We start from the raw sequence: 288,358 nt of genomic DNA on the forward strand, positions 1-288,358 counted from the left end.
GACAGCTTTGTTCCCAACAGATCCCCATGTTAGATGGACCCTCGTCCACTGTTCACACAGCACTGGAGTGCACTGCCTATTTTGCTTGGCTGAAGGTTCAGCTAAAATAAAGTTAGTGTTTGCTCTGTTTTGTCATATTGAAATATTCATGTCGCTTTGGCTATTTGGTTTTGGAGTGGCAGCATCTCCTTTCCTTGCAACAAGGCTGTTTTACATTTTGAGTACCTGGCTTCTGGGGCCAGATCCATTTCTCCCAATTAGAGGGAAAGCAAATTGCACACTAAAAGCTGTAACCCAGCCCAATTTGCATCTCATTACCCATAATACTGTCCATTATGAATTCACATTTAATTTTAGTACTCTTTTTTTTGGAGGCGACTCACAACCTAATTAAATCTTTCTTTTACTCCAGGAATATGTTGTTGTTGTTGCTGCTGCTGCTCTTTTCCTCATCCCAAATGTTCCCCCTCTCTCTTTCCCTTTCTCTGCCAACAACAACAGCTAAGACATGGCTGGAGAGAAAACACAACAATTGTGGGAACGATGGCTTTGGCTGATGTGTTCCGACACCATTTCATCATGCCTTTAAACAACATTCCTGCAATGTTCTGGTTTCCCAACCAAATCCAAATCCTGCTTTGGGAACTTAAGTGGCTTTTCTCATCTTCTGCAGGGAAGAGGCCCAGGTTCCCCTCTTACTCAGTGGTAGCTCAGGAGCAGAGCCACTGCTTTCCGTGTAAAAGGTCCCATGTTCTCATCTGAGACAGGGGCGTAGCCAGGATGAAAATCAGGGGGGGCAAGGGGCGGGGAGCAAGGGGCGGGGCCAAGGGGCGGGGGCGGGGCCACATCGGAGCAGCCCGAAATCGGGCTGCTCCGACTCCCTCCTCCCCCTCCGCGATAGGAAGGGACGAGGGGGAGCCAGGATCAGCCCGAAATCGGGCTGCTCCGACTCCCTCCTCCCCCTCCGCGATCGGAAGGGACGAGGGGGAGCCAGGATCAGCCCGAAATCGGGCTGCTCCGACTCCCTCCTCCCCCTCCACGATCGGAAGGGACGAGGGGGAGCCAGGATCAGCCCGAAATCGGGCTGCTCCGACTCCCTCCTCCCCCTCCGCGACAGGAAGGGACGAGGGGGAGCCAGGATCAGCCCGAAATCGGGCTGCTCCGACTCCCTCCTCCCCCTCCACGATCGGAAGGGACGAGGGGGAGCCAGGATCAGCCCGAAATCGGGCTGCTCCGACTCCCTCCTCCCCCTCCACGATCAGAAGGGACGAGGGGGAGCCAGGATCAGCCCGAAATCGGGCTGCTCCGATCCCCTCCTCCCCCTCTGCAATCGCTGGGGCAGGTGGAGGGAAAGCCCCAGAGCCGCGCAAAGCGGTTGCCTGGCTTTCCCTCCGCCCGCCCCACAGCCAGCCGGCTAGAAGGGACGTCTCCCTTCTCCCTTGCTGGCTGTGGGGCGGAGGGAGGGAAAGCCAGCCAAACGCTTTCCCGCCGCCCGCCCCACAGCCAGCCAGGGAGAAGGGAGACGGCACCGGGCGGGCAGTGGGGCAGGCTGGCCAGTGGCCCTGCTTCTAGGGGGGGGCAATTGCCCCCTCCTGCCCCCCCGCCTACGCCCATGATCTGAGACCCTGGAGAGTCAGCGCCAGTCAGTTTGGACAATACTGAGCTAGATGGACCCCAGTGACCTAAGTCAGGAAGCAGCTATGTGCCAGGTCACACAGCCATTGTGTTCAGGTGCAGGGCAAATTGAAGAGGTTTTCCTCAGACCTTTCTTAAAATGTTCAGCTGTTGTTCTCCTTTCAGGAGACTAGGCCAGGGATGGAGAACCTGCAGCCCTACAAATGTGCTTGGACTCCAACTGCCAGCAGCCCAAACCAGCATGGCCACCCATTGGCCAGGGTCAAGGAAGTTGGAGTCAAGTCACACATGAAGGGACACAAGTTAGCCAGCTCTGGATTTGGCAAAGAGGGTGAGTATCAAGAATTTCCATTTTGATTAGTAGTCTGGTTGGGCGTAACCTTCGGACAAAACTGAACATAATTGCACCCATGACAAGAAAGGAAGCTGCTTGGCTTCAGAAACATGGAGTGTTTTCACAATCTGCTCTGTTGTATCAGAGAATATGTGGTAAGAAAATGTCATTGTTGGTGGTGCAAATTTGCAACATTCTTTCTCTGTTGCACCATTCTCAAGGTTTGATATTTTGTCTCATTTGCTTCTGCAAGCCATGGGAGAAAGCCTGTGCTTGTGTTAACCTCGTTCCCAGCCTACAGAGCAACCTTTTCAGCAACTCTTCCCCCTGTCTTGGACACACTCGTGACTCGTCCACAAGCTTTCAAGCTTAAATCTGCAATTAAGGCACTTCCTGTGCTTTGTCTGTCCTCCTCTGTGCATGTGTGGAATTGGGGCATCGGCATAACACCAGCACTAATAAGACACTCACACATGCCAGTTTAGGAAAACCATTTGGAACCAGTTGGCAATGATAAACCATTGATTAACATGTAGAATCCCCCCCCCTCAATCCGATTGCAATAAATTCTAGTTTCACACTTCCATGAAGTGTTCTCCTTGCTCCCATGATATCCATTCTCTAGGATTCATAGACACCCGGAAGACATTGGTGGGCAGTCCTACCTTGGTGTGTGAAAACAATGGCCAGAGGAGGAGGATGAAAAGGGCAGAACTGTTCCTGCCGCAGGTGTTTGAAGCCATGAACACATAACATGAGCTAGCATTTCTATTGTTTACTTGATCTATGGGGAGCAGCTGCCCCCTGCCCCCCATTGGCTACACCTATCCATCCCGTAGTTTCTTGAAAAGTAGTCCTATTTGATGCCTTTCCCCTCAAACCAGCCTCAATACAATTTGAAAACGTGAGCCACATGCACTTTGCAGTGAAGCTGAGTTGTGTACATCTCAGATGACAATTTCATGAATTGACAGAGACTGAGAAACCAAGCAGGTAATGCTCATTGGGTGAGGACAACCCCACCCCGACTTTGGCATGTACAGCAATGCTACTTGAAATGTGGGGGACGGGGACAGATGCTGCATTTTCAGTTGCTAACGTGTACATAACCTGAGTTTTCCAGAGGAAGATCCTTGCTCTGCAAAACATGTTCTGCTCCAAGGCAAAGTTCACAAACCAAAACGCCTACTTCTGGGTTTGCAGCATTCTTAATCCAAGTTGTCCATAAACTAAGGTGTCCTTAAACCAAGGTACCACTGTAATCCTAATTCTATACTACTAAACCCTCAAATTAACACCCCTCCCTCAATTCATGGTTGTGAATGGATAACTAGGACAACACCAGGTGCCTTGTAATTTTCTCCTTTTGCTGCTGCTGTTGTTGAGGATGGCTTTTTCCTTACTCTCCTGCCGTTCTTCAAAACTTGTGTGATGGGGCTGGGTGCCTAACAGGCCTCTGGTAATGAGGATAAGAATCTCAGTCAACTTCTTCTTGAACCTGGAGCTGCGGATGCCTTTGAGAGAGCCTCGTTCTCCTTCAAGAAGTTGCTTTGTTTGAAATGGCTACAGAGATCTCTAGGCTGTTGCAAACACATTAATTCTCTCCTTAAAGTGTCTGACCTTAAAGGCCATCTTGCCTCTGGCTTGCAGTGCTGTGATCTTGCCTTTCCTCTGCAGCTGGCATCAGGTACTTAGCATTTCTTTCATATTATAAAGAACACCAAAGGTCGCTTCCATTTAAGATGGGGCACTAATCATCGCAAAGCATTGGTGCCTTGCTCCAAATGCAACTGGAAAGCATTCCCCCTGCCTTCTGGATAGGCCTTTTCTGAGGACAGTTTGACTAGATTTAACATTTGCCACACACACACACACACACACACACACACACACACAGACAGGATGACACGGCACCTTTGCTGTGACATTAAGGTCACTTTTGTGTGGCCGGCTGCTGACTGTCCCTTTCTGTGAGTTTGTGGGGAACGTATTTCCATATAAATGATGACAGTTTGCACCAGGAATAAGCTGGAATTGCATATTGTTGTGATGATTTGCATATTTGGAAGAAGATCTGGAGAAACCAAGGAGCTGGTGTGCGCGCAGGTGTGTGATCCTCAAAGGAAATGGACCTGCCTGTTTCGGAAAGAAAGACAAGTCTGTGGAAGGGATTATTGATGACCATTTCCCAACAAAAGTGCGTGTTTGCGTTTTTATTGAAAGAAAACTACTTGTAAACCACAGGGGAGCTAATGAAGTTTTTCTTTTAAAGCCATGTTGCATGTTTTATGGCTGTTATAAACCATCTGATTCAATTTATAATGGTGATAATTACTCTTGAAATCAGCCATTCTGGGTAATAATTGGCACATTCAAGAGGGAGCCACCTTGAGATGTCAGCTGACAGAATCTGGAAAGGAGAAAGCAGCTGAGCTGCTTTCAACCTCCAGGGTAGGGATGTAGTAGCCATACAGGTGTTTTGGGGCTCAAACTCCTATCAGGTTTTGCATCCATCTGATTTATGGTTGCCTATATTGTTGAGCTCTAGGAGCCTAAAGAAATTGGCTCAGAGAAGTCCCAAGTGCTGAGGAGGAGCTTGGATTGGCTGACACATGGCCCTTCCCTGCTGCAGTGTGGGGTTTTAGAGTAATAGAGTTGTAGAATTGGAAGGGAAACAAAGGGTCATCTAGTCCAACCCCCTGAAAGGCAGGAATCAAAACTCAAGCATCCCTGACAGATGGCCATCCAACTTCTGCTTAGACACCACCAATGAAGGAGAGTCCATCACATTATGTGGTAGTTTACTCCACTGTTGAACAGCTCTTACCATCAGGAAGTTTTCCCTAATGTTTAGCTGGAATCTTCATTGTTGTCATTTGAACCCATTGGTTCAGACCCAGCCCTCTGGAGCACCCGAAAACAAGCCTTCTCCATCTTCCATGTGACAGACTTTCAGATATTTGAAGATGGGCCATCTTCTGGATTTATGTATAAGCTAAACAAGCTATAGCTTAGGGCCCCACTCTCTTGGGGGACCCCCCAAAATTTAAAGAAAAAAAATCTGGATATCAAAATATAAGATAAAAAACAAATAAAATAAAACCTACATACAACAACAGTGTTTTGTGTTGTGTTGGCTCCTATTTGTTATGTGCAAATGACTTTAGATACCTATTAGGTCCATAAATTACTATATAGCATATATTCAACACAACAAACACTGACAATTTGTTGCTGGCAAAGGACAGCTGGACATATAAAGGGCCCCATTACCTTCAGTAGCTTAGGGCCTCATCAAACCTAAATCCAGACCTGAAGAGGGTTATCATATCAGTAGATGTCAAGGCAATAAGTAACTATTTTACTTTTAGAAGACAACTGAAGGCGGCCCTGTTTAGGGAAGTTTTTAATGTTTAATGCTGTACTGTTTTAATATTCGGTTGGAAGCCACCCAGAGTGGCTGGGGAAACCCAGCCAGATGGGTGGGGTATAAATTATTATTATTACCTCTCAGTCTAAACATACCCAACTCCCTCAACTGGTCCTCCTCAGCCTGGGTTTTTAGACCCTTGATCATCTTGGTCACCCTCCTCTTTATATGTTCCAGTTTGTCAATGTCCTTTTATATCTGTGGTGCCCAGTACTCCAAGTGGGGTCTGACCAAGGCAGAATAGAGAGGTACTATTACTTCGTTTGATCTGGACAATACACTTCTGTTGCTGCAACCTAGAATTGCATTAGTGTTTTTTTGCTGCTGCATCACACTGCTGACTCATGTTAAGTTTGTGGCTTACTAAGACCCATAGTACTGCTGTGAAGCCAGGTGTCCCCTATCCTATATCTGTGCATTTGGTTATTTTGAATGGGACTTTACTTTTAAGATGCCTCATCTGGTCATTGGGAGAAGTGCTTTGAGTTCTGACTGTGCAATTGCTCTCCTGCTGAAAATGCTACCTGAACCCGAGGCCATAAATCTGGACTTTGCTCTTCCTCGCTACTTCTGTGCTTTTCTTCTTGTTAAGTTGCTTCAAGTACCTTTGAATGTCAGAGAATGTGGCATATAAATATTTAAACAAACTTACCATCTTAGCTTAGAGGCAATGTGGAGTAAGTATCTGTCTCTCTCTTATTTCCGTTTGAAAGTGTTTGTGTAGTAACTGCATCTTAATAAAATAGCCTTTAGATACGATTCCTGGTTTGCCTGGAGAGACAGACAAGAATTCATTCTTGTTCTCCGACATCTTCCATTTACTGCTGGTTTTCCACAGAGCCATTCTAGACTGTCAGAGTGCAATTGTAAGCATTTTTTTTTTAAAAAAGTATATATTTACAACCCACCTTTCCTCCAAGGACCTCAGGGTGGCCTACAGACTTCACCCCCATTTTATCCTCACAACCCTGTGAGATAGGTTTGGCTGAGAGGCAGTGACTAGCCCAAGGTCACCCGGTGAGATGAGTGGGGATTTGAACCCTGGTCTCCCAGGTCCTATTAGAGCACTGTAACAACTATACCACCACCACCTCTCAGATGCAAAACACTCATTGTATTCAGGGGAGCCTACTCCTGCCTGAGGGACATGGGTGGCGCTATGGGTTAAACCACAGAACCTAGGGCTTGCCGATCAGAAGGTCGGTGGTTCAAATCCCCGCAATGGGGTGAGCTCCCATTGCTCGGTCTCTGTTCCTGCCAACCTAGCAGTTCGAAAGCAGGAAGTGCAAGTAGATAAATAGGTACCGCTCTGGCGGGAAGGTAAACGGCGTTTCTGGTTCACCAGAAGCAGCTTAGTCATGCTGGCCACATGACCCAGAAGCTGTATGCCGGCTCCCTCGGCCAGTAAAGCGAGATGAGCGCAACAACTCCAGAGTCGTCCGCGACTGGACCTAACGGTCAGGGGTCCCTTTACCTTTACTCCTGCCTGAGTAACCGTGACCAGGAAGACAGCCTGAAAGGAAGTGTCAGAAGCCTGCTCTAGCCCACACAAGAAGGAGGGTGCATAAGGTCACATTGGTTTGTCTCTTGCCTGTACCACCATGTCCCCTAAAATTGGCCAGCAAACCACCTGATATGCCACATTGCCATACATGGTGGTTCTAGAGGAGCACCACAGGCCAAGGAGTGCTCAGGAAACTTTTCTGCACATGTTCTAATACTAGAACCTGGGGGTGTTCAATGAAGCTGAATGTTGGAAGATTTAGGGCAGATAAAAGAAAGCCCTTCTTCCCGCAGGTGCACAGATAAACTATGGAACTCACTGCCACAGGAGGCAGGGATGGCCACCAACTTGAATGGCTTTAAATAAGATTGGACAAATTCATGGAGTAGAACAAGGCTATCAATGACTACTAGCCATTATGGCTATGATCTTCCACAGCTGGAGGCAGCAATGCTTCTGAATACCAGTTGCTGGAAACCACAGGAGGGGAGGCGGCTCTTGTGCTTGTGTCTTGCTTGCAAGCTTCGCACAGGCATCTAGTTGACCACTGTGAGAAGAGGATGCCGGACTAGATGGGCCACTGGCCTGATCCAGAAGGCTCTTCTTATGTTCTTATGTTTTGCCTCTTTCCATTTTTATTTTTTGCTTTGATTGGCAAGTGAGAGAACCGGAGGACAGCACCCCGGACCCCGCTGCATGTCACATTTCCCTCTTCTGCAAACTGAATTTTCTGTCAAATTGTTTGTTAGCATTACACTTCTGCAGCTGTTTCCCAGACACACCTGTGCATGTCACAAGCATACACATAGTGATAATAGAATGCCCTTTAAAAACTACCTGTAGAGGGAAAAGAGGGGGGGGAGAGCCTGTAAATTATGGGTAGAATCATTTGAGAAGGTGCTGCTGAGAGGTGAGCACTCAGATTTGAGAAGCTTTTAGTCTCCTGTCTGACCAATTTGCAGACTGTTTTGCATTTTTCTTCAATTACTTCAATTTATCAGAGTGGGCTCCGTGTTGCAGCATTTAACAGCCCATTGCTGGTGTCTGTTCGGCTTCTGGTGACAATGACTTTTGCAGGCATCTTTAAAACACACACACACACACCCGGTGTCATTGTGTGTGTCTGTGGTGGGGGACAGTTTTGAGACTTTGAGGGATCAGGATATGGGATCATGGGCGTAGCCAGGATTTAGGTTGCCGGGGGGGGGGGGGGAGAACCTCAGTTAGTGAAGTATTTTTATTGATTTGCAGTCATACCTCAGGATATGTCTGCTTCATGTTGGGTCTTTTCAGGTTATGGATGCGCTGAACCCGGAAGTCCCAGAACAGGTTACTTCCGGGTTTGGTCATCCATGACCTGCACGCATGCTCAAAAATGCTAAATTGCGCTTTGCGCAGAAGCGCACACGTGCGCAGATGCGGCACTTCATGTTGCAGCCCTTTCATGTTGCGAATGGGCCGCCGGAACGGATCCCGTTCGCAATATGAGGTACCAGTGTACTTGATTTGAGAGGGGGCAGCTGCCCCCCATGCCCCCCTGGCTATGCCCATGTGTGGGATGCCCTTTGCTTATGTTTAACCCTATTCTTGGGTGATGCTTAAGACTGAATTTGCACCTGCAGCCAGTGGTGGAGCTTCATGCTCCGGCACCGGGGTGTGTGTGGAGAGCAGGCGGGGGGGGGGCAACCGTGACGGCACCCCACTGGGAACACGCTGCCGGGGGCTGTGCGCTCCCCCCCACTCCTCTTCCTCCTCCAGTGCTTGCAGCTTCAGCTCTGGGATCTTTTCCTGTTTCAGTCACTGCACAAGTTAAATGCTTTTCCTTGTATAAATGTCAGCACACACCTTCAGTTAGTGTGGCAGAAGATTAGTCCCCACTTGCCTCTCTGGGTTTCTGGCCCAGTTTAAACAGGCTTTGGGCTGATTAACATCCTGTATCCTTTTAAATTTGTTTGTTGGGGGGGGGCTGTGAGGGGGGGAAAAGAGGGAGTATTGTTTTTGTTTTTATTTTGTGTTTTTTTTCTTGTATTTTTATGCTGTGAACTGCCCTGAAGATCTACAGATGAAGGGCAGCATAATAATTTAATCATCATCAACAACAATGACAACAGATCAAACCCTAGGTATGGTTTCAAGGTGCTAGTCCCTGCTGCTGAAATCACAGGCAGGCTGCTCTTCCCCCAGCCCTGCTGCTGCTTTGTTGTCAGCATGGTCTGCCTTAGCATCACACCTGAACCTAGGCCAGTGGTTTGTTTTTCTCCAAAGACAAGGATTCAAATCCCAACTGAGTCATGAAACTTTGTGTGTGATCTCTCAGCTTAACTTACCTCACAGGCAGTGGTGGAGCTTCATGCTCTGCCACTGGGGGCTGGGGTGGAGAGCTGGCAGGGGCGTGGCTGGCATGCATCCCAAGGGTTTGCCGCATGTCCCGGGGGCGTTGTGCGCCTCCTGCAGGGGTGTGGCGCCCAGCGCGGAGGGTGGCAGCAGCTGTGATGGCACCCCACTGGGATTGCGCTGCTGGGGGCGGGGCACTCCCCCCGCACCCCTCTTCCTCCGCCAGTGCCCACAGGGTTGTCATTGAGGATAGAAATGGGAAGGAGGGGGAAACCGAATATCCCACCTTGGATGAAAGGTGGGTTATGAAGGTGAGATCCAGTGTGGTGTGGCAGTTAGCATGTCGTACCAAGACCTGGGAGACCAGGGTTCAAATCCCTACTCAGCCATGAAGCTTACTAGGTGACCTTGGGCCAGTCATGGCCTCTTGGCCTAACCTACCTCACAGGGTTGTTGTGGGGATTAAATGAGGAGGCGGAGAATCATGTAAGCCACCTTGAGCTCCTTGGAGAAAAAGGTGGGATACAACTACAAAACATAAATAAAAAATAATTAAAAATGTAGTAATAAGTAATATAAAAGCAGCCTTGGATCTGAATCTCTGCTCATGGTTTGTTTCTCTTCAAGCAAACCATGGTTTATCTGGAGAGGAACAAAGCATGGGCTGTGGTTCTAAGCCAGAACATGGCTTAGCTATTGGGGAAAGAGCACAGGATCTACTATTTCAGCAACACACAGAAGCACCCTGCATGTTTGCCTTTAAACTGTGATTTCGTTTATCTATGATTTAAAGCGAGGTGTGAACCAGACCAGTATCACTAGGCACTACCATTCATCACCCAGTATCACCTTCCAAAAACATGCAGGAGCTGATTAAACAGGCAGGCAAATGAGGTGTTTGCAGTGAGTGTTAATTTCTGTGTGAGAAAGCGTGGATCCTGGAGACTAGAAAGGCAAAGTGTTTTGGTACTTGCTATAGTCCCTTTCTTAATTAAATGACTCAAATAAGAACTTAATTAGAATGTAATAGATTGTTATTGCACATTTAAAAAGCAGGGGATTATTAAGCACATATTTAAAATAAACCTTTTAGCGGCGTGCCTAGTATACAGAGCAATCACACAATCTTAATGAATATGGGTGCTAGCAGATGAGGGCTCAATATTGTTCAGATACTGCAAACAGGTGGTTGGCAACAGATTTTACAACAATGCAAAAACATAAATAAAAATAAAACTTTGTGGTACAATCAGATTGCAACCACACAAAACAAACTGAGTGAAAACAGTACAGTAGATACAAGCCCCAGCTGCAGTGCTAAGGCATCAGGGATCCAGAACATGGTCCCTTGGGCGCCCCAATAAAAGTGGGGGGACGGGTCCCCCAATATTTTCTGCCAGTCTCTACCTCCGTCTTTCCCTCCCTTGGGCAGCCACCTCCCACCCAAGCTGGGTGCAGCTCTCTTTTCACCGGCTTTTAGTACCATTTCTGTGTTTGAGCCAGGGCAGCTGGGGAGAGGCAGGTGGGCAGGCTGACCAATAGGAGAGGTGGGGCTGGGGGCTGGAGGCGGGTGGCAGGCAAGCAGGCAAATAGGCAGAAAGTTCTTGCATGTTGGTGGGGTGCGAGAGGTGAGTGAGCGGGGAGACCGGGGATTTCTGTGGCCAGTTACGCACGGCCAAGGAACATATGTTCCACAGAAGGTAGGGAGGGTGGAGAAGTATGTGCGGGGGGGGGCAGCCCTCCAATATTTTGTTCAAGTTGGTGCCTATGGTCCCACCCTAGGTAGGCCCAGTGATGGGAGTGGGGTGGGGGATCAGGGTGTCTGGTACTGTTACAGCTTCTATTTACAGGTAGGTAGCCGTGTTGGTCTGACATAGTCAAAACAAAATTTAAAAAAATCATTCCAGTAGCACCTTAGAGACCAACTAAGCTTGTCATTGGTATGAGCTTTCGTGTGAAGAAGTGTGCATGCACATGAAAGCTCATACCAATGACAAACTTAGTTGGTCTCTAAGGTGCTACTGGAAGGAATTTTTAAATTTTGTTTCAGCTTCTATTTACATAGTTAATAACAGGAAACCAAACCTTATTAAAATGGTTGTTGTTAGTCTGGCCTCTTACTGCTCTTTGGTGTTGTGTCAAATGTTCCCAATATAGAGCTTCACTCCCACCTTGATCCTGATGTAGATCCTTATTCGCCCCTTGTAACAGATGTTACATCCCTTATTCCTGGGCTAGGGGACACACCATTTTGTGGTTCTTCTCAGGCAGGGACAAAACTAGGCTTTATTTCACCTGGGTTAAAGACCCAGTTTGGCACCCCCCCACGCGCATTTGCATGCACAAACACACACACACACACACACACACACAGGCTGGGAGCCTCAATGGCACCCCTCTGGAGGCTTCACCCAGGGCAAAATACCTTGCTAGCCTCCCCACCCCCATAGCTATGGCTCTGGGCCATAGCTGCCAAATTTTCCCTTTTCTCGCGAGGAAGCCTATTCAGCATAAGGGAAAATCCCTTAAAATAAGGGATAACTTGGCAGCTATGCTCTGGGCCCAGGTGCCCAAATGTCTTAGGTCAGCCCTTTCCAAACTCACTTGGCTCTGTCTCTGTGGCTCATCAGCCACTACTAAAAAAAGGTAGCCAGGCCTGTAGTTCATAGGATCATGGAATCATAGAACTGTAGAGTTGGAAGGGACCCCAAGGGTCATCTGGTCCTGCAATGCAGGAATCACAGCTAAAGAATCCCTGACAGATGGCCATCCAACCTCTGTCGAAAAACCTCCAATGAAAGTGAATCCACCACATTCTGAGGGAGTCCATTCCACTGTCAAACAGCTCTCACTGTCATAATTCAGCTGCTGCATAATTATTCAAAACAGTAAATTTCAACATCTGAGCTTCACAGAGAACATGATTATGTATTCTGTGGCCCAGTTTGCTTTACTGCATCTCATTACTTGTTCAGAGTGAGACAAACCCCCCAGCTCAGGCTCAGATGTAACAGTAAGCCAAACCATGGTATAGGTCTGGGTAGTGTAGCCACAGGCAGAGGCAGAGCAAGCCAATCGGGTGCCTGGGGCGGCGCACGTGCCCTGTGCCTTGGGGGCGGGGCCAGCCACCTGGGCAGGGCAAGCCGGGGCAGGATGCTCCGTGGGGGCTCCAAGGAGTCCTGCTTCCTACCATTCAGCTGCCCTACAGCTGAGGGGGAGGCAGCGGGCAGACTGTTTGGGGAGAGACGTGTGGCTTGGGTGTGCTGCAGGCCCTGCGAGGAGTGCCGCCTGGCATTTTGTCGCCCCCCCCCCTCAGTGGTGACACCTGGGGCGGCCCGCCCCCACCGCCCCCTTCCTCCGCTCCTGGACACAGGACTAGGGAAGGAGCAAAACAACTATACCCACATGCTTGCTAGTTCATGCTAAGCCACAGTTTGGCCTAGCATTACATACAAACCAGACCTACACCTGAAATAATACATTTTAGAAAATATTGTTTTCATTTATTCCTTTATGGATTTCTATCTCACCTTTTTCTTCAAGGGACTAAAGGTGGTGTACACTGTTATTACCCTCCTTCACAACAACCCAGTGGGGTAGGTAAGGCTCAGAAGCAGTGACTCGCCCAAGGTTACCCAGTGAGCTTCATTTATGGCAGAGCAGGGATTTGAACCCTGGCCTCAGTCCCAGTCCAACACCAGTCTTAACTCCTGTGTCCTTGAACAAAATGAGACTCCTTAAAATAAATAGGTTGGAGGACTTTCACAATCCTGTTGGTCTTAGGCTATGAAGAAAACCAAGAGAATATTGGTCTGTGATAGGAGCAGCCCCCAATGGACTCTGCTTTAGCAGCTGCCTGCCAGGAAGAGTTCCGCATTAACCCTCTTGTAAGGAACTTCAGTTTCCCTTTCAAGAATGCAGATCTTTGGAGGATGCAAAAGGTGCAGATGTTTCCGACTAACTGTCAGCGAGAACAGGAGCAATTGCTAGATTGTTGTAGCTGCTCAGTATTCTATTAACATTGCCACGGGGCTGAATTTATTTTTGGTTTTGCCTTGGAAGCCAAGCGCGCGTCCTTCTGTCCAAGTTTCAGAAAGTGTCACAAGAAGTTGTGTCCCTCCCCACCTCGCTTTACATTTCAAATGCTTTATTGTCCAATGGGTGAAAATCATTTCTTCTCCAAATGTATGTACTCCTCTCCCCCTGTCTCTGCCCAAACCAAAGGAGGCGTTGGAATAAACTGCAGCTGTGTCAGGAGTAATTACAACCATGGAGCCTTGTCAAGGGCTCTCTTGTCTGGCTCCGCTGCCATCTGCGGCACGCTGAATGCAGAGATCGTCGGAGTCTCGGCTGCTCAATGCAGAGAATAATCCGGGAGCCTCAGATATTTATGGTAAATTATTTAACTTTATAGTTGAGTTTTATGGCTTCATCACTCCACATGTGGCAGCAGATCGTGTGTGCTAGCACTTTGGAGTTTCACTTTTCTAGCTGCAGCAGAAGTACCGTACATCACAGTGAAAAGAAACCCTTCAAAAGCCCTTGGGAGATCGATCAGCCCTGCCCTCTGCATCATCACCCAACTCCTTTCTCTGTCTGACTTTGCTCCCCTCCTCCCTCCCTTGAGACCCATTGAATGGCTTTATTGGTCTGTTTTGGGGAAAGGTTTCTTAATTGATTAAGGCTGGGTAGATTCTTGAGAGGCTGCTGTGCCCAAGAGGCAGGGACCACCCAGCATTGCGCCACAGAGATCTCCTCCTCCCTGTCGCTTCTCTGGAATGAGATGACTGTGGCTCTTCTGACATGCACAAGGCACCCATTGTTTCTTGGCAGCTTTGTGTAGCCGTTTGCAGAAGAGCTTGATAGATGACCTGCCTTGACTTGGTGCCTCACAAAGCCATTGAGAGTTGGGTCCCACCCTGCTTGGCTCGGTGAGCGCTGAAAGGAATGGTTTGAGATTATGGTAAATTAATGAATGTGTTCAAAAGTCATATGTTCCACTTCATTAGTTTGTCATTTTATTTGTATGCCGCTTTTACACACACACACACACACACACACACACACACACACACACACACTGCTCAAAGCGACTCATAACAAAGGAGACAGGAAGGCACTTCAAAATCAAACACTGCAAAACAGTTTGATAACACAGACGTCTCCCTACTTAGGCATGCTCAACTCATGTGCAACTGCGCATACACACGGCGCCAGGAAATAAATAAATTGATTTAAACTGCATAGAAGCACAAGAAGGGCAAAAATGGGAAACCTGCAAAAATGGTGCAAAAGAGTGGGGAAATGGCTAGCAATCCCAGGAGCCTTTGCACCAACCTCTGAGCCCTGTGGAGAGTTGGAGGTTGAGAAAGGAGGTTCGGAGGGCGCGATTGTGGTGGAGTTTGGTGGATTTTGGGAAGAGTTTGGCTTTTGAGATGGTGTTCCATACTATAATAAGATTTCACGTACTGTGTACAAGATGCCTGGAACATAATCAAACAACAGTACAATAGCAACTATAACAACATAGAAAACAAAATTTCAGTACTATAAATATAACGAGATTACAACACCCCAAAACAAAAATAAGATAGAAGCTTGACAGTTTCACCTTGGTCCTAGAAACACCTCTCGTGAGATGTTGCTCACAGTCCCTCTCCTGTAGCAGGTTCTTATAAGGCTTCCAAGGGCAGGGAGGGTGGTGGATCTTATGTCATCATGCAGAGCTCAAAGTACTTTCCCTGAAAGTATAACTTCAGTCTTCCTGATGTCTCCAGATGTGATGCTGTGCCTAGCATGAGGCTCATGCCGGGGACGTTCTTGCCATCAACATGCTCTTTAGCGTGTGCAGGTGTGGAATCCCAACCTTGGTCAGGGCTGTTGCCCTTAATTCCTCATCTAGCAAAATAGCTGGCATATTCCTTGACGGATAGCTGAAGGAACCCAAAGTCAACGCGTGTGCCTCTTGAACTCAAAACTGTCATTTCTGCCGCCTCATAAATTATAGGAATTAGTTGTAAAAAATGTTATGAAGTGTCTGGGTTTGACCCTGCGCAGGCAGGTGCTGGGTGCCTCCGAAGGATGATTAATGGAACAGTTAGAGTGCGGAACGATGTATTAAGGGAAGCCTCCCCCAGACTTTCTTCCCAGGGATAATGCTGATAACATGAATGTTCTCTTGACGCTGTCATGGAATTGTGTTTTATAGAGATCTGTTTACAACTGTTATCGGGGGCCTGTGAATGTTTGACACTTGCGTACATTAAATACCTTTTTATAAAGGCCTGTCTTGTTGGGGGCGGAGAGGAGAAATCCTTCTTTGTAGACAGACTACAATCAACTCTTTCATAGGGCTGTGTGGAAGGAATCATGCTCCATATTTATCCCCTCCTGGCAGCACTTATTATTCACAAACTGCATTTTTAACTGGAAGAGGGTTTTGCAGTCTCGATTGTCTTGACCTCAGGGATGGCCCAACCACTAGGCAGAGGGGGGCAGATGCCTCAGCTGGCAGATGCCGTCCTGGTAGTGATGGCAGGAGTTAATCTGCTGCCTCCAGATCTGGTAGAGGATGCTACCTCACTGCAGTGGGATTTCTAAGTGGACTGGGAGGGTGCCATCTTGTTTTCTGCCTCAGGCAACAAAATGTCTTGGGCCAGCACTTGTTGACCCCATGTAACTGTTGTGCATTTGTTTTATTTATTTAGAAAACTTGTACATTGCTCTTCCAGTGCATTTGCAGCACTCATGATGACTTGCTAGATAAAAGGAAACCAATCCTACAAAAGAAATAAATAGAAGCATAATAATGAAAACAGCCACAATCCTCAGCTGATAAAAACACTGTATAATTTGATTTTGTATTTGTAATCCACTTATCCAACAACAACGTTAGGCTCAAAGCAGCTCATAGTAATAATTGTACCATTCAAAATTAACAAACATTCCAATAACAGTCATATCAAAAGCGCAATGGTGAATAAATAAGACAAAACTGAGACAACTTCATCGCACAATAAATGCAATTCCATACAAATTGAATGGTCTCCACCAAGGAATTCAGAGCAGAAGTTCAACCTCTCCTCACCAGCTTTTGAGTCAAAATAACAACTGCAAAAATGATCCATTGCTACCATTTGTTGTACCCCCCCAAGTAGTGATATTTTCTTTTATCTAACAATTTTTATAATGGTTGAAATGGTTTATATTTATTGCTTATATTTTAGATTGTATTTTGGATTGTTTTATGTATATATGTGTATGCTGGTCAAGAACCGTAACAATAAACTAAACTAAAACTGTAATTCCATACAAATTGAATGGTCTCTACCAAGGAATTCAGAGCAGAAGTTCGACCTCTCCTCACCAGCTTTTGAGTCAAAATAACAACTGCAATGCAAGACAGACAGCTTGTTTCCAAAATGATAAAAGCAAAGCAAATGTCAGCAACGCTCTGTAAAGGAAACACCGGGGTGTGGAGCATGGGGAGAGGAGGGGAGCTGGAGTTTGCTCATTGACAGCTCCAGTTTGCAATCTTGGGCTAGAATCTCACCTAACCCTCTCCAATCACAGGGCTATGGGGCAGTGGAGGTGGGGGTGTCAAAGTTATAAACCATTCTCCAAGGATCTTCCCTGTCCTCACTCTTTGGCTAGTTCTCTAGTGGGGTGTGGTGTGATTCAGAGCAGTGCCCCCTCCCCGTGACAACTGTTGGGTAAAAGTAGATTTGTTCCCCCTGCCCTTGTTCTTGATGTCGGTCTTTATTCCCGGCGTAGATCTTCAGTCCCTGCTTGATCCCAGTGTAAGTCTTTATTCCTGTCTTGTTCCTGATGTAGATCTTCACTTACCCCTTCTTCCCTGGTGGAGAGGGGCACTATGATGATGGTGGTGGTGGTGGTGGTGGTGGTGGTGATGATGATGTATATAAAACCCTTCAACCAAGATCTCAGGGTGGTTCACAAGATTTTGTGGCTTGCCTCAGAATGTCATGGGCCAGCCCTGAGCAACATGAAACACTGAATTAGAAGCAGTGTGTGCTTGGGACTGGGGGAGGCCCTAGTATTTTTCCCTCCCAAAGTCTTTGCATCCCCACATGCTGAGATGAAAGGAGCAATGTGTCATAACTGTAAGGCTGGGAGGCTCATGCTGCAGTCAAGAGGCTGCTTCCCCTTCCCTGTGTCTGCCTATCTGGAAATGGGTGTGGAGTTGGAGGGCTGGGTGGGTGTTGTGCGTCGTTGGGTTCCAGTTTCTCTGGGCTATAAATAAAAGGGTGTTCTTATGTGTTTATGTTTTCTGCAGCCCTTTGGAACATACCTCTAAGCCTCAACCGTGGCCAGGATTAATCACGAGCTATAATTAGCGTTATTAAATGAAGTCATTATAACATTAGAAGTCTAATAAGTGAGTTCACGGACATTAACCTCAAAGCAATAGTAGTAAAAAATGGAATCCAAAAGAGACGCCTCTGGCACTTGTGTTCTTCTGGGGAAGAATTGAAAATAAAGTGTGTGTGTTTGTGTCTCTGTGTGTGTGTGTGCGTGTGTGCGTGTGAAATTATGCAAGGGAGCAGGAGCAAAGTGTATAGAAGGAAAAAATGTTGGACTTCAACACTGGCACTAGGACAGTGTCCTCCACCTGAGGGAAGCATGGAAGCTGAGGGGATGCAGAGCAGACCACATGGCACCCCAATACTTTGCCACCAGTCATCAACAGTGCCTGTGACTTGGGCAGGCTGCCAGTCTACTGGATTGGTCAGTCTAGGGCAGTGATGGCCAAACTTGGCCCTCCAGCTATTTTTGGACTACAACTCCCACCACCCCTAGCTAACAGGACCAGTGGTTAGGGATGATGGGAATTGTAGTCCCCAAACAGCTGGAGGACCAAATTTGGTGGATGATACCCAGCTCCAGAATGCGGCAGCTAGACTGGTGACTGGGAGCGGCTGCCGAGACCACATAACAACGGTCTTGAAAGATCTACATTGGCTCCCAGTACGTTTCTGAGCACAATTCAAAGTGTTGGTGCTGACCTTTAAAGCCCTAAATGGCCTCGATCCAGTATACCTGAAGGAGCGTCTCCACCTCCATCATTCTGCCCGGACACTGAGGTCCAGCACCGAGGGCCTTCTGGCGGTTCCCTCGTTGCGAGAAGCCAAATTGCAGGGAACTAGGCAGAGGGCCTTCGCCTACCCTGTGGAACGCCCTCCCAACAGATGTCAAAAAGGAAAACAACTACCAGACTTTTAGAAGACATCTGAAGGCAGCCCTGTTCAGGGAGGCTTTTAATGTTTAATAGATTATTGTGTTTTATTCTTCTATTGGAAGCCGCCCAGAGTGGCTGGGGAGACCTGGCCAGATGGGCGGGGTATAAATAATAAATTATTATTATTATTATTGGCCATCACTGGTCTAGGGCCTTTCCAAAGTCTATGATGCCTTGGGGGATTAAGTGCCAGCTTCCCCCACCCCAGCTCCCGAAGGAAGTGGAAGACGTGTTTCAGTTGCTGCAGCACCTGAGCAGCTGGCTTGCTCTTGACTTCCAAGTGAAAGAGGAAAGGTTGGTCAACTCCTCTCACATCCTGTTTGTCTACTACTACATACGGACATGTTTTGACCTATAAAGTCTTCAATGGCTCAGGACTCACCTCAAGGACCGCTTCTCTCCATGTGAACCTGCCCAGACCCTGCGATCATTAGGTGAGGACCTTCTTCATGTGCCTGACCCAGCAGTGGAAGTGCAGCCTGCTGGAACTGGGTCAGTGCCAAGGAAGTGGTATCTGCAGCTCCCTTGCATGCCAGAGGCCAGCAGAGGAGGAGAGGTGAGGTGTGGCACTACCACCGCCACTTCTCCTTTCTGCCACTTCCACCCCCTGGTCAGGCCTGACCTAGGAGTGGAGCTGCAGCCCGGAGGTGCTGGGCTGGCACTAAGGTAGGGCTGGATTTAGATGAAGAGAGCCCTAGGCTACTCCACTTGTGAGGCCCCTACCCATCCCCCCCTCACAACTAGAAGGAAATGGAAGAGTGTTATAGACCAAATTGAGTGAAGCCAAGGATGATGACGGGTATTTAAAATTCTGCAATCGAGAATTTCTCCTCTAAAGGACATAAGATATTATTGTTAAATACCACGGTGATCTTAAAAAATGCATAAGATTAACACTGAAAAACTTTTGCAATAACTGAACTTTGTAAACCTTTTGTGGCCTGGGCAGGCCTGGAACTAGTTCCCATGTCTTGTTCCTCTCTAAGGAATCAAGTTCAGCCTTCATGGCATTTAACCATGGCTCAGCATCCTCTGAGGTTAAACTTGCACCTCTTGGAAGCTTGAAGGTTCTCAATCCTTCTCTGAGTTACTAGCAACAGCTGTATCTGCTTTGTCTGTTTTAGCAAACTCTTCGGCATAACTTTTGGGTGGTTTACCCTTTGTGGCTCTTTCAGATCTGCGTACTATATGCAAGTCTTCCATGCTAGGCTTCTCCTCTTTAGGAGAATGGTGGGCAGGCTGCAGGCCACGTCTTCCTGTTATATACCTGCTGGGATTGAAAAGGCATCTGACCCTCACCTGAATCTCATAGCTCTCCTGACGTATGCTTTGGTTTGCCCACCAGATGCCAGGCAATCTACTATTCAAATTAGGCCACAGTGTTTTTGTTACAATCCCCTTCTCAATTAAGTAATCAATTTTAATCTATAATTTAAATTCTCAAAACTTTCTTATTTGTTAATTCGAGCAAGTAAACTACTGCTCTTACTTCATTACAAACAGTATTTCTACCTGCAGTACACTTGAGCAAACCTGCTCCTCTTCCTTTCACAGATATTTTGTTGCCATTTGCAACTGTAGCTGCCTCTGATTAGTTATCATTTAACCCTTGGGGAAAATAATTAGCATCACATGTCATGTGCATAAAAGTTGCCGAACCAATTAACCAACTAGAAGGATTACTGTTAATAGCACCAGTTTTCCTATAACTTGATATTGCTGGATAGTTTTGATGAACTGCAAAAGCATTTTTAGTTTGCTTTTTGTTGCCACCCTGGAACTTTTTTTTTAATTAGTGCCACTTTGTTTTGTACGATTCCTTGCAAATGAAGGAAAACAACTTTTCTGCTTGTATATGTTATAGGTGTCCTGACTGTGACAAAGGTGACCTGTGTGTTTGTTTGTTTGCTTGCTTGATTAACAGCTGTTGGGAACTTCAGGGTCCCTGCTCTCCCTTCTTATGATCTTTGTACTGGACCTGGAGACTCCAATAGAGAGCATTCCATGTCAAGAAGGAGGGCAAGTGGGCACCCTATCAAATGACAGGGCAGGAGCTACACAGAGCAGGGCCTTTTCACTGGTGGTGCCCATTGTATGCCTCACTCTTCCCAGACCTGCTCTCTTTTGGCCTGTATTTTGGAGCTTTATAATTTAGGAAGACTAACTGGTTGACAAGTCTTATCAGTTGCTGACATATTAGCGGATTTTATTTGCTGCTATTCTGGGCTTCTGGTGCAACAGGGTTTACACCAGCATAATAGAGTTGGCCAGGATGCCAGAAGGGGTACAATTTACGAGATTTCTCCATTATCTGCGCAGCAGGGGGTGTTCAGTCAACAGTGCAAAGGCTGAGCTGAAGCATTCCCTGCTGGTTACCTGCTTTCAGCAATAGGGGTTGCTGTTTGGTAGTACCCAATTGGTTAGCTGTCAGATTCTAGAGCTCCCTATTAGTGGTTCTTAGGTAATTCACATCATTACCAGTCAAGGTCAATTTAGAGAATGGCAAAAAAATAATCTCCATGTTTATATGGCAGAGGAAGAAGCCTAGAATAAAATTTAAGCTCCTGATGGATAAAAAGAAAAGGGGAGGCTTCTCATTGCTGGATCTTAAATTTTACTATGAAGCAGCATGTATAACATGGCTGAAAGAATGGTTCAAACTGGAAAATACAGATATATTAGATCTGGAGGGGTTCAGAAATAGATATGGGTGGCATGCATACCTTTGGTATGACAAGGTCAGAGTACATCGAGACTTTTTGAACCATACTATAAAGAGATCACTGTATGAAGTATGAACTAGATATAAAGATTGGTTTGAAAGGAAAACTCCATGGTGGCTGTCACCCCAGGAAGCCCACTCTGTGAAAAAAGTAAATATGAAGGGACAATGGTTAATGTATATAGATACATGCTGCGGGAAGAAGATAATAAAATTAAGATTAGAGACCGTATGAAGAATTAAAGGATAAACTATTGGGGTGGATGGAATGAACAATATTTTTTAAAAGATAAAAAAATAGGGGGATTCGAACATAAAACATCAATACTAGAAACTGCAGTAATACAGTGTGACACCAAAATATTGTCAAAATTTTACGATTTCTTGCTTGAATGGCATACAAAAGAGGCCCCCTAGATTTAGAGGCCGTAGGGTTCAGCCTACTTGGCCTATACATAAATCTGGCACTGCACTGAGGAAGCGGCCTCCACAGTTCCCTGGTGTTTCAGAGACCAGTGGAAGAACAGTGTGGTGCTGCCGCTGCTCCTTCCTGATGCTTCCGCCCCCGACATGATGTCCTGGATCCAGAGGTAAGAATTGGGAGGATATGACATTTAGTCAGAATCTCCTTTCTTGCGATTTGAATCCATTGGTCCGGGTCTTCCTCTCTGGAGCAGCATAAAAAAGCTTGCTTTGTCTTCCACTTGACAACCCTTCAGATATTTGAAGGTGGCTGTTATATCACCTCTCGGTCTTCTCTTCTCCAGGGTAAGCATCCCCAACTCCTTCAACCATTCATTGACAGGGGGAGAACCATGCATGCCACTTTAAGCTCCTTGGGAGGAAGAGTGGGATGTAAATGCAATATATAAATAGTGATAAATGGTGTCCTCCATTTAGCTGGGAGATCCCAAATGCTAATTTTTCAACAAATATGAAAAAATATTGAAGTAGATCCACACTTTTGTGCGTTCCATTTTTTGTGCCAAAATGTTCATGTTCAATGAAGAAGGACCTTTGTTGCAGCATGAAGTAAATTGTACAAGAATCGAGACTCTTTCTTTGCATTTTGTTTTTCCAAGTCTTGGACTCTCATCCCAGAGTAGGCAAAGCTATGGAAAAGCACACACACCACCCAGCTGGCCTTTAAGACCCCAGGAACTGTGTGCTCCCCATGGCAGCTCTACACACCTCAAGTCTGTTCTTGAGCTTTGGTTGTAAAAAGAAGCTGTCCAAGCTCAGCCACCTGATTTAAAGCTTCTGGAGAGGTCTTTCCCATATCCTCTAAGAATTCAGCTCAGCTGGGGATCATCCTCTATAAACCGAGGGATTCTTTGCTCCTTTGCTTCTGGGCTATGCTATGGGGGCTTCCCTGCGCTCTCCCTTCTGGGTGGCTTGGGGAGGCGGGCTTTGGCAACTAGTCTTGTGGGCTTCAGCAAGCTTCTATCACCAAGGACTTGGAAGAAAAAAACCCCCAGAGAATCCATCATCATAGGGTGGGGGAATCGAGTCATTTTCTAAAGTAACTAAAGCAAAACGAAACTAAGCAGATGGTTTCGGCTCGGGTCTGGAATTCATTTCTTTCTGTATAATTTTGCTTCTTCTTTTTCTTCTTCACCACATTAAATTGTAGTGCTAATAAGGAGGGGGGGGGGAGAGAATATACATTGTTCCGTTTCTGCAGCTGAAACTCCAGTTGCAAATATTGTTGTGTTGTTTATTGATAGGGCTATAATATGGGTGAGGTATTGCCAGACGGCGGCATTTCGTGGCGTTTAGAGAGAATCGGCAGTAACGTATTGTAAAGCATTAGCATAATAATTGGTAAGCATTCACAGATGAATAGTTTACTGACTGATAGATTTTGTACAGAAACTGTGAAGGTTACATGGAGGGTGAAAACATTTCGCTGTGTCAATGAACATACTTAATTTTTCTGGAAGTGCTATTTAAATTGTACGGCACTGTGGCATTTGCATAACAAAGACATAATGCTTTTGGTGGTGTGCTATAATAGGGAACACTGCCCCACAGTTGCTTAATCAGGTGACCCAGAAAGGATGATGGCCTCGGCGGTTGAAATATTGGGATATTAATCTCCAGCTGGCGTTCACCGGGAGCCGGCGGTCTCTCCTTGGCACCAAGTTCTCCAGAATTTAGGTTTTCTGTCTTGCCCGCAGTTGCCTATAGAGCTTATGTGGCCTTCTGCTTCAGAGAGAATAACTCTGGGCATAATTCTGCCATGTGCATCTGGTGGTGGGACAAGTTCTGTGCAATATGCAGCCCTAAAATGTCATTATTTTATTCTGGATACAGAGCAGTGGAAGGTACAGGATGCAATACTTGGCTACTATGAACTGATGGTTGGGGGGAGTGTTATGTATGGTACAGTCACATCTTACATGGGGATTTGGTTCCAAGACGTCCGTGTACAGTGGTGTAGCTAGGGTTGCCAGTGCCCAGGGCCACGCAAAGGGTGGTGGTGGGAGGGAAGGAAACAAATGGAGTATGCATGTACATTCAACTGCCTAACAACATCTGCATCACCCAGGAGATTGCACCTGCAGAGATAAGAAAACAAGAGACGTTCTGTTGTCTGGAGAGGTCACTTCCAGGTTCACATGGAGAAGCTCCTTTCTCAACAGAGCCCAGTGATGGAAGCGCACAGCTGTATTGAGGCAGCACTGGGTGTTGAAATTTTGTGCCTCCTAACAATTTTGTGTCTGGGGCAACCACCTCTGTGCCACCCCATGCTATACACAAAAATTGTGTATACTCAAACCCTTGAAGCTGCCCCATGGCTAGTGGGTGAGGAGGCGGAGATGGAGAGGGAGAAAATCCCCAGCAACCACAGAGTTCATGTGCCAAGCAGGCTTTGCCTAGCAAGCAAGGTGGAGAGCTTAAAAAGCTCTTCTTGTGTTGGGTAATGTAAGCAGACCTGGTGCAAAACTACCTTTTAAGCTCTCTGCCTTGCTTTGTGGACTAGGTGCACTCATTGCACCAGCTCTGGAAGGTTATGAATCTTCGTGCAAGCTCAGATTACCTTGCAAGATCTCAAGAGCCTCCCAGAACTGGTGTGCTTAGTAGGTCTTGCTCCTTTCCAAGCAAGGCAGAGAGCATAAAAGCTCTTTCTGTGCCAGGTAACCCAAAGTAGACTGGGTGCCAAAGGGGCTATTTAAGCTCTCTGCCTTGCTTGGATTTAACTTGCACAATTTCAACCAACCCACCTTCAACTGTGTATGGATGAAATATTGCAAGTTAAATGCATGCAAGATACAATTGTACTGTATTCACACTGGTAGTAGTGGAGGATGGGGTGGAAATGGTAAATGCTCTTGTACATCTGAATAGGAGTTTTCAGAGGTGTGAGCTGCAGGTTCCTTTTCAGGCAAATCTCAGTGGGCTAAGAGGATGAGAACAAAATGACTCTAAATCAAAGGTTTACTATTCAATGAGATGTTGCTGCTGTGGGATGGAGGAAGAAGGTAGACAAATTGCTCTTGTTGGCTAACTCAGGGTCCCTCTTGGAAAGGGTTTGAGGGTGTATATGCTTCTTCAGTCTCTCAAAAAATTTCCCCTAGCTACTGGAAAATTGCAATACCACACCTGTGCAGTTACAATTAATGCAGGCGTCTCTTTAATTATGTAATCATCATCATCATCCTCTTTTTTACCTGCTGGCTGCTGCCAGGAGAATCTTTGAAACACCCTGGAAGACCAACCCTCTCTAGACTTCAGAATGTGCAGTGGTTCCACAAAGCACAGATTTGCTAGTCATGCTGCAGGAAGCTGCCTTCTAATGAGTCAGAGAATTGGGCCACCTGTCTGGCAATGGCTCTTCAAGCACTACATGGTCTAATGGTGTCCAGTGCAGCCCATCCCCAAATCCACCATTGAGCCATACTGTTACTTGGACCACCCAAAATGTCACAGAATGGGGAGCAAGTTTCAGCGGGTTGGGCATTAAGCAAAAAGAGGAAGGAGACAGAGCTGGTTTGATGTTAATAGTAATCAACTCTGTAGTATGACTTTGATGGATTCGTCAGCAAGCTAGATCACTCACACTTTGCTTAACATTCAACCTGATGCTCTCAAAAGCTTGCCAGCTACTTTTTGCCAGTTGCCAGGAATCACAAGTAGGTAGTGGGCTTCCCACAGGGACCTAAGAATGGGGTGCCAGACTGGATGGGTTTGACTGGATCTAGTGGGCTCTTCTTACAGCATTTTGGTTGATCTTGGTCAAGGTAATGTCCAGACAGTTCTGGAGTTTGGATCTCCCTCTCCCTCTCCCTCTCTTTCTCTCCCTCTCTTTCTTTCTCTCACTCACTCACTCACTCACTCACTCACTCACTCACTCACTCACTCACTCACCAAAACAGCTTCCTTCTGCTTTCAGCATAGTCTGTGCTTATTTCAAATGGATATGACTTTGGGAATAATGAGATTTATTCTCACATGTGTGTGATGTATTTTATTCCAGACATGTTTTAAGAATAAAAATATGGGCACATTTATAGTACAGTGAATGGATTGTGTGGAGAGGCCCCTTGGCAATTTCTAGTTCTTTCCTGCTGTGTACTTTCACATTTATGAATCTGAAAACATCACACCATAAGCCACAGCAAATAACAGAGAAGCTCCCGGAAGGTTTTCCTCCTGCTGCTCTTCCTTGAGCAGGGGTCCCTGTGTCCTGGTTGGGGCTCAGAGAGCGTGGTGGGGGAAAAGGGAGGGAGGCAATGATCCTGCCTGCTCTCTGCATTAGAGACTTTACCAAGCATTTGTGTTAAGTGAAGTGTAAACTACCTCCATTCTTTCTGAAGTGGTTGACTTTTTCTCCTGCTCTTCATTTCTACTGGGAAAGTGTTTCCTTTGACAAATCCTTCACAGATTTGTAAACATCTTCAACTCCCTTTGCCTAAAAATCAAAAATGCAATTCATAGGGATGGATTTGTTTCTGTTTTTCTGAAGAAAAAAAGGAGAAGAAGGTGCCATGCATTAAGGTCAAGATGGTAGAACGGTGTCTGGTTCACTTTCTGGCCCGACCTTCTCCCCCTTCCTCCATGAGTGGAGAGAGTTGACCCCAGACATCTGCTTTGATTCCAGGAGAGCTTTTTTGCTGTTCAAAAGGGAGACCACAGGTTAGAGGGGATTAAAAAGAGATCGCTTCACCGTACCCCTTGCCGGGACTGCTGTGTAATGGACCGATCTTTCCAATGTGCCATTTCCCCACATGTGGGGAGATTGAGATACAGTATAGAGACATTATGAAATGAGTGATTCTCCACCCCATGGACTCTCTGATGGTTTTCCCTTGAGCATCAGTTTTATGATACACGGCTAAGTTCGGCTATACAGACCTGCAAAGATTGTGAATGATCCGGCTATTCTGAGCTGCTTCTGCTGCTACTAAATAATCCTCCCACATTTTGAATGTTTTTTAAAATTTTCGTTTTATGACTCTCTGCGGGACTCTAGACACTTCGCCCAAGACATAAGGCTTTCTTATGTTAGCTTCAAAGAACGCCTTTTGTGAAATGCGCTGTGTTTTCCCTGCACATGTGTGAAGTTATGTCTAAAAATGTCTGTGGCAATAGATTGCATTAGACCACAGATCTCTCTAGCACAATATTTTAAAGATGCGCTTCGGCTAGAGGGTGCAGGGGCATTTCAAACGGCTGCATACAAAACCCTCAAAGGACACCCCTTCCCCATACCAAATATTGAAAAAATAACCTCTTGAGCAGGGGTCTGCAAGCTTTACCTTGCCCGGGCTAGTTCACTCCAGCGGAGATCCCTCCGTGGGCCGGATTGTGTGTGCCCGCGATTTCCTGTGTCTGCGCAGCTGTGATTTCCAGCACTGCGGAAGCGAGTCCCCACGCTGCACTGTGCCAGTTTAGCACAGCACGTAGGGACTCTCCGAGCAGGCTGCTCGGTTCGGGGGCGGCTCGTGGGCCAGTTAAGCGACCCCCATGGGCCGCTTGTGGCCCATGGGCCTTAGGTTGCCTCCCCCTGCTCTTGAGGAACGGAAGGGGGAGGCAGATGTCAGAAGGGGGGCTGCATCTGCTTTGAGTGGGCTTCTTCCATTCCTTCTGGGGATCCTGGGACTTGCCCTGGGCCATTTCCTAATCAGGAGTACTTTTGCAATGAAGCCATCTCCACTGCTAGCCTCTACCTCCCTGGCAGGCAAGGAGTTGTGGGGCAGGAGAAAGGGGAGCTTTGGCAAAGGCAGTGTGGGGGGCTCAAGTAAAGCCTGTCACTCTTCACTCTGCTTGGAGCAAGCATACACCTAGGACTGTCTTCACTCTCGCAAGGTGACCAGGAGCAGGGGTTTCTAGCTACCCCACCCCACCTTCAGAAGCCTTATAAGAACCTGCAGCAGGAAAGGGTCAGTGAACACAACAGCCAACTCCTAGGGGCCAAGACCCCCCCCAATAAAATATTTGAGAGCTCCCTCCCCCAGTTGATGGGCATTGCCATTCAAATGGTGTGTGCGTGCCGTGTCTTTTGATTGATTATGCCCCTCCCATATTCAAGTTGGCACCCCTGACAGTGAGCAACATCACAGGAGAGGTGTTTTTAGGGCCAAGGTGAAACTCCCAGTTATTTTTGCTGTTGGACTTTGTTGATGTAATCTTATGTTATTTATAGTACTGAAACGATGGTTTCTTTGTTTATTGATATAAATGTTATTGTTCCAGTGGTGGCTGATTTTGAGATTTTTCTTGGTTGGAAACTGCTTTGAGCATGATTCTTTTTGTGGAAAGGCTGGATACAAATAAAATTATGAACATTGTCTTTCCGGTACATGCTGGACCAATGTGATATAGTAGTTTATGTGTCAGAAGATGAGGAGTGGTGAGGCCCAGTTTCAAACCCCACGCAGCCATGATGTCATGGTCCGGTCGGCGGGCGGTTGAAGCCCTGGCTGAGGACGTCAGGACCAGAGGCAAGATGGTGGTGTAGAAGCAGGAACAGGTGCAGGGCTGAGGGTCCAGCATCAGGCAGTCGCAGGGTCAAGGAGCAAGGCATCGGCAAGGCAAAGGTCCAAGGGTCGAGGATCAAGGCATCGGCAAGGCAAGGGTCCAAGGAGCAAGAGGCCAGAGACAACCAGGCAGGGATAGCGTTGCCGTGGCAAAGAGCTGAAGGGAAATGCTGAGCTTTTATCCCTCCCAGCTCCTGCCACCAGGTGCAGTGAGGTATCAAGTGGCCTCACCTGAGTGATCACTCCTTGCTTCTCCAGCACAAGCTGAGGCAGGCCCCAGTCCTGCAAAGCACTACAGGCCCCAGAGCCTGACTCCTGCCCATACTCCTGACACATGAAGCTTGGACACACACAGAGAGAGGCAGAAACAGAGTTGTGATCTTATCCCAAAGGTTGCTGTGAGGATAAAATGTGGGGTGGGGGTGGGGAGATGGAAAAATCTTGAGCTCCTTGGAGGGAAGGGCGAGATATCAATAAATAAATCATAAATCAGAGGCTATTAAGGAAAATCCTTTTGTCCATTGTCAACTGGCAGGATGTACCAGGCTTTCTGCTTCCTTGAATTGGAGTCTGGACCAGTGATGAGTTGCTAATAAGCTGGGTGAGGTCCAAAAGACTTCAGCTCAGTCCAGGGAGCCTGGGATTATTCATGGTGGCTGGGCCGCTTTATCCAAAGCTTGTACAGGATTGTGCCGCCCTCCCCTCCCCACTCCAGGACTGTGTCTGCAGATTGTGAGTTACCGCTGGGCCTGGCTCTGCATTGTGATGCTCAGGTGGCCTCTGTGGCCAGGGATGCCATTTTGCAATTTCATTTGGTATGGCAGCTGCTCTCTTTCCTGGGAAATAAGAATCCAGCTACCGTGATACCTGTCTCCTGTGGTCTCAAGATTAGACTGGTGCAATGTGCTTCATCTAGGGCTGGTCCTGCTGGATATTTGCCACATAGCACTTCACAGGACTTTGCTGATTGCCAGTTTTGAGTCCTTCTTTTCCGACATTTATATCCCACCTTTCTTCCATCAAGGAATGTACGGAGTGTGCATGTTGTTCCCAGGAGGTATCCCATACTGGGAATGACCTGACTTAAACCTGCTTAGTTTCAGCAAGTTACAAATATAAGAAGTGCCTGCTGGATCTAGTCCAGCATCCTGTTCTCACAGTGGCCAACCAAATGCTCCAATGGGAAGCCCTCAGGCAGGATTCGAGCACAAGAGCACTCTCTGCTGCTGGGCTTTCCAGCAACTGGTATTCAGGAGCAGTGGCATAGTGTGGGTTGCCAGCGCCCAGGGCAAGGCGGAGGGGGTGGGAGGGAGGGAAACAGATGGAGTACACATGCACATTCAACTGCTTTACGGAGTCTGAGTCACCCAGGAGATCGCAGCTGCAGAGATAAGAAAAGAAGAGTTGTTCCATTGACTGGAGAGGTTACTTTCTGGTCTGCATGGAGAAGCTGTTTTCAACAGAGCCCATTGACGGAAGCATGCAGCTGTGTTGGGTGTCGAAATTTAGTCCCCCTAAGAATTTTTTTACCAGGGCAACTGCCCCAGTGCTCCCCATGCTACGCCACTGTTAAGAAGCATTGCCTGCCTCAAACTGTGGAGTCAGAGCATAGCCATCATGGCTAATAGCCATCAATAGCCCACTCCTCCATGAATTAGTTGGCATCCTGATGTGCCTTTGGACCATCCCCTGGGACCCCAGTGAGATTCTAGACTCAGTTCTGAGCACTGGTTTTGCCATTGTCCTTTAAAGCTCTCAACAATTTGAAGGATCTGAAGGAGCATCATTGCTCGGATCTCCCCTGCCATGTCCAGGTTTCCATTAGTTTATCTTCACTGTTGTAAACACTAGAAAACACCCCTTTACAAAAATGAAAAGAAAGCCAAGGTTCTTCTGAAGAATGCGTCCCATTCCCTGCAAACCTCTGTGCTTATTTGATGCATGGGATACAAACTATCTTGGTCATTGCCTAGCAACCTAGATGCACTTCTTCCCCCTCTGCAAAATCACTAAGGGATGAAGCCACAGACGGAGGAGGAAGAGGAGAGAGAGGTGATGGGAGGGGCAAGTAAAAAGGTAAAGGGGCCCCTGACCATCAGGTCCAGTCGTGTCCGACTCATACCTACGACAAACTTAGTTGGTCTCTAAGGTGCTACTGGAAGAATCTTTTATTTTTATTTTGACTGCGTCAGACCAACATGGCTACCTACCTGTAACTGTTAGCAAGAAGGTGAGCTTTGATGATAGGGGCAGGTGGAGAGGTGGCAGGTGAGATTTAAGGCACAGCCTCAGTCAGCCATGAAAATCAATGGATGGCGTCGTCCTATGCAAAGTGCCCTACTGGCTGAAGATATCCATTGTCACTGGGCAACTGAGTCAGAATGCTTCTCTGTGTTGTTGTCCTCAAAACTGCTGGGCACCTCTTCTGTCTGCACTCAACCAAGCTCAGTCTGCATTCAGGGCCTGGAGTTACACTGTTCTGTGTATATTTATATTCACTCCATAAATAGCTCACCATCAGAATTCCGAACACATGGGGTTATCTGTGCCACAGAACAAGGAAGAAATAATCTGTTTAGCTCAGGTTATATTAGGTCCACTCTCTGTGCAAAACAAATCACCACTGATGCCTGAAATGCATCACCCCTTGTTATATTCCCTGTTAAATGCGGTGATTTATTCCCATTTCAAGAAATTTAGAAATTAGAACAATGAACGCAGCAGCAGGAAATGGGGCAGGGAAGAAGCATCAGACAGCAGCACTTGCATCTAGTAGGGGTTTTAGGGGGCCCAATCCACCAGTAAGATCTCTTGTATAAATGGAATCCAGCCAGTTGAATGAGAACTACACATGAAATGCTTTTCCTGGATGGATGAATCAATAACCATAGTAGATTCTGAAAACCAAATGAGAGGCCTCTTGAATAATAATAATAAAAATAAATAAAAGTATGAACAGTGTCAATGAAAGGGCAACGTGTGCTTCGTTTAAGCTATTTTTTAATCCTTGTTTGTAAGATGCCCTGAGAACCTTACTAAAGGGCAGGATGGTGTTAGCTAGCAAACATGTCTGTCACTATGGCAGCAGGTGGCATGGATGCTTTAGCTGAGATTCCTGCATTGCAGTGGTTGGACTAGATGCTTCCCATCCGATTCTATGATTCTACGACTGTATGCTTCCAGCCCACTTTTCCTGTTCTGCTCCATTTGGCTAACTGCAAACACTTGAAGGACCCAGTGCTCTTGTTGAAGATGGGCAGCTGGTACACTCCTTTGGGCTGGTGGGGTAGAGATGGAGGTGCTTGATTCCTTGGGCCTGGGGGAAAGGGCCTTTGAGGGCCCTAGCTCTTGCTCTACAGTCCCTGGTGCTGGGGGGGGGGTCTGGTTCAGTGACCCCTCCTGCCTGCAAGCCTCAGGGCCAGAAACCTGCTCCAGTTGTTTGGCTGCCAACAGCATCACCTCCACATCAGTGTGTTGGTCAATGCCAACCTCAAAGGTCAAGACAGTAAAACTCACTCTGCATGTGCTCTTGAAGCAGCTCTCTCTTCCTGCCGTTCATTCATTTCCCCATTCCCTGCTCCAGCTAAGCTGCACACACAAATGATTTGAGCATATCAGCTCCCTGCTTAGTTAGCGGAAAGCATAGTGGTGAAATTTTGAGCTCCTTTACCTGAAATTTGTTAAGATGCAGAGCGACACTCGCCTTTTTAACTTCAGTCAAACAGAGCCCCCAGCTCAGAAGTTGTAACAGACACTTGAATTAAAAGGATGTCAGTGCAATTGTGCATTTGCTCACATGATTAAACAAAAGGAGGAAATGCTCAAATGGTTTTGTGCAAATTCTCCCCCCCCGGGGAGGGCTATTTTTTTAAATGAGTATAGTTATGAAAATGACATGGAGTGGCTCTATGCCTTGCCGATTTTCTAGGCCACTCTTGGATGCATATTCTGTTCATCTTGCCTGGATCAAGGTGTATTATTATTATTATTATTATTAATAATAATAATACACCACCCATCTGGCTGGCTTACAGCGCTTATAAAATATTCTAAAACAGCATTAAAAAAATCTCTAAAGAGGGCTGCCTTCAGATGTCTTCTAAAAGTCAGGTAGTTGTTTTTTAATTTGACAGCAGATCGGAGGGCATTTCACAAGGTGGGCGCCACTACTGAGAAGGCCCTCTGCCTGGTTCCCTGTAACCTGGCTTCTCACAGTGAGGGAACCATCAGAAGGCCCTTGGAGCTGGACCTCAGTGTCCGGGCTGAACGATGGGGGTGGAGGCACTCCTTCAGATATACTGGGGTGAGGCCGTTTAGGGCAGGCATAGGCAAACTTGGCCCACCAGATGTTTTTGGCCTACAACTCCCATGATCCCTAGCTAGCAGGACCAGTGGTCAGGGATGATGGGAATTGTAGTCCCAAAACATCTGGAGGGCTGAGTTTGCATATGCCTGGTTTTGGGCTTTAAAGGTCATCACAAACACTTTGAATTGTGCTCGGAAATGTACTGGGAGCCAATGTAGTTCTTTCAGGACTGGTGTTATGTGGTCTCGGCAGCCACTCCCAGTCACCAGTCTAGCTGCCACATTCTGGATTAGTTGTAGTTTCCGAGTCACCTTCAAAGGTAGCCCCATGTAGAGCGCATTGCATCAACTAGGATACTGGTCTGGCCCTTTTTGATGCTAATTCTGCTGCTGTCTGGGAGATAGGTTTTCCCTGAATGCATTTCTGTCTACAAGGGGAGAAAAATATATGTGAATATAGGGAAGGAATTGTGCATGCATATACAATTTCTGATATTAATCATAAAAATTATCGTGGGGAAACTGGCAGCTTCATGAAGCAGATCATAGGGTTTTGTCAAACTTTAGGGTACTGGGAGACATGTCTGCACCTAAAGAGACAGCCTTTCTAGAAACATTTTGAGTGACTGACATGTGTCTTTGAAAAAGACCTTTAAAAATAGCTTCCATTAGGAGCTGAGCCCAGGATGGACCCCAGAGGAGGGTCTGTAGGAGGAGGCAAGTAATCAAGGAAGGATTGGGAGGTGCAGTTGAGGAAGGGGAGACAGGGATATTTTATTTATTTTGTAAAATTTATACACCTCTTGATTGTAAAGAAAACTTCAAAGTGGTTTATGGAGAAAAAAGAGCAAATTTATCAATAAGAAAAATCAACAACTCTAAGTTAAATAACTAAAAACAGATTAAAACTTGCACCAGCTTTCTAAAAGACTGCATAGGCTTGTCTAGACAAAATATGTTTGTTAGCAGGCACCCAAAAGAGTACAGTGAAGGTGCCTGCCTGATATCAATAGGCGGGGAGTTCCGAAGTGTAGATGCTGCTACACTAAAATATCATGTTCTTATGTGGCAGCTGTAATAGTGCCAGCCAGTTCTGCCAATCGAAGCAGTCTAGTGGGTGTCTATGGAGTAAGGCAATCTTGCAGGTAAACCAGTCCCAAGTTGTTAAGGGTGTTATATACTAATAGTAACACCTTGAAATTGTGTGTGTGTGTGAGAGAGAGATTTCAGCTCTAGCTGTTGCCTGTGAAACTGGAATCAAATGTTAATTGTTACTCTAGAGAGACCTCATTTGGATTTGGAAAGCTAAACTTTCCGCTCTTTTCGCAAACGAGCCTCTTTCCGAATGGACATGCCGTTGCGATTTTAGCATTCAGGCAAGGAAGTGGATGATATAAGGGCAAGGTAATGCAAAGCAAAAGTGGTTTTTGAAGACGTCTCCTCCTAATTCAGTAATTGCCAGTGTTTGCTGACACCACGGAGAAGCCGTCGGGGGAGAGGTGGGGAGGCGGTGAGTGAATTGCTAATAAGTTTGGGGTAGATGTCATTAACTCACAAACGTTTTTTAGCGCTTCCACGCTGATACTTCTGTCTGATTGTGGATGCTTTCATGTGAACACAAGGCTGGCTGAGGGAACACCAAACAGTCATACTGTTCAGAAAAGAATGATTAAATGTTAATGGAAAAAAGCGAGAGAGAGTCGAATTAGGCTGGGGTTACTTAGTTGAGGAATTTTAATGAGGCTCTGATTTCATTAAAGAAAAGTAAACAGGAAAGTGAACCTGCTGTCATAGGGCTCACCCACGGTTACCTCTTGCCCCTCGTTTCCTAGGCACAGTCCCATACTCTACCAGTTTGTTCCCAAGCCCTGCCCTGCTGCTTTCCTCAAGAACACCTGATCTTTGCTGCTGGATCAGAGCCAATGGCAGCTTGCTCCAATTCAGCAGTAAATAGCAGGTTTTTGTGGGGAAAGCACCACGGCAGAAAAAAAAGCTGTCGGACACTGACCTGAAAAGCTTGGACCTGTACCTAGAAATGCGGCGGTGAGAATGCTGCTAGCCCAAAAATGGAAAGAAGAAACATTGCCAACAAAGGAAGAATGGCAGACGAAATTGATTGACTATGCAGAAATCGTGAAACTGACGGAAAGATTAAAAAAACCAAGCATTGGTAGTGTTGTAATGACATTTGTAATGTTTGACTATGATAAATTAGGGATGCATAATGGTTGGAAAAAATATAATATGAAAAAAAAAATATTAATTTTAAATTCAAGAACCCATGGGAGGGAGGGGAGGAAGTAGGAAGGTTCAGGGAACCTTGGAATTGGAAATATGTGAAAGATAATATGTACAAAAATGTGGAAAACTAATAAAAATTATATATATATATATATATATATATATATATATATATATATATATATGAAATGCAGAGGAAAGGTAAGCGTGGATGAGCCCATAATTTCAAGACTTCAGAATCTGGTTTCAAAACTTACAAAGGGGAACAACTTTGTTCTGTTGCAAGTACACCTGAAGTTCGTTCAGATAAATGCTGCTTTGTGGGTGTCTTCTGCAACCTGTCATTGACACAATACTTTTACATTTATGTATGTGGTGTACATATTTCTTCCCCTCCTCATTTAATCCCCACAACAACCCTGTGAGGTAGGCTACACTGACAGGCAATGACTGGCCCAAGGTCACCCAGTGAGCTTCCTGTCTGAGGGGGGGGGGATTTGAAACGTGGGCTCCTAGATGCCATTCACTTGCAAACGTTTTAGTGCTTCCACATTTGATTCTTCTGTCTGATTGTGGATGCTTTCATGTGAACACAAGGCTGGCTGAGGGAACACCAAACAGTCACGTTTTTAAAGTCATCTGAGTCGGTGGCCATCACTGCCTCCTGTGGGAGAGAGTTCCGTAGTTTAATTATGCTCTGCGTGAAGTTCTTCCATTTATCAGTCCCGAATCTCCCTGTTGTGTAGTGGGTCTTCAGTGATTTCAGCTCAGTGCAAATAAGAAGCAGGAGGCAAGGATCTGGTACAACATCTCTTTACTTCAAAGAACAAGTAAGAGCCAGAACACAGGGAATGGGGAAAACTGGGACTTATATAGTAACAGAGAACTAGCAGGGAAAAGATACATTTTGGCGGGAACCAATGGCAAGGATTCCCTCCAGCGTAAACCAATCCAGCAGCGGATCCAAATCCTGCACTCTGAACCAGCAAATGATATACGTTCCCGCTGGAACTTATGCATTCAAATAAACTCTGCAATACAATACAATAAACTCTATGTTACAATACATACTTGGCAGTGCTATTACTTTAATACACAACACTCCCAATATCCAGCTTCATTGGATAGCCAGGAATTCTAGTGTCATGAGAGAGGGAGAAAAACTTTTCTCTACTTCCTCCATGGCATGCATAATCTTAGAAACTTCTAATGTCACCTCTCACCTTTTCTCTACATCACTAAGTCTCAAACACTGCAACTCTGGATCATTTTGGTTGCTCTCTTCTCCAAGGTCTGAGGACAGGAAAGGGCTCTCCCAGTTCTGCTCTCAACGGCATAGATGCACCTGCCCGACAAGCAAGTGTTCTGCCTCTGAGATGTGGCTCCCAGCAAGGCATCCATTCCATGCACTTGGACACACTTGTTTTCAGTTGCAGATTGACTCAGAAGTGCTTGGGATGCCCCTTGCTCTCTGGCATGGCGACGCACACTCAAAGCAAAGCAGAGAATGGGGCCTGCAGGGAGAAGAGGCAGCCAGCCTTTTTCCTTGCCCTGTTCTGTGTGAGACCCTGCAAGTATCAATCAGGCCAGGGGAGTTGATTATGTGTTTGGAAAAGCCTCCCACTTCCCGCCCTATTATTTCTCACCTTCTGCAAGAAAAGGAAACTGCCAGATGCTTGGGAACAAAGCTTGTGCCTCCTCCACGGTCTTTCCTTGATCTGTTCTCCAGCAGAGTAATTGGGATGATGAGAGGCTGCCCTGGCCCTCCTGGCTGAGCAAAGGCTGGCTGGAGGATTTGCTGTCCATTTCTAGGCCCTGCTGGGCTGCCTTTGCCCCGTGGTAGGGCTGGTGGGTATTTCTCTGGCTCCTAGTGCTAAATAACTCGCTAAATATTCCTCGATTGTTGGTTGTGGTGCTGGACTCTGTAGAAGGACACAGGACAAAAACGGTGAAGGGTCCCTGCCTGGAGGGGATTCCAGTCTACATATCAGAGACAAGCCTAGTATTGGGAAGGGCAGAATCATAGAATTGTAGAGTTGAAAGGAACCCAAAGGGTCATCTAGTCCCTGCAATGCAGGAATTCTGACGTAGGCATGTCTGGACTGTTGCTGATATTTTGGCTGCCCAGGAGACTTTGCCACAAAATCATCATTACCCTGCCTTTCCCCCAGACCAGGGCTCAAGGCAGCTTACACGAATTAAAACAAAACAGATAAAATACAAAATGTTAAAAACGTATAAAAGACAATGGTTGAAAGGAATGAACATCAAATCAAAACCAACTTTATTAATATACAGATAGTAAAAACAGCACAGTGCTATTATAGCCCTTTGTAGGCCTGTCGGAATAAAACAGTCTTCACCTGCTGGCAGAAGCGCAGCAACGAGGGAGCCAGTCTGGCTTCTCTAGGAAGGGAGTTACAAAGTCTAGGACAGGGGTAGGCAACCCAAGGCCCATGCGCCACAAGCAGCCCATGGGGGGTCGTTTAACCGGCCCCCAAACTGCCCCCGAACCGAGCCGCCTGCTTGGCAAGTCCTCGCGCGCTGCGCTAAATCAGCACAGCGTGGTGTGGGTACTTGCTTCTGCAGCACTGGAAATCGTGTCTGCACAGATGCAGATGCCAAAAATTGTGCCGGAAGTCATGTCTGCACAGACACAGACGCTGGAAATCATGTGTGCGCATGCTCATACGCACGCACAATCCAGCCCACAGAGGGATCTCTGCTGGAGAGAACCGGCCCAGGGGCGAGGTAAACCTTGCCAACCCTTGGTCTAGGAGAAGCCACCACCAAGAAGGCCCTCTCCCATGTCTCCACCAAGCATGGCTGTGAGAGTGGTGGGGCTTAGAGGAGGGTCTCCCCCAAAGTTCTCAGAGCTCAGGCAGGTTCGTATGGGAGAATATTGTCCTTCAAGTAGCCTAAACCTAAGCTGTAAATCTAGGTTGCTAGGAGGGAATGTGACCCTTGGGCTGGAAAAGCTCGCTCCCACCCCACCCCCACATCCTTGTGTTGGATTATCCCAAAGGTAATGCCTGCATGCTTAGTCCTGAAGCATGGTGGGGAGCAGGCAAGCAGCAGCCAAAAAAGAAAAAGAGAAGAAGAAAACATAATTGTACCTCCATGGTGATGCTAGAAGATGGGAGGTCACAGTAGCAAGGGGTGTATGTGTGTGTGTGATAATATCAGTGGGTTTTTCAGGTGCTTTTGGCTGGTCGACTGGTCAGTTCCTGTTGGAAGCTGAGTTCCACTGGGTTGCCCTCTGTATACCAGTCATTGCAGTTGCACTCTCGCTCCACCAGGGGCATCTAGCCCTTTTTGTGCACAAAGCATAATGCAGAGTTCCCCTGCCCTGCTCCACTCCAGCACTGGGGTGCTTGAAAATAGCCTAAAAGAGCAATTAGGCTTTGCCTCAGATTTTAGCATTGTGCTTAGTGCTAAGAATGCAGGTAAACCATCCCTCCTAACTGAGAAATGAAGTGGCTCTGTTTCCGGAGCCAATAGGGAGATGAAACCACAGGAGCTAGCAGGCTGCTTCTTGTAGCTTGGAGGTCTGGATGTGGCCCACAGGCCATGCACTGAATACCACTGATCCTCACAGTCTCTCCAGCAACACAACAACAGGGGTGTTGTGCATGAAGGTATTCCCCATGCTGCTATCTTGACAATTTGCCTCCGTCTTGGGTTTATGCAAACTTGATTAACCAACTAAGATAATGAGTGAACTGAGAATGATTTAATTGAGTGACAACTTTAAGAGAATTATGCTGTGTTCTATATTCTGTTCTTTGTGGGATAATTGGGAGAGCAGACCAAGGGAGGGGGGAGATGGAAGGACGTATTCTACAACCTACCCTTGCCTGCTCCTTATGGACTAGGGCAGGGAGATCTTTGCAGCAGCGCTGCTAGGGCTCAGCTACCTAGGTTAGGAGGCCCTCAGTTGATCCCAGAGAGGCAGTAGTGGTGACTCCAAGCTGCAGTGTGCCAATGGGAGCATCAGTAAGGACATAAGAACATGAGAAGAGTCTGCTGTTATTGACTATGAAAAGTAATAGTTAGGGCAATAAATGTAAGATTAAAAGAGGAGGTTTGAAAACCATTAGATGTGGTTGATGGAAGTCTTAGGCTAAAATAGCCAAATGATGTATAAGATGAGATGAGATGTTCTGTTTGGAAAATATATGCAAAAATCAATAAAAATGTATACATATTAAAAAAGAAGAGTCTGCTGGATCAGGCCAATAACCCATCTAGCCCAGGCATCCCCAAACTTCGGCCCTCCAGATGTTTTGGACTACAATTCCCATCATCCCTGACCACTGGTCCTGTTAGCTAGGGATCATGGGAGTTGTAGGCCAATACATCTGGAGGGCCGCAGTTTGGGGGTGCTTGATCTAGTCCAACATCCCATTGTCACAATAGCCAACCAGATCTCCCCTTCTGTGGTTTCCTGCATGGAAGCATTGCTGCCCCCTACTGTGGAGGCAGAGCGTAGCCATCATGGCTAATAGCTATCAAGAGCTCTATCTTCTATGAATTTGTCTAATTGTATTTTAAAGCCACTCAGGTTGGTTTCCCCTCTAAAAAATTATGAGAACTGTTGTTTGTTAAAGATGCTGGGAAATGTAGTTCTGTGAGGGGAAAACTATACTTCCTAGATTTTTTTTTTGTGGGGGGTGGGGGGGAAATCATGTGTCTTACATATAATGGATCTACCTTCAGAAAGATCTTCTGACCTCCTGTTGACTAGAAAACTGCTGGAGACTCTGAATTTCCATGCACTGAAATAGATAAGTAGCTTTATAATTGGGGGAAAGCACCCCACCTGCCACCCTCTGCCCCCTCCAATGCCTTTTGGAGGTTCCTGTTGAATAGTTCATAGCTGCAGCAAAATTTCTAAGGTTATCAAGATTCCCCATTGGCCGTGGCTGCTGAATAAACATAAGAGGCGGGCTCTTGGCTTTTTCCCAGTCACGCGAACGTATAAATATTTTGCCAGATCCATTTTTCTTCATGTCTGCGGGAAGACCACCCTAATACATCATGTAAATGGCAAAATGACATTGCACCTGCCAGAGCAATTGGCCTTTTGTATTAATGGGAGAGGTGGAGAGAGAGAGAGAGTCCCCAGAGAGCTAGGCAAGGAGCTAGATTGCAACCTGCTTTCCACCAGAAGGCTTCATCAGAGGAAGTGCTCAGTCCCACAAACTATTTGCAGCATTAAAGAAGAGCAGTGGCAGACCTTGGGGTCTTAAATTCCAGCAGCGCCCTGAGCGATGCCTAATTTTGATGCCCTTCTGCTCTGCCTCTCGCCTTCCATTCTACATCACAGTTGTGGCACCCCCAAGGCTCTTCACCCAGTGTGATGGAACTGGTTGTGCTCCCCTAAATCCGCCTCTGGTGGGGCACATGCAGTGCATGCAGAAGGTCCCAGGTTCAATCCCCAGCAGCTGCAGTTAAAATAAATATATTTTTCTTTAAAGGCTCTCAGGTCGCAGGATGTTGAGAAAGACCTTTTCCACCAGGCTTTTCAAAAGCAACCAAAGGAGACAGATGGATTAAGCGACGGAAGGAAAGGCAGGTTCATATGCTGCCCGGTGGCAGAGCTCAGTGCAACAAGCAGGCACCATTAACAATAATTTAACTTGCTGCAATGCAATCTATGTGGAGCTTCCGTTGTGCTTGGTCTGAAAGCTGCAATGAGTGCAGAATGCTGCAGCACAATTGCTGACAGGAGTGAGGCCTTGCCAGCATGTAACACCTGTGCTCAGAGATCTGTACTGATTGTTGATTTGCTACCAGACCTAGCTGAAGGTGTTGCTATTAGTAGAGAAAGCCCTTAACCATTTGGGACCAGTTTACCTGTGTGACTACCTTACTCCATGTATGTCCGCTCAGTGGCTTTGATCTGCGGAACTAGCTCTGCTACAGGTGCCACAATGTACCCCATTCTACATTTGTAAGAACTCAATCTTTTAGTGTGGCAACACCCACAGTTTGGAACTCCCTGCCTATTGACACCAGGTAGGCACATTTACTCTTCTCTTTTCAGTGCTGCTACACATATTTATGTTTAGAAAATCTGAGCCAGATGTTTAGAAAGTTGAACCCCACCCAGCAGTTTCGTGTAGATGTTAAATAGCATAGGGCAGTGGTTCCCAATTTTCTAACTACCACACTTTTCTGTGTATTAGACGAGGGTTTTTTTCTTCTTAGGAAATTAAGTTTAAAAATGTGTGTGCGGGGGGGGGGGGGGGTCCTTATACACAGTCAGTGCATATTGGTGACATGGGATTGTTTGCTTCCGCTAGCTGTGTGCCTGTTATTGGTGGGTGCAACAAGGGTTGGTGTTGATTTGCTGTCGCTGTGGCTAATGGGCGGGCGATTGGCGGCTTCTTCTGGTGAGGGAACAGCTTTTGTGGGATGTGGGTGCGGCAGCGCAGATCAGACGGGTGAGCGATTTACGGCAATCCCCCCTAAAAAAGCTCAACAACTCCCCTCTTTTCTGAAGCTGGAGGGGGTGCCTTATACAGGGGGTTGTTATACATGGAAAAGTATGGTACTTTGGACCCCTTTATTTTTTCAAAAGCCAAGCCATGGACCCCCTACTTTTGAAATTTCTGATATATCTTTGGTAGTTTTTGTTCTGTAAATGGTGCAATGGACACCCCCCCCCCCAAAAAAAACTTGGCGGGTTATGCAGACCCCCTGGGATAAAGTGAACCCCACAGGGGATAAATTGAACCCTGAGGAATACCACACTTGGTATTCCTCTCTTTCAAATCAGAACCAGTGAAGGCAGTGAAGGTCTTGTGTGAGTGCCTGGAGGCGGTTGGAGGATGGATGGCGGCTAACAGATTGAGGTTGAATCCTGACAAGACAGAAGTACTGTTTGTGGGGGACAGGAGGCGGGCAGGTGTGGAGGACTCCCTGGTCCTGAATGGGGTAACTGTGCCCCTGAAGGACCAGGTGTGCAGCCTGGGAGTCATTCTGGACTCACAGTTGTCCATGGAGGCACAGGTCAATTCTGTGTCCAGGGCAGCTGTCTATCAGCTCCATCTGGTACGCAGGCTGAGACCCTACCTGCCTGCGGATTGTCTCGCCAGAGTGGTGCATGCTCTGGTTATCTCCCGCTTGGACTACTGCAATGCGCTCTACGTGGGGCTACCTTTGAAGGTGACCCGGAGACTACAACTAATCCAGAATGCGGCAGCTAGACTGGTGACTGGGAGCGGCCGCCGAGACCACATAACACCGGTCTTGAAAGATCTACATTGGCTTCCAGTACGTTTCCGAGCACAGTTCAAAGTGTTGGTGCTGACCTTTAAAGCCCTAAACGGCCTTGGTCCCGTATACCTGAAGGAGCGTCTCCACCCCCATCGTTCTGCCCGGACACTGAGGTCCAGCTCTGAGGGCCTTCTGGCGGTTCCCTCATTGCGAGAAGCCAAGTTGCAGGGAACCAGGCAGAGGGCCTTTTCGGTGGTGGTGCCTGCCCTGTGGAACGCCTGCCCATCAGATGTCAAAAAGGAAAACAGCTACCAGATTTTTAGAAGACATCTGAAGGCAGCCCTGTTTAGGGAGGCTTTTAATGTTTAAGAAATTAGTGTATTTTAATGTTTCTGTTGGAAGCCGCCCAGAGTGGCTGGGGAAACCCAGCCAGATGGGCGGGGTATAAATAATAAATTATTATTATTATTATTATTATTATTATTATTATTATTATTATTATTAACGTATACTCTATAGCTTTCAATGGGGCTTAGTCAAGGCTAAATTTAGCTTATCGGAGCCAGACTATTGTTCTATGCAAATTTTAAAAGAGTTTAATCTGTTTTGAAATATTTTCTCTTTACCAGCCTACTGGACATACAAATATTTGGGGATTTCCTTTTTATCCCATGGAAATAAACTGCTTTGTCCAGTTACTGCTGACCTTTGTTCTAGACACTTTGGGGGCCTCTTAGTTGCCTCTAAACAGAAAGCAATTTAATAGGCTTGCTGTGTTGTGTGCCTTAATGACTGTCTGGAGCTGCATGGCACTGTTGTTAACTGGGCAGGATGAAGCTGTTTGTTGCGAGTTATTTCTGAAATGTGTTATGAGACCTGCTGCAGGGAGCCATCCGTACAGGCCTAGCTGAAGACACCCTGTACCTCTCCTTCTCTCTCTTTAGCACTCAGTCCTGGTGTGGTCCTCAGTCCTATCAACACTGCAGACAGTCAGGCCAATGACCAGTACAGTAGTTGCAATTAACAGACTCTTTCTCTTTCTCTTCCCCTGCCCAATCCCTTTGCTGTAAACACTCTTGAAAGGACTTTTAGTCTGATCTGTCAAGGCTGCATGTGTGTGTATACACAAAAGGCCCTTTGTGCCCACAAAGAAGCAGATTAGGGTTGTGTACCAGCAGACCCTCCAAGTGTCCCTATTTTCCAGGGACGTCCCTGATTTAGAGAAGCCGTCCTGGTTTCTGTTTTGATCCTGGAATGTCCCACGTTTCCTTAGGATGTCCCTATTTTCCTTGGAGGAATGTTGGAGAATATGGAGTTATCCGACCCCTGAGCCATTTGCAGGTAATCCTGCATAGGGAAGGGTTTAAAAAAAAAAAGTTTAATGTTTTACTATACTTTTATATATGTTAGGACTTCCCAGAGTGACTGGGGCAACCCAGTAAGATGTGTGGGGTATAAATAGTAAAATTATCATTATAGAATGGGACGTCCCTATTTTCATCAGAGAAATGTTGGAGGGTATGTACCAGGCCAGAGGAACCGAGGGTGAGCCATTGGGGGCTGTACTCCTACACAGCAAGGACAAATTGAACATGACTAAGTTAGATCCTTTTGTTTTGGTGGGAATACTCAGAATAAAATTTAGTAGGATACAATCCTATGGCATCCATGCATGCATGTGTCTGTTTTCATGTGTGTTTTAGTGCACCTTTGTCCACACGCAAGCTTTTTTAAGTTCATGCCTCTGAAATCTCCCTGTTTGCTGTCCACACTAATGGGCAATGCACTAATAATGTTTGTTGTTGTGCCCTCCTCTCAATTAGTAAAGGTAAAGGTAAAGGGACCCCTGACCATTAGGTCCAGTCGCAGACAACTCTGGCGTTGCGGCGCTCATCTCGCTTTACTGGCTGAGGTAGCTGGCGTACAACTTCCGGGTCCTGTGGCCAGCATGACTAAGCCAGTTCTTGCGAACCAGAGCAGCACACAGAAACACCGTTTACCTTCCTGCTGGAGCGGTGCCTATTTATCTACTTGCACTTTGACGTGCTTCCGAACTGCTAGGTTGGCAGGAGCAGGGACCAAGCAACAGGAGCTCAACCCGTCATGGGGATTCAAACCTCCAACCTTCTGATCGGCAAGCCCTAGGCTCTGTGGTTTAACCCACAGTGCCACCCGTGTCCCCCTCTCAATTAGTACTTCCCACCAAATGTTCTGAGCAGGCTTACAAGTATATGCCTATTTGTGCACAAGCACCTTTAAAAAGATATTTAATTTTCAACTGTCTGTGTCCTGTGTGTGCAGCCAGGAATGCACCTGAGAGAGAGTGGGGTGGTGATACCTGCTGTTATTATTTGTCTCTCAGAGAGTTGGGTAACAGTAGAAAAATGTTATCCAGCCCTACTCTAAAAGCAAACTTTTTCCTTATGGAAGAATTAGGAAGAATGTTTCTGACAGTAAGAGCAATTTGACAGTGAGATGGACTCCCTTGGAAGCAGGGGAATAGGAAGTCGGGGCAGTGGAGGTGGCCCACCCTGGGTGTCACCCGGTGTGTGTGTGATGAAAAGGCACACTGCGGGGGGTTCTCCCCACCACCTGATGCTGCAGTGTGTGGCGGATCTCCCCCCCCCGCACAGCTCCCCCCCCCGCTGCCGCTCCAGGCTCCCATGCAGCTAACTCCATCACTGCATACACAACATCTCCAGGTAGGTTATTAGTATTTTAAAAGGAAGTCACAGTTTCCTGATGGGCAAAGAGATCTTATAGCACATAGGGATTGGGGGTGGGGAGAGAGATTTAGAGTGGTGTTCAATTATGCTTTACCCAGAGTAGACCTCTTGAAATGAATGGACCCAACATAGTCATGTCCATTAATTTCAGTGAGTCCATTCTGAGTAACACTTAGCTGGATACCACCCTTAGTTCCCATTCTAATGTGAGGCTACTTTGCATTTCTTTAGAAAAAAATATTGAAAATTTTCAATGTAAAATACAGTAAGAATTAAACTAGTCTACAGAACAAGAATAATAAAAAAGCAAAAAATAAAAAAGCAAGAGATAAAAGAGAAGAGAGAAAGACAAAGAGAGAAAGAGAGAGAAAATAAAAGGAAGACCCTTTATCATATTTATATCATGTATGTTGCATTTACATGTGTCCTTCTGGGTGCCCTTTGTGCTTGGCAGGAACACCAGGGCGAATGCCAATCCAGCAGTACCCTGAGCTGTCGACCAGGGTGTGTGTGTGTGATGTTTGGAAGGTGGTGGACTCTGCTTGGTTGGGGGCTTTTAAGCAGAAGTTGGATGGCCATCTGCCAGGGATTCTTCAGCTGTTATTCCTGCATTGTGGGGAGTTTGAGTCCTTTCCAACTCTACAATTCTATGATTCTATGAGACATGCCTTTCATTTAAATAGAAATAGAAACCCACACAGAACAAGTATATTTTAAGAGGAACAGAGTCCCATGAGATGAAGTTCCTGCAAATAATGGACAGGCTCCTACTAGGCAAGAGTAGTTGAAATGCTTCTTCACACAGGAAATCTGTTTTCTGGTGACAAGGTTTGGTTGGGTGTGCAATGGCATGTTTCCCATTTCCCTTCATTCTGGGCCATGTTGTGCCTCTGCTCTCCAGATACATCTCAGCAGGACCTCGCTCTCTGCAGGGCTTTTGGACTCAGCCCTTCCAAGTGGCAGCATCCAGCAGGGAAATGGGGAAGAACTGGATGTTTATGCGAAGGCTGTGCTTCCCAGAATGGAAATTTGAGTAATGTAGGTTCTGCCAGTATGAAGCAGAAGGTGTTCCACAGTCTTCAAAGCGGGTGGGGAACCCCTTTCAGCCTAACAGCCACGTTACTCCATTAAAAAGCCATCAAAGGCTGTATTCACATAGTGGGTGAACTGGGATTAAAAATGGGGCAGAATCAGTTTCTTTCTTTTGATTGTGCAAAAGTGGGGGGGGGAGACTCTGCTAATCCCAGCAGAATAATGCAAACAATGGTAATGCACATCTGAACTCCAAACCCTGCCTTACAGCTTATTCAAACCCTGAATATTCAAAATGCAGTGGCTTCCCAAAAATTATATGCATGCAATTGCAACTGCATGGACAATTTTTGCATATTTCCAAGGAATCCAAATCTACTTCTCTTCTGGTACATTTCTCCTCCTCTTTGATCTTCTGTTAGCAGATCACTGTGGAGAGGGAGGATTTGCAATATAGAAGCCTTTCACCCTGAACAGCTAGTGATGGGCAGGAGGAGACCCTGAGAACTGAAAGAAATCCAGGTGCGGCCATGTCCAGTCCAGAGTAGATGATACTGAACTGGATGGGTTAGTAGCCTAAGGCAGCTTCTTATGTTCCTAATGCCATGTTTGGATTAGAAACCATATTTTGTATTGATCTTTGTAAGCCACTCCAGAAGGCTCTACAACTCCCTCTCTCATAACACTAGAATTTGTGAACATCCAATGAAGCTGAATGTTGGAAGATTCAGGGTAGATAAAGGAAATAATTCCTTCATGCAGCACATAGTTAAATTATGGAACTCCCTCCCACAGGAGGCAGTGATGGCCACTAATCTAGATGGTTTTCAAAAGAGGATTAGACAAATACATGGAGAAGAGGGCTATCAAGGGCTACTAGCCAGAATGACTAGTATGTTCTGCCTCCAAAACTGGAGGCAACAATGCTTCTGAATACCAGTTGCTAGAAGCTGCAGGAGGGGAGAGGGCTCTTGTGCTCGAATCCTGCTTCTGGTTTCGCACAGTTATCTCTTTTGCCACTGTGAGAACAGGGCGCTGGACTAGATGGGCCATTGGCCTGACCCAGCAAGCTCTTCTCATGTTCTTATGCCTCTTTAATGTCCAGGGAATTCCTGGTATTTTGAAACTGGGCTTTATTTGATCTCACTTGGGAGAACCACATGAGATTACTTCTGTATCTGTTTAAAAATGTATACCCTGCATTTAAACGCGCACACAAAGTAGTTCACATAATCAAAAATTAAAACAGCCAGACAAAGCATCCTTAGAACATCTATGCAGTTAAAAGGGGAAGGGGAATCTGGTGTGTGTGGTGTTTAAAAATACGAAATTCCTTGAAGTATAAAAGCAATCAACAGCTTGAGAAGCTGAACACCGATTAAAATAAAAGCATCCTGTTCATGCAATCATTCCATTGCATGCTGAATTCATTTGCTGCATTTATAAAAATGCATGTCTGGAGGGAGATGGTGTGGAGGAAGGGTGCCCCCCGAGAGGGACGAGAGGCACTAGGTGCTGTTGTTGGGGGGAAATGCTCAGAACTTAAGAGCCAATGCATTTGCATAGATGGGACAGCCAGCCAGATCATTGCCTGCTGCAGGTCTAGCATTGTGAATATTTCCTTTTCTGATACTGCTGAAGAGATAACTTTGCTTGGGTCAGTGGTCTGAAATAGCCTTCCCTTGCTGGGGAGAAATGACAGCCAATTTCTCTCCCCACTCCTTCCCAGGCCAGCTTCTCTGCAATGCCTCTTTGGGAATTATTCCATCCATTTTAAACTCTAGCCATTTCCGCAACCTGGAGGCATCAGAGTGATTTAAGGATCTGTGGCCAAGATGCTGCTTGTTGAGCACTTTAATCTCCCTAAGTACCTTTCCACCTCCGGAGCACCTGCTGGCTCAGCATTCAAGCTGTCTTTGGTGTCCAAGAGCGAAGCAGCCAGCCCACTTTGGTGCTGACTCTGGTACCTGGCTTGGGGTGCGCTTTGGTCTGGGATGTTTATTGGTCCCTTTGGGAAGAATGCAGATGAGGGCAACCCACCACTGAGGGCCTTTAGTGTCCCAGCTGTCTGCGGATGCCCAAGAAGGAGGAGTCATTCTGGGCTGATCTGGATTTCTAATGCACTGTGGTGGGTGTCAAAGCAGCTGCATTAATGAGGCTAGAAGGAGCCAGTGACTATAATGTGTTGATTTATTTATTATAGGCTTCTGCTCTCCCTTTTCGTTGCATCAGGAAGAGTCAAGGCAGCCCCAAACATTATTTCAGTAATACAAACTGCCTAAGCAAGGCAGTAAGAGTGGTTCAACAATGCAATGGGCTACCTTGGACAGTGCGGGACTATCCTTCATTGAAGGTTTTTAAATAGAAGATGGTGGCCCATCTGTCAGGGGTTCTTTAGCTGTGGTTCCTCCATTGCAGGGTCCTTGGGGTTTCTTCCACCTTCTATGATTTTATACATTAAACTGATGAGAGAGCAGTGGAGCAGAGGTACCCAAAAATGTAAGAGGGAGACATGGCCAAGCTAAAGTATTCACCTGTCGGGGAAGATTCTGTGTGGTGGGCCAGGGGGGTTCCACAAGGTGGATGCTGCCACACAGAAAGTCATCCCCTCCCTTGTTCCCACTGACCCCACTCCAGCCAGTGATGGAGACAGAGAAGGGCCTCTGTCCAGGGGAGTACAGATGATGCTGAACCTATTTAGGAATTTAAATTTGACAAACTTCAATTGCACCTGGAGACAAGGTGGCAAATAGTATAGATGATAACTGTGATCCAGAAAATCAGTTCTTAGGTTAATGCAGGACACCTGAGAGAGGGGGTGGGGAGGCTGTATCTACGCAAAGCAAAGCAAACCTATGCTAGTTACTTCTGTAGGGCAAGGGATCATTTAGGAGTCATTAACTTGCATCTCAGGGATGCGGGTGGCGCTGTGGGTTAAACCACAGAGCCTAGGGCTTGCCGATCAGAAGGTCGGTGGTTCGAATCCCCGCGACGGGGTGAGCTCCCGTTGCTCGGCCCCAGCTCCTGCCCACCTAGCAGTTCGAAAGCATGTCAAAGTGTAAGTCAATAAATAGCTACCGCTACAGCGGGAAGGGAAACAGCGTTTCTGTGTGCTGCTCTGGTTCGCCAGAAGCGGCTTTGTCATGCTGGCCACATGACCTGGAAGCTGTATGCCGGCTCCCTCGGCCAATAATGCGAGATGAGCACCGCAACCCCAGAGTCGGTCATGACTGGACCTAATGGTCAGGGGTCCCTTTACCTTTAATTTGTATCTCACATATTTTAGAACCACCATGAGTACAGGGCAGCCATGGAGGGCAACAGGAGTGATGACAATGGCTAGCCCACTTGTCTCTGTACAGGTGAACTTCTGGATACAGATCCATGAAGGGGATGGATGGATGCAAAGCCCTATGAGCCAACACTTCAGAAAATTACCCTAAACCAGGACCAGGCAAGCTGGTTTACTCCCCTGGTGTGACCACATGTCTTGTGTGATCTCTCCAGCTTTTGTGATTGTCTTGCAATCCATGCCTATGGCGAGTGTGCAGCCAGCAATCGGGAGCTTGCTGTGGCTGCAAATGGCTCTTGTTCTCTGCTTATAAGCTGTGGTTCAGATACAGTTTACAAGCTGCTCGAGATAACCGCTCTGCTGTTCCCCTTGTGTGGCCCCCTCCCTCGCAGATAAATTATTGGTGGCATCTTTATGTTTCAGTAAATCCTGGCTCCCTTGACTGTGTAATTGTCAAGTGCTAAATAATTTCATTTAGGGCAGATGAAGAAAGATGTGTACAGCTTCTGAAAGCATTTTTTCCCAATCCGTTCAGCGGGAAGAAGCCTGTCCTCGGAGGTGGCTTGTGCTGCAGGGACATTTAATAATGAGGGTTGCTTTCCTTGATGTGCTTTTCCACCATGTAAATCTAATATGTGACTCCCTGGACGTTCGGTTCAATCAGGTTTACATTGATGTGGACCTTGGGGCTAATTGCTAATTTATTACAGAGTGGAAAAGCCAGCCAACTCCTCTTTGGTACAGACTGTTGTTGACAAGAGTGTCACCTTCCCGGTGTGGAAACAGTTTATTTTTCTACTCTTGACCTCCATTACTGTCTCCTCCTCTTCTTCCACATCCATGTCCTGACCCAAGATGAATCAACCTGTGGTTGCAAAGCCTTGTAGCTCTTCTAGGCACCATGGGATGTTTCCCCTAGCCCTACCTCAGTCCCCAGTGTAAAAAACAGGCCAGGGACCGGCTATTGGGGGGGGGGGCTGCCTCTAACCACGTGAGCCTCCCTGGATCTTAAGACAGCCAACATTCACAAAATCCACCCCAACCTGGGAGACTTGCACTGTAGACTGGCATATAGATCTACCAAATAAATAGTTTGTTTAACTAGTTGGGACCTCGTTGTAGAGGGTAACCTCATTACCCAATGGACAACTAGCTGTTTTTCCTACGTATCTGCAGTTATCGTGTCCTTCAGCTGCTGTCTCACCACCATCTTTGTGACATGATAACTTCAGCAGAAATGTTGTAATCATTGACCAGGAGTCCAGACAATCTCAGACATCTGAATATTCTGGGAAATAATGAGTAACTCTTTGAACTCCTGTAGAATGGGGAGGGGAAATCTGTGGTCCTCCTGATGTTATCAGATTCCTTATCGGCCTTACTCAGCCTGGCCAGTGGTCAGGAATTATGGGAGCTGTGTTCTTCTAGATTAGTGGTTCCCAAATTTTGCGGATCACTGGCCCCTTGTTTCCATAAACTCATTCCCAGTGCCCCCTATCCTATAAAATGCATCGTTCAGAATAGCGGTGTGCACAACCCATTAAGGAATAACCATTAATTGTGCATTTATTCAAATTCCAATGAAAACTATTTAATTTAATTAATTCAACAAAATCAATGAACTTGATCCAGTGATACCAGCTTTTCAAAGTCTGATAGCCATTTATACCTCCAGTACCTCCCCTGCCGCCCACTTGCTTTTAACTTCCTCCTCCTGCTGCCCCTTAGAAGGTGGTACCACCCATTTTTGGAGCCACATCTGTAGATGCTGTTGGACTCTGGGTTCCCCATCCCATCTGTAGAGCAAACTCTGGTCTCTGTGGCTGCAGTTACTGCTAGCAAAGGCTTTCATCAACCTAGTTTGATTGTTATAGAGTATGACAAGGATCATTAGAGACAACTGTGTCAATGTTTGAAGTGGGGAAGAAGGCTGAGGACTTCAGGCTAATCCAGATCTGAGATACTCCCATTGGAAACATGAGCGGCCTCCTAATCATAGTCACGCAGACCTCTTTTCTGAGCTCACGCCTCTGTTGTCCCTGCTGCCTGCCTCCTCCCTTGAGGGATCTCATTCCAAATGTAGGCTGCCTTTCCTTCGAGCTCTATGAGTTGTCGGATCATTTGGCATCATCATGATTTGTGGGGCGGATGTCTTTATTTTTGCATTAGTGTTTAGAAAGGCAACTCTGTCTTGCAGTTGAGATGTAACCTTTTTTTTTCTTTACCAACCTAAGAAAAAAATGCAGTCAATAGCTCACACCTCCTAACATGTCCCAAGAAATGCCACTGAAGTCCCATAACACTTTATATGACAGCCTCTCTCATTTCTTACAGTGATGATGATGTTAAGTGTTAACCCAAGGAACTAGGAATGGCCATCTCTGTTCTGAAGCTTGTGGTTGAGTGGGTGATGGTGAATGAATTAAAGCTGATACCAAACAGTGTGAAAGTCTTACTGCTAGGGAATGTCCAGGTCCTGGTGTGGATTCAGGGAGTGATGGGAGATGGAATGGAGGAACTAGTCACAGTACAGCACTTGGAATGACCTACAAAAACCCATATCTAAATGACTGCAGATCAGAATCCTCTTTTTATGTACATGTTCTAAATACTTCTATCATGTCCTTTAAGTGTGATGTGCATATCAAAACAATTAAAAGAAAAAGAAACATCAAATGGAATAAATTTTATGTAAAGCCATATAATATCTCTGTGCCAGACCCAGGAAACACACTTTGCCCAGGACAGTTGCCTCAAAACGTAAACACAGGCAGTGACCTGGGATGGAAATAAAGAGCTTGCTTATTTATAACCAATAAAAAACTAGAAGAAAAAGTTATTCAGTGGAGTATTTTCTGTTTCATAAGTTCATTAGGAACAATGAGTGGATGCCAGTTTCAATTCCAATATTACACAGGCTTGTTCGTTTTCAGGCTTTTACCTTTGTTTACTAAATGCAAGTAAACTAAGGATGCCAAGTTAGATCTACGGGCAGCGGAAGATTTTCCTAAGCAAACAGATTTTCCCCCCAGTGCAAATTACCATAATTTGTTTGAGATCCCCCCCCCGCCCAATTCAAATAATTTCTTGAGAACCCACCTCACAGGCAACAAATTTCTACCACAGGATTGCTTGACCATAGCTGTCTGGGCACTGGGAAGCTCAAGATTGGATTACTGCAACACAGGGCTTGTCCACATTTCCACTTGCCTTGTGTCTAGAAAGCATGGGTCTGAGTGGTTTTCTGCTTGTCCCATGCTTTCTAGGGATAGATTCGAGCAGTTTTGCCTTTGTCTTGCCACTTTCCCCTGGAAAACCTGCTCTTTAGTGCTAAATCAGAGCAAACAACCATCTGGAGAAAACCCAGTTGACGTTTGCTCTGATTCAGCGGTAAACAGTGGGTTTTTGCAGGGGGAAGTGGTGGGGCAGGTGGAAGTGTGGATGAGCCCACATTCTCATGTGGGGCTTTCCTTGTGGCTGAACTGAAAACTGCAGTTAGTACAGAATGCTGCAGCATGGCTCCTGGGAGGAGTGAGACTCTGTCAGCATGTTTCACCTGTGCTCAAAGATCTGCAGTGGCTGCTAGTTTGTTACCAGGTCACAGTTGGCATATTAGCTGTTTCGGTTCAGTTTCCTTAATGGATCACCTTGTGCCTATTTGTCTGCTTTGATCTGTGGAACCTTCACTTTTACAAGTGCAAAATAATGTCCTGCTTTTGCAGAGTCCTACGCTTTGGGACTCCTTTCCTCCTCACTTTAGGCAGGCACCCTCACTACATCAGCTTTGGCTGATATGAAAGCTGCAGTCATCCCTGGACTAAATATGTATTGGCCACAATAGTCCAGCCATTGATAACTTCAATAATGGATTGCTGCAATGTAGGGCTTTCCTTGCCATTGATCCAGAAACTACAGTTATTGCAGAATGCTGCAGCATGATTGCTGGCACGTATCCTTCCTTTATTGTTTTAGATGCCTGCTGAAAACTTCAGCAAGCCTACCCAGACATATAACTTAGTGACTTACATCTGTTTTGTAAAATTCATTGATTTTACCTGTGTTTCATTGATAATTATTTTATGTAATGTGTAATGTATGCGTTAGTTTTGTGGATTTTAGCTGAGTTTTATCTACAGTTTTATTATGTATACCAAAAGAGAGCTTTGTGATCTATAGATAGATAGATAGACAGACAGACAGATAGCACCACTTCCATAGTAGTGGACCTGGAAAAAATGCAACTGGGGAAAAATGGAGGGACCCCCCATTTTTCCCACTACAACTCTCATCAACTGGAGAACACTGGGTGCCTCCCTCCATTCTTTTCCCATCTTTGAACTTCCAAGGGACACTTGGTCAGTAAGTGATGTTGCAAAGTACTGAGATAGGTCATCATTCTGATGTCTGGCCCAGCATGTATTGGATAATTGCCAAGGGAACAACTCAAATGTTTCTAATAGAATGTGTTGCCTGCAGAGAAGTGAACGAAGTAGCTCAATGCCACAGGAACTCATGCAACTGAAGAAATTTAGTAAGAAAATATAGCTGCCTCTAGGAAGCGTGCTCAGCACATTTTATTAAAAGTCTCATATTTGGCAGTGGTCCAGTATCTGCTGGGTACCACATCAGACTGAGGCCACTGTTTTTTAATCCGTAGGTGCTAAGGATCCCATCTAATCTCTGCTCACAACAGCTATGTAAAGATATGCTTTATTTAAGATTTTGAGTGGAGAGGGTGCCGATGAGCACAGAGCGGTAAATGATCCCAATGCAAATGACTAGGAAGCCATTTCTCTCCTGCTGCACTTTGCTTGTAAAGGACAAGAGATGTCGCCTGCAATTTGAAGAGTTCTGCTCTGCTTCCACTTGGGAGCTTCTGCTAGCTGATGGATGTTTGTCATCCGTGTGCAACAGCCTCGGGATCTCTACTGGAAGGAGGCACCCACAGATTTCAAGGACAGTCTTTTGTAAAGGCTCCATTCTACTTGTTAGGCGGCTTCCTCCTGGAAACCCCCACCCATGAATGATAAGAATTTAGGGTTTAAATACCCAAGGATGGGGTAGCAGGTGGCTCTAGTGATGATGACAGATCTGGTGGCACTTCTTCTTGGGTGGGAAAGGCCAGTGGCATCCCCACCTTGTGTCAATAATGAAAGTTCCAACACCATAGAGCCAATGGGGGGGGCAAAGATTCTGTCTGTTGCATTCATGCTAACTATGCAGAATTTTGTTTTGGAATACGTGCAGGAGAAGGATAGGAGACACTTCCTCCATTCAAGGGGCTGATGCCAGATTCACCAGCAATTGAGTTTTTTCATTCTTGGGCACCATGAGGATGGAATCTGATCCTCTTGCGAACACAGAATCATCCTTCAACGTTCCCCGAGGGGCAACAAACCTTGTTGGGTTGAGCAGACTCCTGCTTGCCCTCTGCCTAATTTTTAACTGTTGATTGTCTAAAAATATCTGCTCTATGTTTGTTAGGAGTATTGCCGATTGCCAGCTTCTCTCTGGCCTGCACTTGACCAGCGCATCTTATCTCTAACCTTTATATAGCTATATTGGCTTCTTAAAGGAGGCTTCTGGTTTTTATTCTCTTACAGATCTTGATGCACTGTGTTCAAGACTTGCCTTTTTCTTTAGGAACATACGGAGAGCCAGTTGCCCATCTAGTCCAGCATCATGTTCTCACAAGTGGCCAACCAGATGCCTCAACAGCAAGCCCACAAGCAGGGTTTGAGCTCAAGAACATGTTCCCTTTCTATAGTTTCCAGCAACTGGCCTTCAGAAGCATTACATCTACATCGAGCTGTGGAGGCAGAGAATAGGCATCATGGCAAGTAGCCTTTGACAGCCCTCTCCTCCATGAATCTGTCTAATCTTTTTTTTTTTTTTTTAAAAAAAGGCTTTAGGGGTTTATATTTCCCGCTTTTCATTTTATGTTCAGTTTGAGTGTTCATTTTATACTCTTCTACAACAAGCCAAGGGTGGCTCCCCCCCCCCGTTCTTGCCCCCCACCCACCCGCAACTAAGCTAATTCTTTCAGGTATCTCTGAAGCTCCCACACCTTTAGGCCACTCTTCTCAATGGTCACACTAGGGTTGTCCTGATGACACCTTGGTTAGAGAGCTGTGTGCACAACACCATTCACTTGCACCCAGACCGGAAGTCGCAAGTGAATGGGACTAGACAGGGGTGCCCACTCTCGCCTCTATTATTTATCATGTCAATAGAATGTTTAATTAAAGAAATTAAAGAGGAAGATGAGATTAAAGGAATCAGGATTAAAAAATATACTCATAAGATAAAGGCATTTGCGGATGACATCATAGTAATGCTAGAGGACCCAATTGATTCGATAAATAAAGTTAAACAAAAATTGAAAGAATATGGGGAAGTCTCAGGATTTAAGGTGAATGTTAATAAAACTAAATTAATGGTCAAAAATATAAGGAAGGAAGAGGCAGAGGAATTAGAAAAATTGGCAGGGTGGAGGATAACCAACAAAGTAAAATATTTAGGTATAAATGTAACTCCGAACAATATTAATTTATTTGATGATAATTATTCGAAATTATGGAAGGAGATAATTGAGGATTTAGAGAGATGGGGAAAGCTAAATTTATCTTTATCAGGGAGGATTGCGACAATAAAAATGGCAATCTTGCCGAGGGTTCTATTTCTGTTCCAAACGCTCCCAATAATAGGCAAGAAAAGTACCTTTGAGGATTGGAGGAGAATTATAAGTAGATTCGTTTGGGCGGGGGGGAAACCCAGGATACAATACAGACTGCTAACAGAAGCAAGAGAAAGAGGAGGATGGGGGGTTCCCGACTTAAGGTTATATTACGTGGCGGCCAGCTTCTGCTGGATAAAAGATTGGCTGATTTTAAAAGACCAAGAACTCCTTGAATTGGAGGGATTCAGAAATATTAAAGGGTGGCACGCCTATCTGTTGTTGGAGAAGAAAGGCAGCCAAAGAGAATTCTCAGATCACATATTTAAAAAATCATTATACCAAACATGGATGGAATTTAAAGATTGGGTGGAACCACAAAGTGCTTGGTGGGCATCCCCAGTGGAAATGATGGCTACAGGTATTTGTGGAGGAAGGGGGAGGTGGCCAACCTATCAAGAATTATTAATAAAAGAAAATGATCAATGGCATTTGAAAACATATGATAAGATCAAAGAGTATTGCCAAAGTTGGTTACACTATGGACAGGTTCAAAGCATTTTTAAACTACATAAGGAAAATGGTTTCCCGGAGAGAGAGTCCAAGCTCCAAGAATTAATAATCAAAGATGGGGAAAAACCATTGGGGAAGATGTATAAATTTCTATTAGAAGAGGAATTAAAAGATGAATTGACCAAGAGTGTCATGATAAAATGGGCCATTGATGTGGGGAAAACGATTTCGGTAAACCAATGGGAGAAACTCTGGAGCGTAGACTCTAAATTCACAGCATGTATGTCTATTAGGGAAAATATATTAAAAATGTTCCATAGGTGGTATGCCACACCGGAAAAAATTGCCAAATTTTATAAAGTAGGGGATGGCAAATGTTGGAAATGTAAAAAGAAAATCGGAACTTTTTACCACTGCTGGTGGACCTGCCCAGAGGTGGCTAACTATTGGAACAAAATTTATGAAAAGATTAAAAAAATGCTAAAATGTACTTTTGAAAAGACCCCGGAATTATTTTTGTTAAGTCTCATTCCCTCCACCATACCCAAAGATAGAGTGAACATTCTTTTATATGCATGTGCCGCAGCTAGGATTCAATTGGCAATGAAATGGAAAGGAGATGCAATACCTACAACTCAGGAATGGCAGGAAAAATTACTCGAATATTTGAAGATGGCTAAATTGACAGCTATAATTAGAGACGTACCTAGGCAGAGAATCATGAACGAATGGAGATATGTACAGGAGTATATGGAGAAAGAGAATTTAGAGTGTAATTTAATGATGTGCTTAGATTAAAGAAATCGCAAGAGGAGAATTCAGGTTTATATGAAATTATTAGTTATGAATTGTGTTTAGATGTAATTTAGAACTCAGCAAGGGATAAATGATATATCTAGAGACGCGTGTTATAAATAATAGGAAGCAATTTTTATTTATCTATTGTTTTTGTTTGCTTTCTTTTTTTTTTTTTTTTTTGTTCTTTCTTCTCTTCTCCTCCTTTCCGTGCTTCAGAGCCTAGGCATTTTTATGTTTAGGTTAGAAATATCATTTTTCTTTCTTTTCTTCTTTTCTTTTGAACTCTTAATGCATTTTGGTTTGTACTTGATTTACATATGTGTTTTGTATTTTGGAAATTTCTTGAATAAAGTTTTAAATTTAAAAAAAAAAAAAAAAAAAAACACCATTCACTTGCTTGCTTTTGTAACACGCCAAACCCGCACACGGTTAGGACTGAGGCATGTCGACCCATTTCTCCATCTCCTTGGATGGCTGGCTCGAGCATTTGCAGCTAATGGGAGCTGGCCAAATGATGCTCTCCTGAGCACCACAACAGGCTTCTAAGCTTGCCCGACTGGAGAAAGTGTGGAAATTGATTTCGTTTTGGACCAAACACCTCTTGTGACCTGGAAATTAACCAGACTCCCAAAGGCTGTGCCCTGGAATGCTTTCTCATTCATCTGTGAGAGGAGCCCATCTGTGTCCATGACAGAAGTAGGACAGGAATGGTGCTACATTTTTTTGGGGGGGGGAGGCATACACCGGTGGTGATGGTAGGCAGCTTGGGGGGGAGGGGGAAGATGAGGACTTCTTGTCTGTGTGCATCTTCTGTTTTCAGTAGGCGGATTCAGTAATGATGCGGTTCTCAACTTGCTCGCCTTAAGTTTTATTCTTGTTGCTGTTATTGATGCCACACCATCAATATGCAGTGTGTTTTACAGAGTACAAGAGGACGGTTCCCTGCCCCAAGGGGTTTACAATCTTAAACTGAACACAAGGGAGACAACTATAAGGGAATGGAGACTGGGGTAAGCAGTGGAAGTCTGTTACACAAGCTTAGGCCTAATTAGAGTGAGGCACACAGTAGACTGTTAAAAGAAAAAATACTTTAGGGATTAGAATATATCAGTTTGCATCCATGCACCATGTCAGTGGGGAAGATTTCGGTATCTGTGCATGTTCCACAAGTACACCAACCAACCACTTCATTATAATTACTGCTTTCTTTTATGTTTGCATGATAATGGGAGGAAGATTTGCAAGGGGGTTGCATAGAACAACAGGAAAGGGTGTTGTTGCTTTGTTTTTCTGAAGCAGAGCAAACCACAACACTTTGCTGGCAACATGATAAGCATGGGCGAATCTCTGGTCTGTGCCACCTTGATTTTTGGCTGCTTCCATACTAATTGTGAATTTTTAAATAAACCTTTTAAAATACATATTTTCTCTCCAAACTGTGAGATTTGACTTCCAGAGACTCATGGGAATCATGAGGGCCCATGTGGTGCAGGTGTTGGTGTGTTGGACTAGGCCTGGGGAAACCCATGCTCAAATTTCCACTCAGCCATGAAGCTGACTGGGTGACCAGGGGCCAGGCCCTGCCTGTCACCCTAGCCTACCTCACAGGGTTGTTGCAAGAATAAAATGGAATGCTCTTAAAAGCTTTTTGGGGGAAAGATGATAATGGTGATAATAAATAAGAATAATGAGAGGAGACTGGAATCTTTCTGCATGTGTGTACACAGTAATACAAATTTATAAAAGGCACACCAACATTTCCCCACAAGGCAAACTAGATACAGGTTTGTGTGTTTTGCTGGAGGCAGATTTCAGAACAGAAGACCCATAAAGTAGGGAGAGTTGGCCAATATGGTGCATTATTTTAAATAATAATAATAAATTTATTACCTGCCCCTCACCAGCAGGTACCAGAGTGGGTCTTATTTTGAAATATTTACAATAAAATTAAATATGTATTCTATCTGTATCAAATGTGCATTCTATACTTGACCTCCTTTACGTCTCATTTTGAAATTGTTAAGATAATATTTTAGTTTCCTGTTCATTACGTTGCTTTGAATATATAGTTTATATTTGATTTTCTTCTGTAATGTTTTATTTTGGATTGTTTTATTTGATGTTTTAATGTAGGTTGTCAACTACTTTGAAATTTTTAAATAAAAATTTAAAGCGATACAGAATGAAATGAAAACTAGTAAGAGCAACTCAGAATAGTAACAATTCAGAATTGAAAAGAGTTAAAACCTATTAGGCTACACGAACCGTTTCCATCCCAGCTGGATTTATTAAGAACGGTAACATTTTTTCCTTCTCCCTCTCTGTCCCTTTTTCCTTAAGTGTCATGACTTTTGAGGACTGGCTGAGCTGACTGCTGATCCCATAACTAATCCAAAGGGACGTGGTGTGTGTGTGTGTGTGTGAGAGAGAGAGAGAGAGAGAGAGAGAGAGAGAGAGAGAGACTAATCCAAAGGTGTGAATAACACACATGCACACACACACACCACCACTGCCTTTTAGTGGACCAAGAGGCAACTCAGGATTGCAATGTTAGTTAGTGTCTGGTCCTGCTTTTTCTTCTCAATGTCATTTTACCTCCAAAGCATGTTGGATTTTCAACACCATCAAAGTCCCAAGAGCCAGGCACTTGACTTTCAAAATCCCCAGCCTGCCCCCACATTGGATGTTTGTTTTTCTTTGCTATTGAGCTGAAGGGAACGGTGTCCTTCAGCCTACATTCCCTGCCTATTTATACACAATGTGTCTCCATGTGGACAACAAAGGTCACCACCCTAGTACTGGAGAGTTATTTGCTACATTAAGTGGATCTTAATGCATCTTTTGACACAGGCAGGAGGTGACCCAAGCTGAACCATCATTAACTCCAAAAAGAGTCTCTGCTTATTAGCATCTGAGCATATTTCAGTCTTTTTTAAGTGGGAAGAAAAAGGGGAAAAAATCATAACCCCTATTGGCTATTTCTTTCCTACCCCATGCATATTTATAAGATTTGGAGAGATCTCTCCTAAAATATAACATTTCACTGTCTGCAATAAATAATACATGTAAAACAGGCTTGAAATCAGTGTATGCTCTTTCACTGTAAAGGAGCTCTATTAAGTATTCAAAGAGTGGGGGGGGAATGGGGGGAGGATGGAACAGAGCTCAGCGGAAATCAGGATGAAGTGGGGTACGTTGCTTTCAGAAACCTTATTTCAGAGTGACAGAATCCATCCCTCTCAAACCTCTGCATTGCCACCTTGTGACTTTCTGGCTTCCCCTTCCATTTGTATCTCTTGGGACGGCCCATGTCATTGGATGTGCTGAGGACACACCAATCAGGAAGCAGGAGGAGAATCTTTGTTTGTCACTCAAACAAGAGCAGAAGAGGAGAGGACTGACCCACCTAGAAATAACTAAATCCAGCACCATCTAGTGATGCAGCTGTCCAAGGACACTTTCCACACATCTCCCCCTTTTGGCTTAAAGTAAGCCAGCACTCACTGTAAGCTCACAAAGTAAGCTCTCACTGTTTGATAAAAAGTAAGCCAGCACTGTTGATCTAAGTCTTCAGCCATTCCTCTCTAAACTCCTCTTAAAGCAGTACAAATTAGATTGACGTATATTAGAACATAAGAATTTTGTTGCATCAGGCCAATGGCCCATCTAGTCCAGCATCCTGTTCTTACAGTGGCCAACCAGATGCCTTTGAGAAACCTACAAGCAGGATTTGAGCACAAGAGCCCCCTACCCTCCTGTGGTTTCCAATGAGTGGTATTTAGAAGCATGGCTGCTTCCAGCTGTGGAGGCAGGGCAGGGCCATCATGGCTAGTAGCCCTCAATAGCCCCCTCCACCACGAATTTGTCTAAATGCATCCTCCTCGCTATTCTTTTCGCCTTTCCACTCATGGTCCTCCTATAAGGAGCATTTAGTATCCATGGAGGCTCCCTGAGTGTGTTAGAACCTGTGCCCCCCCATCTGATTTATGTCATCCTAAATTTGTAGCTTCTGAAGTGGTCTTGCATCTCAGTGGCTTCTGAATAACTTGAACAGAGTGTGTAATGAGCCGAGTAGTAATATTGCTGTCAATCTTAGAAGGCAGAATCTCAAGTAGACACAACTTGTACTTTTGGCAATTGAACCTACTCAGGAGTCAAAAGAGGGTGTCATCAGTTTTTTGTTTATGATTCAGTGTTTGATTTCAAAGAGATGTTTGTTTGTTTTTTCCCTTGATGGAGGCTGCCATGTCTTTGTTCCCTCAAGCTTGATATTAACTCTGTCTCCTGGTTCCAAATGTGACAGCTCTCACATTAATTGCACTGGTTGTAGAAATGTCTACAATTTCTCTTAGCTTGGTCATCTGAAGCAGCATTTTTTTCTGGGTCAGGCCAGTTTGGCATGCGATGCTTCTCTAGAGTTGAAATGGGCATTTTGGTTTATCTTCCCTTTAGCAATTCTGCAAGGCTATATCCAGCAGCTATCCGTTGTGCTGAAATCTAGTTTAAGAGTACAATACAGTAAATGGGTAGGTGATTTTGTCTCAAGATTTCCTTTACAGCCTCTCCTGCCCTTTCTGCCTCATTGTTTCCTTGAGGATAGTGAGGGCCAGTGTTCTGTCCTGTCTTGCTAAAGGAGCCCACAGGGCATGGCAGCAAGGCAGTGCAGGAACGCAGAACCACGAAGTGAGCAAATTAGGAACAGTTTAAGGATCCCAATTGGTGTGATGGTGGGTGGAGAAACAACAACATCTCTTACAACAAGTACAGGATGCCTTTACTTTTTGGAAAATATCCTATGAACACAGATTAAAAACCCAGCACTGGAAATGCAGTGAGTGCCTCAGACTTCCTTTCCTAAGCTCTGTCCACTTATAGAATCATAGAATTGTAGAGTTGGAAAGGACTCCAAGGGTTATCCAGACCAACCCCCTGTGGGTGCAGTAGTTGCAACTAAAGAATCCTCAACAGATGGCCATTCAACCTCTGCTTAAAAACCTCCAAGGAAGGAGAGTCTATCACTCTCTGAGGTTGTCCATTACAGAGTCGGACAGCTTTTACCATCATAAGGTGCTTCCTAATGTTTAGTCACAATCCATTTGAATCCATCGGTTGGCATCCTCCACTCTGGAGCAGCAGAAAGCAAGCTTCCTCCATCTTCTACATGGCAGCCCTTGAGATATTTGAAGATGACTATCATATTACCTCTCAGTCATCTCTTTTCCAGCCTAAACATTGCCAACTCCCTCAACTATTCCTCATCAGGCTTGGTTTCCAGACCCTGTATCATCTTGGTCGCCTCAGTCGTATTTCCACCGAGATACATCTCAGTCCTAGTGACTAAACTCTACAGTGACACTCTCTCCACAGTCCAGGTAGAAGAAGTGGAATCTCCCTTACATTGGCAGAACTTCAGAGCCCTTGAAGAGTTTTATGACTCTGGATGTCTTTCTTTTGTGGAAATGAGTAGTCGTCTCTCTACATTTCTGCTATCTGAGGGGGAACATCCAAAGTTTGTCTGAAGATATGTCAAGGGGCTCTCTTGCCTTTGATGTGTTTTCCCTCAGTGATTTCTCCTCTCTCTGCTTTGGCAGCCTCCCCTCTTAGAAGCAGGATAATCACAGTGCATCAACCTGCTTCCTGCAGTTTGATTCAGAGTCTGAGGGTTATCTCTCCCCCTGCAACCTACTCCTGCTTTGCTCTGCTTATCAAAAATAGTTGTAAAGATATTTTTTTGCGTTTGTGCATCTCCAGCATCAACCGCATGTTGCCGAGAGATCAAAGGGAGGAGCAGGCTTTTATTTGGACTCTGCTGGTCTGAAGGAGTAATTTGTGTACCTGGCATCTCACCCACTCAACCATTAGCTAGGGCAGGGCTGGGGAAGTGTTTGGGGCCTCTTGGTTTAGAGAAATGACAAGTAAGAGGCAACATGAAAGAAGCTTATAAAATTAGGCACGGCATATAGAAAGGGGATAGAGAAACATAACATTAGAAGTTGTGGACAGCCAGTGAAGCTGACTGTTGGAAGGTTCAGGCTAAAGAAAGTGGGCAGAGATGACCACCAACTTGGACGCAATTAAAGGAAGATTGGACAAATTCATGGAGTAGAGGGCTATCGGTGGCTGCTAGTCATGAGAGCTGTGCTCTGCCTCCATGTTCAGAGGCAGCAATGCTTCTGGACACCAGTTGCTGGAAATCACAGGAGGAGATAGTGCTCTTGTGAATGGATTCTGCTCTCTGATTTCCCACAGGCACCTGGTTGGCTACTGTGAGCACAGGATGCTGAACTCGATGAGTCATTAGTTTAATTGACTCATTGTATGCTATTTTGTTCTTTTCTTTGGCAGAGTGGGGTTGGCAAATTGTAAATGGCATGCAACAGCTCAAGTGTTGGTTTTAGGGCAGGCATCCGCAAACTTCGGCCCTCCAGATGTTTTGGACTACAATTCCCATCTTTCCTGACCACTGGTCCTGTTAGCTAGGGATCATGCGAGTTGTAGGCCAAAACATCTGGAGTTTGGGGGTGCCTGATTTAGGGCATTCCAGACAAAGGGGGGGGGGTCTCTGTCCACAGCCCTGCATCAACTTGAAAGCCTTCAAACTACTTTGCAAGCACCTTTGTGCAAATATTAACCAAAACTTGTATGTCTGTTCCCTGTTTTTTTTATTAAAAAATGTGAATCAAGACCCCAAAATAAATTTGAAAATGAATAATTGCCATTGCATAAAATATTATGGAAAAGTACAGAACACAATGGCAGTGAAAATGAATTTTTATTATATAATTGGTTGAAAAAATGGGACCACAACAAAAGGTTGCCAAGACCTAAACCTCCCTTACAATCATGCTCCAAACAAATATCAATTTCAAAGAAGAAGTTATCTATTTAGGTAGAAATACTTATTAAAAATAGAAGAATGATCGATTATGCAACATTAGGAAACAAATAATATCTTTTGAATTTAGTATGGTTTGAGTATTTTCTACCAAGAGACTGTTCTGAAACATCTAAATAAAAATAGAAAGGTTAAGAAAATTAGCAGCATTTGAAGGAGCCAGTTTAAGTAAGGAAACACAGATTATCTAGAATTTACTATCTGTTATTAAAATATGATTGCAAATCAAGATGACGTGATAAAATGGGCACAAAAGACATTGGTAATAATGTTGGAAATCTAGGAAAGTGCTCATTAAATTCTTGTGAAGTCAAGCTATGGTACAAAGTAGGCAGGAGATGATGCTTGTTGTCATTAATGCTATATATAAAAAATATTCAGAAATGTGCTGGCTGTGCAGAAGACAGGTGGACAACTGTTTTCATATGTGGTGGTCATGCCCCTCAGGACAGAAATTCTGGGGAAAGATTGAAAAATCAATATATGAAATGTTACAATATGATAAAACACTGGATTCATTAATTTTGCTGCAAAATTGCCCCATGCTCAAAAATACAAGGAGCATACAGAATTACCTTCCTATATGATCATGGCAGCAAAAATGTAATGTGCTTCAAAATGAAACACTCTCTTCCCTATGACCCCTGGCTTTGGGAATTAGCTTCAATGTCAAAACTAGTGTACTATATAAGGTCAAGAGAAACAAGTTGTGAACAGAATAAATCTGTGGAAAAAAGGCCTCTTTTTGTAATATGTTGACAGAGAAATCCTTAACTCCCTAATGTTCTGTATAGTTTTTATATGTTCTGAAGGACCAATAATTAAGTAATGTTTCTAATAATCAGAATTATATTAGATGTTAGCAGAGGCACTTAGAAATGCAGAATTCAAAGAGAAAATCCTGGGAAGTGATTACTGTACTTAACATATTAGTATTTAACTGGAGCAGAAAGAAACAGACCTTTTGCCTTTTTGTTGCACCTTGTTCAGGGCAGGAAGACATTCAGCTAAACAGCCGCAAGAAAACTCCCTCAAAGCTAGAAAGCCTATCAGAGGAAGAGCTACCTAAGTAAAGATTATGCCAGCTTTACTGGTTGCTATGCAACATCACTCACCTCCCACACTATTGGGTGTTTGACTATCACTGAGAACAGCCTCAACCCTTAAGTTGCAAACAAAATGATATTTGCTTATGAATTTCCAATGGTTGTAATAAAACACAATGTAATAAGAGCTAGGAAGAGTGGTAAAGTTATGAAAATGAATAACTATGAAAAACGAATATGCAGCTATCTCACAACTTATGTGCATTTAACTTGTGCACATTCAGCTTGGCAATTAAATAATAATAATTAAAAAGGAGGCGAAAAGGGGGCAGACATCTGGGAGAAAAGACTGGCAATTCTACCCACTATTGAGCCCAATATATTTTTAACTACACGCGATGTGTTTTATGCACTATCCCTAGAACCTAATCCCAGTGTAAGTTGAGAGTCACTTGCAATTTACAGTTCTCATGTGACAGAAGTGCATTGTACTTTTTATGCATTCATCCCTCTTTTTTTTTGCATTTCTAATTGATGTATGTGATGCACTGAGAAATTTTGTTGAATTTTTTTATTTTTTAATATGACATTTTCAGTGGCTGATATGTGTCCCATGAAGTCCCCACAGCAGCATTTTCACCGTGAGGTAGTTTAAAATATGCAACTGATGCAAAAGAGTGGATTACCCTGTATCCAGGCAAACAACTGGAGTTTATTCCCCCCTCCCCACTTCCCCACCTTCTGAATGCAGAATGCCTAAATGATTTTTAGCGTTGTTTTTAGGAGAAAATGGCATTTTTCATGAAACATAATCAAAATATCACTCCTATTGTGAGATAATCTTTTTTAATTGTTAAATTAATTGAGCAGTTGAAAGCACAGCAGTTGATCAATCAAAGTGTGCATTCAGTTTTCCCTCTGTCATACCTACGTTGCAAAATTAACTGCTGCATTAGGATGACAGTTGGAGAAAGAGTGGTGACAGAATTGGGGGTTTTTTGGGGGGAGGGAAGTAAGTGCTGCTGATTAAAGCATCAGTCCTCCTAACCCCATATACCTGGGAGTAAACCCCACTATGTTCAGAAGGACTTACCTCTATTTTTAAATATATATATAATCTTTATTAGTTTTACATACTTCATACTTCAAATACATATTTTGTTACATTATACATTCATAGTTTGTTCCTATGAGCTGACTTCCCTCCTTCCTTCTTCTGGCTTCTTTACGTCACTTCTAATTTTTCGCATTGTATTTATCCATTCTATATATTGTTGTTCTGTTTACGCAATTGTCCATGAATTGTCTGTGAATATATAAACCCCTTTATGCATACAATTCTTATTTTAACATTCTTGTCTATGTACTATTTGTAAATGCAGTTGGTTACTTTAGTTACAGTGCACATTATTATTACTATTATTATTTATTCCAATAAAAATATATGTATTACACAAATATTAGACTTACCTCTAAGTGGGCATGGTTAGGATAGGATTGTTATGCTGTGATCCTCTCTGCAGTTACTGGGAATCGAGCTTCACAAGGCATGGCAGGGATTGGGCTGCACCTGATAGAAAAACTAGAATCATCTTAGCTGCTGAAGAAAGTTTGGGGTGAGGAAGGAAGCAAGGAAGGAAGGATGGTGAGGTTCTCCCTTCCATCACTCAACAGTTATCATGTCTGTAGATGATGCCTTCTAATGCCTCCTTTGCAGCTGAATCTCCTTCTTCTTCTTCTTCTTCTTCTTCTTCTTCTTCTTCTTCTTCTTCTTCTTCTTCTTCTTCTTCTTCTTCTTCACCACCCATAGCCGAGTAAAATTGTCTTCCATAAACACGGTTTTAAAAGTAAGTCTGTAAGTGACTGTGGAGGCCAATTCTGGATCCACATGTCCTTCCACAGTGGGGACATTGGTTTCCGGGCGGGAGTTGATCATGGAATTTGCTACCAAGGAGTGTGGTGGAGTCTCCTTCTTTGGAGGTCTTTAAGCAGAGGCTTGACAGCCATATGTCAAGCCATATTTGATGGTGTTTCCTGCTTGGCAGGGGGTTGGACTGGATGGCCCTTGGGGTCTCTTCCAACTCTATGATTCTATGGGGAAGGTTTGCCAAGCTCGCTTTCCTCTTAGCACATTTCTCCTTTGTGTCCCGAGATCGAGTGTCTTCAACTTCAAAGCCCATGACACCTTTGGTAAAGGCTGTTCTCCAACTGGAGTGCTCGCAGGCCAGTATTTCCCAGTTGCTGTTGTTTATACTACATTTTTTTAGATCAACTCTATGGTGAAACCACATTTGGAATATTATGTGCAGTCTGGTTGCCTCTCCTCAAAAGGGATATTGTAGAGTTGGAAATGGAAAAATGCTCAGAAAGGGGCAATCAAAATGATCAAGGGGGTGGAAGAGCAACTCCCTGTGGAGAAAGGTTGCAGTGTTTTTGCCTCTAGAGAAAAGGAGAGTAAGAGGTGATGCGATAGAAGCATACAAAATTATGAATGGCCTAGAGAAAGTGGATGAGAAAAAGATTTTCTCCCTCTCTCATAACACTAGAATTTGTTGACATCCAGTGAAGCTGAATGTCGGAAGATTGGCCACCAACCTACATGACTTTAACATAAAGGTAAAGGGACCCCTGACCATTAGGTCCAGTCGTGACCGACTCTGGATTTGCGGCGCACATCTTGTGTTATTGGCCGAGGGAGCCGGCTTATAGCTTCCAGGTCATTTGGCCAGCATGACAAAGCTGCTTCTGGCAAACCAGAGCAGCACATGGAAATGCCGTTTACCTTCCCGTCCCGCTGTAGCGATTCCTATTTATCTACTAGCATTTTTTGACGTGCTTTCGAACTGCTAGGTTGGCAGGAGCTGGGACCGAGCAACGGGAGCTCACCCCGTCACAGGGATTCGAACCGCCGACCTTCTGATCAGCAAGCCCTAGGCTCAGTGATTTAACGCACAACGCCACCTGGGTCCCATAGGATTAGGTAAATTCATGGAGGAGAAGGCTGTTGATAGATTCTCACTATGGTGAGACTATGCTCTGCTTCCACATTTGGAGGCAGCAATGTTTCTGAATACCAGTAGCTGGAAATCACAGGGGGGAGGGCTCTTGTGCTCAACTCCTGCTTGTGGGCTTCTCATTGGGACATCTGGTTGGCTAACATGAGAACAGGATGCTGGATTCGATGAGCCACTGGCCTGAGCCAGCAGTCTCTTCTAATGTTATTATGAATATTAGCTTAGGTTTTTTTTTATAGGGTTAGGCAAACATACCTAGCAATATGAATATTTTGGGAAGGGGCCAACATTTCCCTCTTGAGATGGTTACCAAGAAAATCACTCCACCCACCCACACCAAAGTTTTCTGGTTAGAAATGTACTGATTTATAGCTCCTTATTGAAATGTAACTTTTACTGTTATCCGCGTATCCACTTGTCCCGCCACTTTCCCCAGGGAAACCCTGCTGTTTACCGCAGAACAAATGCCATCGTTTTTTTCTGCAGATTAATGTTTGTTCTGACTCAGCAGAAAACAGCGGGGGGAGCAGCAGGGCAAATGACGAAGTGCTTGGACCCATGCCTGGAAAGCATGGGACAAGTGCAAATACAAGGAAGGAGATTCCTACTAAACACCAGGAAGAACTTACTGACAGACGGTACGAGCTTTTCGACAGTGGAATGGGCTTCCTCAGAAGGTGATGGATTCTCCTTCCTTGGAGGTGTTTCTTTTTAAATCCAAATATTTTTTTATTGATTTTCATGTAAATACAAGAACAACATATAACTACAGAAACTTGTTCAGTAGGGCACAGGGGTGGAGGAAGGGGGTGCGGTGGGGGCGGGCTGCCCCAGTTGTCACCACTGGGGGGGTGACAAAATGTCAGGCGGCACTCACTGTGGAGCCTGCACTGTGCCCGAGCTTGGGCGCCCGCAGGCTCCGCACTGCCCAAACGGCCTACCTGCCGCCTCCCCCCCCAACTGTAGGGCGCCTGAGTGGCAGGAGGCAGGCAGGCTCCGGAGGTCCTGCTGTGCACCCCACCCCTATGGGTGCCCCGCCCCTTGGTGCCCTGCCCCAGGCGCCCCAGCGGCTTCTTCCGCCACTGGTGGTACATTCTTAAGTTTCATATGCAGTACACAAGCAATACGTTTATTTATGCATTGTCAATTCAAGTATCCTCTCCACAGAGATTCTTGTGTTGTGGGTGGAATAAAAGTATTAAGCGGAGCTTGGAAGGCCATCTGTCATGGATGCTTTAGTTGAGGTTTCTGCATTGCAGGGGGTTGGACTAGATGGCCACTGGGGTCTCTTCCAACTCTACGTATGATTTTATGAAAGGAGATTCCTGCTAAACATTATGGCACACTGTATCATCCAGACTGACACCCTCCCAACTCATAACACACTTTTCTCTTTCCTTGGCCCCTTGCCCAGAGTTCATGGATGTCCACCCCGCGCTCGCTTGCTCACTCGCTCCCCGCTCGTCCTTCTCGGTCATGCCTGCCTGGGTCTAGGCATGCCTCTGCTTTGCACAGCTGGAGTCCTTCCACTGAAGATGCTGCTCTGCTCCTCTCGCTCGCTCACTGCAGACTATGTACTGATAAATAATTCACCAGCCTCCCCAGCTCAGCAGCATCACCCGTCTGCAACCACAGGTTGCTGCTCCCTTCTGAAGCCTTTTAAATGCCTTTATCCCTTTTCAGAAACCATCACAAGAAAGGACAGCAACAAAGGGAGGTGAACGAACAAGCTTGAACGCACATTAGCCTTCTTGGGAAGGATTTCAAATCTCAGAGACACAGACGCTTGCTCTGGAAAAGTGTCTTCCCAGTGCGAATAAGGTTCATTTAATGGGGAGTTATTACTACTCAGAGGAGGGGATCTGCTTCCAAAGTCCCTCAAAGCTACCCCAGGAACAACCCGGGGCAGGTAAAAAGGTAAAGGTAAAGGACCCCTGGATGGTTATGTCCAGTCAAAGGCGACTATGGGGTTGCAGCGCTCATCTTGCTTTCAGGGCGAGGGAGCCAGGTCATGTGGTCAGCTGGTCAGCATGACTAAACCGTTTCTGGAGCAACGGAACACCGTGACAAAAACAAAACCAGAGAGCGCACGGAAATGCCATTTACCTTCCCGCTGCAGCAGTACCTATTTATCTACTTGCACTGGTGTGCTTTCGAACTGCTAGGTTGGCAGGAGCTGGGACAGAGCAACGGGAGCTCACCCCATCGTAGGGATTTGAACTGCCAGCCTTTTGATTGGCAAGCCTAAGAGGCTCAGTGGTTTAGACCACAGCACCACCCACATCCCCTAACCCGGGACAACCCTTCAGGCAAATAAGATGTTGGGGGGCAGGGGACAGAAGGGAGATGGGGACCTTTGTGGAATCTGCACAGTATCCCATTCCTCACCACCTTTCCCTTTCCAAGACCCTGCCAGCTTGCAAGCAGGCCTTTAATCTTTTCCTTCTGTTTTTATTTCACTTTTTCCTGCAGTAGTCAACTAAAAATGAGATTGCCTTATGCCATATATGCCCACTTGGCCACTTGGATTGCTGAAATGGGCCCTGTTACAGGTGCCACATAATACCCAATCCACTCTGTTAAGAATTTGATATTTTAGTGTATACTTTGGAACTCCTTGCCTATTCCACATTTGTGGTGGAAGGAATGAGAAAACAGACACCAGAGGATTGTTGGATAAAAAAGCATTTCCTTTGTCTTGGAAAAATGAAGCAGGCTCTTCTTATGTTCTTATCTTACCTTAGACTGGTTGCCTACAAGGTAAAGGACCCCCTGATTGGACAGAATGCTGTGCATAAGCTGCTGCTTGTTCCTGGGTTTTTCCTTGGCAGGTGGCAGCTCTGAAGTGGTGGACTTCTAGAGACAGCAAACTCAGGTGGTGCGGCCAACACTGGAGGCAGGGCAATGATCCCGACCCTTGCTCCCCCTATGTGGCACCCTTTTACATAAGCAATGCAGGAAAGGAGTAAACAGGAAGGGCTGTTCTCGTATTCTTATGTTCAGGTTGGTTCTCCATCGGGGTGGTGTATATGTACGTTCTCAGCCCTCCATCTGCGAGATGGTAATAATGTTGCCTCTTCAAATCGCGCGATGGCAAGTGGTACAATAAAGAGATGAAGAGCTTTGGAAACTTAACGTGCTACCTTGGGCTGCGAGCCGTGTTGTTTTTCCGTCCATGCCGTAGGTGCTGTTTGAACAGCCACACGCCATTTCTCTGCTCTGCCTTCTTCCACTTGAGTGCCCCCGAATGCCTTTCTCTAAGATGACGGATGGCATCTCCTTGGGGCGACGCATATTTGGGGCAGCCCCCACCCCACCCCTCCCATGCGCTCCTCAAGTGTGAGGAATATCTCCAGGCTCAGTGGAGGGGGAGGCTGCACACAGCATCTAAAAATAAATGTGTTTTGAGCCAAGGAAGTCCCTCCTTGAATAGGATATCTCTCTCTCTCTCTCTCTCTCTCTCTCTCTCTCTCTCTCTCTCTCTCTCTCTCACACACACACACACACACACACACACACACACACACACACACAGATATTTTAGTGGAAGTGGGGGCATAGGTGATAGCTCCAGAAGATGTTATTTTGCAGGGCCCAGAGAACAGCTTTGTAATCTCTTACAGTTTATAACCATGGAGGGATTTCTCTCCCACTCCTGCTGAATGTGTGAAAGTGGCTCCAATTTGGGCCTCAGCTGCTGGTGTGCTCTCTTTTTATCTAAGAAAAGCAATTACAGCCACTTCTTCGCCGAAGCAGTGGGAGGGCATATGTGTGTTGCCTTAACTGCTGTGTCCTGCCTCTGATTCAGCAACCATGGCAAGCTCTTTGCTAATGGGAGCATCCAGCCAGCTTTCTCCTCAGAAGGAAACTTGGCGCTTGGGACTCTCCCTCCCCCCCTCCCCCTGAGGTTTGGGCAAGATGGGAGCCTGCCATGATGAGAGAACCCCAAAGGGATCACGTCAATAGAATCGTAGATCTGCAGAGCTGGAAGGGAACCTAAGGGTCATATAGTCCAACCCCCTGCATTGCAGGAATCACAGCTAAAGAATTCCTGACAAATGGCCATCCAGTCATTGTTTTAAAAATCTGCAATGAAGGAGAGTTCATAACCTTTGGCATGAATCCTTTCCACCATCAAACAGCTCTTCGTGTCACAAAGTTCTTCCTAATGGTTACTTGGAATTGCCTTCCTTGTAATTTGCATCCATTGGTCCAGGTCCTCCCCTTTGGGGCAGCAGAAACCAAGCTTGCTCCTTCTTCCTTCAGATCTTGGAAGATGGCTGTCCTGTCACCTTTCATTCTTCTCTAGGCTAAACATGCACAACTCGCTCAACTGTTCCTTTTCCTTGTAAGGCTTGGCTTCCAAACTCTTGATCATGTTTGCCATCCACCTTTACATACCTGCCAGCTTGTTGACATACTTCACAACCACACACAACGTAGCTGGCTGCACTTAAGTAGTACTCTTCAATGTATACTTATTCAACTGTGGTACCCAGACAGATATAAGGCTGCGTACACATTTGTCTCTGCAAATAGACCTGCTGCAGCTCCCAGAGCTATGCACGCTATGTAGAAATGTGTGCTATGCATTTGGGGGGAGGGCAGGAAGAAGCTAAGTGGCCACTGCAAGAGATGTGAGCAGCAGCAGGAGGACGAGGAGGAGGAAAGAGAAGTGGTGGTTCCTGGGCAGGCAGGGAACCAGCAGCAACTCATCATGAAAGGATGGGAGTGGCCTTTGTCCTTTTCATCCTCCAGATGGAGAGCCGAACAATTGCAGCCTTCCCCAACAGGGAGCTTTCATGTCTCTCCAGCACGGGGGAGGGACAGGCCAAGTCCTAATTGGACCACCCATGCTGTGCTTAAGTGGGGGAAGGTGGAGCCGTCAACCATTGAAGGCATTCCTTGATGCCATTGTCCTAATAAAGGGCACTGGAAGCCGAAGCAGGGCTGGCAAAGGAGCAAAGGCATTTTTCTATGGGAAACAGTTCCTTTGGAAGATAAATCAAATTGTTAAGGACATAATGTCCAGGAATTCCCTGGACATTAAAGAGGCATAAGGACATGAGAAGAGCTTGCTGGATCAGCTTGCCAATGGTCCATCTAGTCCAGCATCCCTCTTCTCTCAGTGGCCAACCAGATGCCTGGGGAAAACCTGCAAGCAGGACCCAAGCACAAGAGCCCTCTCCCCTCCTGTGGTTTCCAGCAACTGGTATTCAGAAGCATTGTTGCCTCCAATTGTGGAGGCAGGCAGAACATAGTCATTCTGGCTAGTAGCCCTTGATAGCCCTCTCCTCCATGTTTTTATATAATCCTCTTTTAAAGCCATCTAGGTTAGTGGCCACCACTGCCTCCTGTGGGAGGGAGTTCCATAATTTAACTATGTAATAATTCCTTCATCTACCCTGAATCTTCTAACATTCAGCTTCATTGGATGTTCACAAGTTCTAGTGTTATGAGAGAGGGATAAAAACGTGACTTTTTTACTCTCTCCGTGCTGTGCATACATTTATAAATGTCCCCCTTACTCACCTTTTCTCTAAACTAAAAAGTCCCAAACGCTGCAACCTTTTCCTTGCAGGGGAATAATTCCATCCGTATGATCATTCTGGTTGTCCTTTCCAGAACATTTTCTAACTCTGCAATATCCTTTTGCTTCAGAAACAAAACCTCTCTCACACATACACACCAAAATTCACTTCAAGTTGCCCAGCAATGTTGTACTGCTGCAATGACTTCCCTTAATTAAAAACAAGTAGTAACTCACACAAATGGATTTCAGAGCCATAATAATTAAAATATATGATCTGATTGTTTTTTTTGGGGGGGGGGAATCAATGTTGCTGTTGCTGGTTCTGTAGAGTATGGTTATGTCACTGAGGCAGCTACACTGAGCTCTGTTGCTGACTGCAGAATTGGAGTCAAGCTGGAAGGGGGAAAACATGGGGGAAACCCCACCTTCTCCCCCAGTTTGATAGAGAAAAAGAGAATGGATTATAACCTATAAATCTTCAATGCAAACTAGAAGCTCAATTACAGGGGAAGAAATGGTGGAGAGAGAACCAAAGTTTACCAGGTTGAGGAGCAGGCAAACAGACATGGACAACTTCAGCCACCCTACCTGTCCATCAACTGTGCACAGTGAGTTTACACCAGGCATCCCCAAACTTCGGCCCTCCAGATGTTTTGGACTACAGTTCCCATCTTCCCTGACCACTGGTCCTGTTAGCTAGGGATCATGGGAGTTGTAGGCCAAAACATCTGGAGGGCCGCAGTTTGGGGATGCCTGGTTTACACAATCATTTTTTAAACATAGAGAAATATCATCACAAAGTGAGAAAAGGATGTATCTTTTCAGCTGAGGGACAGTCCCTTCCTTTTCTATGTGCCTGGACTCTGATTGGACACTGCTACAGCCCACCTTCTCCTGCTGGGAGATTGAGAGCTCTAGGCTAGCAGTCTCCCAGGTTGCCCTCAATGGCCATGCCCCCTCTCTGCCTAGGCACCCTGCCCTGTTCTGCCTCAACCCCCCAAGGCACCTTACATGCAGGTGCCTTGAAAGCCACCCCTTTCCTTATTTTCCCATGTCCTCCAAGTCCTTTTGCCTGCTCCACTATCTGGCCCATTCTGGAGCCTCAGAGCCTTCCTCTTGGATCCCCCACCCAGCCCTTAAGAGAGCCCACATTCATGCTAGCTTGGAAGGAATCCACAGGAAACCTGCCAGGAAAGCCAGGCTGGTGTAGTGGATGGAGTGTCTGGTTGGAACCTGGGAGACCAGGATTCAAATCCCAACTTGGCACGAAGCTCACTGGGTGACCTTGGGCCAGTCACTGTCTCTCAGCCTCACCTACCACACAGAGTTGTTGTGGGGGTTGAATGAGGAAAGGGAGAACCATGCATGCCACCTTGATCTCCCTGGAGGGAAAGATGCCATAGAAAGGCAATACTAATATAAATAAGGAGTTATTGAATACAGTCAAGGTTTCTGGGGTCCTTGGTTGCAAAGGTTGATTTTCCAGGTTGTTGTGCTCTGTACCTTCCAAATTCAACACCTGTGGAAGTTCTTGGCACACCTGGCACTTGGGTTGTGTGTGGCAGCAATAACCCCTTGTTAGCCATTCAAGGATCAGCCTGTATTTCTATTCAGCTCTCCTGCATTTCACCCCTTAATAATTCTTCATTCTGCCGAGTGACTTAAGTTTGCCGTTAATTGGATTTGTGTCCATTAATAAGCTTCCCCCCTGCTCTGCCTCTCCTGTAATTGGTGTTAAATCACAAGAGTTCCAATGATGAGACTTCGTAATTGACTCTCTTAGTTTCTGGACTCATAGCTGGTTTGCATGAGTTGTGGGGAGAGGGAGTGTGCATGGCTCCACAAGGACATAACACCCGCTTTCTGCTTGAATCAGTAATCCACCCCAGTTGCTTGATGCTGGTCGTTTCAGCTGAAAGACTTACACCGTCTGACTCTGTATCATCTATTTGGGCTTTAGAACAATGGTAGTGCTTCTAAAAATCACAGAAGTGTAACTTTTATTTGGACCAAATGAAAATAGAGTAATACAATAATAGAGTTTTAGAGTCGGAAAGGATTCAAGGGGTCATCTAGCCCAACCCCTGCAATGCAGGAATTGCAGCTTAAGTTCCCAGACAGATGTCCCAGACAGATGTCCACCCAACCTCTGCTTAAAAACCTCAAATGAAGGACCGTTCCACTTCCAATCAGCTCTTACCCTCAGAAGGTTCTTCCAAATGTTTAGTTTGTATACCTGAAGGAGCGTCTCCACCCCCATCGTTCTGCCCGGACATCGAGGTCCAGCGCCGAGGGCCTTCTTGGAGTTCCCTCGCTACGAGAAGCCAAGTTACAGGGAACCAGGCAGAGGGCCTTCTCGGTAGTGGCACCCACCCTGTGGAATGCCCTCCCACCAGAGGTCAAAGAGAATAACAATTACCAGACCTTTAGAAGGCATCTTAAGGCAGCCCTGTTTAGGGAAGCTTTTAATGTTTGATGGATTTCTGTATTTTAATATTTTGTTGGAAGCCGCCCAGAGTGGCTGGGGGAACCCGGCTAGATGGGCGGGGTATAAATAATAAATTATTATTATTATTAGTTGGAATCTCCTTTCTAATAATTTTAACCCATTGGTTTGGGTCCAGCAGGAGAAAATAAGTTTGCTCCATCTTCCATGGAACAGCCCTTAAGATATGTGACTCTTATGTCACCACTCAGCCTCCTGTTTACCAGACTGAACATACCCAACTACCTCAACCGTTCCTCATAAGGCTTGGTTTCCAGACTCTTGATCATCTTGGTCACCCTCCTCTGGACACAGGACTCCAGGAGGGGTTTGACCAAGGCAGAATAGAGTGGCACTATTACTTACCATAATCTAGGTACTAGATTCCTGTCATATAGAATTGCATTAGCTTTTTTCCATCAGTGTCACATGGGGATAGGCTCTGAGAGATTGACCAGTGAATCAGAAATGCTCCAGCTGAAATCTTATGTCTGCCATTCTCATCTGATGGTCTGATATTTCCTCCCTTCTGTGCCTTCAGCTCTTCCAAGCAATCTAGATAGGGAGCAGTGCTGAATTATCTACTTGTTGAATCATAGAATTGTAGTTTGAAGGGACCCCGAGGGTCCAGGAATCTCAACAAGCATCCATTACAGATGGCCATCCAACCTCTGCTTCAAAACCTCAAAGGAAGGAGAGCTCACTACCTCCCAAGGGAGTCTGTTCCACTGTCAAACAGCTCTTACTGTCAGAAAGTTCTTCAAAACATTCAAAAGATAAAATTCACCAATAAAGTACAAATAGATTAAAACATTCTACATGTCTGGGTAGGACTGCCCAGACAAAAATGTTTTCAGCAGGTGCCAAAATGAGTACAGTGAAGGAACCTGCCTGATGTCTGTAGGTAGGGAGTTCCTGAATAAAGGACCTGCCATGCTAACAGATTGATTTCTTACAGATGCAGAATGGGAATTAGGTGGTGCCTGTAAAAGTGCCAGTTCCACAGATCAAAGCTGTTGAGTGGGCATATATATGGGGTAAGGTGATCGCAGGCCAACCTGTTGCAAATTGTTAAGGGCTTTATATACTCAGGGCTTTTTTCTAGAAAAAAGAGAGGAGGTGGAACTTGTTGAGCTTTTTAAATGGGAGCACCCACCTTCTCTTCACTGCCACTTTCTGCTGACGCTGACACCGACCTCCACCTCCGTCACAACGATCGACATGCAAACCCGATCGTCGCGCAAACACAATTGTCCCGCAAACATGATCCCTGCGCCACACAGCCCCAAGCAAAAGAGGTGCTGTAACCCAGTTCTGGTGGGTTCTGGCTGGAAAAAAAACACCCTGTATATACTAATAGTAACACCTTCAACTTGGCCTGGTAGCAAATTGGCAGCCAGTGCTGATCTTGGAGCACAGCTGCTATGTGCAGGCAAGGCTGCAGCATTCTACACTAACTGCAGCTTCCAGATCAGGTGCAAGAGAAGTCCTACATAGGGCACATTACAGCAATCTAGTCTTTTAGCAACTAATGCATGAACTATTGTGGCGAAGCTTTCCCGATCCAGGAGTGATCTTAGTTGTTATAAGAAGATGGAGCAAGCTTGTTTACTGCTGCTCCAGAGGGGAGGACCCAAACCAATGGATTTAAATGAAAAGTAAGGAGATTTTGACTAAACCTTTTTGTGGTGGTGGTTTAGTCGTTTAGTCGTGTCCGACTCTTCATGACCCCATGGACCAGAGCACGCCAGGCACTCCTGTTTTCCACTGCCTCCCACGGTTTGGTCAAACTCATGTTGGTAGCTTCGAGAACACTGTCCAACCATCTCGTCCTCTGTCGTCCCCTTCTCCTTGTGCCCTCAATCTTTCCCAGCATCAGGGTCTTTTCCAGGGAGTCTTCTCTTCTCATGAGGTGGCCAAAGTATTGGAGCCTCAGCTTCAGGATCTGTCCTTCCAGTGAGCACTCAGGGCTGATTTCCTTCAGAATGGATAGGTTTGATCTTCCTGCACAGTAAGAGCTGTCTGACAATGGAATGCACTCCCTTGGAAGATAGTGGACCCTCCTTCATTGGAGGATTTTAAGCAGAGCTTGAATGCTCACCCATCAGCAATTCTTTAGCTGTGATTCCTGCTTCTCACGGGGTTGGACTAGATGATACTTTGGATCCCTTCTACGAAGCTTGCATAAAAAAATATGTAGAAAGGAAACAAGGAAATGAAACTGAAAAGGCCTGGGGGGTTAGGGTGGTGCTGTTCCAACCCTGATGGAAACCAGCTCTGACTAATCCTAGAGTCCCAGATCTCCATCCCTCCCGCATCAGCATGACTTGCAGCATTTCATTTGAGCTCTGGGCTCCTGCTCCTTTGGGGCACCTTGCCAGAACCCAGGCTCTGCCTGCTCACACATTTCCTACCTGGATGCAGAAGATAAGGCCTCTAAATCTCAGCCCTCTCCCTCAACAATTATATCTTCAGCACAGGAGCCGGACAGAGCAATTTAATCACCCATTTGGCACTGCACCTTCAAGTCTGCTCAGCGTGCGCGTCCTTTGAAACTTGTTGAAATCTATTATGGACCTTTGATCTTCCCCTTCATAAAGGGCTGGCTGTGGAGAATGGATGGGATTGAACAGAAACAGCTTCCCCTGCCAACATTCTTTCTCCCCTCCCTCCTTTTCTTTCTTAGTGATTTGAAGGACACATTGCAGGGGCCATTCAACTTGTGCTTGGGAGCTGGTGATCCTGGCATGGAAGCTGCTTTGTCATTTGGTTGTCTTGCAGGGCTTACCATGACCTGAGAATAAGGTCATTATGGAATATAGAGTAATTGTGTTACTGGCAATGGGGGAATGAGGAAAAAACACATGGACCAACCAACTAGTTTGACATAAGAAAAAGGAATAGGTTCATAAAATGTGTCCTGTTGCCTGCTCAAACATGGCTAGGGTTTCTTCTGTTCTCATGTCTTTCAGGAGACTTGATATAAATCAGCCAGGCATGATTGCTGCTACAAGGGAATCATAGAGCTGTAGAGTTGAAAGATACCCCGAGGGTCATCTAGTCCAACCCCCTGCAATGGAGGAATCACAGCAAAAGAATCCCTAGCAGATGACCATCCAACCCAGGCATCCCCAAACTGCAGCCCTCCAGATGTTTTGGCCTACAACTCCCATGATCCCTAGGTAACAGGACCAGTGGTCGGGGAAGATGGGAATTGTAGTCCAAAACATCTGGAGGGCCGAAGTTTGGGGATGCCTGATCCAACCTCTGATTAGAAACCTCCAATGAAGGAGAGTCCACCACCTTCCAAGGTAGTCTATTCTATTGTTGAACAGCTATTACCACCAGAAAGTTCTTCCTAACTTTTAGTTGGAATCTCTTTCCTTGTAATTTGAAACCATTGGCTTGGGTCCACCCCCTGGAGCAACAGCAAACAAACTTGCTCCATCTTCCGTGGGGCAGCCCTTCAGTCCTTCTTGATCTTCTCTTCTCCAGGCTAACATGTCCAACTCCCTGAACTGTTCCTAATAAGGGTCAGTTTCCCAACCCTTGATCATATTGGTCACCCTCCTATGCACATATTTCAACTTGTCAATATCCTTCTTAAACTGGGGTGCACAGAACTGGGCACAGCTAATCCCTCTTTCACTTGAAGACTGCTGCTCTAACACTTGGGGGGGGGAGATAAGGCGGGACAATGTGCATTCTGTACTAAAGTGCATGTGAATGTTGTAGATAAACAAAATGTGGCTGTGTTGTGTGCTCCTGTTCAGGGAGCCTGGCAGCCAGCCAGCCAACCAACCAACCAAATTCTCTTCCAGGATTTTGCTTTCTTTCTACCTCCCCCCAATTTCTGCACCACTCCCATGGCAGGCAGTCAATGCTCTTCATATATTGAACATACAGTGTCTTCATTGGACTGTTTTTCATGCCTCCCACGGCCAAAAAGGTTTATTGGTAGATTTTTTTGGGGGGTGGGGGTAGTTTTTCAAACCATAAAATTTCCCTCAGACCTGCTCACATTTCCCTCTTGTGTGTGGTTTATGCGGTTTTGGATACATCAAAATTCACATGCAAAAAAACGAGTTTGCTATTCATAAATGGAGGAGGGGTAGGGAGGACCTCACCTGTGGAGCTAGTTAGGGGTCTCCCCAGTTGGCCACCATGTCCACCTGCCAATCACTGACATCATATATGACATCAGGTGTGGGTAGGTAATCAATTGATGGCTGACACTTCAGAGGCCCCATGTGCAGTGTTTCTGAAGGCAATCAGCTGGTTGGCAGCCCTTCAGAAGTGCTGTATGCTGGCTTCTGAAGTGTCACCAATTAGCTGGTTGTCAGGACTTCAAAGCACAGTGCAGGGCTCTTCACAAGGTTATTGACAACTGGAAGGTGTGCAGACCAGAGTGCCCAAGATAACACCCTTCATCCAAGGATCACAAGGCAGCTTGCAGTTGGTTGACACCTGTCTGTCTTGGGAGACAATGAAAGAGTGCACAAAAATACATAACATAAAAACAAACAAAACAATAACACTCCCCCCCCAACAGTTTAAAAGGCCATAGATTGTTTAATTAACCAAAGGCCTGGGAGAAGACAAATGTTTTCACCTAATGCCTAAATATATTTATTGAAGGCACCAGGTGAGCCTCCCTGAGGAGAGCGTTCGGCAAATGGGGAGCTACCACGTTTTTGTGTGGCCATTCTCTGAGCCTCTCGTGGGGGGGACGGGGCACATGCAGAAGAATGTCAGGTGTCGATTTCAGGGTCTGGGTCCATTCATATGGGGAGAGGTGGTCCTGAGGTATTGCAGTCCTGAGCCATTTAAGGCTTTATAGGTCAAAAACAGAATTGGGCCCGGAAACTAATTGGCAGCCAGTGTAGTCAGGCCAGGATTGGTGTTATATGCTTAAACCATCTTGCCCTGGTGACCAACCTGGCTGCCAAATTCTGCACCAGCTGAAGTTTCTGAACTGTCTTCGGAGGCAGCCCCACATATAATGTGTTCCACTAATCTAGCCCAGAGGTTACCAGAGCATAGACAACAGAAGTTAGGTTATTCCCGTCCAGATAGAGGCACAGCTGGGTCACCAGTCAAAGCTGATGGAAGGTACTCTGTGTCACGGAGGCCAGCTGAACCTCAAGTGACAGCAGTGGATCCAGAAGTAGCCCAAAGCTTCATCCTGCTCACTCAGAAGGAGTACAACCCCATTAAAAACAGGCAGCCTCCCCTCCATCCAGTCTAGGGAGCCACCCACTAACAGTACCTCATCAGGACCTCTTATCAGGATTGAGCTTCAGTTTATTGGCTGTCATCTATGATGTCCATTACACTGCCACATTTGCAGGTGTAAAGGAGAAGCCGAGCTGTGTGTCATCAGCACACACTGGGGATATTTAGCCTGGAGAAGAGAAGACTGAGAGGTGATAGGATAGCCATCTCCATATATCTGAAGGCCTTCTCATGGAAGATGGCGCAAGCTTGTTTCCTGCAGCTCCAGAGGGTAGGACCTGAACTAATGGAGTCAAATTACAAGAAAGGAGATTCTGACTAAATGTTTGGAAGCACTATCTGATGGTAAGAGCTGTTCAACAGTGGAATGGACCATCTTGGCAGGAGGTGGACTCTCTTCACTTAAGGTTTTAAACAGAGGTTGCTCAGTGTTTCTTTAGCTGTGATTCCTGCAATGCAGGAGGGCCCTTTCCAATTCAATGATTCTATCATTCGTTGATAGATCGTGAAGCTGAGGCTCCAATACTTTGGCCACCTCATGAAAAGAGAAGAATCCTTGGAAAAGACCCCGATGTTGGGAAAGATTGAGGGCACTAGGAGAAGGGGAAGACAGAGGACAAGATGGTTGGACAGTGTTCTCGAAGCTACGAACATGAGTTTGACCAAACTGCGGGAGGCAGTGCAAGACAGGAGTGCCTGGCGTGCTATGGTCCATGGGGTCACGAAGAGTCGGACACGACTAAACGACTAAACAACAACAAATCATTCGTTGAATCATTCATAGAATGATTCCTTTGCAAAGAGCCCTGTGTGGTTCTTCAAAGTCCTATACAGTATTTTATATAGGATCAGAATTTGTAACAACTTATGTAAAGAGGGTATTTTATTTTTATACTTCTACCCACTACTTGTTAAAAAGCTGATGATGGGCTCCTGCATTGATCAGAAAATGGCTCCTCAGCCATTTGCTCTCTGTGTGCACGTAATTCTGTATCAAAGATGCAGGTGCTCCAGTAATCCAGAATTGCTTGGTGTAAAGTGGGATCAGAAGGTGGTGGGGTAACACAGAGAGAGGAAGAATGTGGAGATGCCTCGAAGCTTTTTTTTTTTTTGCACAGACATAAGGGCCAGGAATTGGAATATGGAGATTCTCAGAATATGAAATTCCTTTCCAGATGGTGGCAGATTCTGCACTTGCATAATTCACATATTGGGCCATGAACTAACTCAGCCGCTTCCATTAAATCTTGGTTAGGACACACACACAACACACTTTTTTCATACATTTTTTATTGACACTTTACAATTATAAGAAAATGGAAAATTTACAGAAAGAAAATAAGAAGAGGAGAGAGAAAAAAAAAGATACCAAAAGAAAACCATTATGCATCCTCAGTGCAGACATGGAACACAAGAGCAGCAGACTATTTTTGAGGCTTAACCAGTGCTTTTTTTCTTAGAAAATGTTTAAGGGTACTCTCATTTTGACTCAAGAAAACCACCATTTTATAGTTCAAATTGGGGAAAATAAATACAGTAAATGGACAAAAGTTCAAAGATTCACAAAATGCTTAGGGGTATGCGTACTCCCGCGTCCCCCCCAGAAAAAAAATCCCTAGGCTGAACAAATACTTCTACATACAGTATTTAGAAAATAAAATATTGTAGTGATTACCAATATGTTAACCATGAGGTGGATGAAACAAAAATGTTAATTCTTTTGCTTTCTTATCATGTGTACACCATATGAATAGAGGTATGATAAGCACACGGGTGCTTATCAGGACCTCTTATAAGGCTTGAACTTTAGTTTATTGGCTGTCATCTGTTATGGCACTGTGATGACACTGTGATGACGGGTGGTGCTGTGGGTTCAACCACAGAGCCTAGGGCTTGCCGATCAGAAGGTCGGCGGTTTGAATCCCCGTGACGGGGTGAGCTCCCGTTGTTCGGTCCCAGCTCCTGCATGCCAAAGTGCCCGTAGATAAATAGGTACAGCTGGAAGGTAAACGGTGTTTCCGTGTGCTGCTCTGGTTCGCCAGAGGCAGCTTTGTCATGCTGGCCACATGACCTGGAATCTGTATGCTGGCTCCCCTGGCCAATAAAGCGAGATGAGCGCCGCAACCCCAGAGTCGGTCACGACTGGACCTAACGGTCAGGGGTCCCTTTACCTTTAAACACAAAATATGACAAAATAAAACAAAATAAAAGAAAGGTGCATAGGTGGGTTGTAACTTATTTATTGTACCATATTTTCACATAACTCATACTTCAGTATAAGCTGGAGGGACCATGCATATGCCTCCTTATTCATAAGTGATATGAAATCACTACATACTGCAAAAATTCTGTCTTTTTTCTCGACCCCCTAGAGAATTTCAGTTTATGGGAATTTATTCTAACCAGACTAAAAAAATATTTCCCACTGACTAGCTGCCCATTTGACCATTTTGGCCCGTCTTTATTTTACTAGCTTGCTTCCTCCCCTTCTTTTTGTCTGTTTGGACTCCAGTTTTAGGAGGACGTAAGGCTCCTGTGTAAACACGGCCACATGGCAGAATAATAAAACTACAGCTGAGAGTTTATTTATGGCCTGGTTGCCTTGAATAAACCCTGCTGCCTTTTACAGATGCCCAATAACAGTTAGCTTTCAGACCGTTCCAGTTTTCCCACCATGTGTTGAGGTTTAAAGGGTGCTTGTAGGATGAAAGTCGACTGTAAATGCCAAAGCTCTGGGATCCTGATTTATTCCCAGGGGCTAGCAGTAGGATGAAGCTACTGGGTGATGAGGAGCTGAAAGATACAGGCAGGATCTGGTGTTTGAATGTTGCAGAAGCAAGAATTCTAAAAAACGATGGCCCAGGCAGGTGGATGGGGAGCCATGTGGACTCTGCCTCAAGTGCTTTGGGGGCAGTTCTGCTTATTTTATTTATTTATATCTATTTCGTTAAAAGGATACATTATCAGCACCATGCTCTAGCCAACTGAGCTATCCAGCTGATGCTCAGCAGTTCAGTATAGATAGAATCATAGAGCATTGCTTGATTTTTTAAATAAAAAAACCAACCCATTCACAAATCATTTTCTGGTTTCTGCGTTTCAGGCTAATGCCAAGAGATGTTGGAAGGAATGAGGGTGCTCATATCCCCTTCTGTTACAAAATGAGCAAACTGTTGGCTAATGATATATATTCATTACATAAATAAATAATAATGCTGACCTGTTCAGCAAGAGAGAGATCTCCAACCTACACCATGTCCTTGAGCTATTCTACTGAAGCAGATCCATTATGCCGTGTAATCTTTTAGTGTGGCAACACCTACACTTTGGAACTCCCTGCCTATTGAATCAGACAGGCACCTCAACAATACTGTTATTGGCACCTGCTAAAAAGACTTTTGTTTAGGCAAGCCTACCCAGATGTTTCCCCTTCATGGATCAATGCCTTGTCGTGGCGAAGGGGCTTGAATAACTCGGAGAAGCTATGAGCTATGCCATGCAGGGCCACCCAAGATGGACAGGTCATAGTGGAGAGTTTTGACTAAACGTGATCCACCTGGAGAAGGAACTGGCAAGCCACTCCAGTATCCCTGCCAAGAAAACTCCATGGACAAAGACAACAGGCATATAAAAGTTATGACGCTGGAAGATGAGCCCCTCAGGTCGGAAGGCGTCCAACATGCTACTGAGGAAGAGCGGAGGACAAGTACAAGTAGATTCAGAGCTGATGAAGTGGCTGGGCCAAAGCCGAAAGGACGCTCAGTTGCGGATATGCCTGGAAGCGAAAGGAAAGTCCGATGCTGTAAAGAAAAATATTGCATAGGAACCTGGAATGTAAGAACCATGGATGGAGGTAAGCTGGATGTGGTCAAAAATGAGATGACAAGAATAAATATCGACATCCTGGGCATCAGTGAACTAAAATGGAAGGGAATGGGCGAATTCAGTTCGGGTGACTATCATATCTACTACTGTGGGCAAGAATCCTGTAGAAGAAATGGAGTGGCCCTCATAGTCAACAAAAGAGTGGCAAAAGCTGTAATGGGATGCAATCTCAAAAATGACAGAATGATCTCGATACGAATCCAAGGCAGACCTTTTAACATCACAGTAATCCAAGTTTATGCACCAACTACCGGTGCTGAAGAAAGTGAAATTGACCAATTCTATGAAGACCTACAACACCTTCTAGAAATGACACCAAAGAAGGATGTTCTTCTCATTACAGGGGATTGGAATGCTAAAGTAGGGAATCAAGAGATAAAAGGAATAACTGGCAAGTTTGGCCTTGGAGTTCAAAATGAAGCAGGGCAAAGGCTAATAGAGTTCTGTCAAGAGAACAAGCTGGTCATCACAAACACTCTCTTCCAACAACACAAGAGACGACTCTACACATGGATATCACCAAATGGGCAGCATCGAAATCAGATTGATTATATTCTCTGCAGCCAAAGATGGAGAAGCTCTATACAGTCAGCAAAAACAAGACCTGGAGCTGACTGTAACTCAGATCATCAGCTTCTTATAGCAAAATTCCAGCTTAAACTGAAGAAAGTAGGAAAAACCACTGGGCCAGTAAGATACAATCTGAATCAAATCCCTTATGAATACACAGTGGAAGTGAGGAACAGGTTTAAGGATTTAGATTTGGTGGACAGAGTGCCTGAAGAACTATGGATGGAGGCTCGTAACATTATACAGGAGGCAGCAACGAAAACCATCCCAAGGAAAAGGAAATGCAAGAAAGCAAAATGGCTATCCAACGAGGCCTTACAAATAGCGGAGGAGAGGAGGCAAGCAAAATGCAAGGGAGATAGGGAAAGATACAGGAAACTGAATGCAGATTTCCAAAAAGCAGCAAGGAGAGACAAGAGGGTCTTCTTAAATGAGCAATGCAAAGAAATAGAGGAAAACAATAGAATGGGGAAAACCAGAGATCTGTTCAAGAAAATTGGAGATATGAAAGGAACATTTCGTACAAAGATTACCATAATCAAGGACAAAAGTGGTAAGGACCTAACAGAAGCAGAAGACATCAAGAAGAGGTGGCAAGAATACACAGAGGAATTATACCAGAAAGATATGGAGGTCTCGTACACCCCAGGTAGTGTGGTTGCTGACCTTGAGCCAGACATCTTGGAGAGTGAAGTCAAATGGGCCTTAGAAAGCACTGCTAATAACAAGGCCAGTGGAAGTGATGATATTCCAGCTGAACTATTTAAAATTTTAAAAGATGATGCTGTTAAGGTGCTACACCCAATATGCCAGCAAGTTTGGAAAACTCAGCAATGGCCAGAGGATTGGAGAAGATCAGTCTACGTCCCAATTCCAAAGAAGGGTAGTGCCAAAGAATGCTCCAACTACCGCACAATTGCGCTCATTTCACACGCTAGCAAGGTTATGCTCAAAATTCTACAAGGCAGGCTTAGGCAGTATGTGGACCGAGAACTCCCAGAAGTGCAAGCTGGATTTCGAAAGGGCAGAGGAACCAGAGACCAAATAGCAAACATGCGCTGGATTATGGAGAAAGCTAGAGAGTTCCAGAAAAACGTCTACTTCTGCTTCATTGACTATGCAAAAGCCTTTGACTGTGTCGACCACAGCAAACTATGGCAAGTTCTTAAAGAAATGGGAGTGCCTGATCACCTCATCTGTCTCCTGAGAAATCTCTATGTGGGACAAGAAGCTACAGTTAGAACTGGATATGGAACAACTGATTGGTTCAAAATTGGGAAAGGAGTACGACAAGGTTGTATATTGTCTCCCTGCTTATTTAACTTATATGCAGAATTCATCATGCGAAAGGCTGGACTAGATGAATCCCAAGCCGGAATTAAGATTGCCGGAAGAAATATCAACAACCTCAGATATGCAGATGACACAACCTTGATGGCAGAAAGCGAGGAGGAATTAAAGAACCTTTTAATGAGGGTGAAAGAGGAGAGCGCAAAATATGGTCTGAAGCTCAACATCAAAAAAACCAAGATCATGGCCACCGGTCCCATCACCTCCTGGCAAATAGAAGGGGAAGAAATGGAGGCAGTGAGAGATTTTACTTTCTTGGGCTCCTTGATCACTGCAGATGGTGACAGCAGTCACGAAATTAAAAGACGCCTGCTTCTTGGGAGAAAAGCAATGACAAACCTAGACAGCATCTTAAAAAGCAGAGACGTCACCTTGCCAACAAAGGTCCGTATCGTTAAAGCTATGGTTTTCCCAGTAGTGATGTATGGAAGTGAGAGCTGGACCATAAAGAAGGCTGATCGCCGAAGAATTGATGCTTTTGAATTATGGTGCTGGAGGAGACTCTTGAGAGTCCCATGGACTGCAAGAAGATCAAACCTATCCATTCTTAAGGAAATCAGCCCTGAGTGCTCCCTGGAAGGACAGATCGTGAAGCTGAGGCTCCAATACTTTGGCCACCTCATGAGAAGAGAAGAATCCTTGGAAAAGACCCTGATGTTGGGAAAGATTGAGGGCACTAGGAGAAGGGTTCGACAGAGGACGAGATGGTTGGACAGTGTTCTCGAAGCTACGAACATGAGTTTGACCAAACTGCGGGAGGCAGTGGAAGACAGGAGTGCCTGGCGTGCTATGGTCCATGGGGTCACGAAGAGTCGGACACGACTAAACGACTAAACAACAACAACAACAACCCAGATGTTTAGAAAGTTGGTGTGAGTTTTAATCTGTTCTTGGTCTATTGTTATTTTCACTTTTCTAAAGCTTTATTGTTGCTAATTTTTCTTATTGGGAATATTTCTGTTTTACTTTTTTTTTTGTAAACCACTTTGAGGTTGTTGTGTGTGTTTTTTACACTTGCACGATCTATAATTTTTTATGAAATTAAATAAAGACAATTAAGCTGGAAGGTTTGCAGAGCAGGGCAACCAAGATGATCAAGGGTCTGGAAACCAAGCCTTATGAGGAACGGTTGAGGGAGTTGGGTATGCTTAGCCTGGAGAAGAACAGATTGAGAGCAATCTTCAAATATCTAAAGGGCTGTCACATGGAAGATGAAGCAACCTTGTTTTCTGCTGCTCCAGATGGTAGAATCTGAACCAATGAATCCAATTGGCAAGAAAGGAGATTGCAACTAAGTAATAGGGAGAACTTTCTGACAGTAGGAGCTGTTTGACAGTGGAAGAGACTCCCTCAAAAGCTGGTGGATACTCCTTCATTGGAGGTTTCTAAACAGAGGTTGGGTGATAATTGGATTCTTTGGTTGTGATTCCTGTATTACAAGGAGTTGGGCTAGATGACCCTTGGGATCCCTTCCAACCCACCAATTCTATTATTCTTTGAGACTGTGAAGATATACATGCTTTTCTACAGAATTCTAGTAATTACTTTACAAGGGACTGGTGCCTTGCAAGAGACAGGACACCTAGACATGCTAACGGAGGAGAAAAACCCTGATCACAAACCTACTCCACCTTGCTGCTATACTCATTCAGAAGTAAACCCTGACAAAAAATCCATAACCACTGCCTTGTGGGACAACTTTGGGAGAAGAAAAGCTAAGGAGTAAACCCTACACAAATCCAGAATGGAGTCCCTAAGATGGTTGTATGGCATCCAAGGAGTACTACCTCATGACTGCCTGCAGCAGCTTGTTCCATTGCTGTATGAACCTGTTAGTTATCATGCGTAGTGAATCATTTTATCACAAGGCTGGTTTAGGGATTTAGCTCAGTGGTAGAGCCCATGGGTGTAGCCAGGCCTTTTGCTAGGGGGCAGGCCTTTGATGGGGTGGCAGAACCTCAGTTAGCTATGTATTTTTATTGTTTTTTTGGGGGACAGCTGCCCCTCCCTGCCCCCCTAGCTACGCCCATGGTAGAGCCCATACTTTGAATACAGAAGACCCCAACATCCCTGACATCTCTAAAGAACGCTGGGGAAGATCCTCTAGAGAGCCATGGCCAATCAGTGTTGACAATACTGAACTAGTTGGACCAATGGTCTGTCTTGGTGTAAGGCTGCACTGTTAACTCATCAATGATATACAGGAAAAGCCAAGCTGTATGGAGCTCAAGTTAAAAATGGCCATGGGAACTGACCTTTTACTCTGAGCCGGCCCAGCCTCCATGGAAATGTCACTCCCTTCTGAAATGTCCCTTTCCAAAGTTAAAAGCTGATTTGGCATTTTGGCTGGCTCTTATCTTGATCTGGAGTTATTCTTGTAAGGCTGTATGGGTTTTGTTTTGTTTTCTCCAATTAATAAAGCATGCCAGAAAAGCTGGGGATGGGTTATTTTAGCTTAATCTTGTTTCATGCTAATCAGCAATGTAAACATCCTCAAGAAATCTGTTGCTAACTTAATTTGTTCCTGCCGTAGCAGTGCTGAAGGCCTTTGATCTCAGATTAGTGCTTTGATCTGCCTCCTTGATCAGGAACTTTGTGTGGTGCACCACCAGGGGTTGCTCTTTGGCACATTTTTTTGAGAGTCAAAGTGGGTCATTGAAAGAAATGTCAAAACAGCAGCTTCTAGTCGAGCACACAAGCAAACACCATGCTACAAAGGCAGCTGGGACTTCCAGATGTAAGGAGTGGAGGTGTGCGAGTGTGAATAATGTTTTAGATAAGAGGGCCCCTCAAGACATCTACAGCTAAGCCTGCAGTCATCTTTACTTTTCTCTCAAATGTCCACATTCGTCAGTGAATGAAGAGTATTGAACTGTGGGAGATAAGTTTGTGGCTTGTGCAAGAACTAGTAGTGGTTGGGTGTTGCATTAGGCCTGGGAAGACCCAAGTTGTAGGGTGACCTGGTGCTATCTCTAGGCCTATATCTAACTAGCTAGCTATCATCTATCTATTGCATTTATATCCATCTTCTTCTCCATGGTCCTCCCTCTCATTTAATTCCCCACAACAACCCTGTGAGGTAGTTTAGGCTGAGAGGCAGAGACTGACCCAAGGCTGACTGGGGATTTGAACCCTTGTCTGCCAGGCCCTATTCAGGCACTCTAACCACTACATCACACTGGCTCACAGGGTTGCTCTGGGGATAAAATGTGTATGGATGAGGGGAATGATATCTGTTGCTCAGAGCCTCTGGTGGGAAGGGTAGGATAAACATGCAATAAACTAATGAATTATGCCTCACCTTGCAAAGAAGTCCTCATATGTAACTGGCTCACTTAGTCCAAGAAAAAATGGGGACTGTGCTCTGCTGAATGTCCTTGCCTGGTTCCCCAGAGGTCCTTGACACACACACCAGGGGGGAGGTGAGTGGCAATCGACAAGACTGTGTGTATGCAAAGCCCCAGCCTCAGTGGAGCTTTCAAAAGAGCCTCTTTCCTTCTGTTAGGTCTCCTTGCTACCACTGGCGGCCTCTTGCCACCCACCATGTTGTCTTCTGCTTTGCAGGAGGTTGGACCAGGTTTGCAGGCCTTGCAGGAGGTTGGAGGTTTGAGTCCCTTCCAATTCTATGATCCCTCTTGGACCCAGAGCATCTTTTTCCTGCCCCTGCAACTTTGAAAACCTAGCGTCTCCTACCTGCTCATTTGGTTTGCCCTTTTCTTTCTCAGCCTCCACTATTCTACCTGCCATGCTAGTGCCTGCCCACCCCACAGGTTCCATTTTTTCACATCCATAGGAAGTGGAAGCGTTTTGTGACAGAGTGAGTTTTGCCATGATTGACAAGCAGTTGCAGTATAATGGCAGAGGGACGGCCTGCCCAGGCCAAGCCAAACACATGTCAGTCTTGCTAAAAATAGAAGACCTGCCGTGCCAGCTTGCCCATGTGGGGGCTGCTGAGATGAAAGAGCAGGTGTGGGCAGGGACTGTGGGCTGCCAACATCACACCTCCATTTCCCTCCTCGCCCCTCCTTCGCAGTGGTTGCTTACATGGCAGCATGGCAGGGACCCAGGGCTTTTCATGCCATGGCATTTGTTACAGCTCAAACATCTGGGATTTACAGCACCACCTGGTTATAATCCCCAGTGCAGCATTTATCTGGAGCTACCAGCCTCATTTGGGAACCTCTGACAGCCAGCAAAGCTGCAAGAGTTTATTTTTGGCTGGGTGGCTTTTCCTGATCCACCTCATCTCTAAAAGAAAGCATTTGAGCCAGTGGAGCTACAGTAAACAAATAAAAGTGAACAGACACACACAGCCTCCTGAAGCAAGGGAGAGTGAGCATTTTACATGGAGGAGTTTATCTTGCATCTTTCTAGGTTCTGTTTTCATATATATGTAGAATTGGAAGAGACAACAATGGTCATCTAGCCCAGCCTCCTGCAACACGGGAATCACAGCTTGAGCTCAAGAATCCCTGACAAATGGCTGTCCAGCTCTGCTTAAAACCTCTAAAGAAGGAAAGTTCACCACCTTCCAAGGTTGTCCATTCCACTGTTGAATGAAGCATTAAACTTCATTCCAGGAGGCTGTTTGGGACCAGAGTTGAGGCAAGAAGATCTGCACCTTCCAGATTTATACTGCAGAAAGAAGACGAGTCTGACTCAAGTTTCCTCCTCGGCTACCAAATGTTGGTGGAGAATCCAGAACTTTTGAGTATCACTTTTGGTGCCCCTCACTCTGCCCCTCTACCCCAGCTAATAGATCCCTAACATGTAAATTCCATTACCTTTCCAGGCAGTTTCTATCTGCTGTTCGTTATAAAAATCACCCGCCATATTCCATTAATTTCTCATTTAGTCTGCATAAAGTGCTGATATGTACATTTTACCTAGGGTGTGTTTTTTTTTTAATCAGTTAATTTAACCAGAAACATTAATAATGTAGTTCCTTTGCCACTTGACTGCTCATCTGTTAAATGGCTTATGCACAGGAGAATACTGTCACCCTAAGTGACAGGAAATATCTAATATAATGCAAACAGAATGTTTAATGCCAAAACGAACAAAAAAGAGAGTGTCTCTTGGGAGCATGTATTACAGGTTGGTGGTGGTGGGGACCTTACTGTTCTCCCCTGGTTTCTTGTTCTCTAACCAAGCGAATCCTCCTCTAGATGAAGAGGACGACACACATTTTGATTTCTGCTCAGCTTTCTATGTACTCATAGAATTCCCTCAGCTGCTATGTTGCTCTGCCTCCTGCAGCCAATCATAGCAGTCTGGGTCTTCAGAAGAGGCACAAGAGGCACAGTGAGTTCATCACTCACTGAACACAGGCTGCCTCTCCAGTGGAAGGGTTTGTATGTTTAATTTCCTGGTGGCAGTTGGAAATCCAAATACATTGCAGATTTGCTGGGTCGGGTGGAGAGCTGTCCCTACCTGTGCTTCCAGGATGCAGTGGCAGGTCCCTGCCTCCTACTTGTCAGTGGAAGCAGCTGCTACAGGAGGCTGTGATTGCCATCCACCTAGATGGCTTTAAAAGAGGATTAGACACATTCATGGAGGAGAGGGCTTTCAATGGCAACTATCCATGATGGTTCTGCTCTGCCCCTATAGTTGGAGGCAGCTTCTCAATACCAGTTGCTGGAAACCACAAGAGAGGAGAGGGCTCTTGTGCTTGAATCCCACAGGCATCAGGTTGGCCACTGTGAGAACAGGGTGCTGGACTGGGGGGGGGGGGTCATTTTCCTGATACACCAGTCAGGCTCTTCTTACATTTTTATGACTCTGGATATCTCCTGTCCTGCTGTGAGTGATGGACTTAACCCTGTGTATTAAGGAGGGGAGCCACGTGTCTCCATCTACCTCTTTCTTTTATCTGTCCAGAATAAACAATCAGCTTCTTTGGATGTCCACAAGTTCTAGAGTTAGGAGAGAGGGAGAAAAAGCTTTTCTTTGTCCACTTTCTCCATGCCACATCTTTCTGGTCGTTTTTCTAAACTGAAAAGCCCCAAATGACACAACTTTTCCTCATGCAGCAGTTGCTCCAGTCCCTTGATAATGTTGGGGTTTTTCCCCCCTGAACCTTTTCCAACTCTAGAATATCCTTTTTGAGGTGAGCTGTCCTGAACAATACACAGTACTCCAAATGGGCTCACACTGTAGATTTTTATACTGGCATTATGGTATTGGCAATTTCCCCAATTGTTTTCCTAATAAGCCCTAGCGTGGAGTTTGCCTTTTTCATGGCTGCTTGACACTGGGTCAAAATCTACATCAAGCTATGTACTAGGACCCCAAGGTCTTGCTCCTGCTCAGTCACCACCCCACATGCATAAGATTCTCACCCCCTGAATTGCCATTTGCCATTTAACAGTGCTGAAGCTTGAGGGAGCATGGAGTAGGTGTAGAATTTACACAGAATCTGACAAGAAGACTCTTGACTCTGCCATAGACTCCCTGAATTCAAACCCACCCTGGCCAGGTTCTTCTCAGGACCATGGAGAGCACTTCTAGCACAAAGTAACCTCTGCCCCCTCCCCCTCTGCTGCCTTGGAGACTTTCCTGCTGTTTCCTCCCTTCAGTCCTTGCCCAATGCTTTTGATGTGCTACTGTGTCCCATCAGATTAAGCCAGGTCAAACTGAAGTGGCAAGGTTGCGGAGCTTTCACTGTATATTTAAAGGGACAGCAGTGTGACTCCTTTCTTACCAGAGTAAGAGACTTAGTCTGGCATGTTTAAGGCAGCTGAGCACAACTGGCATGTGGGGTAGAGCAGATTGCTCTCCCCTTGTCACACTTTATGAACTTGCCTGGCAAACCAATCTCTTTTTAGCCCCTGAAGCTCATAGACTCTCTGGCCCCTCTTACAGCTGGAAGAGGGCAATACACTCAGCTCCAGCACTGATGTGCTCAGTTTGCCCCCATGATGTACAACTGCACTGCCATATTCAGCAGCAGGTATGTTCCTGGCTACCATTATAAATTGTCCTCTTTGCTTGACCTGAGGACAGATCTAGTGAGCATTGCAGGAGGTTGGACTATATGACCCTTAGGCTCCCTTCCAACTCTCCAATTCTATGATTCTATGAGTGAAGGGGCAAGCTCATCTGTATGCCTTTATTGTTACACATGTGCCTTGCCTGGCTCCCTTCTGGTCATTCTCTTATAAGGAACCTTGCAAAGTACTTTGTAATCTTGTACTTCAGGAACCTTGGAAGAGGTGTCTATCAAATGGTAGCTTTCTGTTGTGGAAGTATCAGCACATCTGACATTCTTGTCTGGTCCTTGAATAAAAAATGAATAGGTTTGGGACAAAAGGGGAGAAACCTCGTTGAAAGCTTTCTGTGATATTTGTCCAAGTTTTTATAAGGCACACTTAAGAGGAAACAAATAATGCAATAAACGAATAACAGGTAAAAGATGGGAAAGCAGGCATTTCCAGGGGACCCACATTTGCCACCTCTAACTTCCTGCTGTTTGCTGTGCCTATTTTATTTTTCCTGTAGAAATCCCTCTCCCCTTTGGCTCCTTTGAACTTCTCTAAAAACTGGGGAGCATAGATCAATTTGAGGGCTCTTTGTGGGGTGGTGGTTAAATATTTCAATTCTGGTCATTTTTTCCCCACTCCTTCACTGTTAGCAGTCTAAAGTAGCACATTTCCAAGGCAGGAGGTCTGATGCCCCGAGCAGTTTAATGCCTAGGGTTCCTTTTGTGCCTTGTATAAATCACTCTCTCTGCCCCAATTTCTCTTGCTTCCTGTGACATTTAGGGGAGGGGAGGGAGGATCCTGCACCCACCTTTTCATGTGTTCCTTTTAGTATTCTTTTGATGGGAGGCAGGGAAGTTGACTGTTTCAGAGGCTGCCTGGATGTGTTAGCAGGGAAGCAAGTGGTGTTATCAAAAGGGACTGTTTGCCAAAGTGAAACAACTTGGTGATTTATATTGGAAGGAAGTAGGTGCTGCAGTTATAAGCCTCTGAATGCCTCTTCTTTAGCAGAGGCAAGTTTGGGTTTGGGTTTGTTAACTTTTTTCTGTTCTAAGCAAGAGCCTCAGAGGATCTTCTTTCTTGCAAATTTGCTGCTGCAAATGCAATAATGAGCAATTTGCATAAGTGGCATTTGGGCTGACAATTTGTCTGCGAAACTGGCAAGAAGAGAAGTAGAGCAGGGGTTCCCAACAAAATTTTCTTGAGGACCCCTCATCGAGCCGCTATTGTGACAAGGACCCCCATTAATTCCTAATCCTAAATCTAATTCCTAATTCCTAATCTAATTTTTCCAGTAAACTGAACACTGATCTTGGAAGGGTTAGGTTCAAGGGACACAGACGATTTAGGTTCAATGGACACTGACAAGATCGGTTCGAGAGTCACTGACTTACTTGCTTGAACATCAAATGCATTATCTTCCTCTTCATCTGTAGGCCTTTCTTTTTAACCAACGGTCCATTTTTAACTACGCGAACTGTAGCTTCTGCAAAGAACAACGCTTTGTTTACAAACACTCCTGTTTTGCAAAGAGGCAGCGTGCGCCAGGGAGGAGGGAGGGGAATGGAGAAGACAGGGTACCTGCGCAGTAGTGCACAAATGAAGCCGACGCGCGCAAAGCATCTTGGGGAGGTGAGCGTTAGTAGAATGCGCGCGCTGCCTCTTTGCAAAACAGTAGTGTTTGTAAAGCGCCACCTAACGGCATACAGCAGAACTACTGCCTCTATCTAATTCTAGTTTTGCGCTAGACTCTGCTCATGCAGGAAGCGGCCAAAACAAAAAATCTGTTATCATACGAAATATATTTAATATATTTTTTATTCTAATAGCATCTTGCGGACCCCTCTGGCATAGCTCACGGACCCCTGGGGGTCCGCGGACCACCTGTTGGGAACCACTGAAGTAGAGGGAGTCAGTGCTGAAAAGAGCTGGGCACTGTTTAGGTTCAGGAGAAGCTTTCAGACCCAACATGCCTCTCATGCTGTCAGGGTGTCAGGGACTGGGTAGACGAGGAAGAGTGGTGTAGCTGCCAGTTGCCCAGGAAGCACCAGGGAGTGACACTGGGAAGGAGGGAGTTTTTGAGCCTGACTCAGACTAGTGGGACAGGGAAGAGCAATCCACAGAAGGAGCCATCAGGGAAGTCTTGGAGCCAGGGAGTGGGGGCAAAAGGGAGAGGCACAATATGGGCCTGATAGGGAGAGGGCAGTGGCTACATCAAGTTTGGGTTGTACTGAAATATGTCTTGGGACATTTAAGTACAGTACGTAACACAGATCAGTGTCAAATCCAAGCCTGAGATAGCAGGTGTGGATCCCACTTCCAACACCACACAGACACACTTTCAGGTCCTGTTTATGGCTAATGTTATTGATAGCAAGTGAATGTTTGTAAATGTGGAGCCAGAAGATTCATTCAGATTAATTAATGCAGAGCAGGGATCTCGTGTTTGTGTGTTGGGGAGGATAATTATGATCCCTTCCTAACACTGGGAATCAGCTTGAGATGTGAAGCTATAGATAGGGGTGGAGCAATGGGTGTAGGGACCATCTACCCCTAACAACCACCCCCCCCCCCGGTAAAACTTTCCAAAGTGCTTGCCACAGTTTTGGGGGTCAATCCCTTCCAGAGGGGAGCTGGTTCTAATCAGCGCCTTCGCTCATTTGCTGATTGAGGCACTCCAGGGAGCAATTAGCCTGCTTTTGAAATCCAACAGAGGATGTGAATAAGTGCTTAACCTGCCTGCCAATTGATATTTAAAATACAAGGAGGCAGGCATAATAAAATGGAGCGTACAGTTAATATTTGATGAGTGAGCTCCTCTCCCCCACCCTTCCATAGCCCTTTGCATATTTTGACAAATAACCAGTCTCTTTCATGATATGATAATTCCTTGGAGGAGGAAGACAAAAGATTGGGGAGGATTCAACCCTCTGGCTGGGATGGAGAGGTAGAGCTGCTCTTGACTTAATTATTCATCAAATAAGCGTATTAATTTTATGTTTGCTAATGAGCAGGCATTCTGTCCTGGGTTTCCCCACCCTAGATAACAGCCTAGTGACTTACCCTCTGGGTGCCTCGCCAGGAGGTACATCATGTGAATTTGTCAAACTCCCCACCCCAGCCCCTCATGATGCCTCTCATTAAAATGAACTTACTTGGTGAGGAAATAAATGCTCCCTGGACCTTGTTCAGTGCAGCAGCAAATGCAGATTCTTTGGAATCTCTCCAGGGCCATGCCTGCCTCTCACCACTTGACGTCTTCATTGAGGATGGTATTTGATCTGCTGGCTACTTGCTCTTCCAGCTGCCTCTGATTCAGCTGTGATTATGTGTCCTGCTTTGGAGGCTGTAATTTGACTTCTTCCCTCTCTCCTGTCTGGTGAAAAGTAGACTGTAGCACCAGTAGGCATATTATTATGCCACGTGCATTTAGAAAGCAGAAGGCAAAAGTCAGCCCCTTGTGGTGGTAGGGGACCCCCCCCCAACAGTCTGAGAGCATTTATTGGCTACCAATTTCAGGGTCACTTCTCCCAGAAAATGACCTGAGATTATATTGATGATCATAGAATGGTAAAGTTGGAAGGAACTGCAAGGCTCATCTAGTCCACCCCGTGGAAATGATCATTGACAGATGGCCATCCATCCATGATGCTAAATGGTTATGGTCCTGGAAGCTGAGAACTGGGTCAACATAAACGGCTCCAAGCTCTTTGGAGGAAGAACAGGTTGGACATGTCACAAAGCAAAACAAAGCTCAACAACATCACTGTTCCAAATGATCAATTTACTTGTTTATATACAGTATTAATATTCAGTATCCCAGCTATTTGTTAGGATCTACACAACATTCTCCAGTGAATGTTTTGGACATAGATTGTGCTCATTCACCCAGCTCTTAGGGGGTTGGCGGGTAGAAGCCTCCTTGTTTTCTTTAGTCTTCGCCTCATTAACTTGACTTATTTCTCCTTTCCACCTCCAGCCAGATGTGTTATATCCCTGCTGCCTCCTGTGCCTTCTTCGACAAAGATGAAAGCTGTTGCCTTCAGAACCTCAGGCCACAATAAATCAAGTGATTGTTTGGCCTTTCCCCAAGTCAGTTGTGATGTTTGCATTGTGGCACTGATTATTCTCTTTAAGGGCAGGGCAACCTCCTATTCGTGGTCTTTCTCTACTTGCTAGATCTATTCATGTGGCCCTGAGCAAGGCCTTGTTGATCTTCCTTGCCATTCCACATCTGCAAAATGGGAGCAATGGAAATAAACTAAATTCATAAAGCATTTTCCAACTGAATAATAATACCTGGTTTTCCACCAGCACTTCCAATAACTTTATATCTCCAGTTCTTAGAGCAGCCCTGTGAGGTAGGACACACATTGCAGAAGAAGGGATCATACTGGGGAAGGAGAGAAGAATGGCAGGTGTGAGGGCCACATTGAGATTCCATAGCAGGGGTGGGGATTTGAATTCTGGTTCTTGCTCAGCCATTAATGCCATGCCAGCTCTTTGCCAAGTAACCAATGAACAGCAGGAAGAGCTGGTCCCCATTCATTTGATCCTGTGCAGGGTGACTCATGCCCAGGACAGCTGAGTTTTGCGAAAACCAGTTCCTTCTCTGCTTTTGGCATCTGCTGAGCCAAGGTTTGTATGAAAGGAGCTGGCCAGGGTAGCATTTCTGCTATTGAGCTGCTTTTTGTAGCTTGGTCTTTGGCAGAGTGTGCTAAATTTAGCCATCTTGTTTACAATCAATCTGTACAAGGGGCGATTTTCAAGAGAAATGTTTCTTCCATACAGCCAGTTGATGGTGTGTTTGTTTGTGATTATATTGCTATACTTGGGCAGTGTTGCCATGAGTTTTCATCCAGTGGCCAGAAATAAGATCATCATCATCATCATCATCATCATCATCATCATCATCATCAACAACAACAACACATTATCAAATACTCTGAGAAACAGAGATGCCAGAGGTTTAATGCAATCTTCAGGACAGAAAAGAAAGGGCTGATTGCTATGTTTGATCCTTCTTTTGATGTCTTCTGCATAATCACAGCTGAGAAAGCTTAATTTGGGAATTGTGAATGTTGAGGGCAGAATTTGGATCAACTACTCATTTTACAAGTTTTTCTCATTTTGGAGCATGCCAGCAGGATCATGTCCCATGAGTAGGCAATGTGAACTTTAACCTAGGAAATGCTGCCTTTTGAAAAGAATGCCCTGGATCTAAAGACCTTGTGAGTGGACATTTCCAGGTGTACATTTTGCTGTGTGGCGAATGTGCTCTATTGTTGTGGAGCCATAGTTTTAACCCCCCACCCCACCTTCAGGGAACTTCCCTACATTGACCTATCTCGGAGGGCCAAGACTCTTCCACCTACTTCTCTCCTGGATCTTTCTTCCTGGCTGTGAAATCTGCCAGCGTGGGGTTGGCTGTGTTGCTTCTTTGAAAAGTGTTTAATGCTTCTTTGAAAAGTAGTTTCTACTGTCCTAAATGAGTCAGTTATTGGTCTCATGTTAAAGAATCCAAATTTAGATCCTCTGGTGTGAGAAAACTGTCCATTCCCCAATACTCAATTTTGGGACAATGTGTTAGAACAAGTGATGACCAGAAGATCTCCATGCAGTACTGGATAATACATGATTAGGATCTGTTCCAGCCTGGTATCAAGCCCAAATTGTAGCCTGGAGGATCAGTTGCACCAGGGAATGGGTGTGAGGGGGAGAGTGTAACCATTTAGTTTCCCTGGACCTCTCAGGGCTTTTTGATGCCATTGACGATGGCATCCTTCTGGACCAGATATCCCGGCTGAGCTTAGTAGGCATGGTGTTACAGTGGCTTTGGTTCTTACTGGGTGATTAGTCACAGAAGGTAGTGCTGAGGGACTTCACTCACTGACTATTTAACATCTATGAAATTGGTTGGAGAAGTCTCATGGGAATTTAGGCTGAAGTGTCATCAATGTGTGGAAGACAGAAGTATAGTGTCCACATCAAAGGAAGTCTTAGTACTGCTCTAACCTGCATGGTGTCCTGTATCCAGCTCCGGGGACTACAGTTTCAGAAGGATACAGGCGCACTTGAACACGTGCAGAGGAGGGTGACCAAGATGACCAAGGGCCTGGAAACCAAGACTTATGAGGAACAGTTGAGGGAGTTGGGTATGTTTAGCCTGGAGAAGAGAAGAGTGGATGGTGATATGATAGTCAGCTTCAAATATCTGAAGGGTTGTCACATGGGCAAATGTGCTTGTTTTCTGCTGCTCTAGAGGGGATGACTTGAACCAATGGATTCTAATTCCAAGAAAGGAGATTCTGACTAAATATTAGGAAGAACTTGCTGGGGGTAAGAGCTGTTCCACAATGGAATAGGCACCCTCAGAAGGTGGTGGACTCTCCTTCAATGGAAGTTTTAAAGCAGAGGTTGGATGACAATTTTCTGGGATTCTTTAATTGTGGTTCCTGTATTGCAGGGGGTTGGACTAGATGACCCTTGGGATCCTTTCCAGCTCTACAATTCTATGTTTCCATGATACCCTCCTCTCCTTTGCTTCCCTGTCTCTTCACTCAAGTTCCGTTGCTGAACTTACGAATTGGTGCCTTGAGGCAATACTAGGACTCTTTGGGTCCTTCCCATACCTGGTGGTTTTTAATGTGTCTCCACTGTGGAGCTGGTCCTGTCACCTTAACCCAGCTCTTCTTACCTTGGGGCACTGCCACATATTCCCTCACAGAAACATGGGGCAATATGACCCACAATGAAAACTCGGAGGCAAAGGTGCCTGCAGAGGGAAGGAAGAGCTCAGTGTATGCTGCCTTTTCTGCTCTGACTGCTGATTCTGAGTCAGGGAAGCTGTAAGGCAGGAATGACAGCTTTTGTGGGGGCTCTGGCTTAGGTCAGTTTGACCCACACTGCCACTGAGAGGGACAAAAGTGCCCTTTGGAGGGACATCCAAGTATGAATGTTCCAGTTGATGAAGGCCATTGTGTTTCCTCTGTGGGAGTGCTGAAAGAGACGGCAGATCTGCTCGGTCATATTAGATTTCTCTTTCAAAGCAACTTTCCCCATTGTTTCCATGGCCAATTTGTCACTGAAGCTTTGAAGGATGTGCCTGGTTCACATGGCGTGCAAACGCCCAGCCTCTGTTTGTTGTGAGGGGCAGCTCTGTAGGAAGGTTGGTGTGACTGAACACTTGGTGAACGAAGCTAGGGAAGAGGCAGAGAGAGAGAAAGCAGCGAGGGGGTTAGAAGATGGCAGTGCAGGCGTTCCCTGTGGCTCTGCATGACACTCAAAGCATCTTCCCAGCAATATCTCTCCTTTTCTATATATATAAAAAATTAAGGGCACTTTGGTGGCCTTTAGCAGTAAATCAAGGTGAATGCTGTGATGTTTGCCTTTGCTGTGAACTTGCAAAAACAGAGTGCCTCCTCCCTCTCTCCCTCCCTCTCCTCGTATGTGTGAAGAATCTTTTCACACAACATGAACCAAAGGGAATCTTGACTTTAAAATATTAACACAATGCACGTTGGGTTGTCTGCCAGCTTTCACTACTTTGCAAGCTGCTGCTGCTGCTGATCGTAATGTGGTTGTTACTGTCAGGAATATAGTTTTTTCTTGAGACCTTTCCCAATATCTGTTCTTCTTCTTTTTTACGGCTGTTGTGGGTGGGGAGGTTTTGACAGCAGCAAGCGGAGGAGCCTCCACTTCTTTTGCAGACCCCCACAGTTTATCTGGGCAGATGCCATCACCCACAGAGTTAACTTTCTCCAATTTTCCATGAGCTCCTTAGTGAAGTTTTTGGGTCTTTTCAATAGGGAGCTAGCTACTCAAAGTCTTATTCTGGCAGATCTTGGCTGCTCTGCAACATTCACTTTTCCAAGATGAGGCATGTGGAAAGTCTTCAGGGACCTCTGTTTCCAGGTGCTCTGATGGAGCCACCTTCCTCACTGGGGGGGGGGGACCCTTAGCAGCTCCCTGCTCAGAAGACTAAGCAGCAAAAAGAACATAGGCCTGAGGGAGCCACTTTCCTTCAGTTCAGGACTTCAGGGGGGTGGGCAAGGCCCTTGGGTGAGGCACTGATGGGCCAGAAGGGGGTTATACACTGGAATGGGACCAGGACCAGTGGCTCACCACCCCTGCAGTAGGACATAGATCTGGCCTTTGTCAAGCAAGTCTTCCTGTAACAAAGGAAGACTGGGTTCCTCTGATCTCTGGCTGCCTTCAAAGAACACTGGGAAACTTTAGTTGTTCAACATGGAGCTGTCAGACATAGACCTAGAGCTGAGGGTGGTGACACTTGGAGTGTATTACTTCTATTCCAGTCTGCTTCCAAGTGCAATTCAAAGTGCTGGCCATTGTATCAATGGATGTGGAACTAAGTAGGAAGGTTAGAGCAGCAGTCAAGGAGAGAAAAATTTAGTGACGCAGAAGGAAGGCACAGGTTAAGAGGAAAGCTACCAGGAAGTGATTCAGCACACAAAGTAGAGAGAGCGAGAGCAGGAGGGTCAGAGAGAGTGTGGAGTTAAATAAAGCTTGTTTACATAAAGTTCTTTGTTTTATAATACTCCGCCCTGATCCTTATCGATAATTAACATCACACTTGAAACAGTCATCACATTTTACATACCTGTCAACATTTCAGGAGGGCAAAGTGGGACACGCCTCCTACCATCCCACCTGCCCAATCTCTGTTGGTTTACAGCAGGCACCCCCAAACTTCGGCCCTCCAGATGTTTTGGACTACAATTCCCATCTTCTATGACCACTGGTTCTGCTAGCTAGGAATCATGGGAGTTGTAGGCCAAAACATCTGGAGGGCCGCAGTTTGGGGATGCCTGGTTTACAGCAATAAAACCATAAAACCATACAGTAAAACAATACCAAAAAGTTAAAAACTGACATCAATTGACCATTGTGGAAAGATGTATCCTTAACGCCTGCACCCTTAAATGCCTGCATAGGCGTGGCTGAATAGAAAATCTTTCAGCAGGCATTTAAAAGTTGGCACAGAAGGCACCCACTGAATCCATTGGCAGAGAGTTCCACAGGATTGGGCAATGACACTAAAGGCTCAGTTTCTTGTTACTGTCAAATGAGCCTTGCCAGCTCGGGGAATGACCAACAATGTTCCTACATATGATCTCAGTGATGTGTTACCCACAGAACACAATCCTACAAAATAAAACCTGATTGGAATGGATGGGAATTGCAGAACAGCACTATGTGGTATATGCCACAGAGGTCAGGCCTGTAGTCTATCACTTTCTGGCCCATCATGATGTCAGCTCCAGAAACTACAAGTGTGTGTGTGTGTGTGTGTGTGTGTGTGTGTGATATCAAGGGCTTGTCTCCTGCTTCTACTGGTGCTCTCTTTCAAAAATGTGCCTTCCTTAGAAACAACAAGAACCTGGAAGGAGATTTCCCGAAACCTTGGAGTGGCTACATTCCTTGTTTAATTTATAACTCAGGCACAGTTCTTCCATTTTATTAAAACAGAGAAGCTGCGACAATTATTTTCATAATTAACTGACTCTCCAAATTAACGCCAATTACACTGTGTAATCATGATTAAGATTATGCATTAATCAACTGCTCCAAGTTAGTGATTAGGCTCTTTAATGACTGCAAAGAACTTGCATGGAGGTGTGGGTGGGTGTGCGCAGCTGTCACCCAGAAGGAGTCGGGTGCTGCAGTGGCAGCAACCCCGGAATTTGCATGCAGGTGCCACTGAGTTGCTCCATCCTGTGAGCCGAGGATGGGCGCATGAACCACGGCAGGCAATGCGCATCTGGATTCCAGCACAAAGGAACTGTAGCAACAGAGCTGAACAAAATGGGATATGAAAGGTCTCCTATTATAGCATAGAGGCAGGGTCGCGTTTTTCAATTAATCATTCTAGAGTTTTTGCAGTCTGCCCTTATATAGCATGCCATACAGAACAGTAGCTGACCCTTGCCAAGTCATGGAACAGAGGTGACTCCCTTATTGATAAATCTCAGCAGTGGATCAGGCATTCAAATTGTCTATTGAGCTATGGCAAGTGAGAAACTGTATTATACCGAGTCAGACCATTGGCCTACTTAGCTCAATATTGTGTACAATGACTGGTAGCAGCTCCCCAGGATTTCAGAAATGAGCCTCTTTCAGACCCTCCAAGGATCCCTGTTTTCCAGGGACAGTCCCGGATTTACAGAAGCCATCCCGGTTTCTGATTTGATCCTAGAATGCCCCACTTTTCCTTATGATGTCCCTCTTTTCTTCGGGGAAATGTTGGAAGGTTTGGTAGGATGTTCCTACTTTCATTGGAGAAATGTTGGAGGGTATGGAGTTATCCGACCCCTGAGCCATCTGAAGGCAGCCCTCTATATGGGAGTGTTTTAGTGTTTAATGTTTTATTGTGTTTTTATATATGTTGGAAGCTGCCCAGAGTCTCTGGGGCAACCCAGTCAGATGGGCAGGGTATACATAGCAATCATCAACATCATCATCATTGAATAGAGAATCAGAGAAGTATTGGAGGGTATGCTCTCCGAAGCCTACTTGGAGCTGCCGTGGATCGAATCTGGGACTTTCTACTTGCGAGGCCTCTGACACTGAGCCCAGGAGATGCTCAGAGTTGAGAGAAGCCCTGTTGGATCAGATCAGAGGTCCATCTAGGCCAGCATCCTGTTCTCACAGTGGCCAGCCAGCAGGGCACAGCATGGTTTCCACCCCTGCACCGCGCCACCGGGGGTCTACCTAGAGCCTCTGGGAAGCCTGCAAGCAGGACATGAGCGCAAGAACACTCATCTCATTTATGGCTCCCAGCAGCTAGTGTTCAGAAAGGCCCACTGCCTCTGACAGTGGAGGCAGCACATAGCCATCATGGCCAGGGCCGTCTTAAGCATATCCAGCGCCATGGTGCAGAAGGGGCAGGGGCTAATGTTCTCGGCGTCCCCTCCCCGCCCCCTGCGCTGGGCAGCTTGAGGCTCGCTTGCCACGTGGGCTTCCTCAGCGCTCCTGCTACTGCCACGGGACGGGCAGGAGGGAGAAGGGCGCTGCATAGCTTTGTGCACCGCTGCCTCCTCTTCCAGGCAGGAAGTGAGAGAGTGCGGCTGGCCATAGGAAGAGCTGCCGCTGCCCAGCATGCCCTCACAGCTGTTCCCAGTTGGTCCTGAACTCCCGCTGCTGGGCGCTCCTGATGGGCGGGCTCTGTGGTGCAGGGCACCACTAACCCTAATGGGTAAGGCGGCCTTGATCATGGTGAGTAGCCAGTGACTAGCCCTCTCTATGGATTTTTCTAAATCCCTTTCAAAGCCACCCTCAGAATGGGCTGCTTGAATGCAATGGTGTCACTTTCCAGGTTTTCTGCAGCCCCCTGGATGCAGCAGGGGAGATTTGCTTTGTCGGCTTGTGTTTGCAGCCTTTCTGCCTAATCTGGGGCTCCCAGCTGCCGTCTTGTCCAGCCCCCCAATCCCAGTTGTATCGCCTTCCTTGGAAGAAAAGCTTATTATGTCCAAATGGATGCCTGGAGTGCTAATTTATTTCGGATCAAGTGCAAATGTAATCCCAATCCCAAAGCTGCTGTATTGTATCGAATAAGAAAGCAGGACAGGAAACAGAAAATCTTCTCTTGAAAGGGAGCAGCCTGAGAGCGACACAATATCCTCCGTTTATTAACCAAAGCGACATAAAGCTGGCTGTCACTTCAATGTGATACGAAAGGCAGAGCAAATCTCTGCATGGCATTTGGCGGGGAAAGGGTGGCACTTATAGCTAGGCTGCTTCAGCTGGTCCCAGGTGCTGCATGAAGGATGGAGAGGGAGTGGGACAGCCCAGATATCTGCCCCACAACCCCATTTAACTGTGGGGGAGCAGCTCCCTGCTCTGTCTTCCACTTGGAGCTGCCACCTTCCCCTGTCTCAGCTCGTGCTGGGCAGAAGGAGCAGATGCTCCCCTGTCTCTCCACATTAAGTGTTTCTGTTGCTGGAGGATGCTTGGCAAGGGCTCTGGTCTCTTCCTAATGTAGCGCTCAAACGAGAAGGTCCTCTTTGACTGTATTATTTTGAATAATTGATCCCCTCAAGTTGGAGTCAGAGTGCTGCTGTGATGGAAAAGAGTTGTCATTTCATAAATACTTCATGGGGAAGATGATGGGAGTCATCTCAGAGGGTACTGGGGGTGGGGAAAAGCTAGCAGAGCTCATTGCTAGCAGAGCTGAGTGCCACCTTAGATTGGCCCCAGAATGATCCTCCCCCTCAGATGTGGAATTCAGAGCATTGCAGTATCTATTTATTTGTTTTAAATCTATGCCACTATTTTTGCACAAGGACAACCAGCAGTAACTGGCAGCCATCCACATATTAAAAGAATATAACAAACTATCTCAGAGTTACAGCAAAACATGCAAGCAAGAACTCCTAAGGAACTTGAGGGCTTTCTGGATGTTGAGGGACACCAGAGCCACTTCTCTCCTTATTTGAAAACAAATGGGCCAGTGTGATGCAGTAGTTAGAGTGCTGGACCACAAAGCAAGCTGAGCGAATTTAGGCAACTGCAACTCTCAGCTATCTCACAGGGTTGCAGTACTCTTTTATCCTCCATTCTTGAGAACATCAAGAAGGACTGAGCCAGTAGAGGCTATTGACACCATCTTGCATCATTTTGCTCGACCTGTTCGCATTGCAATGCAATTAATTGAGGAGGAGGAGGAGAATGTTCCCTTTGAGTGTTCTAGCTGCTAAGAGTGGTTTTATCAGACTCTGCAGTTTGTCTGACTGTTTCACGACAGGCTCGAGTGACAGGAGCTGGTGGTGGGGAGTGGTCAGGGTATGAACAAGACTTCCAGCCAGTCACATGTTTGAAGCAGGTTGACATAGGGCTCACAGGGTGGGGGCATGGCGCCTCTGCTGGTCAGGTTCTGGCAGGCCCCTCCCTTGATAAATTGCTTTGGGGAGGAGTTAGTTTAGAGAAAGGGCAAGTAAGAGGCAACAAAATAGAAGTTTATAAAATCATGGATCGCATGGAGAGAGGGCGGATAAAAGTTTTTATCTGGCTCTCATAATGCTAGAACTTGCAGACATCCAATGAAGCTGAATGTTGGAAGTTTCGGGATGGATAAAAGAACGTCCTTTCCTAATGCAGAGTTGAACTATGGCACTAACTCTCACAGGAGGTAGTGATGGCCCTCAAGCTAGATGGCTTTAAAAGAGGACAGATTAATGGAGGAGAAGGCTTTGGTGGCCACACTGGCTATGGTAGAAGCTATGTTCTGCTTCCATGTTTGGAGGCAGCAATGTCTCTGAATTCCAGTTGCTGGAAATTGCAAAAGGAGAGGAGGGGCCTCTTATGCTCGCATCCTGCTTGCTGGCTTCCCTTTGGGGCATCTGGGTGGCCACTGTGAGAATGGGATGCTTGACTAGATGGGCCATTGGCCAGATCCAGCAAACTGTTCTTAGGTTCTCATGGGACAACTGCTGAAAACCTATTTATTTTAGCAACCTTACCCAAAGATATAGTTTAGTTACCTATATTTGTCTTAAAGGTTTTGCTGTTTTTTACCTGTGCTTTTATTGATAGTTTTATTATGGACACATCTTTGTGAGTCTTCTGATTGACCGTTCTTTGACTTTTTAAAGTACTAAGATAAATAAGCAAATCCTCTGCCGGCATTCTTAAAAGTACATTTCCCAGCTTTTATAGCTGCAGCGATCAGCTTGAAAAATGCATAACTAGTGCCAGGTGACATTTGGGAAGCTCTTGTGGGTGGGGGTGGGGTGGGGACCTTCAATGATGATAAATGCATAATGGTGCTTCTGTATTCTCTGTGGCTTTTCTTGTGTGTGTCCCTCCCACCTGACCATCAGGCAAAAGCAAAACAAACAGATACAAAATTGCTCTGAAATTGCAGATTTCAGAGACTCTCCTTAGTGTAGAATTCGGTCACCTTGATGGCAAGAATGGAGATTTAATTGCTGGGTGCAACTTCCTTTGGACTCCCACTGGGAGGACTCTCATCCCCATCCCCACTCAGCCATCAAGCACCCAGGATGAACTTGAGCCAGCCCTGCTTCCTCAGCCTCCTTTTCCTCGCAGGGCTGTTGTGAAGATAAAAAAGGAGATAACTCTCCCATGGATTTTCTTGGCAAAGGGCAGGCTAGCATTCAAATCAATAAAATATAATTAAGTGCCTGGAGAACTGCAAAGGATCCAGCCGTGTTAAGAAACAGCAACAGACAAGCTCTCCTGACACTGGAAAGGGAAGCTGGCATAATGAATCGGGAGATCCATCTGTTACTGGCTGCATCTGCGTATTTCATTCATCCATTAATTATTTTGAGTTGCTTGTTAATCAGAGAGTGCCTGGTTGAGGTCCCTCACCACTGTTTCACAGGAGAGCAAGGAGGGGGAAAGGAGGAAAGGAAGCAAGGCATGAGATTCCCCCTCCCCACGTCTCTGAAACAAGGAGATACAATTACATGATTTCCGCCTGGGTTCTGGTGCTTCAGTTGGAGAGGTTGTCAGTGGGGAATAGAGGACAAGCCTTGAAAATGCAGAGCCAAGAAAGAAAGAAAAAGCTTTGCAATGCTGTGACATGAACTGCTCTGCCTTTGGGGAGAGATAATGGCATTAACAACTTCTGAACAGCAAAAAGCAGGCCTTCTATGGTGTGTGCATTCCAGCAACCCAGACTGTTCCTCTAAGTTGGCTCAGAATGAAGTTTCTGCTTGTCTGAACTCAGAGGCAAATCTGAGGAGAGCAGGCAGAAAAGAGGAGGGCAGAGACAACCTGGTGTCTAAAACTAGGGAAGAACTTGAGGACTCTGGGAGGAAAGAAAAATCGATTTATGTTGGCTAACTTGCTCATCAACAGCCCAAGTCATATGCTGAACTGTTGGGTGCTACAGAATCTTCATGAACATTCTATTTCAGAAGAAATATGTTTGTTTTGAAAAGTTGGATAGTTGTAAAATCTTAAATTTCTAGATGGAGCAGTTGTGCATGGAACTGAGTAGAAGGGGCACTACCCTAAAGTTAACCCTGAGTGATGTCCACAACCTGCTGCAAGGAATTAGTGCAGTCAGGAACAATAGATACAGTTTACTGAATTTGAAAACACTGTGGCTGTTGTCCCAGTTGGACTAGTATCTTGCAGCTGGTTGTGGATGCCACTCAGGATAAAGTCCAAAATTCCCATTTCCATGAACGGCCTTTTGTCTGATCCAGTGGAACTGGGAGCTTGTACTCTGATATTTTACTCTTAAACTGGTGTGAGAGATGAGGAAGGTTGGTGTTTAAACCTAATGATGAACCAAACACATAAGGGATTTATATGTTAAACGGGGAGAGTAGAGACTCGCCTTTAATGTGTGGAGATGGAGGAGTGCTAATGAAGTAGAATCCTACATAGATGACACTGCACACTTCAAACATCCAATTCTAACTTCGCCACAACTTTGTTTACTAAATCTATGGGACAATCAATTGAAAAGTTTCATCTCAGGAATTCTTGACATGGATGCTGACCAGAATCCCAGTTGCCTCTAAATGGAAAACATTGCAGGACTTGGTGGGAGAGATGCAAAACTGAATTTCACACAATTAAAATAGCTAACCAATTACGTATCCCATACTTTGCTGTTGGCAGCCTATATGTAGCTTAAATACCATATCAAATAGTGCCTTGTTTCCATCCATTCAATGCCCAAAGAGAGCTATAATTTAGGCTGAGTCTTGGCTTGACTGGCCAATCAGAATTCCCAATCTGTACCCAGTCATGTGTCTCACCTCCCTCCCTTCCACCTGACGCTGACACCCACAATTCACAAACATTTACTACATTCAGATTGAGGGAAGAAGTTGCTATGCTCTTGCAAAGATGTGCCATCTTACTCCAGGAATGCGAGATAACACAGAAATGTGTACCTTTGCAGAGTCATTTCACACACCCTGTGACAATATGGCTAAAGGCACATTGATGTTTCCCATGGTCAACATGGAACAAGCAAAGCAAAGATGCACAACGCCAGATATGTAATAGACATGTATCTGGGGCACATAATGCACATGACTGGTTGTGCCTCCCTGGCACACAGGTGTGCTTAATGCCTCAAACCCTAGTGTGCCTCTGTGAAGCAGGGCTGAGAGGAGCAACTGGAGTCTTGATACTGAGCAGCCTTGACCTGGACAGTGATGACATTCTGTTCTTTCCTTGCAGGAGGAATCTTTGAATATACAGACGGCCCAAATGCCCAGATAATGAATGCGGAGGAGCAAGCCTTCCGATTCTCAGCAAACATTATCAATAGGAATAGAACACTGCTACCCAACACAACCTTAACCTATGATATCCAGAGGATAAGCTTCCATGATAGCTTTGAAGCCACGAAGAAAGGTGAGTATGGAACATGTATCTCTTCCTCCATAGTTTTTGGGTCCTGTCCAGTGAAGGACTTCACAGACAAGAACTTTTAGAGGTTGGTGTGCTTGGTTGTTGTGGCTGAACTTGGGAGTCATTGGGCTCTTTGAGATGTCCTAAGAGCTGATGATGACCTAATCCCATTTCTGCTGCCCTTTCTCAGTGGGTCTGGTGTGTTATGAAACCCATGAAGAACGTACAGGGTTTAGCTTTCTGTGGGAGATACATGGATGCCACCCTTGGGGCAATCATTTCTTGAATTCATGTTAGCAGAGAGTGAGGTCGGTTAGACTGAGAGGTAGTGACTGGCCCAATATCACACCCAGTGATCTTCATGGGCTGTGTGGGGATTTGAACCCTGTTCTCCCATGTCCTAGTCTGACACTCTAACAACTACACCACAGGCAGAAGAATAGATGATGGCAACATGGTGTTGAAGAATGGAGAAAACCAAAGAGGAAGTTGAATGCAGGTCTAGAGATGGGAGGCAGGATTGACTAGATGACCCTTTGTGTCCCTTCCAACCCTACAATTCTATGATTTGGCCTGTTGACAGGAGGGAAGTAGGTAGAGGGGCTGGGGGCTGCCCTTGTAAGAGTGCCAGACACAGTTGATGGGTTGTACAGCAAGAGAGAAACTCTGCCAGTGATTGCCGCCATCATCAATTTCCAGCAAAAGTGGTCACCAACATGCCACTCTTCTTTGTGTTAAAGCAAAATAAAAAAATTCCTTCCAGCTTCACCTTAAAGACCAACGAAGTTTTTTATTTTGGTATGAGCTTTCTTTGTGTTAGTTCTGCATTATTGCTGAATGAGATCTCCACAGGAATTGAGCCTGGTGCCAAGAAGTCCTGGTGCCACAGAAAGCCTTGCTTGCTATCCTCTGTCCAAGCGACTAAACACCCAATAACCCAAAGCTAATTAAAGTTTTTTTAAAAATAAAAAATAAAATCTTATGTGATTCCATCTAGAGATGAAGCTAATGGAATGTGACAAGTAAATAAGGATAAGGTTTTTTAAAACACACACACACACACACACATTTCCCTTGCGTTTAATTGATGGATCATGAATATGGCTTCTTTTTCTTTTTTGGTAACATCTTTATTGAAAGTTCAAAAAGTACATAACCATAGGTGCACCAAACGTGGTGAGACACAAATGAAACAGAAAGAGAGAAACAGAACCTGTGCAGAAGGGAAAACAAAGGGGGGTACCCCCAAAACTGTATATTTTACAAGGTTGTTATTGTATGGTGCTGGAGGAGACTCTTGAGAGTCCCGTGGACTGCAAGAAGATAAAACATATCCATTCTGAAGGAAATCAGCCCTGAGTGCTCACTGGAAGGACAGATCCTGAAGCTGAGGCTCCAATACTTTGGCCACCTCATGAGAAGAGAAGACTCCCTGGAAAAGACCCTGATGTTTGGAAAGATGGAGGACACAAGGAGAAGGGGACGACAGAGGACGAGATGGTTGGACAGTGTTCTCGAAGCTACAAACATGAGTCTGACCAAACTGCGGGAGGCAGTGGAAGACAGGAGTGCCTGGTGTGCTCTGGTCCATGGGGTCACGAAGAGTCGGACACAACTAAACGACTAAACAACAACAACATTATACTTCACCAGATCTTAACCTATTACACTATTTGTAAGAATGGATTCCAAATATCATTGAATTTCTCCATGGCACTGTTACTGCTGCCACATAATACCTGCTCCACATTTGTAAGAACATGAACTTTTAGCGTGGCAGCTGCTACACTTTGGAAATCCCTATCTATTGATATCAAGCAGGGGCCTTCACTGTACTGTACCTACTCTTTTCGGCACCTGCCAAAAACAGTTTTGTTTCAGCAAACCTACCCAGATGGTTAGAAAGTTGATAGGTGTTTTAATTTGTTCTTGTTGTTAACTTTTTGAAAATCTTAAATATTGTTAATCTTTTTGAAAATAATTTTATTGATCTTTTTTTTTTGTAAACCTCATTGAGTAGTTAAAAAATAATAATTGACCAGTACAGTGGTACCTCTGGTTAAGAACTTAATTCGTTCTGGAGGTCCGTTCTTAACCTGAAACTGTTCTTGACCTGAGGTACCACTTTAGCTAATGGGGCCTCCCGATGCTGCCATGCCGCCAGGCAATTTCTGTTCTCATCCTAAAGCAAAGTTCTTAACCTGAGGTACCATTTCTGGATTAGCGGAGTCTGTAACCTGAAGCGTCTGTAACCCGAAGCACCACTGTATATAAATATCATGAAATAACAGACAAACAAATGTCTTTCATGGAAAGTGAGAAAAAGAAGGCAATTCTTGAGCCCACAGGTCTGCTGGTCTGCCTGCATCTCCCACACATTAATTGGCTTATTTGCCAGGCTACATTACTCACATTTCAAATGGGGAAATTTAACTTCCAGCTTAGAAATCCATGTAATATTTCCATGGTTACACTTTTGTTGTTGTTTGTTTGTTCCTAATTTTTGTTTCACAATGTGATGTGGCTAAGAACAAGTGACCTTGAGGAATGATGGGGATTTGTAATCTTGTGTTGACACATCCATGTATATACTGCGTGTGTGTGTGTGTGTGTGTGTGTGTGTGTGTGAGAGAGAGAGAGAGAGAGAGAGAGAGAGAGAGAGAGAGAGAGAGAGAGAGAGAGAAGTTTATACTGGAGTTTACTTTATTGTGGGTCACCACATTTTCAAATGTCTCGTTCTTGTCAACTTTGTTTCTGTTTTCCAGGCTTGAGAAACTGAGGCTGGAAAATAGGGGCTTTGCCAAGTCTCTCCAGTCAGACCAGGGCTGAGTCAACATTTCAACCTGGCTTGTTTTCTTCCCCCAGTTCCAAACTTGACCTCTCTGAACAAAAGTACTCGCCCTAAATTCTCTCATGAGAAAAAGAGCTTCTTTTGGCTGCTCCTTTGTGTTTCAGTGCCTTAAAATTACTTTTGCACATGGCAGCCTGAAAATTTATGGGCCTAGCTGAAAATATGTGTTGCTCTTCCAGTAGAGCTTGTTGTAAATGCCATAGTTTACTATGTCAGCAAGAACTGTGAATGGGGTGGGGAGACCCTTAGGATGCATCCACTGTGTTCTTATGAGAGCAGAAGTGCATCATTCTGCTCCTCCTTTATTGAGAGGCTCCCCGCTGCATATCCCAGGAGATCCAGTGGGGCAACTGATTATCTAGTAACAACTGTGGTTTTCTAATGAGGAAGCGGGGATCTGTTGTTGTTGTTGTTGTTGTTGTTGTTGTTGTTGTTGTTGTTGTTGTTGTTGTTACTACTATTACTTCTTTTATTTATTTATTGCCTTCTCTTCACCCTAAGGTCCCAGGGTGGGTTACAACATTAAAACACACTATTAAACACAATTTGAAACAACTTCCAACCATAAAAATAAGGTGGGTCCTACAAGATGTACCTGGAGTGTTATAGGCCAGGCTAAAAAGGTGCATTCTCCAAAAGCTGTACAATGAAGGTGTCAGACACCTCTGTGCAGAGGGAGTTCCACAGCTTAGGGGCCACCACAGAGAAGGCCCGCTCTTGGCCCACCCCACCCTGAGCCTCAGAAGGTGGAGAAACTACCAAGAGGGCCCCCTTTGTTGATCTAAGCACCTGAGAGGATCTGAAGGGAAGGAGGTGGTCGTTCAGATAGTTGGGGCCTGAGTCATTTGGGACAGCTTGAATTGGGCCTGGAAACAAACTGGCAACTAATTTTAAAACAGAGGTTATATGAGATTCTAAATGGAACACCAGCCACAAACCTGACTGCTACATTTTTAACCAACTGAAGTTTCTGCGTCGTCTTCATGCACAGCCCCATGTAGATCTAGGCTTTGAGAGGGTGGGATCCAAAAGAGAATTTGTAACCCTATGATCATGGCTCTCTGTTTGGATCTCTGCTGAAGGTAATACAAGCCCTTCTGGGACAAGAGAACAACATTGCTCCACAAGAGGCAGGCATCGTCTATACTTTTTGCCACTGAAGTTTCCTTAGACTCTCCCTTCTTCATTATTATCTTGGGACTGACATGTGAGCTTCATGTGGAGCTTTTATGAAGATTCATGCACAGCATGTCAAATCACTGGAAAGATGAAGGGGGATTTGTATGCTCAAGGGTTGAACTGGTTGTCTGCATCAGAGTGTTTGGGGAGGTGGTTAGAGTGTCAGGCTAGGACCTGGGAGACCAGCCTTCAAACCTTGGCTCAGTCATGAAACTCACTGGGTGTGGCCTTGGGCCAGTCACGCACTCTCAGCTCAGCCTGCCTCACAGAGTTGTGGTGGGGATTAAATGAAGAGGGGGAGAACCATGTGCACCACCTTGAGCTCCTAGGAGAAAAAAGTAAGATATAAATGCAATAAGGGCAATGCAAATGCAAAATGCATTACCCCAATGGAGAGGTTCAGGTCTTCAGTTCTGCCTTTCTTAATAGCCACTGTCAGGTGTTTGCCTGAAAGTCCAAAGGGGACTTCACAGCATGCTTGACTGAAAGTGCATAGAAGCCTTCATGCAATCAGTAACCCTCATAAACCTCCCACATACAGGACATGCAGCTTCCATAAACCCTCCTACTCCTCTGCATGCTTTTAACCCTTGTGTTTCCAGGCAAAAGCCTGAAACGGCTCATGTAGGGTGGAAATCCCACATACTACATGGGCTGCTAAATCCAGCACCAGTCGAATGACTCAGTTTTGTCTTGTCTTGTCAGTGAAATTCTCTGTCTAACAAGAGATGAAATATATTCTGTTGGCTTCCTTCCCCCACCAGTCATAAGCAAGCATCTTTTCCCTGGCGAAAGGGTGATTAAGCAAAACACTCTCCTAATCTGCTAAATGAAGGGCTTCGTCTCGCCTTGAGGATGAGCCCTCCACAAAAACAGGCTAGGTGGGAGGGTTGTGCATGCTGTTTTCCCCAAAAAATATCCTAGAGCACACATTTCAGTGAGACTGATTAAATATGACTGATCAGGGCTGCTTCGCACATTACAATACATTACAAGTGAGGTATGTGCCTTTCTGTGGCTCAGCCCATTAGCATGTGGGAGGGAGGCATAGCCTTTGACAGAAGCATTCATGGTCTGTGGTGGAATGAATAATAAGATCCTCAGGTGGGCTGATTTGCTGGCTCAGTGAATTAGGGAGGCAATCTCCTGGCACTGCATTGCATGATGAAAACCCAGATTCTTAATCTTGCAAGCTGCCTAGTCGTGCAAATTGGCCTTTGACTCGGGCCAGCGTCTTTCTTGATCCTCCTCTGGTTGTTTCTCCCTTTTTGTCTTGGTGTGACTGATGGACTCAGTGCCTTTCCATTCCAGCCTGTGACCAGCTGGCGCTTGGTGTTGTAGCAATATTTGGGCCTTCCCAGGGTTCCTGCACCAACGCCGTCCAGTCCATTTGCAACGCATTGGAGGTCCCCCACATCCAGCTGCGGTGGAAGCATCACCCTTTGGATAACAAAGACACTTTCTATGTCAACCTTTACCCGGACTATGCCTCTCTCAGCCATGCTATCTTGGACCTTGTACAGTACCTGAAATGGAGGTCAGCCACTGTGGTGTATGACGACAGTACAGGTAAGTGGGGTTAATGGGAGCCCATTGGATTGGCTCTGATGGGGACAAAAGGCCCTTGTTATATTGCAGAAGCCTCTGGACCACACAGTGGCCTTCAAGAAACATGGGAGTTATCATACGTTGGGAGGCATCGACATGAAAATGGAAAATTGACCCAGTTATTCATCTTCAGACATTTTCTAAGTCACTTCAGAGTGGTCAGAATGTCATTTTATTTCCCTCACCTTGCTCACCACAGCTAACCAATCAGATAGCAAACCATATAAAAACAAAGAACCACCTAATTGAAACCAGTCACAACAATCAAAGCATAAAAATAAAATTCCAAAGCAGGCATCAAAAATTTGAAGCCAGCAAAGAAAAAAAAAACTTTCACCAAAAACTTCCTTCATAAATCCAAGTCTTCACAAACTGCTGTAGGCTGCAGAATTTAGAGCAGCCTTCCCCAACCTGATGCCCTCCAGATCTGTTGAATTACAGCCCCCTTCGTCTCCAGCCATTATGGCCATGCTACAGTCCAAAACATCTTGAGAGGACACCATGTTTGGGAAGAGGCTGATACAGAACCTCACCAAAGGATGTGCAGTCTAGCCTGTGAAGTCTTGACAATCACAAATGAGCTGTTTGGCTCCTGATAGGACTATCCGGGTTTTTTCCCTCTTTTTTCCATGCACTCTATCATTCTCTGGTCAAAAAAATATGTCCCACACCCCGCACTCTTCCTGTGGCCTGTCTCTCTTGGGAAAATGGCTTATCATACGCCATCTTTCCAAATGTGTATATGAAGAAGCCCTAATCGAAGCCAGGCTGCTAGTCTTTCTAGCCCCATTTTGTCTGGGCTGCCTGACGGTCACTTTCCAAGGTCCCAGGCAACATAGTTTTCCATTCCCGGGAATGGAAAGGTCCCAAGCAACATAGGTCCCAGGCAACATAGGTCCCAGGCAACATAGTTTTCCATTCCCGGGAGCTGAAATCTTTTAGATAGATGTGCTTGGATTGAACTAGATACCTCAACTGGGCTGGAACCCGTGGTTACTGCAGCTTGTTTTATTGGCTGCTAAGTATACTTTCTTGGCTCTTATTTTTGGTGGCATCTAATGGCTTCAGCTTTTGCCTTGCCAATTTCCTCTTTTTATAGTCTTTATTGTCTCAGTCCACCTTGGATGGGCATTATCTGGAAAGGCGGCCCAGAAATATACTAAAATAAATTAATAAATTATGTGTGCAAAGCATCGAGTGTTACCCTCAGTGAATACCTGCTCAATTAACACAACACAAATATCTCTGGGAAGAGTATAATCAGGGCACCCTTACAACTCAGAATGGCCGCCTCCTAAGTTATATGCTGCTCATTCACACTCACAAGGACACCCTCCCTTCCTTGTGTTAGAGACACAAGCACACAGCTCTGAATATGCATGTGTTTCAATTCAGTCTCCCCATCCAGAGTGACGCGTTACGTCAGTTGGAAAGTATTTTGTTGGTTTGTCTTGTTTTTTTTTTAAGGCAGAGGGTTTCTGGCTCCTGCAATATCATAATTGCAAGCAGCAGGCCAATGCTTTTCCATAATGGAATTAATTACCCCTAAGAAGTCAATTTGTCCAAAGTTTCAATTCCACTTGACCTTGAGAAGGTGGCTGACTGTGGCTCTGTGTGCACAGAGAGATTTTCCACCATGAGATGTGTGGCGCTCATGCCGAATCCAGAGGATGCTCCTATGAGCTTGAGATGTTTCAAGGTTACCTAAAGGGATTTTAAACTCCAAAGAGATAATTCAAATGGCTGAGTTGTTGAGGCCACTACGAAGAGTATACTCTGTATGCCAGCAATGTGAAAACACCAAAAAGCAGGCCTTCGTGTCAGGGGAGACTCCACAGGTGGGATGGCATACAAGTTTGCTTACCACCTGAACCCCTTGGATACTTCTGTGTAAACACCTCACATTCCAGGGGAAAGTGGCCTCAGCTTATGACCATTTGGTGTGTGTGTGCTCTGAGCACTTGTGTATTTGTGGCACCCCCTTTTCAGCTGTTTCCCACATGCCCTTTAAAACTCTACTTCGAGGAGTGGAGGTTGAACCACAATTGAGCTACAGCCCCATCCAATTTTCCCTACAAGTGGACTAGCAGAGGGAGCTACTGATTCAGCCACCGACACAAAGTGGTCTTACCCCTGTGGTCTTGGCAAAGGGGTGGAGTGGGCAGGAGAAGATTTGGGGCCTTCTATTGACTGAGCTGTAAAATACTGTTAAGGTGTGGGGAGACAAGGCAAAGGATCCCTTCACAAGTGGGTTTCTTGTTAAAAGTAGCGCCATAATGGGGAGAAGTTCCTCTCCTTTGGAGCTTCTACAAGTCCTTCACCATTACCCAAGATGGTGCAGCCATTAGCTTTGCTTTCTGGAGATGGGTCATTGCCTGGGCTTGAAACCTGTCTTCAACTGAGTCTGGTGTTTTGTGGTTGTCCATGCTCTCTCCAAGGCCTCATCCGGCTGCAAGAGCTGATCATGGCCCCGTCGAGATACAACATCCGCTTGAAAATCCGTCAGCTGCCCCTCGACACAGATGACACACGCCCCTTGCTCAAGGAAATGAAGCGGGGCCGGGAGTTCCGGATCATCTTTGATTGCACCCACACCATGGCTGTCCACATCCTCAAGCAGGTGGGCCCATTGGGTGGGTGGGGGGTGCTTCTGGGCCGGTGTGTCCAGGCTGTGATCTAAGAGCTCCATTCAAGCAGACCACCTGCAATTAAAAACCACAAAGCATCTTGCACTGTGCGTTGCAATTGCTACACTATTCAGTGGTCTGCTAAGACCCTCAGAAAATTTCAAGTGTTTTTTGTTGAGTGGGGGCAGAGTTTGGGATCCACTGCCTTAGAGAATGCCAGTATTATGCGGTGTCCAGAGCCTGGATGGGTGGGGCCAGGACAAGCCATACAAAGGAGGAGGGCAGTATAAAAGAACAGGGGTGAATATGAGTGAGGAACAGTAAAACAAAACAAAACACAACACAACAACCCTGCTGGATCAGGCCACCTGGACCAGTATCCTGTTCTTGCAGTGGCCAACCAGATTACTTACTTTCCTTCAAGACTTAGTACCCCGATTTTCAACCAGAATGGCTCCCAAAGTGGCTTACATACAATTAAGGGATGTAGGTGGCACTGTGGTCTAAGCCTTTTGGACTTGCCGATCAGAAGGTCAACAGTTTGAATCCCCGCGACAGGGTGAGCTCCCATTGCTCTGTCCCAGCTCCTGCCAACCTAGCAGTTTGAAAGCATGCCAGTGCAAGTAGATAAATAGGTATGGCTGCGGCAGGAAGGTAATCGGCATTTCTGTGTGCTCTGGTTTTCATTATGGTGTTCCATTGCACCAGAAGTGGTTTAGTCATGCTGGCCACATGACTCGGAAAGCTGTCTGTGAACAAACACCAGCTCCCTTGGCCTGAAAAGCAAGATGAGTGCCGCAACCCTTTGACTGGACTTTAACCGTCCAGGGGTCTTTTACCTTTACCTACAATAAAAATGGGACGGTCTCTCTTTTTTGCACCAGAGCTTTCCCTGAGAAAACTCGGTCTTTAAAGCTCAATCAGAGAAATGGCAACCTGCAGAAAACCCAAATTGCTGTTTGCTCCAATTCAGCTTTAAAGAGTGCTTGGACACACAGCTTTAAAATGTGGACCTGTGCCTGGAAAGAGAGAGGCAAAAGGTAAGTGTGGATAAGGCCTCAGTCATGGGAGGCAGGGAGCTGGGTTCAAAGCAACCAGCCAAATCTTTGGATGCAAGGCTCCGCTAAGATAAGCTTTAATTCAAACATCTGAATTCTGTCTGGAGGGGGGCAAAGACCCGGGGGAGGGGAATTGTTTGCTTGCTGTTACTCTATTAAAACTATTAATGTACAGGGCAGAATTTTTCAGGGTCTTGCCATGCAAAAGAGAGCATAATGCTTGAGGTCGGCTGTCTCCCGAATGGCCTGGCTGGGCCTTTGGTGACCTCCCTTCTTCTGCAACTCTGTGCTGCTGCTCCAAAATTACTGTGAGATTTTGGCCCGGGAGGGATCATTCTGCGAATGGGTGACCAGAACTGACATCTCCTGCCTCCTCTGATATTCATGTGCCGGCTGTGCTGGGCACTCTTCCTTTATTAGGCAGTTCTGTTATCGTTCATTGTGCCCGTCTGCTCCATTCATGACGGAAGGACTCTGAGGGGTGGGGAGAGGGAGCAGGGGGAGGAGCAGCACAGCCTGGGAAAATCCTGTGTGGTCCTTCCAGGACACAGGCAGTTGGGGAATGTGCAGAGCTTGCCTGTGGCTCCATACAAATTGGAAGATACTGCAAAGTGGCACTTTAATGTGTTTGCATTGATATATCCTGCAGCGCCTGCTAGTTTATGTCTTTTCAAGGCAGTGGCTCCTTCTGCCTCTTCTCCACAGAACAGGCTGATAGTGGATGGATTATTATTATTTTTCACTTATAGGATAGCTAGGGTGCTCTTGAGCATATGCAAACGGTGTGGGGGTAATCCCCCGAATGTAGCATTCATTTGGAACTATGAACTATTTTACAGGAGGGAGGGAGCTACTTCCTCAGTTTGACATTTTATTAATTTATTGCATTTATATCCCACCTTTTTTTCTCCAGGGAGCTCGAGACCAGGGTTCAAATTCCCACTTCGCCCTGAAGCTCCTTGGGTGACCTTGGGCCAGTCACTGACTCTCAGCCTCACCTACCTCACAGGGTTGTTGTGTGGATTAGATGAGCAGGGGGAGAACCATATAGGATACCTTGAGCTTCTTGGAGAAAAAGGTGGGATATAAATGCAATAAATAATAATAGTCATAGTAATAATAGCCACCAATTCAGCTAAGGGGACATTTGGAATTGCCACCACCAGAGTTTTGGTCTTTCTGTTCCTATCCTAGTTCACCTTAATGGTATACTGAGGAGTAACACCAGAGGCATCAAACCCCGTCTCTTACTCCTGAGTCCCAATTCGGTGATGTGTGCAGATGTTACAGGACTGCACCTCCATTAAGGCTCTCTGGAGTTGGCCGTGAGTGGCCTCTTTAAAGAGAGAGGCATGCTGAACAAGTCTAACCTTGCATGACCAGCTCACCCCATGCCCAGATTAGCCTCAGTGTAGTCAGCTGACACTTCAGCGCATGTTAGAGTCATATGGCTGGTCCCTTCCCTCTGCATCACTGATTCAGAAATCAGACCTCTTGGGTCTCGCCCCCACCAGCAGTGACATCCTGGTCAGATAAAGGATGGAAAGGAAAACAGTGGTATAGCAGACTCTCTGCTGTGCTCTGTGGTTTCCCTCCTTCCTTCCTTCCCTCCCTCCCTCCTTCCCTCCCTCCCTCCCAGTGTCCCCAGTTTCCTACTTCTCTGCAAACTGCTCCATTGTCCCTCCAAGCGAAATTCTGCCCTAGTAATTTCAGCAGAAGCAGCACAAAACCAGGAGGCCCTCTGGCTAGAGAGTGGCGGGACGGGAGGGGGAGGATGCTGTCAGTCAGGCTGGAAATTGTAGCATCCTTGAACACCTGCTTTCAGTGACAGCAGTTCAGAGGTATGGCAAACGAAGAGAGGACTGTGTGTGGTTGTGGAGGGACCCTTCTTCAGGCTAACACCCTGGCTCCTGCCTTTCCACTTAGCAGAAGCAATCTGGGAACTTGGCTTACAATAAACCTGCATCAGGAGAGGGTGGGGGTTGGCTGAATCAATGCCTGGAGTGCCAGCATCCTTGCTGCTGCAGCATCTTTGGCCTCTGTGCACCATTTTCAGCCTCTCAGCTGGAACTCTCAGCCCAGCAAGGCTAAGCAAGAGTGTTCCCCCTCTTCTAACAATCTTCATGCCTCCCTTTATCTTACCATCTCCAGACTTTCACCCTTCTGTCCGTCTCCTCCTCTGCCCATCTCAACTGTCAGGTTCCAGCCAACAGCCTTGTCCTAGCACTCATAGAATCATAAAATTGTAAAGCTGAAAAGGCTATCAAGGGTTATCTAGTCCAACTCTTTGCAATGCAGGAATCACAACTAAAGCATCTCTGACAGATGGCCAGCCCCTGCTTAAAAACATCCTTCGACCCCCTTCCGAGGGAGTCCACTCCACTCTAATACAGCTCTTACCACCAGAAAGGTCTTTCTGATATTTAGTTGGAGACTTCCTTCTTATAACTTGAATCCATTGGCTCAGCTCCTGCCCTCTGAAGCAGCAGAAAGCAAGCTTCCTCCATCTTTCATGTGACAGCCCTTTAGATATTTGAAGATGGCTATCCTATCACCTCTTAGTCTCCTCTTCTCCAGGCTAAACACATACCAAACTCCCTCAACCGTTCATCATAAATCTTGGTTTCCAGACCCTTGACCATCTTGGCTACCATCTACATGTGTCCCAGCTTGTCAATATTCTTCTAAAATGGTGGTGCCCAGAACTGAACATGGTATTCCAGGTGTGGTCTGACCAAGATAGAATAGAGCGGTACTATTAGTTCCCTTGACTGAGACACTGTACCTCTGTTGATGGAGCCAGGAATAGCATTAGTTTCTTTTGCTGCTGCATCACACTGTTGACTCATCACAACTGATTCCTGTTAAGCTGGATCCTTTTCGCACGTACTACTGGAAATCCAAATGCCCCACATCTTATATTTGTGCAGCTGGTTCTTCCTACATAAATGTAGAACCCTGCATTTGTCCCTTTTGACATTCATTTTACTGGTTTGGGCAAAAGTCTTCCAATCTGTTAATGTCATCTTGAATTCCGATCCTGTCTTCTGTGGCACTAGCTATCCCTCCCAGTTTGGTGTCATCTGGAAATCTGATGAGCACCCCCTCAATTTCTTCATCCAAGTCATTTAGAAAGACATTAAACAATGGGCCCAGAACAAAACCCTATGGCAACCCACTTGTCACTTTCCCCCAAGAATGACGGTGAACCATTAATGAGTACTCTTTGGGTTTGGTCTGTCAACCAGCTGCAAATCCACCTAACAGTTACCTCATCCAGCCCACATTTTACCAGCTTCTCATAAAATAAGTTTATAAAATTATGCATGGCATGGATAGAGAAAAGTTCTCCTCCCTCTCTCATAATACTAGAACTCATGAACATTCCAACAAAGCTGAATGTTGGAAGATTCAGGACAGATAAAAGAAAGGACTTCTTCACACAGCACTGAGTTAAACTATGGACCTCACTCCCCACAGGAGTTTGTGATGGCTGCCAACTTGGGTTGCTTTAAAAGAGGATTTGGTAAATTCACGGAGGAAAAGGATATCAGTGACTACTAGCCATGATAGACGCTATGCACTGCCTTCATGGTCGAAGGCAGCAATGCATCTGAATACCACAGGAAGGGCGAGTGCTTTTGTGCTCAGGTCCAATTTGCAGGTTTATCAGAGGTATTTGGTTGGCCACTGTGAGAAGAGGATACTGGACTAAATGGGCCTTTGACCTGATCCAGTGGGCTATTATCATATTACATTCTTATGGGAACTCCTCCCAAGCCTCTTGGCAACCCCCAGCCACTCTCTTCTATCCTGGCCCCCTTCCTGCACACGCCTCCCCCTGCCCCTAGTTCTGACCGGATCCAGGGTGTGCTGATCCAGGAAAATTCTGTTGTAGCTTCTTTCAGAATAAAACTGCATGATTTCACAAGCAGTCACTAAGATTTCTTTAAAACGAGTCTGTCAGCACCACCATCGTCAGATGGTGGGTTGTCCATCCTCTGCTGCACAAATCATCAGCATTGCTGTAGATGTGCTGCATTTGGGGGGGGGGGCTTTTCTGCAGCAACCTTTTCTTGCTAGCCACTGCAGTGATGGCTCTTGATTCCAATCCACCCATTAAGCTCCATCCCTCTCCTCCTTGGAAACGCTGAATCTTCTTGTGGGCGCCAGCAGCAACGTTCCTTCCCAGGCTATATAGGCAGCATTTTCAGCAACCTGCCAGGCACTTTCAATTTGTAATAATTGATTTGATGTCATTGACAAATACAGGAGAACAGCTTTTGTGTTCCCATCCCCGCTCACCCTCTTCAACTCCCAACCACACACTTACCTCTGCAATTTAATTTGACCATTGAAATATTTCTAATTAGAGTTTCCAAGCACTGGATGCAATCCTCCTTCTGACGACTGAGGGGTCCACTCCCGGTTGTTTATTACTTAATCAGCTGTGTGTGTGTGAGGGTGCATGTTAAAGGCCCACACAAAACAGAGGGAATCAAAGCTAATTCAGATCTAACAAGTTGAAAGCTTCTTTCCTTTCATCACACTTTCTATGAAGCTTGGGATTTATTGGGGGAGGTATGTATATATAGACTTTGTACCTTTGCAGTCATCTTAGCTCAGAAAAAATGTGTTGGAAAGGGAGAGAGTATAAAACAAAATCCATGAGTTGGTCTCCATAGCACATCTTTAAGTAGCTGGGCTAATTCTGGTGGGTCTATCAGGCAGCTCCTCTTGGGGGATATTTATTTCAAACTGACCTTGTGCCAGAACTGTAGCCCTTGACCAAGACCACAACTGGCAGGACAAACCAGAGGATCCAGTAAGATAGATAGATAGATAGATAGATAGATAGATAGATAGATAGATAGATAGATAGATAGTCTGTAAAAAGATACATTACAGGATGAACAACAAATGTTAAACAAATACTGAAGAGTTCAATTTTCATTCTTCATGTCTGCCTGATAGATAATAGCTTGTCCAGGAAGCATTTAACAGAATAGCTGTGTTATAAATCAGGTGAGGATATCACTCCCAACAGACATGTGTGGGAATGGGGGCTGGGTTTGGGACCCTCCTTTATTGACCTATGTGACAAATGGTAACCACGTTTCCAGAAAGCACTTAATAATTTTCCTGTGAGCTGACTCTGATCTGCTCATTGCTTCCCGTCCCCCTGCCCCCCCCAAGCTATTTTCCAGATCTTTGCAAATTGAATTGCAACATTCATCTAGGGCAGACTTTGCCAATCTCTCCCCCCCCCCCGATGTGTTGAACTACAACTCCCATAAGCCCTGGCATCATATGGCAGTGCTGGCTGGAGTTGATGGGAGTTGATGTCCAAGACATCTGGAGGGTGCGAGGTTGGCAAAGGTGATTTAGGGTATTCCAATGTTTAGCTCTCTCCATTCTGGCAGCTGCTATTGAAAACATAATATATAAAACTGGTCCTGGGAATCTTTAAATAAACCTAGCAAAGCATCTATTTTAATTGAACACTGAATTCTGAACAGTGAATCCACAGAGTGCACTGCTGGGGCAAATGACTCATCAAGGCACTTACTCATGCCCAGAGGTGAAACACTTTCTGCTAGAAGCATTTTAAAAGGAAGTTGAAATTCTCAGGAAAGTGGAATCTAGCACCCAGGAGGACCACACTTGTTCAGAATTCTAGGATATAGGCAGGCCTGACAGAGGTGGCAACTAAGTTCAGTCTGAACTCGTGGACATCCAACGATGCTGAAGGCTGGAAGATTCAGGACATTTTCGCACAGTGCATAAAGTATAGAATTCCCTCCCACGGGAGGCTGTGATGGCCACCAGCTTGGGTGGCTTTAAAAGAGAATTAGACAAATTCATAGAGGAGAGGACTATCAACAGCTACTAGCCATGATGGCTATGCTCTGCCTCCACAGCTGGAGGGAGCAATGGCTCTAAATACCAGTTGCTGGGAAAGTACTCTTGTGCTTGAATCCTGCTTGTGGGCTTCCCTTTGGGATGCCTGGTTGGCCACTGTGAGAATAGGATGCTGGCTAGATGGGCCATTGTCTCTTCTTATGTTCTTGTGAGTGAGTCAGTAGCCAAACCTGGGAGGTTGGATTGCCAACAAGTGGGGCTCAGGGTTTTTAAGGTTCTGTTGCTGTGAGTCCCAGCATTGAATGCCCTGTGACAAAAGGGAACTCATTAGTTGTCTTGGGCCTTGAGACCCTGCATTCCCAGTCACCAATGTGTTAAAGCTTCCAGAGGCAGATTTTGGGCTGTGCGAGCAGTGCGCACACACTGGGCAATGAGCCAGGGGGCACCACCTCAAAGCTCAGTAAGTGAGGCACTGGGCTTTGGAATGGAGGCATGAGAATCTGATAGAGTCCTAGAGTCCTCCTGCCTTCTTCCCAAAGCCTAGTCGATGCTTTCCCAGCCTCCTTCACAAAGCCCAATGCCTCCTTACCTTCCTTTGGTAAGGCAGCATCTCCTTCCCAAAACCTGCCTTTGAGAAGGTAACATGAGTGTGTGTGTGTGTGTGTGTGTGTGTGTGTGTCAAATTTTGGCCTTGCACGGGGTGCCAGAGTACCCAAGTCAGCCACTGAAGCTGCTAAACCTATTTCCTGCAAGGCTCTGTGGGCTCATCCATTCTGTTACAAATTCACATGCTGTCTTTTTAATTCACTTTTCATTTGCTTTCTTCTTAGGCCATGGCAATGGGAATGATGACGGAGTATTACCACTTTATCTTCACCACACTGGTAAAGTATCTTGACCGCACACACACACCTGCCGCACTGCCCTTTATTGGTATCCCCAAAGGGGGAGGTGGGGTTACCTGCTCTCTGGCTCAAACTGCACCAGCTAAGTTAGAGTTAGGAAGAACCTTTTTTAAAAAAAAAGAGAGAGAAAAGAACAGTAGTGTCCAGATCAAAGGAATTAATAGCACTGCTCTTTTCTGCCTTGGTCAGACCCCACCTGGAGTCTTGTGTCCAGTTCTGAGCACCACAATTTAAGAAGGATATTGACAAGCAAGAAGGTGTGTAGAGGAGGGCAACCAAGATTATCAAAGGTCAGGAAACCAAGCCTTATGAGGAAGGCAGGAGGGTGACTAGCTCTTACTACGAGAATTTTTTTCCTAATGTTGGGTTGGAATCTTCTTTATCGTAACTTGCGCCCATTGGTTCAGGTACTACCCCCCGGAGCAGCAGAAAACGAACTTGCTTAATTCTTCATATGGCAGACCTTCAGATATCACCTCTCACTCATCTCTTCTCCAAGCTAAACATACCCAGCTCCCTTCCATAAAGGTAAAGGGACCCCTGACCATTAGGTCCAGTCGTGACCGACTCTGGGGTTGCGGCGCTCATCTCGTGTTATTGGCTTAGGGAGCCAGCGTGCAGCTTGCAGGTCATGTGGCCAGCATGACAAAGCCACTTCTGGCGAACCAGAGCAGCTCACGGAAATGCCGTTTACCTTCCCGCTGGAGTAGTGCCTATTTATCTACTTGCACTTTGACGTGCTTTCGAACTGCTAGGTTGGCAGGAGCTGGGACTGAGCAACGGGAGCTCACCCCGTCGCAGGGATTCAAACCACCGATCTTCTGATCAGCAAGCCCTAGGCTCAGTGGTTTAACCCACAGCGCCACCTGCGTCCCTTGGCTCCCTTCCATTGGAGTGGGCAAATAACAGAAGGCTCGGTTTTGTGCTGATGTCAAATGAGTCTCACCAACTTGGGGAAGAACTTGGAGACCTCCAAGCGAGTGTCTCTTCTGATAGCACAGATGAGGAGCTGTGTGTGTGTGTGTGTGTGTGTGTGTGTGTGTGTGTGTGTGTGTGTTTTGAGGTGTGCAGAGCAAGCTCACTGTAGAGCAGGTGGGAAATCCTGGCCTCTGCCTGCCATCTTGCTCTCTCCCCTCTTCATTTCTTTAATAAACTCCTCCCCTGCTGTCATGGAACTCAAGGCCACACACCTGGAATTCCTTCCTGAATTGCCTTCTATCCAGGTCCTGGACAGACCCCCAGACCTGCTTAGTTTTAGCAAGAATGATGTTCTACACACCCTCAGACCATGTCACCGAACCAGATAGCAACCCACCCACCCCATCATATGCCTGGAAACATCCACATTTTTTAAAAAAAATCCATCCTTCCACCAAAATGAAAAGACATTTTAATTACTGCTGCCCCCGTTATCTATTTGCAACAGCTTCTTGCAACTCTCTGATAACCTCCTATTAATCAGGCCCAACTGAGTCTTGTGAACTTTTTTGCACACAAGTACAAGCCTGGAGGTGAAGATGAAGAAGGAGTGTGTGGGAGGAGGAGAGAGCAAGAAAGAATTATAATAAATTAATAGATAAGCAATTACAATTAGTGCCACTTGCCTGAAATAACAGCTGTATCGTGGGACAGATATTTTAAGCTGCTTCTGCTCCAGGCTCTGTTCTCTTTGGAGCTGCCATTTCTGCCATAAGAGGCCCCTGGGAGGGGTGATGGAATTAGTCTGTTGTGTTTCTCTAAAAGGTCCCCAGTGGACTCTGCAAGCGATACAGGTCGGCATTAGACAAAGGTAAGGGAGCAACTGTTCCTACCAAACAGAAACGTTGAAAATGTAGAGCAGCCTTCACTAAGCTGGGGCCCTCCAGCTGTTTTGGACTATAAGCCATCAGCCTCAGCCAGTACAGCCATAGGATACTGGGACTAATGGGAGCTGTAGTCCAAAACTTTTGGAGGGCACCAGTTTGGGGGATGCTGGGGTGTAGCCTTGCAGAGTTTCATCCTGAGTCTGACTGTTTGTACTGCATTGTACTGCTTTAAATGTACAGCGCAGATGGGACCTGCCTCAAGCAACTGCTCATTGTTGTGACTATTTATGTCCCATAGTCACAGACAAAAAAAATGCAATCCTTTGGGGATGTGCAAGAGATACTCTTGACAGCAAAGTATCATGAAATGGTAATTAATTTATTAATAGCTGTTAGGATGGAAGAAGTATCAGGTGAAATCGTGAGAACAGAAGGAAATAAAAAAATTCGGAAATAAAAGAACTAGAATATGTTGTTTGTGAACTTTTGAAATGTGCAGCTTTTAATCAAAATATTTATGTGACCCTGTTAAGATTTTTGATTCATGCTTTGTGGAATGAGAAAATGGATTGTGATCCAACAGAAGGCAATACAAAAATGGAAGCAACAACCAATGACTAGCCACAAAATGCAAACAGCTTTGGATATAGACCTGCCTGGAAGCCCTGATGTTTCAGCCTCTGTATTTTCCTTCTGATAGTGCACATGTGCCTTAAAGAAATGTGGCAGCTGGTATCAGCATTGGCTGTGATTAGAGATGGCTCAGCATTTTCAATCATTTCCATTTACATTCAGAAAAAGCTCACCAGCTTTCCTGCAGCTCTTTCCTAAATGATCATGTGCTGGGTCCACATGTACCAGTACCATCAAGTTGCTTCCAGGGAATTGTGGTTTGGGGCCACATGTATGGTTGATCATGCAGTGAATGTGGATGGTTCAGCACCCTGCCCTAGACACGCACACCCAGTTTGCTCATTCATGCAGCAGAACCTTGTTTTATAAATCACATGCCATTTAACCAGCTCATGTAGTTCCACAGCAATCAATACAAGCTAGCTTTAAGTGCCTGGTCCATTGACTGCTGGCTGAGCATATGCAGAATCTCATTTAACATTCCAGGCTAGATGAGAACTTTTGAGGGGAATGGCACTCAAGTTGCAATACAGCTGATTGTGACAAGTTCCAGACAAATTCGTATTTGAAAGTCGATGTAGGGTAGTGGTTAGAATGTCAGACTAGGCCCAGGAGACCAGGGTTTGGATCCCCACATTGCCACGAAGCTGTGCTAGGCACTGCCTCTCAGTCTATACTACCTCTTGTGGCACCTCATGTGGAAATTAAATGAGGACAGTTGAAATGAGGAGTGAAACCGGTCAGGGCGAAGTCAAAGAGAAAAAGAATAGTGGAGCTGATTTAATTCAAGAGTTTCCAGGTTGTTTCTTTGACCAAGTGGCAAAAGTTCTGGTCTGAGCCCAGGGGTGGGGGCAGGGGCTGAGTTAGCCACCAACAAGTGAAGACTATCGCCCCCACCTGTGATTCCTGATCACTGCATTTGGGAAATGTCTGGTGGAATGATTAAACGAGGAGGGAAAGAACCATGTATGCCACTTTGAGCTTCTTAGAGGAAAAGGTGTTATATTAAGCAAGCAAGCAAGCCAAACCAGGTTAATTCTAACCCCGGCACCATGAGTAGCTATGGCTTTTGTTGGAGGTGGGAATTTGTGTGTGTGTGATTCCTTGCTCATTCCCTGGGCTCTGCCTTAGATTGGCTTACAGGCCAACCATTCACTAGCATGAGATACAGGTTTAAAAGAACTTCTCTTTACACATGTTTCTAATGCTGTTGTGTCCTCCCAGCCAAATGTTAACTGGGATGCTGCTGAGTGCCATTGCCTTTCCCTTCCATTGGGGTCAGCTGTTCCTGCTCCTTCCTGCGAAGCAGAGCAACCATCTCACTCGCCTCTTTTTCAAGCCCCATTTAGATGAGTTTGTGGTAGGTTTAAACTGCAGACCTCCTGAAGCGCAGACTTCGCTTTGATGGCAGGAATTAATATTCCAGCTCTGCTCTGCAAAGCCCTGCGAAGTATTAAGGAAGAGCACTGGAGTGGGACTTGCAATTGCCCCCTGTGCACACTGACTGCCAAGAGGCAGGCCTGGGCTCCCTGCCAGCACTTTGCCTGAATGGTTCCCATTCCACCTCTCCTCCACTTATTGCTCTCTCGCTTGCAGACAGTGGAGGTGGGTCATAAAGTCAAGAAACATCTTAGCTCCTCTTTGATGGCGATCTTCAAATTCTGGGGACTCTAGCTGTTGGCACTGACAGCAAAGGCTACCAATTAAACAGGGCCGGTCCACCCATGAGGCAAGGTGTGGTGACCACCTCAGGGGCAGCTGATCCCAATTTTTATCTTTCTTCCCTCCGTGTTCCTGATGTATATCTTCCCTCACCCCCTTCTTCCCTAGCGGGGAAAGAGTGCCATTTTGGGGCCCTCTGGTGTCAACGTGTATTTGGGCCAGCCCTGCGATTAAATAAAAATAAATAAATAAAATTTGAGGACTTGAAGGAAATTCTTCCTAACATTGTTATGCGTGTTGGTCTCAAACTGGAAGATGGCCAAGAGCACATCTTCCAACCACAAGAGGCTCCTGTCAGGCAGAAATGGAGGATTCTGGGTCAGGGGACCAGGCCTGTTCGTAGAGGTCTGAGATGGTTAGGAGAAGAAAGACCACATATTTTCTCTCTCCATCCAGTTTAATGAATGGGTTGTACATGAGGAAGTGGGAGGTGGGTGAAAATTTGATGATCCAGTCAATGCTCGCACTTCTCCTGCCAGGTCCTGGCCAATGCCGTGATGCTAACTGGGTTCCCCCAAACATGGTTCAGATTTGTTCATCAGCTATCCAGTGGGACATAGAGTAAGGATTAACCAGTAAAACCCACAGCCTGAGAACTGTAACTGGAACAAATCACTTAGTCTGTTATTGTACAATGGTTAATGATATTCCAAAATGATAATATCTGGTGGAGATGTGGTGTTCTGCATGATGTTCTACATGCAATGAATGGTAAATTTGCAGTGGGCAAACTACTCCTGTGTCCCACTGCACATGTAGATCCTACCTACTCTTAGGGGGGTAGGCAGTCTAAAAGACCCAGAGATGGCACAAATCTGAAACAGTCATTTTCCTGTGGGCTTTGTGTTTCTCCCATGAATGGAATAGACTGCCATATTAGACTGAAGCATCATCATTGCCAAGGTTTATTTTGGCTGCTCGTGGTTTTTAGAAAAGTTAATTGTATGCTTACTCTACCTCTCCCCCCACTTGAAAAATTACAAGATGTTGAAAATATTAGCAATACTAGTATTCCAGAATGATGGGTTTTGATGCTTGGAAGTGGCAACTAAAACAAGATTTAATTTCATACTTTCCAAATTATTTCTTTCCCCCATTTCAAACATTTTCAATACTCTCTTATTGGAATTAATGCATAATTAATCAACACCATAATTAACTGATGCAAGACAGGGAAATGCCTCCCAGCTGGAAACACCATTGAATCTTTTCCTAAAGCAACATTGGAGGACCAACTTCAGTGGGACTTTGCTCAGGCAGAGCAGCTGTTAAATTTCAAGGGGAGCCAAGTTTCAATAAGAGTGGTGAAGGACTTGGCCCTCCTTTGAAGACTGCCCCTCCCTCCTCCCCAAAAAACTAAATGAAGTCAAGGGGGAAGTAGATAAAGTGCTGAAATGAAGTCTCCCTCTTTCTTTTTAAAGGATCTTTATGCATTGGATCTAGAGCAATATCGCTACTCTGGAGTGAACCTGACTGGCTTCCGCATCCTGAACGTGGAGAATCCTCATGTCTCTGCCATCATTGATAAATGGTCTATGGAGAGGTTGCAGGCAGCCCCCAAGCCTGAGCCAGGGTTGATCACAGGGGTGATGATGGTACGATGGCCCATTTGAACTACTTCTGCCTTTTAGTGTGTGTGCAAAGCTCTATTTTTGTCTGGTTCTGTTTTGGACAACGTGTTGGGAAGACAAGGCAGTTGCTTCTCTGTGGGGGGCAATCATCAGCAGAACTACACTTTACACATGAATGCATGTAACTAAATCTTGACAGCAACTTCTATGGAATAGGTGTTTTGGGAGGAGGCAATCTGGAGTGAAGAAACTGCAATGGGATACAGTGTTTCATCCTTCCCCTGCTCACTGCCTTCCTTTTGCTGCTGCTACTCCTGCCTCTGTAGGATTCCAGATGCATGATCTTGACAGAAGGCCATTCAATGATGTCCATGTAAACTGGACCAGAGGCTACCAAGATGAAAGTAGCAGCATTCTGCAGATGGCTCAGTTGGCCTAAGGAGGCTGGAACCAAAGACTATCTTGGCCAAAATGGATTTCCTGTAGTGGGGGTGGCATGATCATCATCACCATCACTTGGGAGGTGAAAGGCTTCCTTGCTCCTAGAGCTGTTATCAAAGCAAACCCTGTTCCCCTTCATTTTAGACAGATGCTGCCCTGTTGTACGATGCCGTCCACATTGTCTCCGTGTGCTACCAACGGGCTCCACAGATGACTGTCAACTCCCTCCAGTGCCATCGGCATAAAGCCTGGAGGTTTGGTGGACGCTTCATGAATTTCATCAAAGAGGTAAGAAGTACAATGCAACCGGATGGAACCTGCTTTTGCATCTTGAGTGAAGGGATGTGTGGTCAATGCTGCAGGATTGCTGTCTATGGTCCTGAAACTCTTGTATTTGCATCCTGGGCAGTCTTCATTGTTGCTGTCCATGGTCCTGATCTCATTCTAGCAGCCAGCTCTGGTGATTCTGGGCCTGCCTCTTTGCTTGGGCCATTGCCTCTTTCTGAAGGCAAAGATGGCTTTGAATTAGGCAGGTGGTGGAGATGAGCCTAAGCCCAGTAACAAGTTGTAATTAGCTCCAGGTGCATGTACTTAGCTTGCAGAACAGCCTAAATTCAATTTCAGCCATCCCCAGATAGAGTGGGTTGGGGGTACGGACCCCCCCTGACATTCTGGAATGCCACTGCCAGTTTGAATAGACAGTATAATACCAGTGGTGTCCAAACTTTTTTCAAAGAGGGCCAGATTTGATGAAGTGAAGGGCTGTGAGGGCCGACCAAAGGGCCAACCAAAGTTGTTGAGCTTTTTTTAAGATTGAATTTGCTGAGTCACAAATAAACTGCCACAGGGGCCAGATTAGGCCCTGAAATGGACTTTGGACATGCCTGGTCTAGACAATACTGTGCTCGATGGGTCTGACTCTGAATGCATTTGTGCCAGTGTCACTTCTAATCCCATCTGGCACCTTTATTTTGAGAGACAGATGCCCATATTCTTCAGGACTAAGCATATATATGTAAAATGCCAGTCCTCTAGGCTGGATCACAGCCAAAGGAACATGAGTTATCTTAGGGACAGAGGTGAAACAAGAGTAGAACAAGCTTCGGTTTCTGCAACTCCCAGCCATGGCTGCTGCTGAGTCCCCAACTTCTCTATCTCTCTAACTAGCTATATAAATGTACAGATTAGGGCTATTCGTTTCCCCCCTCCAGCCCCTAGACACACCACATTCTTCCCTTTCAAAACTTTGACAATGCCATAGATGACTTAACTGAATATCTCTTTGCCAAATCCTTTTAATAGAAATGTAGGAAGCTGCCTTATCCTGAGTCAGAGCCTTGATCCAACTAGCTCAGTATTGTCTGCGCTGACTGGCAGCTGCTCTCCAGAGCATAAGACAATAGCCTTTCCTAGTCCTACCTGGACTACCCACCTGGAGACACCTGGGACTTGCATGTAAGGCAGATGCTCTGCTACTGAGCTCTGTCACTAAAAATGATGGCCTATTGTCACATGAACTTACAAAACTTATCTGTACTGAAACAGACTATTGGTTTATCTTACCCATAATGCTCTAATCCGACTGGCAGCAGCAGGTCTCCAGAGTCTCCAAGAGACTCCTTTCCCACTCCTTCCACCTGAGATGTTTTCCAAGCGAGTTGCTGGGGATTGAACTCGGGACCTTTGGCACGCAGCACAGGGGTACTTCCGCCAAACTATCAGCCTCCCCTCCACCCCCGGTATTTTTCTCCATCAAATAGGAACACCATCTGCTGCCTTTTCTTCCCACCTTTCTCTCTTGTTGAGGAGTGTTTACTTAGTGCATCTGTCAACCACTTAGTGAACAGCTCAAAAACTCTCGTGGGGAAATTGGCAGCAGGCACGCCTCTGTTTTGGCAGAGCCACAGACTTGAGTGAGCTGAATGTCAGGGGAATGAAGTGGGGACTTCATTTTTCTCTGTGTTTTGGGTAATTACCATCTCCCTCGCCTGCAGCCTAAACAGCTTTCCTGACTGCATTTGGCATGCAGGGAGCATCGCTTGGATCCAAGAGGCAGAGAAGCCAACTGAGTCTCCCCATTGCAAGAGGCCAAAACAGGGATGTTTGACCTCTCCAGCACACACTTTGGGGAGATGTTCTCTTGGAAAATAAACCTTGCAAAGATTTTACAATTTTTTTAAATGGTAGATTGCCACTCCCTTAAAAATGTGTATTCCTGGAAGAAATAATCGAAAGGCATCACAGCCATTGGACCTCTGAAAGACTCGAATCACCAATTTTGAGTGGTTTTGTGCAGAGTTCTCAGAGTTGGCAACCTGGTTAGCTGGCTATGGAATCTGGTATGATTCAATCAGACAGCCCCACCCCCCAAATCACTGGTTGTCAACAGAGACAGGCACAATGGGAAGCCTTGTTGACTTACTTGGAGCCTGTCAAACTATGGAAGCACAGGATAGCCTGTGCTGTTGGATAGCCTCTCCGTTACCCTCCAACATCACCATCACAACTTGGTTTTTTGATTGGCAAGGGGGCCTGAAAGTGCCCAATCCACTGAACATCTACCTGGGTCATACCTCCAGTTTCCAGGGCAGAGAGTTGATTTACAGGTTGTGTGTATATGCACAGGTGCACTTTTGCAAGTTCGTCTTGTACAAACTGGCATTCCCCTAGGTGGCATAAATGGCATGGGGCTGAGTGGGAATGCTCCTAGATGTGCTATGAAAAGCTGGTGGCTGCATCTCAAGAGGTGGCAATTAGAGTGACTGATACTAGCCTGCAGGTCTAGCTAAGAGTGGGTGAGACTGGGCAGGTCATCAACCTCCTAAATCACCAAGGAAGCTGAGGATCTTCCATCTCACTGAGGAAGAGGCTGGTGCCTCATTCAAGTGATGCTCAGCAAAGACCTTCTGGAGAGCAGCCAAGCACCACTGAACGAGGTGAGGCCAGCTGACCTCTGGTCCCAACTCTCAGTTCCACTTCACCTGTCACCCTCTCTCTCAAGGTGCATCGCTCTGAGTGATCTGTGACTAGAAATGAGAGATTCGCAGCTCAAGTGTGAGCAATTACCATGAGAACAACAGAGGAACAGAGAAGCTCTGGAGTGCTATTCAGGTTGCCAAGGAAGAGGTTGAGGGGTGACCTTGCTATTGTGCATGTGGAAATTAGAGGCACTCCATGGCAGTGTTTCTTTTGAGCCTTGCAGACAAAGACACAAGAAGAACAGAAGCCCAGGAGTTAATCTGTGTAAACATGTTGGCCTCGAATTAAACATAGTCTCCTTCCTTCCTAATAGTGCAACCAACCACGGCAGACTGCTGCTCTGCTTGCCCTTTTCTCTCACTTCACTCAAGTTTTATGGAATATCTACACCAGTGGTTCCCAAACTTTTTCAGGCCACAGCCCCCTTGGTTCCATAAACTCATCCCCGGAGCCCCCTACCCTATAAAAAGCATTATTCAGAATAGCAGTTTGCATAGCTCTCTAAGGAATATAGTAACACAGTAAAATTCAAAACAGTAACAAGTAATTGCACATTTATTCAAAGCCTAATTAAAACTATTTAGTTTAATTAATTCAACAGAACTGGTGAACTTGATCCAGTGATGCCAGCTTTTCAAAGTCTGGTAGTAATTTAGCAAGAGTTTTATATACCGCATTTAGTTAACAATTTCACTGTTCAGTAAACTTTTAATGCTCTTGATGGGATTACACTCCCTCTGAAGGAGCAGGTACTTAGCTTGGGGGGGGGGGTATTTCTGGATCATTTGCTGTAGCTTCAGGCTCAGGTGGCCTCAGCGACATGGAATGCCTTCCATCAGCTTTGGCTGGTGGCCCAGCTGCACCCCTAACTGGAGAGGAGTAACCTAACCTTTGTTGTCTATGCTCTGGTAACCTCTAGTTTAGCTTACTGCAACATGTTATATGTAGGACTGCCTCTGAAGATGGCTTGGATACTTCAGCTAGTGCAGAATTCAACAGCCAGATTGCTCACCAGGGCAAGACAATTTGAGCATATTACAGCGATTCTGGTCCAAGTGCACGGTTTCTGGGCCCAATTCAAAATGCTGGTTTTGACCCATATAGCTTGGGACCACAATATCTCAAGGACCGCCTCTCTCCATATGAACCGATATAGACCCTGAGAATCCTCATCTGAGGCCCTTCTTTGTGTGCCTCCTCCATGAGAGGTCGAGGGGCATTAGAATGGCCTTTTTGTGGTGGCTCCCCATTTGTGAAATGCTCTTCCCAATGGGGCTTGCCTGGCCCCTTCATTATACACTTTTATAAGTGTATAAAACATTAAATAGGCCTTTGGCTGATTAACATTCTATGGCTTTTTAGATGTGTTTGAAGGAGGAGGGTTATTGGTTTTGTTTTGTGTATTTTGTGTTCTCATTTTGTATTTTTATGTTGTCAACCACCCTGTAATCTTCAGATGAAGGGTGGTATACAAATTTAATTAAAATTGTTTTTTTTTCAAAAGGAAAAACAATGCAAGGAAATGAATAATTGACGTGCCTTCCCCCCACCCCCGCCCCGCATCCACTATTGAAATAGAAACTAACATTGAGGCAATACAGAGAAGCTAGTAAGGGGGCAATTCACAGGCTAGTCATTGCTAACCCATCAGCAACAGGAAGCCATAAAATGAGCAGAGCTTGCAAAGGGCCTGAGTGTTCTTCTGTTCTCCTTCTTCCCTGAAAGCACAATTCCTTATGGATCAGTTTGGTTGTTTGACTCCTTGAACTAGGCAAACACAACAAGGGCTGAAACAAAAAGAAAGAATCCTTCCAGCAGGACCTTAAAGACCAACTAAGTTTTTTATTTTGGTATGAGCTTACTAACCATGATGGCTATGCTCTGCCTTTACAGCTGGAGGCAGCAATGCTTCCAAAAACTAGTTGCAGAAAAACAAAACTGGAGGAGTGATGGCTCTTGTGCTCGGGTCTGTCTTGCAGATTTTCCCCAGGCAACTGTTCAGCCATTGTGAAAACAGGAGGCTGGACTAGATGGGCCATTGCCCTCATCCAACAGGCTATTTTTATGTTCTTAGCAAGTGACAATGCTGACAATGTGCTTCTGCCTTTAGTTCCTTAGATTCACCTTCCTCTTTCTTCTGAGCTCTATTTTATGCCCAGTGCTGTTGCCTCCCTGTGTTTTCAACCAGTTGCACATTTGCAAAATCTGCTGCCAGAAGCAGAGACCATAAAGAGGCAACATTTGTCCTTTGGGAGGCCCCAAACAGAAGGCATTTCTCTGCTAAAGAAGCTGGCAATTCCCACTGCAGAGGTAGCAACTTGTGCTGCTTTTCCCAGTGTGCACCAGACCTTCCAAAACTTCTGTCACAAGCAGGAAAGTGCCTAGACTTTTTACGGCCATTCTGTCCCTGCCTCCAAATCTACCCCTGCTTTGCAAACTGTTCTTCAGAATTTATTCTGATCCACTAAACCTCCCCTGAGCTTTTTGTTTGCTGGATCAAAACAAGCCCTTTGAAGAATAGCTCAATCATATGCTCAGATTCTCAAGCTTTTATTGGCATATGGATTGATCATATGCAGGGTTTGCAACTTAATCAGTAGATCTTGGGAGACCTTAGCCTGGAAGTCTCTTAGGGTCTCAGGTTTAGCAAGGTTTATAGTTCCCTTGCTAGCAAGCTAAGCTGGGGGAACCTAGAGTTGTGTTTGCAATATGTAGAATTGTAACTCCATTCTGCTCAGTTATAAACACCAAATAGTATTATTTAGTATTGGTAATGTTAATAATTAGAATCATTAAACTGTAGAGTTGGAAGGGACCTCAGTGGTCATCTAGTCCAAGCCCCTGTGATGCAGAAATCCCAGCTAAAGAATTCCTGACAGATGGCCATCCAACCTCTGTTTAAAAACCTCAAAGGAAGGTGACTCCACCATGTTCTGAGGCAGTCCATTCCACTGTTGAACAGCTCTTACCACCAGACAGTTCTTCCAAATATTGAATTGAAATCTCCTTTCTTGTCATTTGAATCTGTTGGTTCAGATCCTACCCTTTGGAGAAGCAGAAAACAAGCTTGCTCCATCTTCCATGTGACAGCCCACCAGATATTTGAAGATTGCTACCATATCATCTCTCAGTCTCCACTTCACAAGGCTAAAAGGTTATATATGATAGCCAACTTCAAATATTATAGGATCATCTTCTTCAAATACTTAGGGACAGGCTGGGGGGGATGCAAATATTGACATATGTCTCCTTTTTCTTGACAGTACCTTTATTTTCATTATGTATGGAATCATAACGTTGGGTGTGGGGCAGCATGCTCACTGGGGTAATTTCGAGCTTGGTTTCCCCAGGACTTGTGGTGGGGATGAATATGGCGTAAGGAGCCTCACGGAAGATTGTGCCTCCTTCACTGTGATATGACAGGAAAACACTAAACCCTGTTAATGGCTTGGCATTTCATGGACGGGAGCAGGGAAATACCAAGCCTAAAGTTCACGGCATGTAAAACGGCTTTCATTAAGTGCAGGCAAGGACTGGCCACGCAAAAGCTCAAATGTCACAAGCTGGCACAGAATTTGATAGGGTGGACCTCCTCCCTCCCCAGCCCCATTGGCCTCCTGCTCCATTGGCACTCTGTGTGTGAGATAGAGAGGGAGGGAGAGGCTCCCTTTTGGCATCGAGCTTAATTGTTCCAGTCACCCTGGAAACTGAGAATAGCAGCGATTTCAGGTTTGTTGAGGTGCTGAAAGTGGAGAATGATTCATGGAATCATAGAATTGTAGAGTTGGAAGGGCCACCCCAAGGGCTGGCTAGTCCAACCTCCTGCAATGCAGGAATCACAGTTAAACCATTGCTGATTAATGGGTGCTGAAACCTGGAAGTGGCTTTGTTGAAAGGTGCTGGTCCCCAAGTGTGCACAAGAGGGAGGAAGCTGGGAGGAAGCTGAAGATGCTGCATCTGAACTTGCTCTGGACCAAAAGCCCTGTTCACACATGTGGCAGCGGGAGGGAAATGGTTGCTGAATGACCCTTTGCAATGACCTTGTCAGCATAAAACACCTGTTCTCGGAGATTTTTGCTGATTTGCTACTCGGCTGAGGTGTTACTGTTAGTATATAAAGCGCTTAATGATTTGGAACCAGTTTATCGATGAGATCTCCTTATCCCACACCCACCCACGTGGCCACTTCAATTGGCAGAATTTCACTACTACAGGTGCCACATAATATCTATTCCGCATTTGTAAGAACTCGGTTGTTTAGTGTGCCAGCACCTACACTTTAGAACTCCCAGCTTATTGAGATCAAGCAGGATCCTTCATTGTAGTCTTTTTTGGTGCCTGCTGGAAACATTATTGGTTAGACAAGGTACTTAGGAAGTTGAGGCTACTTTAATCTGTTTTTGTGTTTTAACCTTTGTAGGGTTTAAAGTATGGTTCGGATTTTTTCTTTATTTTGTTGCTGTTGTTTGTTTGTTTAAACCTCTTTGTGGTTTATTCCAGGCAAGCGGTGTGTGTGTGTGTGTGTGTGTGTGTGTGTGTGTGTGTGTGTGTGTGTAGGCAGGCAGGCCATTGGCCTGATCCAGCAGGTTCTTCTTATGTTCTTTAGGCTAGGAAGAGTCTTTCTCCCCAGGACTGTGGCTGGCCAAAATCTCAACAGACCAATGAGTTATTTCCCCTCCATGGTGAGCAACCTGGAAGGGGTGAGCGTAAATCAGGGCTGAGAGTACAGTGGGATTTATGGGGCTCCTCAGCCTCTGCAGTCCCATGAGCAATGGGGGAGGGTTGATTATTAATTAATCAAGCTCTTCAGGGACAGAGTCGAGGTGGAAGGAGTAATTAAAATAAAGCACCGTGCTGCTCTGGAGCAGATTGTGATTTATGAGCTTGACAAATGGCTCCTTTGTCTCTCCCCACCCCCACCCCTGCTATTCGTCAACATCCCCCAACCTCCAATGTTCCCACCCTTTCTTTCCCCAGGCCCAGTGGGAAGGTCTCACTGGACGCATCGTCTTCAACAAAACCAGCGGCTTGAGGACGGATTTCGACTTGGACATCATCAGCCTCAAGGAAGACGGGCTTGAAAAGGTCAGTTGGGTTGCCTCACGGCCTCCTTTCCTCTTTTCAAAGATCAGAGCAGTTCTCCTGGGCTCCCCCAGACTATCCATTGACCCTGAGAACCATATAGGAGCTGAAGGGTTGGCATTGCACTGGTGATTCCTTGCTCATTCCCGAATCTCATTGGCCAGCTCACCGTCTTTCAGCCTAACTGCCTTTGCATGGTTGCCGTGAGATTAGCAAATCAGTACCTGATCATCACAAGTGGACTTCTGTTGTACATGGAGGTTTTATTTTAGCTCTCCTAGTCAATAGCTGTCCTCCAGGAATGTGTCTAATTCTGTGGATGCTACTAGTAAACTTTGCTTTCTGGGAAATGGAAGGTGTTCTTGTGAAGATGTCTTATTTTATTTATTGCATTTATATCCCACCTTTTTCTCCAAGGAGCTCGATGTGTCATACATGGTCTGTCCCCCTCCTCATTTAATCCCCATAACAACCCAGTGAGGTAGGTTAGGCTAAGAGGCAGTGACTGGCCCAAGGTCACCCAGTTAGCTTCATGGCCAAGTGGGGATTTGAACCCTGCTCTCCTGGGTCCTAGTCCAGCACTCTAACCATTGCACCACACTGGCTCTTGTAATGTTCATGTCCATTTAACTGGGTCATCCAGGGGAGAAAAAATATAGCCCATTCTAAAAATATATCCAGACTTTTTGACCTTCTGCAAGACTTTCCTCAAGGTTTTGGTGTTCGTATTTCTTCCAGCACTGGTGCTTATTTGAGATAATTTTTGGGCACTGTTACTTAAGGCCAGCATGTGGCATTAAAATTCCCTAACAGCTTCCTGAATGCTCTGCAAGGATGCTGGGACTCAGTTAATTTCCGTCATATCCAGCGAGTTCTTATCACATTTTCACGCTCTCTTTCTCTCTCCCTCTTTCTCTCGAGTGTGTGTGCTTAAGCGCTCTCTTAGCTCAAGAAAGGCTTTAGAGTGTCTGTGTCAAATCTCTGTGGAGTCAGGACATTAAATTCCAGTCAATAGGTAATCTGAATTAATTGTGTGCCCAAACCGGGAGCAAATCCTGATATGTACTTTTGCATTATGTTTAATAGTTTACATTTGCCTGAGGTTTAGCGGTGAGCTTCTGATCTCCCTTGCCTCCTGCAAGTTAACGGATTATGGAGGCATTAAACATGTGTAATTACAAATCCTGTATCCAGTTAGCATGGTGGCTGTGCTGGCAGTGGTGGGATAGCGGGACTGTGTTGTTGAGGGATTTTTATTTTTATATAAGCAGGCTTGGGTCCCCCATGTAGGGTTTTTTTCTTTCTTTTGCCAAGTCATCTTCACAAACTGCAGTGAGGGTTCTTACCTGCCATTTGCGTGCCGTCATACCCACTAATAATCTTTCCACGTGTTATTGCAGGATGAAGGAGAGGACCAAGGGAGGGAACTGTCTTTTGTATATAATCAATCCACTATTTTGAAAGGGGGCTAGTTGGAGTTTTAATAGAATCATAGAATTATGGAGTTGGAAGGGACTCAAAGGGGTGTTTGGTCTAACCCCCTGCAAAGCACTGACGTTTTACTTCATATCAGTAAAACGTTGTGTGGCTACTTTGTGTGGTTGTGCAGATTTTTTTGGAGGGGGTGTGTCTTTTAAAATGTAATACAGAGCTTCTTGCCTTGCAGACGGTGTCATTTAAGACTCAGGAGTTCTCAGATAATCCACAGGTGAAACCGTGAAATATGCCAGCTTCCTCCTGTGTTTGTTTTTACAAAGTCTTTTGAATCCTCTCCTAAGATAGCTTGAAACATCACTTAGTCATTATACGCACATGCAGACACATAAACATCTTGTTTATTTTGTTGTTGTTGTTGTTGTTGTTGTTGCCGTTGCCGCCATCTGTCTGTCTCAAGAGACAATGAACTATGCTGGGGGGGGGCAAGTTAAACTGCTGTATTAGCAGCACTGAAGTCACCTCCCCAGGGCATGAGCTTGGGTAGAGTGTATGGAGGTCCTGGACTGCCCAGATGATGAGACCCCTCCCCTTTCAGCCTCTCTGAAGTAAAGCAATACATTTGGCACATACTTTAACTATGGAACTTGCTCGCACGTCAGGGGCGTAGCCAGGATCAAAACTGGGGGGGGGGGCAAGCCATGGTCGTTCAGGGCGGGGCCAAGGCACAGAAGGGGAGGGACCACAAAGTGGGCAGGGCTAAAGGGCCAACGGGCCTGATGACATCGTAGCGGTGGCATCAGCGGCCACCTTGTGCTTCTGGGGCTGGTAGCATTGGCGGCTACCCTGCTTGGCTGGAGAGGACGGGAGGGTCGAGCAGGCGAGAGGGGGTTGCAGGGTGGGCGAGGGTGAGGCAAGACACGGCCGCAGCCACGAAATTACTGGATGACGCTGTGGTGCTGGAACTCTGCAGCAAAAGGACAGGAGGGTCGGGCAGGCGAGAGGGGGTGGAAGGGCGGGCGAGGGCGGGGCAAGGCATGGCCGCAGCCACGACGGCTCCGAGGCGTTGCTGCATATCAGCATAATATTTCAACCATGGTTCAAGCCCCACCTTAGGATAAAAATCCTGCATTGCAGCGGGTTGGACTAGATGACCCTTGTGGTCCCTTCCGACTACAATTCTACGATTCTATTGATATATTACCATACCATATGCATCGTTCTGCTTTCTTGAATTGTCCTACTCCTAGGCATAGCAGCCAAATCCTAGAGGCCTAGGTGCCTCTCCCCCCCCCCAATTACTGGTAAATACCGTATTTGAAAGAGTCATCCCCCCATGTTGATAGGCTTTCTATGTGGGGCTTATCTGCCCCCCCCGTATTTTATTAAGGATGGAAGGAAGAAATAGAGAGAGGGATAACTCATATTTGTGGGTGCCTCTGGGTGACGCTGTGATGCTGGAACTCTGCATGTACAGGAGCCTTGTAAGCAGCTTTCTCTCTGCTTGATTTACAGCAGGCACGTCCAACAGGTAGATTGTGATCTACCAGTAGATCACTGGATGTCTGTGGTAGATCACTGGTAGGTCACTGGCACCCCTAAAAAAAGCTCACCCAAAGTTTTCCTCCTCCCTCAAAAAAGTTGAACTATGACCTGAAGCCCTAAACAAAAATGGGCCTCCCTCCCTCCTAAAAGAAGCTCAACAAGTTTGACCTAAACCCCAAAAAACAGGGCTTCCCTTCCTTTAAAAAACTCAACAGCTTTGACCTGAACCCCCCAAAAGGGGGTAGATCACCCCCAGTTTTAAACTCTGAGTAGATCAGAGTCTCTTGGGAGGTGGCCACCCCTGATTTACAGTATACAGATGCAGGAGGAGGGGCAGACTGGAACACCAATGCTTTTTATAAACATCACTGTGTCTGTCAAAGCTACAGCCCCCCCCTTTCTTATTCACTTCTTTTTAGCCTTGCAGAGCCACCTTAGTCAAATTGAATCCTCTGAGTCTGCACCCTCATTAAATCGCCAATAGAACTCTTAATGCTCCTGAATGCTCATTAACAACTCCCACTTAAGAACAATAGGGTGAAATGGTCAGCTATCGAATCTTGCCTGGGGATATATGCTCCATTGTCTTAACTGCTTAACTACTGGTAGCCACTTTGCTTTATTTATTTGATGTGTTTTTGTTACTGCTGTGTCGTCGTCCCCCACCAGCAAGCGGAGACTTAGCTGCTCTTGCTAAAGCAAAGCCCTTTCCACTTCAGTTTTTGGAGGGGAAAAGTGCTGGTTATGGTCTGTAAAATACATTAATTTTTTTGCTTCTGGGGGGGGCAGCTGCCCCCTCCTACCCCCCCTGCCTACACCCATGTCGCACGTGGATGGTGTTAAAAGAGGACTGGATAAATTCACCATGATGGCCATGCTCTGCCTCCGTTGTCAGAGACAGCAATGATACTGGATGCCAGTTGCTGGAAACCAGAGGAGGAAAAAGTGCTCTTGTGCTCAAATCCTGCTTGCGAGTTCCCTGTTGGGGCATCTGGTTGGCCATTGTGAGAACAGCAGCCTAGACTAGATGGGTCACTCTGGCCTGATCCAGCAAGCTCTTCTTATGTTCTTAAATCATGTTAAGGTTGTGTTACATCAAAGTAACAGTTTGTACAAGCACTGCCCAGCCCTCTCTTTCCTTTATTTGCCTGTTTTCACTTGAGCAGGGATGGGGATCATTTGCAGTCCCCTCCAGATACTGTTGGACTTCCAACTCCCATCAACCCCAAAAGCCAACATGACCCAGTGGTCATGGATGATGGGAGTTGTAGTCCAGCCACATCTGGAGGGCATCAGATTCCCCACCCCTGAACTAGAGACTGATTTCACAATATCTGACCTCCACTCCACTCCCTTGACCATTCTATCTCTTCAGTGGCCTGACTGGTCTGGCCTGGTGGTTTGGTTGAATTTTTGCTCATTTCTTGTCTTTGCCTCCATCACAGGTTGGTGTCTGGAGCCCATCTGATGGACTGAATATCACCGAAATCTCCCGAAGGCAAGGCCCCAATGTGACAGATTCCCTCACCAACAGATCCTTGATTGTCACCACAGTCCTGGTAAGTGGTTGCAGGGTTCTACCGGTATCTAACCTCTCCTAGATTTGGCTGTTTCCACTTCTAGATGGTAACCCCACCACCACCTTCTAAGGACATACCAACATGGAGCTTGAGCTGTGTTTTCATACATTACATTGTGTATGGACAGATTATCCTGATAGCAAAAGGGCTGAACTATTTGGGCATGGCACAGAACTGTCAAAAACAATGTTCTCCTTGGCAGCATCCAGACTGGGGTTCAGTGAAGCCATTGGAGCTCAATGTGGTGTATATGGTTCTACTCCTCCTTAAATAATCCCCACAACAACCCTGTGAGGTAGGATAAACTGAGAAGCACTGAGTGGTCTTGAGGTCACCCGTGGACATCATGGATGAGTGGGGATTTGAACCTTGGCCTCCTAGATCTTAGTCCACCATACTAACCACTGACAACCTTGTGAGGTAGGTTAGGCTGAGAAACACTGTGCGGCCTGAGGTCACCCAGTGGACTTCAAGGTCGAGTGGGGGATTTGACACCCTAACAAATACATGATCAAACTTCCTCTCACCAGTGGATTCCAATCTACTCTTCTGCTCAGTCCTGTGGTAGGGAGCAACTTCCCACAGCCCACAAACCATCCACTCTGAAACTGCAACCAAGCCCTTGTCATCCCTCAGGAGCTTTTATTGACATTTCTCAGCATCCCTTGGGGCTCACACACACACACACACACACACACACACACACACACACACACTTAGGCACCCAAGTGACAAACTACCCCAAAGTAATTCACTTAGCCAGCGATGCTTGGATACTCAGCCGGTCTCCTTGGCCACTAACTGTCACAGCACATTTAGCACACAGGCCTGCTATTGGATTTGAAGGCAGGCATCAGTTCAGGGTGAATTTCCATCCAGTCTCTAATGAATTATGATGAGGCCCACTGGTTTAGATTCAGATGTGTTAGACAGAGTGCCAAGCCTTGTTGCTTCAGGAGGAAGATAGGGGGAGGGCAGGGGCAGGCGAATCCCTTGGAGAGGATGCTGCAGCGAGATTGAAGAGTTTCTCTCCTTGAAACCACACACACAGGCTCCTCTCTCCCAATTCCAAATCAGCCCCCCCCACCCATTTTGATAGTTTCTCTAAGCCTTTGCTACAGCATCAGCAGCTGGTCCTTGTGGATCTAGATCAGGTGCCATAGTATCATGGAACTGTAGAGTTGGAAGGGACTCAAAGGATCATCTAGTCCAGGGGTCACCAACCTAAGGCCCATGGGCTGTAAGCGGCCTGCAGAGGTCGTTTGACTGGCCCATGAGCCTCCCCCGAACCGAGCCACCCATTCGTGTGCTGCGCTAAACCAGCACAGCATGGGGACTCACTTCTGCAGTGCCGGAAATCACATTTGTGCATGCGCAGATGCTGAAAATTGGCACGCTCATGCACGCAATCCAGCCCATGGAGGGATCTCCGTGGGACCGATCCGGCCAGGGCCATCTTAGGCACCTTTGGCGCCCTGGTGCCGTGGTGCGGCAGATCCCTATGCTGCCCCCCGCCGTCCCGTTTTCCAGCGTGGCGGGCAGGCAGCTGGGCTCAGCGCGCAGCAGGCAGGCTTAGCGCGCAGCGCTTAGTGCTGCGCGCCGGGCGGGCGGGAGCAGCTTGTGGCGCCCCCCCTTGCGGGCCGGCGCCATGGCGCCCTGCGCCACCCAGCCTGGCCATAGAGCCGGCACTGGATCCGGCCCAGGCAAGATAAACCTTGCTGACCCTTCTAGTCCAACCACTCACAATGCAGGAATCACTGCATCATTTTGGCCTGCAGGGAGAGGCCTTGGTCACCTTGAAGAGGTTAGCCAGTACCTCATACTAAACCTAGGCCCCATCACTATTATAGATTTAAAGCAGAATCATGCCATTTGAAACAGTCATGGCATCCCCCCAAAGCATCCGGAAACTGTAGTTTGTTAAGGGTGCTGAGAGTTCTTAAAAGGTAAAGGTAAAGGGACCCCTGACCATTAGGTCCAGTCGCGGACAACTCTGGTGTTGCGGCGCTCATCTCGCGTTATTGGCTGAGGGAGCCAGCGTACAGCTTCCAGGTCATGTGGCCAGCATGACAAAGCCGCTTCTGGCAAACCAGAGCACACAGAAACACCGTTTACCTTCCCGCCGGAGCAGTACCTATTTATCTACTTGCTCTTTGACGTGCTTTCAAACTGCTAGGTTGGCAGGAGCAGGGACCGAGCAACAGGAGCTCACCCCGTAGCGAGGATTTGAACCACCGATCTTCTGATCAGCAAGCCCTAGGCTCTGTGGTTTAGACCACAGCGCCACCTGCATCCCACTGAGAGTTCTTAGAAAACCCCTATTTCCCTCACAGAGCTACAAATCCCTCTTCCCAGGGACCCCAGGGAGCTGTAGTTCTGTGAGGAGAATAGGGGTGCCCTAACTACGCTCAGCATCTGTTACAAACTACAGATGCATGGCCATCTGTCAGTGATCTTTTAGCTGTGATTCCTACATTGCAGAGGGTTGGATTTCATGACCCTTGGGGTTCCTTCCAACTCTAGAAATCTATGAATCCATGATATACTTCCTAGGTTTAAAGTGGTGTGATACTGCTTTCAGTGTATAGTGCAGATGGGGCTCTAGACTGCCCTATAAAGTCATAGAATCATAGAATTGTAGAGTTCAGATTCGTTAGCTGTGATTCCTGGGCTGCTGGGCATTGGATTAGATGTCCCTTGGGGTCCCTTCCAACTCTTAAAGTTCTGTGATTCTGTGCTGATGACGCAGGTGGAGACGAGTGCTTCTGCTTTGCCTGAGTTCTGCAACAGTTCCTTTTTCAAGCAGGGAATCACTGGCGGCTCCCTCCCGCTCTGCCACTTGATGGCCTGTTTGCTGTTGCTGATGCTGCCGCCACCAAGACGTGGTGCTGGGATTCCTCCCTGCCTCCCCCTTTCACACCCTCCTGCTCATCCTGCAGCGCCTTGTCGGTGGCAGCCGGCCGATGATGTTTCTCCAACAGACCGTTCTGCTCTCTCCTCCTCGAGCCACGGGAGAGCTGTGAAGATCCTGAAATTGAGGGCACCTTCGCTGAGAAATCGATTAGCGAGCCCTGAAAGCCTGCGAATTGAATGTATGACCATTTCCAGTAATAAATTGTGAAACAGCCCGTGAATAAGTGCCTTGCAGAGTTCAAGAATTACCCCCTAGGAAATGTCTGAGACCTCCAGGAGCGACGCAGAGGCGAGCAGAGCTCCTACACGATGCTGCTTCTTCAACTGTTAAATATGGAGGAACACGCCCCCCCCCTCCATTCTGTTTGGTGCCTCCCAAGATTAAAGGGGCTTTATGGCTGCTCCTGCCGGCCTCTAGACTTGAGTACGAATGCAAAAGGCACGAGGACCAGCTTCCTGGATGGGCATCCTGCCTGCTGCCATGCTTTCAGCTGTTTCTTGTCCACCAGCTGTACCAGTTTTGGGTGCTGCAAGTTGTTTGCCCTATTTTAAGGACTGGGTAGTCCAGTGGTTTCTAAAGTGGGTGGTATCGCCTCCTTGGAGGGCAGCGGGATTACCAATGGTGGGCATTAAGAGGCAAGATGGTGATGCCGTAGAGGGAGGGAGGGGTGGATACCAGAGGTACAAATGGCTATGAGACTTTGAAATGTTAGAATCCCTGGAGCAAGTTCATCGGTTTTGTTGAATCAATTAAATAAATAATTTTAATTGGATTTTGATTAAGTGGGCAATCGTCACTGTCTCAAATTTTATTGTGTTCTTGCAGTCCTTAGGGAGTCGTGCAAACTGCTATTCTGAATAGTGCTTTTTAAAGGGTAGGGTAGGGGGAACTGGGGATGAGCTTATAGAACCCAATGGGGTGCTGACCCGAAAATATATTGGTATCAATGAAGTAGCTCCTTCAGCCTGCCTAGCATGTCCTAAACATGGAGAAAGCCTCTTTTGATGGCTCTTTCATGGTAGACAATCTTTATGTGGGACGTCAGGCTAAGTTCCAAATAGTGGTAAGGTCCAATGGCAGGTGGCCATGAACACACTCTGGCCTTGTACCATGTCCTTAGGAAAATAATGCATGATGGCCTCAGTTCCTGATCTGTAAAGTGGGAACACTCCAAACAGCTGAGCACAAAAGGCCACAATCTAAAGCAGAGATGAGCAACCATTAAAATCAATAGAGTTCAATGACTTCTTTCAGGGTGTTTACTTCAGTCTTGAATTGTGGCCACTGAAGTTTTTGAAGCACATTGAAAATGAAACAAGTTCTAAGGATGAAATATGATATTCAATTATTTGTTACATTTATATCCTCCTGTTTTCTCCAAGGAGTTCCCAGGTCCTAGTCAGACCATCTAACTACTACAGCACACTGGCTCTCATTAGTGTTATAATGTTATAATGGTAGCAGGCATGATAACAACCAAACTGGCTGCAGTGCCAGAAAGCAAAGAACTGTCCTGTGGATGTTCAAGGTGGCTTCTGTGGCTGGTGGGTTTAGCTTGCATGTGGTTGTTTAGCTACTCTCTGTCTCTTTCCTTCCTTCCTTCCTGTGTAGGAGGAACCCTTTGTCATGTTCATCAAGTCGGACACCGTGCTCTCCGGGAATGAGCGCTTTGAAGGCTACTGTGTTGATCTGCTAAAGGAAGTCTCCCGAATTCTTGGCTTCACCTATGAGATCCGTGTGGTGGAGGATGGGAAGTATGGAGCCCAGGATGAGAAGGGGCAGTGGAACGGGATGATCAGGGAGTTGATTGATCATGTAAGTACCTTGCTGTTATCTATAGATGTTCCTCGGGGTCCATTCCAACTCTACAGTTCTATGATTCGATGTGCTGCATCACACACACACCCCACACACCTTCATTTGTCTGTCTGTTTGCTTAAAATACTTCTATCCTGGCTTTCCAGAAGGGATCCGTGAGGCTCAACCTGGCTAGCAGCAAAATAGAACAGCAATAAATGCAACTGGAAAGCATGTAAGGGTATTGGTTTGAAAAGCAGATAAAAACAGGACAGTTAAAACTTAACCACTTCACAGGTCAGGTGCTCCTCAAAAAAGAGTTTTTATGTGGCAGGAGAAGGCCCTTAAGGAGGGGGCATGCCCCTCCCCTGGATAAGTAGTTTGAAAACCTGTGTGCAGCCACAGAGAAGGAGGCATTCGCCTGCATCTCAGCCAAACACAGCTCTGAGAGGGAGGAGAGCCTCTCCAGAAGATCTTAATAACTGGACAGGGGAGGGGTGGGAGACAGACTTCAGAAATCCCAAGCCATTTATTTAGGGTTTTAAAGGTCATGATTAGAACTTTGAACTGGGCTCAAAAAATGAACCAGAAGCCCACGAATCAGCTGTCATAAAGACTGGCCACAAACGTTCTGGAGCAGCTGGAATTTCTCAAAGGCAGCCCCCACAGAGAACACATTGCAGTAGTCTATTTGAGATGCAGCTAAGGTATGTGTCACCATGCCCATCTCTGGTGGCTCATGGAATGGGCACAGCTGGTGCACCAACCTAAGCTGTGTAAATGCAGTCCTGACCACAGTCAATAGATGAGCATCTGTGCTCAAGGCTGGGTCCAGCAACATCCCCAAAGCTGCTCACTTGAGTTCCCAAGGGAGAGATTCTTCCCCATTTCTGTCTTGTCTGGATTAAGCCTCAGCTTGTTTGTCCCCAACCCATCCACGATCAACCAAAAAACTAGTTGAGATTCTCAACATTTTCAGGAAATTGAAGGAAGGAGAAAGAGACTATCCACTTGAAATTGTAGCTTGGACTGAAACTGGAGTATTGGTGTGGGGGGAGAGAGAATCTGAATTTTCATACATATGTTTATTAGTAGTTACTTGGATTTACAATCTTCTTAAGACAATGCTGTGCATCATCTGTCCATCCATCCTTCATCCATTTCCATATGTTCCTCTTGAGCGTGACCAAGAAACAGAACCAAATATTGTGCTTCTATGGAGAGATTGCTCTGTGTATATGCTCTGAGGTAGTTGTTGTAGTCCTTGGAAAAGGTGTCTGGTGAAACATACCTTTTAGCTCCCAAACAACTAGAAGGACTTGCTAAGGAAGAGGCAGAGAATCAGAGAGGCAGACTCGAAAGCAGAGTCCTTCTGAGGCATGGGCTGGAGTCACATCCAGCCCAAAGCAATCTGTCTCTCAAGGAGTTAAGCTGCGACCTGCGGTCCAGAATCCCAGAGGCAATATCTCCGCTTGATGATCCATGCTTGGACTTTTATAGCCCGACCCTGCTGCAAAGCAGAGGACAAGCTGTTAAAAAAAAAAAAAGCAGGACCAGGTGTGTGAGGAACAATTTCATTTATTTGGAAATGCAGTTTTATTTTCAAAAGCAGAACGTAAACAGATTCTTCCTTCCAGCTGAGTAGATGCGGAAACCTTTTGCAGGCGACAGAGGCAGTTCTCCTCAGCCTAGCAGTAATACACTTTCCCCAAAAAATGCTAAGTGGGAGGGCCTCCATGGGATAGCATTATCAGGCAAGCTTCTCCTCACTCAGGTTCGGTTGGACTGGAATCTTTAATAAAAAGGCAGGAAAATAGCTTGGCCCATTTCTGAGCCATTCCTGGTTCCCTGGCACTCAAGTGGCAAGCAGAGAGAAGCCTTTCATTTCTGCTCTCTTGGGTCTGGGGGCTTGTCCACGCTTCTGCTTGCCCCACGCCTAGAAACATAGGAGCCAACTCCAGGGGGCTGTGGGTGCTTGGGCCCCCACAATAATATAATTGTGGGGGCTGGGTACCCACAAAGTCAATGAAGAAGGCCGGCAGGTGGCAGTGGCACTGCCTCCAAAAGAGAAGCAGTTCAGTTCTGCCTTCCGCAGCCAACGAGTGAGGCACCCTTTTCTGGGGGGTGGGGCTCAGACATGGAGGTAGTCTCTCTGCCTCCAAGCCCCTCACCATGGAGAAGGGTGCCTCGCTGGCTGCGGATAGCAGGAGGAAGAGGTGTCATTGCCGCCAGCTGCTGCAACGTGGACGTGCAACATCACTCACACATGCATGCACATAGTGTGAGTGACGTCACATGTCGCAGGTCCATGTTGTGGTGGTGGGCACCCACAATCCTGAGGGAGAGGTGGCAGTCCTGCCTAGAAAGCATGAGTCCAATCAATTTTCTGCTTGACCCGAGCTTTCTAGGCTTGGGGCTGAGCGGTTTTCCTTCTTGCCCTACTCTTTTCCTAGTGAAAACCACTCTTTAGTGCTAAATTGGAGCAAACATCCATCTGGGGAAAACCTGAATTGCTGTTTGCTCCAACTGGGCACTAAAGAGCCGTTTTTCCAGGGGAAACAAGTGGGACAAGAGGAAGTGTGAATAAGCCCTGATATTACAGCATGCCAGGGTGCAAGCAGAATGTTGGACTAGTTCTTCCCCGCCCCATGTTATCCTCACAATAACCCTGTGAAGTAGGTTAGGCTGAGAGTGAACGACTGGCCCGGGACCACCCGGTGAGCTTGAGTTGGGGATTTGAACTCTGATCTCCCAGGTCCTAGTCTGACATTTTAACCACAACACCACACTGGCACTTGTGGATGAGCACACCCCAGTGTACTTTCGCAGAAGCAACAGGTACAAAGTCACTTTGCAAAAGAAGAAATGCTTTGGAACAGCAATTTTAAAAAAGCAACCACGCTCGTAAGAGCACTTTCAAACAGTAATTACCACCTGCCTGTTGAGAGCATCTTTTTATCGGAGTCCCTCAAAGCACTCCACAAACATTAATTACCCCCCTGCAATGCTAAGTGGGTTCCGTTTTAATTGAAACTGTAAATGACTTTGCTCAGAGCTGTGCACCGTATCGGGGCAGAAGGGAGGCAGGAGCCACAGATCCTAAAACCTGGGTGTCGTGGCTGCGGCTGGCCTAGCTACTGTCATTTCACAGGAACCAGGGTTATGACAGCTTGCACCGTTTTACGCAGATAATCAGCTGGCGTAGTACAATAATACGGGAGCAAAGGGGGCTTGCTTCCCTATGGGAAGGATGTCTTTTTAATAATCCTTTTATTAATAGGAGATCCACCTTTCACCATTCATTTTAGCCATTTGGTGATTAATCTGGGCTGCTGTGTGCAGGAAGTCACATGAGGCTCCAGAACGGCATCAATTTCTTGTTGCTCTAATAATACCATGAAGAAAATAATGCAATCTGAGGGACTTCTAATTTCCCAGCCCACTGAAGTGTCTTCCATGCAAATTTCAATTCAGAGGCCTCCTCAGACTGAACCTGTAAAACAGAACAAAATAATTAATGGCATAATTACCCTCTGAATGCAGTTTGGAGGCATCAAAGCATCAAAGTGGGGGGAGGCTCTCTCTTTTACATCCACCAACCCCACAGAATGTCTCCCTGCTGCGTGGAACCACTGGGGAGCCATTCTTGGTCCCCAGGATGTGTCAGGAGATAGTAGAATTGATTTGTTGGGTTTGAGAGTGGGGGAAAGATATACACACACAGCACTGCATTAGCCCAGCCAGGAAGCAGCGTTCATTTCTTCCTAGTCAGACTATTTTAAAAAGCCAGTGCAACTGTAGTGGTTAGGGTGGTGGGCTGAGAGCTGGGAGACCAAGGTTTAAATCCCCATTTGGCCATGAAGTTCACTGGGTAACCTCGGGCCAGTCACTGCCTCTCAGTGTAGCCTACCTTGCAGGGTTGTTGTGGGGATTAAAGGAAGAGGGGGAGAACCCACGTACACCGCCCTGAGCTCCTTGGAGGAAAAGTTGTCATATAAATGTAATAATAAAGCAAAGCCTTCCTCCAATAGTTGGGGCTTGGTGTGAGGACTGCTGTTGTGTGCACACTGCCACACACAGTATGAATGTCAGTGTGTTTAGGTGTGTGTCTGAGCAAGCTTATAGATACCCTTTTGCGGTGTGTGTTGGGGGGAGTACACTGTGACTTCAGGCCAAATGCCTGAGATCTGTGGAACCTTGCAGAAAGCAATGGTGCTTGTTCTCTGTCAAGAGACCTGACTTGGTCAGCACATCGCTTGATGCACAACTTTACCCCCTGTGCAGAAAGTCAATGAGTCACGTAACTCGTGACTCGCCCAAGGCACACTGTTTCCCGCCACAGGTGGCCTGTGATGTGAAGATGAGGACAACCAGTGGTGCTGCCCTTTATTTGTCAGCACTTGCATTTTGGGATTGCAGGGACTCTACTTTGCCCCCCGCTGTGTGATCCTGGCAGGTCTGGCCACAGGCAGTGCAGCCTTAAGGGAAAAAACAGCTTTTTAGAAAGTCCTTTGTTTTGAGGCTGGCCTGAAGCAACAAAAGCAAGAACATCTCATGCCTTGGAAGGTTTATGTGTTCAATTCCCCCCACCCTGGAAAATGGCCATTTCCTCCTGCAGCTGGGAAAATCCCCTGCTGGCTCAGAGGACCATCCCACACCACGGCCATCCATTCATTTCACACACAATTTTGAAAAATGTAGATTCTAATTTTTGGAAAAAGTGAGATCCTGCAAATGCAACGAGAAGGAAGAGGAGGAGGAAGAGATCAGGGACACAGCTCCACCCCCTCCTCCGTTGCATCCCCAAACAACTTGCAGTTGAAGGGGACCCTCTCCACAGACCTTCATGCCTGAGCATTGACACCTTGGGATGCTGCTGGAAATCTCAGGAGGAAATGGATGCTGATCCAGCAGGCTCCTCTTACATTCTTAAATTATGTGGTTATGTGGGAATTGGCTTTCTTCATATTCGTTATAGGTTTGGGTATACAGTCATACCTCTTGTTACCTCCGCTGCGGGTTATGTCCTTTCAGATTGCGCTCCGTGCCAAATCTGGAAGTACCAGAATGCCTTACTTCTGGGTTCGGCGTGCGCATGTGCAGAAGCACTAAATCACGCTTTGTGCATGCGCAGAAGCGCCAACCCATGTGTGCGCAGATGCGCATACTCAGGTTGCAAACGCTGCGGGTTGTGAACGTGCATCCCGCATGGATCACGTTTGCAACCCGAACGTCCACTGTATAGGATTCTTCGGTGTTGTGCAAAACTCACTTTTGCTTGTGGTTAATGAATGGTATCTCCTATCAAATAGCAGAAGGTTAAAGTTGTGGTCTTTGGTCTTAAAAATGCACCTAAACCAGCATTTTGATTCCAGCTAGATACATCCTGGGATTTTCATAGGAAAGGCATAAAGGTAATCAGTGCCCCCCCCCCGGTATCTAGTACAGTCATACCTTGGATCCAGAACACCTTGGTACTCGGACGTTTTGGCTCCCGAACGCCACAAACCCAGAAGTGAGTGTTCCAGTTTGCGAACATTCTTTAAAACCCAAACATCTGACAGGGCTTCTGCGGCTTCCGATTGGCTGAAGGAGCTTCCTGCAGCCAATCAGAAGCTGTGCTTTGGTTTCCGAACGTTTTGGAAGTCGAACGGACCTCCGGAATGGATTCTGTTCGACTTCCAAGATACGAGTGCTATCCTGGGTGTGGTTCTTCATGTACCTATCAGGGATGGTAGCTTGGTTAATCTTCTATCCATGAATTCATCTTTTCCTGTTTTTAAAAGCCACCTCAGCTCCTGCCGATCATAACACCCCAGGACAGTGAACTGCATCAGTAAAACTTATTCAAAAGAAACTCTTCATGACATGTAATTCCTTCTGCCTTCTGTTCCTTATAGCTCCAAGGTAGCCTTGTTCTGACACTCCTACCGCAGAAGAGGCTTGTATCAAAAGCAGCTACATCTTTTTGTCCTTATAGGACATTTTACACCAATATAAGCTGTTCTCTGTGATTTCTACTTGGCATGAAGAATACAGAAAAAACTGAGGGTTTTTTTTAAAAAACAGAAATGCCTCCCCACTGATAACTGCAGCTCAGGCCTAATCTCTGTCCCTGGGGGATGATTTGACAGTTGATTTAATGCTTTCACCATAAACAGAGCATTTATTGACAGTAAATTCCAGCAATTTATGTCCTCACAGCTACCTGGCTCGGGAATGTTTTTGCACCTGATGCTGAGAGATTGCTTAGCACAGATGCGGGCAAAATCGCTGCCCTCAGATGGAAAGGGGCAAGCTATCAAGACATGCCCTGATTCTATGCCATGTACGGTATGTTCTGAGCTGCAGGAATTTGGCATGGAGAAAACAAGGGCCCAGAGGATGGGAAGGAACTCCTGAAAGACACAGTTTATCTTTGCCTCTTTATGTTTGCCTGAGTCCACTAAATATTTTGATTAAGCTGATCCGAAAGGAAGGTAAATTTGAAGGCCAAACACCTGTGGGGATCTTCACAAACTCTCTCAGGGAAGACACATTGTCAGATATTGCTGTGTTACACTTGGAATGAATTTCCCAGAGCTAAAAGAGTTCTAGTAGGATTGGTGGAAATTCTCAGGCTGGCTTTGTGCCTCCAACCTAGATGTCTTTAAATGTGGTCGGCTCTAGGCTTTTCTTTTTTATCTTGTTATGTTTGTGCATCTCTTGATGGCCTTTTGAAAAAAATGACTTTGGAGATGTGGCTTTAGCAGTCTTGACTTGCATGCCAAGTTTTGCACTGCCTTCTAACCCTTTTATTCAATTCTGAATTTGGGGAATGGGATCCTTTAACAGACACTTGCAGCTGCAAACCACGAGGGCAGGAGAGAATGAAGTTCAAACAAGCCATTGTTTTGGTGAAGGCTGGTAACTGGACAGACATGTGCATGATCAAACTTTGTTGTCAATGGTGTACGTGGGGCAGAATAAAAAGCCGGAATGGAAAGCAGTTGTCCAGCTGACCATTTTGAAACATGCTGTGATCAGATTGTTCACGTTACTTCTTGGATGACCTTCCGGTTCCCTGTGTGGTGGGAAGACTGTCCCGCTCTCCCACCAGGAAGGAACATAATGTTGGAATTGGCCATTATGAATCTTTTGCCAGTCATCTGCTGAAATCTGCTGGAACTAATAACAAAGTATCCTCTTCTCCACGGTCTCTTGTGTTCTCCAGTAAAATCAATAAAATGTGCATTATTTACCTTGTCTCCCAGTGATGCAGACAATTAGTTTATCTAATAGCTAAAGTACACATGTATTGTTCCCCTTCTTTTCCACCTTGGTATACTTTTGCTGTTCCTGTAACAGCCTAGGAATGAGTGAATTGGCCAGTTCCTATTTCTCTCAGTTTATCGTTGTTTTCCTATCTTAAGTTCTTTTCACCCCATTTGCAAACTTTTAAAAAGTATGCATGAAACAATTGCATCTTTGTGCACATTTCTCCTGATATATGCATTTTTGCAGCAATTTCCCCAAATGCAATGCATTATTAAGAACACAAGAAGAGCCAGCTGCATCAGATGTTTTCTAAATGTCAGGGAGTTGTTTATCTCTTTGATATCTGATGGGAGGGCATTCCACAAGGCTGGCGCCACTACTGAGAAGGCCCTCTGCCTGGTTCTCTGTAGCTTTGCTTCTTGTAGTGAGGGAACCGCCAGAAGGCCCTCGGCGCTGGACCTCAGTGTCCAGGCAGAATGATGGGGGTGGAGATGCTCCTTCAGGTATACTGAACCAAGGCCATTTAGGGCTTTAAAGGTCAGGACAAACACTTTGAATTGCGCTCAAAAATGTACTGGGAGCCAATGTAGGTCTTTCAGGACCGGTGTTATATGGTCTCGGCAGCCGCTCCCAGTCACCAGTCTAGCTGCCACATTCTGGATTAGTTGTAGTTTTCAAGTCACCTTCAAAGGTAGCCCCATGTAGAGTGCATTGCAGTAGTCCAAGTGGGAGATAACTAGAACATGCACCACTCTGGTAAGACAGCGGGGGCAGGTAGGGTCTCAACCTGTGTACCAGATGGAGCTCGTAGAAAGCTGCCCTGGATACAGAACTGACCTGCACCTCCATGGGCAGCTGTGAGTCCAAAAGGACTCCCAGGCTGTGCACCTGGTCCTCCACACCAGCCCGCCCCCTGTCCCCCAAGAACAGTATTTCTGTCTTGTCAGGATTCAACCTCAGTCCATTAACCGCCATCCAACCGCCTCCAGGCACTTACACAGGACCTTTACTGCCTTCACTGGTTCCAATTTAAAAGAGAGGTAGAGCTGGGTATCATCCGCATATTGATGGACACCCAGCCCAAACCCCCTGATGATCTTTCTCAGCTGCTTCATGTAGATGTTAAAAAGCATGGGGGAGATGACAGAACCCTGAGGCACCCCACAAGTGAGGGGCCAGGGGTCTGAACACTCATCCCCCACCACCACTTTCTGGACACGGCCCAGAAGGAAGGAGCAGAACCACTGTATAACAGTGCCCCCAGCTCCTAGCTCCTATAGATGGTCCAGAAGGATGTTAGATTGATTGTATCAAAAACCGCTGAGAGATCCAGCAGAACTAGAAAACAGCTCTCACCTTTGTCCCTAGCCCGCCGGAGATCATCAACCAGTGTGACCAAGGCAGTTTCAGTCCCATGATGAGGCCTGAATCCCGATTTTGGAAGGGATCCAAATGGTCTGCATCCTCCAGGCGTGCCTGGATCTGTTCAGCAACCACCCACTCAAACACCTTGTCCAAGAATGGAAGATTTGAGACTGGGCAATAGTTGGCCATATTGGCCGCATCTAAAGATGTTTTTTTCAGAAGTGGTTTAATGACCGCTTCTGGAAAGAATAGGGGTGGTCCTGCTGTGTCCATCTTACTTATCAAAAGCATTTGTGCCAACCAGACCAAATTATAATTTTCTCTTAACTTGCCTTTGAGACACTTTATAGATCCCCCCCAAAAACCAAAAGGGATAAGAACAGGGATGTGATTTCAACCCTTGAGTTCCTAGGGCAACTGTCAGTTACCTGCTACCCTCCTGATGTTCTGGACTATAACTCCTATCAGCCCCAGCTAGCTTGCCATTAGAACACCCAGAGGGCACTGGCTTGGGGAAGGGTGTGCTAGGACATTTGGGAGCTCTGATTCAGAAGATCCTAAGTGGAGCCAATCCCAATAGCACGGGTTCCATTCAGGGCTAAATTTTAGGCAACCCAGAATGCATGCAGAGTTTGCAAAGGAACCCCAGGGCGGCCCTCAAAAGCTGCCAATGGCTCCTTTGCAGCTGCAGGTTTACCTGACTCATATTGGACATCACATGGCATCAGATGGGTGTGGCCAGGGGGAAATGGCATTACAGGCCCAACTTGGAGACCTCATTTGCCCTGTGGACCAGAAGTTCCGAAGACATTATCTTCATAGCAGCCCTTGGGGAAACAAGATTGTGACTCGGGAGACTCAAGAGCCTTGCCCATCACCGTTTTCCTTCTCCATTTCTAACAATTGCTCCCTCTCTCTCTCTCCTGCTTCACAGAAAGCTGACCTGGCTGTCGCTCCGCTCACCATCACCCATGTCCGTGAGAAAGCGATTGACTTCTCCAAGCCCTTCATGACTCTGGGGATTAGCATTCTCTACCGGAAGGCCAATGGGACCAACCCCAGTGTCTTCTCTTTCCTGAACCCCCTGTCTCCTGACATTTGGATGTACATCCTCCTTGCTTACCTGGGAGTGAGCTGTGTGCTGTTTGTGATAGCCAGGTAAGGATCTCACCAGCTACAAGGGGCGCCAAAAGGAACTCTGTCCCTAGGATTTGGCTGCTATGCTAGGGAGCGAGATCCAAAGCAGCCACTGAGAAGGCCCTCTTCTGTGTCTCCACCAAGCACTCCTGTGAGGGTGGCAGGACCGAGATAAAGGTCTCCCTTAAAGATCTCAGAGCCCAGGCAAGTTGGAATGGGAGAAGACGGCCTTTCAGGTAGCCTGCATACACATGTGTCAGTAATCTTGCCTTTAAGAACAAGCCAACCCCTTAAGAGAACTTTGGGGAAATCCCTTCCTCTCCCCTGTATGCTAAGTCTCTTCATTTTTGAGGGATAGGGTGTCTGTGTGTAGGGTTGCCACTTTGACTCCCACTATGGCACTTAGTGCTATGGTCTAAACCACTGAGCCTCTTGGGCTTGCTGATCAGAAGGTCGGCGGTTCGAATCCCCGCAACGGGGTGAGCTCCCATTCCTCAGTCCCTGCTCCTGCCAACCTAGCAGTTCGAAAGCACGCCAAAAAGTGCAAGTAGATAAATAGGTACCACTCCAGCGGGAAGGTAAGCAGTGTTTCCATGCGCTGCTCTGGTGTCGGTGTTCCATTGTGCCAGAAGCGGCTTAGTCATGCTGGCCACATGACCCGGAAAAACTGTCTGTGGAGCAGACAAATGCTGGCTCCCTCGACCTGTAAAGCAAGATGAGTGCCGCAACCCCAGAGTCATCTGTGACTGGACTTAACTCTACCCTTTTTTATGACACTTGAGGGGAAAGAGCAGCCCTACAAAGGGTCTCTCCTCCTCTGTCCGTGGCAGCCAGTCCTGGCTCCAGTCCCCATAGCATCCTGCCCCCATTCCCAATGAGAAAAATGCACATGCAATGGGCAATGGCAATAGCCCAGCACATCCTGAAAAATAAGTGGAGGAGGGCACTGACCCAGTTGCTAATGGCAGGGATTTGGTGCAATGGGAAACTCCGCGCTGCAGGAGAGAGCCACCTTTAGCGGGGAGCAGCACATCCCACAATTAAAGGCAATTGTCTGTCTCTTGCTGGTAGCAGGTAGGTAGGTTGCTGGCCTCCTTCCCCGTGTTGGGGTAATAGGATATAATTGGGAGAAGTGGGGCTGGGGGCCCTGGCCACCCCCTCTGGGTCAGCTCTGTTCCTGCCTTCAGAGAAATAGCCTGTCCAGGCTAGGATCTGAGAGGAGAGAGGGAGGCAGAATGAAGCCACAGCGGTGGCACAGCATCATTATCTCCATTAGCACCGGTGTTCCGGCTTTTATGATGCTTTGCTGGCTCCCTGGGGCCATTACAGCATTTGGAGGCGATTACCTGAGCTTAGTGCCTAATACTCTAATTTCATGTAATGCACTTGTCAAAATCAGCTCCGCAGGGAGGAAGGCTGACTCTTTGTTTGCTCTGGCACATCTGGATTGGCAAAGAGGTCTGGTTTTAAAAAAGGGTTGGGGGAATGCAGGAGGGTTAGCCACCAATTTTGAGAAGAGTCTTCTCCAAAGGACCTGATATTTGTGGAGTGGCTAGTCCTCAAGGGAGGGTCCCGGTGCAAGAGAGCAGTTTGAAAGGGGAAAAGAGCAGATGAAAAGAATAAATTTTCTGGGGGTAGATTATAATCTGGGAGAAATAGATTCAAAACCTGAATTAGCTACACACTCCCTGCCTGGCCTTGGGGCAACAGTTAAAATTCTTACAAAGAATGAATTAATTCCATTCCATTTTTGCATTGTGCCAGGCCACAATGGGAGAGAATTACTTTCTGCTTTTCATTCTTCTGCTTAGTTTTGCCTCTCTGTCTTTCCATCCACATTCGCTCTTTGATGATTTCATCTGTACAGATTTCCAGGCAAAATAAACCCCAAGTCACATGAGTGTGTGAGAGTGTATTTCAGAGCAAAGCACAATTTCTCCCCTTGGCTTGGTTTCAATTAAAGTTCCCGTGACTGTAACTTTCCCCTCAAAACCTTCCTGGCTTTTATCTATCTCTTTGAGCAGCACCTGGTCTTCTGCATAATTAAGGCTGTGCACAGATGGTGCTGGGCAGAAGAGGGTGCAGAGAGAGGGTCCCAGGATGTGGCAAGGAGGAAATTGGATCTTTCACCCCCAGCAATAATAGGGAACATTTTCACTCTTGACCCTTGCCCAGCTCCAGAATTCTAGCCTGCAGGGGGGAAATGTTGCCAAAATTGGCACATCTTAATTCAAAGGCATGAGCCTCTCTTGAAATAAACCGGCCTCTCCCGCCTCCCTACCATATAAAGGCCTCCATCGGTTCCACCATAGGTCACTGCTGCTTAAAACCAGCTCTGTGGCTGCTTGGAGACCCCAAATGGCAATGTTTTGATCCATCAGAGCTTTTAATAAGGCTTTGAAGCTTATTGATGGAGCTGCAGCCTGAATCCACCAAATGTCGCTGAGGTTAGAGATGTAGAATGATACCTTCTAGGTGGCCACTTTTGCCTGGTGTTGCTTTGTAGTGTAGTCAAGGCAGCAACATGAATGACAACGTTTAATTGTGGCTGGCTGTGCGTTGACGCCTGGGGTTTCAGGACAGCCCCACTGCTGCTGCTGCTGCTGCTGCTGCTGCTGCTGCTGCTGCTGCTGCTGCTGCTGCTGAAGTTCTGTATTTGGAGGGGCTTCTGCAGGGAGCTTGATTGGGCCATGACTTTGTTTTTGCAAATACAGAGGATCCTTATTGTCTGGGGATGCCAAAAAACCCCTCTGTCATTCAAGAATGTGGTATCTGCTTACACACCAGGAAATGAATGAGGCAAAATAATAAAATGTGCCAAAGTTGCAGCTTCTTCTTCTTCTTCTTCTTCTTCTTCTTCTTCTTCTTCTTCTTCTTCTTCTGCTTCTGCTTCTGCTTCTGCTTCTGCTTCTGCTTCTGCTTCTGCTTCTGCTTCTGCTTCTGCTTCTGCTTCTGCTTCTGCTCCTCTTTGCAGATCTCTCTGTTTCCATTTCACCTGAGCATTTGGAGGAGATGAGGCTGTTGCAAAGCCGGGGGGGGGGGGGTCACAGAGGGAGAAACTGCGATGCTAATTAATTTGTTTGGTTCCAAAGCAATTATGCCAATTATGCAGAATTTAATTTAATTATCTTGCAAAATGCAGGTCCTTTGGAAAATGTGAGTAAGGAGCTCCAAAGGTCCTGCATTCTCCCTCTCAAATCCACCTTTAACTGGTCTGGCTTTGATTGGATCTTTGCAGCAAGAGGAAGGAGCAGAAATGAGAATGTTACATGACAACGCCAGCAAAGGCTTCCTGGAAAAGGCCTACCACTGTCATCTTGGCCTGATCATTGAGAGGCTGGAAGGGGGAATCAATTACAGTCGTACTTTGGATCCTGAACGCCTTGCAAGTTGAACATTTTGGCGAACTATTTTTGGAAGCTGAGCGTCTGACAGGTCTTCCGATTGGCTGCAGGAGCTTTGGTTTCCCAAAATTTTGGAAGCTGAACGGACTTTTGGAATGGATTCCGTTTGACTTCCAAAGTACGACTGTATGTAGCTCTGTAACCCAAACTTGGGGGATAGGGGAAGCAGGTCACCTGCTCTGCCCTTCTGTTGGAAACTACCAGTAAAACAAAAGTGGCAAGCTTGGGGCATCTGGAATAGGACCTGATCCACAGCTAGGAGAGGTCATTGTCACCACCCCCTTTTTATCGCTGACTCCACCACACTCACAGGCTTCCCCACTGCCTTCTCAGTGTCAAATCATAGACTGTCAGCTGGTCAGGGCAGACAAAGACCTGTCCTCAGGAAAGGACCAGTGCACCAATGACACAATCATCATCATCATCATCATTTAACAGGGATGATACGGCTGCTCAAAAAGAAAGGGATTTCTAAAATGTAAAGGCATAAAACAAAGATTTGCCTTCATTTGCTCCATCAAGTGCCATGAATAGCGATGGTATCCTAAGAAAAGTCAGTCCTGCAGGGCAGACTTCAAGTGAACAAGAAAGGGCAAGGAGGGTGAAAACACATGCTGCTGAAACAGGCACTTCTCTCCCCCCCTCTTTCTCTCACACAAAGGTCCCTAACCCCCTGCACTCCCCTGAAACAGAGACAAATGCATGAGCCCCAGATAGCCCTTGACCAGCTGGATTAGTGCCAGAATTGTGCCAGCTGCCTCTGAAGCTGGTTTGTTCATTGCACCAGCCTCTTCTGCCCTGTCTGTTAGGAGTCCTCCCTCAATGCCTGCCTTCTCTCTCCCTGCAGGTTTAGCCCTTACGAATGGTATGACGCCCACCCCTGTAACCCAGGCTCGGACATCGTGGAGAACAACTTCACCCTCCTCAACAGCTTCTGGTTTGGCATGGGAGCGCTGATGCAGCAAGGTAGGCCCCTCTCCCCTGAGCAAACATCCCCCTCCCACAAGCCACTCGTGTGTGTGTGTGTGTGTGTGTGTGTGTGTGTGTGTTGACAGGTGCAAGATAAACGTAGTTGCGCTTGTCAAAAGAGAGAGAAAAATTGCCTCTGGAGCAAGAGAAATAATGTTGCGCCTCCTCTCCCTTCTTGTCGCGAGGCAGCCGGGGAGTTTCTGTCATCAGACGATGACAAGCAAAGACATTGGTTTTGAAATGGTGGAGTCTGTTTCTTAACAATTACAGGAGTCTTTGTCAAGACCAGCTTCTGTCTCTCCTCCGCTGGGGAGGCTCTCGGGTGCTGCCATGACGGAGCCAACTGGCTCTTCCTCCTTCTCCCCTGAGTGCTTGACACACAGCACCTCACTAGTGGCTCTGACCATTAATTGAGCTGTACCAGCCCAGGGCAGGTTTATTGCCCTTGGGATCTGCCTCTGCTGCCTGGGCCACTCACTTCATAGCTCAGCGGTAGAGCATCTGTTTTACATACAGAAGCTCCCAAGTTTGATCCCCATCAGCATCAGGTATGACTGGGAGAGAACCCTTCTTGGAGATCTGCTGCCAGTCAGTGTAGGCAATGCTGAGCTGTATGGGCAAATGGATCTGACTCAGTCTAAGGCAGTTCCCAGAAGCAAATCAGCACTGTGAGCTAGTCAGGAAACTCCAAGAAAGGGTGAGGAATGGTTCTTGCTATATTTCTCCAGAGGCAAAAATCCAGGTGTCTTGCACAACTTGCTTTGTAAAACAAGCTGCATCTCCACACTGGTTTTTGTTTTGGTTCACAAAATGAGGTTCTGGGGTTGTGTGCAGCCCTTGGATTCAGAATCGCTTCTTCAATGCTAGGATTGTAGCCTCGTGGGTCTGCCTCGCTCTTTCATACTTGTAAGTCCACTCAGTGCAAAAGCCTCAGGAAAAAGGAGAAGCACTAGGCACTCATTTAAAAAGGTTTATAACATTACGTTTTATTTTATTGGTATCTGAACCACGCTAAACCCAGGAGGCAGCTCTTCTCTATCTTCTGGCTACCCTACAATGATTCCCTATCCCTGCAGGCCTTCCTCCTCCCGACGAGGTGGATGTCCACATGGGGAGAGATGGGAGGAGTTGCCTGCTAGCGGGCCAAATCTTTGGCCTACCTTGGACCTTGGGATGAAGGCTTAATAAATAATAATAATAATAATAATAATAATAATAATAATAATAATAATGGTGGTGGTGGTCTCCAGTCACTTCTCTTTCACACCCTCCTGAAAACCTTGAAATCTCTCCCATTTTTACCACTTGCCAATGATGGTGGTGAAATCAGGGGGTTTTAACAACCTGGGGGTAACATATCAGAATTTGGCCAGAGGATAGAGATTAGCAATTAGATTATCAAGTGACTAGATGCACATTGGCATCAAATGCCACTTGGTCAAGCCCGTCTGTTTTCCCACCCGCACCAGCCCAGCAAGGGTGTGGCATGGGGCAGAACATGGCTCTGACTAGCCCAGCATCTACAGGATGCTTCTGTGGGCTCAACAAGCCAGCCTTGTTTATTATATATTGTAAAATAAAATCCTTAAAATAAAATAAAAAAACAAGCTGAAGTCACCTCCTCAAGCTCGGAACCCGAGTCTCTGATGTCCTGGCCCTCCAATGCTCTGTGTTCTCCAGCTTTGAAGACGGTTTGGAAACTGGTGCAGAATTCCGTGGCCAGGTTGCTTCCTGTGGGGCAAGACGGACTGAGCACAAAACACCATTCCGGGTCTGGCTGCAATAGTTTCTGGGGCCCAATTCAAAATGGTGGTTTTGACCTTTTATGGCTCAGGACGCCCTGGCCCCATATGAACAGGCTCATACCCTGCAATCATCACCTGAGGTTCTTCTCCATGTGTCCCGCCCACAGGAGGTCTGGAGGGTGGCAACAAGAGAATGGGCCTTTTCAGTGGTGGCTCCCCATTTGTGGAATGCTCTCCCCAGGGAGATTCACCTGGTGCCGTCTTCAGGTGTCATGCAGAAGCATTCCTTTTAAACCAAGACTTTGGCTTTAGCTATCTACGGCCTTTTGGAGTGGGTGGGATGTTTTAATGCCCTCCCCCAGTTTTTACATATGTATGGGGAAGGTTGTAGGTTGTTTTGTGAGTCACTTTGAGTTGCCATGGCAAAAAAACTGACTAATAAATTTTAGTATTAGTATAAGTCTGGGGTCTCTGAACTGTCTGCATAGCCAGGGTTGTACTGTCGTTTCCCCCCCCCCAATTGAATCCTGCCCTGATTCAGCTGATTTTTTGATTCCCCAATTCCAAACCAGAGATGTCCTTGAAGGGCAGTAGCAGCAGCAGTCCCCCCCCCAAAAAAACACGCTTCTCTGCTTTTAATAGGCACCAGGAGGGGTCAGTACCAAAATAGAGGAGCCCTTAATGTCCTTCATCCTTGCTCACTCAAAGTCATTACAGGGCCGTTATGCCCTTTAAAAAAAAACATATTTTCCTACCTCCAACTGCTATTTAGACCCTTGATCGTTTCTCCCCCCCCCCCATTGGATACTTTTTTAAAAAAAATGCCTGTGCATTTGAAGCCTCTCCCTAGAGTGAGCCCTTCTGAAAAACCACTCTGTATAAAAGAAGCACCTCTTTTTATTATTATTTTAAATGGTAGAACAAAACACCCATAAAAGTTCACAAGCGGCTTTCTATTTAAATCACATGAAAGCTGTTTCGTTAATTACTTTGGTTTGAAAATTCCTCATCAACTGCTGGCTGTGCCCAAGGTCAGGAGCAGGAGCTGGTGGAGGGGGGCGGTGGCGGTGGGGTCTGGAAGCATTACAAGGTAAACGAATATTTCTTTGAGCACAGCAGTCTGGCTCATTTCCATTTTAAAAATGGATTAATTTGGGCAACAGTTACAATTCAGCAACAAATAGGCGATAGGATAGCCATCTTCAAATACCTGAAGGGCTGCCCCATGGAAGGTGGAGGAAGCTTGCTTTCTGCTGCCCCAGAGGGTAGGACCTGAACCAGTGGATTCAAATGACAAGAAGGGGGATTCTGACTAAATCTTAGGAATAACTTTCTGGCATTAAGAACTGTTTGACAATGGAACAGACTCCCTTGGAAGGTGGCAGAATCTCCTTCATTGGAGGTATTTAAACAGAGGTTGGATTCTTTAACTGTGTTTCCTGCATTGCAGGGGATTGCTTGGGGCCATTTTAAATTCTACAGTTCTACGTGTCAATGAATAAGGTTTGAGCTGTGTGTGTGTTATTCTCCTTCCTCCCAGGCTCTGAGCTGATGCCCAAAGCCCTTTCCACCCGCATTATTGGGGGCATCTGGTGGTTCTTCACCCTCATCATCATCTCCTCCTACACGGCTAACCTGGCTGCCTTCCTGACCGTGGAAAGGATGGAGTCACCCATCGACTCAGCGGACGACCTGGCCAAGCAAACCAAAATCGAATATGGGGCGGTGAAGGATGGCGCCACCATGACTTTCTTCAAGGTGAGATTTGAGTGTGTTCGATCCTCACTTCCAGGCAGATGTGGAAATGCACAGCCAGGCTGTGGGATTGGAGCATCAATCATGACAAAAGCAGCGAGGAGCATCTGAAGAGGAATGCATGCTCCTTCTCTCCCCTGCTTCTCCCTGGGTATGTCAAGGCTGGCCTTTCCTCACTTCTCCTCTACCTAAAAATGCACTGGGAGGTGGGTTGGCTCAGAGCAATTGGGAGGGGGGGGGTGTTACATGACAGCTGGTAGCACCACCCGTCTTCCTTGAAGAATACCCACCAACCTTCTTTTGGCTTTCCAAGGTCACTGCCAATGTGGGTTGACTCGGTGCTTTGCTTCTAGAAAAATAGGTGCTGGTATTGCGTACCCTTGAGTAATCCCAGAACAAAAGCACTGGGTTGACTAGCAAGTTGTGTGCCCAGAGAGCAACTGCCAAGCCAGGCCGAGAAGCAGAAACTTGGGGATGAGGGAGAACGGGAGCTTGCATTGTGTGTGTGTGTGTGTGTGTGTGTGTGTGTGTGTGTGAGAGAGAGAGAGAGAGAGAGAGAGAGAGAGAGAGAGAGAGAGAGAGAGAAATCATGTAGCACTAGACGCACACAATGCCTACATGCTGTATAAAGGTAAAGGGACCCCTGACCATTAGGTCCAGTTGTGACCGACTCTGGGGTTGCGGCGCTCATCTCGCTTTACTGTCCAAGGGAGCCAGTGTACAGCTTCCAGGTCATGTGGCCAGCATGACAAAGCCGCTTCTGGCGAACCAGAGCAGTGCACGGAAATGCCATTTACCTTCCTGCTGTAGCGGTACCTATTTATCTACTTGCACTTTGACGTGCTTTCGAACTGCTAGGTTGGCAGGAGATACATACTGTACAGCTGCCAATAATTAGCAGAAAAGGAGAAAAGGAGGAAGGGAGCTTTCACATCTGTAAGATCAGGATCCAAGGGGGAATTGAGGCCAGAGGCCTGGAGTTCACACATTGATTTCAATTAATGCAATGAGTCTTGCGCTGCTGGTCACTGGTTATGGCACATTGGTCTTGCCAGGTGTGTGTGAGAGAGTGATTTTGACCTATGTGGAAAGTACGGAAAGCAGCAGGAAATCATTCCTATCTATCAATGCAGGAAATGCTTGTCAACTTAGATCCAGCACAGGGGCAGGTCTTACCAGCACACTGCACCAAGAGAATAGCAGGCAGGAGAGTGGGAAAGTGAGTGTTGCAGAAGACCCCTGGCACAGCCCAGGGCCATTTTCAAGCTCCTAGGCTATAATATTGGATAATGACCTCTCTAGGGGTACACTGAGAGGCAGCTTAACTGTGGGGTGTAAATAAATGATGGGTTGCATTTTTCTTTGACTGTGACCGACAGGTGAGGACAAGGATTGCACAGTTATTCTTTATATTAATGTGTTTGTAAAGTTCTGTTTAGCAGGCATCCTTCCTGGATGTATTCAGAGTTGTCAATGGCAACAAAAAGTGTGTCCATGTCTTGTAAAGCAACAGGGAACACGGCTGAAACTAGGCATGACAGCAGCAGGACTCTGTGTCTAAACCCAGACCTGCTGCAATGAGTGGGGAGGCAGGACCCAGAACAGAGGGGAAGGCAATATACCAGGCCCAGAGGCCAATGCAGAGGTGGGAACTGACCTGTGAAGCTTAATTGTAGATGATGCTTGAGGGAGTTTGCTCCAAGTTATCTCCAGTCTATGTAGCCTTGTGATGAGGTTTTGTGCTGCCAGTGAGAAACTAGGTTTGAACAGAACAAGGGACATTCTGGAAAGGGTGCTCCCTGCCCAAGCCCTCCTCTGGGTGGTGGGCAGGAGGGAGGGAGCAGACTATACTTCTACCCACCTTCAAAAAAAAAGTTTGGATATTGTTAGGCCCACAAAGTATCCTGTTCTCTCAAGAAAACAGAGTTCCTAAGTTTCTTAGTTAGTGGTCATCAGTGCCTCCTGTGGCAGTGAGTTCCATAGTTTAACTATGTGTGGCATGTAGAAGTCATTTCCTTTATCTGTCCTGAATCTTCCAACATTCAGCTTCATGGGGTGACTACAAGTTCTAGTGTTGTGCATGAGGGAGAAATACTCTCTTCTAGCCACTTTCTCCAGGCATAAATTTATAAGCGTCTATCATGTCGTATCTTCCTCACCTTTTCTCTAAACTAAGAAGTTCCAAACTCTGTAGCCTTTCTTCATCTTGATCATGTTGCTTGCCCTTTTCCAACTCTACAGTATCCTTTTTGAGGTGAGGTGACCAGAACTGTACAAAATAATGCAAAAGTCGTTGCACCATAGATTTGTATAACAGCATTATGATAGTGGCATTTTATTTTATTTTCAATTCTTTTCTTTATGATCCCTAGCATTTAATCTGCCTTTTTCGTAGCTAGGGATGTCCCCTATGCAAGGCCTGGTTTTCTAATGATGAACTGATGTGGAAAAACCACCACTGCAGTAGCAACACAACAGCACTGGAAATTCACCCAAATCCAGTGAGGGATCCAGGGATAAAAGTTGAATAGATGTCAGCTGCCGCTGCTGCCTGGATGTGCTAATGCACAATCGTGCACATGCCTTGGTGGTCCTCGCACAGCCGAATGAGCATCACTCCGCATCTCCTCTTGCCATGGGAAATGTCTCCTGAGCTAGGATGTGGGAGGGCAGGAGTTCCTCGTGCCCTGCAGGTGTTTAGTTTCAACCAATTGGCCTGCTCCGCCATGCTGATAGCAAAAGAGTATAAATAGGCCACACAGGAGGTTTTGTGAGGCCACAGCAAAGGCAGCAGCTCGAAGATATGTGCTCAGATTCTGCACCGAAATCTGTTGGTTCTCTGCATGAGGCTTGGTGCCGTCATTTCTCAGACCCAGGATTCAAGCAATTGCCTTTGTGATCATGTGACCTGTTCTCGGTCACTCTCTCCTGGCGTCTCACATGACAGTGCTGTCATTGGCCAAAACTGCTTTATGTGACCCTCGTCATAGCTGCCAAGTTTTCCCTTTTCTCGCGAGGAAGCCTATTCAGCATAAGGGAAAATCCCTTTAAAAAATGGATAACTTGGCAGCTATGGACCCTCGCCCATCATGAGACTATGAGAACATCAGCAGAGCCTGCTGGATAAGGCTAATGGCCCATCTAGTCCAGCCTCCTTGCAGGGGCTGAACAGTTGGGGAAAACCTGTAAGCAGGACCCGAGCACAAAAGAGCAACACTCTCCCTTCCTGTGGTTTCCAGCAACTGGTATTCAGAAGCAATGCTGCCTCCAACTGTGAAGGCAGAGCATAGTTATCGTGGTTGGTAGCCATCAATATCCCTCTTCTCCCTGTTGTTGTTATTTTTCTGAAAATACTAATAAAAAATATTATTAAAAAAAATCCCTCTTCTCCATAAATTTGTCTAATCTTCTTGTAAATCAATCCAAGCTGGTGCAATGATCTCAGGCAGGAATGAGCTCACTGCCTCCCAAGGGAGGGAGTTCCAAAGTTCAGATATGTGTTGTGTGAAGGAGTACTTTCAATTCTCTGCCCTGAATCTTCCAACAAGCATCTTCATTGGATGTCCATAAGTGTTATGAGGGAGGGAGAAAACGTTTTCTCTAGCTACTTTCTCCATGCTATGCATAATTTTTATAAACTTCCATCCCTCCACTGCCGCCTCTTCCATCAAGACAATATCCAGCTCACTTCTGAAGAGGCAGGACCCACAACAGGGTGAAGCACAATTGACTTAAACCAGATTTTGTAGAATCGTGGAGTTGCAAGGGACCCTAAGGGTCATCTAGTCCAACCCCCTGCAATGCAGGAATCACAACTAAAGCATTCCATGACTGATGGCCATGCAGCCTCTGCTGAAAAACCTCCAGGGAAGGAGAGACCACAGCCTTCCAAGGGAGACCATTCCACTATCAAACAGCTCTTCCTTCATAGTTTGCTGTGAAACTTTTTGCTTCCCCAGATTCCTGATCTGCCTGCAAGGCCCCTTTCCAAAGGCACAAACAGGAAACTGGGTGCTCCCACTCAGCAGGATGGCTCTTCTGGTTTCAATCATTCACTGGGATGAGAGTTTGGGCTCAACCCTTGTTCTGGTCCTGTTCAAGCAAAAAGGCTCTGAAGTGAAAGGAAGTTCAGAAAACACTCCCGCAGCCTTGAGGGCAGGGCCGGCTCTAGGTAGACCCCCGGTGGCGCGGTGCGCCAGGGCCGCGTGGAAACCCTGCTGCGCCCTGCGAGGGCGGGGGCGCCGGAGCAATCTCCGCCCCTCAGCACCAGGGCGCGCGACCTGCTCGAGACTGCCCTGCATGAGGGTAGTGTGAGGGAAGAAGAGGAGCCTGCCTATCTGGTCTGGTTGGGGTCTCTACGGGGGTTTTTTGCCATCAGTGGGACAGTTTTCTTGCTGTCATCCCTCTCAGCAACTCAGCACATCAAGGCATGAAAAGAGACTTGCATTTATTTCCACAATTTGAAAAGAAATTAATTGAGAGAGCCAGCAGACTAGGATATCACACTTTCTTTTCTTTTCTTTTTCTTTTTTTAACACAATGCTGCTTAAGACGGAAATTAATTAAGAGATTTAAAGGGGGCTTTGAAAGTGTCTTTCAGTTGTAAATGCGTGTGTGAAGAGGGGAAGCCTGAGCTTGGGGGAAGTGCCTTGCAGGCGGATTATCCCTGTTGCAAAGTTAATTTCCTTCTTTGCCAATTTAACCTAAAGTGTGGCTTTTAGAGGAGAGGGAATAGGTGCAAAGGCAAATGAAGGCCAGTGAAGGTGGGAAGGGAAGTTGTGGGCTTGCAGTAAGAGTCAGGCAAAGGTAGGCATGTCCAAAGTCCGTTTTGGGGGCCAGTCAATCTAATCTACCCCCTGTGGCAGTATATGTCCTGGGGTAAAATCCTAAAAAAATAAAGCCCATCAACTTTGGGGTAAAATGGTAAAAAAAAAAGCACAACAACTGTGGTTGGCCCTCACACATGTTCACTTCATCAAATCTGGCCCTCTTTGAAAAAAGTTTGGGCACCCCTGGGCAAAGGGGCATGGTGTTGGGGAGGGCGACTGCCGGAGCAATGGCCCCAGGCACATTTTGGGGGGGGGGGGCGGCGGGGGTGGCAGGGTGGCATGAGAAGGATGCAACAGGCATGTACCCTTCAAATCAGTCTGATCAGACTAATTGGAAGGGTGTGTGCACTTACCCTGCTGCATCTTCCTCATGTCACCCTCCGCACCCACACCCCAGGCACCATGAAGACACACTCTGCCGCAGTCATCACCTCCTATGGAACCGACCCTCACAGGAGATGGTGATGTCCACCAAGTTGGATGGCTTTAAAAGAGGATTAGACAAATTCATGGAGGAGGAGAGGGCTATGGATGGCCATAGTTTGAGGCAGCGATGTTTCTGAATACCAGCTGCTGGAAACCACAGGAAGGGAGAGGGCTCTTGTGCTCAGATCCCGCTTGTGGGTTTCCCACTGAAGCAACTGGTTGGCCACTCTGAGAATAGGATGCTGCCCTAGATGGCCATGGGTCTGATCCATCAGGCTCATCTTATGTTCTTGTGATGAATGCTGTCCCTGGAAAGGCAGGCATTGTTTTCAAAGCAGACCGTTGCAAATGTTGCATTCTTATCCCATCCTTTCTTCAAAAAGAGGCCTCTCAGTTTTAGGCTCTGGTATTTGGACTCCCTGTCAGACGCCAGCACCCTTTGCTCATTGCGCCCCACACATTGGTGCCTCCTGTGAATTTCTGTTTGCTGTAGGGTGGAATCTGGACAGAGCTGTTTGCTCAGGTCACATCCACCCACTATCCATTTAGAGCACGTGGCTCCCCCAAAGAACCTGGGAACTGTCGTTTCCCCTCACAGAACTACAACCCCAGCACAGTTAACAAACTACCGTTCCCAGGTTTCTTTGGGGGGAAGCCATGTGCTTTCGATGTATCGCATGGATGAGATCTAACTCTTGGGAAAGCGACCAATGGTCAAGCCAAATTTGTTTTGTGTTTCGTAATTAGCTGCATGAAATTTGAGCTGGTTCCTGGATTTGGGACTCCTTAGCATGGGCATGTAACACTCTTGTTCCAAAAACAATGTGATATATGAATTAAAGTGGGAATTAAATTTGGTGTACAAATTGGGGAAATGTAAAGGAGTGTCCTGGGAAGAGTCCTAAACAGAGATGTTTGAAGAGCTGTATTTGCTCCCCACCCTGGGCCAGTTGTTGAGAGAAAACACTTAAGCTTCACTTAACTGCTGATGCCAGTTGCAACTGAAAAACACATGTTGAAGACTTAGTGCTTGTTCACACTGGTGTTTAATATGAGTTTGCAGCTGACCAAACCTTAAAAATACAGCTTCCTTCACAAGTAAGGGTGATGAAACCCTGAAGCATGATGATGTTATAGGGGTGAGAGAAAAGGAGGAAGCAGGATGTGCCCTGTTTGACAGCCACCTTGCATCCTCTTGTTCCAGCCTCTTGACAGATGGAAACACAAAGCTTTTGCCTTCTACTGCAAGTGAGGGGTAGTTTATTAGTTTGTGGATCAGGGCATTCACACATACATATACATAATTGCCCAGTAATTATTACTGTACTGTGAACCAGTTACTGAAAGGCTTTTTCTTTTTGATCTAAAGTGAGGTTAATAGCAAAATTCTGTTTGTGCAGCTTCACACAGGTAAGGCATCAGCGAGTGAGAAGCATGCATGTGTGAACAATGCTTTGACATGTGTCTGGACAAAGCAGATGTTCCTCTTAGAAATGAAAAGCATTTGAAATGTGTGTGGGATGATTCTGCTTGGAAGATTTTTTTTTTACATTCAAGGAGTATATAAATGTTATGGTTCAGGAATTGCTTTGCCTAAGAAGTGGGATGCCTTCTTCAAGTCCTGATGGGTGGTGGGCTCTTCTGAGCACAGGCAGAAACCTGGTAGCAGTCCCAGTGGGCAAGGGGGATAGGGAGGAGATGGGTGGCAGGAGAAAGAAGGAGAGGGGGAGAGACCCCTTCAAACACTCAAAGCAAAAGCCTCAGGTTGTTAGCTGTGATTCATGCACTGCAGAGAGTTGGACTTCCAACCCTACAATTCTATAGGTTTCCTTCAGACAGTGGCTTCCTGCTGCTCACATGGGTCCTAACGGTGGAGCTTGCTTGCATTGCCTTGGTGTTCTGTCTCTTTAAATGCTGCTGTCATTCCATGAATAGCAACATCTTTCATTCAGGACTAGCTCAGGCAAAGAGGAGGGATTGACCTCAAAGTCTCTCGCACCACTGGTGTGACCTCTGCATTTCTTGTTCCATGAATTATTATTATTATTATTATTATTATTATTATTATTATTACCCTGCCCATCTGGCTGGGTTTCCCCAGCCACTCTGGGCATCTTACAGTAAAACATTAAACATTAAAGTTTAAGTCTGGTGTGTGCCTCCTCAGTCCAGGGGTGGTTCTGGCAGGGTGTGTGTGAGAGAGAGATTTGCAACAGGGTTTCCTGGCAACCTGCACAGAGGGTGTGCTTGCCATGAAAGAAGAATGGATGCCAAAATTAGCAGATGGGCTGCCCATCAAACAGCTGCTATTGCAAAGCGCTTCTATTAATTTGAACAAAACAACCCATTTAAACCGAAATTCACTTGCTAGAGACTAGAGTATGTTTATAACATCCAATCATGATGTAACAAAGGGTGTAGCATCTCAATAAATCTTCCGTTGTTGTTGGGTGTGTGTGGGTGTTTTTTTTTTTTAATCTCTGCATGGCGCTTAAATCAATAGATGACAGATACCTGATTAACTTCAAAAAGCTGATGTTGTTAATTGCCTGCTGTATTGACTGTTAGCTTTTAATGGCAAGCAATTACAGTGGACATTTGACAACTAATATGGTTATTAAAAAAAGAATATACTCTCTCCGAGGTGATGCAGCAATAGAAAGTGGGAGTTAATTTGCATGTAATCAAAGCCTAGCCCTAATTGAAGATGCTTTTCATTGGAGCATGACTGACATTTACAGAAATAAAAAAGAACATGGCATGCATACCCCCCACCCCCACCATAGCTTTTAGGCCTTTAAACTGGAGGGGGGAATCAGTGGAGGTATAGCTTTATATTTTTATAGATGCTCCCCAAGATTTTTTAGTGGAAATCAAGCCTGTTGGAGACCGTAGACTATAGTTTTTAAAAAAGAGTTGAAGGTGATAAAATGAAAACAGTTTCCTATATGTTTTGTTTTAACGGGTGCACAGAGCACATGATTCAGGTCGGACCTAGTTTTGGCAGTATGGAAAATAGCCTCAGTCCAAAGCCCTTCATCAGATGGTCGTTTGGTGGGGTTTTTTGGGGGGGGGGGTCCTATCCAAGTCTGTTCCTTCCACTCCCATCCCATTTCAAAAGGTAGTTGGAGGGATAATATGCTCTGTTGCTTTTAAGTTTGATTGTTTTTAAGAGCAGAACATCTATGCTCCCCAAACTTTGGCCCTCCAGATGTTTTGGACTACAATTCCCATCATCCCTGACCACTGGTCTTGTTAGCTAGGGATCATGGGAGTTGTAGGCCAAAACATCTGGAGGGTGCCTGGTTTATGTGGTTTTTAAAACCAATATAGGTTCCCCTGGGCATGCCAATTTGCAGACAAATAGGTTTAGGGGTTTGGGGGCTGTTTCTTAAAATTACAGGCTGCATCAACAATATATAGTGTCCAGATCTAGGGAAGCAATAATATCACTATTCAGCTTTGGTCTGACCCCAACTGGTTTGTTGGCTATAGCCAGTGACAATCAGAGGGAGAGCTGGGAGGGCTATCTACTTTGGAATATTTCTATCCAAATAATATTTCTCTCTCTTGATCTTTGGGGCCTTACTAGCTGCTCAGTATCGATAATGATCTGGTTTGAAGGGACCATCTTTGGCTGTTCCCGTAGCTCAAGCTCAAAAGGGGACCTCAGATTTAGACACTTGTTCAATTTCTCAAATGCCAAAAAATTAACAACTTGTTTTTATGGGCATCAGACTAATATGTGATCTGGTTGGAAAGTTTATTTGTTTTTAAGTCCAATTATGTCTCATTCTTTTTGGTGCCATATTTTGTTTTCATGTGTTTCCTTTTTAAATTATTATTATTATGGCTCAGGTGCCAGAAGTGGCCACGCCTCTCCTGACCTCTTGGAGGTAGAGCCTGGCTGTAGCTCTCTGCAGGGAAAAGCTCTCAGGTAGCTGTCCAAGGTTCTGAAAGGCCCTCTGCTTGGTTAGGTTTCCTGGCTGACCATGGTCTAGTTTTCCTGCAAGCCTCACAACTCCCACAGAACTGGACACAGGGCAGCCCACCTGACCTCCTTATCTGCCCTCATGACCTTCCAGGTATGACCAAATATACAAAGTCACCAATAAATCAAATCAATAAACATGACACATTCAAGGTTTTTAAAAAGCAGATTTCCAACTGCACAAATTCCCTACCAGGCACCCCACACTAAAAGATAAAAAGGCTGAATGAACACAAGTGTGCTCTCCCCACCCCCGATTTGCTTACACCCTGTGACAGGGACAGTTTCTCTGTAGGAGTCAATAGTTCTTATTTACTATACAGGATAGTCCAATGGCCTGTGCATCATTGTAAATCCCAAATCAGGTACACTCCCACTGGTGCAAGGACCTTTGTTCCCATTTTGTGTCCCGTTGCACACTAAACAGAAAAGCCTTCTAAACCCCAATGCCAGAACAGTATGGAGCAGGCAGAAAATGTAATTCCCCAAGGCCATTTGAGGGATCCACCCAAATGAGATCTTTAGTGGACATCTGGCTATTGCACTGGGTCAGGGGAACAGGTAGTCATGCTAGATCCAAAGTGGGTGGCCCCTCCTTATAAAAGCATGTGTGGTGGGGAGCTAGTGTGGTGTAGTGGTTTGGGTGTTGGACTAAGACCTGGAAGACCAGGGTTCAAATCCTCACTTGGCCATGAAGCTCATTGGGTGGCCTTGAGCTCAGCCACTGCCTCTCATCCCAACCTACCTCACAGGGTTGTTTGGGGGTTGAATTAATGAAGGGAAGAACTCTGTAAGCCCCCTTGAGCTCCATGGAGAAAAATGTGGGATATAAGTGAAATAAAGAGATAAATGTGTTATGGTTCAGGGTTATGCCCAAATGTGACCGGATTCTGTTCTGTTTGGTGTGTAATCTGTTGTGGAAAGTGCTGGAATTAAAATGTTCTTCGCCTAATGGTTGGTATATGACTCCTTAGCTACCGTTTATGACTCTCACTTTTAAAACAGCAAATGAAATGAGCTGCACTTCCCTCCCATACAAAAGCAATAACAACAAACAGTCCAGAGTGCATTTAAAGACAAGATAATGACTCCTACATGAGGGGCCCCCATAGCTCACCGAATGGCTTCAGTGATGTGAGGCAGGCCTCCCTCCTCCAAGGCGGAAAACTCCCACAACTGGGTTGAGAGAACTTGATGGTAATAAGAAGAAGTATATCATCATCCTGAAGCGCTTCTAAGCCATATCTTCTTCATTTAGGTCAGGCATGTCAAACCTGCGGCCCTCCAGATGTTTTGGACTACAATTCCCATCTTCCCCAACCACAGGTCCTGCTAGCTAGGGATCATGGGAGTTGTAGGCCAAAACATCTGGAGGGCCGCAGGTTTGACATGCCTGATTTAGGTGAAAGTCAATAACAACGCTGCCCCCCCCCCAATTCAGCCAACTTGAGATTGCATTTCTATAGTTATCTTCAGTGTGTGAAATACTTTGCAGCTCTCCCCTGGTTTAACTTCACAATAGTTTTCCGGCGTAGGAAAAACTAAGTAACATTTGAGTAGGGACTACCCAATTGTAACTTAGATTGTTTCAGAGCAGGCATCCCCAAACTGCGGCCCTCCAGATGTTTTGGCCTACAAATCCCATGATCCCTAGCTAACAGGACCAATGGTTGGGGAAGATGGGAATTGTAGTCCAAAACATCTGGAGGGCCAAAGTTTGGGGATGCCTGTTTTAGAGGAACAAAAGAATACTCCCTGCTGGAAGGAAGCAAAGGTCCTTCATTCTGCTTCTAGCTCTGGCCCCGCATCACCCACCAGCATGGAGGTGATGTCAGCCGCCTGTTTGTCCCCTATTTCTGATATTCGGAGGCACACTGTTTTCGCATCTGAAAGTTCTAGTTAGGTAACAGATGTTGATAGACACGTCCCTCTCCGTGTATTCATTTATTTTTTTAAGCCAACAAAAACAGTGGCTATCATTGCATCTTGGGGCAATGAATTCTACTCATTCATTCATTCTATACCTCCTTTGGCCTGTCCTAAACTTATGGGCATAGCCCCCCAAATCAATAAAAATACTTAACCAACTGAGGTTCTGTCCCCCCCCCCTTATCAAAAGTCTTCCCCTAACAAAAATCCTGGCTATGCCCATGCCTGAACCTTGTGCCCAACAACTGCATTGGGTGACCCAGAATTCCAACATTAAGAGAGAGGGAGAAGAATATCATCCATTTGTTCCCTTTCCACTGGTAATCTAGGGGTGTTAAATTCAGAAAAAAGATGAGCCAAGAATGCGTGTACATCCTATACACAATACATGCCAGTTTTCTAGATGTTTTGGACTACAACTCTCACCAGTCCTTTAGCTCCTTTGTATAGCTAGGCTGCCAGGTTGGCAAAGGCTGTTCTGTGTACTGACACAAAGTACTATCAAGCAACTTAGAAACCAGAATTGAGACACTGTCCATCATGAGAAGCAATAGGAGAACAGTTGGTTGTTCCCAGAATGAGTGTGTGTGTGTGTGTGTGTGAGAGAGAGAGAGAGACAGAGACAGAGACAGAGACAGAGACAGACAGAGAGAGAGAGAGACAGAGAGAGAGACAGAGAGAGAGACAGAGAATCTGGCCAACTGCAGAGTACAGTTGAGTAAGCCTTTCCTGTGCAGCCATAGTACAAGCCATAGTCCATCACCAGCATTTTGCAGACCAGATGCTTTCTTGCAGTGCTGAAATTGAGTTCCAGGGTTGACATGAAACACCTTTGACAGATCAGTGGAAGTGCTGTGATGCTTTCAGGTTGGACAGAGAGGGGAAAGAGTATCTCTGTGGGAGACAATGGGCTTCCTGCCATTATGAAATCCGTTGTTTTCTGTTTTCCACGGGTCTGCCATTTTAGAAATCCAGGATCTCCACTTTTGAAAAGATGTGGGCCTTCATGAGCAGCAAGCCTTCATCTCTCGTTAAGAACAACGAAGAAGGGATCCAGCGTGCCCTCACCTCCGACTATGCCTTGCTGATGGAATCTACCACCATTGAGTACATCACCCAAAGAAACTGCAACCTGACTCAGATTGGGGGTCTCATAGACTCCAAGGGCTATGGGATCGGCACTCCTATGGGTGAGGAAAAGCAGTGCCTGGCCAAGGGAATGCAAGAACTGGGTTTGATAAGGGCATGTTCCTAGTAGCTGCTCCAAATGCTGGGTTGGGGGCCCACTGGCTCCTGCAGTGCTTCCAGGTTGGGTTGCGGGAGGGGGATCCAGCTTGTTGGGGTGCAGAGCCTTTGGCTTTCTTTGCTTTGCATATAATGGCGTGCCCACCTTCTCTGTACCTCCCACTTTCAGGTTCACCCTACAGGGACAAGATCACCATTGCGATCCTCCAGCTCCAGGAAGAGGCCAAGCTGCATGCCTTGAAGGACAAGTGGTGGAGAAGCAATGGCTGCCCTGAGGAGGAGAACAAAGAAGCCAGCGCCCTCGGGATCCAGAACATCGGGGGGCTCTTCATCGTCCTGGCGGCCGGCCTGGTCCTCTCTGTCTTTGTGGCCACCCTGGAGTTCATCTACAAGCTGCGCAAAACAGCAGAACGGGAGCAGGTATGGGCTGTGGCAGGACCACACAGGGACCACCTATCTGACCCCCACAAGAAACCCACAGCCTGAACAAGGAAGGGATATAGCTGAACCCCTATGACCCCCTTAAAGGAACTTTCTGTCCAAAAGCAGCCCCTCCCTTTTTTGGTCAACAACACAGAATCAGGGACAAATCATGACCATGTGTAGTGGTCAAAGAGGGCCATGAGATATTTTGAAGGCTTAAAAAAAGGACTGGAGTCATTCAAAAGCCCACTTCCAAAGAAAGTGTGTGGGCTTAAAGGGGGAGGGAGCCAGCCTGCCAATCTTCTCCTCTCCTGGCTTGTGCACATTCATTGTGACATTTGAAATGGGGTTGTATTATTATTATTATTAATTATTAATTATTATTATTATTATTATTATTATTATTATCATCATCATCATTATTAAATAATTTTTACCTGCCCCTCACACTAATGTTCTAGGTTAAATTACAGTATTGAAACACAATATAAAAAAACAATATGTGGTGGCCCTTAAGCTGTGAAACTCCCTCCCCACAGAGGTGGTATTTTGCACATACATTGAATAGCCTCGAGAGAATCTTGAAGACGTTAAGTCCTTACTCTGGATTTTGACACTTGAAGTGCATATTTTCAGGACCCCCCCCCTTATTTTTATACCGTAGCTAAGTTGTTTTAAGTTGTTTTTATATTGTGTTTTAACACAACAACCTGTCCTGGGACTTTAGTAATAATAATACCTTAATATTGAGAATAATACTCTAGTCTAAATGAATGAATGAATGAATGAATGAATGAATGAATGAATGAATGAATAAAATAACTTTCGGTGTTGCTAATGCAGCTGTTTGACTTGGCCCCCAGAGCTGCCAACAATGAACATACAAAAGTGCTTTATAAATCCTTTTCTCGTGAGACTGCAGCAGTAACAGTACAACAACTATGAGATCTAGAAACTTGTCCTCTTGGCTCGAATTCTGCCCCAGGCAGCATGCTCATATATACATGGCCCACGGCTTGTAATGGTCCCGTGGTCCTTGACAAGTCTGTTTCCTGTACGCTTCCCATTTCAGCAAGGAAGAGCCATTGCAGGCTCATTGTGCTTGCGGCATTCCCAGGTCATATGCTGACTTCTGCCTCGAGGTTATCGCACCCCATGTCTAATGCAAGCCTCCTTCCTGTGCCTCCTCCTTTCTTCCAGCGTTCCTTCTGCAGTGCCATGGCCGACGAGATCAGGCTCTCTCTCACCTGCCACCGCCGGGTGAAACACAAGCCCCAGCCCCCCGTCATGGTGAAGACAGACGCCGTCATCAACATGCACACGTTCAATGACAGGCGGCTTCCCGGCAAGGACAACATGGCCTGCAACACGGGACTGACCCCCGTGTTCCCGTGATGGGGTGTGGAGGGTCAAACACCAGGGAGGGGCTTGCTGGAGATGGGTGGGGAGAAAGGCCCACAAGGACTGCAGAAGCAGAGAAAAGGAGGGAGAAGGAACCCCCAGTTTTTGAGAACAAGGCCTTCAATGTAACTTCAGCCATCATCCAACTTGGATACAAGAACCTGAAGCATGGATCACAACGCCTTCAGTTGGGAGTCGTTGTTTGATTATTATTATTTTTCCAGATCAAGGTTTAAGCAGCACCATGGGCTCCTCGGCACCCAAGCCCCTCCCCTCCCCAAGACACACCCAGGAGGAGTCTTCATGTTTACATATCAAATGGATGGAAGACATAAAAAAAAAGCCAGGGCATGGACTGATCTGGGGCAGAGGAGAGCCGCCGCAAAGCCTGCGAATCCAATGCTTCCATTTCAGTATGGCAATAAACAAAGCAACCACGTGGGGGTGGGGGGGTGGAACCTGGATTGGCTTGTGCAGCATGTGCCAGAGACAGTGTGGGAGAGAGTTGTGGGGTGGAGAGCAGGGGAGGAGACTCCTGGTCAAAGTCACGAGCCTTTCCCTTGAAGGAACCCAATGGTGGCCTCAGTGCTGTGCTGGACTCTTGTGCACCAGGAAGCCCCCAGTGGGCCACCACCACACCTGTCTTGCATGCGTGTGTTGTGGGCTCTTACCTGGGGAGAGGAGACAGCAGGGGAAGCCTCTTTTATTCAGGGGGAGGGGAAGGGGGAGGGGGATTGGGTTTCCATTTGTCTGACAGGAACAGTTAAGGGGAGAGAGGGTATGTCCACAGTGACACAAGCAAGCATTGCCTCTACTTGGAGGTGTGGATTCCTGGCACTTGGAGGAAGAGGAGCAGGAATTGTATCCTTCAGACAGTGGCTCCTGCAACACTTTGGTGCCGTCTGCTCCAAGTCAGTTATGTGAGACCAAGCAAAGCCACCGTCCTTGGGGCGAAAGAGGTTGCCCTCAGCAAGGCTAATATAATCCACAAATGGGTAATGATGACTTCACTGATAGAAGAGGGGCATGAGAAAAGTGGGTTATAATTCAGCATTTAATTGGGGTTGGGGAAGATTTGGCAACACTCTAGGCATTTTGTTGGTGGTCAATCTAGATTCTAGGTGAGTTGAAGTCTGTACATTTCTGGGTGCATTACTCAAAAATAAGTCCCACTTCATTCAATGGGGCTTATTCCCAATTTTGTGTGCATAGGCTCATTGCGCAAATCACTACCATTAGAAGTCATTAAAGTGTACTTCAGGCAGAAGAGCCTCTCCCCTGGGTACCATGAATTGTCTTTTTCCTTCCAGACAGATTTTCTCTCTCTCCAAATGACCAAAGACTGCCCTTTGCCTGCCATTCAAAAGACCACAGTGAATGGGCGACTCTGTGGTATTGCCAAATACTGACTGTCTTTTCCCTGAAAACCTAGCAGGAGACTGACAGGTTGTGCAAGTGCATGCAAAGCTGCCTCTTTCCACATGCAGTCAGCTTTAAGACTGATGCAATGGTTTGTTTTGACATGACTTGAGGCACATTTGCAAGACAAGTTTCCAAACAGTCTCCTAATTTCAAAATTTCAGTAGTCAATTACCTGACAAATCTAATTCATCTCAGTCCACAGCTGGGGAAAGTTATTATCATTCATTGATCTGTTTATATATTGCTTGCATACCACAATGGCTTCTAAGTGGCTTACAAGCATAAAATCAATTATAAAACCCATACATAATTGAAATGCACAAGAAAAGAATTTCGTCAAAACATTAAGAACTCCCATATACTAAAACAAGCCAATAGAAAAGCAGAACAATTGAAGAGTTGGATCAAGAAGTTCAAGTTCAGGAGAATGCTGGCCTAGACGGCTTCCAAATCTGGCAGAATGCCAATAATGATGGAAGGCCTCTCATATGGCAGCAGGGAAGGCATCCCACAACACTGTTGCCACCAGTTCTAGATCAGAGAGAGACTCAGAATCAGCCCCTGGTCTAATTGGGATGACTCTAAATCCTGGTAATAGTTGATAAAATGGGAGAGAATTCCCTAGTCCACCTTCTAAACCTCCTTTCATGAAGTCTTGTCTCTTTCTGCCAGCATTCATATAAGGCCAAGTTCATGCAAAGTGCAATTTCTTAAAGACCCATGGCAGGTTGGACCAGAGCTCCTGCCGCCTTCAAAAACAGCTGAGACTTTCTGGAGGAGAGAAGGGAGAGGTTCTGCTGGCCAAGGGGCCCTCGAAGTGATACAGATCCTGGCACAGCTCCAAAGTCATTCAGAGCTGTCTGACTTCACAGGTGTAGGAAACCCAGTAGGGAGAAGAGCACCAGAGCGTTAAGAGGCAAGAGGCATCTCACTGACAAAAACAATGGGTGTCCCTGGCATATAACACATAGGAGGCCAGAGTCTTGGGCTTGACCATTCACACCCATCATTGATGCTCCTTTGCCTCCCGCCCAGTGGCCCCCTTCAGTAGTTCTGGGTTCTGACCATGAGCAAAGGTTTTTCTCTACCCCCACCCCCATTTCCCCCATTTGTTACCCTTGTTGCCCAACCTGCTACTTTCTGCCATTGAGCTGCCCCACCAAATAGGACAGAAATTGACCTTTTTAGCAAAATTTGAAGAAGCAATTAGCACAAAACTTTCAAGAACAGCCCTCAAGCTAGTTAATGAGAGGGGAGTTTAGCTGGAAGGAGAGGGCTAGCGATTGCTACTAGTCATGATAGCTGTTCTCTGCCTCCACAATTAGAGGTAGGGTTGCTTCTGAATACCAGTTGCTGGAAACAGCAGGAGGGGAGGGTGCTCTTGCACTCGATTTCTGCTTGCTGGTTTTCCACAGGCATCTGGTCAGCCACTGTGAGAACAAGATTCTGGACTAGATGGGTCATTTTCCCAATCCAGAAAGTTCTTATATTCTTAAGGGTATCCGCCCAAAATATGGCTTGCTGGGTTGGCTCCCAGAGAGAAGCTGGGTCTTTTTGGATTCCCAAAACCCAATAAGCTAAGGCAAAGTTTGGCTTTGTCTGTTTTCTGAACCCAGCTCTCTCCGCACTAACTACAAGCCATAGCCAAGATTTGTGCACATTCGTTTGGCTTACTGTGTTGTGAGAACAAGGCCACTGTAACCCACTGAAACATTTGCCAATGGAACAGTGACCTCTAATCACTTTCACACAACTCCTCCCTGCCACCTAGGAAAAGAAGGTTGGGGTCACTGTTCCATCCCTACTGGGAAGTAGGAGGCCATTTTGCCAAGAAGACAAAAGAGTTCAATCATTCTCAAATCAATCAGCTCAGACAGGCTTCAAAACTTCGTAGTGGCACTTTAAGTGGTGCTGGTTTTGTTTATTCATCTCGAGTTGAATAAATCATCAATTTATTTCAGCAGATTAGATCAGCAACCGTTCAGCTATCTCGGAATTATTTGCAACATCAGTTTGTCATTGCAGGTGAATTTGTCCAAAACCTACTAAAGCCAGTCTCTGAATTTCATGTAAAGCAATGGGGATGGCTGTGCGCTTTTAATGTTGCTTGTAAGTCTTTATTCCTGTTCTCTTTCATATGTTTGTCTTCTATGCCAGGCCTGTTTGGGCAAATGTTTTTAGTGTGTGCATAAAAATGATTGAGAGCTTTCCTGCTACCCAGACTGAATCGGAGGTTCACCTGTATCGTGAGCGTATGTGTGGAACAGCTCACCACTTTTTGCCCAGCCACTGATGGAGACAAGATACTGAACTCAATAGCGGGAATGTATTGGCTAGCCAACCAACCAACCATGATTTTATACCCTTCTGAGATGTATGACAACTTGGAGAGAATGTCGGGAGTGATTTGGGGTGGGAGTGGGGATATAGTTTGCTTTTGCTCAAGTTATAAGTGGTAACACAGGGGAGGGAAATGGTCAAGGTTGTCACTAATCTGCCAAAGGCCTTGCAAAGGAGAAAAAGCAGCCCTTGAACCTTTGGCCAGGGCAGTGCCCTGGAAGCTCCAGCAAAGATGTCCTCTCCACTCCCCTGATGGCCAGCAAATACTGACCGTTACTCAGCCTGGTTGTGGTGTGCCCAGCACTGACCTCTATCCATGTGGCTCTGCAACAGGACAGACTAGGTGACTTCTGGAGGTACCTTATAATCTTGAACTGACACCAAGATGTGGAGCTGCAGTGCCAGCCCAACCACGCACACATTCTCACAACCACAAAAACTCACATTGCTTGATCACGAATACCTGTTTGGCTCTAGGAAGGTGACCCAGCCAGCAGCTGCACCAGAATAAGGACTGTGGACCATCATTGTCAAAACTGCCCTTTTGCTGTCTATTCCGAACTTCCCTCTTGACAACAACAACTGACAGGACTGGTCTCTGTGACATTCAGGGGAAATACTCCTTTGTGGACATGCAGAAATTTCTATGAATATAGTTTTTTGTAAACATTTTGTAATAATTTTGGTTTCATAGTAACTGTGTTACTTGCAGATCATTCTAGGCAGATGTAAATAAAATTTCCAAAAAAACAAAACAAAAAATTGAGTTTAACGTTTTAAAAGAAAAAAGAAAAATCTGATTATTTTCCTTTTTAAGACACTGTGATATATCAAAGTGCACAGTTTGCTGTATGAGGTAACATTGTTTTAAATTTTAAATAATAATAAAAAAAGAATTTATACAAAAGAAACACCCAAAAGTTCTTTCCTCCCGCATTTGTGTTCCCAAAATGTGAGCATACCATTACAGTGGTACCTCGGTTTATGAACACAATTGGTTCCGGAAGTCTGTTCATAAACTGAAGCATTCATAAACTGAAGCGTACTTTCCCATTGAAAGTAATGGAAAGTGGATTAATCTGTTCCAGACAATCTGTGGAGTACTTAAACTGAAGCGTACTTAACCCGAAGCATGGGTGTACAGTGGTACCTCTACTTACGAATTTAATGCGTTCCAAACGCACATTCATAAGTCGAAAAAAATTGTAAGCCGAATCCCATAGGACTGCATTGGGAGAAAAAATTCGTAAGTCGAAGCAACCCTATCTAAAAATTCGTAAGTAGAAAAAAATCCTATCTAAACCACATCCAAGGTGGCGGACGGAGCTCTGTTCGTAAATAGAAACATTCGTAAGTAGAGTTATTCGTAAGTAGAGGTACCACTGTAATTGGTTCCGGAAGTCTGTTCATAAAGTGAAGCGAACTTTCCCATTGAAAGTAATGGAAAGTGAATTAATCCGTTCCAGATAGGTCCGCGGCGTTCGTAAACTGAAAATTCGTAAACCGAGGTGTTCATAAACCGAGGTTCCAGTGTAATGCAAGTCATATCTGTTGTTGTTGTTATTTATTAATTGATTTTCTGTCCTGCCCTTCCTCCAGAAGGAGCCCAGGGTGACAAAAAGATACATAATTTGTTTAAAGCATCCTAAAACAGTAAAAACATTCTAACAACAATTTCAGTTGAACATATTTAAAGGCAGTTAGATTTAGGAGGAGTTTTTTTCCATCCAGTGATTTCAGGGTTGTTGGGAACAGTATTCTTCAGCCATCAAATGCCTGAGTAAACAGGGAAGTTTTCAAATTCCTGCTGAAAGTTAATGATGAAGACAGACATGTCTCCCAGGGAGGGCATTCCACAACCAGGGAGCCACCACTAATCTACCATGGATCAGCGCCAACTAGGCAGACCCCCAGTAGTGACACCACCGACAAGGCCTCACCTGCCAATCATAGGATTCAAAATAGTTGATACTGGGGAAGGTGCTCTTTTAGGTACTTGGTTCCCAAACCATTTAGGATGTCATATGCACATACTAGCACCTTGGATTTGGCCTAATAGATCACAGCCAGCCAGCACAGTGCCTTCAGGACCAGTAGTGCATGGTTCCACTGGGCTGCCCAGTTGCCAACCTAGAAGCTGCATTCTGCACAAGCTGCAGCCTCCAGACTGTATTCAAGGGCAACCCCACATAAAGCACATTGCAGTAATCAACTGGGAGGTCCCTGAAGTGTAGACAACTGAGGCCAGGCCAGTTCAGGAATCCCATAGCTGGCAAACGTTTTAACAGAAAACAGAAGTAATTCTAGAAGTGTTTCAGTATCCAAGTTTGAACAAACCCATTGTTTATTATTTTTAAGACTTTAACAGGCTTCCTCAACCTTGACCCTCCAGATGTTTTTGGCCTACAACTCCCATGATCCCTAGCTAGCAGGACCAGTGGTCAGGGATGATGGGAATTGTAGTCTCAAAACATCTGGAGGGCCGAGATTGAGGAAGCCTGGTCTTTAACATCCAACCATGAAGAACTAGCTCCGTCAGTAGAGCATGAGACTCTTAAACTCAGGGTTATGGGTTCCAGCCTACACGTTGGGCCTGAATTCCAGGGGGCTGGACTAGATGACCCTCGTGGTCCCTTCTATGATTCTTGTGTGTCTGTTGAAATTGGAGTATCCAAGGCTCCACTCCCATAACCCAATTAACCTTCTTGAAAACCTGGGAAAGCCAGCATTTTGAAACTTTGCCGATGAGCAGCATTAATGTCCAGCTGAGATTCTTCAAGACAGAATAAATCAAATGCCTGCATATCAGATCCATATTCAAGGTCAATAAACTTGTCAGCCTATCTTGCCACTTTTCATGACAGAATATGCAACGAGGATTCAGATTGATTGAGGGGCCTGCAGACTATCAGTATTTTGCAGGAGGGAGGTAAAGGCATGCTACAGCTTTAGATTTCTGCAAATAAAATGGATGAAAGCTCTCTGTCGCTCTACACAGATCCCTTTTGAGATTTGGAAATTAACAGGGAAATGCATTGAAAAGTTTGAAAATTAAGGACTAGTGGGAAGATGTTTAAATACCCTGGAAGCAAATCAGGGTGAATGCTCACTGTCATATAATCACTCCTTAAGCAAATCAGAATGAATACTCAATAAATATGAGACATAGTCTAACCAATGGTGGCTGGTCCATTAAGGCAAATGGGGCACTGCCCAAATAACCTCTATCAAGTCTCAGCCAGCCCTCATGTGCTTGCCTTCTGATTTAGAAGCAGTCCAGGGGGCAGCCCCACCTGTCAGTTTCCTCCTCGTCCACCTCACAGTTACCTTAGTAGAATCAAGCAAGGAAGAAGATGGGGACAAAACTAGAATTTGCTAACTCTGCCTGTCATTGGTTCTGACTCCACCTACTGTTTGGGCTCCCTGACTTCCAGCCCACCAGCCACAATCAGCCCCAGCCATGACAGGCTGAACTGCCCATAAGCTTCATGCAAGCAAATCAGAGGGAATGCTGGATAAACAGGTCTCCTGGAGGACTCCTTACGCCTTACTGGAAGATGGAGCAAGTTTTTTTGTTTTTGCTTTTTCTGTTCCAGATGGTGGGACCAAAACCAATGGATTCAAATGACAAGAAAGGAGATTCCATTTCAGCATTTTGGAAAAAAATTCTGATGGTAAGAGCTGATCAACAGCAAAATGGTGAATCTGAAAGGTGGTGGACTCTCCTTCGTCAGAGGTTTTTAAGGAGAGTTTGGGGGGGGGCATATGTCAGGGATTTTTAAGCTGCGATTCCTGCATTGCAGGGAATTGGAATAGATTATTTTATGATTCTGTGTTCAGCTGCAAGTCATCCAGGGATTAGCTAGTGGCATACATGCATGTGTGGATCAGCCCTTTGTGTTCAGGCAAGGGAAAGCGAATTTTACTTTTTAAAATATTGTAATTTGTCTGTAATTCCTCAGTGTTGTGAGATAAAAGCTTGAGCACTTTTCTGGTTGAAGCTGGAGTTGGAGAGGCCTCTCCTCCCTGCTGCTCACCATCACCGTCTTCTTATCGAAGACTTTGCCTTTTATTAAGCAGAGGTGTTTTTGATATCAAATGCACCTCATTCCAGCCTCCCTGCTAGCTCAAAGCCCTGGAAAAACCTGTTTATATCCTTCCATCTATTTGATGTGTATAAATGCAATTAAAATCTCTCATCAGTGTGATGAAAGCCAACCGAACTCCAAAATGCCATTTTTTAATTAGTGCCAGAGCTTAATGCAATTTGAGGTGGTGAAGGAGATCTTAATTCTAACCTTCTGAAGGGAATGGAAGGGGCCAGAAATATCATCACAAGGAAATAAAGACGCTACCTGGGGTGGCAGAAAAGTCACCAGAAAGTAATATTCCTCCTTCAGTTTTTGCATGGCTAGCAAAACCATGAGTTGTTGTTATTATGTTCACCACATTGAGTTCTAGAGTTATAAAGTGATCGTCCACTGAAAGGATGGATGGGGAAGGCTAGAGCATCTGTCTTGCATACAGAAGGTCCCAGGTACAATATTTGAGATCTCCAGGTAAGGATGGGAGAGATCCTTGTCTGAAACCCTGGAGAACTGCTGCCAGCCAGTGTAGGCAAGACTGAAATGGTCTGATTCACTGTAAGGCAGGTATCAATGTTCCTATTAAAAATGATCACATGGGAGCCAATTAAAAACACTGGCTTCTCCTGCAACTGTTGAGAAGGGCAGAGATTGAATCACCTCAGGGTAGACTCCTCTCTCCTTTATCAATTCTGATTGCATAATATAGTAGCTCTTGTGTGTGTTTTTCTCCTTCTTTCATGCACTCAAGAGTTCCTGGAGCGAGCATGGCCACTACAACCGTATCCTCTCTTGGGCTCCGAGGCCTGCTACTTTACAAAAATGGAGCTAACTCATGTGACATTTGTATTTACAATGTTGTAGGGTTCTTTTGAGGGGGGGGGGGGAGTTCAGTCCGGATGATGGTCTGAGTCCCTTCCAATTCCTGGGGTCCTGTATCTGTCGGAGTAGAATGTACGAGCAAGCTTGTCAGACCAGTCCCTTTGTCTACTGTACTCAATGGATTTAGCTGACCAGTTAAGACCCTCAATTAGCATAGCCAAAGATGTTGCTCTAACTGCTAGATAAGGAGAACAAAAGCAAGAGAGAGTGTGTGTGTTAGCTGAGCTGTAAACAGGAGGGAAGCTGAAGACACAGAGATATGATTGCTCTGTGCTGGATTCAAAGCTGTGACTAATGGAAAAGCAAGACCTGTGGGGGACGTTGATGCTGTGAGCCCCTCTACCTTGTGCTCAGGTTGTATAAATGTGTAAATAATAGCATATGTCTTAAAGACACTACAGTCTCTGCTGACCTTCCTTCCAAGGAAACCAAGTCCTGGGTATGTACCTGGAACCCCTGGAAACTCTCGTCAGCCAGAAAGTGGGGTGGTATGGAACAATACTGTTCAGAGTCCACCCAAGTCGTTGAGGGAAGGCAGTAGAAAAAGAGAAACCTGATTGCCAAAATCCAATTCCGTGAACACTGAATGACTTCAGCCACTTTGAAATCCTCTGGCAGAATCTGACATTGTGCATGTTTAGGAGGCAAAACAGCCTGTGCTTGTTCTACAGAGATATTCAATGCGGTGCCCTTGTCTGGTCCTTGATGGTGCCACCCTCAAATCTCCCTCATCCAGCTTCTAATGATGAGCCTGAAATCCCCACCCAAAGGAGAGGCTTTCAAGTTCTGAGCCCCGATCAATATGCAGCCAAGCTGTCAAAGGCAGCAGGAACCCACTGATGTCTTGATGCCGCTTCCCCCAACATGCTTACCCCCATACACGGTAATTAGGCCTCTGCATGAGGCGGCTGTTTCTGAAATGGCATTGGCTCCTTTGCTAGCAGCGGATCAACTCAGGTCAGGGAGAATTCGTTTGTCATGGAATCGCAACATGGAGGGTCGTCAACAGAGCTTGTTAGTGTCAGGGGGGAGCTGCAAAAGTGGCCCCATCATTCTCATCCATCAAATAAACCCCCTTTGCCTCCCAGCCTGGGTCAGGGTGCCAGGCATGAATAATTTTTCAAAAGTAAAAAATATCACATGTATTTTTCAAAAAAAGAGAAGCAAAATTAGATTGGTTTTTTTCCCCCTCCAGGAATTCATCACAAGAACAAACAGAGGGGGATTAAGATTCTCCTCCCAACCTGAGTCTCTCCATGACTACTAATACAGATATGAAACAATTGAAAGGGCATTCCCTCACACTTCACTGGGGTGATTAAATGGTCCTTTATGTGTTAATTTATTGTGTTTATAAAAATGCTTATCCCCTGCAGCTTCCATTTCCTGTGGGATTCTTATGGCAGCAAACAATCCAGATATGAAACACTAGAACTTTACAAGAGCCAAGATAGCAGGCAGTCATTAGCATGGGGTGGGGGGAGAGAACCCAAATCAACATCCCAGAAAACAGAGGCAGGCAGGCAGATCAAGGGAGAACTGAAATCAGCTGGAGCATTTTCTCAGAAGGCCTGCCTGGACAAGAGTGCAATAACCTGAGTCCAAGGAGGTAGTCAGCTGCACCTTCCAGAGCAGACAGTACCACTGGTGAGGACTACTTATTACAAGGCCTTGAGGCCATCCCGTCCCACCAGCCTCCACACATCCTCTGAGCAGTGGGACATGGGCAGCTGCTCCTCTCCCAACAACTGCAGCACGCTGCAAACAGGTCCATGGGCAGGACAGAGTCCTTCTGGGATCCAGCTCATGAACCACCAAGGTCTTTAAAGGTAGGAGCCAATCCCTTTAATTGGCTCCAGCAACAGATTGTGAGCCCATGCACATTGTGGTGATGTGGTTGAAAGACCAAGCCAGGGGTCCCCAGACTTACCGTGCGGCGGGCCGGTGCCCGCCGCGCCGACCGCGCGGTGGGCCGGAGGGCAGGGGAGTGCGTGCGCAGCGGGCCGGAGGGCGGGGGAGTGCGCGCCCGTGCGCATGCGCACACGTGCCCGTGCGGGGGGAAAAATCGCCGAAAATCGCTTGTGCGCATGCGTATGGGCCTCCCCTGACCCGGAAGTGCACCAGAAATGACCTCTTCCGGGTCAGGAGAGGCCCATACGCATGCGCACAAAGGATTTTTGGCGATTTTTTGGCGATTTTTTAGATCGCTGCTGCGCTGCGCGCCGTGAGAGCGGGCGGCGGCAGCGGGCGGCGGGGGTCGTCGCGGGCCGGATTGGAAGGCCGATTGGGCCGCATCCGGCCCGGGGGCCGTAGTTTGGGGACCCCTGGACCAAGCTCTAGTTTCCAGCTTTAATTGCTGTGCTTTGTAACAACAGAAGTTTCTGGACGCATTTCAGGGGCAGCCCCACATACAGTGCAACATTGCGGTAGTCTAGAATCATAGAATCATAGAGTTGGAAGAGACCACAAGGGCCATCCAGTCCAACCCCCTGCCAAGCAGGAAACACCATCAAAGCATTCTTGACATATGGCTGTCAAGCCTCTGCTTAAAGACCTCCAAAGAAGGAGACTCCACCACACTCCTTGGTAGCAAATTCCACTGCCGAACAGCTCTTACTGTCAGGAAGTTCTTCCTAATGTTTAGGTGGAATCTTCTTTCTTTAAGTTTGAATCCGTTGCTCCGTGTCCGCTTCTCTGGAGCAGGATGATCTGCTTCTCTGGAGCAGGTCTAATCTGGAAGCAACATCAGCCTGTGCAACTATGGCTTGATCATGGGCTGCAGATTCTCAGTTCACTGGCTTGGGCCCCTGAGGTACGTTTTGCCTGTGTGTTTGGTATAGTTGTGCTATAGTTGCCAAAATACACATCGTTTTGATGATAAGGCGAGCAGAGAAGGAATTTGAGGAGAAAATTGCTAAAGGCAGAAAGTCAACCAACAAACATTTATCTTAATATATCAGGAGCAGGAAACCAGGGAGGGAGATGGTAGGAGTTTTCAAAGATATCCATCTAAAAAGAGTATTGAGAGACATTGCAGATAGTGGCACGATGAACCGTTAGCCTCTGGACTTCATTGTCAGGAGTCCAGTCCCCAGCTTGATAACGCAGTGAGCGTAGTTAATTAAAAAGGATGCAGGTAGCTCCGGACAGCTTTAACACAGCTTCCACCATCATCAATCAAGATAACCCTTCTGAAGACTGCTTCCAGCGTGACCAGAAGCAACTGAACTTTCGCTTCATATGTCTTTTGTTTTGCTTCCTAGCTTGCAGCCCTCCTATTCGTCGAGACCTCGGACTGAGTGGGTCAGCTCCCACCTCTTCCCCATTCTCTGAGAGGCTGTCTCTCAACTCTTCCCCACCTGTTTGTGCTTCTGGTGAGCTTTGACTGCATTCTAGCTTGCTCTCAGACATTCCCTTATCAGCCGGCATTCCAAGGGGTGAGGGGTTGGCACTACCCAAAGCTCATCCTGCATGACAGTTAACCCTCTCTGTTCCTGGCTGCTTTCTTCAGTTGACAGCAACCCAGCTGGCTGTAAACCTTCCCTGGGAGCTGGCTCATTCATGACATTCATGGTGTTACAGGGGCCCTTTCTTCAGATGGTGATATGCACAGCTTCACTTCCTTCGAAATGGAGTGTGCCAGGCTATTCTGGGGTCCTCCTGCTCCCTCTGCTGAGCTGAGCCCTGCATTTCTGTCCCTTCCTCATTGCAGACCAGCTTCACTGTGGATGACGTTGAAGGGAGGCCCAACTCTGGACTATTGTTTCCAGAGAGTGGATCTGAGAAGCACAGCAGGTTCCTTCTCTACTTGTAGGGGACAGGGGAGGAGGTGGAGGGATCCTGCTTTTCCTAAATATTTCAGGTTGTTGTTGAATTTGTGCATTGCCCTATTGTTAGCCTCATCTCAGATCCAGCAGACATCTGGTGCTTTAAGTGCTCATCTGTTTAAGGAGGAAAATGTTCCTGGCTAACCATACTTTATTTCTCCTAATTATGAAAAGGGGTTATTTGTGCCAATTAACCATTGTGGGAAATAAAGTGAAAGGAAGAGGTTAGTCGATATGGACGTTAGATTTTCATGTTATTCTTTTGCAGGAAACCTTGCAGCAGATGGGGCATCTCTGAGTAGTTTCGGGCAGTCATCACAGATGCTTCTGTTCTACAGCTAAGAAGCAAAACAAAACAAAACAAAACAAAAATTCTGAAAGGTCCTCTGACAGCATTCTCCCTATGATGCTCTTCTTATTCCAGACAATCCCCATGTTAACAGGGAACAATAAATTTGTTGAATGGTGGAGGACCATTTCAAGGTTTGTCTGGCAAGGCAAAAAGCCGAGAATTAAGTTCAAAATACTGACAGACAAAACTGAGATAGGTGGGTTCTCACTTCCTGACTTTGAAATCTATTATGAGGCAGCATGCCTAACGTGGATAGCTGAGTAGCTAAAGCTAACGAATCCTGCTATCTTAGATCTCTAAGGCTACAAAAACAGCCATGGGTGGCACGCCTACCTATGGTATGGTAAGGTGGGAACACACAAAGCCTTTTTGAACCATACTCTTAAAAAGCCACTTTACCAGGTCTGGGATAAGTATAAGAATTGGTTAGGGGGGAAAAGACCCCCTGGTGGCTATCGCCACAGGAGGCATTTGCAGTAAAGAAACTGAATATGGAAAGAAAATGGATGACTTATAGAGAACTATTAGTAGAAGGATATAATTCAACCAAAATTAGACCTTATGATGAAATAAAAGACAGACTGGGCGGCTGGTTGGAATATCACCAAATTCATAACATCTATTTAAATGATAAAAAGACCAAAGGATTTGAACACAGAAAATCAGTCCTAGATGAAATACTGGTCCAGGAGAGTGAGAAACCCCTCTCAAAGATATACGAGCTTCTTCTAGAATGGCACACAAAATATGAGGAGGTTAAGGTGGCAATGACAAGATGGTCAATGGACTTAGGTCGTAACACAGAACTGGAAAGGTGGAATAAACTTTGGACCATGGGAATAAAATTCACCACCTGTACGTCATTGAGGGAAAACATCTATAAAATGATGTACAGGTGGCACCTCACACCAACTAAACTATTTAAGATGTAAAAGACTGGGGACAAGATCTGTTGGAAATGTAATAAAGAAGAAGGGGGTTTTATTCAAGCATGGTGGAAGTGTGAGAAAGTTAAAGAATATTGGGGAAAAGTCTACAAGGGTCAGCAAACTTTTTCAGCAGGGGGCCGGTCCACTGTCCCTCAGACCTTGTGTGGGGTCGGACTATATTTTTTTTTTTGGGGGGGGGTGAACAAATTCCTATGCCCCACAAAAAACCCAGAAATGCATTTTAAATAAAAGGACACATTCTACTCATGTAAAAACATGCTGATTCCCGGACCATCCGCGGGCCGGATTTAGAAGGCGATTGGGCCCCATCCGGCCCCCGGGCCTTAGTTTGGGGACCCTGGTCTATAATGAGATAAAAAAGATTTTGAAATATACGTTTAAAAAAAGACCTGAAGCCTTTCTGATAGGACTGGTAAGAGAAGATATTAAAAAGGTGGATCAAAAATTCTTCTTATATGCCACAACAGGCGCCAGACTTCTCTTGGTGCAGGTATGGAAACAGCAACAGGTCCCTTCAATAGAAGAGTGGAGGCGTAAAAATAACAGAATATGTAGAAATTGCTAAGTTAACAGCAAGAATTAAAAACCAAGATGAGGAAATTTTCAACAAAGAATGGGGGAAATTTATGGAATATATAGAGAAACTGGTTTGAATAACTCAAGACACGATCAGTAGTGAGGAAATAAAACACAAGTATACAAAAAGAAATTGGATAAATATGAACTTTATTAACTCAATATGTAAATACAAGGTGAAACTATGAAATTATGAGTATATAACAATGTTATGCTGTATTATAAGACTGGAAGTAATGAGAAAAACGAAGGATGGGTAGAGAAAAGGTGAAAGTTAAAAAGAAGAAGAACAGTGATAACAGTGGAATGCTTGAGGAGGTTTGGAGGTCAGTACGAAGTTTGGAGAGATGCAGCGGGAGGACAAGCAGAATGTTTTCATTTCTGTGAAGAAAAGTACAGTAATTGTCAATGAGATGAAGGATGTTTTATGACTGGAAGATTCTGTTAATATTTATTTGTTAATTCATTGATTTATTTGTCTATCTGTAATGGGTATGGGGGTAAAAGTGGAAACTAATAAAGATATTGCAAAAAAGAAGAAGAAAGGTCCTCAGACAGTATAAAATGAAGAAAAATCTCAGCTGGTAGGAATTCTTAACAAATTGAGACCCACGCTTCAAACTTAAGACCATAGTTCCTAGTGAAGGAACTTGGTGGAGATCCAGAGAAATATTTGTTTGTGGTAATAACCCTTTGTAGGACCATATTCTCCCATCCGAACCTGCCTGGGCTCTGAGATCTTTGGGGTAGGGCCTTCCCTCAGTCCCTCACAGACACACTTGGTAGGGATGTAGCAAAGGGCCTTTTCAATGGGACTTTCAAACTCCCTCCCAAGAGAAGCTAGGCTGGCTCCTTGTTGTCCTTCTAGTGGCAGGTGAAGACTGTTTTATTCCAGCAGGCCTTTGGAAACTTTTTTATTTTTTTAAAGCAGGCACGTCCAACAGGTAGATTGTGATCTACTGGTAGATCACTGGACGTCTGTGGTAGATCACTGGTAGATCACTGGCTCCCCCAAAGAAGCTCAACAACTTTGGCTCCCCTAAAAAAAACTCAACATTTTCGCCCTGCACCCCCCTCCCCAAAATGTGCCTTTCCTCCTCCCTAAAAAAAGCTCAACAACCTTGACCTGAACTCCCAAAAAGGGGGTAGATCACTGCCAATTTTCAACTCTGTGAGTAGATCGCAATGTCTTGGGAGTTGGCCACTCCTGATTTAAAGAAAGCGCTTTTAAATAGTGTTGTGCTGTTTTTATTATCAGTATTTTAATGAATTTGTATTTTTTTTATTCTACTAGAGTTAATTGCTTTTTAATGATTCTCTTTTATATGTTTTTAGCTTTTTGTATCTTATCTGTGTTGTTTTAATTTATGTAAGCCACCTTGAGCCCTGGTCTAGGAAAAAGGAGAGATATAAATAGAATAGAATAGAATAGAATAGAATAGTAATGATGGTGATAATTATTCACCATCTCTGGAACTACTTCCAAGACAGTCTGAGGGAAGAACCTCATAGTTCAACTTAGGTTATCCAATTTTTAAAAAAAGAACAAAATTAACCATCAATTTAGTAGTCCCTCCTCAGGCGAATCATCTGAGAGATTCTGAGGAAAGGTTGAAGAGTTCCAGTCAGGCTGGGAAAGGGTCTTGTGGAATTGTTGCATAACCAGCCCAGAATGTCCTTTGCAGCATCTCACCATTATGGGGTGCCTGGCTCTGGGAACTTATGAATTCTCTGGCCAAGACAAGGAAGGTGACAGAGTTCTATGGCCTTTGTACAGAGACTTTGCATCTTAGCCTTTCTTTTTGTTCAACAAAGTTGGAAGACAATCTTACTCGACTACAAGTGATCGCTGAAGAAGAAGAAGAAGAAGAAGAAGAAGAAGAAGAAGAAGAAGAAGAAGAAGAAGAAGAAGAGAAATCCTGAGCAAAAGGCAAATTCCGCTCTCAATGAGGACACATGAAAGAAGAGGAGGGGGGAAAAGAGCGGCCAAGAAGCAACAGAGCAAAAAGAGTGTGTGTGGTGGTGGGAAATATCCCCCATAAAACCTGTAGCTGAGCGAAGCTGACACATGGCTTGCTGAAGAGTCGTATGCAAGAGCCCCTCCTAATAAATGACACTTAATAACAGCCTTTTAATTGCAGGCTGCTGCACAGCGCTTGATGTCAGAGAGTCACGCTTGAGCTGGCACGGCAATGATCGCACATTTCCCAAACGGAGGCCTCTCCCGTTCCGACTTAGAAATTCTACCGCTCAGAATCCTTGTCGTTTTGGCAGCCTTTTAAATGACTCGTTATATGGGCAGATTCATTTCACAGGCAGGCTTTGACAACGGAGTTCAAGCTCCTGGGCGGCTGGAGCTCCTCTGGGTTCAAAGCAGTGTTTCCAAAATTAGGGAGAGGCTGGTTGGAAGGAAAGATAATCAGGGGGGCTGTGAAGAAAGGGTTCTGTTGGCTGCTGTATCTTCATTTTGGCTGATAGAGATTTTGTAGATCAACATGTAATAAGGTGAAGCACTAATAATAATAATAATAATGCCTTTTCCCCAAACTCAAGGTGACTTACACAAATTATAAACAACACAGATAAAGTACAAAAAGCTAAAAACACGAAAGATAATCATGAACAAGTAATTCAACTTTAACAATATAAAACAATATAAAAAACAAATCCATTAAAATACAGATAATAAAAACAATAAAAACAGCACTCCACTATTAAAATAATAGCCAGCTCCCAAAGGCCTGTCAGATAAAATAGTATTCACCAGCCAGCGGAAGGACAGCAAGGAGGGAACCAGTCTATCTTGCTCTAGGAAGGGTGTTTCAAAGGCCAAGAGCAGCCACCAAGAAGTTTCTCTCCTGCGCCCCCACCAAGCGTGCCTGTGAGGGTGGCAGCACTGAGAGGAGGCCCTCTTCTGAAGATCTCAGAGTCTGGGCAAGTTCATATGGAGAATATGGTCCTTCAGATACTATGGATGACTTGAAGATGGATTTTGAAACCGACTGTGGCACAGTTCATCCATCACACCAAACTATTATTTAAAGCAAGCCATGGTTTCATGTGAAGCAGCAGAGTGTGGGTACATGCAGCTGAAAGGCTGCTGTAGGGGAAACAATTCACAAGCCCTAGTTGGGATAGCACAGCAGGTTAGAGTCAGGCCTGTTTCATCTGTAGCAGCCTGGATAAAAAGCACAGCACTGTGGGGATTCTGGAGTAGAATTTCCCCAGCATCTTGTTCAGTCACAGTAAACTACAGCTTGTTTCATACTGTGGTTCAGTGCAAACTAGGCTCTGTGTCAGATACTGAGCATTAAATGATGGGTGGCTATTGTGAGGTTACTTTTTTAAAGATTTTTTTTAACAAAGATAACGAAATTTGTCCCACATTCTTGACATTCTGCTTACAGTCTCCTGTTTGAGAGGTATATTTGGTCAAAAAGATAAGAATGGCTTAAATAAAGCAGTTTAACAATTTCTCCTTGAAATGGAGTTTTCACCTGTTTTGTGGATCCACAACACATCTCCCGTTTTTCTCTCTTTTTTTGCTGGTTTAGATAAAAGTTTGAAAACTTTTGCACCAAGTATGATTTTCAGACAAGATCCACACATCTTACTGAGAAAAGTGAGTCAGGAAAAACCCCATCCCAAATCAGCGCACTCCATCGAGAGGTGCTTCAAGGAAGCAAGTCCCTTTCTCTCATGCAGCTTCAGACCCATTCTCTTCAATTTGGGGCAATAATCCTCACCAACCTTACATAGCTTGCTCTCAAAACTCAGGAATTATTATTACTATTGCCATAGGCATTTACCAGCAAACTAAGGAGAGCACAACTCTTCCATGTACAGCCTTGCATAAGCCCAGCTCTAGAGTGGGGGTTTCCTACTGACCTACCAAAAGAGGGATGTGGGGGGAAATTGATGTACTTCACATATCAAGCCAAATCTTTCAAATTCATGCCTGCCAAAACAATGCAAGAACTGAAAGGCAGCCGTCCTTCGAAATGCACACCTATCTGAATTTTTGCAATGTAGTTCTGCAATCACAGATCATTTGCAAAAATGCATATGTTAGGGGGAAGTGCGCATCAAAGCCAACCGACTGGTGAAAGCAATGTACCAAAATGCATTATATTCAGTGAAATTGCTTGCACAGATGTGTACATTTGTTAAAACTGCATGCGCGCGTGCACACACACACACATTCATAAGGAGAAATTTGCACTCAAATGCTGAAAAATGTTCAATAGGGTTTTTTTCTTAAGAAAACGGAATCTGCAAATTGTTGAAGAAATGTGGAGAACTGAATTTAAGAAATTGGGATAACTGAAATGGGCAGGTTCTTTCTCCATCCCTACTCAGGTGGGGAGGGCTGCAATGCTGGGGAGGGGGCTTCTCCTTTGCAGAATGGTGTTTGCTTTGAGAAAGGATGGGGGAAAGGAAGCTGGAGGAATAATTTCTCTTTTTTAAAAAAGGGGAAGGGTCTCAAAATCATCTTTAATGTTCCAGATTCAATCCTTTCAGCTTTTCCTTAATTTTGGTGACCCCTAGTTAATCTTGCAGCAGATTTCTTATGGTGCTGGTGTTTTGGTTCATGAGCATTGCTTGGCTAGATAGAAGATTTCCTATTGAACTGGGTTTTGTGATAAGTTGGGGAAGCCTGTCTCATAAGCACAATGCTAATGTAACTCCAAAGAAATAAATGTCCAGTGTTTATTTTATGCTTTCGCCTTGCAAGATTTTACTAGGCAATGAATTCACAAGGGCTGCACTTTCGCAGGGAGGCAAACGGGTCAATACTATAATAGGTAAAATATAGGCCCACTTAAAATGCTTTTAAACGTAGTTCCTCGCAGAGTTGCAAACGTGTTGCTGTTCTCTGTGTGTGTGTTTTATTAGTTGTACAAAACTCCCATTAAAGTCAATGGAAATGCAGGTCGGCTATTAAAATCAATGGGATCATTAAACTGAACAAAGGCAGTTACTTAAACCTGGCCTGCCTCTGGAAATTTGGGTAAAATAAAGGAAATTGAGCATTGCTAGCTTATCAGCTAGCAGCGAATTTTACACCAAAGGCAGTTCATGATTCAGGCATGTATTGACCACCACCCCCTCCCCAGCCATCCCAGCTCCAGGAACAAACTTTGGTCTCCCCCCCCCCAACTGAGTATTTCCATTACCTGATGAGTCCCTGAAGAAACTGCAAAACAATGCAAAGCACAAGAATTCCATCCATGCAGGTGATGAGTCCTGATGATAGGAGGACTTTGGGAAAGCAAGCCGCAGATGTATGGTACCAGAGCTCCTTTTGTGCCATGCCATGGGCTGATCAAGTCCAGATGCTGCAGATGGAGGATTGGCTGAGGATCTGGGAGAAGGCTCCAGTGGAATTTGGGGGTTCTTGCCAGGAGTGGGAGAATCTGCTAGCAAGGAACCTGGAAGAGGGTTTCTTCAACCTGCTCTCTCACCTCCTCCATCCCGAGGTGGGAGCCCTGAGTGTCATCTCCGTCCCCATCCCTGCCTCTCTCTCCAAGCTTGCCAGAACCTGTCTCTGACATGCCCACTCTGGTGATGTCAGATACTGGGAGTAGCTCTGCCTTCACAGAAGGGCATGTTTCCCTGGTTCCAGCAACTTTCTCAGGAGGTGGAGACACCTCCCCCATCACCTAGGCCCAGGAGGAGCCAAAATAGAAGGGATCAGAGGGATCCAGCCACAAGGGATAGCAAGAGGTTGCAGAAACACTTACCTCCTTAAGAAAAGCCTGTTCCTATATAATGAATGGATTAGGGGGGAAAGGTACAGGTGAGAGCCTGGAGCCTGGAGGTCCCTAACCTGTCGTTGGCAAACTGAGTTGCATCCAAACTACCAACAGATACAATAATCTCCCCATGGTGGAGAAGCAGTGGTGGCTGGAGCCTGTTGGGACTGAAGGGGTGGAAGGCAGTGGAGATTGGTGGACTAAGATCCTATATCTCCTAGATCTTGAGTGAAGCTGAAGCCAGCGAGAAGCAGACACTCCATATCTGGTTGTTAGTAAGGCAGCTGGGAGGTGGTGGCTGGCTGAGGTTAAACTGAGCTTCTCTCTCATGGAGAAGAGGGCTATCGATGGCTCTCCCTGCTGGCTGTGCTTTGCCTCCACAGCTGGAGACAGAAATGCTTCCGAATACCAATTACTGGAAGCAACAAGAGGGGTGAATAGTACTTGAATTCTGCTTGCAGGTTTCCCACTGGGGCAACTGGATGGTGGACTTCATGGGTCATTGGCCTGATCCAGCAGCCTCTTCTGATGTTCAGGTGTTCTTAGGTGGGAGTTGTGGATGAGCAAATTCACTGCCACTCTTACTCCTACTGCCACACACACACACATACACACACTTGCCCCGTTCTCCTTTTTATCTGTAAACCATACTTGGGTGGGATAGTCCTTCAAGTTAAGGACTCCTTCAAATAAAACACTGTCTCCTCTGTGAAGTACAGCACCCCTCCCCCAAACCCATATGCTCCATTTATGAAAGAGTCTGAACCAGCAGAGAGCACAGGAGCTACTGGCTAGCTGCTTCAGCACATCAGGAATTATTTGTGCACTTGCAGTAATCACTTTTTATAACTTATCTGCCAGATTAATCAGGGAACTAAAGATTCCCTTCAGAAATAATTGTTGAAAAGGAATTTTCATTTGTATTGAAAAGCCCCCGTTTCCTTGGATGAGGGGTGCTGCAAATTCTTATTAGGCTAAAACTAGGGGGTAATGCAATTTGAAGAACACTAATATGACCATAAAGCATTGATCTCCAGCAAATGGGATCTGCAACAGAAGAAGACGATACTGGAGGGTTAGCTTGCTGTGTGTGGAGTGGCAGGGGGCGGAAGCAGATGTTCGGCAAGTGTGATGGGAAATATTTTTGTCTTGGATGCAAATGATGCCTCATTAGAAATAGAGTTCATGTCCCCTGCCCCCCCCCCAAATGCTTGCTGGTGATGACTGGATTTTATTTAAAATAGCTATACCCCTTCTTCAGTTTCATCCATGACAGATATCCATCCAACCTCTGCTTAAAAAACCTCAGATTAAAGGGAGTTCACTACCGTCTGGGGGAGTCCATTCCAGTGTCCAACAGCTCCTACTATTAGAAACAGTGTTCCTAATGTTTAGTTGGAATTTATTGCATTGTCATTTGATTCCATTACAAGAAAGGAGAATCTGACTAAACATTAGGAATACAGTCGTACCTCGCAAGACAAATGCCCTGCAAGACGAATTTTTCACAAGACGAATGTGTCTTGCGATCTGATGGTGACTGGCAAGACGAATTCATTTTGTGAAAAATTCATCTTGCGAATCGTGGTTTCCCATAGGAATGCATTGAAATTTAATTAATGCGTTCCTATGGGCAAACAAACAAATTTCAATGGGAAACCGCGATCCACAAGACGAATTTTTCGCAAAATGAATTGACTCGCAGAACGAATTAAATTCGTCTGGCGAGGCACCACTGTAAGTTGCTTGTCTTCCCTTTCTGTGGTTGTTCCATAAGGTGACTTCCGTTTGGATACAAGCAGGAAAAGCTGCCTGCAAATGCAGCCTCTCACAGACATGCCCAAACATCCTGGGAGTTGCATGCGAAGGCTCTTGTGGAAAGAGTGCCACCTAGTGCCATCTGTGCCATGTGGGCTCTTGACATAGGAATCTCCCTGCCACAAGACCTGCGCTGTGCATAACAGAAACTCATTAGCATTCCATTTATCCAGATGCATTTTTAATCATGGTTTGTTTACTTTCTTACCTGTTTACACTCATGTTTTGATACCGCACAGCTCTCTGGGGCACCTGTGGGGGGCACCCCCCTCCCCATGAAAAGCAAAGTGTCAAGCTGTTTGTTTTGCTTAGTCAAGAAACAATTTTGCAGCGCTTAGCAAGGGAAAGACCTTGAGGAGCATAATTTGATTAGTGGCGGCCAACTTGTATTTGCAAGAGGGAGGTCTTCCTTAACTAATCCTCTGGAAGCCTTCCAAGCCTTCACGCTGCCGCTCTCATTTGCTTGGCTCTTTGCAATCCCAAAGGGACAGATTGTTTTGCTGGAGATAAAAGATCAGGGGCAGAGATATTGGGAGCAATCCACCAGGTGCTGTACACACACACACACTTGGCAACACAGAGGAATAATTTAATGGTGAGTGCTCTTCCTGATATTGTATATATTGTTGTCAAAAACTGATGTGAAAAACCTCCATGAAGACAGAATTTGCTATTTTATTTCTCATTTCTAATGGACTTTAGACAACCAGTGTGGTACATGGACTAGAAGAAGATGGAAGGAAGGCACTCTCTGCAGAAAATCCAAATTCAAGCCAGTACTCACCCAGAAAGATTACCGGGGTGGCATCTAATCTACATCTCTCAGTTTAAACTACCTCACAAGGTTGTTGTGAGGAGAGAACAGATTAATGTCATGTATGCAGAAAGGCTAGGGCATCAAACTGAAAAAAATAATCAAATACATTAAATTAATATGGTTCACAGCACATCAATATTTACCTTTTTTTTTAAAGTTCCTATGTCAAACAATGCTGTACTATATAATACAGAGACCAGTGAAAGACTGGCAAGAAGGGAAGGACTTAGAATCATAGAATTGTTGAGTTGTAAGGGACCACCAAGGGTCATCTAGTCCCACCCCCAGCAATGCAGGAATCACAGCTAAAGAATCCCTGACAGGTGGCCGCCCAAGCTGTTAAAACCTCCAGTGAAGGACAGTCCATTAGTTCCTCATTGAACAGTTCTTACTGTCTTCTTAACCCTTCAGCTGTTTTCTTCTCAAAATCCACAGACACCCCCAGCAGAGGATGGTGTTTGGAGGAAAAACCAGCAGGAGGAAAGGGCTCAGAAGGCGTCTCCAGTTTTTCATCAGTCTTCTGTACACTGTACCATCGCTGGATATATATTCTTCAGAAAAGAAATAAAAATGCTACATGACTAAGTGATACAGGTAATTTGTCACAATAATAAATCCAAAAGAACAGAACCTTCTTTGCAGAACCTTCTTCAAGGATCTCATTGAGCAGGGCATATTGTATGAGAAGGGACAGCCATTTGCTGGTCTTCCTGAGCCACAAGGAGACCTTAGAGCTCAACCCAGAGTGAAGAAGGGTGAGCCTGCAGGGTAATAGATGGTATCTTGTTCAAAGCATTGATCTTGTCCCCTCAGGAGGTGGGACCTACATTGAGCAACAGCTGAGAACAAGCTTCTGAACAGATGCTTCTGAACAGTCTTCAAGGTCAACCAACTGCAAAACAGTTTGCTTTTGCAGAAGATGGAAGTCTCCTGTGACTTCCTGTCCACTGGACTTGTCACCAATAGACATTTGTTTTACTACAAGTTGCGTTCCTTTTTGTTTTTTTCTCCTTTGGGAAAGACTAATTTGTGGTATGCAAACCCTTGTTTGTTTAACTGAAGCCCATCCCAAGCACTGAGAGCAAGGTAACAATATGCCATTACTCTGCACTATCGAAGTCACTGAATACCAGCCACCTCCCCACCCCCACCCCTGAAGCAGAAGAAAATATTATGCCATTTCTGAAAACTGCTTGGGCTCAGGTTTGGTTGAGTCTTGTGGGGAGCAGGGCACCAAGGGTGCCTCTCTGCACTCCCTGGCACTCCTTAATTGGCACATAGATGGAGTATGTTGCACCCATAAAGAGAGGAAGTTTTTTGCTCTGTGGAGGGCACTGAGGGCCTCATCCACCTGGCTTCTATGGCAGCTGAGGTAGCCATGATGAAGAATCTAAATGAGAATCTGAGACTTGTTTCCTCCCCCTCCCTGTCTCTATGGGGACGAAGAATTGGTTCTTTTCTGAACTCGGCATCCTTTCTTTTTCTTCTCCATTTGGTCTTCTGTTGTTATTCCAAACATCAGGCAATTGAATTCCAAGTACCAGGTGCAAAAGACGTATGCGGCGCACTAAGATGCTGTTGTGATGAAAGCTAAGTAGCAAGGCGGTCCGTCCATTCAGAGCTGCAACTCCCTGCTGTTTGGGTGGCATTCACTTCACTCCAAATTCCTTTTCACTTCAGTGGCTGCCTCCCTCTTTGTTTACTGCCAGGGGATGAGATATCTCCCACGCAACACCAGAAGGCATCTAAAATTATCCCCTGCATTTAGCGTTCAGCAAAGAAGGGCCTTTATTTTGCCTTCCTCCTTATAGCAAAAATACCTTTTATTTTGAATTTCCTGCTGATGCAGAGGAAGTGCGTAGGGTCAGGTGCATGTTCTTCCAAACTGGAGCTGAAATCCCTGTCTTTCAATATCCCCTGCCACCACTCTTACCAGAGGGTAGTTCTCACACTCGGGGGGGGGATTTGTGGGGCCCCAGGACAAAACTCTTCAGTTGTGAAGCCACTGGCAGCATTGTATCCAAGGTCTGGTTTTCTCCCTGCTACTCACATGTCCCAGAATCCTCCAGCATCTTCCATTCAAAACTCCTGCTGAGATTTAGGACTTCATTTATGGCAGGGGTTGCCAAGCTTTTTGAACCAGTTGGCACATTAAAAAATTTGATGTGTGCTCTTGGCACCACTCAGAAAGGACTGCCATGGCGAGTGTGGAATAACACAAAATTAGAGGGTCAATCGCTCCCAAGAGCCTTATGCTTACCATGGGAAGCCAGCGATGTCCTGCTGGTTCTGATTATTGAGATCACACAGTATTGATCCTGTGGGTACACACAGAGACACACATTGATGCTATTGCTGTCTAATAAAAATAGGGGAAATTCCTCAGTGTGCAGGAAAAATGTGCATGGGAGTCTACACCACTCTCACTCTCATTTCACAGAAATGACTTAGAAAGTAGCGACACATAACATTCTTTTTAGAAAGAAAATGCAAACATCAGAAGAGCCTGCTGGATCAGGCCAATGGCCCATCTAGTCCAGCATCCTCTTCTCACAGTGGCCAAGCAGATGGCCGTGGTAAACATGCAATCGGGACTTGAGCACAAGAGCCCTCTCTCCTCCCGTGGCTTCCAGCAAGTAGTATTCAGAAGCACTGCTGCTTCCAGCTGTGGAGGCAGAGCACAGCGATCATGGCTAGTAGCCATCAGTAGCCCTCTCCTCCGTGGAGACTTACATTTTTAAAAAGCAGCTCAGAATCTAAGGCTCCTGTCCAGGGGCGCCAATGAAAGCCTTCATGTGTGGCATGGTGCCACTTCATGGTGGTAAGAGATACAGCTCCCTTGAAGACAGAATGATTTTTTGAGCATGGGACACAACCAGCAGCCACATGCCAGAGGACAAGTGGAAGGTTGAAGATGCCTCACTGGAAGCCAGAGCCATGGGATCTACATTAGTGTGCAGGCGCCAGAAGCAACACTTGGCTATTTAATCTGGGGTAGTGTTTGACATTCAAGGCCAATTTGAAGGGTGTCCTTTTTGAAGACAAGCAACTCTTTGGGGACCCCCTAGATACTAGGGGAAGGATACAGGCAGGAAGTCGACCAGGGCTTTGCTTGTTAGCTCGGAGGTGGGACATAAATTGGGGGTCTGCCTGTTAACCAGGAGGTGGGAAGTCAACTAGAGGTCTGCCTGCATACTCCACAAGTGTCCCGGAAAAAGGGATCTCTCTCTCTCTCTCTCTCTCTCTCTCTCTCTCTCTCTCTCTCTCTCTCTCTCTCTCTCTCTCTCTCTCTCTCTCTTGTTAGAGCACAGTGGCCATTTTGGGCACTGTAATCTCACATAATATCCCTCTGATATTTCCCCCCAAAAAAGTGTTTTCTTGGGGGTCGCGATCTATCGCAGTGCCCCAAAATGTACTGTATTTTTCCGTGTATAAGATGCCCCCAAATACAAGATGCTTCCTATTTTTGGGGACTCCAGATTAAGAAAACACCCCTCAGCACTACCCGTGTATAAGATGAGCCCCAATTTTAAACCTTTGTTTTTTTGTTAAAAAGTCTAGTCTTATACACGGAAAAATACGATACATTTTTAAGGCCCTGTGCTCTTGTGTGAGAACATGCCCCCCGCAAAAGTGTCTCTTTTGGGCTCTGTGATCTCATGTGGGTCACGTGAATCCCACAGGAGCATGGCTGGGGAGACGTTGGAGGGAGTTGGAGGGCACGATTCCTGCTAGCCCAGAGTCACGAAGTCAGCTGGTGTCAAAGAGGAAGACTCCAGGTTCTTAGGAAGACTCAAGGTGCCTGTCTCCCAACACCACAGCATGGAGTCTCCTTAAGCAAGCTGCTCTCCTCCGCTTGAGGAAAGGATGTTTGACAGCATGTGGCTGTTTCCCCCTTGTTGCTGGCAATTAATGAGGCTTCCTTCACTCTTTAGCCAAATGATTCCTTCGCTTTTCTCGGGGGATCCATTAGACTTTTAGAATATCAATCCATTGCGGACCTTTCTGAGAATTTTTAAATTAATCACCCTCATTACTGCTTTATTTACTCACCCAGGCCTACTTAGAACGTCCTTTGTTGCTGTAAAAAGCTTGTTATTCTCTTTAATTGAGCTGGCTTTTGTTAGCGACGTACATTCTTGCTAATCACTTTCCTTGACGAGAGTGGAATTCCTAATTGCTAGTGCTTGGGTTGGAAAATTCATCATGTGATAAGGGAACAAGGCAAGAGAGCAAAGCACGGGCTTTGTGGTGGAAGGGCTGAGATGGGTCTGTGGGAAGCTGCTGAATTGTGCCCATCACCCTTGACCTAATCTAGTGCTTTGGGAAATGGTGAACATTTGCACAATCATGATAAGGTTCCCCCCCAAAAATATTCAAGAACTGAAAATGGAGAATCATGGAACTGTAGAGTTGGAAGGGATTCAAAGGGTCATCTTGCCCAACTTCCTGAAATGCAGAAATCACAGCTCAAGAATCCCTGACAGATGGCCTTCCAAATTCTGTTTAAAAACCACTAAGAAAGGAGAGTCCACTACCTTCCAATGTAGTCAACTTCATTGTCAAACAGCTCTTACCGCCAGAAAATTCTTCCTATTGTTTAGTCAGAATCTCCTTTCTTGTAATTTGAATATTGGGTTGCAGAACCAGAAACCAAAGTGTACAATCCCCTGCAATGCAGGTATCACAGCCAATCACAGAACAGGCTTGGCTGATTAACATTGGCCATGAGAAAATGCAAATTGCCCCATCCCTGGACATCCAACCCATCATTTGATGAGTAAGAAGAAAGCGATCATCCTTGTCCTGAGCTCAGAAGGAGAACTGTGTGCCCTGTTGTGTACAGGCAGTGTGCATGTGTGCGAGAGAGAGTCAGGTGGCCCCTGGAGGGTTGACCAATGACACTCCAACTCTCAGGCCCCCAAAAGTTAGCCACCCAATGGCAATGTAGCCCCCACGCTGGGCAGGTTGTAGTTGGGTTTCTCTTTTGCCTCTCTCTTCTTATTTATTTTCAAAGCACAGAAATGAAATAACAATATGATAATGGCAGGATGCAGAACAATACTTCTTGGTGTGTCTGGGTTATTCTGGATGTCATTTGGGATGGGGTGTGTGGTGTGTGAGAGGGAAGGATTTTTGTCAGGGCAACTAACTTGACGATCTTGGCTCCTGAAAAGGACCATTTTGGTGAAGAGAGCAGCTGTGGAGGAGGACGGCTCTTTCCCAGCTCTTCAGTCTTTCAGCCAGGACTGCTCTTCAGTCTTTCAGCCAGGACTGAAGCCATCTCTGGCAAGCACCACGATGGGCTGCAGCAATCAAGCTGCTCTTGGTTGGCAAAGATGTTTTGCCCACCTGACGAACTGGCAGGGAGCAGCCTTTCAAAACTTTCCCAAACAATTTGGTTCCTAATTGGCTGGGAGTTGGAGGCTTTTGTTCCCTGGGTGACTCCCATCTAAACTCCTGCCATGACAACAAATTGAATATTTAGTTGTTTGGGGATTTTTATGCCTTGGACAGCATCTTAAAAAGCAGAGACATCACCTTGCCGACAAAGGTCCGTATAGTTAAAGCTATGGTTTTCCCCGTAGTAATGTATGGAAGTGAGAGGTGGACCACAAAGAAGGCTGATCGCCGAAGAATTGATGCTTTTGAATTATGGTGCTGGAGGAGACACTTGAGAGTCCCATGGACTGCAAGAAGATCAAACCTATCCATTCTGAAGGAAATCAGCCCTGAGTGCTCACTGGAAGGACAGATCATGAAGCTGAGACTCCAATACTTTGGCCACCTCATGAGAAGAGAAGACTCCCTGGAAAAGACCCTGATGTTGGGAAAGATTGAGGGCACTAGGAGAAGGGGACGACAGAGGACGAGATGGTTGGACAGTGTTCTCAAAGCTATGAACATGAGTCTGAGCAAACTGCGGGAGGCAGTGGAGGACCGGAGTGTCTGGCGTGCTCTGGTCCATGAGGTCATAAAGAGTCAGACACGACTAAACAACTAAACAACAACAAATGCCTTGGACAATACTCCTCCGTATATCACTCATGTGTGCTAGGATTGGAATTAGAAAGTATACTCAAATTCTGATGATGGGAGTGGGGAGTCAGAATGTCATCTTGACTAAACCAGTAAACAGATTCAGGGGGGGCTGCGTGCGACCACACAAAATGGGCCCCCCATTTGATCTGGGGAGCGGTCATTTCCACCTACAGCTTGTTCAAATATCTAAGAGACTGCCTCCTTCCCTCCAACCCTCCAAGGAAGGGCAGCCCACCACCTTCACAAGTAGTCTATTCCACTGTCAAACAGCTCTTACCATCAGGAAGTTCTTCCTAATGTTCATCAGAATCTCCTTTCTTGCAATTTGAACCCATTGATTTGGGTCTGGTTTCCTCAACCTCAGCCCTCCAGATAGTTTTGGCCTACAACTCCCATGATTCCTAGCTACCAGGACCAGTAGTCAGGGATGATGGGAATTGTAGTCCCAAAACATCTGGAGGGCTGAGGCTGAGGAAGCCTGATTTGGGTCCTCCCCTCATGAGCAGCTGGAAAAGAGCTTGCTCCCTCTTCCGTGTGACAGCCCTTTAGTTTGTTTTAACTGTTTTTCATACTGAATTTTAAATTGTTGTAACCCACTCTGGGACCTGGTGGTGAAGCACAGGTAATAAATCGTAGTAGATTTACCACTACTACTATTTCCCGAACATAGAGATGTAGCCTCTCATGAAAAAGGCCAGGACACTGAACCCATCTTCTGTCATATTCATTTTCTCTGTGCAGGGAAGTGGAGGGTTGGTGGTGGGGAGCATTCAAGCTCCTCAGCCCAAACTAAAGCCTGAAGTGACGCCAGTCAGGAAAAAAAATTAACCACCATGTGATTCTTCTGGATGCATATCTTCTTTGTCAGTGAAAAGTGGGGTCTACATTCAGCTCAAGTCTTGCACGCCAGTCAATCTTAGCCACAAGGCTGCAGGGGAAATCGTTTCTTTCCTCATCAGAACTATAGTTTTGCACTTTGCGCAAAACCTGTGCGCAAACATGATCTGCTCACCCTGCTGCCTCCAAAATCCAGGAGAGTTACATGACATATTGGTAAATTGGGACACCTGTAACATGTTCTCATCTAATCCCCGACAAGACAGGCCAGAGATGTCTACAGCTAGAACACAAGGCAGGTACTGACCGGCGCTGTTAACTAAACTCCGTAAAGCTTTCCTAATTCACTTCTCCAAAACCATCACAACAGAGCTATTCACAACAACCATTAAATAAGGCAATATCTCAGTATTGATTTTGTGCCTTTCCCTACCAGGGAAGCGGGCTTTTGATAATTCAAACGCTATAGATTTTCCTATAAACAAAAAAATTAATATCTGCAAAAGGAGAGGTGAGCAGAGAACTAGTTACAGACGTGACAATATTGTAGGACCTGCATAAGATGGATTTTCAAAAAACAACACTTGCACATTAGGGGTCTATCATAGCACAAACAAGGCGTCTGAAAATAAGGCATTTAAGAGGATGGAAACAGCACAACATTTGATATTTTTGTTCATTGATTTTTTTAAGAAACAAAATGCAGGAAAAGAAAGGTTATCTGCTAAGTAGCATTGTCAGAGTTAAAGATTTGCTATAGATGATAGTTTGCAGGAGGACAGGGCGGGTGTGGTGATACCAGTGTAAATGCTTCTTACTGAATAGCACGATAAGATAAAAAAAAATATCAAAGGGCTTTCTGTTCTGTCTTTTAAGCATAATCCAAGATGCAAAGTTTGTCTAAAGATTTAACAAAGAGCCTAGATCATGGACAGATGAGCAATCATGCTCCTCCCCATCCTGTCAAACTTGGAATGGCTCAAAAGGCCAGCAGCACTGGTGTTTACCCACTCACACCTCTAGTTTTGGCTCCAAAATTCCAGCAAATGCTTTGGTTAGTGATGTGCAAACTCCCCTTGCCTTGCCTTCACTTGATTCCAGCAAACGTTTTATCCAAATGCTCAGAGAAAACCTGGAGTCTTTTGGAGCTATAAAAAGAGGGTGTTACACACACACACAAAAACCCTCCTTACCCTTGAGAAAGGGGGATTATCAATGGCAGTTAGGGGAATCGGGGGGACACAAAGGACAGAGTATGATGGTCCTCTCCTTATCTGGGGTGCAGTTTCCTCTGCTATGGAAGAAACATCCTTCTAGTTGGCATGTTGGGATAACAGCGTCCAATTAACTATTGAAACCCTCTAGTGTGCCGAGTGAGCAGCGTTTAGCTAGTGAATCTTGGTGAATTTTAGACTGGGGAAGAGAAGATGGAGAGATGATATGAGAGCCATCATCAAATATCTGGAGGACTGTCGCATGGAAGATGGACCTAAACCAAGGGGCTCAAATGACAAGAAGGGAAGTTCTGACCTAACAGTAGGAAAAACTTTCTGATGGTATGAGTTGTTCAACAGTCTAACAGACTACCTCAGAAAGTAGTGAACTCTCCTTCACTAGAGGTTTTTCAACAAAGGTTATATGGCCATCCATCAGGGTCTCTTTAGCTGAGACCCCTGCATTGCAGGGGTTGGATTAGATGACCCTTGCCTTGGAGATTTCTTTCAACTCTACAATTCTATGATTTCATTATTTCAACTGAACGTTGAAACAGATTTTTAGAAGCATCTAAAATTTGCTGTTTACCCTCCCACGTAATGGTGCCATGTACCCATTTCTTAAATTCTACTCCCACCCCCACCCCCAGAACACATGGGGTGTAAAAGAGGATCAGGAACTTTGCCATTACCTTCTGTGAATCTTTGCCATTTCATATTAGGCCAATTCCATTACAGGGGAGTTGGAGATACAGTAATTGACAGATAGATGCCCTGGCCAAGTTCTAGCAAAAGATAACAGGGCTTTCGCCCCCATTAGCCGAGCATTCTGATAGGCTTGCAATGGATTTTATACCAGCTTGATGTATGGCCTTGAATCCAAGAGAGCATAATTTAATGATAACAGTTTATCAGCCTGTTGATGCAAGATAGCAGGTAATCACTGCCACATGTGATACTGTCATTCTGCATTCCCCCAAGCGCCATTCGTTAACTAAATGCAATGAATGCTCTAGTCTAACACACTAAAACAGGATCTCCTGATGTTTCAGCACTCCGAAAGCAGAGCATTGTTCGAATATCAGAAGTTGCCTTATACTGAGATAGACCAGTAGTCCATCTAGCTGCTCTCCACGGTTTCAGAAAAGGGATTTCCCCAGCCCTACCTGTAGATGCCAGGGAATGAGCTTGAGGAAGAGCCGGTCTTACCATCAGGCAGTGTGAAGCAGCTGCCTCGGGTGGCAGATTCTAGAGAGGCAGGCAGCAGTGACAAGGGGGCGGAGAACAGAGCTGGGGGGAAACAGAACATATTATGCACCTCCTATGCTACCCTCAGTGTGGCGGAAGATGCAGAGTGGCCACAAGTGAAGCAAGACTCAACTACCAGTCCAATTTGTTTCAGTAGATAAAAAAAAGTGGGGGGATGCCCTATTCACCTTTGCCTCAAGTAGCACAATTTCTTGTTTGAGCTCCGTGCCTTCTGCCCTGCCAGTCACAGTAGGCATGAGCCACCACTGCTCAAAAACTGGTGACTCCTCAACGTGAAGTAGAGAAATATGTTCTGAATGTGCACACCAGTTTTTATTGCTTTATATATATTCAAATCACAAATTATAGTGTGCTCTGTGAAACTGAAAGCTTGGCTTAGTTCATTGGATTAGCATTGGAAATGAAGCCTGGCAGAGGTGTAGCACTGCGTCCTTGTTTGCCTTGCAAATATCACAGGTATATGAAAGCAGCTCGACAAAATTGGAAGCAAAGCTGAAAATCCCTCCAAACAGCCGCGAGCGTGGCAAAGAGCGCTGTCCGACACAGACCCCAACATGCTGCTGAAGGCTTTCCTAGCTTACTTGCCATACATTGAACTGTCCACTCTGCTTAACTTCCCAAGGCTGCAGCTCAGTAGTATGGCATCTGCCCTGCATGCAGAAGGTCCCAGGTTCAATCCCCATGGCATCTCCAGGAAGGGCTGGGAATGCCCCCTCTCTGAATCCCTGGAGGCTTACTACCAGCCCGTGCTGACAGTACTGAGCCAGATGGACCAAAGTTCTGACTGTGTAAGGCAGCTTCCTATGTTCAAAAAGCACTGGAGCACATCACAATGGATCACATTCTACTTGGTAGAGAACAGTGGTAGCTCAAGCCCATTTAGCATTCTGGAGATGAAAGGAAGGGGATCTGGCCATTCATCTCCATGTGTGTCCATTTACCTGTGTACGCTCAACCGTCGCAATTTTGTTTCTTAAAACACTTATTCAGTGGGTCAGCAAAACTACCTGGGGAGTATATAATTAAGAAAACACTAGTAGGAAGCTGCCTTATACCAAATCAGACCATCTCTCCCAGCCCTACCTGGAGATGCCAGGGATTGACCCTGGGGCCTTCTGCATGCAAAGCAGATGCTCTTCCCAAGATGAAATCTGGGGTTGGGAGAGAAGTTTGTTTCCTTAAAAATGCATCATGCCTAACTGGCACTTCCCAGGCTAGAAATACAGGGAATGGAAGGGAACTAGTCTTTGGATTTCACCAAAGTTTACAATACAGCTCTCAGCTTAAAAAAAAAAAAGCCATATCAAAATATATTTAGTAATGCATATGTTGAGATAAAAATTATATTTAAATGTATATTTCATGATCTTATGCAAATGATGATGATGATGATGATGATGATGATAAGTGCTCTTTTTCTAAAGAAAGAGGTGCCAGAATTCACCGTGGATGCCTCCCTTGTTCTCTTATAATGGCAATGGTGCCCACCTGAGAGGTGCCAGAACTGAGTTCTGGATGAAAAAAAGCCCTGATTATTATCTTTATTAGCGACTGAGGCAGAAGCAGGACAGAGCTGACATATGAATGAGCAAAAAGTTACAATGACATGCAAAAACTGAAAGAGACCAGAGAAAGGAACTGCTCTCTTTGTTCCTGCTCTGAGCAACTATGGTGCAGGTGGGAGAAGTCCTGGCCTCTTTTCCACCCTGTGCAGCACATAAAGTTGGCGAAATGGCCTGCTGTGCTGCAATTAGCCTTGTTGGCAGGGGGACGCTAATGACGCAAATAACCACTAAATGCATTACAGGGAAGAGGCCATTTTCATCAGAATCAAGGCTGGGGCAAAGTTGAACTTCTTCACCAAACATTGTGCAGCCCTGATCAAAGTCAGGGATTGGGGTAAAGACCAGGAGGCTGCTCCATTAGGGCAAAGAACTCCCTGCCATACCAATGCAGTCTGCCATCAGCTAGCCTCCATGTTCCTATCTCCTTCCTTACAACAAGACTAAGAGACAAGCTACTTCCTTCTCTTCTCCAGCTCAGGGTTGCCTCCATAAAACTCAGCAAAGAGGAGAATGAAGGGGGCAGAATTGGATTATTCTGGCCCTGCTTGACACCGGCTTTGGCTCCACTTACTGTTGGACTCACTGACTTCTGCCCCACCAGTCCTAAGGGGCACCAGCCACCACTGGAAGTGAGGATACCCCTGGGATTAAAATTTCAAAATCCCCTGATGTTCCATTCCCCCTTTGGTCATGGGTATCCCCTTCTGCCTGGCAAACAGATTTCCCTCTTCAGCACAATCCTGGTTGAAGTGGCTGCCTCTCAAGGATGGCCAGAAGTCAAATTGCCTTTGGAGAAGGGATTTTATTTGTAAATATGGAACTAATCTAGGTAGCTATTCTAACAGCAGTTAGTTCATGTCTGGGATGTGATTGGAAAGCTATGCCTTTGTGAAAGGATTAGCAGAAGGGGATCCGACTGAGCTGGGGCTTAATTTTAATTTGGAGATGGAGAATATGTTTTAGTGTGTCTGATATTCCCCATGTAGGGGAATGCTGGTCCTGCCAACCTCTCGGTGGAGTCAATTATCTACATGTGCCAAGAAATGCTTTGTGGGTCTGATGGGGTCACTCCAGGATGGTGCCTTTGAATCCAGATCACTCCGCCTAACTTTCTCAATCATGGAGGGGCTGGAAGTGCACTGACTACCCTAGAAAACAGGGAACATGGGGCAGAAGGGACTAGCAAGGCCATCCAGCCCTCTGCCCCAGGACAAAAGTAAGATAATATGCTGATTTGACCCAATCAAAGAGGTCCTTGTCTTCCTCCCTTGAAAATGAAACAGTCAACATTTAAGCTGTACAGTTGTGCAATGCTTAGCACCTAAAGTTTCTTACCTTGGTTCAGAAGGGCTCTCTGCTGTCACAGTTACCTTTCTCCTGGGGAAAAGGTTGTGTGGCCTCCACCTGTTCTGGTTCTCTCCCCATCCTCCTCCTTTGCACAGAAATAGTGGACATTTAAGACACTGCAGTTTTGTTAATACTCAGCAGTTACCTTACCGTCAGAAGTGATCCCTGCTGTCCCAATTTCTGGTGTAGGGTCATGCCAAAGAAACCGCACTTTACTCTGAAATAGGCCCCACTGAATTCCATGGGGATTGCAAATACAAGATGGCAGTCTGACTAAAGTGGTACCTCAGGTTACAAACGCTTCGGGTTACAAACTCTGCTAACCTGGAAGTAGTACCTTGGGTTGAGAACTTTGCCCAAGGACGAGAATGCAAATAGCACGCCAGCAACGCAGCAGCAGCGGGGGGGCCCATTAGCAAAAGCGCCCCCTAGGTTAAGAACAGACCTCTAGAATGAATTAAGTTTGTAATCCGAGGTACCACTGTACTTGGAAAAGTTTGAGGCTTTTGCAAGCGTCCAACTGGAATTCTTGCAAAAGTGTTGAAGCAAAGCACCTATCTCTGCTGCCTCCCCTTTCCAGTGAATCCAAAAAACTTCTGCTTCCTTTAGAAGATGGCTACACTGGATGCAGGCACTACCAAGCTTTGAGATATCTAAACCCCCTGGCTGCACAGCAGCCTGAGAAATAAATTAACAGTCCCAATTTCCCTTAGAAATGATGCATGACCTGATCTGTACAACAGGGAGTAGACCTCACATCGCAAAAAAACAACAACAACCAACTATTTCTAAAATGTTCCATATAATCAAAGCATTTCTTCCCCAAGAGCTGGAGCAGAAGGCAGAGTACCCCACCCCCCCTGACAAATGTCATTAAAATACCACTGGCTGCCATCTGTTTTGCTAATTGGAAATTCATTACCTATTACTTTTTATTAGCCTAAATAACATGACGTCTCCATTTCATAATGCTTAGATGGTAAATAAATTGGTGACAGTTGCCTACCAAATAAAGTGATTGCATCGACTCCAAGACAATGAAGTTGGCTAGAAATAAGTTCAGCTGCTTTCTTAAATAATCAAAGGTGGTCATTTTTAAAAATTGCTAATTTGGTATTAGTATTTTTAAAAATGTATATAGTACTATAGAAATTGGACGTTAAAGCCATAATGGGACATTATATCTATCTATATACGCACATATACACACAATATGAATTATATGTAGTGATAGCAATGATGAACAAAAAAATTCTTTTTTAAATGCAGCAATTGAAACCTGTCATTGTTTATTGTTGTCCATAATGACTGAGCAGGGCCCAGCCTATTTTAGGGTTGCCATACACCCGGAATTCCCCAGACATATATGGAATACTGAAGCCGCAAGAAGTGTCTGGGTGGAAATTAGTTAGATGTCCAGTAAAATCTGGACGTATGGCAGCCCATGTTGGCAGTGTCATTTTTGATGATTTGCCTCAGAAATAGCTCAGAAATGTCCAATTTCTAAAAACATCAAAAAAAAAAAAGGCTCATCAACTTAAAACTTTTCTGTCCGGATTTTCACTTTTTGAAATATGGCAACCCTGATTTAATTGCCTTCTAATATAATTTTGCCACGTTGTGCATAGCTCCTCCTACCTCCATGTCAGCTCTCTGCTACATCCTATCCAGAAACCTTTAAGCTTTGGGTAATTCTTTTGTTGCTGACAATTTTAGAAGCACATAACAGGTTATTATATGCAGATGATTCTGATTACTGGGCTGCCGTAAGAGCAAACTTGTAATTTAATTGCTGGTTCTAAATGTGTTCTGGTGTACTTTAACTATTGTTTTTAACTAATTATAAATTATAATTATAAATGTTGTCAGCCGCCTTGAATCCCAACTTGAGAGAAAGGCAGGATATAAATACATTGAAGATGGAGGAAGAAGAGGAGAAGACGAAAAAGACTCAAAGTTTTACAAGGAGAATAGTTGACAGATTCACTGATAGTCTGCAATGGTCTTCAGTAATCTGAACTGCAGTTTGCACAAACACTTTTATGTCTTGACATTACCACTAATTAGGAAGCAAATCACATGGTGGACCATCATGTTAACCAAGACACTTTTACAGTGCAGAAGCGGGGTATATGCTTAATGTCGAATGTTTCAGATTTACCAAAATAAACTCTGAACATGCATTGAGCTAAATGCATTCCCACATAAGTGATGTTCAGATCTCTTCCCTGTTTCCACTTCCTGGACTAACAAATTTTCATATTATGATCCTTCCTTATCCCTCTCAAATGCCTAGTTATAATATATAACAAATATAACAAATGCCACATCTGTGTACATTGTAAATATTGAAAAAGCATATCTCCTACCAGACATTTTCAAGAAATGTTTATTTCCAGACAATTTCTGAAATGAAAGCAGATTCTCATTCTTAAATAGGAGTGTTGTTCTCACAATTCCAAGTTTCTGAATAGTTCTGAGTCAGAGCTTTCTGAATAGATGTTAAGGGTGAGATATTTCTGCTTGCTTTGACATATATACATTTTTATCTGTCTTTCCAGGACTCCAAACGACTACCACAAATGGATTGTGTATCATCTTTACAACAGCATAACCTGCTATTTCCCAGAGAGTGACATCTCATTTCTTGGACAGACTGAGACCACTATGCAGCAGAGAAAACACAGCACTAAGTATGGTTACATGCCTCATACACTGGATCATGCTGGGTAAGATTGGAGGCAGGGCCATCCCTAGGCCCGGGCTGGGTGGCGCAAGGCGCCAGGGCGCCTGGCCATCAGGGGCGCGGAAGGGGCGCCGAACGCTGGTGTCTGCCTCCCCGCGCCTCTGCTGTTGAGTGGTTTCAGGCAGCTCTCCGGAGGCGCGCAGGGAGTGCTGGCCTGGGGCCGCCTGAACAGCTGAGAGGCGCAGCATGGAGGCCCCAGGCTCGCGCTCCCCGCACGCCTTCGGAGCTTCACACGGGGAGCGGGAGCCTGGGGCCTCCTCCTCCACACCTCTCAGTTTTTGAGCGGCTTCAGGCCGCTCTCCAGAGGCGCGCAGGGAGTGCAAGCCTGGGGCTGCCTCCTCCGCACCTCTCAGCTCCCCACGCGCCCCTCCTGCCCGCCTCACTCACGGGGGACACCGGAGGGATATTGGCACCAGGGCACCAGATATGGTTTAGACGGCCCTGATTAGAGGGTCCTAACACAAAAAAATATCCTCAAGTCAAGTATGGTTCCCAGATATTCCAAAATGTTATTTTACCTTGAGTGATGGAAAGGCAGTCTTAATACTCTGCCACTTGAAATCCTGGATCAGTTAGGTAAGGATTTCAAATGTGCTTGGCTAGTTAATTATCAAGGCAGCTGAAGTGCCACGAAAAAAGTCCAGAGTTGGAACATCAAGAACGTAGGCATGTGCAGGGAGTGTGTCCAGGGACCCCCTAATGCTTCAGAAAAAGGTGACTCAAGGGAAGCAAACAGAAAGAGACACAGGCAGAATTTAAAAAGCTGGAATTGACCCGCAGCGTCTGCCTGTCTCTTGAAGCAGCAATGGGATGATTGGCTCCAGCAACAACGGCAAGGGCGGCATGTAAGGGAGAAGGAGCGACTCGCTTCTCTGCAGGCAGAAGCTGCATATCCATTCCAGCCTTTTTATTCCGCCTGCATCTGTCTCTGTCTCATGGCTCTGTCTCCAGCCTTGCTCCACTGGCCACCTTTTGTGGAGAGAGGTCTGGGTGGCGGGGCTGGTTTTGTGGTGTAGAAGCAAGGAGGAGGAGGACCCGTCCCACCCTCAGCCCTCTAGTTCTCCCCTGTCTCTGGTCAGCTGGGCACAGGGCTTTTTCTCTGCAGGAAAAAAAAATCTCCTCATATCAAATGCTGGGGAATAAACATTCTGTATTCATCATGGGGGAAATACTGCCTTCCTTTCAGTGAGATGGCAGTAGCCAGTGAGCTATATGTGAAAAGCAGGGCTACATCCAACATCCATAACATTCCCTCTCAAACTCTAAAAATGTGATTGATGAACCAACATTACCAGCCTCTGCTGCATGGAGAAGGGTCATCTCGCTCTGGGAAACTGATACCTTATTCCGTTCTGATGGAGCAAAATACTTAAAGTTAGGACTGTAGAATGGCATGTTATAGGCAGAAATACCTGACTCTGGAATTAGAAGTGCCTCAGGAACTGATTATGGGTAGCGATGCCACTGAAAGTTGAATTTGCTCAGTTTTAAGGTCAAATCGGGTAGATTTGGAAATGCCTGGTCCTCGGTCATGCAAACTCTATTTGCACAACTCAAGCTGAGATTGATTAGAAGCTAGTTTCTGTGAGTGCACAATCAGCATGACTGTGCATAAACTGTCACAATATTTGCACATGCTCAGATGTTGATTGCTGTAACCAATAGCTGCTCTTTGCTGCTCTATCCACCACATTTCTGCCCATCCATCATTGCCACCAGCAGCAGCTCCAGCTGCACCTCCTCCCTTCAGTTTCGTCACAGGGGCAGAAAAACCTTGCTAAATACATGTGAAAGCAGCCAATCTGAGAATGGAGTGTGTTGACATAGGACATTAAGCCATGTGCCATGACGTCAAACTACACATGACACGCTCAGAAGGCACACTTTATAATGAGCAGGTGGAAACACTGAATATGCTTCCAGGATCTTGGGAAATAGTGTTATGAGTTTGTAGGGTGCAATACACCCTAAATTCCTGGGTCCAATAAAAGTTAGAATTAATCAAGGTTTGGGGAGTTAAACGGTGTCAAACACTGAACCCTTGGATTAAATTTATGTTAATAAGCCAAGCCAGTGTGTTTTGTTAGGGAGACAAGTCTGGTGATGAGCCATCAAAAGATGAGCCGTCAGGACATTCCATGCCAGAAAGCAAGAGGATGGAGTTCCTCCTCCAGAGTGTGTTAGTTGGACAGAGACAAGAAGGGTGAAGAAGAAGAAGAAGAAGAAGAAGAAGAAGAAGAAGAAGAAGAAGAAGAAGAAGAAGAAGAAGAGGAGGAGGAGCTTGGATTTGATATCCCGCTTTATCACTACCCTAAGGAGTCTCAAAGGGGCTAACATTCTCCTTTCCCTTCCTCCCCCACAACAAACACTCTGTGAGTTTCAGTTTGGATTATGTAGGCTGGGGGAAAATCATTTTCCATCCATTAGCAGCAACAAAGAAGAAGTGGGGCCAGGGACACCATGTGGGCTGGCTGTGACAGGCTGTAACAAAGAGATAGAGAGCATGGCTGATTTCTCTGTTCTGAGACCCAAGCCTGCTGTGTCTATCACAGAATCATAGAATTCTAGAGTTGGAAGGGACCCTGAGGATCATCTACTATTCCAACCCCCTGTGCAGCTGTCCCTATGGGGATAGAACCTGCAACCTTGGCATTATCATCACCATGCTCTAACCAACCAGGCTCCTTGGAAGAAGCAAGAGACCCTCTTGGAATGTGAATGCTTTGAACTCCCATATATCATGAAGACACCACGGTCTGTGCCGTGCCTCATTTCCAAAAGGAAGCCCAGACCCTGGGTAAGCGCAACTGGAACCACTGGGGTCTCACACTGCTGTGAAGTTTGGGGGTGGCATGTAACAATGGCAAAGTTTTGTCGGAGATTATAGCACAGGATTCAGTCAATAGTGAGAAAAATTATTTCTACTGAGACAAGTTCACCCATCCCTAATTTTAGAGAAATTGGGGTGATGCACTTGGGCTGTTGGGCTGAATCACAATTGGATGCAATGCTTCAAGGTATCAATATTCACCACATCATTTTTATTTAAGGCACTTTCTCCTGGCTGGCAATCATTTTTCACAACTAAAGGTGGCATTTCATACGGGCTTGAGCTTTTGATCAGCACATTTAAATTATCTGATGGAGAACATATCTATATGGATCTCTTTGCATAGCTGCCAAGTTTTCCCTTTTCTCGTGAGGAAGCCTATTCAGCATAAGGGAAAATCCCTTTAAAAAAGGGATAACTTGGCAGCTATGTCTCTTTGACACACCACTATGCATTCCATATGTGAAGGCAATCACGTTATAGCTGCGCCTGACACCTGTGTCTCCAGTCCCCAAATGTATGTTCTGCAGATCTAACTAACTAAATAGCCTGTCAACAGCATTACCCTGCATTCATCTTCATTTGTCAGAAGAGACAAAGCAACTCTCATTTGATTGCTCCTTTCTCTCCCCACCCACCAATTCATGAAGATTGATGCCCTCACAGTTATCACCTATCATATATTTCTTAAAGCCATGGAGAATTCTGTTTGCTTAGCTGGCTGGTGGAAGCAGAGAACGGGAGTCGGTGTGTGTCCATGCAGACATGCTATTGTCACTGTGTCATATTTCAGTTGCTCTTGGTTCTTCTTCCCCACCCCATTATTTGCCATTAGCCAAAGCATGTTATCAGAATTTCTCCTGTCTGCTGTGTTTTCTCTCACAGTCATAGTTTTTTTTCCCCTCATGCAGCTAGGAGGGAACATAGAAAACAGGGAAATGAAAGGAAAGATAGCAACAGGGCACCAACAGGGATGTACAGGGATCTCAAGCTCTTAGCTTTATGTTTTAAAAAAGACCCAGCATTTATTTTTTGGAAGAATCTTAGGCTTTACTTTAATAAAATTAAGTCCATAAGACATTTCTACAGAAAATTATAAAAGAAAATGAGGAGACAATTTGAAAGCTTTGGTGCTCGGCAGGCAGCACCATTGCTAAGAATGCTTAATCACTAATGTTGGGTGCTGGTGGTACTGTGGTCTAAACCACTGAGCCTCTTGGGCTTCCCAATCAGAAGGTTGCCAGTTTGAATCCCTGCGATGGGGTGAGCTCCCATTGCTCTGTCCCAGCTCCTGCCAGCCTAGCAGTTTGAAAGCACGCTAATGCAAGTAGATAAATAGGTACTGCTGCAGTGGGAAGGTAAATAGCGTTTCCATGCGCTCTGGTTTCCATCACGGTGTTCTGTTGCTCCAGAAGCAGTTTAGTCATGCTGGCCACATACCTGGAAAGCTGTCTGTGGACAAACACCGGCTCCCTCGGCTTGAAAGGGAGATGAGCGCTGCAACCCCATAGTCGCCTTTGATTAGACTTTGACTGGTCCTTTAACTTTTTAACTTTTCTCACTGGTGCTAAGTCATCAGAGGAAGGCATGTTGACCACCCCCACCTGGGACTCAGGACGGGGTCCTCCCAGAGCAGCACAAAAAGCAGGACAAGATGGGTGGAGGAGTATGCTGCAGTAGGTATGCTAAAGCACTTTCCTTGGGTCCACATTATTTCAATCACTCCCCAAGTGTGCTGCTTTTAGAAAATAAAACAATAGTAACTCTCTTGAAATAAATGAGGTTCCCTTCCGACTGAGAAACAAAATGATATTTCAGTTCCCCCCACAGCGGCTGTTGGTCTGCTCATCTTCACTGGACTGTTATTTCTTAACATAAAGTATATTAATATAAACTATCCTTAGAACAAAAATAGAAAATGAATAAGCAAGTACAACCACAAAATAATGGAACACTTTACAGTTACAACAAGTTTAAATTCCTATAGACTGTTGTTTAACACAACATATATTTGTTTGTTTGTCAAGGTTGACAAAATCTTGTGTGCGTGTGTATGCGTGTTGCTGAGAGTTCCACATTTGTTCCCTGTATTTTTGCATCTTGATTTTTCTCCCAGAAGCTCAGGGCTGTGTACTTTGTCTTCACCTTCCCGTTTGATCTTCACAACAGCCCTGTGAGGTAGGCTAGGCTAAGTTAATATATGTACATAAGCAGCAGTTATTGTCAATAGGGGCAGGATGCTGAGGAACCAATCCATATATAGTGTTCTAGATCCAGAAAATGTTGTATATATTTACAGTTTTGATTATTTGGTCTATTGTTGTATGTTCCACACTGCTTAGAGATTTTAGAGAAGAGCCTGCTGGGTCAGACCAATGACAAGTCTACAGCATCCTGTTTTCACAGTGGTCAACCAGATGGGCATAACAGCAAAAGAAGAGTCTGCCGGATCAGTCCAATGGCATACCTCCAAGTATCCTGATTTTCCAGGAACAGTCCTGGAATCACGAAAACCATTCTGGTTTCTTTTTTGATCCTGGAATGTCCCTATTTTCCCTGCCAGCACTGCCTGCACTGAGCTCAGGGTGGAGGATGAGCTGGCACTTGTCTTCAGCAGTGGCAGCAGTGATGGCTGTGAGGCAAAATGTCATTGCCTCTCCATGGCCACTGCTGCTGGCCTCCTTTCTTGGGCAGCTTGTGGCAGATGCTGGAGAGTGGGTGAGGAGGAGGAGAGGGTGCCACTGCCGAGGCCCAGCCCTCTGGCTCTGAGGGGTAGGCAGAGAGCAGGGTGGGGGGAAAGGGGGAGCGAGCAGAGTTTTCTGTGTCCAAGTCTAATTTTGTCCCCTTCTAAAATGTATTTTAAAATATAAATTTGTTCCAGTCCTCTTGGAATGCCTGATCTCGCTGGCTGCGGATTCTTCCCGTCAGTTTCGCCAGTTCTGCAAAGTCCATCAGCTTCATCGGCCACTCTTCTTTTGTTGGTAATTAAGGGGTTTTCTCAGGACTGTGGGGTGTGTGTGTGTGCTGTGTTGTGTTGTGTTGGTGTAGTGGGGGGTGGCACTCACTCTTAATGCTCTGCAGGGTGGGGGCATGACCAAAAATGGAGAGTCGAGGAGGGACTGTTGTAGGGGAGTGAGAAATGTTTCTATTTTCATCCAGGGCAGTCTCAAGCAGGTCGGCCGCCCTGGCACTGAGGGGCGGAGATCGCTCCGGTGCCCCCGCCTTCGCAGGGCGCAGCATGGTTTCCACACAGCTTTGCCGTGTGGTGCCCGGCCTAACCGGCGCCCTGGCGCACCGCGCCACCGGGGGTCTACCTAGAGCCGGCCCTGTTTTCATCTGACAAATATTGGAGGGTATGCAGTGGCCCATCGAGTCCAGCGTATTCACTGTAGCCAACCAGATGCCTCAATGGGGAACCCACAAGCAGGACTCAAGCACAAGAGCCCTCTCCCCTCCTGTGGTTTCTAGCAATTGGCATTCAGAAGCATTGATGTCACTGACTGTGGAGGCAAAGCAAAGCTATTGTGTCCAGCAGCCATTGGCAGCCTTCTCCTTCATGAATTGGTGGCCATTGCCTCCCGCAGAAGCAAGTTCCATAATTTCACTACGCGCTCTTAAAAAAGATTGCGCACGGACAGTTTGTCTGCAAAAGTGGAAACATTTCTCTCCAAGACTACCAAAGAAGTTTAAAAACTAGGCTGGGGAGAGGGACACGGGAGAGCTCTTTTGTGATAAGCAGGCCTAGCTCCTAATCAGAGCGAATTGTTTTTAGCTGTGATTTTATCGGAGTGCTTTGGCAAAGACACATGGAAGTCATTCATCATCTTGTGCTTGCCTGTTGTGCCCACTTTGCTAGTGGTGCTTGCTGAGAAAATGCTGGGCCATCCCATCCGGTTCTTCTGCCCATGAGGCAAGGGGAGGTGACAACCTCAGGTGCCACGGTCCACTGGGACAGCAGATCCCCATGTAGATTCGTATTCCCCCTTTTCCTGATGTAGATCTTCATTCACCCCTTCTTCCCTGGTCCAGCCACTCTGGTCAAATCCTCTCTGCACTGAATAGGCAGCCAAACACTCAGCATTACTCTCCTTACCCTTGCAGCTACCCTTCTGGCACTGGGCAGGTTTCATATCTTGGGGCAGCTCTGTGATCAGTGGCAAAGTTGCATGCTCAGGCGAGGGCATAGCTGGCACACATCCCGGGTTGTGGCACGTGTCCCGGGAGCGGGGTGTACATTCTGGGATGTGATGTGCTGCCTGCAGGGGTGTGGCGCCCGGCACGGTGGGGAGAGGTGCAGTGCATGTTCAGGAGGTGGCTGCGATGGTACCCCCCTCCCTGATGGTGCCGGGGAAGTGCGCTCCCCCGCCCCCCTTCCTCCACCAGTGTCTGTGATAGAGATAGATTTTCATTACAGTGGTCCTTCGGGTTACAAACACTTCAGGTTACAGACTCCGCTAACCCAGAAACATACCTGCCAAGTTCCTGCTGGAAAAATAAGGGATTGGCAGACCGGAAGTTGCGCTGCGGCCATTTTGGAACTGGGCAGAGCAGCATCAAAAGTCGCTTCTGAGCATGCTCCGCCCAGTTCCAAAATGGCCACCACGCCAGAAATCACTTCTGCGCATGTCCAGAGACTCCAGAGATGCGCAGAAGGAGCCTCCCCCGGCCAGTAAGTAAATCGGGAAAAAAACAAAAACATCTGTTTTTCCAGCTGGGAACGGCTGGAAAAACGGGGGTTTCCCAGGGAATACGGGAGACTTGGCAGCTATGCCCAGAAATAGTACCTTGGGTTAAGAACTTTGCTTCAGGATGAGAACAGAATTTGTGCTCTGGCGGCACAGCGGCAGCAGGAGGCCCCATTAGCTAAAGTGGTGCTTCAGGTTAAGAACAGTTTCAGGTTAAGAACGGACCTCCGGAACGAATTAAGTTATTAACCAGAGGTACCACTGTATATTTTCATACAAACTGACCACAGAACAAACAAGGAGGGATAAGTGAACCGTAATACTCTACAACCTGATAAATAGCCAGTCAGACATAAATATCAATATCCCCACTACCTACTTGTTTGCCCAATTTAAGAGGCCTTGTGCAAAGATTTAAATCTCTCAGTTAACAGATCGATTGAGTACAGTCGTACCTTGGAAGCCAAACGGAATCTGTTCCAGAAGTCCATTTGACTTCCAAAACATTCAGAAACTAAAGCGCAGCTTCCGCATTGGATGTTTGGCTTCCAAAAATAGTTCGCAAACCGGAGCAGTCACTTCCGGGTTTGCGCCGTTTGGAAGCCGAAACGTTCGAGAACTAAGCTGTTCAAAAACTAAGGTATGACTGTACTTGAATAACTTTTTATTAGGAGACAGGTCACCTTACATTTCTGAAAAGACAGCATGTTTTGCCTTTAGACTTACAATTTTTCAGGACAGAAAGTTTGTGGGGATGATCTGTTAAATTAATCAGTGGAGCTAATTTCATAGCTGCCAAGTTATCCCTTTTTTAAAGGGATTTTCCCTTATGCTGAATAGGCTTCCTCGTGAGAAAAGGGAAAACTTGGCAGCTATGGTTAATTTATGGTGTATTTGTCAGAATGCCTAGCTTAAGTTTAATAATTATTTTAACTGTATAATGTGTTTTATTTTTATGTATCTGGCTTTGTAATGGCTTTGGCTAAACAAATAAGTAAACAATAACGAATATCAATGCCATTGCCATTATAGAATCAGCACACAGAAGGGCTTGTCAGTTTGGCTTCCCTCAAAGGCCCCCTTAAAGATCCAGGCCTTCACCAGGTGCCAAACAGCATATAGTGAACAGAGCGCTGGGGAGCCTGTTAACATCCAACAGATTTTTATATTCTTATCAGCATGAACCTCTCAACTTTAATCTGTTGCGATTCCTCTTCATAGGCTGATGTTACAGCAGTTTTAATTAGGGGTGTGCATCAACCACAAGATTCAGTTCAGACCCCAGTTTGGTACTTTAGAAATTGCCCAAACTAATCTCGAGATTGCCTGATTCAGTTTGGATCCAGATCCGTGCCTCCACATTCAGTATTATAGGGAATTTTTTAATAAAAAAAATAGCTGTACATGTTTATTTTTATGGACTCTTTTCTTTTTTTCGATATACATTTTTAAATCAAAATGAACACCTAATAATAAACTGAGACATGAAACCAATGTTAATAAGGAAGCAAATGACCAGCTCTTCCATTGACATTTGAGCTGTTTGATGTTGGAACAGCCTACCTTGGAAGGTGGTGGCCTCTCCTTCCCTGGAGCTTTTTAAACAGAGGCTGGATGGTCATCTGTCAGGAATTTTTATTTTTATTTTTGCTTCACTGCAGAGGGTTGGACTAGATGACCCTTGGTGTCCCTTCCAACTCTACAAACCTATGATTCTATTACGTTTGGCAAAGGGGTGGGAAGAAGTGCAGGGAAAGGAAGAAAAGGGAGCATCTATTATGAGTGGCAAGAGGTCATCATGCAGTCTGACTGAAGACTGACTTCCATGGAACAAGTGATGCGGTTGCTGTGAGCATGGACCAAAATGAAAGTACATCACACAATTTAACTGTGGCATCTAACCTCCCAACATGAGAGAGAGCATTTTGGACCAATCAGGCTGCAGAAAGCTCAAGTTGGTTAGAATTCAATTTGGTCCTAGTTTAAAACACATCCTTGGGTGCTGCAGGGGTGTGGAAATCGATGCTTAACAGTAACTCTGAGAAGCTGATGTGAGCACTGATGGTTGATTAAATCTGTGAACTAACCAAACACCCCGCTAGAAAGCCAACTTCCTGCTGTATGTTTTAGGTTTCAAAAATCTAATTTTATTTGGTCCAGTAGTTTTCTAAAATTACCCATCAAGGTATATTGTTTGTGTATTATTCCCCTTAATTTCAAACCCAGCTGGTGGCACGGAACCCCATTTCAACGCCACATTATGACTTGCTGTATCTCTGGAGCACTTTGTACGCATCCGTTACAATTATAAGAAGAAACACATAATGGAAAGAGCAAACACAAATTTGCAGGAGGGTGGGGGAAGTAGACAACACTGTCATTCGCTGAGTGGCATAGGGAAAATAGTAGCCTTAAAAGCCGGAAATGTGCCCTGCTGGATTCTTAAATAAGATTTGCAGCCTCTATAATTACCTTACATGGGTGGATTATACCAACACTGTGCCGTGAGAAAGCAATAAAGTTCCAAATGCTAGAGAACATTCCTATCCCAGGAGGTTATGACCACAAGGACAGTGAAAAAGGGAGCCACAGTAGTAAGATTGCGTTACAAAACGCAAGACGGCAAATGCAGACACATTTCTTCTTCAGTAACAAACTCAGATTTTTCAGGAATGAAACTTCTGTGACATTTTAACCAGTCTCTGCTTTTTATAAATAAGGAAAAGCAGACGAGTTTTGTATGCCAGTACTTGCCCCAAAGTTATGACAAAATCAAAACATGATGAGAATAGAGGACCTATTTGTCAAACTAAAAGTAACAAGTACCCCATCTGCTTTTCACCAGAAATCCCACCTGTCAGGGGGACTCCCTACAGAGAGCCTCCCCCAGCCATCCTGACCAGCACTTCGCCCAGCGACAGCACAAGCAGCGAGTCAGGAGGAGGGAATGAGGAATGGAGCGGTTTGGAGAGAGGGCTCAGCGAGGTGTCTGAGCCCTGGCAACGCTATGGAGGACAGAGAGTGCAGGAAGGGCTTAGAGATGTGTCAGAGCCCTGGCACTGCTCTGGTCGAGGGTCAGCGGATGAGAGACTCAGCGAGACGTCGGAGCCCAAGTGCCGCCCCAGTCAGCAAGAGGGGAAATCTCTCCTTCCGGCGCCCGAATTGAGGTGCGCGCCCACACGCAGGGTGAAGGGGCGGCGTTTTGGGGTGCCCAGGTTTTATGCTGGCCGAAAAGCAGGAGGCAGCCATTGCCGGGTTCTGAGTCGGACTAGGCGGTCATGTTCTCTGTTATCTCTGCACTGTAAATACTATGCACAATAAAACTCTTAAAGACAGTGCGGACAGGAGCGTCTTTACTCAAGAGTAGCTGCAACAATCCCCTGACAACACCCCTCTATATAATTGCTTTAGAATTTTTCTCAAAAGTGCTATTCTGAGGTGGGGTTTGGGGGCGTATATTTAGCTTGGAGAAGAGAAGACTAAGAGGTGATATTAGATCCATCCTCAAATAACTAAAGAGCTGCCACATGGAAGATGGAGCAAGCTTGTCTACAGCTCTAGAGGATCCACACCAATGGATTAAAATGACAAGAAAGGAGGTTCCAACTAAAAGTTAGGAAGAACTTTCTGGTGGTAAGAGCTGTTTGACAGTGGAGCAGACTCCCTCAGAAGGTGATGGTAAACTCTCCTTCCTTGGAGGCTTTTAAACAGAGGTTGGATGGTCATCTGTCTGGGATTCTTGAGCTGTGATTCCCACATTGCAGGGAGTTGGTCTATATGACCCTTGGATTCCGTTCCAATTCTAATCAGCAGGATACACAATTTTGTAATTTAAGATAACAAGACTCCCACAGAAATACGTTCCAAGAATGCAAGGGTAATATTGACAGGAGTATTATATTTCCATTACAGATGATAAAAACAGAGATATCAAACTGGAAGAGCATAGTAAACATGAACACTCATAACATGCAGCCTAAATTTTAAACCTCCGTGGTGTATGAATCTATTTCATTCACTTTTAATGGACAGAGCCAGCTCAATCCTCTTACTGAAGGGTTGCAGCCAATTCTTGTTAAGCTAGATTTTGGGCCATGTCAACAATGCCACATTTTTTTTCCTATTCACTGGATTGCACTGTCTCCACCTTCTCTTTTTCATTCAACATTCAACAGGTAAACAATTTAGCGCCCTCAGCTTGAGGCCCATGGCATATTCAGAGGTTCTGAAACGTGGCATGCCAAGGTCAGGTCAGGAGGGAACCAAGAGGTCTGATTTTTAGCAAACCTTTGCCTTTTAAATGCATCTGCTGAGATGTGGTGTTTCAAATTTGTATCAGCTATTTTATTTGTATCAGCTGTATAATATTCTATAATATTCTAATATTGTCCCATGCGGATCTTGGGTGTGGGGAATGCTGCTGGCATTAGTATTAGTCTTAGTCTTAAAAAGCTGAAGGTCTTCCTCTTCCCATTATATCCTCACAACAACCCTTTGAGGTACTTTAGAAGAATACTGCAAGCTGGAACATGTGCTGAAGAGGATGACCAAGATGATAAAGGGCCTGGAAACCAAGCCTCATTGGGAATGGTTGAGAACACGGGTGTAGCCAGGATTTATTTTAGGGGAAGCAGGTTTTATGTTGGGGTGGGGGGCAGAACTGAGTTATCTGTGATGCAATTGGTCAGTTAGTTAAGTATTTTTTGTGCTTTTTTCCAGGGGGATGCAGGAGTAACCTAAACATTTTTATAGAATAAAAGCACTGGGTTTGTTTGTTTGTTTGATGGGGCAGCTGCCCCTCCCCCGGCTATGCCCAATGTTGAGAAAATTGGGTAAGTTTAGTCTGGAGAAGAGCAGACTGAGACAGATATGATATTAATCCATCTTCCAATAGTTGAAGAGCTGTCACATGGAAGGTGGAACAAGCTTGTTTTCTGCTGCTCCAGAGGGGAGGACCAGAACACGTGGATTCAAATGCCAAGAACAGAGATTCCAGCTAAAACCTAGGAAGAACTTTCTGACGGTAAGAGCTCTTTTAACAGTGGAACGGACTCCCTGGGAAGCTGGTGGGCTCTTCTCCATTGGAGTTTTTTTCAACAGAGGTTGGATGGCCATCTGCCAGGGGTTCTTTAGCAGTGCTTCCTGCATTGAAAGGGGTCGGACTATATGATCCTTGGGGATCCCTTTCAAATCTACATCTCTGTGATTCAGCAGTCAATTCTGTGAGGGAAGACAATATTCATTTTGCTGCTGGTAGTATTGCCAGTTACTGGCGCCAACTAGACCGACCTCTATATTAGGGCACCAAGTCAATTATTGCCATCCCACCCACCCCCTTGTGCCCTTCACAAAGGAAGTAGGAGGCCTTGTATGTGTCAAAGTCTCTCCGAGAGACGTGAAGTCTAAATTGTGATTGAGGCCTCAACCCATCCCCTCCTTCTGCCATTAGCCTTCAGGGAAAGATGGACAGCTACACCACACCCATGGAGTTAATTCTCCCCTCCCTTCCTCGGGTTAATGGAAGTCTCCCTCCCCATCAACCTTGCAGAGTAACCCGTGACCAGGCAAACGTGTGGCTCCATCACTGGCACGCCAGCCTTGTGCAAAGAGGCAGCGAGGTAGGCAGGCATCTCATTACCAGGTGAGATGAGATGGCCCATTAGAATTTCTAATCAGCTTTGCTCCGAGATGTGGAGCGAGTGCTGGGGATACCCTGCAGGTTGGAAAATTCTGAAATGCTATCGCATTAATCATTTTGCAGTCTGTGGGTTATATATTTTATTGAAAAGTCTGCCCGCCGTTTAAAGGCAGAGGAACAGCCTGCATTTCAAACGGAGGCTCGGAGGCAAGCCCTTTTGTGCAGAACCCAGGCTCTCTTTCAGAGCTGAGCAGAGGCTATTTTATTTTCTTACATGCCCAGAAACTGTTTTTAAGGGGGTAGGAGAGAGGGAGGAGATGTGATTCTCACCATAAGAAGAAAAATGATGGAGAGAACCTTTTCCTGGCCCTGGCAAAGCAGTTTCAAATATGCAGGCATCTGGAAAACACGAGACTGTTTCTAAGACTGCATTTTAATTTTCCTATTCCTGGGTCACCTTCCATGTGGCACCACAGCAGTCTGTCTTGGTTGCCTCTGGTCCATTTTTGTGAAAGTCTGTCCCTCCTTTTCCACAGGCATAATACACTCTCGGCTTGTCTGGGAGATGAAGTAAAGTTTGTGAGTGGTAGTAGTAGTGCTGGTCATGACCTATAAAGCCCCATAGAGCTCAGGCTTGGCTATCTGAAAGACAATTTTCTCCCATGTGAACCTGATCTTATCTTTTTATTCATTATTAATTTTTTTATCCTTCCCTTCATCCAAAGATCACAGGGTGGTCCACAATATAATTAGTTCTCTGTTCCAGTGCATAAAAGTTAGCTATATTTCTTAGCTGATATTTTGTTTCCAGAAACTCCAGGCTCACTGCATAGCAGGAAAAACAAATAGCTGAATCAGCATGCAGAAATCTCAGCAAAATTTAACTTTTCCGGTGACAGCATCTGTCATGCACTGACTGGATGCCGAGGAGTGGTGGGAGGCACCAGCTGAGGAACCCCCAAGGGAAGAAGGCTCAGGGCCAGGGGCTGCTGGTGGGATGGTGATGAGTGGTCCTAGGGAGAAGAGGAAGCAGACAGGGAGGAGGAGATGTCAGTCAGAAGCTGAAGAGCTAACAAGGATTTGATCTGGAAGAGTCTGTTGCAAAAAGTATTCTAGAATCAGAGGCAGAAGAGGAGGCTGGAGAGGAGGAGGGCAAAGGGCAGCAATGAGTCAGGCCAGTGAGGAAGTCAGGCTATCTCCCCCTCCTGCGATGTCCAGCTCCCATCCCCCTGGTCTTCCCAAACCCAAAGAGGTATGAAGAGGGTGGAGCAAAGGTGTTGGTGTCTCAGATTGCTTGTGAAGGACCCAGGGGAGGAGGAGACTTTGGGAGCTGTGGGAAGGTGGGGACCTTCTGTCCTCACAACTGCCTCATTGGGGCAAGATCTACTGGGAGAAGTTGCTGTGCTAAGTAGGCCCGGCCTCCTGAGCTGTTTTCATTCTTTGAATAAAGAGTTAACTCCACGGACACCCTGAGAGTTATCGCTGCCCTGCTTCTGACACCTGCCCTGATAGCAGCTTAGTTTGCTTTTGTAACCACAGCTGCAATTAATGTCAGAGGGCAATACATTTCACAGCAAGTGTTCTCTCTTTCCTGACAAAATAACATTTGGCAACGCTTTGTTTACCCTATCCCTTATGTTTTCCTTACTTCTTTGTTGCTATCCAGCAAGGCACACATTACATCAAAGTCTGCAGTCTGGTTTTTCCTCTGAGACATTCGGTTCCATCTTTTAGCAGTCCTGCCACCCTCATAGGCATTATTGAGATTCAGCTATACAGCTGCAAATATAATGTTTTAATTGTGTTTTAAATACATTATACAAATGTGACACTAGATGGTGATGGTGAACTAATGGCAAATTCAATATATTTTTAAACATTTTTTTATAAAAAAACAACAACAAAACAAAACATTTTTACAGGGTTTTTTTATTTAAAAAAATACATCTAGATTCAGCCTGGGTGGCTATTCCCAGACTTTGGAACTCCCTTCATTTTGTGAATTAAGTACAACCCAGTCCCAGCTAAAGGAAGGCCTGCTCAATCTGTGGAGTGCAGGCAGGTCTTTATCCTAATGTCTATGCTAAATCCTGCAGACTCTTCTTATGTTCTTAATAAATAAAGTTGACAGTGGGCCATTGGAAGCTACCCTGTCCAGTTGCTTCCTGAGTTGCCTCTAAAGCAGGCATCTCCAAACTGTGGCCCTCCAGAGGTTTTGGCCTACAACTCCCATGATCCCTAGCTAAGAGGACCAGTGGTCAGGGATGATGGGAATTGTAGTCCAAAACATCTGGAGGGCCAAAGTTCGGGGATGCCTGCTCTAAAGATACTGCCGCTAACCAAGAACATCGGGGCAGAGGGCATACCTGCTGTCCTAGAATCTTTCTGGAGGATCTGTGCTAGTCTCCTAATCCTGCAGTGTTTTGCTGCCATGCAAACCTCTGCGGCAGCAATAATGAAAGAATTCTCCATCTTACTTTCAAGTGTGAATGAGGTTAACCTTTAAAATCCCACAGTCTGTGTGCAAAGGGTACATTCAAACGCCAATCGTAATGGGGCTAAGGTCCTCCAGAGTTCATACCAGCTCCCTCTTTTTCTGAATATGATTGGCATGAAAATTTAATTGTGGGCAAGCATATCTCTATTTCATTTTAAGTTCAGCACAGCTATTAAAAAGTGGCTCCAATGTGCAGACAGTTTGACATGAATTTCTAGAAGGAAACTGGAGTGGCGATGCTGTGGAGAGGGTACCTCAGGAGCTTGAATTGCAGCTGTCAGACGTGCAAAGGAGACCAATATCTCTTTAATTTGCCTCAAGAGATGAGAAATTCCTCGGCGACATTTAGTTATATTTCTGAAGGTGGAAAGGGTTTGGCTTTCTGAATCCACGTTTCTCAAGTGCCACAGTGGAAGTATTCAATTTGTCCTTCTCCCAGGGGACTCTGGGGCTCCTCTCAAATTATCAGGAAGGGGGGAGGGGAGGGGAGGGGAAGAGGAAGGAAAAGGTCAGTCAAAAGTGGCTTTTTAACAAATGGAAAGCAAGGCAGGCCATTGTGGATCTCAGGCCCCCATATTGAGCTTTTTGCCAAGATGGCAAAGCATTTACAGACTGCCTTAAAAAAATGTTCCATAAAAACCAAGGAAAGTGGCATCTGCTGGCCTAATTTTGAAGGAGCCAGTCTTAGTCCAACACTGTGTCAGCAGAAGGAGGAAAGCAAGACAGATTGCATTTCCTATGGCAGCAAATTTGGAGAACATTTGTTTTTAAGGAAGACAAATTGCAAGCATCCCTCTGTATCTCCATTTGGCTTATTTAAGGTACCTGGTGCAGGCACAGAGAGCAGACTGGACTTCTGGTGTCCACAGGCTTACAACGGAAGTGCTTGGTGGGAATAATTTCAGGATGTCAAATCATAGAATTGCAGGAATGCAAGAATCACAGCTAAAGAATCCCTGACAGGTGGCCATACAAGCTGTGCTTAAAACCTTCAAAGAAGGAGAGAGTAGGGTTGCCAGACTCAATAGAGGACAGGACTTCTGTGCCTTTAATTGCCCTGCTCTCTTTTGAGTCTGGAAACCTTAAAGAGAAACCAGCAGACCCTTTGCTTGGAAATTAAACAAAGGGTCTGCTGGTTTCTCTTTAAGGTTTCCAGACTCAAAAGAGAGCAGGGCAGTTAAAGGCACAGAAGTCCTGTCCACTATTGAGTCTGGCAACCCTAGGAGAGAGCACCACCTTCTGAGGGAGTTCTTTCCAGTGTTAAAGAGCTCTGTCAGAAAGTTCTTCCTAATGTTTAGCTGTTCTGATTATTTATTGAACTTGTTAGTCGCTTTATCTTGCCCAGGGCGTTCCAAAGCGACTTACAATCTCCTTTCTTGTAATTGGAATCAATTGGCTTGAGTCCTCCCCTCGAGAGCAGCAGAAAACAAGGGGTTCTAATGACTAGACTCAGTGAGGTGACACACCCTCTTCTCCTGAGAGGAAGTAAAGCCTGTTTCCTATCTCCCCCTCTCTTCATGCCACAAACAACAAAGGCAGGCATGCCTCAACTTAGTTCCCAGCCTAAGAATATTTTTACCTGCATTATTTTATTGCTCTTGCATAAGGAAAGATGCATGTCTGAGAACTAGAAACTGTAGGTAAAGAGTTTCAAACTTACTTTGCAGTCTGTGGTATGTTTCATTGAAAAGGTTGCAAAATGGGAGTCAGTTGAGCAGAATAAAAGAAGGTTTAATAACCTATTCCTATGCTTCATTTATCTGCCTAATAATGGGATTTAATACTCTGCTACTGGGGCTCCTTATGTGCTCGCCCCCCAGTTTTAAAAACAGGCAGCAGCTGTTTTCTCCTTTCTCCATTAACCCTCACATGTGGGTCTGTAGAGGATTAAATAGAATTAATATATCCTCTTACTAATACTATCACCTCATAAGGCTTGGTTTCCAGACCCTTGATCATCTTGGTTGCCTTCTTCTGCACACTTTATGGCCTACCATATGTGTATGGGCCTATGCCAACCCCCGCCCCCCCATCACACACACACACATACTGCCCAGTCCTTCTCCTGACTTCTTGTTCCACCCCTGCATCTCCCCACCCCTTTTCCTCAGCCTCTTTCCTCCCTAGTCTCTATGAGAAGATCTGTTTGTTTATTTCTTGGCCTCAGCTAGGTTGACATTCTGCTCTCTGCCCCCATCAGTAATGTTCATGAATGTTCTGTGACATCACAGCAATTCACCTGAAGTCTGGGGAAAGGGTGTGCCTTTCTAGACTGATCTGAGATAATAGCAAGTCATCAACTTAGATCTGTCCGATGCAAAACTGCCTACATAATGTGTTTATAACCTCAGACAAAAATGGCAACCACTGCCTGTAGATTTCTTACTTACCTTACTTACCTAGATTCCTAGTGACACAAATCATGGCTGTTTAGGACATTTCAGTGTGGCTCTCCTGGAAGCAAGGGTGTAAAACAGCATGGTCACCTCATGGATCACTCCTGGGAACTGTTGCTTACACTTTCTGCCTTGTGGTGCTACAAATTAAGATGGACTAGCAGCAATGCATCAATCTGTCCAGTCTAAACAGATGAAGCATGGGCATACCCAGGGGGGGCAGCTGCCCCCCCTAGAAGCTAAAAAGGAAGAGGGGGAAAGGTATAAATTACAGCTTGCGCTGGTTTTTTTTTCAGTGCAAAAAGTGGCTGGCAGGGAAAAGTGGTTGCGGAGAACTGCGTGACTGCTGCCTCCCCTCCGGGGGGCGTGGACATCATACCAAGCCAATCACGCGAGGAGGCGGTGCGCGTTCCCACCTCTTTCCCCTCCCACCCGGCTCCTGAGCTGCTTCAGCGGGGAGGGGTGTGTGTGTGTGTGCACGCGCTTCGCCACGGTCGCCTCCGCCACAGGATTGGGCTCTGGAGTGACTGCTCCGCGCTGAGGAGGAAGAGGCTAGCTAGAGGAGCCTGCTGCAGCGGCTCCTCTTGCCCTCTTCGCCCTTGTACTTGCGGGCAGGTTCAGCGGCAATCGGTGGTCGCAATTGGCGTTCCTAGCAGGAGCAGAGCGGAGTGAGTCTGAGGAGCAGTGGCAAGGGCAGGAGACAAAGCGCTTGAGTTGTGTTGTGTGCAAGGGAGAGCGTGTGCGCATTTCCTCCTCCCTGCCACCTTCGCCAGGCTCCTCTCCGCCTCTCTCTCAGTCTCTCTCTCGGGGTGACCACCCCCTCCCCTCCGGGGGCGTGGACATTGACCACGCCTCCTGGGGGATCCCGGCCACGTCATCACCAGCCAGCCAATCAGGTGGCTGGGGGCGTGGCCGGGCCCCATAGCTTGCCTCCCCCCCCCCAGTTTTGGTCCTGGGTACACCCATGAGATGAAGAGAGCACCACATCCTCTCTTTTTTTGCCCAAAATGATGATTTTGCCCAAAATTTTATTTTTATTTCAAATGATACCAATTAGAATTAAAAAAGAAACATTTGATATGTGGCAAAAAGATATCAGCAGATTTATTTGGCAAAAGAAAAAAGCTAGGGTCCAATATAGGCTGTTGACAGATGCTAAAGAGAAGGGAGGATGGGGGGTCCCTAATTTGAAGATCTATCACGCAGCAGCGTGCTTATGCTGGATGAGAGAGTGGTTTTTATTAGAAGATCAGGATCTACTAAACTTGGAAGGCTTCAGGAATACACGGGGATGGCACTCGTACCTGTTAAAAGAAAAAACAGGAGATTACAATTCCTTCTCAGATCACGTCTTTAAAAGATCTCTATACAATGCTTGGAATGAATATAGGGAATTATTAGAACCCAAAGTCCCTTGGTGGGCCTCACCTTTGGAGATGGTCTCAATGAGTAAAGAGCCCAAAGGAGGAAAGTGGGTAACATACAAAGAATTAGTAGACAAGGTTAACGATCAATATGTACTAAAACCTTACCACCAAATAGAACAAAACTGTCTGAGCTGGCTACACTACCGGTATTGCCAGGTGTTAAGCATCTTTAGTAAACACAAAGCGGTCGGATTTGTTGAAAATAGATCAAAGTTACAGGAATTACTATTAGATAACCCCATAAAACCTTTGGCAAAAATTTATAAATACTTACTTGAATGGGATATGAAAGATGAGATGACCAAACACGTGATGATAAGATGGGCACAGGACGTTGGAAGAACAATTTATAGCTCTCAGTGGGACAAATTGTGGGGGGAGGATATTAATTTTACGGCTTGTATGGGGATAAAGGAAAACATATGGAAAATGGTATTCAGGTGGCACTTGACACCGGCCAAACTAGCTAAGATATATAAAAAGGAATCTGACAGATGTTGGAAGTGCAAAGTGGAAGCAGGAGACTATCTAAATTGCTGGTGGAATTGTAGTAAAGTGAGCATATTTTGGAACAACGTATACGAGAAATTAAAAAAAATGCTGAAGTGGACATTCGAAAAAACCCCGGAGATTTTCCTCTTATGTCTACTACCTGAGAACACCCCTAAGGATAGGAGAAGTATTCTCCTATACGCATGTGCAGCGGCAAGAATAGTGCTAGCCAAAAACTGGAAAGGAGATAAAGTCCCATCACTCGAAGATTGGCATTTAAAATTAGTAGAATATATGAACCTAGCCAGAATAACAGCAATAATTAGGAAAACTTCTAAACAAAAATTAAAAACGGAATGGAGCTATGCAATAGATTATTTTCACAAAGAGGGATTAAGCTCAAAATGGGTGATATGCCTAGAATAGAACCAACAAGTTATCGGATAGATACTCAAATTAAGGAAGATGGAAGTGAACAAAAATACAAATATAATATATTTGAGGAATATATAATTACTAAAAAGAATCATATTGAGGAAGAAACACAATGATGTAGGAATGGTGAAAGGGAACTGATTTCACTATCTGGAAGCTTCTTTCTATTGTGGGATATTTTCTCTTTTCTTCATTGTACTTTGAATTTGTACTTTCTTTTCTTTCTTTTTTCTTTTCTCCTTTTTTTTCTTTTTGTATTTTGTATGTTTTTTGCTTTTGTTTTGCTTGTTATCATTTTACCTTCTTGCTTTTTGATTTTGACCATTATATGTAAATTACTGTTATCTTACGCGTTATCATTTGTATGACTTTTTAAAAGAAGAAATAAAGATTATTTTTTAAAAAAAGAAAAAAAAGAGAGCACCACATCCTTCCTCTCTCCCAACTCCCAAATTATAAATGCAGAAGGTCCTAATAGGGTGTTTTTTTTGGGGGGGGGTGTTGTATTTTATTGAGTTTGTACTTAAAAGCAAAACTACCTAATTCGCACTTCCTGAAATAATACGTGGACCAAAATACACCCGTCCTTCAAAATGTGTACGTCTTTGAATTTTGCAATGCAGTTCTCCAGCAAAGCACCATGTAAAAAAAGAAAAACAACCCCATATACCAGGGGAAAGTGTGCATGCAAATGTATATGTTGGTGAAAATAACAAACAAAAATATTAGAGAGAGATTGCTTGGTAAAAAATGTGTCTGTTAGGCAAAATTGCATATGAAATATGTTTACATGCATGCAAAAATGTGCATAAGGAGAAAATTGTGCTGAAATGCTTGTGAATTTTCATGAGGACTTAAGAAAAGACGAGAAGAGAAAAGAAAAGAAAGGATATGGAAATGTGGAGAACTGATATGGAAATGTGGAGAACTGAGCTGAAGATTGGCAACTGAGAGGAAACCTTAGCTCCTGCTACTTCTTTTGGAAGCAGATCTGCTATTCTGCTCGGAATCTGCCCCTACCTGCTGTCCACACATCAGTGCATGTGAGAAAGGACTCTGTACATGTGCCAACTACGTGGGCATAGACCTCTGTAAGCAAGGCCTTCTGCCTCATTCCTCAGGAGGCCTTTTATCAGCCCAAACCAAAACCATCTCTGCTGAATTCTGTGGTAGCCATAGAGGAGCTAGTACAATAGTTTTTCATCACAGGCTCAGATTTTGTTTTTAGATTTGAAGGCGTTTCAAAGCTCAGGAGCACAAGCTGTGACTGTGATCCTCATGCGATTGAATCAGGTTCTTGCATATACTCTTAGTATATAAAGCCCTTCACAAATTGGAACCAGTTTACCTGCTTTGCCCCATGTATGCCCACTTTGATCTGCGGAACTGGCACTGTTACAAGTGCCAAAAAATACCCATTCCACATTTGCAAGAAACTGATAATTCAGTGTTGTAGCACCTACACTACACGCTGGAACTCCCTGCCTATTGACATCAGACAGGTGCCTTCACTGTACTCTTTTTGGCACCTGCAAAAAAACATTCTAGTTTAGACAAGCCTGTCCCAACCTGTAGAATCTTGATGTATGTTTTAATCTGTTTTTAGTTGATTACTGATTTTTATCTTTTGAACTTTGTTTTTACTGGTAATTTCATTGTTTAATTATCTTCGTAAACCACTTTGAGGTTGTTGTTGTTTTGCAATCAAGCTGTGTACAAGTTTTATTAAATAAACAAATAATATCTAGGCAATCGTAAGAAAATGGCCTGAGCTGGCCACTTAGGTATCTCCATCAGCATCCCAAAAGAATGGGCTAGGGCTATAAGAGCTACAACCAAGTGATGGTGTCCTCTGGGCAAATTGGTGGGTATCCCCATCCCTCACCTGGCTACCTAGGTGGAGAGAGCACTAGGAATGTAGTTGTGGGTGAACTGGGCAGAAAGCAGGCTAAGAAGCTGGAGACAGAAATACATGCGTGATCTGTGCTGGAGTCCAATGCTTTGATTAATGGAGAAGTGAGATCTGTTGGGGTGTGAGTGCTGTGAGCCCCTCCACCTTAATCCTCATATACATTAGAAAGTAGAACCATCTGTCAGGAATGCTTTCGCTGAGATCCCTGCATTGCAGAGGGTTGGACTAGATGACTCTTGGGGTCCCAGCCAATTCTATACTTCTATCGTTCTATATACCCTATAGACACCACAGTCTCTGCTGACCTTCATTCCAAGGAAACTGAACCCTGGCTAAGTGCCCGGAACACCTGAAATCTCTCACTGCTCAGAGATTGGAGTGGCATGTAACATTATTTTCCACCTTTTCCTAGAAATGAGTAAAGAAAGCAGAAGGTAATTTGTGCACCAGCAATGCATGGCAGTGGGTGTTTTTTTTTTTTAAGTTAACAAAATAATAAGCTTGCAATGGGAAGTGCTCTTTAAAAGGCTTGGACGTCTATTAGGGATAATAGGCAGAAAGTCTAAGGGAAGTGAGAATCCATCAATGCTCTTGCAATCGGTCTCTAAAAGTTCCTGCACAGGCAGAGAATAGCGCTTCTTAGAATAACCTGCTGGAAATCTGAAGGGTTTGAAAATGTGAACCCAGGCGGAAGGCCTCTGAGATTCTGATCAATGGCTCCCCAAGAGAGAAGGAACAGTTAAAGTAGGTCACTGGTAGCTAACAAGGTAAAGTTGTCCATGGAAGCAAGGTGAAAGTTTAATTTTTAAAGAGCAATACCAAAGTTTCTCAAACTTTTTTTTCAATTTAGGGAGAATGTTCCATATTCAATTTTGAGCATGGGATATGAACTTGTGGGAAGCACTGTTTTTAACATTTTGCACAAGTGATGACTCCTGGGTTCAGGAGGGGGATCCCAACATCAGGTTGTTTTTTTCAGGATGTTGCTGCAGTGATTGGGCAAATGAAGTCTTTGAGGCAGGGTGGTGACAGTTCAATTCTTGTCTCCACAGTGGGATCTATTGCAGCCAAGCCATAGCCCTCCAGCTCCACTCCTACCCCATAACACAACTGGCCTGCTTGCTCACAGTGCCTCCAGAGAGGAGTTTAATATTGCAGAGAACTCACTGAGATCACAAAGGAGGTAATTGGCAACAGGTTTCTTACTTAGTGGGTTTCCCCCAGAAAGGGTAAATCTGAATTAAATAGGATGGTGAAGATACATGCTAGCATTTTGAGCTGATGACATCATATGGAAGGTTGTTTTTTTTAAAAAAAATGCATGCATGGAGAACCCCAACCCCACAATAAACACCCATCTGAAAGTAACATTATTGGAGAATATTTGAGAACATGAGAAGCACAGCCTAAACGATAAGGTTCAGCTATAAGGCATGTGCATTTGCATCAGATAAGGCATGAATCTTCAACTCAATCAGTTGTTGATGGAATACAAATTTAATAAATAATAATAATAGGGTTTGATGGTTTTCTGATTTTGGTTTCATTCAGTCCCTGACTTTTCTCAGTCTTAAGTTCAGTTCCCCTCACCTTTTCCACAACATTTCTTACAAAAATTGAATGCACTGTTTTGCACATTTCTCCTGATTTCTATTTTTGCACATAATTCTGCTTTATTGTACAAGCTTTCCCCCCGGAATATATTGCATTTGTTTTTAATAATAGATGCATTGTTTTGTGCACAATTATTGCATCACATCACAGAAGTGCAACACAAATATTTCGGAAAACTGCAAATTCCGAGGTGTCAGTGCATTACTTTTGGGAAAGTGGAAATGAAGTAGGGGATCTGAGGAAATTTCACTCCCATCCCTATTCTTTTAAGTGTTATTTGAATTTGCTAGCCTGTTCTTTCAGGTTTTCGTGGGGAGACTTTCCCACCAAAAAAAGCCTGGCAATCTTAAACTAACTGCCTTCTGATGTCTTACACACAGATCTTACAAGGCACAGGATGTTCCAGATTCTTATCAAACCCCAACATCTGACACACACCCCGCAAGAGCCCCCCCCCCAGCAAAACAGTCTCCATCTGTAGGAACTGTGCAGACGTGAAAAGCCATTATTCTTATACCTCGAAGGTACAACCAAAACAATGCAGAGTAGTCAGCTGGCGTATTAAAGAAAATAATATTTGTGCGCTCAGAGGAGTAGATGTGTTTTCTCCTTCAGAGTGGGAGAATAACATCCAGTCGTTTAAAAATTAAATGAATAAAAGCAGGGAAAGCCGAAGCTTTGAATTCTGCCGTAGAAAGAACACAAATTGATCATGACATTTCACTGACATTCCAGCTTGTCAAAAATCCTGGAAATATCACAACATTTCAAAGTTTTTTTCAAGATCGTTGAGATAAGGTTTGAAGTTCTCTCTTTAGAAATAAAAATTGCCAGGAAATTAGAAAAACAAAATCCAGATAAAAGGAATTTATATTTTCTGGGGAGGAGGGTTGCGGGGGAATATTTTTTTTTTTATTAAAAAAAACTGTTCTGGTATGAGGGAGGATTGAGGGGTTCAGGAGGAAAGAGAGAATATATTTACAAAAGTCACCAAAATTCATCAGCATTTCCTGGGGTGTTGTTTTAGGCTAAGAGCAAATGCAGAACTAATATAGTCTTTGTGTTAATTAAACTCTAAGGACATGTAAACTCCTATTTCACCAGAAATGAGCTCTTATTAATATTTATTGAATAATTATGTATTAATAGGTTTATTCTACATAAGAAATATATGGCAATGTCCTATTTAATAGATTTCTCTAGAGCATTATTTTAACTTTCACTGTTCTGCTGCTCTCTTTTTCCTTAGTATGTTGATAACAATAATGCGGGGGAAAGCAGGGCCAGCATATGTGAAGATTGTAATGGGCCTGGATCTGGGAGACAGAGTCCTCCAGCAACCGCAGCTCTGAGAAAGAGATGGTTCTGAAGCCACATTCCATCTCATGGGGGTCACATTTGGCCATTACAAACCATGCGTAGAAGTCATATTGCAAGAACATACAAGGTATCATAGAAACAAAAAATTATAGAGCTGCAAGGGACCCCAAGGGTAAATCTAGTCCAACTCCCTGCAATGCAGAAATCACAGCAAAAAAAAAATCACTGACAGGCCAGCATCTGTTTAAAAAGCTCCAATGAAGAAGAGTCCACCAAACTGTTCCAATGTTGAACTGTGTCAAAATGTGGAGAATTGGATTTAAGATTGCAAATATGAGAAACTGAGATAAATCCAAATCCATCTCCTGCTGTAACTTTGCCTTTCAGTTCCATTTCCACCTTCATCATAGAATTGTAGAGCGGGGTGGGACCCAAAGCATCCTTTAGTCCAACCCCTTGCAGTGTAGAAATCACAAGTAAATAATCCCTGACACATGGCCATCCAACCTCTGTTTAAATACCTCCAACCTTCTGAGGTCATTTATTCCACTGTCAAGCAGTTCTTACTGCAGTAAATGTTAGTCGGGATCTTCTTTCTTGCAGTTAGAATCCATTGGTTTGGGTCCTTCTCTCTGGGGCAGCAGGAAACAAGCTTGCTGCATCTTCTATGTGACAATCCTTCGGAAATTTGAAGATCTATGTTAACAATGGCTGCAAAGCATTTCCATTAATGGTCACAGAGCAATGAGTCAAACCAAATGGTCTCTTTCATATGCATTTGCTGAAGAATTTGTAGTTCTGAATGCTTCATCATCTGTCTCAACCACACAGTGGTGGGGATGCTTCACTCAACAAACTGCCAATGGAGACAGTGGCCTGTTCTGTGTGTCTCCTCAGAGACAAGCAAAACAGCAAAGGCTCCAAGAATGCATTCTGTTTTAATACCATATCCAGAACTCCAGATCCTGATGCTAGCCTGAGTCCCACCACTTGTCCATCTAGCTTGGTATCACCTAAAATGACTGGTACCAGTGCTCTCAGGTTTCAGACTAGAGTCAGTCCCAGCTTTACTGGGATATAATAAGCTATGATGGCAACCCAAGAACGGGCCTTTCCTGTGGTGGCTCCCCATTTGTGGAATGCTCTCTATCCCCAGAGAGGCTTGCCAGGTGCCTTTTCTACATATCTTTAGGCACCAGGCAAAAACATTTCTCTCAGACCTTTGGCCCTTTATACTGGGGGTGGGGTTTTCGTTTTGCTTATTATTATGTAACATATTTTTGTGTTTTTATATTGTAAACCACCCTGGGATCCCCGGATGAAGAGCAGTACAGGAATTTAACAAACAAACAAATTGAACCCAGGAACTTCTGCCTACAAATCAGTCTCCTACTGCTCCCCTCAGCAGGAGGAATTAGCAAACAAGCCCACCAACTGCATGGCACCATGCCAGTCATTGCTGCTCCTTTTGCCACCCATTCACCAAAAGGAGCAGGTGGCAGACTCACCTCTGCCAAGCCACCAAGTGAACAAATACACATTGGAATACTCCTCAAAAGAAACATTGGAGTCCTAAATCAGAAGAGACCCATTTTTCCCCAGTAGTTGTTTAAAAAAATGTGTTAGCATTGTGTTACGACAAAGTGGAGGTACCTTTGGGAGCTGCAGTAATTGGCAGGTGATCAGCAACCTGCTTGCCACCTTTGTCCCCAGCTGAATCTGCCACAGCTGTGCAGCTCCCCACTCTCTTTTTGTTGCTTGGTAGAGAGGCCTACCTGTGCCCTCTCACTCATCCCTGCACACACAGGCAGTGAAAAGAGGCTACTGATTTTTTTAAAAATGATTATTTTCCATTCACAACAGCAACAATGATTCTTCCTTGGATGTTTTTAAGCAGAGATTGGATGGCCATCTGTCAGGCATTCTTTACTTGTGAGTCCTACGTTGCAGACTAGATGAACCTTGGGTTCACTTCCAATGTTACAGTTCTGTGATTCTCAAAGTAGTTGACAAAGGGTTGTAAACAAGGGTACTTTTCTTTTTGAGCAGAGCAGGTAGGGATGGACAGAGCTGTCAATTTCTGTTGCACTTTTCCCCATTCTTACACATATTTCTTCACCAGTTTGCAATTCTCTAAAGAAGTCATCGTGAAAATTATGTCAGCAGCTGGCATGTAATTCTGCCCAATATACCTATTTTACAAGACCTTTCTCCTAATGTAATACATTGTGTGTGTTATTTTCACAAATACTGTGTTTCTCCATAAATAAACCATACCCCGAAAATATGCCATACTCTGAAAATAAGCCATACCCCGAAAATAAGCCATAGTGATACTGAATTTTTTTTTAAAAAAGACATCCCCTGAAAATAAGCCACCGTGTTTTTTTTGTTTGTTTTTTTGAGGAAAAATAAATATAAGACGGTGTCTTATTTTTGGAGAAACATGGTATATGCCTTTTATCCACACTTTCCCCCCAAATGCCAATTTTTTGCATGTATCTTTTGCTCGGAGGAATGCATCAGAACATTTGAGGATGTGCAAATATTGAAGGATTAAAATGTCAACATAACACATTTCTCCCCCCCCCCCACTGCTAGAGTGCAAGAGAGGTGCTCAAATAGCCCCAGCCAGAATTCAGATTTATACATAAAATTAAATTTGCAGCACTGTCGCCAACCATCCCCTCTATCCCAAATAAGTTTTAGAAGTCACAACTGGCTCAGTCAGTACATCAATCTACAACTCCCATTGTGATGAGTCTAAGGCAATTCTCAAGAGGACTTTTGGCACCACTGAATGGTTTTGTACACACTGTGGAGAGCCAATTGATACTTCACCGACTGTAGTTTTCATTAGTTCCTAACGGGAGTTAATTTGCCTTAAGACTTTGCTCTTTTAAAACCACATCCCTTAAGAAGCCAGCGTTCCAATATTGAGGCTTTGGAACAAGACAGGCTCAGTCAGGTGTAATTGCTAAAAGCCTCCCTCTTCCCTTCCCATGGCGAAGATCTGAATCTCTCGGCAAGGAGCAGGTAAGCATATATTTGACTTGAAAGAATCAGCTCTAATAGACCAATTTTGATATCCGGCTCTGAACAACTGAGCAATCTTTCTCCCCCCCCCCCCACCTTGGGAAAGCATATATTTTGATGGGGCAAATTTCAGCCAGGATTATACTTTCTCCAGGAAGGGTCTGTGGCAGGAGGTTTGCAGCTGGGCAGTAACAGCAGCAAATGGCGGGTGTTCACCTTCAAGAGTCATTTTGGGTATGCCCTGATGGAGATGTGAGAGGAGGAAGCCTTATGCCATGCCAGAAGCCCTTCCTTCCACCCTGGACAGAGCCCTCACCTCCAGGGATGCCACATGGATCAACCTCTTGTACCATAACCGCTCCTTACATATAGACATAATTTGTATTCCACACCTGCAGAGGTTTAGACCAAATTATCTTTTGAGTCCCTTCCAACTCTATGATTCTATTTTTAATATAAAGTAAGACATACAAACTGATAGGCCTAAAAGAACTGCTGCTGCTGCTGTTGCTGCTGCTACCACCACCCAGGAGGACTCCCCTCCTCAGCGCCTGAGCCCGGTCCTACCACTCACCACCTGGCCCAGGGCGGGGCCTGATGGGCTCTATAAATGACTGCTGTTGCCGCTGCTGCTGCTGCTGGGCACAGAGGGCTCCGTTTTGCTTTGGTTTTTTGTTTAAATTGCTGTTATTTTTTTACCTATGTCATTTTAAACTGTGATATTAATGATGTATCCTTAGTTTTAGATTTGGATTTATGTGGAATTTGGTTGTGTATTTTTTTGATGTGGTTTACTTATTGTTTATGACTTCTGTAATTATGTAAATCTTGTCCTGTTGTAAGCTGCCTTGAGCATTGTTTTTAACTGTGGAAAGGCGGCATACAAATAAAAAAATGAAATGAAATGAAACCAATTGATTAAAGGTTTTGGAAAGTTGCTTGTTTGCTCTCTGTGCATCTAGACCAGGGGTCCCCAGACTTACCGGGCTTTGGGCCGGTTCCCACTGCGCCGATCACGCGGCGGGCCGGAGGGCGGGGGAGTGCGCGCCCGTGCGCATGCGCACGGGCACTTACTGGCGCGGCGGCGCGCTTCCAGGTCAGAAAAGGCACCGGAAATTGTTTGTGCGCATGCGTATGGGCCACCCCCGACCCGGAAGTGCACCAGAAATGACCTCTTCTGGGTCGGGAGAGGCCCATACGCATGCGCACAAAGGATTTTCGGTGCTTTTTTCCGACCCGGAAGAGCGCTGCCGCGCTGCGCGCCGTAAGAGCGGGCGGCGGCGAGCGGCGGGGGTCCTCCTGCATCTTTTATAATGAAATCTTTTGCATATCCATTATGTCCAAAATTTACCATTAAACTACAAGTGTTATTCCAATCCCACTAATGATTTTAGCTGTTTACAATGGTTTATAAAGTAGATTATAAATTTTCCCCATTCCTTGTTAAAATTTTGGTCTTCCTGATTTCTGAGTCTTCCGGTCATTTTTGCCATTTTGGCATAGTCCATCAACTTGATCTGCCATCCTTCTCCGGTAGGGACTTTTTCTTCTTTCCATCTCTGGGCTAGTAGCAATCGCACAGCGGTGGTCGCGTACATAAATAGACTTTTCTGCGCCCTTGCATGCCATTTTGAACCAGGATGGGTGGACTGAACCTTTCAAAACTGCACTGATTCGGGTGGGGTTTTTTTTGGTGTGTGCTTTTTAAGAACACCCGGTAGAAGGCTGCCAGTGCAAAACTACTCGTGCACAAGCAGCCAGTAGTGCATCGGGTTGGTCGGTGTGAGAACAGTTGCTGGACGAGATCCAGCAGGCTCTTCCGGCATTCTTATGTCATGTTCCTACGGGATTCTCTCCTGGGTGGCACTAAAAAGTGGGTGGAGAAGGAACAAGGGGAAATAATGGGGTTAAGGCTTTCTGTTGGCACACATGTGATTCAATAAACTGGCATGAATAATGCACCAGCTTCTTCCTCCTGGGAGTGCACGGGGTAAGCAGAAATTCTCTGCCTCTGAGACAGAGCAGACAATGTGTCACACTGTCCATAATGGAGGCTAAAGACCTTGCACACTGATGATGTTGCTGCCGCTGTTGCCGCTATTTAGAGCTATGCGTTTTCTCAGCCAGCTCAATACTTTACACATGTGGCTTGCTATTCCCCTAACACTAATAAAGCTTTTAGACGGAGGGAGGGGAGAGATGAATGAAGTAATCTGCATGCAGGAAGGAGCAAGTGCCATAGGGCTGTGGGGAGGCTCGGAGCCAACAACTTGAGTTTTTGTTGTGTTTTAGAGGCCTCTGGAGGCTCTTTGTTGGAGAAAGAGGAAAGATGATCCTGTCGTCAATTACCGGCTTGGGAGCTTGAAGGCAGGGGTTTGGTGCCTCCCTCTTTTATAGGTGATTCTTTAGCTGGCTTGAAATAAGTCTGGCTTGCTCCCCCTTCCAAGACCATCTCAGACTTCCTGTGCCACAAGCCTGTTCACCCCCTACCACACACACACACACACACACACACACTGGTGGTGGTGGTGGTGTAGAAAATTAAGTGCAGCATATTTTGTGAGGAACACAATTCCATCTCTTGGCAGGGAATCATAGAATGGAATAATTCCAAGGGAACTCCAAAGGTCATCAACCCACTCCAATGCAAAAATCACAGCTAAATCAGATGGCCATCTGACCTCTGTTTAAAAAAACTCCAACAAACGAGAATCCACCATCTTCCGAGGGAGTCTGTTCCACTGTCGAACGGCTCTTACCATCAGAAGGTTCTTCCTAATGTTTAGTAGGAACCTCCTTTTTGGTAGTTTGAATCCATCGGTTCAGGCTTTACCATTTGGAGCAGCAGAAAGCAAGCTTGCTGCAACTTCCATGGGATAATGCCATGCTCAAAGCCCACAAAGTGCTTCCACCATCACATCCAGCTTTTCCTAAGAGCCGTGCCAGCTTCGGCTGGTGGCCCAGCTATGCCCCTATCTGGACAGGGATAGCCTAACTACTGTTGTCTATGCTCTGGTAACCTCAAGGTTAGATTACTGCAATGTGTTATAAGTAGGGCTGCCTCTGAAGGTGGTTCGGAAACTTTAGCTACTGCAGAACTCAGTGACCAGGTTGCTCACCGGAGCAAGACAGTTTGAGCAAATTACACTGATCCTTGTCCAACTGCACTGGCTACCAATTAGCTTCCAGGCCCAATTCAAAGTGCTGGTTTTGACCTATAAAGCCTTAAAACGCTCAGGACAGCAATACCTCAAGGACCTCCTCTTTCCATATGAACCTACCTGGACCCTGAGATCATCTTCTGAGGCCCTCCTTCGTGTGCCCCCTCCCTGAGAGGATCGGAGGGTGGCAACACGAGAACGGGCCTTCTCTGCAGTGGCTCCTGTCTGTGAAATACTCTCCCCATGGAAGTTTGCCTGGCGCCTTCATTATACACCTTTAGGCGCCAAGCAAAAATGTTTCTTTTTAACCAGGTTGATCTGATTGACATCCTATGCTCTCTTAAAATGTGCTTTTTTGTAAGGGAGGGGGTATTGAGTTGCTGTTTTTATTATTATTTTGTGGTTTTATATCTTGATTTTATTCTATGAACTGCCCTGAGACCCCCCGGGTATAGGGTGGTATATAAATTCAATAAATAAATAAATAATAACATAATATTAATTAATTAATTAATTAATTAATTAATTAATAATGCATCAGAATGACGGTCCTCTCTGACTGCCTGTTTTGTTTAGTTGAACAGCTTGGAGGCAGAGTCAATGGTGCAGGAAGAACGAATGCTGTCCCTCTCAAATATGAGGTGAGAAAGATTTCATTCCTTTCAGAATTAGGTATATATCTATTACATGTATTACATGTTTTATATTTATATCCCACCTTTCCTTCAAGGAGCCCAAGGTGGTGTTCATAATTCCCCTACTCCCTGTTTTATCCTCACCTGTGAGGTAGGTTAGGCTGAGAGACAGTGGCTGGCCCAGGGTCACATCCAATGAGCTTCATGGGTTGGTGGAGATTTGAACCCGGGCCTCCCAAGTCCTTAATCGGGAACTCTAACCACTACACAACACTGGCTCTGTGAAAGGATTACAACAACCAGGATATGAGCACACACAAACATGATATGGGGTTGGAGAATCAGGTATACAGACCGCACAAGTAGAGAAAACATGAATTAATACACATCAATCTCAGTTTGAATTACAAAAATATTAAATTTCATTGCAACAAAGCTGGAGTTTGCTAATACATTCGGGAATTGCAAACCTACTCGATTCAATTTATGAACCAAGTAATTTTGCGCGTTGGCAGCAGCAGTGCTTCACACAAGGAAACATTTCTGTCAAAAAAAAGTGCTTTTGGAGACCTTTACTCTCACAAACCCCCATTTACTTATTTCACCCTTGCTTGAAAGCTGTTCTTTTCCTACTTGGTAGTACGTTCACTACATTATTTGAGGGGGGAAATCTGAGTCTCTTAATCCATAACAGTTATGGATAATGTAATATGGATAGCATGATGTTTCCACAATGCCACAACAGAATCATCTTATCATGACCCTGGGATTGGATTCTCCATCTTCAAGATATGAGGCCAGGAACTGAGAACAGGAGTTAACCTTAGAGGCAGCCCCAGATGTCTCTAACAACCCAGGTACACTACCGTGAGCGAACCCTGTTTGACCAGCACCTCTCCAGTTGCATTGGACCTTGCACTTCCCTGCCCCAAGGACCCCAGCTCAGAAGCCCCCAAGGGAGCAGAGCCTCCCCTGTTCAGTTGGAGGCGACTGACTTTTAAAGTAGGCTGTTCCCTGAAGCGAGGAGGGTCCTCCTGTCACTGAAGGCAAAGTTGCTACTCACCTCTTATGTGTTGGTATCCTTGAGTCTGGATTACTGCAATGTGCTGTATGTGGGGCTGACCTTGGGTCTGGTTTAGAAGCTCCAGCTGCTGCAGAATAGGGCAGCCAGATTGCTGGTGAAGGTATCTGGTCAATAACATAGGACACCATCAGAGGCATAGTGGGAGGGGAGCTACCAGGGCGATTGCCCCAGGCACAAATATTTTTAGGGGTGCACCGTGTACCCCATTCCACCCACCAACCTCACCTTAGCAGCACACCAAGCAGGAGCTGGGAGAGGATGGGTCCTTGCAACCCTTGTGGAGTGTCCCCTGCCAGTGGGGAAGGTGGGCGGAAAGCGAGATTGAAGAAAAGGAAATATGAACTGTTCCCACCCCGTAGCTTGACCAAATGTGGCTAGGAGCGGCTAGGAGATAGGTGGAGTCATAGATCTAAAAAAAGAAGAAGTGTAGACTCGTACTCGCTGGCGAGCTTCTCTTTTGACTTGAAATGTTCATTTTCGGCATGAGGGATTTCTGTGGCAATGAGCCAGAAACCCCTTTCCTCAAGAGTTCAGGAGGTGCCTTACGCTACCTGCAAGGCCTTGCCAAAGATAATCCTGGCTGATAGCTGTGGGGATGAGGCAGCATTAAGAAAGGAAAGTCCCCATGTCATTAGCGCCACGCTTTCAACTCGACAAGCTGGTGGCTTTTTCTCAGCCACTCCGTCTGCATCTAAATAATTCTTTCAAGTCACAACACTTTTTTCCCCAAGACATCCCATTAATATTTAACAAGACAGCCCACAGCAAGTTAGATAGTGTAGCAATTAATTTTTAAATGGTGACATTTATTACAGCATGTAACTGCTACCTAGCTTGCTGTGGGCTATCGGGATAAAATGTCAGTTAAATATCTCATAATTCCCTTCAATTTAATGCAAACATAAAAACTGTAATCATCCCATTATTTGCAAAATATAATTGAGGTTTTTCATTTGGGGCGGGGGGCCGCCGCTCATTTCTCCCTTGCCAACGTGGCCTCTGAGGCAAAGTGTAAGACGGGGAGGAGGATGTTTGAGGGTAATTAATGTATACATTAATTTAATTTAATTTCATCGAAACTTAAGATCTGGGCTCGCAATGCTCAAGATAACAGCAGAGAAAGCATTGATTAACAGAGAGGCAGCTTGCAGTTGCTGCCTCCAGCCACTGCAACAAACCTCTCCTAGGCAGCGAGAATTATAGGTATGTATGCAGAAATGCAACCGGAACTCAAGGCCACACAGATCCTGTGACCCTCAACTGGTTGAGATGCTTTGTGTTGCCCCATGCCCTCTCTCATTAAATACCACACCCTTGCCCTTTCAAGTACAGGCAAGCTGACCTTTAGGTGGCCCCTGAGAGGTGGCAGGTGTCGACTGCTGCCGCAGAGAGAGGGATAGTCAGGTCTCACCCATGGGGCACAATCCTACCAACCTAGATGGCTTTAAAATAAGATTAGAAACATTCATGGAGGAAAGGGCAGTCAGTCGGTGGCTAGTAGCCACGATGGCTACGCTGTGCCTCCACAGCTGGAGAATGCAATGCTTCTGAAAACCAATTGTTGAAAACCACAGGAGAGGAGGGGGCTTTTGTCCTCAGATCCTGCTTGCTGGTTTCCCAGAGCCACTGTGAGAACAGGATACTGGACTTGATTCCCCATTGGCCTGACCCAGCAAGCTCTTCTTATGTTCTTATCCATCCCCACTGAAAACCCCACTGACATGATTTGGAGCTGCCCAGGGGTATGTAGCCCCTTGAGAAATATACCCAACCTTGTGAAAACTCTTTTGGCTTCCCTCAACCCTCTCCCATGTTTGGAATGAATTGGAGGAAGGGGCTTGTTGGGGAGAAGGAAGCAACTCTCCTTTTGGGGGAGGAAACTCTAGATACTGTTGATCCCTCCCCACCCCCCAATTCTGCTGTGACTCAGAAGAACATCCAAGTGAATTGATCCCAGTCTCTCTCTCCAATGCCATTTGCTTTCTTCCCTTCCTCAGAGATGGTTCAGGACAGAGGGCAGGATGTTTGTTTGTTTTCCCCTTAAAATTTATACGCTACTTGATCGTAAAAATGAAATGAAAGAGAAGCCAACACTCATGCAGTTTACCAAAAAGGTTAAATAATACTATTATCAATAAGAAAAATTATCAATACTTTCAAAAAGCTAAAATGGCAATAGGCTAAAAACAGATTAAAACTCACATCGGCTTTCTAAACATTTGAGGAAGCTTCTCTAAACAAAAATGTTTTTAGCAGGCACTGAAAAAGAGTACAGTGAAGGTCCCTGCCTGGTATCGATAGGCAGGGAGTTCCAAAGTGTAGGCTGGCACACTAAAAGATCTAGTCCTTACAAATGCAAAACAGGTATTATGTGGGATCTGTAGCAGTGTGTGTTCTGCAGATCAGAACATTTGAGTGGGCATATATTGGGTAAGACAATGTGGTGCAGGATCTTGCTCACTGGGGACCCTCCACCCGCCATTCTCATTGCTTACATCTCCAATGAGGAATGCAGTGACTAATGGCTGTGATATGACTTGTGACCGAAAGGGCTTTCAATTTCAGGAAGAATAAACATTGCGAACCCTTCCTCAAAATAAAAGAAAGAAAAAAGAAATTAACATAAGCCAGTGGCAGGTTAGGAAATTTACGGATAATGCATCCATCTGATTTAGTTGTTTTTCAAACCCCACATTAAGCAAGTCTCTGTGGTTTTTTTACATTTTCCAACACCCTGCATTTTGCATCCTGAATGAGACCGCATTATGGCCAGAATACATTACCAGGTTGCTTCGTCCTCTGAGATAATGTACTTTTCCCTTTGCAATATTCAGGTTCAGAAATATATTAATGGAACAGAATGGCTTAATGTTGTTGAAAGAGGTAATTTTCTGTGTCTTTCTTTTTCCGCTGCAATTTTCAAAATTATATCAACACAAAACCAGAGTGAGTGTTGAGGCTCCCGGACGATGCTCTGAGTAAACCTTGATTCACGTGAGCTGGGTTGAAATCCCATCAACAGAGAAAATTTAGAGCAAAATAAAAAGAGGTTTTGTCAAAATGTTGCTCAATATGATTTCTGTTGTGGCAATTTCCACCTGACAGTTTTGCAACAGTTTCAGAACATTCTGAAAAGGGAGAAAGCGGCCAGCCTCAAATTTCCTGAAAAAGGGGACATGGCATTTGTCAAGTTTTAGTTGCAAGGAGAAGTTCCGTAGAATTCAGGGGTGGGGGTGAACTGGACTCCTCTTAAACAGGCTCAATAAAATCAGTCTTATTCTTCTCACTTTGAGAACTGCAGTTATGTGAAGGAAGAAGGCAGGCGTTGGGATCTTTAGTGAAGAATATTTGGCAGCCTCCTCAAAATTACGACTCCCAGGAGCTATCGTAGTTAAGCTGGCATAGAATCAATATAAAAGTTGTGGATAGTTAAGATGTTTACAAAATGTCCCAAAAGGCTTACAAAGGTTAAGAATGAAATAACAATGGAATCATCATCAACAACTCAGGAACCCAAGTCATTGATTGCATCGAGCCTAGTATTGCCAGCACTGACTGGCAGCAGCTCTCCAGGGTTTTAAGCCTAAATCCTTCCCAACCCTACCAGGAAATGCTGGAAATTGAACCTGGGACCTTCTGCTTTCAAAGTTAATGCTCTACCACTGAGCAACACTTCACAATAAAATGCAATAGTACGGAGCTGGATAGAGAGATCCTAGGCTCAAATTTACACTACATTGAAGTTATGCTGCCACCACATCACCAAAAGGTATGTTGTATGCTATGCCTGCTCAGCCCAGAAAAGAAGGACATATACGCACAGAGAGAGGGGTTAATTGACAGACACCCACCTACCTGGTGCAACTGACTAGATGCAACTGACCTCCCCTTACCTGGTGCACCAGAGCGAGCAGTCAGGAACAGAGTTGGCAATGATACAGTGGTGCCTCGCAAGACGAATTTAATTCGTTCCATGAGTCAATTCGTTTTGCAGAAAATTCGTCTTGCGAATCAGTTTCCCATAGGAATGGATTGAAATTTCTTTTTTTGCCCATAGGAACGCATTAATTAAATTTCAATGCATTCCTATGGGAAACCGCGATTCGCAAGACAAATTTTTCACAAAATGAATTCGTCTTGCGAGTCACCATCAGATCGCAAGACGCATTCGTCTTGCGAAAAATTCGTCTTGCAGGGCATTCATCTTGCGAGGTACCACTGTACCGACATGTCATCTGGAAATGGAGGCAGCCAATGATATTAGACTCATAGAACTGCAGAGTGAGAAGGGAATCCAAGGGTCATCAAGTATGGCCCCCTGCGACACAGGAATCACAGCTAAAGACTGCCTGACAGGTGGACCTCCAACCTCAGCTGAGAAACCTTCAAGGAAGATCCACCACATTCTGACGTAGTCCATTCCACAACACTTACCTCCTGAAAGTTCTTCCCACTGTTTGGTTGGAATCTCCTTTCTTGTCATTTGAATCCTTTGGTTCGGGTCCTTCCCTCTGTTGTGATGATCCAGGACCAGTCTCAAATTTCAGTGGTGCCCCGTGCAACACCAAAATCTGCCCCTACCCGGCGTCTCACCTTCTGTTGGATGTCAGTTGAGGTGCCTACTGTGGCGCCCCTAGAAGCTTTGCATCTGGTGTGACTGAACCGGTTGTGCTCCCCTAAATTTGCCTTTGCCAGGACAACCTCCTCACTCCAACAGTCACAGTGATGCCCCCCCACAGGGCATGGTGGTAGGAAGCTGAAGACAGCAGTTGGAGCCACCCCTGCAGGAGGGGGAAACGCCTCCAGTCACCTTTTGGATGCTCAGACCAAAAGAGGAATGCCATGGGGGGGAAGAGGAGGAGCTTCTGAGATGCAAATCCACACTGCAAATATTTCAGAATAGCCCCCTGGACTCTCAGTGAGAACTGCAGGTGTCAGTAATACACGCCATGGGACATCCCATCCCATCCCAGTATTACAGGGGCTCTGGTGTGGTGCAACAGCTCATTTTTTTACCAGCTGAGGGTCCATGGTATGAATGGAGGGCAAAACCCCACACTGTGATAAGAAGGAGTCCCTGCCAAACACACATGAGCCAATCAGGAGAAGCACTGCATAGACCAATAGCATGTCCCCCTTTGTAATTAAATGTTTTTCATAATTACAACAAAGAGAGGAAAGCAGTGCCTCCGTGCCCCAGGAACAAGAATGGTTTAATTAAGGGCCAATTAAGAGTCTATGCATCCATAAAGGCTATGCTGAACAGGAAGCAATGGCGGGGGCAAAAACTGCAAGAAGGAAGCATCTAATTAAAACTTCAGGACACCTCTGCCTATGGAGACTTGCCTCCAAGTAAGCTTTATAGAAGAATCTTATCCATGGAGAAAGGAATTGCCATTAAACATAACTCTACAGGAAATGCTCTTTTTATTCTTCTCCCAGCTGACTGAGGGAAAACACTTCAAAAGCACTCGGGGATCTTGAGGGCAGAAGGGACGCTATCTTAGAAGAAGTGGGTTATGGGATAGGTGGAAAGTATTTGAGTGGGTGGGCTGCCCCACCACCCTGGAAGAGTGCCAGCGCTAGCCTTTACAAGAAGTCATCACATGGCTTGAGACTTCGCTTTGGCAGCATGGATTTCATCACCTGCTTCTGCTCAGCTGAGGGCTAGGGCTTAAAAGGATTCTGTGGTTACTATAATGGTTGCACGATCCAGCTTAAGGATGATGCACCAATATATTTGCATCTCTAAAAAGCAACAGGTAAAATTGACTTTTTCTTATCCAGGTTTGAAGTGCCTCCCCTTCTCCAGCATCAGTTATAAAACAGGCTAATGGTATTTCTAAAATGCACGGCTTCAACTGCTGTTTCAGAGCGTGGAGGTTTTTTAAAAATGGTTGCCGTTGCTGTTTTAAATGCACTGCGTAATACGCCCAGTTGTAGAAGACGAAACTCTATTTTAGCTGATAAAAACCCCAGCTTTAAGATCTCCCCTCGCTGCTGGTCTCGAGAGAGAAAATGTTCTTGGCGTTTTCAGATGATCCAGAGAAAGCTGTTCACTTCTCCATAGGCAACTGATAAATTACCGTACTGTGACACCTCCCCCGCTGTCCGAGCTAATGATCTCTCTCCAAACAGCCGATGTATTCTGGAAGGTTGGAGTCGAGCACTTCACGGCTGGTGCAGAGAAATAATCACAGTGAACTTCATCTCCAGAAAAGGGCCATGGGTCTATTTCATTTTTATTAGCGGCAAGATTAATAGGGCCTGGGGTGCTTTTGTTTTGCTTGGTTTTAGTGCTGAGAAATCTCCCAGCCCATCGTTTGTTTTCAAACCGTTCCCATAATCTGACATTAATAAACCTAATTTGGAAAGCTCCAAAAAGCAGTGCACTGGATTCCCCCCACACAGACAGGTTAAGAGCTTGTTAATAGCTTGCAAGATATTGCACTGGGAAGTCTGCAGCAGAATATCTGATGGGAAGGCTGTGGTCGGCCCAGATGTTTGGCAATTGGAGAGGACTCATGAGAAGCACAGACAGATGATGTAGCCTCCTCTGCAGCTGAATTCTGGCTGCCCCCTTCCCTGATGCTTTTGTGGAACTGTCTCGTATATAATGGGGGCAGGAGACTGGCTGGTGTGGCATGTTCTTCAAGAATGCTTCCTTTGGTTCTACAAATCTCCCTGGCTTCTCTTATTCCCAAAGACCTGGCCTCTCTTTGCCTTTCACAATAAAAACCAAATAGTCTGTCGTCATCGTCCTCCACACACCCCTGCATTCTTTGCCCTCCTTGTTGCTCTGTTGTCAAAATGCTCCTTCATTCATTACCGTTAATACAATCAGTGCTTTTTTTTTTAAGGAGAGGCACACTTGTGTTTGGAAAACCAGGCAGTATGTATCTCATGCATTTCCTTGCCATTTTATATTCCCTGGGTATTTTATTACGGAGGGACATTTGCATGAAAATAGCATTTTTCTTTCACAAGGATTCATCTGCTCCTGCTTTCTGCAGTCCCTCAGGATTTTACAGTGGATGAGCATTGTGTATTCCTGATGCTGTCACATACACACACAAAAACACCCAATTATTTAAATTATTGTAACTTGTGTGGGTTTATTTTTTCCTTCATGAATTTGCTGTTCCGTCAGAGCTGCACTGAGCTGAAATAGACAGTCCCAGGCAAGGCAGTCGGATTAAATTGAAAGCAAAAAAAAAAAGATCCAAAAGATCTGGACGGGACATTTCTCTCTTGCAGGGCACCATATGGAAGAAAATGGGGGCAGGGAGTCAAGTCATGCACATTTCCACTCCAGAGAGCTGGTTCGTTTTGGTGGATCCATTCTAGGCTTAGGGCTGACAGCACAGAGTGACCTCAGACCTGCCATACTGGGCCACACCAAGGATCCTCTCTCTACAGGTTGGCCACCAACCTAGATGACTTTAAGAGAGGATTAGACAAATTCATAGAGGAGAGGGCTATTGATGGCTCTTGGTCATGATGGCTCGGCTCTGCCTCCACAGTTGGAGGCAGCAATGCTTTTGAATACCAGTTGCTGGAAACTGCAGGAGGGGAGAGAGCTCTTGTGCCCAAATCCTGCTTGCAAGTTTCCTACAGGCATCAGGCTGGCCACTGTGTGAACACGATGCTGGACTAGATGGGTCACTGGCCTGATCCAACAGGCTCTTCTTATGTTGAGTCGAGGCAGAATCAAGACTGGAGTGTGTGTGATTTTTTTAAAGAGAAGGTGCACAGAATTTTCTGTATGATTCTGCCTGAGGCTTTCATACATCCATACTTATATTTCCCAATTACCTCATGAGCATAGCCAGAATCCATTGCTCACTTCCTTGCTTGGCCCCCTCCTTGCTACTCCCCTTAGCGGTGTTGGTCTTGTTAAGGTCCTCTGCTCTGTTCCTGTTTGTACTATAGTGAAATGTACTCGGAGTCGAGAGTGAATTTCATGCTCTTTATTCAGCTCATAGTCATCAAGGAGAAGAGGAGAAGAAGAATGGCTCTTTTCCCAAAACCATCTGCTTATATACATTATTTACACAATGGGCCTTGCGTGATTGGCTACTTCAGGGCTACACCTGTGGGCCAATTATATTGTGGATTGACTTCTGCCTGCAGCCTGATTGGCTGCTCCTACAGGCCAATCAGGTAGCAGATTCGCTTCTGCCAGCCGCCTGATTGGCTGCTCCAGCAGGCCAATCAGGTTGCGGATTCACTTCCACCTGGAGTTGGATTGGGTAGCTCCCGCTGATTCTGAATCCTATTGTTCTAGGATTCAGCTCAGTACATAACACCCCTCCCCTCTAAGTTCCAGTCCTGCCCGGGAAGTTGCATTCGTAGTCCCCAAGGTCTGCTGGCCGCCTCCGTGTGCGTTGTGGCCTGGGGTGTTCCTTGGTCAGGGGTTCTGGTTCTGGCTCGTGTTCCGAGGCTGCTGGCTGTGCCGGGGCTGTCTGGTCTGGCGCCACTGAACCACTAGGTTGTGGCTCTGGTTCCGGTGTCCTTCCAGCCTCGGGGCGCCCCTCTGTGCCTACTGCTTCTGCTTCCCCTGCCCACCCCTCTCGCTCTACAGGCCTCACTGCCCTGCTGTCCCCTTGGGACCCCTCTGTCCCGCTCTCCTCCCGGGTTCCTCCTGGGAATCGTCGCCGTAGCTGGTCGCAGTGGCGGCGCCAACATTGCCCCCCTTCCGTTAGTACCTCGTACGACACGGGACCGGTCACCTTGGTGACTGTGGCGGGTACCCATGCTGGGCCTGCCCCAAAATTCTTTGCGTACACTGCGTCCTGGGCCACAAATGTCCGGGGGTTCCTGCCTTTCCCCACCACTACCTCATCCTGAGCTCTGTCGGGGTGAAGTCGGTCCAGTCTAGTTGCAAGGCGCCGGCCCATTAGTAGTTCAGCTGGGCTCCGGCCCGTCGTTGTGCTTGGGGTGCTGTGCTGTGCTAGAAGAAATGCGGCACTCCCAGTAAACACTTTTCCCGCTTCACCTTGAGGCCCGCCGTCTGGAAACGGTGCAGGACAGAGCGGAGGCGGTCCTCAAATTCCTCTGGTGTGGGCCCGGCGATCAGTACATCATCGAAGAAAGGGGTGACGCCAGGAATCCCTTTAAGGAGAGAGTCCATTAAATTCTGGAATATGCCTGGTGCCACGCTAACGCCAAATTGCAGCCGCTTTACTCTGAATGCCCCTCTGTGCGTCACAATCGTCTGAGCCTCTGCTGTGGCTTCGTCCACAGGCAACTGTTGATACGCTTGGGCCAAGTCCAGTTTGCCAAAGATTTTTGACCCAGCCAGGGTGGCGAGGACATGGCTGACCACTGGCACTGGGTATGCATGGGCCGTGAGAGCCTTGTTGATGGTGCATTTGTAGTCTGCACAGATGCGGACCGAACCGTTGGGCTTGACGGGTGTGACAATTGGAGTTTCCCAGGGGGCGTTGGGCACCGGCTCCAGCACTCCTTGCTCCACGAGCCGGTCCAATTCCTCGTCTATGCGGGGTTTCAGGGCGAACGGGACCCGGCGGGCCTTGTGCCTGATGGGTCGTACAGCGGGGTCTAGCTGTAGGGCAATGGGGGGTCCTGTATATCGTCCCAATGCCCCATCGAAAACCCCTGGAAACTCTTTGCATATGGCGTCCACGTCCACTTGTAAGCTAGTGCGGTTCACCCCGGTAACGGCTAGCCCCAGAGGTCCAAACCATGCCAGTCCCAGTAAGCTAACGTAGGGGCCCTTAACTACCAGCAAGTCCAATTGTTGCTTTCGCCCTCGATATTGCACCCTGAAGGTCCCCACCCCCATTGTAGGGACCTTACGTTTCTGGAAGTCCCGGAGGGTGAATGGGGCCGGCCTTAGTTTGGGACCCCCATTAGGGCACAGTTCCCTTAATGTTCGGGCCGAGATTATGGATAGAGTTGAACCCGTGTCCAGCTCCATGCGGCATGGGGCTCCCTCTATCTGTACCTCTATATAAATTTTCTCTGTGCTGGGATGGGGCAACTGGAATACCTGGTAGTCCGTGATCTCCGTCGAGTTGCCTTGGTGCATGGTGCCGTGTGACCTGGGGCTCCTGGGTCGGTCATCTGATGCTTGTCGACGGGTGAGTCGAGCCCGACACACCCGGGCGATGTGTCCCAATTTTCTGCACTGCCTGCACTCTGCGTTGCGGAAACGACAGGTCCTCCTCTCGTGGTTCTCCCCGCAGCTTGCACAGTTCCCTCCTTCTCGTCGAGGCTGCTGTGGTGTGTGTGCTGCTTGAGTGCGCCGCTGTACTCGGTGTACTTCCTCCCTGTCAGATTCGGATTCGTCGGTGAGGTCTTCGTGGTAGACCCTCGGTTGGGATGGCGGGGCCGGTCGTGCCTCTTGCGTTGACCTCTCGGCGGCTTCGGTTGCCAGGGCTTCCTCCAGAGCAATCTGGAACGTGAGGTCTTTTTTGGCGTAGAGGCGTCGTTGCAACATCTCGTCCCTCAGGCCACCGACGAGGCGGTCACGAAGCATGTTCTCCAACTCTGAGAAGTTGCATAGCCGGGCGGCTTGGCGGAGGGAGGTCACAAACCCAGTTATGGTTTCCCCCGGGGCTTGCCGCTTTGCGTAGAAGGCATTTCGGCAAGCTACCACCGAGGGCTGTGGTGAGAAGTGCTCCTTCAGCCGTTCCATTATTGTTTTGTAAGAGACGGTAGCGACATCTCTAGGTGCAAGGAGAGCCCGGGCGATTTCAAACGTCTCCTCTCCACAGACGCTGAAGAATGTCGCCCTCTTCATGGCATCGTTGGTGACTTCTTTCGCTTGCAGGAGGAAGTTGAAACGGGCGGCGTACCCTTCCCAGTCTCCTGATGCTGGTTTGAATAGCGAGAAGCTGCTGTCGGTTGCCATTCTGGGTTCCTTGGGTCCTGGAGCTGAAGCCTGGATGCACAGTGCGATGCAGCGGTGCAGCAGGTGGCGGTGCTGCGGTGCAGTGCGTGGTGGCGGTCAGCTCAGCAGGATCCCATCCTCGTCGCCAGTGAAATGTACTCGGAGTCGAGAGTGAATTTCATGCTCTTTATTCAGCTCATAGTCATCAAGGAGAAGAGGAGAAGAAGAATGGCTCTTTTCCCAAAACCATCTGCTTATATACATTATTTACACAATGGGCCTTGCGTGATTGGCTACTTCAGGGCTACACCTGTGGGCCAATTATATTGTGGATTGACTTCTGCCTGCAGCCTGATTGGCTGCTCCTACAGGCCAATCAGGTAGCAGATTCGCTTCTGCCAGCCGCCTGATTGGCTGCTCCAGCAGGCCAATCAGGTTGCGGATTCACTTCCACCTGGAGTTGGATTGGGTAGCTCCCGCTGATTCTGAATCCTATTGTTCTAGGATTCAGCTCAGTACATAACATATAGTATATCAGTTTCTTATCACAAGTGCTCTGTATCAATATCCATATAGAAAATGTGCTTAAAGTACATTATCAACCATGGACTTGTTACAGGAATGTCCTACATACAAGTAGGACCCTGGTAGAGACACATGCCCAACTGGCATGTTCTCTCTCTCCTGGTCGATCTTTCGGGAGCTTCAAAATCTTTCTTCTGCCCAAACATCACAGCAACTGATGTCAACAGACATCAGCACACTCAGGGATCTGCAGAGTGCACGCAGTGCGCATAATAGACCTCAGCAACTCAGCATTTGGCTAATCTACTTTACATATAAACACACATGGAGCACTGCAACATGGCTCCCCCCCCTCTCTCCCTAGCATCAGACAGCAAAGAGAAAAAACAAAGGACAATAGTCTCACTTCATGGAACACAGTATCACAAACATCCTGTCTCCGTCACTTCCCACTCTGTGGAATGAAAAACATACACCGTCATGTGATAGACAACAATCCCATGACTGCAGACACGGGGAATGAATCTCTAACAGGACTTCCACCCTCCCTTGCTAACTTAATTGCAAAAAGTGTACCCCCTTAACACTACATATTGTACACTTTTTTAAAAAAGACTCCCACGATTTATGCAAGTTTTGAAATCATTTGCAAAACAAGTTCCTTTCCTCATTCTGCTTTGCTCACTCCAAAGGCAATTTAGTTCTTGAACCATCTAGCTTTTGCCATGCCCGTTCATTAGCTATATTCACTTAGCTGCTTGAGCAGCTGTGCTGTTTAATGGAGTTGGGTATAAAAATAAAATACAATAAAATGAGATTAATGGAACTGGAAATAAAATATAATGAAATGAGATCTTCATGCAAGCAGTTTTGGCACAGTATATTGTCCCCTAGCAGAGACTGGTGCATGTCCATTGCTGTAGAAAAACATGGTGGACCCTGAGGCCTTGTCTTCTGAAGTTAGCAATCCCACACATGTGCTCTGCTACCCTCTAGTGGTGTGAGTTTCTCCATCTCCAGCTGATTGAAACACATTAAGTTGTTGATCTAGGCTTGCATTAGGCGCTTGGATAGGTGTTGGCTCTCTAAGGTGGAGCACTTGCCATTTGAGAGCTTTGAACTGGAGAAGTCAAGCAACGAACCTGGGCTTCTTCTGTAGGCTGAGCTTAGGCTTTGCCACTGAGCAGAGACAGCTCTCACACCTCTTCTGTTTCCTTGCTAGATGCAAATAGTTTCCTGGTGTCCTGTACAAATCAAATTGATAAGAATGAGCTCAGGGAAAGCCACGTTTTAAAAATTGCATTTATACCCCACCCTCTACCTCCAAGGAGCTCAGCGGGGTATGCATTTTATCCTCACAATAACCTGTGTGCAGGGCCAGATTTAGGTTTGACGAGGCCCTAAGCCACTGAAGGTAATGGGGCCCTTTATATGTCCAGCTGTCCTTTGTCAACAACAAATTGTAGCTGTTTTTTGTGTTGAATATATGCTATATGGTAATCTATGGACCTATAGGGTTGCCAGACTCAATAGAGGACAGGACTTCTGTGCCTTTCATTGCCCTGCTCTCTTTTGAGTCTGGAAACCTTAAAGAGAAACCAGCAGACCCTTTGTTTAATTTCCAAGCAAAGGGTCTGCTGGTTTCTCTTTAAGGTTTCCAGACTCAAAAGAGAGCAGGGCAATTAAAGGCACAGAAGTCCTATCCTCTATTGAGTCTGGCAACTCTAAATAGGTATCTAAAGCCATTTGCACATAGCAAAAGCCATTATTTACATCATAGGAGCCTACACAACACAAAACACTGTTGCTGTATGTAGGTTTTGTTTTATTTGTTTTTTATCTTATATTTTGGAAATGTACATCCAGGTTTGTTTTTTCTTTCGTTTTTTGGGGGGGCCTCCAAGAGAGTGGGGCCCTAAGCTAGAGCTTGTTTAGCTTATACTGTACATAATTCTGGCACTGCCTGTGAGGTAAGTTAGTAGTAGAGACTGTGACTGATGCAGGGTCACCCGAGTGAGTTTCATGGCTGAAGTGGGGATTTAAACCCTGGCTGCTCAGGTCCCAGTGTGACAGTCTTAACACCAGTGCTTTTGTTTCCCCAGGGGGTACTCAAGGGTACACAGTACCGACACCTTTTGTGGTTAAAAAGTGTGGCAATTATTGTAACAACTTCATGGTGAGTACCAGCACCTATTTCTCTAGGGAAAATAGCACTGCTTACCACTATTCCACACCTGTTTCTAAACAAAGCTGTTCACAGCCCTTTCTCAGATGGAGAGAGGGGGAAAGGGGAAAGAAATCTCCTCCTGAAGCAAGCAGGTTCCTCTCTTGCTTATGTCTTTCTCTGGTGCCATTTGGGTAAGAGCAGAGCATGAGCTCTCTGACTTCCACACTAGCCTGCCTCCTCTCCATTTTCTCTGGGGGCTCTGTAGTAAAATCAGGAGGAGGCATGACCTTTGCGAAAGGGCAGCTCCTGCGTCAGCAGCGTCTTCCACTGTTTCATGTCATGAATCCCAGGAGGCAAGGGGTGTGGATTCCCAGGCCCTCGACCTTTTCTCAATCCTGCTGGCGCTGCTCAGTCTGCAAATTGCTGTGCTCACCTTGCAAACAGGAGGGGATTTCTAGGCAAATCTCCTTCAAAGAGGATTGCATGAGCTGGTGGCCCATAATTAGACCCGCTTGGATTGGAGGACTGCCATTGGGATCTTTCTGTCCAAGAAGGCAGCTGCCACCCTGCCTTTGCTTTGGCAGGAACTCGATATTGCTGATTTTGCATCCTTGTTGTCCCCTCGGCATCTCAAAAAATACCTAAAGACCCTGTTCCCTCCACCACTACACACAAACTTGGTATCTTTGACAGGTCTTAGTGCTACAGTGAGGGGTGGAGGAGAAATTCAGTTTTGTTTGCCTTTTAATGAGAAATGAACCAAGTCATACTTTTCCACCCAATACAGAAACCAAAATATGATTCTTCTAAGAAATGTGCAATTCTCTGAATTTTGCGATTCAGTTCTTCACCCAACCAATGTGTTTTTTAAATTGCATATATTCGGGGGAAGTGTGCATTGGAGTGTATCCATTGGTTAAAATAACATACAAAAATGCATTCTGTTTGGGGAAAGTGCTTACAAAAATGTGTATATTAGTCAAAACTGCATACAACAGCATGTATATAAGGGGAAATTTGCATCAAAATGCTGATGAATTTTCATGAGGTTGGTTTTTTTTAAAATAAAAAAGGATAATTGTTGTGGAAATGTGAAGAACTGGATTTAAGATGGCAAAAATGAGAAACTGGGAGAAACTCAGACTGGCACATTCATCCATCTCCTGCTGTAACTTTACCTTTCAATTCCATTTCCCTTCTCATTACAGAATCATAGGATTGTAGAGTTGGAAGGGTCCCAAAGGGTCATTTATTCCAATTCCCTGTAATGCAGCAGAGAACAAGCTTCATCTTTGATGGGACAGCCCTTCAGATACTTGAAGATGACTAACCATACCCAACTCCCTCAACTGCTCCTCATAAAGCTTGGTTTCCAGACCCTTGATCATCTTAGTCAATCTTTATTGCACACATTCCAGCCTGTCAATATTCTTATTAAACTGTGGTGCCCAGAACTGGACACAGGATTCCAGGTGGAGTCTGACCAAGGCAGAATAGAGTGGCACTATTACTTCCCTTGATCTAGAGACTATACTTCTGAGGATGTAACCTAGAATTGCATTAGTCCATGTGGTTGGGGTGTGGGGAGCAGGAGTGGCTGGTGGGGCAGTTCAGGGAGTGTGGTGTTGCTCACCTGGCCTCCCAACAGTGAAGCGGTGGGGAAATCCATATGGCATGGGCACAGTGACAGGAGCACCAGAGATTTCCACTGCCTACTGCCTCCCCCTCTCAGTAATGAGCAGAAATCCATGGCATTGGGAAGCCAGCTAAGCAACAACACCCTTCCCATGCCAGCCCCACCAGCCAATTACTTGAAAGGAAGTCCCATTGAGATAAAGAGAGCTTACTTTCTAGTAAGAATGTCTACCTTCCTCTCCTTCTATCCTACCACTTCCACCTAACAGTCACACCTTTTGACAGCTCTGGGTTGCTCCAGGTGGGCTGAGGTGACTCAGGGCAATCCAGGGCTACTCCAGGGCTAATCTAATTCAGCCCAGGTACTCAACTGGCCCAATTTGGTCTGGGAATGGGCCAAATTTGGGACACAGCCTTAGCATCCACCATACCCTGAAAAAAACAAAACTCACATAAACACATAGATTGTGTGGCTGCCTTTCCCCCCCTCATGATGTAAAGTAAGTAGAGTCTCTCTAAACCAGGCATCCCCAAACTTCGGCCCTCCAGACGTTTTAGACTACAATTCCCATCATCCCTGACCACTGGTCCTGTTAGCTAGGGATCATGGGAGTTGTAGGCCAAAACATCTGGAGGGCCGCAGTTTGGGGATGCCTGCTCTGAACAGAGAGAAAGTTGAATCTGGCATTACAAAGTCCACATCAACGCATTGCTGGAACCAATTCTCTTCCCTTGGAGGCCGTGAATGGCCATCAATCACTCAGTCCCCCTTTCTGAAGGAAGAAGGAAATGGGTTCTGGGAACCTTCTTGAAGAGTGACAGAAAGACAGAGCGAGGCAGAGCCTTTGGGTGGATGCTCCGTTGCCTACCCCATTGCTTGACAGAAACGGCTTCAGAGCCAAACAGCTGCAGTCCCAGGGAACCTGTCAGCATCAAGCCAGGTGCCAGCGGTAGGTTTATTAAAAAGCCATGAGAGAATAATTAGATTAAAATGCAACAAGTCAAAGATGACGAATGGACCATGTGCAAAAGCTTCCCAGGGTGTTAACTGTTTTGTATTTGTTGTGTGTGTGTGTGTGTTCTTGATGATGCCAGAAGCAAACACCACCTGCTTTGGACTCTGAGTAGACTTGCCTGGGAATTACTTGATTGACAAATACACTTAAAACATGGTCAGAATGTTGACTGCGAAATGCCCCTTGGCATCTGAATAAAAAGATGTAGTGTAAGATGTAGAAGAAATGTTGGGATGCACAACACCAGCCCAGGGTTTAATCCTGCTGCTTGTGACTGTATTTTGAAGCCTTTCTGTTTCCTGGGTGTTGCCTTCAAGCAACATTAGAAGGGTCTGCCTGAATGAAGCATTACATCCAGCAGGATTACTTGGGTGAGCAAATCCTCAGAGACCTTGATAACATTAAAGCACCTTTAGGAGAGAGACCTGAGTGAGCTCATTGGTTATATCTGTTGGAATCAGATTTGGGATAAGCATCCTTTCTGATCATCCTTGGTGAAAGATGAAATGCACTCAAAATAAGACATAGGTAAAGGTAACGGGACCCCTGACCATTAGGTCCAGTTGTGACCGACTCTGGGGCTGTGGCACTTATCTTGCATTATTGGTATTTATATCCCTCTCTGCTTAGTAAAGTTATCAAAAGTGTTTTGTCACAATGCTGGAGAATTTGTGGCAACTTGGGGTCTTTTGTTCATATGTGGTGGTCCTGCCCATTTAGGGTTAATGAGTTTTCTTTTGGAAACTGAACTGACCATGGCTCAGACAATTGATGTAAACCATGGGATTGGTCTTTTTTCATCTACTCTATAAATGTCCAAGACTTTTTGGCACCTGAGACAAACCAGCGAAGAAGGGGTAAGTGAAGATCTACATCAGAAACAAGAGGGCAGGATAAACATCTACATTGAGATCTGCTGCCCCTGTGGATTCTGCCACCTGAGGCAGTCACCTAACCTTGCCTCGTGGGTGGGCCGGCCCTGCCAATCTTCTAATATCTTCTAATATCTAAAGGACTGTCACATGAAAAATGGAACAAGCATATTTCTCTGCTGCTCCAGAGGGTACAACCTGAACCAATGGATTCAACTGACAAGAAAAGGAATTCTGACTAAACATTTGGAAAAACTTACTGGTGGTAAGAGCTGCTCAGCTATAGAACTGACTACCTGAAAAGGTAATGGACCTGGAGATCTCTTCACTGGAGAATTTTAAGCTGAGGTGGGATAGCCACCTGTCAGGGATTCTATAGCTGTGATTCCTGCATTTCAGGGGGTTAAACTCAATTACCTTTTGGGGATCCCACCCAATGCTACAATTCTATGATTCTATGAAGGACTTCATAACTTACCTAATGATGGCAGCAAGTCTTACAACTGTTTGACACTGGAGAGGGTGCCTACTACATCCAGATTGCAATTCATAATTTTAATTCCTGTGCCTCATTACTGATCAAAGTAGCAGAGTTCATTCCATTGCTGTTTTTAACCATTGTGGTCTCTGTAATAGCAATTTGTTTCTTGTTCATTTTCATCAGTTGGTTGGTTTCTCTGGCCTCTTTTGCACAACACCTCCTGCTCCAATAATTCTGAACCTGCCTACCAAGATAACCATGATTCTAGTTTAGAAATTGTTTCATAAGAGCTCTAAGTCTCCCACCAAGTGGCAGAGCAGGTGCTTTGCACAGGGAAAGTTCTGGGCCTAGTCCAGTGTATCTCCAGGAGGCAGAACGAGAACAGAGAGCTTGAACTAGGTCTCTTTTAGAGTCCTGTTCAACTCTACAATTCTATTATTATTATTTTTTAAAGCTCTTTCTGCTTCCTGAAAGGCTGGAGAACCATGGCAAGCCATAGCTGGTCACTTCCTCTCCACTTCTTTCTCTCCAACCACAGAAACTTTTCCTGTGTGGCATCATCCGAAAGATCATCACAGCCTCCTGAAAGACATCTCCATGATCTCCCCCACACTTAGGTTGGAAGAAGCACATGGCAAAAAGGAAAAAAAATGATTACATGGTTATAAGAAGAATATGCTTGATGTTTGGGTGTCAAATGAAATGTAATTTTGAATGATATTTTTGCCCTTTGAATGATACATCATCCTTCAGAAATGCCACGATCTGCCCCGTTATTAATACAGTTTAGAATGAGTGGAATTGAAATGATAATGAGTTTCTAAATTAATATTGCAACTTCCCATTTCAGTATTTGATGAGCTGTATCAAAACTTCATTAAATCACTCTCTGTTTTGCCAGCTCTGGTTTATAATCAGGGCTGAGAGCATTGAGTCTTGCTCCGGGAAACCAGTTTGGTCTGCAAGCTGAGTTCTGGTGGGCTTGTATGCATGATGGGCCGTGGTAATGGCACAAATAAGGGAGTTAATGATGTGTTTTTCAAAATGTGACAATAACACTTTTGATTGTTAAGTAAATATTGCATGCAGAATTACAAGGCTAACAAGATGCGACTTTTGCTTTCTGGCTTAGCATCGCATCACAGAAATTCTCCTTCTGAACACCTCAGCAGTTGGGAAAGGTATTGGATTTTACACTAACCTTTGCTGCTGCTTTCATAGAGGCTGAATGGCATCTCAGATACAAAGCCTACTCTTCATTATTTTGCTCAGGGTTTCCCAGCACTCCCAGTCTGACTGGTAGCAAGGGGCTTTCTTTGAACCACTTTCTCGATCCTCTTTCCAGGCCATTAGAGCTGCTTAGCCACACTTCTTGGACAACTTCTGCTGCTACCTTCTGATTGTGTCTCTTCCACTTCAGGCTGATAAGCCATCCTGGGACACAGGGCTGCAGAAAGGACAATACAGGCAAGTGAAAATGATGGAGTCTGAAGTAGATAAGCTTCCTCATCTTCTGGCCCTGCTGTCAGATGTCTCCAGGGATACCAAAGCTCTGGAGGTGCTCCGGATGGAACTTACAGCTGTAAGGATTGTGGGAGGGCAGATTTGGTCAAGGCACGTATATCTGTAGCAGACTGGAGAAATGCAAATGCAATTGTTGTTTAGTCGTTTAGTCGTGTCCGACTCTTCGTGACCCCATGGACCATAGCACGCCAGGCAAATGCAATAACCCACTGTAAATGGTAGGCTGACATTAGGACCTTACCAGAACTAACCTATTTATTCAAAACCCTTCCAATCTGGATTCCCCCGACCCAATTCCAGAAGTGGCAGAAAAAACTGCACTCATTTATTTTCTCACACGAAAAGCCAAGAATAAACCCCAAATACCTGCACCTCCCCTCCACTGGAGAGCCAGTGTGGTGTAGTGGTTAAGAGCGGTAGACTTGTAATCTGGGGAACCGGGTTCGCGTCTCTGCTCCTCTACATGCAGCTGCTGGGTGACCTTGGGCTAGTCACACTTCTCTGAAGTCTCTCAGCCCCACTCACCTCACAGAGTGTTTGTTGTGGGGGAGGAAGGGAAAGGAGATTGTTAGCCGCTTTGAGACTCCTTCGGGTAGTGATAAAGCGGGATATCAAATCCAAACTCTTCTTCTCTTCTCAGAAGGAGGATGGGGAATCCCCAATATAGAATCATATCACATCACCAACCAGGTATGCCACATAGTCCTGTATATTAAAACGAGACGAAACAATGGGTCTACTTGGAACAAGACACCATCGAAAGCGTCCCTACCACAGCATACCCATTTCGCCAAAACAAACAAAAGAAAATTCCCGCAACACTGAACAGGTTCACACAGTCCATGCTTAAAGCATGAAAGGGGAAAGTAGGCAAACTATCCACATCCCCACTAAGCCCCCTAGCCTATCACCCACTATTCCAACATGCAGCACCAAACCTCCAGATAAAAACCTGGCAAGCCAAAGGCCTACACTGTCTAAAAGACTTTTACAACAACAACAACAACAACAAACCCATACCAACACAAGAAATACATGGCAAACTAGGGGACACCCAAATACCTTGGCAAACACACCATCAACTACATGCCTTCTTAAATAATCCAGCAGCAAAATCAGCAACCGGTAGGCCCTTGAACACCTTCGAAAACCTCCTGACAGCAGAGGGGCATGGCAAACTGATGGTATCCATAATATACAAAATACTGTTCCAAAATCCTTGACACAAAGAACAATGGGAGCATGACGTAGACTATGAAATTAACCCCACCCAATGGACTAGAAGGTGGCCTAAACCTCCCATTAAGTCCATATCAGCCCAAAGAAGGGAACTCACTCTGAAACTCACCTACAGGTGGTGCTTAACACCACGGAAACTGACACTGATATGCCCAGGAACCTCACCAAGATGCTGGAGAGGCTGCATCTCCACAGGCACATACCTCCACATGTGGTGGGAATGCCCTAAAATCCAACCCTTCTGGACAGCAGTCCTACAAGAGATATGCAAAATAACTAAACAGATATTAGACCTCACTCCAAAACTGGCCCTACTGAACGTCTTTCAAGATCATAATGACCATTCACATTATACAGAGCTTTTAACCCACCTACTCTCAGCAGCCAGAATCCTCATAGCCAGACCCTGGAGAGACCTGTCAGGAGTAAACATGGACTAGTGGTATCAAATTGTATGGGAAACGGCCTTACTAGAAAAGCTAACCAATAAACTGAAACTGACACGGGGACAAATAGAAGAGGAAGCCTTCACCCCAGTATGGCTCCTCTTTATCACATACACAGCCCAACAAGACAACAAGAATCCACCAACAGCATACAAATCAATCTGACTTACCTAACCCAACAAGCCTCCCCTCCCTCATAAATGCAAACAAACCCCAATGGTTTGTTTGCCACAGACGACCAACACCCTGCCCCCCCCCAATACCTCTCACTAACAAGAAAATGTAATAAATGAATAGAAAGAGAACCTACCCAGCTGATGGGTACATAAAAGCCCACACGTACACTATACAAGAGAACATAAACCTCACCACCCCACCCCTCTTCTTCTCCAACCTTATAGTGTACTCAACGCTAATGTCTCACAACAAATGTAACTGATTTGTAAGAAAGACAGTACAACCTGAAAAAAGAGACAACGCCGCATGTACTTTTGTAAACCAAGAAAACATTTAATAAAAATACTTTTGGAAAAAAAAACAGTTGGGATAATCCACACATTAAAATTGGAGGCATACATGCTCCCCAACACCCCTCCCAACCTTGGCATCAATTTAGTAGCATAGATGAAAAGTTCTAAAAGAGATCTTAAATGCCATTTACATCTCCTGACACAGAAGCCAGGATTAATTATACTAAAAAATAGATTTACATCCAGGCTGGGGACGCCTGCACATCCCTTGTGGGAATCAGTTCTCCAACCCAATTAAGCATATGGCTTCCTACTGACATTTAAATTTACCTTTTTGAAGTACAGGCCAGTTCCCTCTTGTCCTTTTCCTCATGCAGAAAAGCCAATCTGCATACCCTTTCTAATAATATTTTACACTTTTGAACACTTTTGCCAATGAGTTTTATGGGAGCTTTGTTTTGCTAGGCCAAAATGTATCTTGTTCATTTCTGCTTCTTCAGATAGCTTGATGTTGAGATGAGGGAATTACGGTGTACATAGTCATTTTTAGTTTGGGAAATACTAAACCTGCAGCAAATGAATTGTTGTCCTCCCATTTTACAAGTGGCAAAATGAGGCCGAGAGAAAGGCTTGTCCAAGAACATCCAGTTGAGCCCAAGGCCAATCCTGATAAATGTCATAATCATAGCTGTCAAGTTTTCCCTTTTCTCGCATAAGGGAATTTCCTTTTAAAAAAGGGAGAACTTGACAACTATGGTCATAATTATGCATGCTGCATATCCTTTGTTCAAAGGAGCCATTTGCTCAGAGATTTGGGCAGCCCTTTCCTATCAGCTAATATTCACACTCCTCCAGGGCCTCCTCTCTCCTTTTACATTCATGGCTTGTTTGGACGAAAAACATCCAGGACATTTGGATGTCAGGACACTCCTGGTGCAGTATTGTTGTTGTTGTTCATAGAATCAGACTTTATTCAGTAATGCATTCCAAGAAAGGGTCCAAAAGATCATAGAATCATAGAGTTGGAAGAGACCACAAGGGCCATCCAGTCCAACCCCCTGCCAAGCAGGAAACACCATCAAAGCATAAGCATTCTTGACATATGGCTGTCAAACCTCTGCTTAAAAACTTCCAAAGAAGGAGACTCCACCACACCTCTTGGCAGCAAATTCCACTGCCAAACAGCTCTTACTGTCAGGAAGTTCTTCCTAATGTTTAGGTGGAATCTTCTTTCTTGTAGTTTGAATCTATTGCTCCATGTCCACTTCTCTGGAGCAGCAGAAAACAACCTTTCACCCTCTTCGATATGACATCCTTTTATATATTTGAACATGGCTATCATATCACCCCTTAACCTTCTCTTCTCCAGGCTAAACATGCCCAGCTCCCTAAGCCGTTCCTCATAAGGCATCGTTTCCAGGCATTTGACCATTTTGGTTGCCCTCCTCTGGACACGTTCCAGCTTGTCAGTATCCTTCTTGAACTGTGGTGCCCAGAACTGGACACAGTACTCCAGGTGAGGTCTGACCAGAGCAGAATACAGTGGTACTATTACTTCCCTTGATCTAGATACTATACTCCTATTGATGCAGCCCAGAATTGCATTGACTTTTTTAGTTGCTGCATCACACTGTTGACTCATGTCAAGTTTGTGGTCTACCAAGACTCCTAGATCCTTTTCACATGTACTGCTCTCAAGCCAGGTGTCGCCTATCCTGTATTTGTGCCTTTCTTTTTTCTCTTTTTTTTGCCCAAGTGTAGTACTTTACATTACTCCTTGTAAAAATTCATCTTGTTTGCTTTGGCCCAGTTGTCTAATCTGTTATGGTCATTTTGAAGTGTGATCCTGTCCTCTGGCATATTAGACACCCCTCCCAATTTGGTGTCATCTGCAAACTTGATCAGGATGCCCTCAAGCCCATCATCCAAGTCATTGGTAAAGATGTTGAGTAAGACTGGGCCCAAGACAGAACCCTGTGGCACCCCACTAGTCACTTCTCTCCAGGCTGAAGAGGAGCCATTGAGCCCTTTGGGTTCGGTCAGTCAGCCAGTTACAAATCCACTGAATGGTAGCATTGTCTAGCCCACATTTTACCAGCTTCTTTACAAGGATATCATGGGGCACCTTGTCAAAGGTCTTGCTGAAATCAAGATAGGCTACATCCACAGCATTCCCTTCATCTAACAGGCTTGTAATTCTGTCAAAAAATGAGATCAGATTAGTCTGACATGACTTATTTTTTAGAAACCCATGCTGACTTTTAGTGATCACAGCATTCCTTTCTAGGTGCTCACAGACCGTTTGCTTAATGATCTGCTCTAGAATCTTGCCTGGTATTGATGTCAGGCTGACTGGGCGGTCATAGTTTGGGTCCTCTCTTCTTCTTCTTCTTCTTCTTCTTCTTCTTCTTCTTCTTCTTCTTCTTCTTCTTCTTCTTCTTCTTCTTCTTCTTGTATACCCTGCTTTCATAGAAGCACAGAACTGCAGAGTTGGAAGAGATCCCCAAGGGTCATCTAGTGCAACTTCCTACAATGCAGAAATCACAGCTAAAGAAGCCCTGACAGATGGCCATCCAACCTCTGTTTAAATACCTCCAGTGGAGAAGAGTCCACCATCTTCTGAGGAAGTTTGTTCTACAGCTGAACAGCTCTTACCATCAGGAAGTTCTTCCCAATGTTTAGCTGGAATCTCATTTCTTGTCATTGAATCCATTAGATGAGGTCCTCCCCTCTGCAGCAGCAGAAAACAAGCTTTCCACGTGACAGCCCTTTAGATACTGAAGACGGTTATCACATCACTTCTTCTCTTCTCAAGTCTTCTCTTCTCTATGCTAAACATACACATCTCCCTCAACCATTCCTCATATGGCTTGGTTTCCAGGCCATTGATCATCTTGGTCGCCCTATTCTACACACCTTCTAGCTTGTCTATATCCTTCTTAAACTATCGTGCCCAGAACTGGATACTGGACTTCAGTTGGGGTCTGATCAAGGCAGAATAGAGTGATACTTTTACTTCCCTTTCTGAACACTATACTTCCATTACTGCAGCATAGAATTGCAGTGGCTTTATTTGCTGGTCCTCACACTTGTTTCTGAGCAGGGCAGCAGGTGCCAGTGAGTACCCTTAAAGAAACCTTTAACCATGCTGCTTGTTCACATGAAACCATAGCCTTGCTTTTAGCTATGGTTTGGTATGATGTTCAAACTTGGCCAAAGACAGCTTTAAAAATATATATATTGTGTGCTCTTGTTTCTAAATGTATTAACATATTGCCATTGGAGAAAAGGGCTAAATATTCAAATAAAAAAAATAAAATAAAAAAGTTTACTCTCCTTTCTAAAGTCATTGGCACCATTTCTTCTGTGCAAATGCTTTTGCTCCCCCTTATGGCTGAGAAGGCCAAAAGTTTTCCATCTGGCTTAGAGCTTGTTCATATCCAGCCGAGGCGGCAGAAACTTGTCAACAGCGATAAATCCTAACGTAACCTTAATGGCTAAGCAGTTTAAACTTGAAATTGCATAATTCGATGAAAAGGATCAAGCCAACTAACCTCATTTCCTCAGACCTACAATCGGGTCGAACACAGAAAATTAATTAGGAAGCAATTCCAATACTTGAAAAATAATTAACGGAGCCCCCAAGTCGAGCAGGCCAGAACCCACCGTGTCGGTGGGCGTTTTTGTTTGTTGTCAAGCCTGCCTATAATTAAGTTGTACAATGCCAAACTGGGATTATACCTAGCTCCTCTCCCCCTCCCTCAAATTAAGCAGCTCTTTCAAAGCCCAGCGATAGATACAGCTAATTCATTTAAATTCTCATTTCAAGAGAGACATTTCATTTCAAGTTTGGTGCCTAATTACTTGGCCCAAACCCAACTCCTCTGCCATTTTCAAATAAAGAGATACTTCCAAACCTCTACAACCCTTTAATTTTCTTTTCCTTTAAATGCTAATAAAGACACAAACCATCAAGAAAGTCCCAAGGTGAATTTAAAACAAAAAACTGGTACCACTTTTGACAGCCTATCTCTATAGTTCAGTGGAGATTTGTTTGCATATCCATATAACTAAGGATCTGGATTTGTTCTGCAACCCTTTGTAATTCCCAGCATCATCATCTTTTGTTGGAACTTCGTTGAGAAAAGCAATGATTTGGGTGTAAGATGAAGACGTGCCCTGATGTTTGGCAGTCCTGGGCTTAATCCTCCATGAATGGTAACCATAACCAAGGAAGCTACATGAAGCAGAAAACCAATTTCAGCTTCTATTTCAGCATAGTTTAGCCATGGAGAGCTATTGATTGTGCTCAATCCAGCTGCCCAGGTAGCCCACCACCAGAATGCCTTTGTGATGGGCAGGGACACTAATGCCAATGATGTTCTCCTTGGCACCTTCTTGGTGACAAACGCTCAATACCCAGCGCTACTTGTGTGCCTAAGCCACCCCAGTAGATCTGCAGCGTTTCCTTGATCAATCACAGTATTACTTTTAAAAACATTCTGATTAACTAAATCAGATTGCACACAGTGAATATTGCATTTAGTTGTAATACAAGCAATTGCAAGTTCAAGAGCAGGATACGCAACATTTATGTGTCATCCAGAAATGAAAAATTATCCTAGAGGTTTCATTGCTTGATTAATTGATTGATGTACTAAAACTGATGTGATTGACTAAGATGTCTTTCATCATGTGACAGCCATAAGAACATCAGAACAGCCTGCTGGTGGGTCAAGCCAGTGGGCCACCGAGTTCAGCATCCTGTTCTCTCAGTGCCCAACCAGGTTCCTGTGGGAAACCTGCAAGCAGGATTTGAGCACAAGAGCTTTGAAAAGCAGGCATTATCAATGAAATAATAGTTGGTGGATTGTTTTGGAGTGCCATTTTAAAGGAACAAGAAGAACATACGTTTAGAGAAGATTGGGAAATGTTTATTGAATATATTGGGGGGGAATTGTGTACACTTGAAAACGTCAGCTTTAAGATAAATTCAACAGTGTAAATAAGTTTTGATGGATGTAATAATGGAATACTGAATGGTTTAGTTTATGTAAAATATGTAGGGATTTATGATATGCAAAATGAACCATGGAAAGAGAAGAAGGGAGATCAGCCCCACCAGACTTCTTGATCTGTGTCAAATGCCTCCTGCTTCTCCGAGGTCCTGATTCTGCTCCTTTCCCTCACCAAGTCGGTCATGCTACTTATGGTCAGGCCTCCAAACCGAGCTGGCTGCCTTCTGGAGTATGCCTAGGTGGCTGCGAAACCATCTGGTGCTGTTTAAGAAACAGTCTGGAAGGCTGGGCTTGAAATTCATCACAGTTAGGTTGGAGCAGGTAAAGGGCAGTCAGAGACAGCAGAAGCCACATGGCAAGGGCAGGCAGCTCACCAGAAGGGTCAACTGTTTGGTGGGGAGGAGATGAGAAGCTGGTCCATGCAAGGCAGCACATGACACATTGGAGACTGGGGAGGGGGCAGTGTTCAGGAGCTCTTGGCATAGCAGCATAGGAAGCTGCTTTTATGCTGAAACCATTGGTCCATCTAGCTCAGTATTGTCTACACTGACAGTGGCTCTCCAGCATTTCAGGCAAGAGTGTCTTCCAGCCCTCTCTAGAGATGCCAAGGATTGAATGTGGGACCTTCTGCATCCAAGGCAGATACTCCAGCACTGGGCTACATTCCTTCCCCTTTGGTCAGAGGAAATACTCCTCTGGGGAAAATGAACAGTTAGGAGTGTGGGTGTATGATTCATAGAAAGGTAGAGTTGGAAGGGAAAACCAAGGGTAATCTAGTCCAAACCCCTGCAATGCAGGAATCACAGCTAGGGAAACCCCAAACTCAGCTACACAGCTGCAAATGAAACATTTTAAATGTGTTAAGTGCAATATACAAATGTGACACTAGATGGTGAGAGTGAGCTCTGCCAATTTCAATGGATTTTTTTCAAAACGTTTTTTAAAAAGCATTTTCACAGTGCTTTTTTAATATGTGTTTTGATTCTACTCCTGACAGATGGCCATCTAACCTCTATTTAAAAACCTCCAATGAAGGAAAGCCAACCACCTTCTGATGTAATCCATTCCACTGTGGAACAACGCTCATCACCAGAAAGTTCTTCTTAATGTATAGTCAGAATCCCTTTCTTGTAATTTAAATCCATTGGCTTGGGTCCCTATGGCATGTGCAAGTGACATCAGCATGCCACGGGGCGTGCCAACATGACATGCACACACACACACACACACACACACACACACACACACTCATACTGCTGTGACGTCTGCATGCCCTGGGCACCCACTGTCACAAGGGCAAGGGCCTGGCTTCTCATGTCTCTCTCTCTCTCTCTCTCTCTCTCTCTCTCTCTCTCTCTCTCTCTCTCTCTCTCTGCTTCTGACATTTTTGTTGCCTTCACCCAGAATATAGACATGAGCCACAAGTGTTGGCTTAAACTGGGGTTGCTTCCGTACAGCCCCTCTTCTTAAGGCATAGAGCACCTGCTTAAGGCATAGAGCTGTTGCCAGGCATAGAGCTGTTGCCAGTGTTTAGACATTATTTAAGACTGACTCGGCAGAAGACAACTTACTTTGCCCTTGCACCTTTTAACAGGAAGTCAGTCCACATTGTTAAGGTGCAGCACTCCAGTGTTTTCAATCCCATCCTTCCACAATTTTCTGGTGTTATCATGATTATCATACCTGCAATGAAACTCAGTTGTAGCAACAGCTTGTTCATGGTGTGCCATTAGGGCTTTCAAGAGGAAATGCTTCCTTTTCAGCAGAAAGCTTACTGCATAAAGCTTCAGACACTTTCGCTCTTGGTCATTTGGGCTGTGGGATTAGTGCAGAATTGCCCCTCACTTACTCTGTTTTTGTCCCCTGCAGGGAAGAGGTACAAAATTACTCACTTATTTTGTTTTCCCCTCTCCTTCCTACCCATTCTATTATAGAGAAATAGCAATACCTTTGGCCCTGGGGAGGACAAAGGATGACTAAATAAAGGGCAGTTAATGGGGAAATTAGTTCTGACCTGCACAGCATCACCAAAAGCTAAGTTTCAATATATATTTATTGTTCTAGCCAAAGCCATGACAAGCCCACAACTACAGTACAGTGGTACCTTGGTTCTCAAATGCCTTGGTTCCAAAACACTGAAAACCCAGAAGTAAGTTTTCTGGTTTTTGAACATTTTCAGAAGCTGAATGTCTGATGCTGCTGTCGGCTATTGTTTCCATGATGCCTGCCCCAATCAGAAGCATTTCGGAAGTCAAATGGACTTCTGGAACAGATTAAGTTCAAGAACCAAGGTACCACTGTATTTGGTGCTTTTGGTTTTGCTATTTATTTTGTGTTTTTGTTTTTGAGGCTTTTTTGGTTAATTTGTTTTTGTGACTTTGTGAAACCCAGTTCAGCTGAATGACTGATTGTGTGACTGCAGAAATGGATAAAAGTCCCTCCTCCAAAAATGACTATCATCAGAGCAAGTAAGAAATAATAATAATTTTATTTTTCACCATCTACAATACTGTCTTATTTATTTTATAGTACAGTACATTGATTATTGTTTTCATTTTATGGATCAATGGTCTCGTTAGAGAATAAAATTTGTGTTAAATTGCTGCTTTAGGGGTTGTTTTTAAAAGTCTGGAACGGATTAATTCATTTTGCATTACTTTCTATGGGAAACTGTGCCTTGCTTTTGGAACACTTTGGTTTTGGAACGGACTCCTGGAACGGATTAAGTTTGAGAACCAAGGAACCACTGTACCAATAAAACAATATAGATCATGCATCCAGAATATAAGCCAAATTCCACGATGTAGGAGAGAGGCTACCAGAGACACCAACAAACTCAAATCCACCTTGATTTCAAATTAAACATCTGAATCACCACAACAATTGATTAGCGATTTACTCTAACTCGTTTTTTCTAGATTTTTTTTATTTGTTTATTTATTTGCAGTCAGTGCAGAGTGGGGCACTCTGTGTGTTACAAAGCTATTAACTGTCACTCAAAAGAAACTCGACCATGTCTGCCAGGGTAGACCTGCCTGCTTGTGTGAACATGGGTTTCAGAAAGTGATCTCTCAGATCTCTATATAAGGGGCAGGCTAACAGAAAATGAGCAGCGTCTTCCACATGAGGCTGACCACAAATACAAAGTCTGTCTGCATACAGGATCTTATTGTAGTGGCCATCTAAGACTGCTGTGGGCTTCACTAGGAAATGTGGCTTAATAAAAGCAGGATTTAAATTAAATTATTTAAAAAACAAAAATATTAGTTAAAACTCTAGATGAGGAAAGTAAGATCAGGCTGCAAGAAATTACGGGATTGGAAATTAAAGAGAAAACAAAGCATTTTGGAGTAAATTTAACAGCAAATAATATAGATCTGGTTGAAGGAAATTATGACAAATTATGAAAAGAAGTAAAAAAAAGATTTAGAGACATGGAAAACATAGCTGCCAAGTTTTCCCTTTTCTCGTGAGGAAGCCTATTCAGCATAAGGGAATTTCCCTTTAAAAAAGGGAGAACTTGGCAGCTATGATGGGAAAAACTAAATCTATCTCTATTAGGGAAAATCTCACTTATAAAAACGAACATGCTACCAAGAATGTTGTTTCTTTTTCAAGGGATACCAATATTAGGTGGGAATAAATGTTTTAACAGTTGGAGAAAAGACCTAGCAAATTTCATATGGTCTGGGGGGGGGGGACTAGAATTAAGCATAAAATCATGATTGATAAAAGAGAAAGAGGTGGATTTGGACTCCCTGATTTAGAGCTGTATCATGATGCTGTAGGATTACTATGGTTAAAAGAATGGGTCAAGCTGGAGGATACAGACGTGCTGGATCTTGAAGGAGTGGGAACGAGGTTTGGATAGCATGCATATTTGATCGATGAAAAAGTAAAAGTACATAAAGGGTTTTTGGAACATATATTTAGAAGGTCACTATACAAAATTTGGGAAAAGCACAAATGAATATTAGAGCCAAAAACGCTGTGGTGGGCTTCACCACTGGAGATGGTAATGATAAGAAAATTGAATATGAAAGAAAATTGGGAAACATATAAAATTCTATTAAAGGAGATAAATGGGGAATTAAGAATAAAAGAATATTCAGAAATTAAAAGATACGTAAATGATTGGTTTCAGTTTATTCAAATTAATCACAAATTGGCAAAAGATTAAAAAAAATACCGGTAGGATTTGAAAAAGAGTATTCCAAATTTGACAAGTATTTGATACAAGAAGGTTCCAAAAATATATCCAAATTATATGATTTGATCCTAGAGTGGGAAACAAAAGATGAATTAGTAAAAGCCTCAATGATCAGATGGGCACAAGATTTTGGTAAGAACATCATGTTTGAACAGTGGGAAAAGCTTTGGCAGAAATATACTAAATTCACTCCTTGTTATGCTTTAAAAGAAAACTTTTACAAAATGCAGCACAGGTGGTATTTACCGCCGGATAGGATTGCCAAAATGAATAAAAACTGTAGTAATATACTGCTATGTTGGCGGTGTAACGTAGTGGTAGGCTCCATTTTTCATATCTGGTGGGAATGTCCCAATATCAAGCAATTTTGGGATGTGGTTTACAATGAAATGAAAAGGATATTTAAATATTCTGTTAAGAAGACACCAGAAGGATTCTTGCTGGGAATAGTCCCAGAAAATTTGAAAAAAGAAGACAAAGTATTATATCTGTATATAACAGTAGCTGCAAGGCTATTAATAAAAAGCTGGTGAGAGTTTGGTCAGATAACTAGCTCTAAAATGCTTTGTTTGCAAGATCTGCTGTATAAAAACTATCATAAATGGGAAGTTACCAGTGCCCACAGACTTCAGGGGTAAAAAGTAGGAGAGCAAGCTTGCCAAAACCAGTCTCTTCATCTAGGCCAGGCATCCCCAAACTGCGCCCCTCCAGATGTTTTGGCCTACAACTCCCATGATCCCTAGCTAACAGGACCAGTGGTCAGGGATGGTGGGAATTGTAGTCCAAAACATCTGGAGGGATGAAGTTTGGGGGTGCCTGATCTAGGCAATTGCAAGACAATTGTCTTAGCTGACCACTTTGGCACCAGGATAAACATCACCAAAGAAGTTGCCCTATGCCAAAAGGGAAGTGGGTGGGTCTTAGCCCTCACCTGGCTGGTAGTTAGAACAGTGATAGCCAGGGTTGTTGTGCATGAGCTAAGCAGCAAGAAAGCAAACTGAAAAACTGGATACAATGCAGGCTTGATTTGTGCTTGAATCTAAGGCCGCGATGAAGGAAGAAGCAAATTCTGCTGTGGTGCTAATGCTGAGAGCCCCTCCATCTTAGGTTCAGGCTGTATATATGTGTAAATAAACCACATATCCTAAAGATACCACTGTCTCTGCTGACCTTCATTCCAAGGAAACTGATTCTGGAACCGCTAGAATCTCTCACAGTTTGGAGATTGGGGTGGTGTGTAACAATATGAATTCAAAATCTAATCACCCATTCACCCTCCTAGTTTATCCCTTTATTCCAACTTCCTTTCTGTTGTTCCTTCTAGTTTTTATTCTCCAGCTGCAATGTTATGCTTGTAAGTCCTATTGACCCCAATGGGTCTTGCTTCTGTGTACACAGCAATAGGATCCCCCTGCCCGCCTCCCTTTTCTCTCCTCTTGTTCCTTCTCATTTTAAAGCAGGCAATTCTCTCCCCTTTGTGTAAAATGCAACTTCCCCAGATGCAAGGCTCTGAGTAATTACCACCCCATCACTTTCCTTTTCGAAGCTCCTTGATTGCATATTGCTTATTCCAGTCTATTAATTTTCTTGTCTTGCTCCTTTTCATCCTGGCTTCTGTTCTTTCCATTCTCCTGACTGTGCCTGTCCCCGCTAATGATCTCCTGGCTAAATCACACACAGCCTCTTGCCCATTCTTCTTCTTTTCAATCCATCTTCTACCTTTGATATGATTGATTTAGCTTCCTGATTTGCCTTTCAGTGCCTGAAGAATCCAGCAAGTTTAGTCAGCCAGCCAGAAACCAGTTAAAGCACCTTCTCCAACCAGATCTACTCAAATGATTTCCCCTTCTCTAGCCAAATTCAAGATTGCAAAACAACAACAACAACAACAAACCCACAAACCCACAAACCTGCAAGGGCACATTAGGTCTAGATGGGCCTTGTGCTGAGGCAATAGTGGAGGGAAAGGCAGACAAATGGAGGGAGGTGGTGACATTTTCCTGAATTTTTTTCCCCTGGTGGTGGCCTATCTAAGTGTCTGAGGACAGGATTAGATGAGGTGGCTAAGGGGCAGGTAGACAATTTTTACATTTTTAGTTTTAATGAAGCATTGTGGCAAGATCAATCCATGGCCATAAATGAGAACCATTTATTGCTGCCTATTAAGATCCAAACTAAACCAAAAGCTCAAGAGGAGAAGGCTGCCCGGAACACCAAAGAAGAATATTTGCAGCATTATGTACCCAAATTGAATTATTCATTTATATTCTATATAGAGAGCCAGTGTGGCACAATGGTGAGGGTGTCAGACCAGGACCCGGGAGACCAGGGTTGAAATCCCCACTCCACCATATGAAGCTTACTGGGTGTGACCTTGGGCCAGTCACTGCCTCTCGGCCTAACCTGCCTGACAGGATTGTTGTGGGGACTATAAATGAGGAGGGGGAGAAGAACCATGTGAGCCAGTGTCATGAATGAGACAGCTCCCAGTGAAGGTTTGCAGCTAACTGAAGAAAGCAGCCAGTAACAGAGAGAGTTAACTGTCATGCAGGATGAACATCGGCTAGTGCCAACTCTCCTGCACCTTGGAATGCCGATTGATAAGGGAATTACTGAGAGTGGGTACCAAAGCTCTCAGGAAGTTCCAACAGGCGGGAACAGAGAAGGAAGTAGTCTGTCGGAAAGGGGAGAGATTGGGGCTGATCCAATCCCTCCTAAGAGTCAGCTAAGGAGACAGCTGTTAGACAGGAAGCAAAACAAGAGACGTAATTTAGGCAAGTTCAATATATTCCGCAAAACCCGGAAGGGATCTTCAGAAGGGTCATCTTGAGTAATGATTATGGTGGCTTTGTCAGAGCCGTCTGGAGCTATCTGTTTCTTTTTACAATAAAACCTCCTTTTTTAAAATTAGCTAAGCTTACTGTGTTATCAAGCTGGGAACCTGGACTCCTAACAGCGAGCTTGAGCTCCTTGGGAGAAAAAGGTGGGTTATAAATACAATAAATAAATAAATAGCCAGCCCTTCACCCTAAGGTCCCAGGGCAGGTTACAACATAAAAACACAATATTAAAAGCAGTTTAAAACAAATAACAATCACAACATGTATGTCACATGTCCTAAAAATATGCCATGTTAGCAGCAACAAATTGGAAAACAATTTTAAAAATCAGTTGCAAATTTTAACTTTTTGAACTAAAGAGAAAAGAAATTTGAACCCAGCCATGGCTGATATGAGAGAGAGAGAGAGAGAGAGAGAGAGAGAGAGAGAGAGAGAGAGAGAGAGAGAGAGAGAGAGAGTTAAATGCAGCCTCAGCAGTCTTTATTCTGATTGCTACTTCTGTCACTGACGTACAGTAGCGGAAGCTGAAATTCAATTTGGGGGTTGTCAGCTTGGTAAATGGTATTCTTTAGGGGTGATCTCCTAGTAAATACACTTAAACTCTAAATTAGAGAGCAAGATTGCTCAGCCAGGGAGCTGTTTGTGGGAGCTCAAGGGGGCTTCTCGACAGAAGAGGTGTCACATTAAGAACGCTAATGCCAAGGATGAAAAATGGCCGTTTTCCATCAAACGGCTTAGCGACGTCGCTTCTTATTGCGTGGCTTTGCAGACAGATGTTCTAAACCGCAAAGATGCCTTAGAGTCAGCAGTTGCAAGCATAATCGAGCATGGGGTGATTTCAACGAGCAAAATAACCTCAGTGGTGTAGAGGTTGGATTTTCAAATGCCTTTGCTGCCTAGAGGCTACTTATGGCTTATTGTAGGGATCTGTCTCGAACAAAGGAGTGGTCTCAAAAGCATGCAAATCCCAGAGCTGCTCAAGGGCAGTATAGGTTGCAGTGGAAATGTACAACAAAAATGAACCAGAGCACTTGCCCATCCATCCCGAGATTGCATATGTCAGCTTTTCCTAATCTGGGGCCCTCCCAATGAAACCACAAGAGGGGATGGAACTCTTGTGCTCAGGTCCTGCTTGTGGGTTTCCCACTGGAGCATCTGGCTGGCCAATGTGAGAACAGGATGCTTAACTAGATGGACCATTGTTCTGAACCAGCTTATAGCTTTTGTTGTTTGTTGGATTCCAACTCCCATCAGCCCCAGCCAGCATAGCCATCAAGGATGGTGAGAGATGTCATCCACAAGTTTGTAGGGCAGTAGGCTGGAAAAGTCTGGCATACTCTGATTAGAGGTGGCTCTCCAAAAGTCTTCTTCCATCTCTCACTCTGGCCCAGACGATGGTGGAGCAGGAGGCAAAGGAGGAACACTACACATGCTTGCCCACTGGTTCTCTGCTTAGCAAACAAGCAAATGGTGGTGGTGGTGGTGGAGGAGGAGGAGGAGGAGGAGCAAGAGCAGTTGGTGATAATGACAAAGAAGTGGTGGATTCACCGGGGGACTGTATCTTGCCCAACAACATAACAGTTCAGTGGGTGCTTGAGGCTCACGAGAGCAAGAGCATTCAGGACCTTGGACAGCTCCAACAAGAGCTAGCTATAGAAATGGTAGTCTCCGGGGAAGCGGTAGTCTTTGTATAGCCCAGGCATAGGCGACCTTCGGCCCTCCAGATGTTTTGGCCTACAACTCCCATGATCCCTAGCTAACAGGACCAGAGGTCAGGGATGATGGGAATTGTAGTCCAAAAAACCTGGAGGGCCGAAGGTTGCCTATGCCTGGTATAGCCAACTAAAGTCTTATGTAGTAGGCAGGCCAGTCATGGAGTAGGGCGACATCCACTTCTCTGGAAGATATGGCTAACTAGATAAAGGGCCTTTGCCTTATTACATAGAATCATAAAACTGTGAAGTTGGAAGGGACGCAAAGGGTCATCTAGTCCAATCCCCTGCAAGGCAGTTTTTTATATATACTTCTGCAAGGTTGGGGAGATAGGGACACTGCACCAGGGCCAGCTCTAAAGTGAACCAGGGTGAGGCAGGTGTCTCAGTGGAAAAATGAGCAGGGTAGCAGATTTGAATCAGGGTCCTGACTCACTGTGTGTGAAAACTCCTCTTGCCAACATAAAGCCTTTCGTCTTCAAGATACTACAGAATGGTAGAAAAGT

General features: G+C 45.5%; 1 protein-coding gene across 1 annotated transcript; it reads left to right on the forward strand.

Annotated features, from left to right (window-relative positions):
- The first annotated feature begins 1,815 nt into the window (after positions 1–1,815).
- On the forward strand, positions 1,816–183,575 carry GRIK3 (glutamate ionotropic receptor kainate type subunit 3). Its single transcript, XM_088671315.1, has 16 exons — positions 1,816–1,966; positions 110,190–110,366; positions 115,705–115,962; positions 118,440–118,621; positions 126,379–126,432; positions 132,035–132,208; positions 132,770–132,913; positions 140,582–140,689; positions 145,111–145,224; positions 149,771–149,974; positions 159,513–159,736; positions 163,967–164,085; positions 167,374–167,591; positions 179,731–179,953; positions 180,178–180,428; positions 181,632–183,575. The coding sequence occupies exons 1-16, from the start codon at positions 1,816–1,818 to the stop codon at positions 181,824–181,826; spliced, it is 2,796 nt and encodes a 931-aa protein (XP_088527441.1). The 3' UTR covers positions 181,827–183,575.
- Positions 183,576–288,358: the final 104,783 nt, after the last annotated feature.

This window comes from Zootoca vivipara, chromosome 6 (genome assembly GCF_965207765.1).
Source record: "Zootoca vivipara chromosome 6, rZooViv2.hap1.1, whole genome shotgun sequence".
In the NCBI taxonomy this organism is placed as follows: Eukaryota; Metazoa; Chordata; class Lepidosauria; order Squamata; family Lacertidae; genus Zootoca; species Zootoca vivipara.

What these genes read in the sequence shown, in the direction of transcription:
- GRIK3 (XM_088671315.1), top strand. Translation starts at nt 1,816, where the DNA reads ATGGAGAACCTGCAGCCCTACAAATGTGCTTGGACTCCAACTGCCAGC. An exon ending in TGATCACAGGGGTGATGATG is followed by an intron (nt 132,209 to 132,769) that starts GTACGATGGCCC and finishes CCTTCATTTTAG; the next exon opens with ACAGATGCTGCCCTGTTGTA. An exon ending in TCAGGGAGTTGATTGATCAT is followed by an intron (nt 149,975 to 159,512) that starts GTAAGTACCTTG and finishes CCTGCTTCACAG; the next exon opens with AAAGCTGACCTGGCTGTCGC.